Below are 288,358 nucleotides of genomic sequence, written 5' to 3'. Positions count from 1 at the left end.
TCTCTCTTCTGCCCCTTTGGCCGGCGGTGGCTGGATCGGCGTCCGACCCTGCCCTCTCCCTGTGGGATTTCTGCGCCGCTGCCTCTTTCTGAGCCCTCTTTCCCTTCTTGTGATGATCATCGGCCCCCCAGCTTTTGTCTCCACTCTCTGCAGCCCCTCTCTCCTGTGGGTGAGTTGCATCCTCCCCCTTATGTCTCCAGTCTCTCACTTCCCCAGCCGGCTGTTGTCCAGCTGGGCGTCTGGGGCTCTGAGGGTCTTCTGGGTTCTTTGAATGCAGGACAGGATCAAGCTCCCTCTTGGAGCCCTTCCTTGGACTTGAGGAGCGCTGGTCTCTCTGCCCAGAAGTTTTTCTTTCCTTGCTCACGTCCTCCATTGTTTTTTGGGGGTTCTGGGAATGCTCCACATTATCCATTTGACCTTCTGCCATTTTCCTGGGACTGCCAGATTTGTAGTCGCTCTGCCCAGTTTTTCTAGGGCTAGTGGAACGCCTATGGTTGTGAGTAGGGATCTGCTGTCCTCTTGATCGGTTAGCTTGTCTACCATGCTCCTGTCCAGCACCGGGGAAACCAGGCACTCTGTAATCCCCGGCTGATGGCTCATCAGGGGCAAATACTTTAGAGGAAGATGGTGACCATCCTGTGGACGGGGAAGCTGGAGATGACTGGTCATCGGATGCAGAGAGTCTCGGAAAGCTTGTCGTCGGAATGGCTACTTTGTCTTTTGTACCTGGGAAAAAATAAATAAAAATTAGAAAAACATTTCTGCTGAGCATCCAGTGGATGCTTAGACATCCATTTCAAATGATCTTAAAACTTTTTACAACTTTAAAAGGTGACATTTATTCCATATAATCCAAACAAAGAACAAAAACTTCTGCAATAGTCCAGAAAATAACAAGAAACATGGTGGTGGTAGTTGCTTTCTTTAGATGGAACTAAATGAATTTGTCAGATTTGTCCCAAAATCTTTAGGAAGCTGAAGATTAGGTAAGATTTTACTTTTCAGCATCACAGTGACTACAAGCAAATCAACAAGAGAAAGCTTCACCTGAAGAAAAAAAAGGTTTGGAGTGGCCTAGACAAATCCAGAACTGAATTTGTTCGGTCACTAGAAGAGAGATGTCTCCATAATTTGGTAGATCTTTTGCAAGATAGTGAAGTCAAATATTACCAAGTCAAGATGTTGAAAGCTAATAAGGTTCTATCAAAAGAGTCTGGGTGCTGCTTTTGATTTAACAACTTGCTAGCTTAAGGTTGTGCAATCATAGGCAATCACATATAGCAGAACTGAATAAATTAACTATTTAAGGTGGAAAATGTTTCATTGTCTCTTTGGATATAAAAAAAACGCAAGCATTTTGCTAGGGGTGTCTAAACTTTTGAGAGCCACTCTGACACTACTGCAGGGATTCAAGCATCATGTAAAATGAACAAATAAAAAACATCATGCAACAGAAGCAGTGTCACACATTCTGCAATAAGCCTTTGCAATCTCCATCTAAATATTGGCCTAGCTTCAGATATGCATCAGCTGGAAGGGTGCTAGGGTTCACCCGGGACTGACGTTTCAATTTTCCACCGAGCTGATAAGAAGCGCACAGCCGTGGCTCTGAGCTGATATAGGCAGCAGAAAAATTCAAGAGAGGAACAAAAAAAAGAAAGAAAAAAAGCAGAGCGATGGATCTAGCGGCGCTGAAATGAGCTTTTTGGATTTCTCGGAGCAGCAACTCATACGAATTATTTCTTCTTCTTGTCTTTGAAATTAAAAGGCTGATGCCAGTGAATGCACACAGATCCTGTTATCACCTGTCACTCTTTGATCAATAACAGATTAAGAACTTTTCCACAGTTTTTCTCTTTTATAGAACAGAAGAGGCATTGTGGACACATTCTGGTTCTTTTTTACCACAGGACTCACTGCTTTAAAATCAAGAGTAATACATGTAGAGCTTTGCAAATGTATTAATAACTCCTGACATGTTATAACCACCAACTTTAATATATTTTTCCTTTGGATACTGGATTGGACAATGGATCCCAAATGGATCTCTGCAACTCTTCCAGACATATGCGTGAATACATATGTACGCCACACTTTTCAGATTTTTATATCGTTGAAATATTAAAAACTGTGTATCATTTTCCTTTGCAAGTCTATCACACAAAATCACACTGACACTTAGAAACATTCAAGGGATGTCAATACTTTTGCACGACACTGTACCCATTTCAGTTAGCATAAAAGTACACAACAGACAGCACTTGGAATCTGAGAGACTTGAAAATTAGAGGCAAAAAGTTTTACCAAGTTTATTAGAGACAGACCGAGAAAAGCAGTGAGGCCTTTAGTGATGTTCTGGTTTCATGTAGAAGCACAGGGTGGAAGAAGAGTTGGAACCTATAGGAGGAAGAGATAAAAAGGTAGAAACAGACAGCCGTGCCAGAGAGGAAACACAGAGAAAGCAAGGAGGATAAACAGCACAACAGGCAGACTGAGTTAGAAGTTGTGGATGAGAATGATAAGAGAGAGAGGTTAAAGAGAAGCCTGAAACTTATGCATGTGAATCGGGATGCAGCTTCCTGCCAAACATATTGCTCTAATGTATGCCTGGTTAATGCTGTTGATCTGATGTGTGTGCAGGCGGATGGATGCTGGGACTCACTGTGATCTGGAACGAGGCCCTGGCCGGGTCGGAGCAGCAGGTGAACCTTGTTGCCCCCTGCCTGGATCAGCTCGATGGCCCGAGTGTGTGTGATGCCCTGAGTGGCCTCGCCATTGATCTCCACGATCTGATCCCCGACCTGAAATTACAATAGTTTCAGTTTACAAGCATACTTCCCATGCTTCCACTACGACCACAAGTTTATGATTGATTGATGGATGGATGGATGGATGGATGGATGGATGGATGGATGGATGGATGGATGGATGGATGGATGGATGGATGGATGGATGGATGGATGGATGGATGGATGGATGGATGGATGGATGGATCCATCTCAGACAGATGGATGTCAAACAAGTGTTGTAATACAGAGATATTTAAGAGATACTTTGTCCTCTCTTCATAAATACACTAATCACATTCCACACTATTCCAGGATGCAGAGAAACCTTGATCAGTGTGTTGTTTATTAGGATCAGCCTGTGGTACCACCTGGTTTATCAGGATGTCAGAGAAACATTGTTAAACCAACTCACATGTATCCGTCCATCTTTAAGAGCAGGCCCTTCCTCGGCCAGGCGCAGGATGTACAGGCCCATATTGTACTCCTTTCCTCCTCTCAGACTGAAGCCGAAGCCCCGCTGACTCCGCTCCAGCTCCACCACAAAGCAGCCCTTGTAGTTCCAACACAAGGAAGCGAGCTTTGTTACCTCAGGAACCTTGCAACAAAAGCTGAATAGGTGCAATTCTGGCTCTAGTTTTACCTGTTTGGGTCCAGATGTGGCGATCGCTCCCATCTCGTTCGGTTGGAGAGAGTTCCTCATCTCAGACTCAGCGGCCCTACCACAGAGAAGACAGCAAACATGTTATAATGAGACACAAAACAGAAGAAACACTGGAAGACTAGATTAAAACAAGAAGTGGTGTTAATATCTACACACTTCCATGTTGTGATTACAGCAGTGTAGCCTCTCTCTGTTGCTTTCATTACAGCTGAGAACTATAAATCCTTCAAAGAGCTGTGTTGCTTTTACATTTCCGTGACAGATAACAGCGGCACGCTTTAATGCTTCGAAGAGCTCATTACAATGCCTTTGTGGGAACTTTGCTGCGCTGACACTCCATCTGAAGAGCTGAGAAACTCTCTGCGCCGAGCAGAGTTTGCTCACTTCAGACTGCCAAGCCGAAGCCGACAGCCGCTGCTCATATCTGAGCCCGAGCTGAGCCGAAGCCAAGGCATGCTCTGGTGATTAAAAAAGGCATTAATGCAAAGTCCAAATGAAGCCACTGAAAAGGGATTGAGGATTCTCGCACAGGTAATCTTGTTTGAAGAAAGTTTACAAAGAAAGAAAGCCCGTTCATTAATCCTTCGCCTTTTGGTTTCCCCTCTATCCAAGGAGTGACCACTGGGGGATTCTCTGTGCTCTTCGGTAACAAGACGTGTTCAGGCCACAGGAGATGATAATGAGCCCCATGGTGGTGCAGAAACAGACGAGCGTTGTGACTTTGGGAGGTAATTTGTGATTTCAAGTGGAAGAACCGGCAGTGGACCGTCTCGTGTCTCGGTGTGGGTTTACAAGTTTCTCTGATTCAACACAGTGTTGTGATAGACATGAGCTCTATGAAACATCTTTTACATAAAAATATGAAAGATACAAGAAGCAGGAAACAAATTAACAGAAATTTGGGAGCTTCTGTAGAACCTGTAGTTCGATGTCTAAAAGCAACACCTTTGCTTGAGTTTACAAAACCTTCAGCAGTGAAGTTAAGCCATTTTAATGAGCCCCAAGGTGCTTAAAACAACATGTAGGTCATAAAACTGTCAAAATAATACATTTACAGTTGAAATGAGATGTATAAAAACAAGCATCATATTTTTTTCTTGTCTTACATTAAACCAGAAAAAGCTCACTCTTCTGTTTTATTATGAAAACATGGTTTTACAAAATTGTTTATCTTTTTTTGTAGCAAAATTCACATTTTGCATGTCTTTATCCTTCTAGTTTTGTCTCAACTTATTTTTGAAATACTTTTCTGCTCAAGCCGACTTAACCTATTGCATATCGCTGTGTGTTACTCTACCTGTCTAGATGACTGGAAGGCTGTTGGCCCATGGCTCTATGTTGGATTGAAGGACTGTGCTTTACTGAATTTGTTCCAGATGGAGGAGCGCTGTCTGTAAGAACAGAGAAAGCATCAACAGTCCTGTTAGCCCATTAGCAAAAGAAAGAAGAAGGGACACCCTCCTAATTAGCCGGACAGAAACCAGAGTAACGCCTGATTACCTTCTTCAGGCACGACAGTCAGCGTGACTGTGTTTCCGGCATCCTTTATGAGCTGAACGATGTCGTTGTGCGACAGCTCCATGATGGACTGGCCGTTGACAGCAGATATACGGTCTCCCACCTTCATGCGACCTATGCGGTCCGTGGGGCTCCCCTCGATAATACGACCGATTTTGTGCGGTATGACTGTCATAAAAAAAGATGAAAGGAAAAACTCTGACTTTTAGCATGTTTCTACAGCAATGATTCAATTATGTGCATCATGATTCTACGTCCAAAGAGAACATGTCACAGAATAGCAATGTCTGATATTTCCGTAAAGGTAAAGAACTATTTTGTCTCTGTGTTTTAACAGTTGCACAAAAAACGAGTGACGTCAGCTGTGGTTCTAGCACTGTAATAACAAGGCCGTGTTTATTGGAATGAAGTTTATTGAAATCGAGCCACAAACACATCCCTTTCAGAAGAAGTCAAATTAGGCGGCCTGTTCATTGAATGCACCATTCTTTATGACGTTTGCAGTCGAAGGTAAGCCCAGTGATGCTGTGATAAGCTGTGTTTCTTTCCTGGAATGCGTGACTGACAAAGCTTTTATTGCCATTTACTTTGCATCATCTCTTTTTTCTTTCATCCTCTGGAAATTATGCCTGTCCCAGTGAGTTTGTGTTTAACTCTCTTTTATGAATCAGAGCAACTACTGCCATTACCTCTGGTTCTCTTTTCTGAATGGAATCATTAATAGAGTAATTTCTGAGTAATTATCATATATTAGGGCTGCAATTATAATTATTTTAGCAATTTGTTATTCTATCAGTTATTCAGACTGATAATCAATTAATCATAAAAAATGACATATTCTGCAGAATTTTCATTGAATCACTTTTATATGATATTATAAATAAAAGATGCAAAAAAGCAAATGAATCAATTCCTTTTTTAAATAAGAAAATAAGAAATTTGATTGGCTAAAATGCTATAAAATTTGCATTTTAGGCAAATGTTCAACTGTATACGCCTTCAGTATTTGTAGCAAAAAATGCATCTGCAGCTAAAAAAAAAACAAAAACAAAAAAACTTCTTACTCTACCATGTCAAAATTTAATCCGTTTCTACTTAACTTAACATCAATGCCATGCAGGGATAATTTGGTGATTATTTTTGGTTTAACTGATTAATAATTTGATAGAAAAAGATTTTTAATAGGATTTTCAACCAGGTCCAGCAAGGACTAATCCTCTAGAAGAGTTGTGGGATGAACATATTTATAAACAAAGGTGGGTTTTTGATCTTAAATGCAAAATGTTCATATATTTTGTAAAGTGTTGCCTTAATTATTGCTCTGAATATGATGTTCTTTCAGCAAATTGCCTTTTGTTGAGTCTGTATACTTCAGTTAATGATTAATCAATTACTAAATTAGTTGCTTATTCAATAATTGATTAATCACAATTAATCGTTTCAGCCCAGCCTTTGTTTTTCTTTCCCATTGAAAGTATTCTCGGCTCATTGATTTCATTACCAGCTGTTTCTCTTCTCTAGACAACACTTTTGATTGATATATTGCTAACATTAATTATGCATCATCATAAATTTCCTAAAGATGGTACTACAGAATCACTGCGCCTGCGCTTCTTTTCTGTACAAAGCCACTGACAGAGTTATTAATAACATACATTGAAATGAATGGATTTGAAACACTTGGAGTCTATATAGATGGGGCTAAATTGGACTTTTGGTTGTAAACTGTTGCTATAATAAGAAACTTGATGTAAGCATTTCCTGATCTACTGCTGTGTTGATTTGCATCAATTCTAAATCTGATCTATGAAAACAAAAAACCATGCATGCGTCGTGCTTGTGTTTGCTCCACACCTCCAGGTGGGGGTTTGTTCTTTGATGTGAGGATAACAAAACCAAAGCCCTCATTGTCTTTCCGCTGCAGGGTAACATCAAAGCTCTCCGGTCTGGGGAGCTGAGCAGGCTGGACGGCGTTTGGCGCCTCAACGCGAGGCACTTTGGGAGAGCTGTTGACCAGAGCCGAGGCCACCTGCTGAGGCTGCTGGCCGCTCTCTTCCTCTTCGCCACCCTCTGAGGAATGACAAAACACAAACAAGACGATGTTTGTCAGATACAGGCTAGTCCGTACAGACCGGTTTAAATATCAACAGAACTTCAGGGCCACCTGTAAATGACTAATTGGTTGTACTGCATTTAAAATAAAATAACATTGTAAGAAATAAATGTACATAAAAATGAGAGAAAATCCAAATCATTTCTATTCTTTTTCATTATGTGTTTAAATCACAGATTATATTTTGATATTTCTTAATTTGATTCAGAATTTTTGTTGTGGAATCCATCATCAAATGATTAAAACTGTCTTCTAAATAATCAATAACTTTGATTGGTTGGGTCACACATTCTATAAAATAAATGATTGATAAACAGCAACACAGGGGCACGAAATAGTCAAATGAAACAGAATTATATATTTTCTCATTTTATTTTCTAATCGCCTTTTATATACATTTTAAAAGAAATATTAATAAATGTGTTTATATTCAGTTTTATTTATAACATCACATATATTGGTATATTTTACAAACTTGTGTAGGTGTTAAATTTGTGCTTTTGGTCCTCAGGAGATTCATTGCTTCTTTTGAGCAGAGAACAAATCTAAAGAAACTGATATGTGAAAAAAAGAACATGAAAAAAATAAAATAATAAAAACAACAGACCACAGTTATTTGAAATGGCTGAAGAGGATTCAACTCAGTCCCTCTTTGTTGAATGCTTGCTTTGTAATCTTTAACCAGCCTCTTCATCTTTCCAAAACCCAGCAATAAAAGCAGAGAGTCCTCATGACAGATGCTTATTTTCTGCACAGTCATTAGAAAAAGTGCTCCTGCTAAGGATAAAGTGGCTATTTGCGGGTTTAAACCGGCCTTATTTCAGCAGGAGGTATGAGCTGCTGCAGAAACACTTTCAGAAAGTACTTTGAGATGTAAATCAGCTCAGCTTTTTAATGTCGCAACAAAGCAACCATCTTATTTCAGCCTTTTTGTAAAATAGTTTTAATATCTTTAATGAAATCAAATTAAATGCACTTCTTTCAAAAGGTAGAGAAAATGCCTTCAAAGCAGAAAGTCATCGTTTTAATCAAACTTCATTTATTCCTATTTTTTTCCAACAGGGAAGTCACCCAGAGCAAATTTAAAGGATTACCGAGCAAATCCCACATCAAAGCCTTTTCCCCGAGGTTTTCCTCCAGCATGCTGATCTGAGGCAAATGAGGAGATGAAGGAACTGTGCTGCGAGTGCCCTCGGAGGAATGCAGAGCTGATTATACACAGCAGACCTACCTGTGTGTGTCAGCTTCCGGCGGACGGTCAGCATGACTTGGCCGTTCCGGGCGGCGTTGGTCATCAGTTCCAGCACTTGTTTGTGCGACTTGCCCTTAACGGGAACGCCGTCTATACACAGCAGCTCATCTCCGGCCCGCAAACGGCCGTCCTTCTCGGCTGCGCCGAGTGGCACAATGGCGCCGATGTACACCTGAAGAAGAAATCAAAAATGAGCTGTGCTAGAAAGAGCACATCGACTGGTTGATGTGATTATTAGGAGTTTATATTAATTGATAATCTATTTTGTTTTTGGAAACTTCCAATCATCCCACATAATTTGTGCAACTCACCGGTTGATCTGGCCCCTCGCCACCCAGGACTCTGAAGCCAAAGCCCGACTCTTGGTTCCGTTTGATGAAGACGTCCAGGTCCTTGGTATTAGGTGCTGAAGACAGGAAAGAAATCAGAAGAGATGGAAAGTTTTCACCGGGGTCAAAAATGATTCATTTGGAAAAATCACATACATCAAGAAATCACGCTATAGAACACAGTTTATTATCTGTCAGTACAATTTTTAGTCTACGTTTCAGACTAAATATCCATATATCTTCTTCGTCTTATCTGAGATCAGATCGTGGAGCTAACAAGTCCTGGGGGAAACCCAAAGATCCCTGTTCCAAGCTACACTCTCCAGCTTTCTGTTAGGAATCCCAGGGGGTTCCAGTGCTTGAAGGGATATGTAGTTTATCTTGTTTTCCCCTGGGGTTTCCTCCCAGCAGTGCGCGCTTGGAAACCTCTGAATGGTGGCATCCTGGTCACATAACTGAACTCAGAGATACTTTGGTCACACCACATGAAGTGCTACAATGTCACTCTGACAACAGTGACTCAAACTAATTATTTTCAACCTGTGATGTGCAAAAAATGAACAACAGAAATCTAAGAAGATGAACATTTAGGCTGCAAGAGAGCCAGAGAAAGCAAGACTTTAGGCAGATTACAAGAATATTATTTGGAGTAAAACAGAGTTTCCTTTTCTTGAGCTTTGGCTCGAGTTTATCATGGAACCTGCTGGATTTGGACATTTTTACAGCCTTTTGGAAATGTCAGAGTTGAAGTAAGGATCTACCATCTGTAAGGAAAACACATGGAAACTGCTATTTTGCAACTTAACGGTGAAATTGGTATTGGCAGGTAAAAGTACAAAAACCGAAGATTGCTATACTGAATTTGCTCATTTTTATCTAAAGCTTGAATATCGAAGCGATTTTAAATCTCCAGAAGAGACTTTTGTAACTTCCAGGCGGGTTTGGATCAACCTCACATATCCAACCAATGAAATACATTGCAAAGCTGATTAGAGAGATGCTTAAGTAGGGCTGAAAAAGTTCTGTCATCAACTTACGCTTGCTGTCTAGCATAGCTTTGGACTTGAGGTAGAGCTCAGACGGGTCCGGTTTGGGAGAAGACGACCGCAGGGTGTTGGTAGACACAGGGAGCGCGTTGGAGAGCACCTCCGGCTGACTGAGGGTCTCTGTGCTGTTCGCCATCTCCTGCCGCTGCTGCAGCTGCACGACGGGCTGCGAGGCCGGGTGGGGCAGTTGGTGGGAGACGGCGTGCGGAGGATGCTGGAGGCTGTGCTGGGACGTAGCGTGGGGCATGCTAGCTCTCTCCTGCCACACACAACAGGAGGAAAGGGTAAACAGATGTGCAAGTCCTCAGGTGGGTGAAACATCCATTAGTTGTGGCACATTTTCAGATAACTTGGAACATATACAGTAACAACAGCAATAACAGATCATTTATCTAAGTGGTTGAAGTCTAAAACAGCCAGGAAGCAGATAAATATAGGATGGATTTAGTTACCAAGAAATAAAAAATCCCCCAAATAGCACAACCGAGCAGAATGATACTGCATTTCACCAACAAAGCAGAGTGAGTAAGCCTGTTTCTGCCTCATCTCCTCTCTATTTTCAAAGCGCAGCACAGAGGAGCAGCACAGTGACAAGCTGTTGAACGAGGCATATCATCTTACAACACCCAAGCACAGGATGATGTTAAGTTGCTGTTTGCACGGAGCATGTGTGTTTACCCACACGCAACTCCAGAAATAACAACCTGGATAATGCAGGTTGCCTGAATAATGCAGCATTGCTTGTGGGAGGCAGCGATAAAGCAAACCAGAAAAAATAATGGTTTCTATTTTGTAATCCAACAGAAAATGGGTTTTCTATTACATCATTTTTTATGAGAAAACTGATTAAAAAAAAAGTGTTTTACTTACAGGTTTTAGTGATTTCACAGGAGAAGTTTGACCTGTCGGCAGAGAGGTGAAAGTGAAGGTTAAAACCTTAAGAAAACATAGCTAACACATTATGAAATACATAACGATGACAAAAGGTGAGAATCATAAAAATCTTAGTTACAGGTTTTGTGTATTTATCCCATTTCTCTGTTCTCGCCTTTACCAGACATGTTTTCAGGACTTTCCTCTCCGCTTCTCTCAAGTTTCAAATGGGAGGGGTGTGGAAAGCAATGTGTAATATTACCACCAGGGGGCAGTAGGCTCAAGTATTACTGATGTTTGATGTGTAATTATAAGAGGAGGGCCAAAGAAGACCTGGAGCCGTGGGAAAACATCCACCGCTCTCTGGGTGAAACCAGCCACCTGTTGCTGCAAATGCAACCCAGAGGCGCTGAAGCTGTCCGGTTTTTCACAAAAATCATCCCAGACTGTGGTTTGCATTTGATCAGTAGTTTTTCTTAGTGGTGCTTCACATTTGTTTCCATTTATAGATATTGTAATATTTCCTTGGAAGTCTATCCACCGTCGTCTTTGTTCCCCATTTGGTCCACCAGATGCTTTCCTTGCCTGTTTGTCCCCGCCCAGTTCATTTACTTTGTTTGAACTATTCAGGTGTGGATTCATGCTTGGGCTAATTTGGATTTCCTGCCTCCGCAGTGCCTCCGTTTGTTCCTTTGTTCAATAAGCTAATTAATGTATGTTAATTCTCCATCTGCTTCCTTCAGTCTGCACATCTGTATTTTTGTTCCGCCACAAATAAATTTGTTAAAATGCGCAGTATGTTGTGTTAAAACATACAATTGCATGTTTATTAAAACATGTTTATATTAATAATATACAACTCTGGAAAAAATTAAGAGACCAATTAAAATGATCAGTTTCTCTGATTTGACTTTTTATAGGTATATGTGTGAGTAAAATGAACATTGTTCTTTTATTCTACGAACTATTGTTTCCCAAATTCCAAGCAAAACTGTAGTTTTAATTTGAAGAAAATGAGAAATGGTTAAAATACCAAAAAAATAAAAAAAAATTAAAAATGCAGTGCTTTCGTACCTCAAATAATACAAAGAAAACAAGTTCATATTCATTTAGAAACAACAATACTAATGTTTTAACTCAGGAAGAGTTCAGAAATAAATATTTGGTGGGCTCTTAATTTTTTCCAGAGCTGTATTTATATTATCAAAAACATAAAGTTTAAATGTTTTTCTATGGAATAAAGTTTAAATAGAAAACATTTTACTTTAGCAAGGACAGAGAAGCTGCTAAAGCTGATGAGAAAATGGATGAAGTTAAATACGGGAGCAGAAAACCAGATAGAGGCTGCAAAAGATAAGCAAATGGGGCAAAGGTCAACCTTTTAGCAGGACGGAGGACCTAAACACACGGACAACACAACAATTGGATGGTTGAAACCAAATTATATTCATGTGTCAGAATGGCCCAGTCAAAGATGAGACATTAATTCAAGTGAAAATCTGTTCAAAGACTTGAAAACAAATGCTCACAAATGTTCTATGTCGAATCTGACTGAGCTTGAGATGTTTCTCAAATAGGAAAGAGTAAAACCTTTTGTAATTTTTCTTGGACTCCATAGTAATTTCCTACTTTGTATTGGTCCATCACATAAAATCTCAATGAAACACTCTGACATTTGTGTGAAAGGGTGTGAATACTTTTACAAGGTACTGTAGCTTCATTTCAGTATGAAAATCTTCACAATTTTCCGAATTTACTTGCCATCATCTGTAATTCTGACTGCTGGTTGAAACTGAAACCAATCCTAATCCAAGCCTTTGGGGGTCCTGTGAGAAACCTCAGCAGCATTTCATCTTTGATTTCTGGAAAGCTGTGATCCTATGCTTTCCTAAAGCTGTGACACACACACACACACACACACGCACTCACACATGCAGCATATGCACGTGTGCGATTAATGCAGATACACGACAAACCCCCGGGAGCGTAGAACAGAACCCGGCTCAGCGCATCTGATATGTGGGTGCAACACTGATCTCCTGAATCTGGGCTATACTGCACTGCAGCAAAGGCAAAAAAAAGGAACAAGCCCTTCAAATCAGGGAAAGCATGAAGCAAGAAGACAGGCGGTGATTACCCACCACGCTCTGAGTCTCCTGCCTACTCTCTTTCTTTCTCTCATGGCAGCAAGTGGTTCAGTGAAGCTGCCATCTCTTCCGAACGCAGCTCCCTCCCATGTGACCGAGCTCCACTTCCTCCCCGTTTGGGAAGGTGCACAGTGGATGATGCAGAGCTGGCGTGGACCAGAGCGTGAAATTGCTTTATTAAACACTGGGAGAGTCCGTGTATTCAAGCAAGACAGGCAGCACGCAATCCGTCCTGTCATTTATAAATTAAAACATTGTACACAGTACAGGAACTTTCATCTCCTCTACAGCTGATAGATCTCAGACAACAGGAAGGATAATGTCAGCGTCTCCTCGGGAATTAATTTTAAAAGCAGTCTGGGAATTTTGTTTATTGTTTTTTCTTTTTGATGGCAGAAAAAAGTGAGTCAATAGCACAAAGCAGAAAAGAAATCTGCAGGGGGATTAAAAGGATTTCAGAAGAATTGGAATAAACTGTCACCTTGCCTCCAGGCTGTAATACCTGTGCGCTGTCTGAACATGATACTTGTAGATTAACATTCAGAAAGATTTCACAGCGTGTCCCAGCTGTGGTGCTACCAACTTACCACCTGAGTCTACTGGCTTAGCACCAAAATACATTAGATCTGTTGTTTTTGTATCAACCTTGTATTTGCATCCCAGAACCAGAACCAAACACTGAGAAACAGCATTCAGCTGCTCCGCACCACAAATCTGGAACAAACTTCCAGAAAACTGCTCAACAGTCAAAACATTGAGTTCCTTTAAACAAAGACAAAAACCCGCCTGTTTACAGTTGTCTTTGATTAGTAGTAAGTGGAACATTAATAAACATATTTGATGTATATTTGCTTGATGATTTTGATGATGGCATTTGACAAATTGCATTGTTTATTACTAATCTCACAATCGTTGACTGTATGTTTTTTAGCCAGGTAAAAACCAGCCCCTTGTTCTATGTGTTGCTTCATACAGAGGGTCTGGACTCTCGCTATAGAGAAACAATTGCTTCCTGGAAGAGTGGACTCTGTCGAGGTTTTAAATTTTGCCCAATCGCTAATGTTTGCCTGTGGTGTATGTAACGCACAGGTTCGACACTACGAAGCTTACTGAAAATTGCCTGCACTGCAAACAACCATCCTCCACTGAGAAGAGAGAAGTGCTGAGCCGAGCAAGATGGCTGTTGATGTTAATTCAATATTGGGAAGCATGTCCAACATGGACTGAATGGCTTTGTTCACGTTCTCCGCTGCAATTGCTTACAACCACAGGCAGACTACAAACAGTGTAAAAGATTTATGTGATCATTCACAACTTCTTCTGTTCGCTCATTGACCCGGTTGAAATTCTACCAGAGAAATCCAGGTCAATGGGTGAAAGTCTACACTGAGATGTGAAGATGAATCTGAATCAAGCGGAAATGTGCAGAAAAGCAATGGCCAGGTTAGATGTTTATATGAAGTGAAGCACTTTGAACTGCCTCATTGCCATACACATAAACTTAACTTGAGCCAGATTTATAATTGTTTACAGCCACTCACCTCCTCGAAGCACCAGCACGTTCACCTCGCTGCCCACCGGCAGGTCTTTGAGGATGTCCACTACCTGAGCGTGGCTCAGCGTTTGGACGTTCTGCCTGTTGATCTCCTTGATGACGTCACCCTTCAGCAAGCCACGACACCACTGGGCGTCCAGGATCATCTTGACCTTCTGCCCCAAGGGGCAGTCTGCGATGGCGAAACCGAACCCCCCTGGTCCTTTCACCAAGGGTACGCTCACCAGCTCCGGCTGTAACAGGGTGGGGTCCGGGGCCTCCTGGTTGTGGGCGAGCGGAAGGTGCTGGTGTTGCTGTGGGTGGTGATGGTGTCGTCCGCCGTTGCTTAGGGCCGGTACGGCAGCAGCCTGGCGTGAGAGGTGTCCTCCATCCGGGACCGTGAAATGGGGCTCCTGGGGATTGGAGGAGGATGGGGTAGGGGAAGCTTCTTTTGAGGCGTTGAGTGAAGCTGATGCATCTTCGCTGCTGTTAGAGTCCTCTGGCAGAGGGTAACCCCGACACAAGACCAGGTCCACATACTGGTTGATTGGGATGGACTGAAACATCTGAACCACGTCAGCGTGAGTCTTCCCCAGCACACAAGCCCCGTTAATGTCCACGATGACGTCACCTCGAAGAAGAACAAAGAGATTTCATTCTCAAAAGTGAAAAATGGCTAAATTAAATACAGAGCAAACACAATCACATCTCTATTTCACTAGTAAACTACAAACTTTAATGTATTTTGTTGGGATTGTGGGTGCCCAACTTTTTCACTTCTGATACGATAACAATATCGCAGTTTTGAGTGTTGGAAAGTACCGATGTTGACCCAATGCAATATCAGCACAAGTCATACATACTTTTATTGCTTAGTTTTTAGTGTGGAATGCTAGAAAAGGCTTGATCAAGTGATATTGCACAAACAATAGTCAGCAACAATAGATATTTTTATTTTTCTAGATGTGCAAAGTTGGAAGACAAGTCCCAAAATAGCTACAATTGCAATCATAGCAAAAGGCGGTTTGTCACAGTATTGACTCCACAATTTCCATAATTTTATTGGGAATAAATTTAATTTTCCTTCCACTTCCCAAATATGTTGCTATATCACATAAAATGTTTTCCCAATCAACAGTATTTATTTGTACATAATTTTATTATGGCAACAGGAAGTAGGAAAGTGTAAAACAGAACAAGATAAGTGACATGCTCATTCTTTTCCACCTTCATCTCCCTGTAAAAGCTGGAGACCTTGTCCTGCCAAACAGCTGAACCGCTGACTGGCCAGCTGGCTAAATGCCCAGAAGAAGATCCATCCCACCTACACAATCAATACCTTCCCCAAGCAAACACAGCTAAAGTTGCACTCCTTAAATGAACTCCATAAACTAACATGGTGGCTCTGACTCATTATATGGTACTACAGTGTTTTATATAAAACATCCCAAAAGACAAGTGGAATAAACATTCTCCGGGAGCTCTAACATTGCACATCCTGGCATGAATAAAAGTAGCAGGTCCATAGTGTTAAGATGCAAGGGGAAGTTGTTCCAGTCGACTGCTCGCTGTTAAAACCCAATGAAATTAATTACCTTCATCTTTTGGTACAGTCAATTACCCCCCCTCTCAAGGGAAATGAGACAGTGAAAATAATTACTCTCTCTGTTCCACTTTCTCGTTGATTCTCAGCAGCGGTGCTTGTGTGGCGATCAATATTAGTGTTATATGAATCCTAAGGCTTTTTTCCCACAACAGTTATTCAAATTAATTCAGTCGCCCTACATGTGATCACAATGTCCACAGACAAATGAAAAGGTGAAAATCCCTGCATATTTGCACTACCCTATTGCGACGCCTTTTACTTGAAATATTCCTGAATGGCTTCATGTAGTGCTCACCCTTCAACCTACATAAGACAGGCCAATTAAAACTGTAATTTATGCTTGGATATAAACTCTGACCGTAAACTATAAACTAGATGCCTGTTTTATCGATGATTTCTTATTTTTATGACTGATCATAAAGCTGATTCAGCAATGTGACATTCAGTGTGAGGTATCCATGATCTGCTCTCTTTACAAATGGTTGCCTAAACCATATGTAAAAGGTCAAGAAAAGTCAAATGCACATAATTTGGGACTTATTTTTTGGGATCACTACGGTGTCCTTGCACACATTTTCCAACACAAACAGTGTTTTCAAAGTGTTTTATTTGACAGAGTAGTGATCTGGTCAGACAACTGAGCTTTTTTGCTAACATGAAAAACATTATGCAAGACTGAAAGCTTAAATTACCCTGACCGCATCACCGAAGCAGGGAACAACATTCCTAAACACATTGTAGTCAGAACTACAATGGAAAGGCTTAGATAACACCATTCATATTTTAGAATGGCCTAGTTAAAGTCCAAACCTAAATCCAAATGGGGGTCTTAGAGAGTTTTTTTAAAACTGATGTCCAAAGAGACTCTCTACGTAATCTGACTGAGTTTGAGTTGTCTTGAAATAAAAAATGGGCAAAAACAGCCATGTCAAGATTTGCAAACCTGATGCGAATGCACCTTAGCAGACTTAATTGCAGTAAAACGTGGTTGTATGATTCAAGAAAGTAGGTTTGAATACAAATCCACGCCTTTTCACATCTTTATTTGTAAAAAGAAATTGTGAAAACCATGAATCTTTTTGTTCCACTTTACAATTATATGCTACTTTGTATTGAGCTGACACTCTAGGTCTAAATAAAATATTTCTAAGTTTTGGAAGGCTCTTCAGATCAGTCTGACTGCTAAACAGTTGGTGTCCAGAACTCAGAGAACACTATCATGGCTCTGAGGAAAATTACCTGGGGCAATCTTGTTGTCATGTGCTGCAGGCCCATCAGGAAGGACGTTTTTGACTTGAAGGAACTCATCCGGTCGGTCTCCTCCGATGATAGTGAACCCAAATCCCAGCGGGCTTTTTTTAAGTGATGTCTGCAAGATGGAACCCTGCAGCTGAGATGGATCCCGAGTGAAACCGCGCAACCCTCTAGCAGGCTCCTCTTCTGTGGAGATACATGGAAAAATGGAAAATGGAGATAGTAAATAGAGAACGCAAAAGGTGGAAACAAATTTGATTCCAACAACACACTCATATAGCAGTTAGGAGGGAGGCCAGATTCCCGTTTTGTTCCGTCAAGGTTATCTTTAACCACACATTTTAATTGTTTACTAAATGACAACATAAACTGTTGCTGTTTTACAAGTCAAACCTGTATTTATGCTTAATTGCAAAACACCCTAATGCCTTGTCCATTTCTCCTTTTAGCATTCCAGAAATTATAACCAGAGAATCACCTCACACTCACACGTCTACTGCGCACATGGTTTGTGTACTGATTGGCCGACGTTCAGTTGAACAGTAAAGGATTTTATTTCAAACTGTGGCCTGTATCACAACAACAATCTTTAGACACAGCTTTTTTATAGACCTACAAACAACACATATATAGTATCACATTTGACATTCCTCAACATATAAATCACTTTTTTCTTTCTGGTTGTATTTGTGAAACAAAGTTTTTGTTGTGCCTCAAAAACACCAGCAGACATTTCTAGAAATTCGATGCAAACTTAGTTCAAAATTAAAGTGCATATAGTATATATGTGCACCAGATAATCTTCTCAGTTTACAATTAGGTCCTGATAAAAATAGGTTCTTGTAAAAGAGCAAATGGCCACAGAAGGTTTCTGTAAAATGATGAGCTTCTCTTTAATCTGCCATCTGTCGAATGTCGCTCACTGATAGTAATTATACAAACAATCAAAGAACCCTGAGTTTTAATGCAAGCTCAAACAAATCTTTTATAAAGCCAGTAAGCATCCAAACATTTAAACATCAATATGCAAATTGGAAGGCAAGTTGGGGTTAAGTGCCTTGCCGAGGGACACATCGACATGTGGGGAAAGCTGAAATCGAACCTACAACCTTTCGATTGCAAGACAAGCCACAGTGGACCTACTGCTTAAAGACAAATCTGAACCAGTCTTTTATAATATGGAATGACGAGAACAAGCTGTATAACTGAATTTATTGCTGACAGTTGATTTATTATTGATTTTGTCTGATCAATATAGGGTCAAAATAAGTTTAAAAATATGTCATGTTTTTTTTTCAACTGGGTAAATTTAGAAGTCATTTCCAACTTAATTTTAGCCTGTCCCATTAGGAAACGTGTTCTGATGTGTGTGTTTGGGTTTTTCATTTGACTGAAAAACTCCCACAGTATTTAACTTTAAACCGTCTAAGCCAAATTGGATTGACCTTTGAGAAATTCAAATCTTAGAGTCTGCTCTGTATGCAGAGTTTTGCTCCTTTGTGGATTAGAAAAAAATAACAATTGACTCCTTAAAAGACTAAAATAATATGACTCCCCTGCCAGTTACCAGTGGTAAACAATTCAATGTCACTTTACGTGAGATAAATCTGTTTTGCTTTCCCTGTAAACTTCATAGCAAGTTTCCCTTGTGATGCAAGGTGTTGATCATATGAGGCAACTTCGCAGAAGACAGGAAATAAATGCTACTGGACTATAGGAGAGAGTGGAGAAAGGGAGGACTGATGAGCCAGAAAGAGACAGAAAAGTAATAGAGTTAGCCCTGACACAAAGAGGTGAATCCTAACTAAATCCTAGCCTCCACTTCCCCTGTGCGAGTGCCAGTTATTTGCTGGGTCCCTGCAGGTCGGCCTTCGTCCCTGCCTGGTTCCCACACTGATAGACAGCTCGACATCAATCTCATTACAGGGGCAGCGCAGAGAGGAGTCCTCCCTGCCTCCCACACCACTCTCTCTCAGTGTCGTAGTGTCATGGGATTTTGATTTGCATAACTGCACCGCAATTGGCTCATGGACGTGACTGTTTTTAAAGTGAAAAGCAGAGACAGGTCGAGCAGAATTAAAGCGACACAAACACTCTCAAAGGGCCCGTACACATTTCCAAAGTTCCACAGTCCAGATATTTCTATTGTGTTAAAGATTTAAGTGTTGGATGATGTAACTTTAATATAAAAGCTCGGATTTATTCCATACCAGATTTGCTTTTTTTTTTTATTTCAAAAAACCAAAAATTTGGTTAGTCAATAAAATCAACTGTACTAATTTAAATATAGAACTTGAATGGATGGACTTTTGAATAACAACCAACATAAACAGTGCTCTTACTCACCCCCACTTCAGATATAATCATATTAGAGTTTTGTATTCCACACATTCACTGACTTTTCAAGATGACGTGGGAACCCTAAATTTAGCTCTACGGGCCTTACAGCTTGTTTTGATGAATTTTAAAATGTGTCTGCTGCAGGTAAAACGCTCAACCTGCTGAGTCATGTTCACGCTGTGCCAGAAAAACTATTTCCTAAACGATCCCCATTAAAGCAGCATGGACAGAAACCATATCTGGAAAGCAGAGGCTACAAACCAAAGCCGTGTTTACACGGCCCTGATTAAGCTGTGGGCAACAATGGGACAGTCTGTTTTCTCAGGGGGGCGAAGTGATTATGTGAAATGTCTGACAGGATTGTCAGTGCTGTAATTATGGCCTGAGCGCAGTGCCGTGCTCCGCTCCTGTGCCCCGTCGCCATTGTCTGACAGGTCAGCCGAGGCAGCCTCGTCAGAATCGCGCTCGGGAGCCACCTCACGCACGTTCACACTGGCCATTAATTCTCATTAACGAGGGTGGGAAGGTGCAGGGTGGGCAGTTAGAGCTGGAGGCGGTGGCACACAGACTGCAGAGAGACTCAGCTATGGGAGGTGGGATCTGCGCGCAGCAGACTGAGGCGGACAGATCTGTCCGAAGGGTGTCTGAAACACGGAGGCCGGCTTGAATGCTAATACGGACATGCTCTGTGTATGCACACTTGGAGGACGGTAATAGCTCCAACTCCTTTTACAACACGGGGGCCTCCATTTATCAGACTCTAGTGTTTACGGTGCAGCGGGTGATTATATCAGTCAAGCTGCAACATTCCCCACATGTGGGACATGAGAAGTAGCAGAAAGGCAATTTATGACAATAAGTCACACACGACTGCAGTTACCCCTCTGTCCTCCCATCCCTCTTCCCTGGCACCCTTCCTCCGGTCTACAGAGATCTTTAAGCAGCTGTGAATGACAGGGGGCTAAAGCAGCATTCAGAGAGACCTCAGAGCCTTCCCTGTTTCATATCTACTTGTCAAAGTGAATTCTGCCGCCCAGTGAAGCGTCGTTTCATTATTCAAATTGAATATTATAGCTTCCGAGGCTATAAGCTGTTTATCAGCAGCCTGTCAACTGTTAGAACATCCTCAGAAAAACATTTCATCTTAAACAGACGGTTAAAGGGCTCTCAGTGTTTGGATAACACATAATGTGATGTTTTAAGAAGTGCAATGATGGAACATCTGTGTTAACCACGCTGTTGTCCACGCAGCAGTTTATTAGGTAAAGACACAGCAGACTTAAAGCAAAACATGCCAAGTTTTCGCATGTCACTAACTACACTAATCAGCCGGAACATTTTAACAGTTAAAGTAAAAAAACCCTGAGGATCTCTTACAATTTCCCTTGTGTGGAAACGAGCAAAAGCGTCTGTCCTTGAAGGTTTTCATTTCAAACATTAAAATGAGGAAGAGGAAGAATTTAAGCAAGTTTGACAAGGCCTGTGGGGGTTCGAGTCCACAGTGATTACTTAACTAAATAGGAGGGTAAAAATACATGCAGCCAGGGCCGGCCCAAGGCTCCATGATGCAGTAAGCAGGGTTTAATTTGGGGCACAAAGTTATTACATACTTATTTACTATCAGTTACAGTGTGTATGAAATGTTCACCACTAATGTTCAGCTCAACATATCAACAAGTTCATTTCAGCCGACTGTGCCTGGGATCTGCTTCTCTTGGTCCTGATCCATACGTAAATCGTGAGCTTTGCGGTCAGGTTCAGCTCTTTCTGCCACATCACTGAAGATAAATCCATAATTTATCTATTACATTTTCTGCTCTATTCCGGACATGAACGCTTGAGGCAGTTTGACCCCGACCTTGAGTTCCCAGTTGGGACTAATGGACAATAATTAGAAGGAGTTTAACATCGGAAAGCAACATAAAGTCTCCTCCACGTGGGCCCACCAAATGCAGGGAAGGATGCAGAGATCAGGTGCAGTGAAGCAGGCTGGGAGGTGGAAGCGCGGGAGAGACAATTTACATTTTCATAATCTGGCTCTGGGAATAAACCTTTAAAAACTGCTTTAAAAACAGAAATGCATGCTCATAAAAACATGCTAAAAACATGAAATAACTTAGAGCAGTCAGATGCAATTCTCTCTCACGTCATGTTTTCTCTATAGTTCTTCAAAAACAAGATGCAAATAAACAATTTCACTTTCAGTTCAGCTCCTTTCTGAACAGGCAGTGGATATTCTAACCTCCTTATTTAAGCAGTAACTGAACTAACTTTCCTAAACCACTAAAAGTTTTTGCCAGAAAACACGATAGTGCAAGTGGCATTTGATAGTTAGTTTGCTTAGATTTTAATATCTCATCAAGGGCACAACTTTAAGATTTCCAAAACGTCCACTCCCACCTAAATCCTTGTGGATTTTCTACTTTTAAGAAGGACATAACCAAGGTTTCATCTGATAGAAGATTCTTTGTAAGAGCAGATAAAAGGTCAGCATTTTTTTTTGCTGAGAGTTTTACCTGAGGGTGCGGCTGCTGGTGGCTGAACTGCAGTGGGTGTGTCGTCACTCAGCTTCCTCTTTGCTTCCATCACCGGATTTTCAAACTGGGTCTTCTGGTTGATGTGGCTGCACAGGGGATAGGAAATAACGTTAATTTACAAGAACAGCAAATAGGACAAAATACAGAGTAATGATTGAATATACATCCCAAATAATTGCACATTTGTCTCCCTAATTTTGAGAAAAGATCTTAACTGCTAGTCAGTTACACAGATTTGTATCTAAAAACTAAAATTTCACTCATTCAATCCCTCTGTTCTCTCTATCTGGCTAGTCTACAGACAGAAAGTCTCCACTGTTGTTGCTACTGTCTGATGACGATGCAAAGCTGTGATTTGACTATGCGGGGCGTATCCTGAGCTGGCCGCGATGTCACAGCTCTAAACATGTAAACAGCATGTGCTGTGCACACCCAAACATGCCAGAACCAAAAGTACTAAAGGCAAAGATATTAAATAAATAGCAGCTCATTTACAAGGTACAGCACACTTCACTTTTATCACACAAACATAATTTAAATAGTTTTAGGAAGGACGCAAAGCTGTGGTTTATTTTGACGTGCAAAGTTTTCTTTAGGATTATCACTTTAAGAAAGTGTTTGAGATAAAAACAGGAGTTTTAAAGGCTTTTTGGACAGATTTAAACATTTGAGTGACACTTTTTGAAGCAAACAATCTGCAGAGAAATAAGAAAAGGGAAAAGAAGAAATAATATCTTTCACAGCCAAAAAAAAAAAAAAAACCCCAAAAAACTTTGCAGATCTTCATCCAAATTGTAAGGTCAAAAATGACAACCTGGACAGTTAAGAGAGTAAAGAATGCTGAAATCACTTAATATAATATAAGCAAGTGAAAAGAGTGAAATGAGGACACACTGTTCTTCCATTTTACCCTGAGAACAATCTGTTCTGACCCTGAGTTGGGTGATAAAGAGGTGGACAAGCGATACTGATGTGGGCAGATGTCTTTAAGGACGAGCTGGATGATTTCGAGATGACGATGGACCAAGAATCTCCCGACCCGTGCTGTCATTTCCTGGAAGATTCAGTACCTTGGAGAAGTATCCAAACCCTTTTAACGTTTCTCACATTTGGTCACGTTACAACTACAAACGTTCATGTGTTTTACTGAAATTGTTTGTTACAATGTAAAGCAGAAGGAAAAAGTTATGAGTTTTTTGCAAACAAAAATGTAAAATAATTAATAATTAAAATAAGTAAAATGTGGATTTGCATTCAACTAAAGCTGTTTTGCTGGAAGAACTTAAGGGTGTGTTTTTACCAGCTTTACTCCTCTAGAGGCTAAAATTTTGGCCCATTGTTTGCAAAATAACTAAAGTTTAAAAGCTTGATGGAACATCAGTGTTAATTTAAATTTACAGATTGACTACAGGGATGTGGTTAGCGACCTTGAATGGTTTGAAATTAAACATACTACAGTCGCTCTAGGTATGTTCAAAGTTTGTTCTACAAACTGACGTTGTTTTAAAGTCTCCCTGACATTATGCCTGACCTGTCTGCCGTGTTCTTCGTCTTCCTGATGATCTTTGCGCTCTCTAATCTTCTCAAACAAATATCTGAGGCGTTCAGTATTTATACTGAGATTAAAATACACATACATTTGGCAGCGCTGTGAATTCTGAAGGTCAATGACTTTTCTGGAGTTCCTCATGAAACCTAAATACAAATGCATACCAAACCTTCCATTTTTTATTTGTAAAACAAAATGATCGACCGGTTCACAAATATGCCCTATTTTGTGATCTGTCACATAAAATACCTTAAAAAGCACAGCTGTTTGTGGATGTTGCATGACAAAATGTGGAACTGAGTCTGTAAAAGTGAATTTTTGCAATTAAAAGTGCTTTTCTGAAGCAGAGCTACTGGAAGAACAACATCTTTATGTTGGTCTTTTGGCTCAAGAAGAATCCAGAGGACATAGAAGCAGCATGGTCCATTCAGATGCAGCTCTAAAAAAAACTAAGTCTACACCGATATTCACACTGGGATGAATTTCCATAGATGTCCCACTCAAGTGAACTTTGGCAAAATCTTTCTCGAATGTAAAATGTTTCTGCTCATAGCTCTTCTCAGACATATAAGCAGAAACAGGTCATGTCTTCTTGCCCCAACATTAGGTTGGAATATTTTATTTCTTGTGCTAAAGTCTTATCTTTGTATTTACATTATGTCTTTATTTCACTTATGTTTACAAGCTCTGTGTATAATAGAGGGTTCTTTGAAGGCCATCTGACAAAGCTCGGGTCTGCAGCTGCAAGGATTAGATAAACAGAAGTCAGATCTCACAGCAACCTGCTGAGGACTTAGTTCTCACAGCATTTCTTTTTTTTTTGCACTTCTTCTATCCTGATGTATAAAAGAAGTAAATGCAGCTGTAAGTCAGAGCCGACACCGATGGAGAATTTCAGACACACTGCTTTCTTCTTGTACAAGATATTAAACAAACATAACTGAGTGCTTCTCACCTTTAACAGTGCTTAGATAACTCCATTTTTTAGACTCTGTACACAAACAATTAATCAATTACCAAACTAATAGACGAGTATTCCAATGATTGTTTGATTATGGTTAATATGAATACTTGTTTCAGCCCTAACAGGGGTGTAATTAGTTTTTTCACATCTGACTGAGGCCTCGAACTCATCGGAGAGAAGCGGTGTTACTCCCTGGATTAAACCCAGGATGTCTGACGGGAATCTGCTTTGTGTTTTCAAACACTTGCGGGTAAACTGAAATATTTCTAGGTCCTTGGTGAAGACCCAATCTTTTTGTTTATGTTTTTTTTTTTCCATCATGTTTTGTAAATCCCTAAAATTAAAACAAGATCTGTGTTATTTTTTAAAAAGAATGTAGCTCATCTGCATAATGAGCTTGAACAGGCAGAAATCCCAGCCATGACACTGCACGGTGAATCAGTCACATGCTGAGACGCCGATGCTATACGCTGTGTGTGTGCCTTCAACACAAAGCGCTCTTGCTGTGTATGACTCATGCACAGAGATGCCCAGCCCATTAAGTCTGAGGAGATAAACACCCCCCACCTCCCTCAAACCCCAACTCACACCCCTGTTTCAGTCATTTCCCAGTTCACCATCTCACTTTCTCACTCTCCGGTTGACACGCCTCGCAATTCGGGGGAAATAATTGGACTTGGTGTCACATCGTGGTCGTTTATTTGGAATAAAAAATAGCCGGACGAGAAAAGGATGGTGGCAGAGGAGTGAGCGGCTCTCAGTGACCCTCCAGCATAAACCGGCATGATGATTTCCCCCGTGCCCGCACGTCTCTGCCTCTTTCTACGCAGTAATGGGACTAAAACGAAACAACGTCCTCTTGTTTACACTCTCCATCAGAACGGGATCTCTCTGCTGTTTCCCTCTCTGGGACCCCAGAACCTTCATTGTCTGCTACATTCTCTAGATTCTCTCTTTCACATACAAAGACAAAGCTCTAAAGCAGAGATGTGGTTAATTGTTCCCTGCAGGCCTGTGGGAAAATCCTGTTTGAAAACCAGCTTAGGTTAACCGCATCCCATTGTGTACAGGGTTAACACCAGATTTAATAAATAAGCTCATTTGGACTTCACAGTGGTAGCTGTGTTTTTATTGACCTTAAGATTGAGCAAATTGGAATTTCTAAAACAAATTCGTTTAATAGAAACAAAACGATTTTTAATAAAAAGTTTTTGTGCTAGGCTGAGGTTGTTCTTCAGCTATATCAAAGTCAATGTATTTCGCAAAACTGAAATGGAGACACTTTTTTCCCCATCATATAAGTCATGTGATCAACAACTAGATGTTACTACTGGAGAAAAAGATGAAAAAGAAGACGTGGTGCAGCATGTTTTTTAATGACTTATTGCTTAAATTGGATTTTTAATTGCATCTTATTTAATGGAAACAGCTCAACTTCAAAATTGTGCTTTTTACACATTAGCAGAGTATCAACAAAGTCTCTGTGCACCTTTGTAATGAAAATGCAGCTAGTAACAACAGCTGGAAGCAATCTAAACTAATGAAAGAGACCTGATTTGGCCCAACAGCTGTAAAAGGATGCACACAGGTGCAGCTTTTCTTAAAAAGTCAGATTGGGAGCATGCCGTTAGCTATTTCATCTACATCAGCCTTGATTCACAGCTGCAGCCCTTTGGGTTCCCTCCTCAAACCCCTGAACAGAACAGGGTTTTACTCACTCAACATAGTAGGTGCCAAACTGGGGGTCCTCAATCTTCTCCCAGCCGTAGGGAAGCTCTGAGGGGGCAGAAAAGACAGGTAGAGGGGCAATAAATCAGCTGCAACATAAACAACAGGGGTGGTGCAGCCACAAAAAAAGGTTGTCTTTATTCAGATCCATGTGTTCACTGATTCATACACCCAGTGAAGTCAGTGAGGAGTGTGAGCTGTTAAATGAAGTTTGAGTATAGAGGAGACTGGAGAGATGGACGGACAGAGTGGGTAGATGGATGGATAAATTAATGGACGGACGTACAGCTGCACAGTGGATTTCCATTTTCCATCAAATGAGGAAGAGTACACCCCAACGTCCACGCATTCTCAAACAATACCAAATCCCCTCCCTCTCTCTCATCCTCTGCTGGTGCTTACTGTATGTGTGCAACATCCTGACTTTCCACAACTGTCTGACACAACACATGCAGAGCAGAGGGGATCTTTACGCAAGAGAGGGCAGGAGAAAATTGCCTTTTGAGAGATGCTGCACTGATTAGCTCTCTGCGTGTGTCCGTGGAGCCGTTGAGGGAAGACAGGCAGACGGGAGGTTTGAGCTGTGTCACCAGCAAGGCTGCGAACGGGGCCGCTCGGCTGCTCAGCCTCCGTCTGTTGGCCTGCGCCCCCATCCCGAGAGATGGGGATCGCGAGCAGATTGCCATGAGTGACGGGAAGTTGCAAAGATGCGAGTAGAGACGCAGAAACTCACCTCCTTCAATGCACTTCTCTGGAGGCTTGGCTTTCTTGGCAAGACGGGGGTCTAGCCAGGTGGTGGTCTTTGTGTTGTGACTAATAATACAAACAAAAGAGAGAAAGATTCATATTTTAGCTACTCAAACTTTTGTAATTGCTCATTCGGGAAGCTTTTAACAATACCTGTTAAAATGTTAACAATGCTCAGAGGCTTTCAAGTGCAAGATAGCGCAAGAGTCAAGAGAGAAGAAAAGGAATGGCTGAGCCACTGCAGAGATCATAAAAAGCAGAAAAGAGAGAGCAGGTCAAGGGTGGTGAGCCCCATTTAGCCTGTTGTTTCTCTCACTGGCAGAATGAGCTATTGATTTAGCAGCAAACAGGAGCACCTGGCTCTCTGAGGCTCGGCATTGACTGCTCGCCACTCTAACGGGCCTGGTAAACAATGCTGGCCTGCTGCTTTCAGTGTCAGCCAGCAAACTCCACATCAAACACGGGGGAAACGAGGGGAAAGAAAACTTAATTATGAAAAATGTAGCTGCCATCGCTGAGAATTCAAGTGGTCAAAAGGATCTGCACCAAGTTAACTAGATTAAAAAAAAAAAACACTGAGGTAAAATGAAACGGTTTTATTTTATTGGACTACTAAATAGTTTATTAAACAATAAATAAAAATGATACTAACAATAATATATGTCAACATAACCAAATTTAGCACTTCCCTACAGCTAGTTATCCAATTATTTTATTGTTGATGCACAGAGAAGAGAAATTGTGAGGTTTACATGCACAGGCATATTAAATGTAGAATTAAATTTGGAGGAATTATTGTGCAGAATAACTATTCTACCTCCATGTGCCCTGTGTAGTAAGATTGTGAGTCTGATAAGCAAATGCACCTAATTAGCCAGACTATAAAGCCACATATAGCTTGTCAACAACGGTCAGTGTGAAGGAATCTAATGCTTCCAGGTAAACGGCTGTGATGTCTCAGAATATGATCAGAACTTGATAAAGTAACACAAGTAAAGACCTGAACGCACCATGGCTCCAACATAACCGACTGTAAAAATGAGAACACTCTGAATTTAGTTTTAAAGGTAGTAGAATGATGTTACCGCTTATCTAAACAACAAAGAAAATTAGGATGATAAATGCAAAAATACATAAATATGTCTTTTGATGTGGTCGTAGAGTGGCTCAGTGGCAGTGAAGGCACTGAAAAATGTACTTGACATATAAAGGTTATATTCATCAATAAGGCTTTCCTGGGTTGGATTCAAGACCATGGGACATCTACTGTACATAAATGCCTCTCTGTCCGTCTTTCTGTGAAGTAACTGACAAAGATGATAAAGATTAAGACGACTCTTCCCATTGACCATTGAGTGATACAGTCACCTCATGGCCACTGGTGTCAAAAATAAAAATAAAAACAAGAAAAGGTGGATTTTGATGGAAGACAGAATTGTCTGAAATTTATATTGTGTTTCTGCTACATTTCAACAGGACTTATTGCATCAAAAAGTCAAATTTTTATAACATTTTTCTGGGTTAAGTAAAAAAGGAGTCAATTACAGGAAAAAGCCACGAGAAAGGGCTAGGGTTACATTAATGTAAGGTCTGTACGGTCCGTTGGTTGTCTATTTTCTATCATGACAAGAAACATTCCCAAAGATTGAGAAAATAATTAGAAGGACATTTCAGGGGATTGCCACATTTTAGGCCATCACACACAGCTGGCAACTCGACCCAGTTAGGAGTTAGATTAAAGTGCCCACCTGACTGATCTCCAGGCTGTGTGACACATCATTAAATCAGGTTTTAAACCATTCAAATGTAACTTTAGAAAATATTAATGACTTTAAAAGCAACTTGTGCACCTTTTGCACCTTAAAAGCAAAAAGTGGAAAGAGGAATGCTGTGGTAAGGACTCGTTTTCAGAACTTTCCACAATGGTCAACACAGAAATGAAAGAAAAACTGGGAGAGCAGGAAGTGGAGCCAACAGAGATAAACACAGAGGTGTTATAAAAACAAGGAGGACGAGTGCCAGCAGAAAGGCTACTTACTCTATGAAATAGACCATGCCAGTCTCTGTGTAGGCCATTTCCCAGTTCTTAGGTAAAGGCTCTTGACTTTCATCCAGAGTGTTCCAGACACGCATGTCCATGGCTCCCGCTGACTGGTTGTAGCTGGGCACAGTCTTCCTCCAGTCTGCCTTGTCCTTGTGCTCTGCATCCCGGCAGGAAGACAGAGACATGGGCACAGAGACAGTGATAGGAATGGGATGGGAGTAGGGGTGTGGGAGGTGATAGAAGGAGAAAGAGATAGGTGGTGAGATTGTGGCGCCATTGGAGCTCGTCTGGGCTCCTTGCATGTCTCTCTGTTGCTGCTGCCGCCGCTCGGACTGCTTTCCCCCTCAACACAGTGTGGACGCTTACATCAACAGGAGTTATAGGGGTTGAGAGAGAGAGAGCGAAAGCGAGAGAGGGAGACACAGAGAGTGTACGGGAAGAGGAAGAAAGCACCACAACTGCCATAGGATTTGCATGTCAGCGAGGATGTGCTGCCTCCGAGGCAAGGGCAGAACGCTTCAGCTCAACCAGGAGCGCCACATCTCTGCTCTGTTAGTATCACACTGCTGCTTTGTGTGTGTGTGTGTGTGTGTGTGTGCGTGTGTTTGCATGTGTGCATTTGCCTAGTCTGCATGCAAGAGGGTCTTATCTCAGGTTTCCATCTGGCTCTGTGTGACCTTGCTTTAACATGACATTGAATGTTCATTCTGTTTGGCAGGACTGAGTGAATGGCATAAAGCAGAAAGTGATGGCTGTCGACTGCAGGAAGTCAAGATCTTTTTTGTGTCAAAGCTGGGGCCTTTTTTAATAGCGGAACCATGGAGGTTTTTCTGCACTGAGATTTCTTTTATTCTTTTTTTTTTTTTTAATCCGTCTTGATGCAAACATAGCACCGTAGGTCACAGTGGGTTTAGGCCCTTGCGGAGAAACATGAAGACAATCAGTGACAATGTGAGCCTCATAAAACTGACATGAATTCTAAAGAACCACAAAGGAAAAATGGGACTCGCAGTAATGGCTGGGTTGAACTGCCTTTAAGGCATCGAAACGCTGTGTGTGAGTACCAAACCATCTACATGACGACACGTGGATGGTTTTCAGAGTTTGAAGATCCATTAATCTTCATCTGATGTTATATTCTCAGCTGGCAGTCACGGTGGCATCAATAAGCGCTGAGCCTTAACTCATTTTAACATTTTTGCTAGGAGGGTAATGAGATCTTACAACACTAAATGGCTCCAATCTTTGGCAACATTCTGTTGTTGCCATTATGTGACTTTGACTAAATAAATGCGAGTTTTCATTATGAGCCATGGAGATGAAAATTAGTTATGTTGTATTTGAAGACATTTAAAAGTATTAAAAGAAGTAGTGGTTGGGTTTTTGTCAACATTCTAACCCTTACCTAGCATCATGGGATATGGATCTTCCTGGTGTTTTCTGAACATGTTCAGACCCATAATTCACTGGAGGGAGTTACGGCGTCCGTTCTGGTAAGTGAATGAATTGGGATCAGATCTGCCAACATCCCTCTCAATGTTGGAAGTGAGAGAGATGAAGGGGTTTTCCTCATGTGCCTGTTGGACGGATGTGGCTGGTAGAGATCTCAAAAACCTGGGCTATGAGTCGAGTTTGAATTTCGTCATCTCTCGTACAAAATATAGACTCAAAAAATCTGAACTGATTATTTCAGAATGAACAAAGACTCTTAAAAGCACATTTTAAGTGGGCATTAAAATCTTTCTGATTTCGATTGAAGGACAGATCACTAATCATTATGTGCACCATGTCGGGACATCCTTCAGAAAAGGACAGCCAATCTCTACCTCAGAGATTAGTTGCCCTCAGAGATGTTTTGGCAACATATCTGCTTAACATGGAGGTGATTAGCTGACCTTGCATGATAACAGCAAATAGAAACAACTTTGTAGAAAAAAAAGGACAAAAAAGTTTGCAGTTTAAGAAAGTAAGCGCAGCTATGCTAAAAAAAAAAAAAAAAAAACTACAAGCGCTGCAAAAGCTGAAAAATAACAAAAGACAGATGGGTTTCTCACCTCCCACACCATTAACCATAGGAGGTCTTTCTTCTTCCTCCTCCTCCTCTGGAGCCGTGCTGTCCATTCTGTCCATCTTACTGACAGAGGTCGTACGTTTCCGCTGGACCTCCGTGTCAAATTCTTCGTCAAACAGAACCTGGTCCACCAAGTCTGGCTGTACAGGGCTGGGCTCTGCGGGGGGTTTAGGGGTCCCATAGTAGTTACCTGGATGGAAGCAGAGACAGTAGATTGTATTATTTGAATATTTAGTGTTTTCAAGTGAAAATTACGCAGTCACTGACATAAAACAATGAATTATGTAATAATCTACATCAAACTTCAATCTTGCAGTTGGAAAAAAGAAAAAAAAACATATTTAAATTCAGATTAAAATGGTTGGTATTGGTCAAACTGCTGTTTGCTGACACAAGAACAAAGCCCAAAAACTGAAAGGTCATCCATGAAGAGGCAGGATAATAAAGTTCTTTTTATTGGCTGTGATATTATTGTAGAATCAAATAAATGCATTACCTACTCAGAATGCTAATAAGTGCTGCAGAAGTGTTGTAATCACCCATTTAATTTGGGTATATGAAAGCAGAGAAACAGCTAAAACATGCAGGACAGTGAGACTGAAAACCACTGAAATGTGAGAACTTCTGTTTAGCAACTGGAGCTTGAATAAAACAAAGTGATGCAACAGAGGAATTGATCCCAAACATGTATGTTAAACAAAAACATATTTTCCATCCCAATCAACATCCAAACTAAATTCACTGACAGGTTGCTAATGGACAGTAACTGGACAGGAAAACAAAACACTCTCTACTTATCACTCTTTTATTCCTCCACAATAAAGTGAAAGTGGCGTAACACTGCACAATAATCTATATGTGAGAGTGGGACTTTTCATTGTAATTTCTTATGAAATGTCTTATTCTTTCATCTTTATTTTAAGTTTCCTGCCTAGAAATATTGTCTGCAGGAATTGCAAATATAGAGATGTAATAAGATACACTATTAAAACATGGGAACGGCTATCTTCACTTCACAGTGTGCAACAGAACTGAAAGACAACTATAGATAGAGAATTACTTTGTGGATCGCATGTAAAGAACCAATTTTAACTGAAGTGCAAGAGATCAGCGGACTGTTTTCAAAGCACAATGGAGTCTGAATCTTAGCAGGGAGTCTAGTTCACAGCTACAAATCATATCTGTCAGAGTTGCACTAGTTCAAAGAAAATGAGGCCAAGGTTTTGGGTTTTCTTTTTTCACGTTTGCCGTCATGTCTCTCAGATTTTGGAACAATCTTCAAGTTAAGAGGAAAAAGCAATTCGGTTTTAGCTCCATGTGTTTAATCGGTCCCACACCAGACCCATCCGCTCTCTGGTTTCTCATCTGTGGCAGGAACCAACTGTGATGAAGAAACTTTCCCAAATGTAATTTATTTTAACTGTCCTTGTTCCATTTACTTCTTGCGTTTTCAGGGTATCCTTACTTCATTTATGCAAATATTGCCTCACAAGATTCTAGATTGGCCCTTTAAGTCCATCAGCTTGGGTTGCTGTCATGTTGGCGCCTCAGGCATCAAACAGTGCTGCTCTACAGAGCGAGGCTTTGTCTTTTACCCAGCTTTAGGAGCGAGATGACCCACTTTACCACTCGCCACCTTTTCCCCCTAAGCAGAGGAATAAAACATAACACAAAGCAAGAATTTAAAGGCATAAGAGGTGAGAATAATGGTGAAAAGGTATAGTAAAATGATGGAGATGCACTGGTTGTTGTCTGTATGTGGTTATATAACCTACTTGTGTGCTTGGGGTTCAAATTGAAATTGAAAGTTTTATGCCCCATGAGTAAGTCTACTTGGGGAATTTTGAGTTATTTACAGATTCTGAAAGTGTGGATTCTAAACTTTACAATGACGTCCAACACACGAAAATTAAAGTAATCAAGAAAACATGACTATTTGAATGTTGGCACTCAGGAAACCAGATGTCTGAGAAAACAGTCCTGTAGCTCCCCAAACCTGATGAGCAACCTGGGTGTGTTAAAGGCTATTCATTTACATTACTTTGCATTAATCCTGCCTCCCAGCACTGATTTCAACAGTCTTCAGTCAGAGGCATCTTCAGATTTGCTGCTTACCTGACCTCTAACAGAGAACTTCTCTAACCATCTCTATTACCATCCATGACTCAACTAAGGTTGAATTTCTTTGCAATTTTCTGAGTGCAATACCAGATGAAGTTCTTTTTAGGCTTTTAGCATCTATAACAACTGAATGTATGCTTTATTAATATCAGAATAAATAACATAAAAAGATTTTACACATGAATGCAAGATCCATCAATTCAAATTCTGATCTAATGAACCAACAATCAACCAGGAAATGCAATAAATTAGAGAGTCTTGCTAAACAATACATCATCATTGAGTCACATAATCACATTAATCCACATTTTAATCCACAAATAATTATGTGAGAAGTATTAAATCCTTTACCAGGTTGGTAATTAACAGGAAGCCTAATGACGGAATGCAAAATGAGGGAGTTGAGTTCGAGTGCTAATCTGTTCTGTTCACTCTGTAGCTCCAGAAGCTCTCACATAAAACATACACGTAGCCCATGTAAGAGCCCATTAGCAGGAAGCTGAGAGATGGAGGCCACAATAAGGAAGTGCAGTGAGATGGATCGCATAGTAATTACACCGTACTAATGAGCCGCAATATGAAAAGCAGCCATTGTTGAGGAGCTATAACATTGTCCAGCAAGGATGCAAAACAGTACAATCAAAAAACAAAACAGAAAAAAACCTAAGAGGCTGAATTTTGAAGTTTTATATGAGGATTCGATTGTGATGTGAGTTGGGAACTCTCATTATCTCCAATTGGGCTCTAATGTGACAAAACGTCTAGACTTGCTTTTGATCTAGACGCCGCGCATCATAAATCACATCAAAGATTCCAACCAGCTCTCCTATAATAGGGGTTTGAGTTTATTGTGAAAAACAACCAAAAAAAAAAGGAAAGGTCAAACCCATGGAAACAAGTATGACTTTAAAGGATTTACACTAAAAGTAAAAATGGGAGCTAAATTATAGTAAACACAAAGGATCATAAATCAACACAGAAAGAGTTTAGTGAAAGAACACCATGCTAAAAAAACATAAATCAGATGTAATGGAAATCATTGCGTCTTGTGTTAGTAGCAGTTCCTTTTAAAGTTTGCAGTCATAATTACTTTGCTTCAAAATTGCCTTGCATGGAAGGAAACTGCTGCCAATTATATTGTACCTGAAATAATATTTCACCAGATTATTCCAAAGTTTGAGGGTAAAAAGTCTTAGAGCAGAGCTACTCAAAATCAAATCTCAAGGGCCAAAAATACATTTTTCAATTAGTGAAAAGTCAATTTATGATAGTCGGTCAAGCCACACTTCAACATACAGTCATACTCGTATCGAAATCTCAGAAAAATAATCTACTGTTTCCACTCTGAGTGAGTACTCTGTTAGTTTTTGTTGTTGTGTCACAGATGACACAAGGAAGTAAACAAGAAAGAATCCTGCTTTTAGTTTGATTAGATGATCTTCATGCAGCTTTTTTGTTGTTTGAGAAAATGTTTCGTCAATGTGTTTGTACTTGCTCTCATAATGTTGTTTCAGATGAAAAACTTTTATTGTGCTCATGGTCTCCTGGTAAATTAAGTACATCACATTTGTGCTGGTTGGAAGAAGAGTAAACACATAAAAATATTGGCAATTTTTCCTTTTGCAGCGAATTGGGAGCGTGCCATGTTGTTCCAATCTATGCTCCTACTCCCAAGAAAGTGCGAACTAATGAACTGTTTCAAAAGTGAAAGTAAAAAGATGCAGTTGTAATGTTCTGATGACGCTGTGACAGACATGAAGGTTCCCGGTTGCTCTAGCTGACATTTATTGGCCATCCTGTTATTGGTTTCACACCAGTTTGGTTTGGAAACGTATATACAGTTAAAAAAATAATGTAAAATCACAGCCTGGTGGCCACAAATATGTTGCTTGCAGGCCGACATGTACTTCTGGAAGAATCTATTTGTGACAATAAATGGCAGCAAAAATCCACTTTTGTTTGTAAAAGCATCACATTTTGCAAAAAGCTTTGTTTGTCTGTTTTTCTTAATTTGTTTCTCTCTTTCACTTCCTTGAATCCGGCTTAAATGACTCTAAAAGAACTTGTTCTGAAGCTTAAGTGATGCAGATGTTCACCACCTGGTCATAACGGCAAACAGCTCACTTCAAAACAATATGTTTCTGGAAAGGTAATATAAAATATTATGGGTTTATGGCATGGGTGTGGTCTTCTCCGTTTTATTGTGCTGTTTGCAATAAAAGTGGTTAGTGTCTATATTAGGTACATTGGCATGCTTTTAGATATTAATAATGCTGACTGCCTTTCGCAAGAGTAGAAGAGAGTAAGGAAACACTGACTTAATCAGTTCCTCATGTTTTTCTGCCTCATTAATGACCATTATTACAAAAGAAATAAAAGTGATTTATATGAGCCCAATGGGAAAGTCAGTGTGACCACCTCTTTACAGGCTCCTTGGGATCAATGTGTGGTTCAGTTTAAAAAAACCCAAAGAAAATGAGAGAAAAGCCAGTGAGCCAATCATCCCAACAGCTCCCCGTAACCATGTTTTCCTGGCAAAAATAGACACTTGTTGATCGGAGGAAAGTGACTCACCCACTGATGTTGTGTTCTACTACAAACAAAAAACAACAAACAACAATGAGAAAGAAAAAAAAAAAATCTGAAGACCTGCTGTTCGTTCTAGAAACAGACTGATCGAATAACTGAACATAGAATTTCATTATTTAAGAAAAAAACTGCGAGTAAAGCAAAGCAAAGAGAGGGACGTTCGCTTTAAAGCCAGCAGAGAACAGCTGATGCAGACATCAGAGTCCATCGCAGTGGGACGTCATCGACAGCTTATGTCATTTCGGTTTTGTTTTCCTTCCTACTACGGGTGGCAAATCGACAAGTGATGGTTTTGTCAGAGGTAAAACGCAGCGGAGCCAGTTGTGCTCACAGGGCTGATCATGTCAGCGGGGCGTTTTTACATTATAGCTCTTAGTGGGTGGGTGGTGAATGATGGCTGGACAGCGTAAAGCAAATTTGTTTTTCGTTTTATCAGTTTGAGCTACCACTAGCGCAGCTGTTCACCCATGCTGCCTGGGTGTGAACCCTGCAAGAAGGAAGTGTTTTTATGTGAGTGAGAGATCTGCTTTCTCTAAGCTGTAATATTCACCATTAGGGCTCGTGATCATCAGTGGGAAAGAATGTCTGTTCCATGTTCATGAGACAGTATTGATGTCATGCCATCTGTTTTACTCAACAGCTGACCCTATATCTCATGCTCGGCTTCTGAGATTGAGCAAAACCGAGACCAAAAATATGAGATAAATTTCAGTAATAGAAAGAAAAAAATATATAATTGCAAATGGTGTCAAAGAGCTGTGTTAACATCTGTACGTCTCTCTTCACATCACTGCTGGAGTAAACCCTGACATCGAAATTCTGCCACATCATGGATGGCCTTTCCAAGATATTTGAGATGTCTTTTTCATGGCACCAAGAACATATTTGCCTCAACAACACATGATGCTTCATAATGGGAGTTCCCAAACTATTTTGACCAAAGACCTAACTTCCTTGAAAGGAAACTGTGGGTCATTAGTTGCATTTTTGGGTGACAAACTGCTCATGTCTCTATGGTTATGTTCACACAGCAGAAAAAAATCAGCTCTTTTTCCTCCCTTGTGTCTTATATCCAAGTTTTCTACTGCAGTCTGGGTGACCCTACTCCAATCTTTTCTCTCCCCCAAAAAATCAGATCTGTGCCACTTCCATATGTGGAAAAAATTTGGATATGTATTTAATTGTTTTCAAAGTGTATGCTGTCTGAATGGTCATGTTGCATTTTTCTGGCTGTTATGTGAGATGTGCACCACAATTCTGCACCAGAGGAAGCCAGATGTGGTAAATCAGGATGTAAACAATGGCTGAAAATTATGATTATGAATGGATGAAATTAGTCACTGAAGTGCATCACATCACACCACTCCTGGCTCTGACTTCGCATCCAAACAGACTTCTCTACAGAGATTGGAGTCAATGCTCCACAAAAAGCCATTGCTAGTGGAGGTGATTTCTTTTTCTTATCTTCCTTCTTGCTTATGATACTGTACTGTGTCTTTATAGCTGAATAACTTTAAATCAATCCGTTATTATTTCCATAAATGCGCTGCTGTGACGTCTACATTCTTGTTCTCCGCATGCAGGTCGCTTTGGGGACGTAAATTGTCCACACATAAGTTTCAATGCAGTCTGGTTTAATTAGTAGTATGAATGACGCAAAAAAACAAAGCAAAACAAAAAACTGGATTTCAAAAAAAAAAAAAAAAATCGGAATTGACCATCAACTGGCTACTTTAAAAGCGAACGTATGTTAATAAGGTGGCGTCTGTTTTTCTTTTGAAACTTCATTGTTGTGTATTAGTGACTTGACCGTTTTGCCACATCTTTACCCTCTGACCCGTTTTGTGATGCATTAAAAAGTTTAAAAAAAATATAGGATGGATATAAAGACCTTGATTGCAAGCTGTGTGGATTATTAGCAAACATTTATTGCAGTCCAAGCAATTCTTTCCAGTATAACATATGCACTGCATGGCAAATAATGATAAATTTGGGATAAATGTTGCTGAGCCCTTTACACTGAACCCTCATTAACCAGTAAGGAAAGCCTCCTGCTCCCCTGGGTGAGACTGGCAGCCAGTGAGGCCAGTGCCCTAGGCGGGTGAAGTCCGTCTTGTTTTCTGGCCCTGGCACAGCCTTCAACCCTGCTTGGCATGAGTACCAGCACTTCACAAGCCAGCCTTGTAAACGCTGCGTTCCTCTGCTCTCTGTCCTTGTGTAGAGTTTAGTTTCAGCTGCCTCTCATGAATGAACTTTCCTTTCAGTTTATACTCATTCTGCTTGTATAAAGTCACACAAAATGAATCATCATCCTTAATTTTAATGTTTTTCCTTTGTTTGCACATGCTCTCAACTTTTCTTTAATTTAGTCTTTTCTCCTTCAATTTGCTTTTTTTTTTGCCTCATTTCGTGCAGCTATGCAAGTTTCATGCTTTCTGTTGCAGAGTCCCTAATGATTGTTTTAATCTATGAAAGCCCTTTTAGCAAATTCTTGGAAGTGAGGCTCAGATGCCAACACATCAACCTTTTCACCCTTGATGCTGAGTGAATTTTGGCCCAGTACCCTGTGTTTCTGTAATCCACAGACATGCAGCTTTGCCACAAAACCTATAAAACCCTTAAATTCCCCAAAATTAAACAATTGCAAACTGCAAAACAAGGACACATATTTTTGAAACTCTGTAATTGTCAAAGGAACCAAGTTATTCATGAGTCAAAGTTGGATTTATAATTTTTCTAGGAGCTATTAATCTGGCAGTCAAGCCAGTCAAGACTATGATGCATGCAGGTAGAAAAGACTAACAAAGGGTTCCTAATGCAGGAGAGAAGTTATTGTAGCTCGCATTACTGAAAAATCAACTTTTAAGTAAAGGTAACACCTTTTATGTCAATTTTCTAAAGCTTTCTGTGCATTTCAGATGATATATTGCTTTTTGAGATCTTTCAGCTGCCAGAGAGCGTCTCTTTAAATTATTTATCACATCTGCAGGTCAGTTATTGATCAGGTCTGGGTATGGCTTGTGAAATTGAATTCAGCTTTCTAAAAAAATGTAGCTTAATCACATTTTGATTCATGATTTAACAAAAGGGGTGGGGGAATTACTTTTCCACAGAGGGTCAGGTTGACTTGGATAGCTTTGTTCCTTAAACAAATAAAAATCATCTTTTGTAAGCTGCTTTTTAAAGTTACTCAGGTTATTTATTTATCCATGAGTAAAATGTGTTTGGTCATCTGAAACATTTAAGTGGAACAAAAGAAAGCAAAACCAAAGGATGGAAATAATTTACTATTGTCTTATTCTGTCTTTTTTTACAGTGAAAAAACATGGATTGTGCAGTTTATACTATAGATGTATTAGTGAGGCTTAAAATGAACTAAGCCAAAAAAATAAATAAATAAATAAAATTCTTAGGAATGCAACACTGAACATTTAATGGAGTGGTGCACAGCACTGACCTCACAAATCTGATGCTTGGTCAACCATTTTCAAAATAATAACCCTCAGTAACAAGCTTTTTTTTATTATTGACTAGCAGCACAACAAGACAGTCTGTAAAAGTCCCACTGTTGCAGTTACTAAGTCCAGCACAACAGAGAGAGAGTATCGCTTTCGGTTGTAGATTAACTGCACCCCTATGAAGCCTCTGTTGCTCACAGGTTGGGGAGATTAGTCACAGCTGTAAACATGGCAGACCAGGTCAATCTTTCCTTGAAAGCAAGGAAAGAGAAAGACAACTGGCAGAAAGACAACCATAAATAATGACTAAAATTTCTTCTTTTTTTCTTTTTTTTTTAAGTAGTAGGTTGGAAATAAGGGTGGTTTCCCCAGAGCCTTTAACTCATTAGATTGGAGTTGCAGGAAGGAAACTGTTTTTTCAACCAGCACGACATGTCACATATAAATGAGACAAGTCATAAAGCAGACATAACGCTTCAAGAGGAAATTAGAAAGTGCAGAGTAAAGAAAACGAGTCACAAACAGGAGAAATAAAAGTCTTATCTAATCTGACGACATGAAAGCGTATAAGGAATGTTTCTGCTTTATTTTTTTTGGTTAACTTTAGCATTTTGACTTCCAGTTGGTTGGTTTACTATGAGAATATCAGCCATTATATTTAGGCTCAAGCACCAAATATCTACACTCAGGTCTGTTTCCATGTGAAATTTTTATTGAACAATCACAATGTGGAGCCTCTGAGGTCATCCAGCTGGGGCGTTAATAATTAACTCTCTGAGGGCTTATGGACCTTTGCCTTCACCACATATATATGCATTACATTAGGCAGGAAAGGACCGAGCAGATCCATTATTCATCCCGGAGACAAATTCAGAGGCTCAAGGTTGAAAGCCAAGTCACTCAGGGCTCTATGTGTGCAGAGGAGAGAGCTTTAGCATAGCCCGGCTTTCCCAACACATTTGTGTAGGTGACCGAGGTAAAGTCTGCTGCAGAAAACTAAATCATGTGTGAAAAGATTACCTCCAGTTCTTTATCACTGTAGTGGGAATTTGATGACATGAGCAATGTGTTGATTTCGCTTGATGCACAGCTCAGCAAATTCACAAGACAATTTCATTCCAGCAGGCATGTCAGAGAGATGGACTGGGAATGTGAATTATAGCAGCACTGTGGTTCTCTGGTCACTCCGGGGAGTAGTTTCTCTCTGGTTCCCGTCTATATCCAGTGTTGTACCAGTTCACCTTCACCAAGAACTAGGTCTGACTGCAGTCCACGCTGTTTAAACTGCAGTAACTCGTCCTCATAGTTCAGCACTTCATTGCTTTTCATTAGTTCTGATTCATTTATCAATCTTTTTGTGAAATTAATTCTTTAATAATGCAGGGACCTGGAATTCATGAGTCTATTAGCATTTGATTACGTAATTGCCTAGCATCTACAACCTGGCCTTTTGCCAGACTCTTCAGATCTGTTTTATGCTCTCCCGACTGTTCACTAAAAATTATCCTAACTGCAAAAACACAAAATCTAACCAAGTATTTTTGTCTACTTTCTAATGCAAATGTCTTACAGAACTAACTCATAAGTAACTTTTCAGTAATATGTAGGAATAAGCCTGTTACACAAAGTAATAAATCAATTAAAACAAACTCACTAATTTTGATTTGCATAATTTATTGTGTTTCTCTTTTTTTCTATCAAAAACATTGCATTGGTCTCAACTAGACCTTTTTTGAAGACAATTTTGTTTAAAGAGACTACATAATTAGTTTTATTTGATGTTTATTCACATTGGATATTTAAAATGTCTTCCAATTCAAGTGTTAAATGTTCATTAGAATTTAAAGTTTACTGATCTTTGAGAATGTGCTCTGCAATATTTTGCCACTACTATTATATTACTTGAAAATTGGCTCAAAACAACAACATTATTGTCCAGCAAAATTTGTTATCACGACAGACTTGCATAGTAGCTTGTTTTAGGTCAACACTTTCTTACAACTGATGAAAAAATACCACCTAAAGCAGATCTTTTCACTTAGAAGAAAAAATGTTATTTTAAAAGAGAAATAATCTGTCAGTGGAATTAGTAGTTTGTAAATGAGCCTTTGTATCTAGTTACAGTTACATTAAAATGAACTGTATGTAAATGGATCTGAATCTGACAATTTGATTGAGTTGCATTAGAATAAATTGATGTTTATATAACTGGATATAAATAGGACCTGGAGGTCTTGTAAAGTGCCTTAAGATGATATTTATTTTAACTGGAGTTTGTATATTCAAATAAAGCAAAACTGAAAATGAGAGAAAACCCTTGGGGCAGTATTGTGAAAATGGCTCCATGTCAACATGATGAAAGAATCTGGCAAATGTATGTTTATTGTTTTCTCATTATCCTCATCTATTACCATTTGTGTTGCCGGATTGAAAAACATACCATCATATGTGCCGCTTTCCAGCAAGATCCCACTTTCTTCCAGCTCCTGAAACTCCCCAACACTGATGAAGTTGTAGTCCACTCCAGGTACTTCTCCCTCCCTGGGCTGCCGAGTGGTACCTGCCAACAACGGGAAAGTGTGAGACAGAAGAACAACCCAAGAACTAACCGTCAGGATCCGGGGCGGGGGGGAAGTTTGGGTCGGGGGTATGGATGCAGTACGGATGCAACATGCCCACAGGGATGTGATTCAGCACTCGGGGGAGGGTCTGTGTCTACATCATGAATAGTCAACAGGGCTGGGACCGCAAAGCGATGAATTCATTATTCAAACATGAATCAGAGAAGGGGGAAAAAAAACAGCCTCAACGCAGCAGCGCAGCTGTCAGAAACCAAAGGGAGTGTAACTGATGATAATGAACAGGGTCTTAATTACTCACATGAACTTACACTGTGCCCAGCAGCACAACCACAATTCTTTAAGGACACTAATGCAACACTGATACAGTAGATAAGGAGGATTCTGAGAATAACAAGGAAAGGTTTTCTCTTTAACTTCTGCATTATTAATGAATACCAGGAATGTTTGTACATCAGCCCAAAGGAGCAAACAGGAGATTCAACAACTACTTACAGCAATTAAAACAGAGAATTATTGCTAATATCAGATCTACAATTAGAACATTTTATTTTGGTTTGAAAAAAATGCAAATCACATATTGGACACAATAAGAACTAACTTAAGCAATATAAATGATGAGTTGATGTATACAAATTAATAAATAATTGAAATACAGCTAAGATGCAAATTATTCCAGTCCTTTTAAGTTTAATGAAATCTCTAAATTTTACCAACATGTTGTTTTGTATTTGGAAGTGATAGTACTCACAAGTGGCCCAGTCAGTTTTGATAATGAAGCTAAAGATTAGACTTAATGAGAATGAGATCAAATTACAGTAATAATAGTCAGACAAATACGGATTTAGAAGTTCCCAAAATGATCTCCACAAACTGACGGACCAGAGTTGCTTCCACTATCCTACAGATTAAAGCCTAATCTGATGTTTACAACACTGGCAGTGTTCATGTCTGTCCTCATAAGTCCTGGCTTAATGCACAGAGTTCATAGAGATAAAATTGTGCTGCATTTGTTGGAGTGTTGATGGTCTGAAGCAGAGAAAGGGCTGAAGTCGCTAATCCATCTCTAAAAAGTTAAATGTCTAAATTTCCCATTTGTCCAAATCCAAATAAAGCTTGCACATCTCCCTTTTATGGTTTCACAGATCTCCTTGGAATATTGTTTGACAGAATAAAAGCTGGTTTTGCAACAGAGTTGTCCGTTTCAGACAAGATATCTCCTCCTACAGTTAGAATGTTTGTAGACAGAAAGAAAATGTTAAACTTGATTTAAAGCCCCATGTGCCTGCAGTGAAGAGACAGCAGGGCTACTAGAAAAACCAAGATTACGTCTCAAATGATGGTGAGCCGAGCTGACACGTTAGAGGGCATAAAATCAGTTTCACAACACCATTTTTAATTTATTTGAAAACATTAAATTGGACACAAGACCGTTTTCAACCTTGCCTTCTACACAGGGTTTTCAAAAAGGAAAAAGGGTCATTTTTAAAAATAGAAAATGGTTTTCTCCTCTGATTATTTGCTGCTTTAGACATAAAAAAAGCTTATCACTATGAACGCTGAGACTTGAATCCAGTATCTCAGAAAATTGTAATGTTGCATAAGAGCAATGAACAATAGATTATTGATAGAGAAATGTAAGGCCTACACATTCACAAGGAAGACTGCTGGCTTGTTAGCTGTCCAGACTTTTGATGCTCAATGCTGAACAATGAGAATAAGCTACAAAAGAAGAAATGTAAAAGAAGCAGGATCTTCACTGAGCCAAGAATATTAATGAAAAATTGAGTGAAGAGAAAAAGGATAACAGGGAAGTTTAGAATACTACTGAAATGTCCACTTATTTCAGGAACTTAATCAATAAATGAAACGCATCATTTAGATTAATTACATACAGATGGATGCTTGACAGCCTTTTATCTGTTAAGTACGATGACTTTATGATTACTGCTAATGAAAACACGACATTTCTCATTTAAAATTTACATTAGAGAAATAAAAAAATAATAAAAACCAGAGATAAATGCTTAACTAAATGGGTAACACCAAAGGGTACTTCTAATCTTACTAATTTATTGAATACATTTCAGTAGGACAACATCACCTGATTAAAATCTTTGTTTTGATCGTGTACGATATTGCAATTTTCTGAGTAACTAAAATTTGAGTCAAACTTATCAACATAGAATGGAGCACTTGTTTAATTTTTCACTGACGTTCTATTAAACTGACATGCACTTGTATGAGGATTAATATGAACACTGATATAGTGAAACACTGGAATATACAGAACACAGAATATGTTCTGCAGGTTTTTCAACCAAAATCTCCCAAATTATCCGAAAAATGAATACTGAGGTAATTCTGGGACATTATAAATCCTGACTTCTCTCTGACTTCTCTGTTGTTGTTGACATAAGCAACACGTTTACCAGCGGAGCTTATTTTCATGCCGGTGAATTGCCACTGAGGCCAATTTGTTTGCTGCCTTGGGCTGATGTAGAAATATTCTTGAAATTCATCAGTGATGCAAGTTTTCAAGGGAAAACCTTTTTCTCTTATTCCCAGAATCCTGCTCATATGAAAACTGGTAGGAGTTTCACAATTCTTTGTAACTGCAAATAGGAAAGCGGCAAAGGAGTTTCACAATTCTTTGTAACTGCAAATAGGAAAGCGGCAAAAAGATTACACGTGTAAGCTGGTTTTCACAGTGGAGATGTCCCGCAAATAATCTCCCAAAGAGTCATTCGATCATCTGCTCGTCTACCTTGCATGACCTTGCTTCTGTATGCTTTACGGTGCATGAGTGAGTATGTGTGAAAGTGTTAGTTTATAAGACTAGAAAAAGCTCTTTAGAGAGTCAGTCAAATAAGACATTTATAAGCCATTGTTTAAAGCAATGACCAGAAAAAAAGAGAAAAAACCTTTGCTTGGATTTAAGAGTACAGACATCAGACCAAGTCCTATAGAGGACATGTTGAAATGTTGATGTAAAACTAATATATTGAGCTTAATGGACAGAGATGATCCAAGTCATAGGTTTCAGTTTAATGAACCTTATAATGAAGCTTTAAATGGCATGAAAATGAGATTGTCCTCAAAGAAGGCTGGAAATGGTTCATTTGATGTTTTAACAATCAAATATGCATACAGATAATTCTGGGCAGTGAAATAACCTAATATCCATTTTTTTGTTTTTCTAGACCTGCTTTTGTATGAAAAAATTAAATTGCATGCTATGGCTAATGAAATGTAATAAGTGAAGCAGATCCGGAGATATACTTATAGCTCTGATGTTTGTGTCGTCTCGCTGGGATTGGCCCGGATTTACCTCCATTTATATCTTAACCCTGGGCTACATTTATTAAATTTATGGGCCACTGTGGATGAGATGCAATCTGTTTTTGTTTTTTTTCTACGCAAAAAGACAAAGTGATACGTTAAGATAAGCCTGCACAGTCAAACCGGGTATCTCTTCAATCTTTCCAACAAATTGCTGCAATTGAAATCGTGGAGCACATTTTCTCCATTTTCTATTGGTACAACTCTTCCTCCATTTTTTGATCTGGCACTGAAACCAGTGGAGCTGATTCGCCTTGCTGTGACAGACATCATCCAAACGGAAAGAGAGATGTAGCCGGATATATAGCCTTGTGGGGGGTCAGGATTTAGCAAAGCCTGCAGGATTTCATGGAAACCTGGAGCCCTGGCTCGGCATTGAGCTGATGTCGTCTTTTCTATGAAGCAAGGGCAACGCTTAACGAAGACTCCCTGCGTCTGGTGCAGGAAGGAAAGTCACGCTTGTGTCTCCCCGAGACCTTATTCCGACTGCTGCAATGAGCACAGTCGTCATGCTGGAGTGGCTATCCAGGTTCCTCACAGGGTCACGGTGGCTCAGCGCTCTGTGATGAGGCTCTGCTGAAGGCTTGAATGAGCGGAGGGGAAAGGATGCATATGCTGAGCTGCTGAAGCCACACTAAAATGTCTCACATTGAAAATGTTGGCTCATTTTGCTGTCCTCTACAATGTCAAAGTGAGAAAGGCAACAAAACGTGGCATGCACTAAAAATAGTTCAGGAAGAAATTAGACATAATGTTCAGGATGTGACTCATCTTATTTTCACATAAAATGGATCTAAAAATGTACACAGAAACCCACTGAAGTTATGTTCTTGATTGATACAACCAGTTCGAAATGAAATTATTATTAAATTCAGTTTCAGCATTCAGACTTCAATGCTACCATTTGTCCAGTCTGCCCTTCCAAAGTCCTTCAGATCATTCATACTGTGTGGAAATCTTTTTTTTTTTTCCCACTGCCCTGTTGGAAACACCTGAAGGTGAAGTAAAACTTTTGTTGTTTTGCATGTGAGCTTGGACTCACAGTGACAGTGAAAAATGAAATCCCTTTTTGTCTGCACCTTTTCAGAAGATACTTATAGGTTCAGGGTAAAAAAAAGAAAAAGAAAAGAAAAAGAACCTTGTATGTTGAAATTGAATCAAAATATGCTCAAACTATTAGATTAGTGTGCAGACTTGTTCAATAAGGTTATTGGAGATTACTTATTCTTTACCTTTCCTCTTCAGAATAGTCCAGATTTTATTGAGGGTGCACACTGCCAGTCTGCTGGCTGAAACAAGGCCCAACACACTGCTTCTATGGGTGCTTTGCATGCATGGCAGAAGTCACATCTCTCTATCAGCAAGACAAGAAAATTCTGCTGATTATAACCAAAGTATTCAGTATAGCGCTGTTGGATCTGGAATAACTTTCCCTTAAGGCAGACTGACAGAAATGAAAGCTTTCCAAATGATTAGTGTTGGGAAACATGTTAAAAGTCCCTTTCTTCTAATGAGAAATGGCAGAAATGGTCGATAACTCCAATGTGCAGTCAAGAGGATCACAGCTTTTCTTTTATTTAAACCTGTTGGCCTCGCTGTCTGTTTTAAAGTCTCTCAGGCGTAAACGGAAAATCAGTCTTTCGTGGTTATTTATTTCGCCGTTTCCAAGGAGCATTGAACACACTGTAATATAGGAGCTAAAACACCACTAGTGCAAGGTACAGAGAGAATAAGGAGCTTAATTTCCTGTAAAACATAAACTACTAAGGAAATATGATATCCGTCAATACTGCAATCGTCTTTCCCTACGGGATAAAAGTATTTTAGCCTTGATAGAAAATGTCAGCCTTCCATTTAAAGTTGTTATAAGGTGTTTATTCTCGCTACTTTTGCATTAAGATCTGCTTGAAGCCGAACAGCAGGTGTTGTAGTAATTTACATGACTTCAGAGAGAAGAGCTGGTTTCCAGCATCAAAGTATAATGAGGTTTTAATTAAACGTCCTGTATTGAGATTCTAGAGAGAGATCTAGAGAACCAAGTTTTCATGAGTTAACACTGCTCCTCCCCCACCTGGTGCTACAAGTGTCAGTCAGTAGTAAGAATGCTTCTACACCTTTCCATACTATTTAAGAAAAACAGATTCAGTCATATGGAAATATCTCAGGGTGAGAGACATTTTTTAAAACTGCTTCTGGTCCAAACAGACATGTTGTCTATTAACCAGTTCAGTTCCAAATTTATGACCTGAAATGTACTTCTTATGAAGAAATCTGACGGTAAAAGGAAATGAAGGAATGTCTACAATTTAAGAGTTGGCATGGAAAATCTAGACTCTAATATCTAACGTTGAAATAAATATTATAATTAGTGACAGACTGCTGCATCCTGGGTGCACAAAGAAGCCTTATTACAGATCCTTCTTCTCAGCAGCTGAAAAACTTTATAAGCATCATTACTCCCAACAAACTCAATAAATATATACATCCATGTGGTTATTTACGTTTTTCATTTCTTGTAAAAAAAAAAAAAAAATCAAATGTTTATGCATGTGAAATCACTCAACTCAGTTGCATATTTTATAAAAATAAAATTTTAACGGAACAGTATTATTTATACAGACTCTTATTTTAATTTTTTCCATCCATCCATCCATCCATCCATCCATCCATCCATCCATCCATCCATCCATCCATCCATCCATCCATCCATCCATCCATCCATCCATGTTTTAGAATATTTGTTATTATTTATGCTTCCATTTACCTTTAAATTACTACTGGAACACCTGAATTTTCCAGCTGTGACAATAATACCAATAACACCAATATAAGAGAGGAGAATGTAGAGAAGTTGAGGCCGTGGGAGATACTCACAGGGAATGGTGCGCAAGTAGAGGTTGTCCCTGATCACCTGCTGGAGCTTGTGGTCCAGGGAGCCCTTCTGAAACTGCAGGCTGAGGTAGTGACGCAAATCTGTGTTCAACACTTTACCTAGAAAGAGGGACATAAAAATCTCCATCAGTGAACCAAATCACAAATTAACTCTACACAGAAGTCATTTATTCAGTGGTATTGACATTTCAATAACTTGTGAAATCCAAAATGTTCAGTTTGGCTCTTTAAGGTAAACTCTGGACATGTGATTGGTATCTTAAGGATACCAAGATGTTGCTATGTTAAAGCTGTGTCTGGAAAACAGCCTCCAGCCTCAGAGCTTCCTATTTGAGCAAAATTACATGAAAAAAAAAATAAGGAGCCTGGTTTGCATTTGTCATTATTTGTTAGTTAATATCTATATTGCTTTAGTTAAACATGAACAGGTCACCACCTTGAACAATCCTAACACTGCTTGAGATTTAAGATACTTATATTATTTTCCAACCTTTTACAAATGCCACCAAAGTAAATGCCATTTTCCAGATAACACATCAGTGAAAGACTTTTGAAAATAACAGCAGCACACCTTGACTTGGACTTTGTAGGTTTGTTGTGTTGTGTGATGAAAAAGACAGAGTAAAGTTCTTATCCATTAATAAAAAGATGAGATTGAAATCTCTATCAAGTCAGATTTTTTTTTTTTTACAGAAATATTACAGCTTTGTTATATTTGTGGAAACACATAAAGGCAGCATTTTTAGTGGTCTTGCCTCATTCCTTGAACCCAATATTGAGTATTGTAATATACTATTGGCTCATGAGCTGGATGTGTGGTTGTGCACCAACCTTTGACTAAAGCAAAATGGATTAACACCTCCGAGTCCTGAGGACCTCAGCAGCTGTGCTCAAGCTGCACTTGAGACACTTGAGAAGAAATAGATCTCTCATTGTCCCCTGAGTGAAGGAATGTCAACCAAATGAAGAGACGAGAGGGAAACTGAGAGAGGTCCCTTGTGCTTGCTGCAATGTGCCACATGTGTGGACTCCCTGAGCATTTAGAAGACATTACATCCTGGAGGACAGCTGGAAGTACTCTTTTCTCAAAGTTGCTTTGCAGAATTTGCCCTACAGCTTTCTGAGGCAATGACCACAAGGATCTCATGATGTCACCAAACACCACATGCCACTTTGAAACTAGAAAACACGGAATGTAGTCCTATGTGTTGAAGCTACTTTTTCCAAGTTGTGCAGCCTCACAACGGCTCTTCAACAGAAAATAATTCTCAGTCGGTTGCTGTAACACTCTTCAGTGTGGAAGAATACAAAAATCTAGCTACTTTCAAAATCAGTAATGCATTTAAAAATTAAGTCAAAGTACAGTGCTGCCAACTCAATAAAATCACTAAATTACAACAAAACATAATATACAAAATTGACCATGTGCATTAAATTGTTATGTAGGAGAGAGAAAGAAGAGAAAAAAAGGTTACAAATCACAGTAAAACAAAGACTTGATTATTTGTAAAAAGCTTTCATGATAAATGGACCAAAAGAGACCAAAGGAATGCCTTGACTTATATTTTTTGGACATAAATATCCTGATTGAGTTGATAAGGCGGCTGTATGTTCATGCATGAGTGATTTATTTTCAGAGGGCGTTTATCTTGTGGTCTGACTGGTACCTGGAAAACTAAACAGCATTCAATAGCTTTACAATGACTGCTTTCACTCACACACAGTGTGACGTCACCTCTGGTACAAATAGGATTTAATAACCATTTAATGTAGAAAGGCTGACAAAAATAAAAGCTACTCCATCAGATGTTATTGTGGATTTCCTTTGTCATACGTTCTTCAGCTGAATTTGAGCCCATTCTTTATTTCAGACACACTCAAACATCAATTCAACATGGGCTAAAATATCAAGAAATTAGCAGAAAGAAGCTGGAAAACTGCTAAATTTCGTGGTGGCAAGAAAAAAAAATCTAACACTGAAAGCAATGAAATTATTTTAAGTGTGAGGCATCTCTCACAAGATTTCTCCTGAGAGACTCACACAGAGCTTTTAATAACAATGTTTCTCAGCAGTAATGTCCTGCAGGAGAAACTATGATTCATTGAAATAAGAAGTTAAAAAATACTTTAAAGTTAATTAAAATTCAGCATTTTGGGAAAATAAATGCCTCCTGCTGTGAGTGGTTTCAGCAAAATGTTGCCTCAGAACTTATCCAAAAGTCGTCCTGAAATATGATGGAAACATTTCAGTCTTTATGCCCAGTAGGTGTCAAAGTCAACTCAACTCTTGGGGCTTTAGATTTGCAGCACACACAAACTAATCATCTGCTTTGCTCAGATTGATGTCCAGTAAACAGCAGGGGTAAAAGCAGGGGCAAAGTGTTCTCAGTTATGCAACTCCATGGAGTTTTAAATGGCGCAACAAATTCAAGGAATTTGGGTCAAGGAAACAAAAGCCGTGTCTGGCTATGCATCAACTCAAAAGCCACAGGCCTGTGGTTTATGTTCCCAGAAGCAGAAAGAGATGAAAACCCCACAAATTCTGAAACGAGAACATACACCTCATTCCCTGTCACAGGCTGTTTTCGTGTTAAAGTAGATGAAAGTTATTATTCCTTCACCAGAGAGATCCCTAAAATCCATTTTTTACATTTTGCCTGGAGAGATAAGCTGGTTTCAGTGTAGGCAACAAAAGAGGTAATTGTCACGAGAGATCAGCCGCAGCTAATAGCAGATACCCCACTGATGCAGTAAGATCAATCTTTTTTCATGTACCCTCATTCGAGCGCGCACACGAACAAATGCAAATCACTCCTGCTGCCCAAAGTAGACAACTCGAGAGCATCTAACAGTGCAGTCTTTGTGGCTCGCCTGTCGGGTTGCGTTAGTGCACTGCATCATATCTCCAAAGATGGGAGGAGAGGCAGGGAAGGGGGGCGAACTGCTATGTTACAAAGCAGCACATCATGCAACTACGATGCATGTGGGACACAATGGAGGCCTTTGTGGCTGGTCATCTGGCTTCGAGCCGCTGTCTCATACAGGCGGGTGAGACGGTGGATAAAAGCGGGGGCAACAGTTCAAGGACGGAGAGTTATTAAAAACGAAGGGAGCAGGGAAGGGCAGGATGGTGGGAGTGGAGAAGGGTCTCGGCACAGAGGAGTAATGATGATGCATGGGAACACATGTGGAAGCCCACCACACCTCCCTCCGCTTCCCATTTCATCACTTCTCTATCGCTCCATCTCCGACTGCGCCGCTCTCAGTGCGGAGACCCATCAGCCATAGCAGACCCCCACAGGCCTCCCCACACCCCAAACCCAGATCGCTTTCTTACTTACCAGACGCCATCCTGGATCATCTTTCTTTCTGAAACTGCCTGCTCCTCTACCTTTTATTTCCCATTTTAATCAGACATCTTGTCTTTCAGGGGGCATGGGCATGTTAAACACCTGTTGCTGCAACCCCTCTGTGCCTTGAACTTCAACTGCAAATTGGAAAACAACCCTGTAAGCCTCAATATTTTAAGATTTGTAAATTAAAAACATGCTGCGTAAGGCAACTCCAACTTTCTGTCACAAACAGAAACCAGAGTGAAACCAGAGCACATGCTGCCGCCCATCATCTCCTTGGCAGTGGACAAACCTTTCCTCGCCTTGCCATCTGCAACTTTCTGTAAGTGATGTCACAGCAATTAAAGAGAACTGCATCAGTGAGAACAAAATGCAGGACTGCAGCCCACAGGATTTTGTAAAATGCGTAAACTAAACAATTTTGGTGTTTAGACTTTAAAAACCAGCCTACAATCAGAGCAAAAAGAGTTTATATTTCAGCCAATATGCTTTCATTTTACAAAATGAAGCATGTTTTTGTAACCTTAGAAGGAATTATTTGCATGTTATTTGCAGCGTACAAAACATATCCTGGAGAAATGTGACCCAAATCTAAAAGTTTTGATTCTCCAGGTTATCTTCCACAAAATTCGCAGAGATTTTTTGTTTAGTTTTTTATTTTATTTTATTTTTGTCTAGCAGCTCTTTGTAGCCCAAACGTGGAGAAGACATGAACTTATTGTGACACAGAGAACATAGCCAAAAACACCAGAAATCCCTGCAGTGTTGTTGTCTTTTACAGAGAGATTCATTAGATCGTCTCTTTAAAGATGAGCAAATGTCAGGGAAATTCTAGAAGTACAGCTCAACTTTCAAAATCATTCAGATTTACTAAAATTACTGACGATGAAACGCTAAAATTGAATCAAAGTCTTAGTTGAGGGATTTACCTTTTCTATACAGCCAGGTTATTGCATTGTCTTTGTTCCTGATTTTGTTTCCCTTTACAGATTTACTTGCCTTCAGTTTAATTGTACAACTGACACATCAAACTGAAATGTAAAAAAATGGTGTGTCTGACAACTGTATTGGGATTCAAAGTCCTTAAAGGTATAACAGTTTGATAAATAAACATTCACTTTAGTCTTACCTGACCTCCCAGGAGAAACTGTCGATTTTTCTCTCAATTTGAGTCCTTCAACTTGGTGTGAATCTTTGCACATCACCTCTAAGTTCAATAAGAAGCATCACAAATATCCACAGAAGCACCGACTTAACAGGCAGCATAATTACAATGAGCATCCGTGTTCAGAGATCTTTTCCTAAAATAGTGCAGAGATGGTGCAGGGAAGTTACAATCAGTGGTGGCAGCGGGCGTCTAATGAGCCAGTCTATGACAGTGTAGCTCCAGAAACAGTGAGGAAAACCCCTACCATCTGTTAATTACCACCTTGTTAGATTCATTTGGCAACTCTGGGCAAGAGCCAGACAGAAAATCAACAGACTCATAGGGATAACAGGTTATTATATGCTCCCCATGATGGAAAAGGAATAATCTTAGTATTGCTTTTTTAATACCCACAGCAATGGGCAACTCCAACACCAGTGGCCTCTTCCAGCCGAGCGAACCTTTTGGTCAGTTAAAGTAATGGTGGCCAAACCTCTTAAACACTATTCCTTTAAAGTGGAAAGTTGTATTTTCTGTCAGTAACAACTCTTCAATGTCTGGCTGTCAAAGAAAATCACAGGAAATCTATTAGAAGATACAGAGTCCAAGAGATTTATTAGGTAGTACAGTACACTTTAGGATGAAATAAAGTGACATATAGGACACTCAGTTGCTCTTTTTCCTTCAAAGTTTTACAAATCCACCTTGAAATGCAATTAGTGGGAATTTATCTTAACATAAGGTCATTCTGCACAAGCTGGGTGTTTCAGCTGTCAAACTAATAGCAACAAGGTCGGAAAAGTTACAATGCAGTTAGAATATGTTGATGTAGAGTATTCATAGCTACTTTTAATGAAAAAAATGAAATGCCTTAAGAAAAAAAAAAACCCGCACGCACACACAATCTGGCTCGCTTTATGAGACTCTTTATCTAAGCTTACTCTGCCATAAGGAGAGCGACATTATCCGCGCACATTTGGCAGAAATGTGTAATCAACTGTTTTAGAAGATATTTAAAAAGGAATGATCTTGATGCACAATGTGTGGAAACTTGATGTTATGGGTGGAAAACTGTCAGTGCCATAATCATCAGCACACGCAACACAGATAGCATCCAAGGCACTCAGTCTACAGAAATATGGGCTCTGCTATGAGTAGCTGTGCTTGCTCTTAATCGCTGACTCTTCAGGATGCCCATTAATTTGGCTACACATGTGAGATAAATTGGGCTTGGTGCATTTTCTGGCTCATTTAACAGTACACACCTACACTGTTGATACTCCACTTCACAAAAGGCCAGCCAGTGTAGATATATATAATCAGTTTCTGCTTAATGAGGTGAGTTTCCTTTAAATTAATGCTCCCCCTTTTCTTCACAGCCAATTGATGACAGCAGTGGCAAAAGCATCAAGTATTTTCTTTCCTCAAGGGAGAGACGACCTTGGAAATGTCCTTTCATTGTTTGATTAGCAGACCAGGGTTAAGTACTGACCACCATGGCCTGCGCTGTAAAATAAGTCTAGTCCTCAAGAAGTGCCCTTCAAGGAATCTGTATAAATCTGGGCTTTACCACCTCATGATTCGCTCTTCAAGAAATAATCAGAGCAAACTAAATTGTGAAAGAAAATCGCTGCATCTAAAGCTGCTTGTAATCTACATTTCTTAGGAAGGCTTACCTGAAAATATGAATAAGTGATTCACATTTTGTGTAACATCAAGTTCTGTCAAATATATAATAGAAAATGTATGTGTTGATTTTGATGCATCCCTGTTTTGTATAGTGCATGTATATTGGAATCAAAAGCATACCGTGATTGAGGCATGAATCTTAACTTTGTTTCCATAAAGTAAACAATAGCATAATAAGCTAATGGCTTTAAAAATCATCCAAAACAATATATCTTTCTCTCAGAATTACAATATTGCCATATTTCTAGAGAAACTTAAATAAATCAATCAGATTGGAGTCAGACAATTTACCCTTGGCATTAATAGAAAACAGAAAAAAATGGGACTTTTAATGTTGATATATCAACCTGTTGGTTGCTAAACTTTGATAAACTTTATTAGAATTAAATAAAAAGTTTCCCAAAGTTTGGAGACAATGCTTTGATGCATAAATGGGGACAATCATGTAATTCCTTGATTTTCTTCTCTTTCATAGAACTTAAAGCACAATTTGTATCCTAATTCTTTAAAAAAATGAAAATTGAAATCAGACCACAAAATAAAATTAGTGTTGGCCAGGATGAGTCAAATTGATGCATTTCTAAAAATATCCTGTCTGCATGAAATCTGTCTCAAAACTAAACAGCTTAGCTAATGTCATAGTGACCGGTTAAATTAGCACTGAAAGAGCTTCACCACTAAAATTATTAGAAAGAGCAACTTGTTGGATATCGGAAGAAAAAAAGCCCACAGTGACGCATTAAACAGAAATTGGATTACATTAAGTTCTTTTGCTGTCTTCTGATTGCATCTGATTGTCCCTAGTTACAAATCTAAAACATCCAACCTGATACAACCCAAAGTGGAACTGATAAAACCATTACTAATAGTAATCAGACTATTAAGTCTGATTACTTTAATTAAAATGCTTGAGTCAGATCTCTTTACTTAAAATGAAACTGTAAAAGAAAGCCAATATAAAAATATATAATTAAAAAATAAATTTTACTTTTTCTATTAGCACAGTTTACACGTCTTGGGGTCTCAATGAAAGTTTTGTCAAATAGATTAGAGAAAATACTGCAACATGGCAGGTTGTGCTGTGCAAAGATAGAAACATTCAGTCATCTTCTCTTGTCCGTGGGATCTGCATCTTTAGAGAGCCAACAGACAATAACCCTACAAAAAATAATCTTCATAAAATTCAGACTTTTACAATGTTACAAGGTTATTTTAAAACGTCATCTGGTTTTCAGAATTATAGTTTTCACAACATAATTGATACATAATGCTTTTAATTGTAATTTTTAATGTTTTTTTTTATAAGGAAACTAAAATATACCAGGTTTTGGAGGAAAGCAATAACTCCGTTACAGAAAAAGAGGTATCAGAAATGAAACCTTTGGCAATAAAGGGCTGGAAAAACTCATCACACATGAGGGTAAAAATGGAAAAGTAGTAAATATTTAAGTGATTGCTTCAAGTTTTCTGCAGTTTTACTAAGGACAGTTTATTATTTCTCTGCCCGATAATCTAAACAAGTTTTATAAAATGCATTGACACTCCATATAATGAGTAAAAATAAAATTCCTTAACTACTGTCTGGGGGAAAATACGGATAGACAAGATCATTTATGTTTTTCTTTAACTTATGTTGAATTTAGAGTCACAAATTATAGTTGTGCAATAAACTAATTTGTAGTTTATTACAAAGCAAAAAGTGGGGGAAAAAAGGCCTTGGCTTTCTTCTTTCCTGGTTCTCTTAATGCAAGCTGACTTGAAGTTGAAGTTTAAAGGAGATAAAGAGGCAAAGGCTGGAATTTCTTCCTCCTCTGAGCTGAGCCGCTCCTAATCAATTCTAAACGCTTCACTGCATAAAATATTTTTAAAACCCAGACGACCCAAAACAAAAAGCCACAGTTGTGTTTTTACTATTTTTTCCCCACTTGGTGAGGACTTCAGACGCCCAAATCTGATCTCTGAAGTGTTATATTTTATACTACGTCCTCTTAAATCAAACCATGAAGACCTGTCAGACACTACTGCAGGCTAAACTCTGCACCTCCAGAATTATGACCGGGCATCAGACTGACACAGAGGACAGAGGGAGCAAAGCACTGGAGCATTGGATTTTTTTTTTTTAAATGCCTTAAATATTCTTGCTCTTATCTATTCAGCTGTATGGTAGTAAATGTACTTTCTCAAACATTTAACTGTGAGCTCAAATCTTTTGTGAGGCATGCAAATCTGCTTGAATGACTGCAGAAAATTGTAACAAAATGGAGCAGAACGTGTTTGCTCCTGCATATATCATCCTTTAAGAGCACACTCCTCTCTCACGCCACTGGTCCTCTGGCTACACAAATGTGAAGGGGAAAAGGGCTTTGCCCTGCAGGAGCGTCATCAAAAGCCTGCTGCTGTTTGACATCATTGTGGTTTGAAACATCTGCCTGTCCCTCAACATACACACACACACACCTGTTGTATACACACACATACACATGCATAAAGCCCACGGGCAAATAATCCTCACTCACACTGCAATGGAGCAAACATGTGCATGTTCAATCACAAAGCGTGGCTACCAAAGAGCCTGGATGACAAACAAGAGATCAAAGAGGACCTGAATGTTTTTTGTTTCATCTCCATGACAGAGAATTGTTTTTAGCCCCTATTCCATGCAGAGGGAGACAAAGAGTTTTGCTGTGATGCAGAGATCAGAAAGAATGGAAGATGCATCACTAGGGGAGCTCAAACAGGGAATCATGGAAGAATTGGGTGGAGAGGAACCTGTGGATTTTGGTCCTCCTGGACCTGGATACGGGGTATCCAGTCAGCTGGTGGCGTCACACATCCAGCTCAGAAAGGAATCATCCGGCTTACAAACCTCTTAACTCACTTGATGAGAAGTGGAATTTGGAATAAAATACTAAGTTATCGACTTTCTTTCTATGGAGCAAATGAGGAGGAGTTTGGATATCTTGAATAGGGTGTCATGGTTTTAAGGGCTACAGTGTTAAATGTCACCAATTAGGGCTGTTGTAAACGAATATTTTAGTAATCGAGTAATCTATCGATTATTCTTACGATTAATCGAGTAATCGGATAAAAAAAAATTATAAAATGAAATATTGGTAAATCTGGCATAATACCGGTGTTACTATCAGATATCAATATCAGTCCAATTTTTCATATTTGAGCATCCCTAACAGTTGCTTTTTTGTAGTTTAGAAAACTAACCTGTAACAATAATAGCTCACTTTCTAAGTTAACCAGAAGAAAAGTTATAGAAAAATCTGAAATTCTATTGAATTTAATAACAAAGAGGCAGGCTCACAAATATGCTTATAAAAATGTCTACAATCCAGCTTTTAGTTTATGTATTCATCTTCAGTGAGTTTAATAGATTAATTAAACTCACCTTGCCACCTAACCTGTCACGCTTTGGGTTTGAAAATACGGGAAATGCCGCCTGGAGTGGGAGGAGAGGGCGAATGAACGAACATGGGGTGGAGGGGAGGAAATAGACCAGCGGACTGACGAACCGTTAGACCGGGGGACGAACACGGGGGGGAAGCAATACGGGATATTTACGACACCTTCACTGGTCACACTCAGAAACTCATCTACCAGCCATGTGCGATGCGCTCCGCCACCCGTTTCTTCAGACCGGGATATGAAATTTATTGTGCGGTTCGTCGGTAAAGCTACATTTACACGGTAAGCATCAGCTACTCAGCCGCCCGCCCTGTTCAGTCTATCCGCTCACCTCAGCGCTCTTCCCGCCGTTCGCTTTCAACCAGCAGCCCCGGAGGAGAAATGCTGCCGTACTCCAGGCATCCCCCAGTCATTTTAAGGATGCTTATTGGTTCCCCAAAAACGATAAAAAGTCGGGCATTATCATCAATCAATAAAATCCCCACGGGCCAATCTTGAAGATTGGACTTTATGCCGCTGAGACTTAGCTTTTGTCAACAACTCAGAGGCGGAAGTGAGAGCTCCGCGCAACGCAAATGAAGTCCCGGCCGGAACACGGTGCGCTAACTAATAAAACATAAATTAACGAAGCTTTGAGGCAGGTAAATTTTCCTCGAGGAATTTTAGTAATCGAGGTACTCGAATCATTCGAGGAATCGTTTCAGCCCTATCACCAATTAATGTGTAAACAGCAGCTGGAAGAAAACATAGGGTTCCAGCACAGAAAATAAAACCCTTATACTGATTTCTATCCTCTACATAGGAATTTCAGTATAAATCTGCGCTTTTTGTTAGACTACTAATTGCTACGTAGCATGATAAGCTTCAGGAGTTGATCCAGCTGCTAGAGAGAAGAGCAACACAAACGTTTTCCGACTGGGTTTGGGGAAAGAGCGTTTTTCTGTGCTCGGGAGCTTAGAGGAAAGATAGGAATGCTTTTTGGTGATTGTCGTCAGTAAAGCTGACGAGTTTGCAGAGTTGCAGCACCCTGACTGATTGTGTGAGTCAGGGTGACACATACTGCTGTAAAAAGCCACTTTGCATTCTTTAGTTCTGAAATAGGAGCTTATGAATAACCTATTGTTCTGCATATTACTACACTGCATATACTGTATGTGCTCATGTAAGTCTAAAATGTTCATTAACACTGGCACCAGTGAGTTTTTATTATTTACTTCATACCATGGGCTTTTTTATCTACTGAAGTAATGTCATTTAAGTAAAGGTTGTATTTTTCCCAAAAATCTATGTGAGAGGCGTGAGAGCTTTACTATGGGTGCCAGTAAACCCAAAGTGCACCATTTGTTTCATGTTTCAGGCTAAGGAGAAAGAAATCACATTGCTCAGTCTTGATCTACAGTTCCTATAAAAATATTCACTCCTTTGGATGTTTTACCCTTTTAAATCTTTGACAAACCAATCATAATCGACAAAATTTGGCTTTTTTGAACAGCAAAAAAAAAAACTACCAAAAACGTCCCCAAAAAACTCTTTAACGTCAAACAAAAGGCTTCAATTCTCTTTAGAAAATACATGATTTGCAAAAAATTTCCTGTGGCCCTGTGAACAGAAATATTTTTATCCTATTTTTATTTTGTGATTTCTTGAAAACAAATGGGAACAAAGTATGCATCTTTGTTACATGCTTTTATGCCTGAGTGACTGAATAAATCACAGGTGGCTGAAAAGACTAAAAACATTCCAAAGATAATGGAACGAGTGAAAAGTAACTGATGTTCAAAGAAAATCTTTGAAAACCTTCAGAAAGCCTCGAATCTTACTGATTAAAACCATGTTCTCTCGAAAGTCTGATCACAGTAAAGAGTGTCAAATAAAAAAAAATGGCAAACACAAAGGCTTAGGCACTTTACCAATTCTCTTTACGGTTAAAAAATAAGGCACCTCCCTAAGATGCTCTCACACATTTTGATTCTTTTTTTAGATTGACTCTAACAGTGAAAGGTATGTATAGTTTTCTCGAGTTGCGTAAAACAAATAAGACAAATATGATACACCGGTTTGCTTCAGACAAACAGGAGAAGCATGTGCAGCTGTACAGATACTGACTCTACAGATCAAGTCAAGTGTTGGACTCTTAGCCTCAATAACTCGGTCTGTCAGTGACAATACACTGTCTGATGTGTCACAGAGAACCCCATGGGACACGAAACACTGTCTTTTTTTATCTTCTTCCCTCCATCTCTTTCTGAAACAAATGTCTACCAAAAGGTCTGAAAATCAAATGAGTGACAGGGTTATACATTAATTATTTAAAATTTGAGAAGATTTTGACAGCAGTGGAATTAGATAATTCATGCTACAGAACGTAACCAGTGACTTCTACAGAGACTGGGTTGCATCTGAGTGCTGTTCTTAAAATACAGACAAGTTTCGGTGTGATTAAAAAAGTGTTTGCATATCAGTTACTGTAAGGTTTGCATTGCATTGACCCTGACTAGTCAGTGGAGATGTTTTAGGCCTCTGTGCTATAATATGCACAGCAGAGCAGATTTGTTTTAGGAAGCATTGCCTCAGGAGATGTAGCTGCTGATTACAAGAGAGCGTCTCTCGTTTCCTGACTGACCCAGGTGCTGCATCCACCCTGGACTCCTACATAATTTCAAATAGCATCCTGCTAATGAGCAAACATGGCATATGTTTAACTGCACAAAAATGTGCCTGTTTAGGTAACTCGTCACTCTAGATTGATCTTAGGTGTGGGTGTGTATGACACGCTGTGCTGTGTGTCTCTAGGTTAGTCATGGTTCAAATAAGAGGTTCTTGTGGTTACTGAATTGTTATTGGACTCTGCTTGCTTCCCAAATATAACAAAGAGAATTATTTGGGCCATAGAGGCTGTTTGGGTCTCTCTGGATTGAGCTTCTTTCTCCTAAATCTCAAACTGTGGAGGTGGGAGATCTATTTTTACCCATTTAGGCATTCTTTGAATGCAGCTCTATTGTAATGAGTAGCATCTACTACTTTTTTGGAAATGGCCTATTTGGATTGTGAGCTTGGATGTAAATATCTCTATATTTGAACAGCACTGCAGCAAAAAGCATCCAGTTTATATAAATGATACCTACTACGACCTCTAGAGGGACATTTTTGACTAGAGAAAAACACATTAGATTCTCCGGCTTGTCATTCATTTCATTCTTGATTTGTGTTCCCATCCAGTACGAGTAAAAAGCAATTCCATGACTGGGGGAATAATATATCCAACATTTCTCGAACACATTCACAGCCTGATTCCTGTAATCTACCTTCGGGATGTTTGACAGGCAGGGTGAACTTGAAGATAAACTTCTCTAATACATAACATCCATCTATCATGTGTAAGAGCTTCTGGCAGTAGGAAAGGATACTCACATATCACTGAAATGAGTCAGCTGCTTGGACTCCAGTCATTTCAGACTACTGCCCATTTTAAAATCCTGTGTGTGTGTGTGTGTGTGTGTGTGTGTATACGTGTGTCAGTGTAGGGAGAGAATGACTATAATGCAAGATTTTTTCTGAACACTAGTCCACAAGGTCACATCTGAGACTTTAGCTTAGTACAGTTTATGGACTTTGCTCTGCCACTGGACACAGACATTTAGTCCATGATTTATCAGCGTTTCTTTGAGAAGACACACAAGGGGCTGTTTAATAATCTGGGCAGATGCCCAGCGTAAAGAGGGCAACAACATCAATCATTCACAGCCGATGAAAAGACTTTAGCAGCCAGACGCCAGAGAGTAGAAATGACGAGAATCAGAGTAAGAACCTGATACAGCTGCTCCTAAAAAAATAAAAACACACTGGCTTCTTTCGTGACAGATAATTATGTGTTATGGTGTTATGAATAATTCCCTCATATGACCAGTGATGGATTAAAGGGAAATGCATGGAGAAGTAAGTTGAGTTCGAGGTGGATCAAAACACAGTAAATAAGAGGACTGAGTGTGTTGCAACTCTTTGTCCTCATGGCCTTCAGCTGCATACATCTTTCAGTATGTAGTTGTGGATCCAAACATGCCTGTGAGGCTTTCACTCTCACTGCTTCATTAATGAGCTAACTGTAGTCCTGTTAATGAATCTGTTATGCCTCATCAAAGCTGAAAGAACTTGTTAAGAAAATTATCTATCACTGCTTCTCTATGTGGTTTCAGAGGTTCATCAGAGGCAGATCAATCGCACATTTTTCTGTTAGCCTACAACATAGATTTTCAACAGCAGCTTGAAAGGAGATGCATAAGAACCATTTCTGATCTTCTTTGTCAAACAAAGGTTAGTTTTTAAAGTTTCCCCTTTATTTGTGACCCTCATGTTAATCTGTAACATCAGTGGGGTCTTGTCCAGGGTGCATTTAACAATAAAAATTAACCTGAAGAGATGCACCAATTGCTTGGCCAGCGACAAAAATTGTCCAGGTTCCAACTGATGTGTTACTCTGGTCAAAAGTTTAAAAAGCAATCTGGTATTTGCACAAGGAATGTTACTAAAAGGAAAATTAATTTTTTATGAAGATCTCTCTTGTGCTCACTTCACTGCTGAGCATTTCCAATTAAAGTGCCAGCTGCCGGTTGGACATGTGACATATTCAGCTCCAGCCTATTTTGTTGGACATATCAGCTGCTATCTCGAGAGACATCAAAGTAAAACTTTTAAAACGTGTTTCCATGGTGATCCAGCTGTTATGTGCCAAGTGCATAATATGAATTAATATTATGTTGTAATTTAATGTACCACACCGAACAGTAAATTGAAACTTACTTGCTCTAATTCATATGTTGGAAATTTATTTTATAAAGAATCAATCCAAATTGAAAATATAATCATTTATTTGATTGTTTTTATGTGTGCAATTAAATAAAAAGACAATTCTGAAGAGCTATAATGTAAAGCAGATATATGTCTGTGTTTCTACAGAAAGTTTGTGATTTATGGCATGAAGTCGGAGTTTGAAACCTTGTTACACCCAAATATGTATTTGTATTTATGCAGAATTGCATTAAGTCACACTTTTTTATTGCAATTTCAATACATGAAATATTGCAGATCATATTGGCTGAGATATTAAAGGTGAAAAAAAAACATAGAAAGGAAAGCAGTGGCCTCAAACTGCATTCCTAGAGGGCCAGAGTTCTGATATTTTTAGCTGCGTTCCCTGGTCTACACAGTTGAATTAAGTGGTGAAACTGCTTCACCAGCATGAAGTCAAACTCTACAGACTTCTGCTAATGAACCAATGTTGGAGCCAGGTGTTCTGAACCAGAGAGAAATCTAAAAGTTGCAGGACACTGGCCCTTGAGGAAGGCAGTTTGAGGCCGCTGTCTTCAACAAGTATTAGAATAAGTAGGGGAAATAAAATCTGAGACCTGAACTGGCCAGTAAGTCGGCAACCTGTCCACCTCTACCAAACTCTATACTCTGCTTTGATAACGTCTCAATAATTAAAAATGGACGGAGCATGAGGGAATATGGTTTTGATGAGCAGTCTGAATAGTGGTGTTTTGCTCCACAGGGAAACACTCACTAAGACAATTTAATTAAGGTGAATCCCCTTTCTGTAGATACATGGATCTTTGATATTAGTATGTAATCACAAACAGCCCATCGGAGCATTGCGTAAGGGATTTGGGATTCTGCTAGATGATTCTTTCAACATGTTGTTGTTCCGCTTGACTCGCTGAGATTTGTTCTCAGTAATGCCGGCAAAGTGAAAGGTCACTCCCAAAGGAAGCAAATCTTTAAAGAAAACAGTGTAATTTTCAGAATTACCAAAGCAGTGAGAGAAATCCATATCTAATGCCAATAGTGGGGAAATGTATCATCAGCTGGGCCCCTTCTGTGAAAATTTCACACTTTCATGTTTGATGTTGTTTTTAACCTCCAATGACCTAAAAACATTCACGACAGGGTTTTGGTGATTCTAAATTTGTAGCCGACATGAACGAGAACAAAAATCCCTTGGAGCGGCTCTCTGTGTGAGACCAAGGATAACTTTGAAGGAGCTGCAAAGCTACAGGGCAAATACTGGAGATCCTGTCAAAATAACCACTTTAAACTTCTCAAAGTGTAATGCCTTTATCCCCATCTTCAACAAACCCACTTACATGTGGATAAAGCAGGCAGGACTATGTGGATCATATGAGTAACCTGAGCAGCAGCAGATTATGTTTTTGCCATGATGCCTCATTGCTACTACAGCAGCATGGAGTGAAACACTTACATGAAACAGGAAAGTTCACACCACCAGTTTGATTTATTTCCTGATACGTTTGTCAGCCATGTCGCCCAGTCCTACAAACATTGAATCTGTATACAAGAAGGGACAGAGAGTCTTGCCAACAATTACAACCAACTGTAGCCATCTTTAATAGCTTTTTAAAGAAACCGGGAGCTATCAAGAGTTACCACATCATGCAATTTTCCTTCAAGAATAATAAAACATGATTTAACTTAATCAGTAAGACAACACAGTGCAGCAATGATCCAGAGCGTGAGCCACAACAGCACTCATGTCTTTAAAGGGAAACACTGAAAAAGTCTAATCCAAGGGTATTTGTGGTAAAGAGTCTCCACTTTGAGTCAGAAAAAACAAGCATCAAATAAAAAGTCCAATGAAATCATAGAAATTTTTGTTATTCCCTTACAGATATCAAACTGGTAAAAATCAAAAGACATAAATAGTTTCCAAGGTATTTACTAATTTTTCATATTAGAGTAGAAAATGGTCTCCTAAACCTAGCATTACTTAGTTCTTCAACCATATAACCAACACTTAATGTATTCTTTTGACCATTCTCTGAACTTCCCCTGAAACTGTTTGGAGTCCCCCATATGGTGGTCCACCTCCCACTTAGAGACAATCCAGCCTCCTCCTTTGACAATCCCCAGTCTGGGAATCTTGCTGCAGAACATTTCAAGTGGAACCTATCCAGTCTGAGAAAGCTGCAGTTTAGCCTTGAGCACCTGGCACAAACATTGCTGGTAAAATGTGCCAAAAGTTGCAGGGACTTACCCAAGAGGCTTGCCTCTTTAACCACAACAAAAGGGGAATCGAGTTTTCTGCCTCCAGCTAAATTATGTATCTGCCTGAAAACACAAAAAACTGTTTTTGTTTTGTTTTTTTAATGCTTAATTACTGCATTGATTGGCAACCATACAAGCAGGTGTACATCCCTGTCATTGTTTGACATCCATGTTTCGCTCAGGTTCCAGTGTTTGTCGCCACTCTTGGCTCTCTTCACACACCTTTTAATGGGTATTTTTAGCACTCCTGTTGACAACTGAAAAGTTTGCCACCTCTTAACATGAAGCATCTCTTGCTCTAAATCCTGTTTTTATGTATAGACTGAGCAGCACAGAAGGAGATCAGAAGGAGCCAGTGTGAGTGACAGCTGAAAATCCACTTTAATGTAAATACCAGAAGCCTTCCTTGTTCTTACCAGACATCTTTTTTTTTTTTATTTAGGAGGTTTCTGCTTGACTGATGTTTCTCACTCCCGAACTTTAGGAGCTTCCAGAATGACTGGAAAAACCTCAAGACAGAGACGCTTTGTTAAAAATGTAAGTTTGTTACTGTCATTAACATGCGAGAGAAATATTGACTTTTAATTTTAGTACAAAATCAAAATGTACCCTCACCAGAAGATCTGTCAGAGAACAAATGCCCCGCAGAAGGGATGTGGGTTGTTATTCATATAAAAAAGCAACATGCTTGCATAAAAATTGCTAAGCAGATTGGTACAAAGTGGGCTGACTCAGCTACGTCTTTCTGGAAAGTATTGAGTTTCATAACAGGAAGGGAATGGCCTGCCAGATTTTTCTTCTACAGTCACTTAAAAAACCTGCTTAAAGTTAATGGATATAGACTATGTGATGATGCACAGCAGGAGACAGGCGTTGACACAAACACTAGCACAGCTGGATTATCAGATAAAGAACATGAGCACACCAGGTGAGGGGGGATCCAATAGGCTTAATTACAGAAACCGGAAGTCCCTTCAGTGAAGCCTCCATCCCAGCGCGAGGGAAGAGAATGAGGATACAGGCCATTTCCGAAGACAATAATGAATTTAATTAGCTGTGAGATACAACTGCAGGGGAATTCATAGCGCTCCGCGTGGTAATCCGCTTTCCCTAAGAATATTTCTGAGCGGGATTATCACCAGCAGAAGCAGCAAAGAGCTGGCAGCTGGATGAGGATCTGGGTCTGTGGAACTGCATAGCTCAGTGGCTGCAGATGAAGGGATAGAGTCAGGAGATAGTAGATTATTGGGAATTGTGAAGCACAAAGAGTAGCTCTTCACAAAGACAAGCTGTCACCATTTATAGTTCCAGTATGAAGTTTACAGTTGGTGGGCTTTTAATGTATTTAAACTATGTTTGTTCAGAAAGGAGTAAAAATCCAACATGCCGAAGGAATTCTTAAAAAGACTGAAATGGGTCCACAAGTTTGAATACATTTTGTATTTTTTCTAATCTGCACAGGTTCAACTACATACATAACATGCTACTATGACCCTTGACTGCATGCTTTTTGTAGCCATCAGCCACGTTCTGGCATTAATCCTGGCAGATGTTTGAGCGTTTAAATGGAAGAGCTTCTTTAAATTGGTTGGCTTCTTGTTCTGGACTTGGTTTTCAAACAGAGTCAGCAAATTTTCTGTAGGATTTTTGGAATCAGCTTCATGTTGTAACACCCAGTTGTGTCCAGGTTTCAAACATCCAGCTGTTGATCTGAGGTAAACCAGAAGAAGTTGGTACTGCTTCCAATTTGTGTAAGTTGGAGATAGTAAATTGTGTCAAACAGTCAGCTATTGTTTGACGTTTCCAGACATAACTATTATTATTCTCTGTCCTTGGGGACAGCAGACACGTTGCAGTAAGGCTGGCTTTGTCAGGGGAAAAAGTAACAATACATTATTGTAGCTGTATGGCTGCTCTCAGTGTGAATGACACCTAATCGTAAGCAGTCTATGTGGGTCGACGGGGTAGATGGCATGAATCTGCTGCTCAAACCATAATTTTCAATTACAATAGGGGATTAATGGCAATCAGCACACCCAGGTGGTGCCTGTGATTAGCTAATCTACAGAAGCATGCAAAATGACATCTGTTCCACTTCACACCTCATGCTAGCTTTTACTTGTTAACATAACGTGCTGCAGCGTGTGAAAGGCCTGAGAGGAAGAGATGAGGTGACGAGGACACCTTTCTATAAGAAAAGTTTGTCCAAAAATATGTCCTAATAGAAGACGAACAGGAAAAGGTTCAGTGGTCGGGGTCGTCACCGCTCTCCCCATTTGACGCAGAGTCAGCTACAAAGACAAAAGCAGAGTAGAGGGAGCCAATTATAAGCTACATTTGCTGTGTTGAAAGGAAGTTACGCTATGCAGCCTCTTGGCTCTGCTCCAGTAAAGCTGCCGCACGTAGAGAAATTAAACTTAAGACACTTCAAAGACGTTCTACCATTTAATCAACACAAATCCACACCAATGAGGAGAGTTTTTCCTCCTCATGCCATTTCCCCCATAAGTGGACAAAGTTTAATGCTCACAGCCAATCTTCTTAATAAGGAAGGAGGGTAATCTGAGAGGAGTTGCTAATTCAGAGGAATAAATACATTTTATTAGCTGAGCACAGGCACTGAAGGAAACACTATGGAGGAGCAGGCTAGTTTTCATCAAGGGGCCTTGCTTAGACTGAGGCATCACTCAGTGTCACATTAATGACTTTACCTTGTTGTCAGGACAGCTTGACTGTCTTCAGTATCGTTAGATCAATGCCATAAAACTACTATGAACAGCTGGCGTAATTATCCCAAAGAAGAATTTACAGAGTCTAATTCATTTTATTATCACCAGTTTAAGTGCAGCTAAATGAAGATTTTAACCTACTGAACCATTTAATTTCTGAGTATATAAAAGTGGTAGTGAAAGACAAAAAAATATATAAAAATACAACCATCTCATTCATAAAGTGACTGTCCCCAAAGCCATTCCAGAGAAGACGAGCCTCTCGGGTTTTATCTTATGTCTATAAAAGCTTCTTTTTCTCATGTCTTTTCAAAATATCGTCTCCAAAATACAGGTCAAACCAAGATCATCTCTTCTCCCAAATAGATTTCTGCCTGGTTGTTGAGCAAAAATATTGACTCAAAAGTGGGCGGGCACCATCACATTAAAAATGAGTAAATCTGTATGCGGCATCATTTAGTTTGCGGCACAACAATGGACCACATCAAGCTCTGATGATTATTATCATCAGACAGATGATTAAATTCCCAGAGCAAATGGTTGATAGAAGGCAGAATGTTGAATGAATAGTACATAATCCCTTCAGAAAATCTAATGGCAATGCAAAAGGGGAGTTTCAAAGTTAGAAATGTCTTTTTCAAAAAAGACGAGGTCAGCACATTTTAAACAGCCGTGGGAAGACAACAAACTAGACATTTAAAAATCTCATGAGACAGATTAAGTTTAAAAATATGTATGTATGTATTTAATGTGGAACCGATTGCTGTGGTCTTTGTAATAAAGCAATAGTAGAGTTTCTTGGTACTTTGTGGGAAAATGTTTAGGAGTCAGAAAATGTCACACTTTTTTAATCTGTGGTAAATTAAACGTAGCACCATAGGCAATCTATTTTAAACCTGTAGTTCTCTTGGAACAGATCCAGTTCTTAGTGGTATCAAAGCAGATTGTATCTCCAAACATAAGGACTATAATGTTTTGAATCTCAACAAATCAGTCATTTACATGACAGAGTACAAGATCTGGTTACTAACATGTTCCTTTACTGTATACAGTAAATTGTCTTGGCTGCTCAGTAAAATGATTAGCGACACTCACTGATTTTTAAACAGTGACCTCCACCAGTTCATAGTTCAGTATTTGAAGAATCCGTACCTGTTCACAGATTTTTACATAGAACCCATCTAAAATATTCAAGAAAAAACATAGCTTAGGAAGCTAAAGGTATAATGCTACTTGACACGCTATTGGCTAAAGCATTTGCAAAGCAACAAATCCACAAGTGACATTCGCTCCTACATGAACATTAAGCAGAAGTTCAGCTTCAGTAGTGCAACTTTTACTTTAGCTACAGCTCACAATGTTTTATTGACATAAGTTTCAATATAGTCAGCTACCAAAAGAGGGATATTGGGAACAGCTACTGTGTTTTCATACTGCTGCCTAAAGATTTCAATGACACAACTAAAAGTGTTGATGCTAAAATGTTCACTCTGTTATCTCAGTTTTCCAAGGAGCTTTATCAAATGCTGACATCTTGAAACACACTGGAGAACACCCACACGCAATCAGTGCATCAAAACTTGTCATGTTGTAGTTGTCTTTGTTTATACTTTTATATGAGACTAGAAGTACAGTCAATGCATCTGACAGCTGTTTGCTCTTCTATTAAGACAAAACAGTCCGTGCTGTTCTTTCATATTATGACATCGGTTAAAAGAGGTTGTTCCACGTGAGTGGCAGCCAACACAATGGTTCACAGAAGTGCTTCATTTCACAGGCATTAGTCCTGCCAAAGTCGGGTACACATTTCCCTGGCCAGGTGGGAATATGTTTAAGCAGAGGAGGAGTCATTCTGCCAGAGCAAATAAGACATGCCTTCATGTTTAACTCAGGCCAGACAACAGTTTAACATTAACAAGTTTAACTTTTGAGTTTAAGGCCCAAGTTGGTGGGAAAACTTTATACAACAAATTCCAGGGCTGTACATACAGTAGGAGGTCAATGATTATCCAGCCGAAGCTGTTACAAAGAGGTCAAAGTTTTGGACCAGGCAGCTAATTTTTAACAGAAGCAGGCAAACAAATGGTGACTATAAATTGTGTGAAGACTTTTTTCCCCTTGTATTATTATCATTATTAGGCAGTTCTGCAGTACACAAACTGACTTTTGTCCCTTCAAGTTGCTTCTTAATCAACATTGTACAAAAAGGCCTGGATACCAATCCAGAATCATAGCATTTTGTTATGGTGTTTGCTTTGTCTGTGTGGAAGCTAATGCTTATTAGTGGCCTCAAAGTTAGTCATTCCTTACAAAATCTTCTGAATGCACATCTGAATAAAATCTGATGATCACCAAAGTTGGTGTGAATTCAACAACTTCAGGGAAATCTATAGAAAATTTTCTACAGAACAGCTATTTAAGAAAAACAGACTTACTGCACTCTGAATCAAAGCTTTGGACTGGAAAACTTAAGAGCCTCAGAATTTATGGCCAACATGCTGCATTTTCATAGCAACTGTGCATAGTCATGAATTCTCTTAATACACTTCAGACATAATGATGCATTTCTTCATATAATTGAACTGCAACAGCAAAAACTCACCAGCTGTTTATCAGTATTTCAGTTTCTTTCATCAGCTCGAGCCCTTTAGTCGAAATATTCATTTATATACTTTAGAAAGCAAGTACGTTTAGATATACATGTATTTATATGTGTGTTATACACACATAGGTTAACTTTTTCTACATTTTATGTTACAGACTTATTCCAAACTGTAATAAATCTGTCACTTTCATCAAATATTACACAAATATTCTATTATGCAACATGAAGCTTTATATATATTTTTACAAATTTCAATCAACCCAATTTTCCATAGGTAGACTGAATTTAAACAGTAGAAACTATTTCAAGCTTCACAGAAACCACTGTGAATACTTATGTAAATGTGATTTCTTGGTTTTCTGTTTCCAATAAAACTGTATTCCACATTTTCATAATGGAGTATTTATGTGTGGAATCTTAAGGAAGGAGATTAAGTTAATACGGTTTGGAATAATGCTGCGGAGCAACAAAATGTGGAAAAGGTGACGTGCCTGTGGCCAAGTCAAGTGAACCTCTTTTTGATTGATGTCACTCACTGTGGAACAGGGACTTCAATTTATGATGCTGGTGCATTGTTATTAAAAATGATAAAAGCATTATCAAGGCTTTGGATGAATGAGAGTGCGAGAGAAAGGCAGAAAGAAATGACAGTAATTGAATTCTGCAAGGATGAATGCTGAAACGTCACCGTAAGCCAAATCAGTTAGCAGTAGAAAGGTCTTTTGAATAAGATTAATCAGAAGAAACAGACAGCGGTCACAAGTCGCTCTTAAGATTCGCATCTACGCCACTCTAAAGCCACGGTGTGTGAAATCCACTGCATATATTCCATCCGACTCCAGCGGCTTTCAGATCCTTTATATGCCTGATACGTTATCCGCCTCGATAAAAATGCTAAATGCAGTTCACACAAAGCAAAAAGGATCACTGTCAAGCAAAGCTATCTGGGGGAACAGCAAACACATGTGGACAAGAATGGAAAAGAGCAGAGCAAATCAGCACACGCACGTCTGATCTGACTGCCCACGTAATTGAGATCAGGTAGTCCTCAATCAGCAGCCAAAACATAAAAGCTCTGAGTAGCCTTGAGTAGTTCCTAATGTCAGATTAGTGTCAGGGTGCTTTCAAACATTTCCTCACCGCACTGCATTCAGGTCACCGAGTAGTTTGGGAGAAGGAGGGCGGAAAAAACAGTGTAAGACAATGAGCAGAGAGAGAACCATCAATCATTCTGGTACCTTGTGGGGATTTCTATACACACATACACTGCACAGGCTTTTTAGTCAAGAAGTAATGACACAGTTATTCAGCCTTCAGGGAGTATGTAAGGTGATTGATGTTTGGTAGAGAGCTGCTGTTAGTTCTCTCTCAAACAGTCAAAAAGTAGGAACGACAGCTGTTACAAGTTAGGAAAGTTTAGCTTTTCAGAATATTTCAGTTGTTTTTTCCTGTGGAACACATCTTAATCAGTAAGATGCAGCTGCACGATTAATAGCGAACACTGTAGAAAGTTTGGAAAGTTGGTGGGAAAGTAGTAACAAAAGATTGAGAGGAAATGTACCTCTTCCTGTAAAGAAAGAATCCAACATATCACAGGATGAGACTGTGCAGAAGTCTCCAGTCTTCCTTAGTTTAACTAGATCTTCCCTCCAAGAAGTCAGAATTCTTTTTAAAATTATGCAAGAAAAGTTCAGGGTTTTAGAAGATTTTTAAAAAAAAAATTTCCCTTTCAATAATTTGCAGATTTTTCTGGCTATTCTCAGTTGAGCAATATTATGTTGGAACTTGCCTTACGTCTAACAATTTCCAGTACATGTAATGAGAGAAAATTTGCCTTTCCACAAATTAATAACATTGAGTTCACATCATTTGAAGTTGTCAAAGGAGGTCTAAGTCAAATATTTGTGTTTTTCTCTGTTTTTAGTTAAATTCAGTGGAGTTTATTTATATTCTGAATGGCCGCAGCAAAAACATTGGAGATGAAAGAAACAACACTTCATGAATATTAGTATAATTTGGTTACCAGGGTTGCTGCAGAGCCTAAAAATGTCTATAATAGATTACTAGTCTCACTTTATTGTGGAAATTGTTAAGGGTATATTTTAAAAAGCACATTGAGAAACACATTAAATTTGCCTTTTGGTTAATTTTATATGCCATTTTTGTGCAATCTTTTTAAGAGCTATGTGCAGGGCATAAACTGGTTGCACATTCTCACTATTCTAGTAAAGCAGAAGAAGAAAAAAATCCCAACCTCTTTAAACATCAGAGTCTGTTTAAACCTTGGCGATTTCAGGTGTGCAATAAATAATTTAATGGAAAAGCAATCCACTGAAAGTGGCCTGCTATTGAACTCATCATGAGTCAGAAATCAGGCACTCTACCAACATTGTTTTTTTAATGTTCAGAGGAGTTTCTGAAGTTGTTCTAAATTATTGTTTAATGCCACTCTGGAGCACACAATCTCTGAATTGTTGCAAAATATAAAATAATACAGGGGAGATCAAAACTTCAGCAAAACACTGCAAACTTTTCAGTAGTCAAGAGTTATTGATGTAGAAAAATCTATTGGAAAAATTTTTATAAACAGTAAATGTCCCCTGTGTGCTCCACACTGTGCAAGTTTGAGTTTGGAATCTCTCTTTAGGAATAGCAAAAGTATAATCCAAGACTGATTCATGCTTTTGCCCTTTCCACTTCAATATCTCGCTGAATTTCCTCACAGCGAGCATTTTGACTTTCCACAGCAGGAGAAGGATAGGTGTACCTAAAAACATTAACTGAGTATCTGTTCATTAAAATGTCAATGCAAAGTCATAGCGGTATGACACCGAGACAGCACGTATCCAGACTAAAAGCAGTCAAATGAAATCCTGCTTTCATTTACTGAATTATCACTCAGTTCACCGACATGTCAACATGTCTACTGACGCAGTGCAGCGGTGACATTGACATGGAGGGAACATTTCAGTCAGTAAAAAAGGAGTCTCTGTTGGAGGCAGGTGTAATTTGCCAAAGTATGAAAATGATGCAGTGCAGATTCAGAATGAGGACCAAAGTGTCAGGGTAGCACTTTTATGGTAGGTTCAGAAAATTAAATAGACAGATTCAGTCCAAAGAGTGTAGCGTTGCAGCACTGACAGAAAAAAGAAAGAAAGAAAATCCAAAACTGCAAACAGAACTGGCATTTCTTTCAAGTAATGATGGAAGGAATTCATAACACCAATTTTAATATTAGAGAAAAATAACCTCAGTAATAATAAAGTGGAGTTTTCAAATGATTAATTCATTTATTGCAGAAAAAAAAGAACCCAAACCAACCTGAGCTTATGTGAAAACATAATTGCCTCTTTGCCAGATCATAAAATATCTGAGCCATTGGGAGTTCAGCAAACCACAGTGAGAGCCTTTACACACAAATGGAGAAATGATCAAACAACAGAAGTCAAATTTCACAGCAGACGCCAGCCTACCAAGATGAACGCAAGAGAGCATCAATGAGTCACCCAGGAGGTAATAAAGTACCCAGAACCACATCTAACATAATCTCTGCCTCTGTTAAGGCTATTGTTCACGATTTAATAAGTAAGAGTGCAAAAAAAAAAAAAAATGGCATAACTGAGAACATTTCAAGGCATGCTGACCAAAATGATCACACAGACCTAGCTCACGTTTTCCAAAAATGTCTTGATAATACCAGATACATTTTGGGGAAACTGTCCTGTGAACTGACAACAAAATAAACTTTTTGGAAGTTCTGCATCCCATTTAATCTCTTATCAAATCAATAGCATTTCAAAAAGGAGAATCATACCTACAGCATAGTCAGACACACTGGTGGTCTTGGGCTGCATTGCTGCTCTAGGACCTAAATGATTTATTGTATTGATAAAACCATGAATTCTGTTTTCTGAAGCAGAAAGTCATGAAGGAGAATACCATGATAGCTTAACCATGTTTGATTAAGATTAATGTTCTTTATAATGATCCAAAGAATACCATCAAATCCATCTGTGAAGGACTTTAAAAAAAACAAAGACGAAGTTTTTGGGTGGCCTAGTCAAAGTCTAAACTTAATTCTGATTGAAGGTCATTCAATGACCCAGCAATGTGTCTCAATTAAATTATTACTGAAAAGAAGACCAAACCATAATTCCTCCGCAGTGATATAAAAGAGACATTACTGGTTTAAGAAATGTCTTGTCTTTGCTGCCAAGGGCAGCACACCCAGTTATTACATTTAGAAACAAATGTTTCTTGTATCTAATCAGGTTGTCTTTGATATTAAATGTGCTTGATGATCTGAAATATTTAAGTGTAACAAAAATGGAAGAATAGATTAAATTTGTGCAAAAAATGAGCATCAGGGTGAAAAAGTTCATGTCTTAATTTCCAACAATAGGTGTTAAGACGACCTCCCTGGAGGCTGATGTTGCTGCAATCAACACGCTGCATGCAGTTATCTTCTTCTGACTGCCCTTGAAAGTTGGCACAGAGATCCTCCGTTATACACAACAATCAATAGCTGGATTCTACCTACATCTAAAGGTTCAAGAAAGTTTGACCTTATCAAGACCTTCTATTACCACTGGCAGTCCCTTCTAGCACTCTCCTGAGAAATAGTCTCAGCTGTTTTTCCCTCAGGGGGAAAGCCGTGACAGCTTGTTACTGTTTCGCTCTAGACAGGTGTTTCACACCACAACTCCACACAAGGACACCACTGCATGCAAATAGTCATTTCAGCATGACGAGTTAACCTGCTTCAGGAAAGCTTTGGTTGGTTTTCAATTGGCCAAGAGAAAAAAAGGCCAAATAAATAAAACTGTGCTGTGACTGACCTGTGAAGAGGAGAGAACAAAGGCAACTCTGCCAAGCTAATCTGCAACCTAGCCTTTCTGCAAATGCAAACAATGTACTGGAAACCATAGAATAAGGAAAAGTAACATATTATTGTTAATCGTACCTGTTTGTTGGGTCAGCCGATATTGAATCAATGGAAAAAGAGATTCCACATGAAAGACAGAAAAAAGAAAAACAACATTTTGTCAGTAATGGAACAAAATACTCAGTACAAATAAGTCTTTTTTATTTATTAGTAAAAAAAAAAAAAGAAATTAGACTGAAATATTCTGCAAATGACAGAAGAAAAATTGGTCAAAAGACCAAAACAGCAGCAAGATTGTAAGGGTATAGTAAAAACAGCCCCATAGAAAGCCGAGGATGGAAAATCACTCAAAATGATGTAACAAAACATAATTCAACTCAGAAAAATGACAACCCACTTTGCTCTAAAAATCTATACACATTGCATCCTAAATATATTTATCCAGTCTCATAATGATTTAGTGGCCTTCCCTTGGTTTGAATGAATATCAATCATGACTGCTTAAAAACGTGAAGGAATGTAACAGGTTGTATAAATGGTATTATGGGAGAAGAGAACCATTTATAATCATTACTGTAAACTGGCAGACTGCCCTAACCTAGACATACAGTATATGACTGCACAAGTAATAAAAGTGCTCTATAAAATCTCCTGTATAAAAATACAATCCGGCTGAGTAAGAGTAGCTTTTTTCCTGGCAACACACTCAAGCCAAACAGTTGATACTGTTTAGGAAAAAAAGAACTTGGTTGAGGAGTAAAATACACATGTGGCCTATTTTTATTGAAATACCAATATGTTGCCTAAGAGCTGCTTCCCTGTAAATGTAACAAAGTTTTATGAATAATAATAATAAAAAATAAAAAAAAACAGTGAAACTTAGCCAGCAGGATAAACCCAAGGTTTATTTGAAGGTATATAATCTATAAGAATAACAGGACTGGCTAACCATTAGCTACTAATGATGCTAATGTTAGGATCTGTTTCATAGCTTCCTATCAGCTCTAAGTTAAAACAAATCTTAAAATGCAAAGATTGGTCAAACCTATTGAATAATTTGTAGTTAGTTTGAGATTGAAACAATAGTTTGCTGCAAAAGTTTTGATTCCTAAACTTTCGTAACAGTACCACTAATGGTACTTCTGCTTGGTGAATTGGTGAATTGCCTTAGAATCTGCTTAATTCTAAGGCAATTATGTGCAGGGTTCTTGTAAACTAACTCGATGTGATGGAGCGCTAATAAGCTGCAACAGCTAAATGATACATTTTTATCACTCATCTATCTTCATTTCTTCTTTCATGACCAGGAATGTCTTAAAAGAAAGATTCCTTAGAGATACACTGGAACGAAATGCAAATAAATTATATTTACCGAACCCATCAACACATTTGACATGCAAGGCAGTCATATTGAATTTTGAGGTTGGGGTCAGTAAAAATTCGAACTTGGAACTTGGAATTCGAACTTTATGCGACTTTCTCATCAATTTTCTGACTTCGAATGAGGCATTTCTTTTTACTTCTATTTAAAAATGGAATAAGCCTTATCCTTCAACGCAGTCCCAATAAAAGCAATGCTTTATTTTTATTTTTAATGAAATAAATTAGAAAAGTGCAAGTCCTGCTGTATTGCTGCTTTGTAATACCCGCTAAGATGGCAGGCAATGGGAGACTTGGTATTTACAGAGATGGTATTTCTGGTACTGGCAACCGCTGCCTTATTTAATCAGTTTAAACAAAAAAATCCTGAGTTGTTTTTTTTTAGCATTGCAGCCACCTTAGAATGGATGAGAAAGATTGAACACTTTCATTGTCCAGATCCTAGACACATCTATGATGTCCCTCGTCTCTGTGATATGGACACAAAGGACCAATCAGTTGAAAGGCAGACAGCATCTCCTTGTCATTATGCATAGTAAGAGTGATGCCAAAGTGGGGAAGTTTTTTTTCCGAACCAGCATGCATTCGCTGCACAATCTTAGCGGGGTCCTCGGCCCCTCATCCATCTGTTGGCTGTCCCTCACACTCATTAATTCTGCCCATCCCCTGGTGGCTGCTCGTTGTCGCAATTTGATTAAGCCCAGACGAACCACCAGGAATAAATAGAAGCCTGAGCCGCTCAGTGCTGGCTGGAGAGAGAGAGCAAAAAAAAGAGAGAGAAAAAAAGAGGGAGAGAGAGGGAGAAGAAGACACTGACGCGTCTTTTCAATCATTAAGTACAAAGAACTGTTTGAATATGCCGGCTGCACGACAAAATATCAAAATATCCTTTAAAAAAACAGTATTTTTTTAAAGGAAGACGAGGTTTGGTTGTAGATTTCTCTAATGCAAACTGCATAATTGAATAAACAATAAATAAAAAACAGCTGGGTTTAAAATTCAGGCCTCAAAATTAAAAATAAAATTGCGTCTGTTGCTCAAGCTCATCATCCTACAGGAATATCGCACCGTTAACAGAGAGACAGAGCCTCTCAAAGTAGGTGGAATCTCATTCAGTAGTGTGACACACACTTACACTCAAAATTTACATCTACGCAAACATGCAATTACTGAACTTAAGATGTAAAGGTATAGCTTGTATTCTTTTGTATTCATTTGTTTTTAAAATGTATGTTTTATCAAAATGGTATCCAGTCTTAGAATTGAAGGCTGTGAAGAGACACCTTTAGCACGTCATTCATCTAAAATAAATTTTAAAAAACACATACAAATTGGCCGTAAATATTAATTTAAAATGATCTATTTCATAAGTGATGCAGAGAAAGCAATTTAATAACGTCTCATTTAACGCTTTAAGATTTTCTGTTAATGAAATATGAAACCAAAATCATTTCCTTTATAAGAAAGAATCATTCCCAACAAAGGTTTGGAGTGAGACTGATGAGAATGAGGCAAGAAAAAAAATCCGCATCAAGTCCAGTGCAAAAAAGGTAGCAGTGCAATCTGGTCACAAGTGTCCTTAGGAAATGAATACTGGCACCTTCCCTATTTGTAGTGTCTTATTACTAAAAGCACAGCAGGTACTGAAATGATTTTAATAAACCTTCTATGATTGCCAAATTTTTGATCCTCTTGTCTCATTACTCAGTTGACCTGTATGTCTTAGTTGTTTCAGTAAGTTACAGTAAGCCTCCATCCTGGCTGCTTTGGTACTTCAGCTTACTGACTATTATGCACTCTGACCGGACCGATGCAGCCAGACGTCTCAGGCCGGATGGGTCGGACTGGTGCAGAGACCAGCTGACCTTTTAAAGTGGGTGCGATGGAGAGCTAGCTGAGAGTCCAGCTAGAAGCTTCATGTTACAAGAGATGTTTAATCGTTCTGCTCACAGATGTCATTGAAGATTACATAGCATTTTCTGCTTTATGAAGCAGCATTGAAGACCGAGTGATTTTAGCACCACTCATCCTTTATCTCTTTCTTCTTGCTGTTCCAGGTCCTTTGATCATCCATTTTATGGATATTTTGGCATGTTTTCCTCTGGACTCTGCTATTTAGCCATAACTTCCCAACAGAACTCATTTTGTTGAAAGGACAAGGTATGTGGCAGCTGGTTTAGTGTCATTTCTGCAGATGTTATATAAAGAATGAAAACTACAGCAGCCACATAAAGCAGGAGTGTTAAGCTACTAATGGACATTTATCTTCATACTTTTTTCCGCAACTTTCTGCATAGCTTCTAAAATTATGTGCGTGTTTGCGGCGAGACTGTTCATGTGAGCTTCTCCTAAAATTTTTACTTTATTTGTGCAATGTTCAAAGTTTATTTACCATATTAATAATAAAAAATATGCCTACACCTCACCATAGCAGATCTAACAAGCCCTTGAGCTGTTATGCAACGTCACTGTATTCGGGATGACTGCTGCTGAATATTAGGAATCCATACTTTTAAGACTTAAGGGATCTCATTAGACAATTTGCTGTCTACTCAGAACTCCTCACCATGAAATGAGTCGGTCTGAAACGGGTTTGATTAAATAGTGGCAAATAAAAGGAGAATATTCAGCAACATTCAGGCTTTTTCTGCACATGAAAGGTGGATTTCTGCTGACTGAGATGTTTTTGAGCAAAATCCAGCATATTCAAGCTGTCAGATGATGTTTTCTTCTACAAAAGTTACCTTTCATCGGGACAAATGTGACACACAGAGAGCTACAGTGAGACATCAGCTTGCAAAAAGTACTAAGCTCATTCTTACAAGACTCTCCTGATCTAGTAACTGTAAGATCTATTTATAACACCAGCTTTCCAAGAACATTTGCCTTTCTAGCTGTGGTTATACAGGACAGACAGGCAGTGGCTGCGTCCATTTGCTGTTTGACAACAAACAGTAGAGTTAAAAATAGAAATGCAGTAAACAATCTGAGACAATTTGAAACACAGAAACTTTTCTTTGATTGGCTCAACTGGTACACTTAAATTAATTTAATTTAATGGCTGTAGAGATAATGTTAGTGAGATGGATATGGAAAATTTGCAAGCACTGTGAGAATAAGATCATTAAAATATATTCTACTCTATTTTAAAAAAGGAAAATCAGACTTAGAACCAGCTTTATTGGCAAACAATGAATTTGACTTCCTTTTTCCAACTCTCAAAGAATACAGATATTAAGTATAAATATGTAAAATTAAGGAAATAAAATAAAGAATAAGATCAGCAGAATACATGTATGTGTATCCACAGTCAGAAAAGAAAAACAGACAGGTTTTGAAAGTACAAACTTGCTCGTTTCCCAAACAAGTAGCTAAACTCTGGCTATAAGGTCTCCATTGTGCTCATCCGAGGGAGCAGGGAGAAATTCTCTGTGGCAGCTGGCTTAAGCAAATGCCGCTCTGAAGCACTGACTTAAAAATGAACAGTTTGTATGCAGAATGTGTGGGTTCTGCAAAGATGTCAGCTTTTCCTGACCAAAAACTTGCATAAGTTCAGTAAGGAGAGAATGCTAGCCCTGATTAACTTCCTGCAGTTCATGAATTCTGGCTCTGACCTTCATTTTTTAATGTAAACCCACATTGCACTGTGTCTAATATTGTCATGAATATAAATAATTAACTATTACACTCCAAAACGTACAGTCCCAGACACGCCGGTTGGGTATTATTTGGTTATATTGTTATGGCTGATTACTACACTACTCCCAGCAGTGGTAAAGCATGTTGTAATGTAAATCAATGCAAATCTAAGTGCAGAAACTGTTAGCACTATTGCTCTCCTATTGCTATCAGTCTGAATTGCTTTCATGCAACGCCATTTTTTTTAAACAGGAACACAGATGAATATAATTGACAACGGTAAAGCAATGTTGATAGCCAAAAGCATTGCAGGATAAAGTAGATTTTTTTTACTGCTACTGAGGTGTTCTTCAGATAGAAAAGGTAGTGTTGACATATGTCTCTATAGTGTGCAATGACTTCCTCAATGACACCCGTGGCTGTCACCGTGACAGATTTCCCAGATGCAATCTGAGCTGGCTGTGTTTCATTATTGCGCGGCTGCAGCGATCCTTGACCGGTCTCATCAAGCTGTCCTCGTCAGCAGGGAGCAAAGGATGTGAAGCATGTGCCTCTGTGGACTCACATGGAACCTTAACTGGTCTAAACAAGAGAAAGGCATGCAAGGAGCTGCGCCGTGATGGGCCAGCCTCTCCACATTCTTCATGCCTTTACACATTCCAAAAAGTGGAAAACAAATATAATCCCCCCCCAAATCCCCTCAAACGCCCACCCACTAAAGAGCAGAAATAAAGAATCCGACTGATCTAAACCAGGCAGAGCTGTCTGACTCAGCTCCAAGAACCACAAATTGTTTTTCTTTATTAAGATCGGTGCACTGGAAGTGCTGTCTGCAGCATTTGTTTAACAAGGGGAAAGAATGACTTATGACAACAGCTCTTGCAAAGAACTGTCATTTTGTAAACGCAATCTTTATGAATAAGGGAGAAACACACCTGTGCCAGCATTAAGTCAACAGCAGATAGTGCGTGCTATAAATCACCCACACAGGTGTAACTGCTCATTTTCCTGCACACTTTACAACTGTGTGCTTCTTCTATCACATTGTCAGATTGTCTTGTGAAAAGAGCAAGGAATGATGGGTATGCATTCAAACCTGGCTGCAACTTCGCCTCCTGATGCGTAATCCTTTTTTATTTTCTGCTTACTTGCACTCAAATCAAAATTCTATCCCTGAGATACGACTCCCATGAATTATTACGTCACAAATGTTTTCCATGACGCAAGAAGTAAAATGCTAAGTAAAAGTCATTATCTTTCAGAACATGCTCCTAAAAACAGCTTGTGACAATTGGCATGCGGGTGAGACATTTGGGCCGGCATGCTGGAGCGCTACCAACACCTGTCGAAGACAATCAATCAGACCGGGAGCTGCAGCGACGCTGTGCTCGGGTTTAAAATGATTGTAAGCCTATTGTTTGATGTTGTAAATCAGTTACCTTCAGCAGCTGACAGCCTGCAGAACTCTCGACTACTTTTCAGAGAAAGAGGCTGTGGGTGCTGCCTCACTGTGTTAAGCCTTCTCTTAGCATCATGCAGCAAGGTGAGAAGTTAGCCAGCAGCCTCCTGAAGAACCCCTACCGCTCTGCCATGAGCTCCAGAGGGGGGGATCACAGCGCATTAAGATTTCCCAGCTTGTCTAATTATATTTACAGGAGGAACTAACCATAATGACTTCACTTTGCTGTTACAGGGAAAGTGGGAAATTGACTCCGGATTATTTATTGAGAAAGAGAAACCATTCATCCTCTCACATGATGGAGGGTGTTTCAATCCTAAACCGCTAACTGTGTCAGCCAGGTGGGGGTTTTGCAATGTTAATGCACATCTGAAAATAGAAACTGCAGCACAGTTTTTAGCTTTCAAGATGAAGCTTCTCCAGAGACAAATGGTTTAAAGGTCAAACGTGGAGCTCTAAGAGCGATACTTAGCACAGAGCTCACTGTGAGTTCAATCTTTAAGTTGAAAGGTAAACTTAAAGATTGAACAGTACCATGAAAACAGATTTGTCCCTTGCAGAATTCTTCTGTTTTTGATTTTTTTTGGTCATGCTTCCATTTTTCATGTCCTGAAACAATTTTTTTAAAGCCTGAAACGATTAATGGGTACAATTGATTAATAGTAATTAATTAATTAATCATTAATTGGAGAATTCAGAGCCTGGTATTAAATAATATGGGATTAAATATTAAGTAAGACATTGAAACACTCAATAACCCTTCCATGCAGTAGAAGTAAACTTAATGAAAAAAAACTTTAAGAGTGGGTGATGTGAAACAGCATTCGTGGAGTTAACACACACATTCAGTGGCAGATGTTACCACCAAGGATGACACACACAGTCATTAGGCTTCGGGGACCAATCATATTTTAGGCCAGATTGGTTGGGAGAGCTTAATTTCCCTTAATAAATAAAATCCTCATTTAAAAAAAAATGCATTTTGCATTTGCTCAAATTATCTTTGTCTTATATTAAAGTCTGTTTAATGAGCCAAAGAATTCAAGAGTGACAAGAGCAGGAGAAAACTGTAGGAGAAATACTTTGACGGCAAAAATGAGAGATTTTAAGGCAGGTAGAAAACAGTCAAGAGGTGCATCGTTTCTCAGAGAAATAGAAAAAATAGAATAAAGTGACAAAGCAATTTGCCAGCAGTAACCCTCAGCTCTCTTTTCCACCAACCATCAGCTGGAAACATTCGAGTCAACCAACACCTTAATTATCAGTCCATTTAGTTAATTAAATTGAAGGCACCGCAAAATAATTTGGGCTGGCTGAATTATCAACAGCTAGAACTAATTAGTGTCAAGATGCTATTTAATTACGGGAGCCATTTTGGAATTATACACACCACTAGACTGTTTTCTCAACCCTGTCAATAGTTTATCAGGGAGGACGAGGGGGAAAGAGAGCGAGCAGGGCAGAGGAAAAAAGCAAGCGACGACATAGGAGGAGAGAAAGATGTAAAGATGCACGCTGACAGTCAAAGAGGCAAAAGAAAGCATTTATGGGCTGCATGGTGAATCTGTGACTGATAGATCCAAAGAAAGAAGAACTGAAGGCCTACATGAGGCTCCTTCGCTGTATCTAGGTCACATTATTCAATGTGATCCTTAAAGTTTTACGATTCTACCAGGGAGTTTAAATATGGGTAAAATTCAAGGCTATGGGCTAAAAAAAACTCTCCCTCCTCTGTCATACACAGCAAGAAACATGTTAAATGGAATAAAGCAAGGCTGATAAAGGTGAACTCCTGCTCTCATTTCAGCTATTTAACAAAGGGTTTCTTGTAAATATGAGGTTGTGATACTTTTCTGACATATGGGGACACATGCTGCACTGGCAACAAAAACTACTTTGTTAAATCTAATTCAGTGCAGTTGGATAAAATGTGTTGTGTCTGCTGTGGTGATGCACTGATTAGGTTTTTTTCTGGTTGATGCAGATTTGGGGGTTTTCTTTCAGGTCTGATCTGCACAATCTAACTTTGATGAATTCGGACTTTGTAAGAAATAAAAGCATGCAGCAAAGATTGATCATAAAGAGAATTAATTTAACTGGCATTGAAATGAATTGTGTTGGATAGATTAATGAACTGGTCTTGTAGAGTGCCTTGAGGTGACATATGTTGATTTGTTGTGAACCTGTGTCATACAGATAAACCAAATTGAACAGTAGTAAGTAATCCAACAGAAAATAGAATAAAAGTGATTATTTCCATTGACACATCAACGTCCCTAACTTTGATTTGATTTTTATCTAATTCAAAAGAACATATGTGTATGAACTTAATTTGGACTTAACTGAAGCTAATGCATGTCATTATTGACATCTACGAGTGGAAATCTAACAGGAACTGTAACTATTCGCTCAATCTTACAGTAGTTTCCTACATAAAAAACTATTTGTCTTGCACAAATGTATTTCAGTCTCTGCTACAGACCTGAAAAGGTTCTGCCAGGGCACCGTGATCCGGCTTCTATCTGATCTGCTGTCACTCAGCTTTTCAGCTCACGCTGCTGGCAGCATCGAGAGCTCTCAGCACCCTCTATGACGCACCTTTCCTCCTATTCCTGTCTCCAATTTTCTTTTTATTCTCACTTATTTGTTCATTGCAATGAAAGATCCCCACCCCTTCAATTGAAAACGCCACCTAAACTTCAATCCGGCAAACTTTCCGTACTGATGTGTACAGAAATCAAGTGGGAGAACATGAATCTAGCTTTTCTTTGGATTTTTTTATTTATTTATTTTTTTTGAGCGAGAAAGCCAGAGTTCATGAAATGACTCATCATATCATTGTCGAAAATTGCGCTTATGTTCTGCTCTGATAAATGACTCCTGATGGGTGAGACATTACCACGAATTCAGAGACATTAAACGTATTTAGCAGAAACATCGCCGCTCTGAGTCAAAAGTGCAGTCGCCTAATAATGTTTTAAGTGGGTTTCAATTTCTACCCTGATAGCCATCATTAGCTAATGAGGGAGTATTATTGTGCAGCTGAAGCCACATTCAAACCCAGCCAGAGATGCTTTCACTTTCACCCCCTCCTTTCTCAACTGAGCCCCCCCCAGATGCTTTAAGCCTCCGGATTTGCTCAGTTAGAGTAACTCGGATCTAAAAATAAAAACAGAGGAAGGACCCAAAAGCTTCGACGCCTTCTGGCCGATGCAGACACACACTGCATTCTGAGTGACAGTGTCCTCTGTCAGAGGATTCAGCATCCTTGACGGACCGGCATGCTGACTCACTTGGCAGGTCTTTTTTTTTTTTTTCCCTCTTTCACATCCTCCTTCTCTGATCTTTTGCTCCGCCTGCAGCAGGCTGAGCTGATAGGTAAAAGCAGAACAGGGGTGGGGAGGCAGAGCCGGGAGATTGGACATGGACCTCATCAATGCCAGCTGATCTGCTTTATCTCGGTGCCAGCGCGACTTTGTCCAACATGAAGGGGAACTTGAAACTAAAACGCAGCAGAGATTTTTTTTTTCATTAATTTGCCTGCGTGAGCTTATCAGATTTTGTACATTTTTGATGTCACTGTTTTACCAAAAGGTCTACCTCGGAGCGGACATTTGATATTCTGAATGCAGAGCTGTAAAGGTTTCCTTCTTTTTTTTTTTTTTTGACAAAACGTATAATCAACAGCAGGGTTCAGGGAGGCAGCCACACCGCAGCGGTCTGCTCAGATACTTCTCTCAGCGGCCTCACAAAACCATGAACACACAAAAACATAACACCGCAGTCCACATTGTTCCTACCAGCTACTTAAGAAAAAAAGCACTTCCTGTGTTTAGGACATCTAAATCTTCTATGAGCTCCAGGTCTGATGACAGCTTAATGTGCTGCATTAAGGGTGACTGAATCCAGGCCGCAGCGCGTTTTCTGGCCGTTTGAGGCCCAAACTCTGAGGAGAATACAGAGATGGAGAACGCTTCTCATTTTTTCACCTCAGTCATTTACATGAGTGTCTCCAGCCCAGATTGACACCATTAAATAACATTCAGTGACAGTGATTCATGTAACTATGTGTCAGAGGGACAATAAATTAACGGAGAGATCACTGCAAAAACATAAAATCTCACCAAGTATTTTTGGGGAAAATGTCTTGCTGTAAGAGAAATTACCTGCCAATGGAACAAGTATTTTTTCATTAATATTAACTAATTGTTGACTTAAAACAAGCTCCTTTGTCTTTCTCAAAAGTTATTTATGAATTAGTTTTAACCTGTCTCAAGTGTACTAATATATTTGCACCAAAATTACTTATGATGTTTTCCAGAAGATTTTTCAATTTCAAATTATTTCCCAGCTGGAAAGTCCAACTTCAACTTTGGCTTTTGTCTTTGTCATTTTTTATTATTACAAAAAGAAACACAACTGCGAAATGTACGCTTAAGAGTTGTTAAAAAAAAAAAAACTTGATCAGTTACTTAAAAAACCTTTATAGAACAGGGGATAACACTATTTTCTAATTCTTAGAATAATTAAGCTCAAACAGTTCATATGTCTGGCAGATTTACAGATTTGCAAATCTGTAAATCATGTAACTTCTGACTGAAAATATTACTAATGTTTTGGAGTGGCCCAATCAGAATCCTGATCTGAATCTGATAGTGAAGCAAAAGATTTGAATGATAGCAACGAGGTCTTGCAATATCAAATATTTGACAGAATTACTGAAAAATAAATGTATTTTTTCAGTAATCATTCAGGGTATACATAGTTTTTCATACATTTTTTCAATAACAATATAATTGATACTCCTTTTACATTACTCTCTTTTTATCTTGTGAGAGACGCTGGTCTCATGTTTTAATCACATGCAATCTCTGTTGAATTAAATTAATTTTAAATAATTAAATAATTTTAATCTGCCATGAGTATGAATAATTTTCTGCTTAATTGTATGTGTTCTATCTTAAACTGTGGTTTCTTGACAACTTTAATCGGTACAACACAAATATTTGACTTTTTATAAACACGGCAATAGAATCATACAGTGTTATTAGAACTGGAATTGAACTATTGAACCGTTTTGGGACCGTGGGAGGAAGCCAGTGTAACCACAGAGAACCCCTGCAAGCAGCAAACCGAAAACAAAATGCATTAATCAATGACAGTGGGAGAAACTTAAGCAACAATATTAAAGCTGAACACACAAATGGCATTGCTTTATTATAATTTGCTATACTTTGAAGAACCGTCATAACACCAGCATATCTGTGAAGACAGCAGTGATTCTCTGAAACTACTCAGAGACATGCAGTGTTTCTCTCACCAATGTAGGCTAAGAGCCTCCTTCGATCAGACCTTTTGCATAAGCACACAAGTGCATAATATAAAATATTGGTATCTGTTGAAGCGGTAATACCTAAAATAGAAGACCAAATGTGCCATTTAATAGAAATGGGTGCCATTATATATGAACGGTCGATTAATGAAACTACGTTGAGCTCTTTGGAACAAGATCTATGCTTAGCATGGCACACTTATCTTTTTATTTTCCAAACATTCTTCGATATTAGCGATCCTGAATCGCTTCCGAACCCACAGAGTTTGTGTTTCTCACAACATGGATACCACATGGATTACTTTGAGCTAAGATTGCAGAATTTGCCAATTACTGGGGGTGAAACTGTTCTTTATGGTTGTCAGGGTGAAGCACTTTTTTTTAAAAGGAAATTACCAGTTTAATATTGGATTCTAAAATTCTGACAGTTCCTATACGGCAGAGAGAAATGCTAGCCTCTTCTGTACACATCAACAGTGCGGCGCTTGTGTTGTTCCTTATTGTGCATGCTGCTGACAACGTGTGCACTATCTCTTGGGCAGCCTCAGTCACCTCATCTGCATATTTATGAATGTTGTTGAACGGCAACGCTCCATTATCAACAAGACTGCTTGGCTATAGACTCCCAGTCCTTTCACCCCACTCTCTCTCCGAGACTTGCACTTCGACCATCTACCGTCTGAATTTCAACATGCCTGGCTGCCACCAAGTATTGGTGATGTTATGAAGAGAAATGGTGGGAAGAGGAAAAAACATTATGTGGAGAAAAAGGTTGGAGAGCAGTCAAGTAAAAACAAAATCCATGCAGGAAAAAGATGAATGCCGTTTTCAAGGTTGCAACTCTCCGAATTAAATCGACGGATTCTCTGAGGTGGAAACACAGGCCGGCGCTGCGGCCGCCTCTCCCTCAGAGAGGTATAAGTCAAAGTTTTGAGGCAAAGGTAAAACAATAAGCACTCTGCTGATAGCAGACATGAAAGCAGGCCTCTGTGTTTACTCTAGAGCTGTAGCTCTTTATCCGGACTTCCAGTAACAAGGCAAGATTTATTAGCAATCTCAGCACCAAGCACACAAGAGGCGGGAAAAGGAGCTACAACTACTGGACTACTGCACAATGTTCTCATTGTTCCCCACCTGATTCAGGGGTGGGTGTGCTTTACTAATATCCCCCGTTTACCCACGTAATAACAAAAGTTGGCAAACAGGCAAGGGAAAGCCTGACCTTAGATAACAATCTGATTCAGAGCTCTGTTGGCTTCCTCAATAGCAAACAAGATGTTTCCAGAAGAGAGGTAGATCAGATAGAGAGGGGGCACAAAGGAGAATGTTCCTTCAGGTTTACAACTGAAATATTTTGTCCTATATTTATTTATATTTTACAAATAAAAGTAATGCAGGTTAAAATTAACAAACAAAAAATGTTCTTATTTAAAGAAAATTCATCTTTTAAATGTCTCTTTCAAGGTCTTTGGTTCTAAGAACAACAAATGTTGTTTGTTTTTTTCTCACATGAAAAGAAAAGTTATGATGAATAAATTCCTTATAACAAAAAATGGCCCTCAGATATGAAAAAAGCAGTTGGTTCAAAGAAAATAGGAAGATTCAAACTACCGTCACTTTCATAAAATAATGCTCTAATTCATTTTTTGCCAAAAATGGTTTGGTAGAAAAATTAAATAAAAAATAAAATTACCACCTCTATCCTGCCAAAAGATGACTTGGGCAAAAAGAAAAACACCATTTGGCAAAAAATGACTTATTTTAGGAAGGTGATGAGATGTAAAAATCTTTTTAATATGTTAATTTTATGGGAGTCAACCATTACTAAAAATGCTCAAGTGATTTTTATGTCCTGTTCACATTTTTTCATTTTAAAATCTCGAGATTTGAATACAAATTAAGATACAAGTCTGTTTTTAAGAGGGAGCTCCCCTCAGAATATCTGTGTTCGGACCTGTTGCTTACAAGATGAAGTCATGAAGCATGAACCAGAATCTACCATGGTTCAAGGCTTAAAGTCACAGCACCGCACTCACAACATTTAGTCACACGGTTCCTATAGTTTAATACTCTTTAAATGAGATGCCCTACACCATACTGGACGGATATCTTCCTCTTACTGTGTGGAGTCTGATACACCACAGTACTCCTCTGTCTATCTGGCCTCAGCTGCTCACTAGCTTACACCAGACATGGGCCAGTGAATAGAGTTGCCTCAAGCAGAGAGTAACACCGTTTTGCCCCTCCCTCACCTGTTGCTGTGCTCTTTTGGTCAGCTAGCCGAAAAAATACTCCCACACTCTTCACTTGCTTACACTGGATCCCAGCAGCTCAGAGAATAGACTTAAGCATATGTTTGTTAGTTTATAAATCCCTGAATGGCTTAGCACCAAAATATATTAAAGATCTGTTGTTGTTGTTGTTGTTGGTGGTGGTGGTGCATCAACTTTCCAGACCACTCAGGTTTCCTGGTTCTTGACTCTGCATCCCTAGAACCAGCACTGTTAAATAGTTCAACCTCTCCTCAAAACTTGCAAAACAGTGATCTACCAGATCTCTTATCCTAATCAGCCCATCAACAACTGTCCAGGCTGCTCTCACATTGAATTTTAATGGAAACACTAGTGCAAGGGTTAAGACAAATGATGTCTAGGGCATTTGTTTTCCACTCACTGAGGCGTGTTTGGACAGAAGGAGTGGAGGTCAAGCATAGAGCAGGGCAGCAGCATGCTCTGCATACGAGTAACAAAAAGCAAACAAAGCCCCAAAGAGCTGCAGGTAATTAGGACACAAGCACTTTTGTGTCACCATAGGTTGTGGATTTCGGCCTTTACCAAGGTGTCACCGTCTTTGTTTTTGTTCTTTGAGGAATGACCTTCCCAAAAATGTCACAAGTGTCTGATGAGTCCTCGTGTCAGAATGAGATAAGCCTCAACATTGTGCACTCAACCGGTAATTAATGCCTCGCCACGGTCGGGTGTGGGGTGAATACTTTGAAACTACAAAGGGCATGAGATGTGCAAATGGTGGGGTCTGGAGCAGCGCTTCAAAACGTCTTAAAAAAAACAAAGAAAAAAACAAGGTCCAATTATGATAATTCTGCAGCAAAACTTGGCAAGAACGAGAGCATGAAATGCTTGAGAAATTATGGATCATATTAAAGAATTATAGGAGAGTTCTGATGGAGATGATGGAGAAAGTTGGCATGCAACCAGGAGAGTAGGATCAAACAGACCACTCACTCACTGATTCACGCGAAACCTCTACAGATACGATTTGTGTCGGCCAGTCAGACAGAAAACCTCAGTGCATATTAGGAGGTCAAATCATACTGGATGAAGAAATATAAAGTAGAACCAAAATCCATCAATTTTTCATCTCAGTTAATTTTATATACAAGAAATGTCAGACAGAGAAACATTACAGTTTTACATAGAGTAAGATCTAATCAAATCAATACAATCATACAGACAGCTGCAAATTCAAATATCGGCATTCAATCCGTTCAATATTATGGTAATACAATGCAGTCAAATTCAGTTTATAATTCCAGTTGGTTAACTATCTAAGCATGTTTATATGACTGAGTTTGCAGCATATTTATTCCCTTATGGTTACATTCACAGTTAGTCAATCTATCTGCTCCCTCACTTTGCACCATTTGTGTTTGTGTTTATATTTGTGTTTACCCGAATGCAGAATCAGACCTGGCACAGGCTGATGCTGCAGGGATGTTAAACTGAGATTTTATTCAAGCCTGGTTGGACATGAGAGATTCATCTTCCAAATGTGCAAAATGTGATCGTTTTTTCTCTCTGGACGCTTCAAATTACTGCAGCAACTTGGTGTTGAAGTATTTTTGTAGGGTGGAAGCTGCATCTCCATGCAACTACTGTGGTTCCATCCATGCTAACCATGTTAGCATGGATGGAATGTGGCTTTATTTAACTTTTTGAGATGTTAACCTATAACCATGTAAGCTTCTGAAACATGGCCATCTTAATGGGAGATTTTACAATTTAGAAAATACACGGGAAGTCTGACGTTTAGTCACTGACACCAACTGCATTAACAATGCTAGCTGCGAATAAAGCTTGTGTAAAAAAAAACATATTCTTGACTTTAACATAAATAGAAACAAATTGGTGAGACTTATCTCAGTCTCTCATATGCACACATGTAACATTGCTGCTCATTTATAATTAATGACCATTCAGGTTATTAAAAACTCCTACAATGACACCATTAACGAGTAATTTAGTCTCTGATTGTAGCAACTTTAAACATCATTTTATCAACATTTCCCCCCTCAGAAAAGAGAAAAATAATCCAGAAATTGACAGAAACAACTTTTTTCGTCCTCCATCTCTCTCAGTTCAATCTCTACAATCTTTAATCTGGATTTAGAAAATTTACAGCTGGCAAGAATGTGGAAGTACAGTCCAATGGCTAATTATGTGTTCAGTTTTGTAAATACAAATATAGCTGAAAATTTTAGGAAAACCAACAGTCAAAAGGCTTACACTAATAGTGGTTAATGGGTGCTAATGACAAAAAACAATTCTAAATGTTTAAGCAAAATCATTCTGGATTGGAAAATATTAGTATAAGCAGATTAGACTTGATCAACTTTAAAAAACTGGCCTGATAATCAAGTGGTATTCTCAACAAATATATCAGGAAATTCTAATTCATAAACAATATTACATAAAGGATTGTATCAAATCTCTGACTCAAATCCATTTCCTAAGCTTACAGAAAAAGCTGTGCAAAAAAATGGGCTGAAAGGCTTTTAAAATGTTCAAAGAAGTCAAAATATGCCAGAATTTTCTGTGAAAATGAAAACATGCAACAAAGAAACACAATTCTTAAAAGCATCAATCTGTAATAAACAACTCAGTCCCTGCCATCAGAAAACAGAAATCAGGTCTTTGTTCTTTGTTGTGCTGCATTCATGTATCAACAGAACTGTACAATAGGGACAACCCTGAGTTTCATTTTATCAAGTGGGTTCAAGTGTCTGGAAGTTCACCCATCATGACAGCCTTCTGTCCCCTTGGAGTGATTCTCACCAACAGAGTAATTCTGTAAGCTGCTAAAAACCCAAAACCCCAAAGAATTCTGTATCTGGCAAATATAAAGAAGAGATTCCCTCACACCAACAGCATCAGTCCAGGCACTTTCCTTTGTTAAGTACTGCTTATTGTCTGGAAAGCTTTATAAATGAGTGGAGATTCATCATTTCTGCTCTTAGTACCTCATGAAATTGGAAGTATTGCCATTGTTCCTGCAGCAACCGTCACTGGATCGGCAAAGGTTCAGCCCACTCCAGTGATCTGAAGGTTTCGGATGAGCAGCTCTAAAGTGATTAGGTCTAGGCGCAGTGGCCTGTGGAAGACGGAGTGAAGGGGGGCAGATAGGCAGCAGAATGAAGCTCTATTAAGCGACTGAGGACACAGATTCAGTGGCCTTACATTGTTAGTACTGATGTCAGTTATTTCAATGTCGCAGCACAAATTGTCCTTTTTCAGCTAAATCACACAGAAAAGAATAGAATTGAAATATCCTTTATTGTCTCACAATCGGGAAATTTCTGTGCAACCGCAGCAAAGTGAGAGACATTTTTAAGATATATATATTTTTTTAAGTTAACATTTTAAGAGTATCCACAAAGATTTTTTTTTTTTTTGCCATTCTATCATTCTGAGTATACGGGATTCTGGGAGACAGAAAAAGGGCCCCAGAGTGCATAAATGTCATGTTTCATGCCTTTTTGTGTGGACCCAAGGTGCGTCCTTTTTGAAACAATGACGCCTTAGCTTCATTTGTCTCTGTATCCTGCATGCGGCTTACTCTCACAAATAAATATGGTGCTTTTCGATATCATTTGGTGTTTTTTGCGACGATCTGTGACATTGTTGCAGCACCACTGGTTTGACCAGCATACCCACTACTGCCCACATTTTTTATTAATCGTTTACCAAAAAAAATGGACTGTATCTCTACAGAGAGAGATAAATCAGAAACAACAGTGCAAGCAAATTAATTATTTTTCCCATTTATTTAAAGACAGAGTATATAGCATAAAAAATGAATGAAATTATAGAGCCCTGAGCATCCCTTTCATGAGACAAGCTTTAAGCTTCTTCAAATTCACTCTAATAGAAAGTGATGATAATGATGATGATCCTTACGGTCCACAGCAATCAGCCTCTATAACAACTCTTCAGAGAATCTTGAATTAAGATGAGTTACAACATTTATATTTTCTTTGGGATCAATAAAATACTTTTGAATTGAACTGAAGTGAATATCAATAGATGGTCACAAATTACCCGAAATATCATGAAAGCTTCTCTCTGAATGGTGTCATCTATGCCACTATATATAAATCCCACTTACCTCACATTTATGATCTTTTTTCTCAGGACTCAAAGCATAAATGTGAAAAAATACATAGCCATTTATAATAGCGTCCATTTGTGTTCCTGTAATTGAAGTTCTTAAAGAGGAGTCATAAAATATCATTATTGGCAGGCCAAAAATAGTCATCAGAAATCGGCCACAAAATTCTGATTGGTGCGTCTCCACAAAGCAGTGAGCGTAAACTCATCAGTGAAGACCAATAAGGAAATGGCAGCAGGACGGTCAGGCCCTCCTTATGTGGAACCAACCATGTTCCTTTGAGATAAACAAAAACAACAGTTCCTGACAGAGTCAGGAAGGAAAAGACAGCTAAGGTAACAACTTTCAGGTTCTGTCACCGTCAATGATCATACATCAAGCTTTCAGTGAAAATGCGTTGTCAAGTTAGGAGGTGTTATGTTTACCACATTAATGCTGCTACAGTGTGTTTCTGCAGCAAAGATGTTTTTGCACTAGTGAAGATGGGAAATATTGTGTCTCTTCAGTCCATTGAATGAAAACAACCTTCCTCTTCAAAGGTATGTAACGTTCAAACTTTACAGAGTGAATCCCAGGTGAATCCTCCTATCTACTCTGGATTTCATATATCTTCACTAATTTCAAATTAAATCTGTTTATGCAGCCCAAAAATGCACAATGCTTCTTTCTCAGAGGGCTGTACAGTCCCTTATGGTACACATCATCCTTATGCTTGCAAGTCAAGTTAACAGAAACTACACAATACATTCCACAGAGATTCAACAAAAATTTTAATCAGCAGCTTTGGAGAAGGAAAGGAACAGGAAGAATTGTTTCAGAAATCCTAAACCACGCATCTACAACCTGGAAATGAGGAATGAGGACATAAATTATTGCTCCTGTGTTTGTTACTAACACAACTTCTGCAACACAAACATGATTTTACATTAATAAATTATACTTATATTAATTTTTAACTGGATAATGCCATAAAGACATTGTTCTGAATCTCAATTTTACTGCGTTACATCATACAAGGAACTCTATGAACAACTCAGAATAATAACATAATGAAAAAACAAACACTTTTAATGCTTCTATTGATTTGACCAGCATATATCCTTGAAACACAAATAATAGAAGAAAATCACATTGTTTATACTTTCTGGAAGCATGGAAAGGGCAAAAATGAAATGGAGGTTCTCTGGAGAGCCATTCAAAGATTGATTTGACATTGGAGTTGTTTACCGAGGCCTGAAAGGGGTTGTTGTAAGAGTATTGATCTTCGCCTAATGCCTTAAATGTTACGAGCAATTTTCCATCTGCAGAATGGTCCATAAGCATCAAGGTTAAAGAGCACAGATTTCACAAACAAAAGAAGAAATGTTGATAAAATTCAGGTCAACTTTGTTATATTTAGCTTCTATTTTAACGAGACTTCCCATACAGTGGAAGATATCGACAGATTTGCCATGGATGTCCTGGATTTTCATACAATTGCTGGTGAAGAATACATCAGGTGGAAGCCAGGGGGGATTGAGAAAGATAGGTTATCAGGTGAGTATGGGGATGCATCTAAAACAGGTCAACGGAGTAGTTCAGGGAATTTCAGAGACACACAGACCTGCCTGGAAAGGCAATAGAATATCCCAAGACAGGAAGAAATTCAAAGGCCAGTAAGAAAGGGCGGCAAATGGTGACAAAGAATGAAGAGGCTGATTGAGTAAATGGGGGTGGTGGAAAGCTCCAAAGCCAAAGAAATCAGCCAACCTGTTGTGTGCTTGTGCCTTTTTACTTTCTGTGCACTAATGAATAAAGGATAGAAAGCTGCTTGTAAAATGGGCCATGGTGTCTCCGGACCTGAATCAGTGAAGAGAGGGAAGAATACACAATGACAGTGGCACAGTGGACTTCCTCTAAGTCTATCTTGAATATTGTAAATATTGGTAGTACTGAATATTGTTGATTAAATTATGGTTTTAGAACAGCTAAAACTTTCAACACATAAGTTTCTCAGGACATATGGAGAATAGAGGAACACTGGCCGGCCCCTCCCCAACCTATTGCAGCACACTACAATAGGTTGGCTGGCTGAAAGAAGGCAACTGAAGGTTTTCTATTGCGAACATAAAAGAAATCAGACTGACAGAAAATATTGCAAGTCATGGACAACTAAACCATACGGCCATATTTACTCATTAGCTCAGCTTAACAACTTCAATCAGTTCAGGTAGTTTCACAGGATCTTATGGGGCAATAATCCACTGGTGTAAGTCTTTTTGGTTCTTCTGCAACCCAAGCAGTCACTGTTATAACTTGACTGCAGAATTTCTAGACATAGTGTCTAGAAATGTTGGCCCATTTTAAATCCTCAGAAAACACTGGTATCAAAGAATCCTTCCAATTTTCTGATCACCAGGCAGCCAATCAGGGAATAATCCATCACAGGCCAATTGACTGTCGCATCACTATTAATCAGGAGCCAGGAACCAGTCTGAAGTTGATGCACATCTTGTATCTCACTCAATCCAATCAAGACTAGAATCGGCATCATTCGTAAACTTTTATTCAGCACCTCTTTTAACCCCCTAAGAACATAGGGTGTCCCACCTTGATGTAGCATTTGCACATGACAGTGGCCTAATGCAAGTCTAAACGGTTCATTATGAACAGCTCCATTTAGCATGTAATCACATCTCAATAAGTAGCACTATTTGAACACTGCCTAGATCGATGCTGCCCAGAACCGCACGTGGCTCGGAAAATATCGATCTGGCCTTTGTCAGAAGAGACTCACTCGCCTGCAATAAAGAAAGCGCAGATGCTTCGGGATAGACAGAGATGTGTGGAAGAGGTGCCGCTGCCACATCAGGAAGGGGTAGGGGGAGAAAGACAGAAGGAAAAGGGGAGGATTATGATGTCGCATCGATTCGAGTGTGGAAGACAGGCCCAAGGTGCAGGAAGCTGTGGTGGGGAAAAAATGTTCAATCGATTTGATTCAGGGTGTCAGACAAAGCGCGGATTATGGATGTTTGCATGGGCAGAAGGGATATGGGAATGTATAGATAGTTAGACAGCCGGGGTGAGAGATAAAGACAAGGTGGGCAGAAGAAATGAAGAGCAACAGCAGAACAGGAAGTGACTCACACCGAGTACGTCCAAGAAAATAGAAGTCTTCACACATCATGAAATGTCAATGCTAATATTACAGGTGTAATGTCATGTTAAAATGACTTGAAGAATGGTATTACGCAACACAAAACGGTAATAATCGGCCCACGTGAAGCAAAGTCAGATCCTACTTTGGGGATATAGTTTTCCTTTAAATACAAGATACAGTACGTATAAAGAAAGAATATAATGTAAGCACTATTTAAGGTTATTTAAGGTTAAGTTACTTCGAAGCGGACCAGATGATTAGCAGGAACGCAGAACGATGTTGAACAGATTGTGCCTCCGCAGCCTGTGAAAACGGCTTAAAGTCAGCATCTTGAATGAACGTCGTCTAATCCAAAACAAATCTGGTTGGGTACGCTCACACACTTCATCACTCACGGTGACTATCCTTTTAACCACCTGAATACACAAATCCTTCATTCTTATGCTTCGCTGGCTGCGACCTGCAGATATTAATCTAAGTACTGTATGAACCAAAGCAGGATTAACTTTATAAGAAAAGAATTAGAGTTGCAACATAAGTATCTATTCTCAGATAGTAAGTAAATTTCACAATTTGTACAGCTGTTGTTGATTTTAGAAGTAAAAGTAGACCAAATGTTTACATTTTTCAAGTCAGTGACTGTGTGTACTCCACAAAATGCCTTTAATTTAATTAGTCTTAATCTGCTTGAATGTCCATGTTTCTAGGGTTAGTAACACTGATTCTTACATTTATTTATTAGCTTAACGTCTAAAACTGGGCTGATAGTGATTTAAAACCTCCTTCTTTCTGCCTTTCTTACAGTTAGTTTCAGCTCTGTTAAGACTCCCTGTAAGAATGTTGTTGCTCCAGGACAGTTGCACGGTTCAAGTAATTAAACCTCCATGGAATCAACTGAATTTTCTGCTGTGACAATGAAGACTGCTAAATGCTCCAGAGTTTACGTAACATAAGCATCCTACCCTGCAATTCCAGGATAGAGAACTAGAGTTCAGGAAAAATGTGTCTTACCTTCATTTATTCATTCAGAATAATATGCAAATCCTCCACACAGACAGTGAATCCATGACAGACCAGGTGTTACAATTTATTTATTTTTTAATCTTATGTGAGCTGTGTGTACAGAAAGATTTTTGCAACAACTTTTTTACTGATAATTTTTCCACATTTGGCACAATGATCTAATACTACCCTGAACGACTTTTGAAATCAGTTTCTCCATTCAGTCTTCCTCAGTTCAGTTACCTGAAGCAAAACTCAGTGGTTCAAATTAGGATTTTTATAAGATTTGATCATTTGCATCCTTTAACATAAGTGATTCTTGGCAGTATACAACAGTAACAGTCAGGAGAAGGATAAAAAAAAGTTCTGATTCACCTCCAAATATGACAAAAAGGTAAGGAGGATGTCAACTACAATGAAGAAATTGCAGGAATGCATTGCAAACTTAGATTTTTGTTCTACATGCAACAGCAATCGCCAGTACTGTCCATCTGTGGATTATTAATTTGCAAAAAAAAACATCAAAGCAAAAGTTTCCTAAAAGCTGTGCAGAAGCATGAGAAACAAACAAATAAGCAACCAATTCTTCACATTTTTGTCTCATAAAGGTATTTGTGATGAGTGATTTTCACTTGCTGAACATTCCCAAAGCACTCAATGAATATTTTTCTTTGGATGGAATCTGTGTTTTTCTCAAGGCCAATATAATTCTGGACAATAGAAGTAAAATCTGAAGAGCCTAAAATCGGAAGAGAAGAGAATCCTGACAATTTCATAAAAATTCGGAGAACTTTTGGTACAGTGGAAAATATGCCAAATTCCACATCTATGCACCCAGGTTATTGGACCATTTTCACATTTTATCCCCAATTTATTTATTTTTTTCTTTTCGGTTGAAATGTACAGAATCCCTTCCACATTAAAGTTGGGAAAAAGTTCTGAAACTATTTACAACAGCCTATATTATTTTACATTACAAAATGTTGTTCTTTACATCAACTTAACTTTATAATCAATTTTATTGTGAAAATGTTGGCTCCTGTCCTCCTGGCTAACTCTTTCCCGTCCTCGAAAGGCCTAGTCGCTTGCTGCCAATTAGCCTTAGCTTATGACCCACACATATTACAACTTCCTCTCTCACAAAACCTGTTACATAAAGGGATCAAGAAAAGGACATATGCTCTGGCGTCTCCTCTGACCCTGCTCCTGATCCCACCCCCCCACAGCCAGAGCCAGTGGATGACAGATGATGTGGAAACACAAGCAGCAAGGACCAGAGAGGGAGGGAGCAGACACAAAAACAAGCAAGAAAAAGACCTCCAGAAATCTTTTTTCGATAAACCTTTGTCAGCATGAACGTGAAAGGATGCTTGAGGTTTTTGTTTCTCATGACATCAAAGGGGGGAAAAAAAGCATCCAATCTTTATGCTTGCTTATCCCTGCAGGATCGCAGGGGCTGGTGCCTCTCTCTAATCGCCAACTAACTTAATACTCAATTAATTGCTGACTGGAATATACAGCTTCAAAAATGGCTGCTGAAAAACAACTGTTCAAAACTTTCCAGAGTAGTAATTAAGCCAAAATTGTATAATTAGAACAAAAACCCATTTAGATGTACCCAAAGCTCTTCAAGTGGCACTTAGCTTCATCTGGTTCAATTTCACTAGGGGGGTGCTATTTTGTTGCTTAAGCACTAACATTTTTATTTCTTCTCTTAAATATGTGTTTAATCATTTGTTTATTTGCATCTTTCAGTCAATGTCTAATTTTGTATAAAAGGGTTTAAATGTTTAAATGCAAAATCAGTAGAATGGTCCAATTAATTCATCAAAATAAATAAATTACTAAAATAACCATCAGTTGCAGCCCTAATTTAAAATGAAGTCACAGCAGGCAAAAAGGTGTTGAATGTTGAGACATGTCTGTAATTCATTCAGGGTGCCAGAGAGCGAGAAAGAAAACTTCAGCAGGTAACAGGAAGGCTGAATGGAATAAAGTTATGTTGATTCTTTTTATCCTTCCAAGAAATCAAAGTCAGTCAAAAATCATTTTCGGCACGTAAAAGTTTTACCAGAGTCAGGATTTTGTGTCCAATTTCCAATCTCAGATGTTTTTTTTTTTTTTTTTATGAATCTGCAGCTGTATACAGAGGGCAGTGGGAGGTGAAGCAGTTACACCATGGAGGGGCTCTTCATAAACAAGCATGTCATGGTTGAAGAAGGAATGACGGTGACTTGGGTTGTTGCTGTCTCCTCACTCCGACATAAAAACAGAGACTTTTGGATCCTCCCTGTCTGAGTCATCCGCAGAGCTCCGCTTTCACCTGCATATTCCACACAAAAATATGCCTGAATTTTTGCTTGTTATGTTGCCAGTGAGAGCTCCTTGAAATTATGCAAACTTTCTTTTATGCTGTTTTTGTCATCCAAGTGAAGAGAAGGAAAGTAATTAGAGAGCATACAAAGGAGGAGGACAGCGTACCTCCTGATGTGTCCTGGATCTAGACCAGTCAGGCACCGTCCCAAATCAACATCTGTTCTCACTTTTCTCTCAACCGTCTCACACTCAGAACATCTGATGTTTCTTATCATGTCTGCTTTTTGCTCCATTTTCTACATGCTGTCATACCAGATTTCATCTTATTTGTTCCCATCACACCTCAGTCTGTGCTGTGTGGAGAGTTCAGTCCAAACAACAAGATGCTGTCGCGACAATAAAAGCTGCTTCTGAACCAAACTGCAAGCTGAGGCTAAAGAATAGGGATTGTACTCAGCATTTCTGTTTGGGAACCACAAAAGCCGTACCTTCAGGAGCAGTGGACATGGTAACCTTCCTGGGAAAACCAATATATTTGAATGCTGCACACTCTCATATTAGAAAGATTATATATTTGTGTTATATTATGGAGCCTTACACATGGTTATTAAAAAAATATCCAGGCAGCATACAATGCCATATTTGAGTGTAAAGTGTAGTAGCCTTAAGCTAGGTTAATAGCTGACTAACTGAACCAGGGAAACACGCTGTTCCCGCCCTCATGCGTTCCACACTGTCATGGCGACTGTACCTCTGAATTTTTGTAGCTTGAGTCACACTACCTCTAATGGCTTTGGAGATGTAACTTTTGAAAACGTTTCTACCGGTAAGAGATCCACACCTAGATGATGCCTTCCTTCTCGATCACTGAGTCACTCATGCACACTTAGTGCTCAGGTAATAAATGGATAAATATTTATACTTTTTCATTTAGATTTCATTACAAATAGTCATTTACCACCTATTGGAGCCATGATTAATCAAAAAATATTTAAATGAGAGCCCAATTATGCTGTTCCACAACTTTTCTTTCCCTGTAAACAGTTGGTCTGCACGGGAAGTTTGGACAAACATAAAGCACCATTGTTCAGAAGCCTGCACTGAGCAGCTTTCCCGCCGATTGTTTCTTCTAGCGCTCCGTTTCCATGCGACAGACTGACCACAGCCACATAAAGTTAAAATTCATACTGTGTACAAGTTCAAATTACAAAAAAGAAAAATTCTCATGAGCCCTGTGACTTGACTGCTCATATCTCACTGTGCAGTGCGACAAAGGGAAGAGGTGGGCTGAGCTGGGAGCTGACAGCTTTGGGAAGCTCTGGGCAGAGTTAGATAAAGATATCAGAGTGGATGCATGCCTACGCCGACAGAAGCTGCATGGAAGGCAGGAGCTTTACATGATTTTAAATAATCAGGCTGCCTGGGTTTGTTTGGTAAGTGGAAAGGAAGAAGTGGAGACACTGAGAAGGGGGAAAGAATCAAACTGCAGGCCGCCGCTGGATACAACAAGGCCTGACCTTGTTTGAACATGGCATCAACATGCATCTTTGATGACCCAATCACAATCGGACGCGTCTACACTGAATGCGTGCACGCGTCTTGCATGCTGCACCGAACTGCAGACGCTTAGGCTCCCTTCTGAGGTGATTTTCAGAAGTACTCCTAACCCTCATATCATCTTCCATTCTCAAAAGTGATGCAATAATTTAACAGAAAACAACAATGTGGAACATCAGAGGTAGAGGGAAAGTGTTCCAACAAAAACACAAAGCTCATGAATATATCAAAGGAATGTAAGTCTGTCAGAAGTGTATTTCGTTATTTCTGGCATTTCTTCACAAAGGCTGGGACAGAATGATATTACAAGGAAGAAGGGAAAGATTTTCTCCATCAACAGTGACTTAAAACTACCATTTTATCTCTCCATGTATCTTGTCCCAAATTATCTTAAATGTTTGTTAGAGAAAAGAGATCTGACCATGTTGGAACTCAAAAACTGACACAATTAGACCTGAATCTGGTCTGCATCAAAGATGGCTCCTATGTTTTTAGGTTCAGTCTCAAAGATTACAGCTTTGTTCTTTTAACTACCAAACATATGATGTATGCACTGATCCGAGACGGCTCCAGCCATTTTGGTGCCCTAAGCTAGATTATGGTTTGCCATCCTATCTGCCCTCAGAGGTTTACTTATATAAAAGTACTGATATTTGCAGTCTCTGTAGATTATATTTAACAGCAAATATATTTTATTTCACCACTTTTAGCAAGAAGGTTGTGAGATAGTTTTAACCATAGACTGTGTTGGTTTTCTAGAACAGTGTCAAAACTGTATTGACAAAAAAAATGGAAACTATATCAAAGATAAAGCTCAAACTGTTCAGAAGCTTAAAACAGTCTAGTGGTTTTATTGTCATAGTAACAATGGACTTTTAGAGCAATCATATGGAAAGATGAATTAAAAGATAAAACATGTGGACTTTTTAGGCAAAAAGAGAATGCAAAACTATAAATTTTAATGGATCTACAGAGTAAAAAAAAGGTTTTTATTATTACAGTATTATTTATTTATTTTTGACTTGATATGGCCTCATCTTGGCTGATTCAAGGGAAGAAATATCATCAAAAAGCCATTCAGCAAACTCTAAAGCAGTCACGCTTGTTCTTAAACATGTTTTCCTCCAGGTGCTGCTACATATTTACAAAAAAATTACGCACGTCTATCCAGCACGTGGTTACGCCGTCTCCTCCACTGCACAAACACAAACATGCTATTGTTCACTAAACAATGACCTGGAACTCACTGAACTATGAAGACTATGTATGACTGGGTGGAGCATATGTGTGCATTCATCGGTTAAAAGTAACACCCCAGCTGGGGTCCAGTAGAGTGCAGCCTAACACTCTGATGTTGTTCCTTCTGACCTTAAAGACATGGCTGGGAGAAAGGGCAGGTTCTGATCAACACACACACACACACACACACACACACACACACACACACACACACACACACACACACTATCTCTCTGCTCCTAAGTGCTCCATCTCTCCCTGAAGTCTGAACATGGATCAAGAGAACAATAGACTCCACCAGTCCGCCCTCTGTTCCCTCCCTTTCTCAAGAGAGACATTTCCTTTGGCTCAGTAATTACTCCGAATGAATAATAACTCCCCCAAGGTTTAAAAAGCGTGTAACTTTGACCAGAGGAAGACTTCTTGGCTCAGAGGCAGCATCGCTGATTGTTTGGTTGCCATAGCGCAGGAGTCACTCCTGCTGGTCTCCACGATGAGCAGATCACCAGAGGATCAAGTCATTTTGGAGTTGTGGCCTCCCACAGCAGCTAAAACATGTTCTGAGGTTCACATTTGATTTCTAGATTAAGTCAAAGGTCAGAAACAACTTGCAAATTATTTGAATTAAATTTGCAAAATATATACCAAAATCTGTCTGCACTAACACTCATCTCACCATGCCTAGTGCATGTAATGAAATGTGAAACCAATAGCTTGAAAGGGATAATATCATAATTCAACTAAGAATTATCTGACTACATGGGAGCACTCAGAAAAAAAAGAGTTAAATCTCAGCCAAGGTAATGTACCTGATTATGAGACAGAAAAACCTGTAGTTCCAGACCTCTGATCCCAATACTCATGTACCATTCAGGATGAAAGTGCATGGAAAAAGTGGCATATGCTTTAAAAAAATGACAGGAATTGATTTCTCTCTAAATCTGTTACATTTCCTCATGTTTGGACCAACAATACATTTTTCCTCAATTCAGCAGCTTACATTTCAAGATAAGAAGCAGTGTGACAGCAGCTTAAGCATATTTCCAGTGGGCGCCAACTTAAAAGGAAGGCATCAGGCCACTATTTTCCTCTGCTTTATGTTGGTCAGACTATTTTAGCTCAACAAGAAGACTCACACCCAAAACCAAAAAGGAGGGGGATGAAAATCTATAAATTGAATACAACGCCGCTTGATCCAAATCTTCTGTAAGTCATTTAAAAGTACAGTTGAAACAAACAGGTTTATTGCATCAAAGGGATTTGAAATAACTCAGATGATTCTCAAACCCCGTACAGTTCTAATACGGTGAAGTGAAGTGTGTAAACACTGCCCCTGTTTTTTTTGCACTATTTGGGCAAAAGCTCAAGCCTCTCAGCCCAGCATGTGATCGACAGAACGCCGACTTAAAGCCTCACATGCTCAGTTCGTGCTTAACCATTCAGAGGTAATCTGTCGTGACTGGCAGAAACATTAAAGACGAGACGTGCTTTATAATCACATGCTGCTCTCTTGCTGAGCTAAGGCAGTGTAGATTAATCTAAAAAGATTGATGATCATATGAATCAGGAAGGCCTCAATCTGTTCAACTCCAACAGGACAAAGTCCAGACACAGGAGCGGACTTTAATAGTCACTGCCAAGATCAATAAACTCCAAAAACATACATGTCCAACGGACCAATGCTGCATTGTTGCATAACGTATTCTCCTGTAATGTGCAGCCTCGCTTTCACATGAACTCTTAATACATTTTACTGAAATCAGAAAGACGATGCATGATTACACAAATACAGTCAATATAAAAATGTATTCATCTCTTTGTTAATCAACCTTATAAATGATTTAAGACGGTGAGATGAGTCTGTTGATGAATTCTTTTTTTTGTTGTTGCTTTTTCTTTTTTGGACTCTATTGCTGTTTGGGATTTGATTAACAGCTTCTAATATGACTGGTCGTGACTCAGTAGAATGTGGGGGAAGATTAGATGATTAATAAATGTTTCACGATTTTATACTACTTATTCATTTTGTCATTTTTTATGTTGTATGATGTGACTGTTCGAGCACCTTCAAAGTTTTTTGATTGATTCTATATACATTTATGAGGAACCCATGGTGTTAACTTGCTTCCAAATACTCATTTTTGCTGAAAACAAACTGAAGATTCAGCAAGTGAACACTATTTTGCATGATATAGTACACAATATTCCATAGGACATTCAATAGTTAAAGAAAAGAGTTAACAGTAATTTTTGCTGCTCATGGTAAAGATGTGCAAAAAACCTTGAAATAAATCTTTTAAGGTGGAACGTTATTACACAAAACCATCTAGTACACTTTGCAGATTTTTCACCCACCAATCATCATCAGTAGAAGTGACAAGATCATCTTCAGCACTTCTTGTTCAAAGCGTCTCGTAGTTTTCAAATTTAATCTGTTACTCCGACTGTAGATACGGACAAGATTAGTAGAAATTGTCCTGCAGGCATTTTTTGTGAGAAATCAATTGAGATTTGTCTTCTTATCTTTTTATTTAAAATATTGGCTAAGAGAAATTGACCTGCATGTCACCTTATCTTGTAGAAACAGAAAATCATGAATTGTTACATATAATTAAATGAAGCCACTGTTTAAACAGTGAAGACTTTTTCGTTTTAGATTTTGCTACTCCATTAAAAGATTAATTTATTTTAAGGCTTTTTGCTCCTTTTTGAAAATTAGTCCCCTTTTGAAAATGTACATTTTATTACTCGTCAGTGAGTAAAGAAATTAAAAGCAACACTTGAACATTGGCAAACAATAACACAAACACACTGGCCTACTTAGACACCACACAGGAAGCAGGTTATAGGAGGTGGCAATAAATGCACAACAACTCTGTTTGAAACCAGGGCACTGATTTTGAAATTATGCTTTAAAGTTGACACAATTAACATGATTTTATTGCAGCCAGTGTGCGCTCCATTTATTGCACAAGACAAACCGAACACCAACACTGCACACTAACGCTAAGTTCAAAGTCCACTTCTTATTGCTCTACAGCTTAATGACCCAACAGCAGATAGACACCGCTAAGTATCTGGAGATGCTAATCAACACATGATTGTTGTGACATTTCCAACTAGCCATTATCCACAATTGGCTGTAATTCAGTGGAGCTGCCGATGGCTTAGTATACCCCCCTTCCACTCACACACACACACACACGCACACACGCACACGCACACGCACACACACACACACACACACACAGACTGAATGACTAGACAGCATGGCTGATCTGCTTCCAGATGGGATGTAAGGCTTAGCTCAAACCCGCTCCCCTCCTGATGCTCTTCTTTTCGCCTCTCCTCTCATCCTTCCTCTCTCTCTCTCTCTCTCTCTCTTTCTCTCTCTCTCTCTCTCTCTCTCTATCGTTACCCTCCTTGCTGTTTTTAGTCTCCTCTCTCACTCCATTATTCGACTTCTGCTCTGAACTGAAACAGCCTGTGACTGAAAATGTCAAACGGCCCCTCCGCCCTCCCACCCCACCACTCGTTACAGAGTCTCCCGAGGCAGCCCCCTTTCTTTCCTCCAAAAAGCGCTCATTTCTCATGCGCTTCCAAAGCGCTCAGCCCATGTTCCTACTGAAAACACAAAGAAAAACTTCACTTTCTTATGCGGCTTACATTCGCTTCCCCCCTTCCCATTCCCCCCAAATAAAGTGCCATTTTCCAAGTTTTGCTAAGTGACTTGCCAGTGATAGCGTCTCTTAACTAAAGCACAGCAATGACAGGGAGAAAACAAAGGATACAAATTAGGAACATGTGATCAAATGGTCTTTGATTCGACAGGTTCAACTCTGAAGACTTAAAATAGGAAGGAAGAAAGCAGAAAGAGGAAACAAAAACAAAAAAAAACACTTAAAGTTTGTGTTTTTCCAGGATATGTTTTAATTACTGCAGGTTTGTGTGCAGCAAGACGAGGAGAAGTCAGACATTGCTCCCAGATAGATCCACAACAGGAGCAAGCTAATTAGTCTCTCCGCAGTGCCCTACCCCTTTCTCCGTGTTCCTGAACTCACTTGGAACTGTGAACGTGTAGTTTTCTCAAGAGGAACATTATTATTATTATTATTTTTTTTTTTTTTGATGCAAACCTCCCTCCCTTAACCCTTGTGCGTTCAAGGACTGAGGCAAACGGACTGTGGCAAATGATACAAGTTTTACGTCTGTGGGGTCAGTTGGACCCCATTTCTAGACACAAGGGTTAAAACCGTGCATGATGATGGTGGCCTGAGTGGAGAGGATCTTGTTTACCTGTTCTCAGGTGAGCAGGGTTAAAGCAGGCAGAAGCCTCCCGTGTCATTTTAAACCCTGCACTGCGAGCTGTTCTCTTTAAATCTTTAAAAGGGCGAAAGAAAACACCTCCGTTCCCAGGGCTTACATGTCAGCTGGTGTAACCGACACCAGCTGGTAGTTAGGCAACGTCGTTCAATACTTTCATCCTCCATATTGTTAGCAGTGCACCCCTGGTTGCCAAGGAGAATCGCACACAAAACACAATCATGCCTAATTTAGGACGCGGCAAACTTTCCGGTTTAGTTTCTAGCATTTTTATGGTCAGCATGACAGCTTTGCAGTCCTGTAGTGACAAACACCATTATCCTTCCATCTGGAAAAACTGGCTTTGTTGGAAATGCAGCGGTGTTCGGAAACTCCACCGAAACCAACAAACAAGTGTGTCTAGTTTTATCTTTGTGGATATTTGCCAAGACGTAAGCTGCAGCAAAAAAAGATAAGTATTACTGCTCGAGTGTGACAAGGTAAAGCAATCTGAACCTTCTTAGCAAAAGAACATCATGTACCAGACAACAAGGCAAAGGCTGTTGCTTTCAGCTAGAGCGGTAGTGTTTTGTATTACTTTACAAAAATTAAATAGGCTCAGAGTTAAATAACGAGCTTAAATTACCTGTCACAATTACAAAAGAAAGCACTGTAACCTATAGAAAGGCTGGGAATTAAACCAGTGCTACTAAATCTTCCATTGATGGGGAAACAACACTGACTAATGTGCAGCGCCTTCAGCTTTTTTAAATTTTGTCACAAACATTAAAGGGGATCTATTATGCAAAACTCACATTTTGCACATTTTTTGTACTTACATCTGGGTCTCATCTGCTTCTAAAATCCACCCAGCTGTGTTTTGGAAATAAGTTAATGTTTTTTGACATCTGTAAAATGAGCCGTGTCAAAAAACTTCCGAATGTAACATCACAAATCACCCAGCAGCAGCTTATTTGGATTAAAATGACAAGAGGCCCTGAAACAGCTCATTCTGAAAGGAAGTCAAAACTTCCTTTCAGAATGAGCTGACGGAAATCTCATTATCTAAAGATGATTTTGTGCAAAAAATGTAGACCTAACCTGTTCAAGGAATCATAATAGGTCAAAGTTTATAACTTTTGTGTAACACACCAGAACAGAGTAGTATATAAAAATATGAGAAAGCATCTCTAGAGCATAAACTTCTCTCCAACTTTAACTACATTTTTCAGATTTTAATTCGTAAAAAGAATTTTAAAATAATGTTTTACTGTCACTTCAGAAGTATTAGGCATGCATAATATATCTGCATTAATGTCAATACTGGCCGATCTTAGTGATTTTTAACATATCAGTCTTGGTCTCAGAAGTAAAACTGGGTTGATATTAACAACTGATACTTATTTCAGCAACAGCAGATTTCTGCCTTTTTAAAATTTTACAAATTGTTTAAGAAACACTATTGACCACAAATGTTGATATCTGACAATGTTCTGTATAAAGTCAATTCCCTTCACGTGGCACAAAATAATGATGTCGAGAATGGTAGAAAACAAAAAAAAATCATGCAGTCAATGCAAAAGTAATACAGTGTAACAAACGGAAGTGTTAAAACAAATGTGCTTATTGATTTTTACTCTGACTCATACTGCCTGCTCAAAACCTCTCCACAGCACCACACTTTAAAAAGAAACTAAAATATCCCTCTATGTATTTTTGGACAAGATTTAATTATCTCTAAAACAGCAAGTAAAGACCAACCTGTCAAGCATAAAACTTGAATCATCTCTCTTTGCAGCCGCAAAGACAACAAACACAGATTGCACTGCTGTATATTCACCCCTGTTATTACACCCGATCGTCAGTTATTTATGCAAACTTGGAATCGTGCCGTTATTTACCAGAGACAGAGCCCGTCGTATATGTATTTGCATACAGTGGTGGCGGAGTTGGCTGCTGTGTTGAGATAAAAATGGGTAAATACGCAGATGGTTGGAGCAAACAGAGCAGTGGGGGAACAGACGGGCCGAGATGGAAGAGAAAACACAGGTATCAAGGAGCCGCACTGTTCTAGCTTTCATCTGCACAGACCATTAAAGTCCGACAGCGCAGCACTGCTTTTCTGCGTTTTGGATCATTAACTTTGATAACTTCATCGGTTTACGAAAGCTCTTTTGCAAAAGACAAGCAGGTGTAAGATGCAGAATAAATAAGTTTCCACTTTTGTCGTGCAGAGATCTGTCTGAGCTGCACTTACGCCACATCTGGAGCCGGATAGTTAGGATATACAGCAGATATTATTCTATTGAACTTTCTAAATAATAAAAGATTCACTACGTGAAACAAACCAAGTGAGACCAGACTCCATCGGCTTTGATACGGTCAGTCTTTTGTGATTTTGCTTCTCAGTGACTGACTCTCAAATGTCTGATGTTGGAAAATCTTTGAACACATCAGAAATCTGCTTTTAACTGCCTCACCACTTCATGAGGTCACAACTTTGAAACAAAATGAAGTGAATAAAGACTAAAAAATGTCCAAGCAAGTCAAAGCAATTTATTTTTTATCAGTCACAGTGATGATATTTGAAGCCAGTGGCATTCTTTTATGTCTAATGACAGCCTGGGATCAGTAAGAGATTAAGTCATGTGGTGTAAGAGCTAAAACAGGGGGAATATAGAAACCCTTAAGTTAGATGAGTTTATGTGTTGTGGTAACCCACTGAACGATTTCCTACTATAAGCAGCTGCATGAGAGAATCAGTGATGTCAGTTTCCTGTAAGTCACTGTGGTTTAAAGTTCACAATGGAATACACAAACCTCTAGTCTTTGCACAAGAGCCTCCCTGTCATTACAGAGATGAGTAGGTCATCAGCTGCAGGACTAGAAAACCACAAAGGCTTCTCAGCCGCTGAAAGTCACAGAAAACGTAAAACAGGTCCACTCTGTTCACTCCTGAGAGCTACAAACTAGGTTACAGTGGCACGGAGATTTCTTTTAAAAAAAACACACACACACACACACATTCTGGGTGTTTCACAGGAAAGAAGAGAGAGTGATGCAGTCTTCCTTGAACCTGAGCAGGACAAACAGGACGTCCAAAGACAAAAGCTGTTGCTTTCGAGTCAGATAAAGTGACTGAGACAAAAAGATACCCAGAATTAGGACTAGTTAATTCAAATAGTCAAGTCTGTTCCTATTTGACTTTCATTTGAAATAAAATAATCCAAACATGTCTTTTGCAGTTGTGATGTAGCATATAATGGTATTGAGCTGCAATTTGATATTATGTGTAGTTCAACACTACATTGACACATCAATACACACACTGCCCCACATGCTGTTTGTTGATGTATTTTTAGACCAAAGACTGTGAGAGATTTCATCTTTTTTAACAACAGACCAAGAAGCAAAACAATCCAATAATCTACACGTCATTCTGACCTGTGAAGCAACTAAGAAAACACATTCATCCATGTGACCTTACACACATGTAACATGCATAATAAGATAAATCAAGCATAAAGCTTTGATATTGAAGATTTTAAAAAGTTTCACTTGATCTATTGAGTAATAAAAAAAAACACGTTACTCGAGGGTAAAAATAGTTTCTATTAAGAACCTGACTGTGCTATAAGCTAATCTCCCTTTGAAATTTTTAATTAAGTGCTTCAAGCGTCGAACAGTAAATTAAACTGAAAAGGAACTTTAAATGTGTGATGGAGAACCAACACTTATAGCGGCTTCTGGACTCAACCTTCGTTGGGCTGAGTGTGTGACACTAAACACAACAGCTTTGATGATAGGCTCTTCAAGTAGTTTGTCCAAGAATCTGGACTCAGGGGACGTATCAAATGACTGAAATGTATACCTTCAGCTACATGAAGTGGTCACTCATTCAGTTCCAAGAATTCCCTCCAAGCTACCAGTGAAGTCTTTAATTTCACATTTCCTTGCCTCCGCTGGCTTTAGTCAAACAGGAAATGTTCAGCATGGTGATGTTGACTTTATTTTCTGAGTGTGTTTACTGACTGACATTTTTTGATGGTGACTTATTTCTTACTCTAAACATATTAGCTGCACAATAAATGGAATGCAATCTTGATCACATTTCAGTTTGCAATTCATACCAATCACTAAAGAGTGCTTGGATGCAATATTGGCAGGCTATTATATTTCAAGTGCCAGCAGTCATGCTCTGCAGGCAAATAAAATATTTGTCTATCTGGTCGGAGTTGCGTTATTTATCTAAATGCTTTAGATTCTCACCTCTGATATGGATTTCAGTATCTGAGGTGGTGATGTTTACAGGAAGTAGTAGGGTCATCAGGTCATGGAAAGAAAGGAAACGGTTAAGGAAAACCTCAGTTAACCACAATATCTTTGTTTCAGTTGGATGGTTTCCAAATAATGTGCAACTCTACTATGACAAATACGAAAAAGGTGGGCTCCTAAATTAATGTAAAAACCCAAATTTAATTTCTTTGAGCCTGATGGAGCTGCTGAGAAGAACATGAAGTTTATATATCATTTATACCTGTGAGTGCAGTTGTATGTGAGCATTGAGCCCTCTACATCGGTGTTGATTTTCTAGCCAGCCTTTCACCACAAGTGTTGTATCAGTGTCATTACATAACAGCCCCGCTAAGCCCCAGATCTGTCCATAGAAAGTCTAATTTGTCATAAAAAGCACTGTGAGGCTGGCCAACAGCTCTTCAGAGATTAAAGTGCTGCAGCTCCCTTTTCTACAGCCAGATGTTCGACCCGTTTGCAGCCAAACCTCTAAGCTTGTGCTTCTATTTTTCCCAAGCCAAGGTGTTTCCTTTTTCCCTTTAAGATCCTTTGCAGAAACTTAATTTCATTGCTCTTCGCATTAGGACATTGAGTGTAGTTTGCTTTAACACACTTCTTTTCAACCAATGAGAGTAGAGGAAAAAAGTTGCAGTACTGCATTACAGAGCCACCAGTTGGACCACATTCCTCCTGACTGAATGAGGACAATGCATCCACTTGAGATTGGCTCTTGGTGCAGACTGACAACCTTACAGTGATCACAATAGATTTTAGACCAAAGCAGAACTGCCTTGAATCCACTTTTCACTTAACCCATTTACTAAGTCCATAAATATGATACTGAGTGGCTCACAATTTGTGAGCTTTGAGAGAAGTGTGACTCACGTCAGTTGAATCACTGTAATAAAAAGGGCCATGAAGTCAAATAAACGCCTAAAATTCAAACAAGAGTTTTCTGTCTCCCGTACCAAGGCCAACCGTGTTCAACAACTTTAAGAAGAGTCATCTTCTGAATCAATATTTAAAATGTATTCTACCTGCATCCTTGCTGTAACTGTGTAGTTATGCATAACCTTCCTTATAAATAAACAAACAAGCTGGAGAGCAAAAAAAAAAAAAAGTATGTTTCCAAAAAACAGTGAAATTGAAATATCTGCCAAGGTTTCAATTATGCAGGAAAAAAAAGGGAGGCAACATAGAAACTATGTGAAACCTCTGACAAAACCAGTACCTGTTGCTAACAACACACTGAGCTGGAGCTTATTAAACTGTGTGTGTCATTTATTTAAGATAACTACATTCCGTAGATGCTCAGCGTTCCTTCCTAAACACACCTCTCCCCTTGCAGCAACCTGACAACAGTGATGCAACGTCTTAAGGAACTTTAAACTAAAGGAGAAATATTAAAGTTTACACCAGGTTGACATTTTTGTTGTGCAACTCACATATGTACAGTCAGTCTTCAGTTCAAATTAAATTCAGTTTATATTCTTATCCACCAATTCAAAACACGCCATCTCCCGGCACTTTATAAAACCAGCAATATTGAACAATCACTTGCATTGTGAAATTGACCTTGCAGAAATCCTTCATTTTGCATCCATGCAGACTGCTACATACTCCAACAAGTCAGGCTAAAGAGACAACATTTAACACATATTCTATTATAAAATAGACATCTCCTGAGTGATCATTTGGACTGAACCATATGAAGCGCAATGAAAATGTTGAAATAACTCAGTTAAGATCTGAGAAAGAAAACTGGTTTTAATTAAATTAAACAAAGACTTTTGAAGCCAAGATCATTTCAAACAAATATATCAAAGTACATTATTCAAATGTGGCACCTCTTTGTTGCAATGAAAAACCACAGAGTCAACATCAGATGAAACCAAAAAAAATTAGGATGTTCAAGAACAACTAAGAAACCACCAAAGCTCAAGCCTGCCATGAACTGGAAACGGTTTGAACACATAAAATGTATTAAACGCAGTAAAACATTAGCAAAAAAGAGGGAACTTTTCAAGCTGAACTGAGATTTGGAGACGCCCTCATGGACAAGCACAAGGCATTTTTGTGATCAGATGATAATCAGCTATTTTGCCACACCTTAGAAGAGTAAACAACCAACTGTCAAGCAATGTGTGGTGGCATCATGCTGAGACTGTTTTACTGTCAGTGGAAAAAGTGAATGCAATAACTGGAGGTGGATAAATTCAAAATAAAAATAAAAATCTCTAAACTAACTGGATGTTCCAACAAAATAACTCATAAAAAAAACTGCCTTTTATCCGTGAGTAAAGCTTGGTTTGGTTCTGGCTATGTATTCATTTTAAAACTAAAACCAAGAGCTTTGCTATCCGTCTAAAAAATACCAAAAAACATTCAACAGCTTCTGTTGGGTATACCAGTATCAAGTAAGTAACATGTGACCACACTGTCCATGAAATCATAACACGTAGTCTATCTTAACCCTTCAAACCTTCATATTTAAAAATTTCAAGATATTAGAAGGTATATGATACATTTTTGACACATGTACAGTTTTCACCCTTTAAATGGTTAGTTATGCTCACCATTAGGTCAAGTTTGTACACTGGATGTTTGTTTTTAAAGTTTGTTGCAGGTGTTGGTTTTAATATCATTCCATCATGGAAAAAGAATAGTTCAGAAAAATTATTTAAAGTCTGGAAATAATATGCCCTTGATGGAATTAAATGGCTGGATCTAAATGACTACATTTATAATCGGCTTCATTATACAAGGAAATAAACCATTACTACCGGTGCTTGTTCCTTTAAAGTGTTGCTTCTTTCTGGAAATGGAAACTGAGGTTGAATATTTCTCAACCTAACAAAGTAAGAAGAAGAGAGAAACGTCCGACACATTATAAGAAAACAAATTGTAACAACAAAGAAATGCTGAAGATGAACACAGCGAGATTAATTATATTCTTATTTAGCCAGATTCTAATTGTCTTAGGGTCAGTATGTTGTTGAACTTGGGAAGCAGCACTACCGACGAAGACCTCTGCTCAAACAGGATAAACTGGTTTTCCTAAAAGCCTCTCTGGAGTGCTGACAGTACTTCTCATGTGAAACCTGTCTGAACCGGACTGCATGTGGTGCGACAGGTCTGAGTGAATGGAGCCAGCGGATACTCCAGTGTTTGCATCACAAAAATGTCAGGATTGCAGCGCCACACGTCCCTCTGCTTCCTTTAAACAGTGAGTAATGTGCATGTGACTGCTTGAGTATATTTGCTCAAAGGACCTGCTGCAAACTGGAGGCCAAAAAAAAAAAAAAAAAAAAAAATCACAAACCTTCCTATTGTAAGAGCCTTTTATGTTCTCACCATTTGTGACCTGAAACTAGTTTGCTACCAGACAAACAGAGCATGAATGCAGATGCAGCAAACACAGAAAGCAGCCTGGTGAAACCGATGCACAGCCTCTCCCCTCTGCATCAGCCTTATGAATCAGACAGCGAGTCAAGCATGCTGTCCGCAAAACGTCCTCACTGCGTCCTCATAAGGATTGGGGCCTCGGCTGAGTGCAGCGGCTCCGGAAGCGACGCTGCGTTAACCAGGATGAGATTGGGCCAGATCAATAACCTGTTAGGACAGCTTTGAAAGGAAAGCAATCTAAATTTTCTGGCTTCAGACTCTGACACCCATGAATTCTAATGAGAAGTCTTTATGGAGCTCATCTCTACAGAGCACACATGATGCATTACTAACATACCCAAATAGGAAAATAGCTACCTCTCATGTCTAAAACTAGGGGGGAAAATAGTCTGAGGTATTAAGTTAATTAATGCACCTTTTAAAGCCTTAACCTTGTCGACAAACAGCGATATGTTGACTTGAAAAAGTATGCACACCCCTTTAGCTTTTGGACATATTTTAATGTTAGAACTTCAATTCTTAATCTATTTTTTTTTTAGATTTTTGTGACAGCCCAACAAAGAGTAGTGCCTAATTATGAAGTGGAAGAAAAATAATAAAAAAAAAAAAAACAATATTTTATGAATGAAAACATAAAAGTGTACGTTATTTATAATCACCAACTGAATATTTAGAATCGTGTAGCAAACACAGATGTAGATCTGTAGATATCTTAAGGTCAAAGTTTTGTTTATTCTTCTTCACAAAATCTCTCAAGTCCGGTAAGATTTTATGGACAGTATCTGTGAGCAGTAACAATTAAAGTTGTTCACAGATTATACACTGAATATAGACGTAGAGTTTGACCAAGACATAAATCTGCTATTAGCATCAGTTGTATGTTATTATTCTAGTAGAAATTGAACCTCTATCCCAATCTAAAGTCTTTTGCAGTATTTAACAGGTTTTCTTGGAAAATTCTTGGAAAAACATGAATTGTACCCCAACCATAGCTGTTTAATCACAACTGGTTACACTGGATTTTATTATGGGGTATCAGTGTGTCATGGTGGAGATTTTATTTCTAGGTAAGGTATCATTTTCTTCCACTTCACAATGATGCACTACTTTACGCTGGTCTAGCACACGCATCCCAACAAAATACATCAAAGTTAAATGTGCAACTCCTTACTTCTGCAAGGAGTTGCACATTCTATTTTCATTTTAGGAAGTGAAATACACAATGCAGATCAGGAAAGCTCCCACTGCGATTCTGCTACAGAAAAGCAGGAGTAGTAATGCAACCGTGATATGGAAAAGAGGCCAGGAGAGCAGCTGGTGGAGTAGGTAGTTACACGATAGTGCTCGGCTTTAATATTTGTTTGATTGGAGATGTTGTCATGGGCACCAGCCGAATGGGCTGAAATCGATTCTTTGAGGTGGAGCACCACAACGAAAACACCCGAGAGTGCGCTGCACTAGCAGACCGAACACTGACCCAGGCCCATCAAGTGTGGGAGGAGAGCCAAGTCTGAAGAACTGCAGCCAAATGGAAGACTGGACTCTGAGATTAGGTCTTCTCAGCTGATTTATCACACCGAGAGTAAAGATAGATCCCAACTGGACGAACAGAAGAACGCACATGTCCAATTTACACAGACAGGCCATTTGTCTCACTCCTATCAATGCCCAGTAAAACAAACTCTTGGGATCCTTCCCAAAACGAAGTCTAAACAACACTACAGCAGCTACCACTCTCATTGTCAGAGGAAGGTATAGGAGTAAAATTTAAATAAAGATGCCCCGGCAGCAATTGTGGAAATAAGAGCTGTTGTTCTCTCTGTGTCGCCTGTAACAGAACTGAAACAGAGGGATAGCAATTCCAATTTACCTGGAGTTTTTATGATCCTTCATGCTTGCAGCTATGATTAGAAACACTGCTTCTTCTCCAGGTTTGAAATAGAAACCGCTGGTTTGACGAACTGCCACCATAATCATTTAAGACACTTACAGGGAAGAATCAATACTGTTATAGAGATTAATGGTAACATAATCGCTTTCAGTCCTGAGATTATTATTGCTTTCACATCCCTCCCTCCTGTGATTTCCTGCATTTTACCTCTTTCTCCTTGTGCTCAGTCTTGCAATGAGACTCCGACCTTATTTGACCCCATTTTCTTTCTTTTGAACCTGTTTAGCAGTTTTTCCTCCCTCGCCTGGTTAAACGTAGCCTGGCTATTGTCTTCTAACACAATTCCACTCTATTCTCATCTCCCTTCATTTCTTCGTCTTGTATTTCAACCGGGTCAATCAGTGAACAGCAGGAGGAGTCTGTGATGCTATTTGAAAGCTTAAAATTGGTTTCAATTATTAAGCGGTTAAAGTCTTATTTTCAGGAAATGTAATTAAAAATGTTTAGTTAACAGAATCATCTTATTTACAGCTTGATATAAAACAGCTATGATCAGTCAATGGGACAATCAATCTTTTTTCCTTCCAGTCAATGAATTCACGGTAGCCAAGCCTGTTATCTGCTGAACGTCTTGTTCTCACACCGACTGAATGAACTAGAAATACTGAGACATGTCACAGAAGTCATCTTCCTTTTAAATCACATCCTACATCTCCACACTCGCTTGGACTTTACTTAAAACACATTACTGACACTGAAAACCCATAACTTTCAATCTTCTTCCTACAGTATTAACTTACACACTTGGTAGAACTTAGCATGCTGCTTTCATTGACTAGAAGAAGGTCAGATTTTTGAGTTTCACACTGGCTGATTACTGTCCATGACAGAAGATCCTGAAAATGGCCAAATTCTGATCACCAATTTCATTAGATGCCCGTTTTACTCTCTCAGTGCAACATCACGTCTGCTTCTAACATAAATAATAATGTTTACCACAGATCCATGACCTGGCTCCTTAAACGTTCTAACACTTGCATTAATACACCAAACCAATTAAACATTAGTCCTATATTTCATTTACATGGATCGTGTAGAACGAAAAACTTTTCATACTGAAGTTTTGTGTTTTGAGGTACAAACATAGGTAAATGTATTAGATATTTTTAATTTTGTATATTTCCACTCGGGCAGAAAGGTCTTCTTGAGATATTTTGGATAAAAGTTTTCAGCTGAGAAGTAAAATCTCGATGTTTATTGTCTCCTTAGAAAAAACAAGAATTGGCACAAAGTACAAATAAAAATGTGGGCAGATCATAAAATAATAACACATCTTTATTATTTAGTGAATTTTTATCAGTCATGTTAATGGATGGCAATAATCTTTCACCCGATTAGCACCTATCCATACAATCGTCTCCAAGCAATTCATTTCAAAAAGTGAATCTTCCATCTCTCTGTACCTCATTTCTGCTTTGTCAACATCCTTAAAAACCACAAGACACTCAGGACACAGAAGTAGATATAAGAATGACTCGGTGTGCTCCAAACCAAGCTCTATTTTCATGATGGGTGTGAGAGCAGGTTGACCTGGCAACACTGAAAATCATCTTTAACAATGTGTATCTTCCAGTGAAAATGTACAAAAAAACCGAGCAAAAACAAACAAAAAAAAGAGAATCTCATTAGTGGGATGCCTCAGTGGAGGTTCCAACTGCTGAGTACGGGCAGCAGCAAGGCTGTGGTGCCTGCAATGTTGTTGCACCGATAGAAAGCTGACCTCATCTTATATCACAAGGATAAACAGCTGCATAGACGACTATCTTAGAGAGAGGCCAATTAGGAGACAAGCTGGGGAAAGAAGGATTCTCTGGGAAGAGGAGTGCGCGTGCGTGTGTGTGTATGCGTGTGTGTGCACATCTTCATCTCTAAACTGCACCGTCCATTTCCACTGGCAGTAACCCGGAGACACTCTTGCTGCTGACATCGCAGCATGACCACTCAGCGAGTACAAAGAGCCAGTCTTTGTGAATCAGCACTCACACTCGTCTTCCCCGTCTTCCAACAACCTGCCTGCCAAGTCCCAATGCCTGCCAGCGAGAGCCATGGTTTATACGAAGATGCCATCTCTGCTGCCGGCTGATTCCGAACCGCAATGCGGCTTTGAAGGACGCCAATTAATAAGGTAGACTGGTGACGGGACAGTAGTGTTCGATGCACATCTGGAGAAAGACTCTGCCAATATGGAGCTGTCTTTATGGTCAACACCTAGAAATCCAGCAATAAACAGACTGGATCCCAATTTTCCATAAATCATCTCTAATCAGCAACTGGAAGATACTGAAAAATCTGATTTCCTTTCCCACCGCACAACAAAGAAGGCATCAGGTTTTGTTTTCCGTCTGAAAAACCAAAAGAGGCATGTTTAAGTCCTGTGATAGTCTTTACATTTTTTCAGATCATCTCATGTTCCCATGCTTGGTAAGGACCAGAGACAGCAGACCACCTAGAGATTGAAAGACCAGGCAATGACAGGAACTGCTTCTGTCTCAACGAAGGCCAAGCCCCATTTTACATTGAAGGCAGATTGGAAAGGCAAACAGATGATTAAAAAAGAGGTATAGAAGAAGTGTGACAAGTTGGAGGAATAAACCAGAAGACATGAATGGACATCTGTAATCATACAATCTGTGCACATACAAAAACACAGGATGCAACAGAGCAAATTGGAAGGATGCGAGTCCCACTTAATTGTGCTGGCTTCCTCCTGATAGGTTTAAGAAAAGCTCTTTTTCCCTCCCTCAAATCTGCATGGGAATAGCAAAAAAAAAGGAAAAAAAACCTTCTGAGAAAAACTAAATTCAAATTGTGACGTGACCCTGGAGGTGAAACCAGAAAAAGATCCATTACCAAAGGGAAAGGAATCCACGAAGCAGAGACCCGCTGACAGCTCCTCTGTGCTGGTTTAGAGCAGCTTAGTCATTGCAGCCCTGGATGCACCATGGGGCACCACATTAACAGAAACTGTGAGATTACAGCTCTGCTGCTCTGCAGATAGCAAGTATAAAGTGTTAACATCAACATAACACCACCAGGATGGAAATAAAAAAAGGAAAAGAGATGCTGAGTGAGACCAATTTAAATAGAAAAACTTTGCAAATAACAGGATGATGTTTAGGCTGTAACACACAGGTAGGGTAGAGTGCATCAAAAAGAAAAACTTCCATTCTGTGATGACAGAAGCTGTCAGAAAAAATATGATCTTTTTTGTAGTATAACCATTAATCATTTATCTAACATTAAATACTGATATAGCATTTGATGCAACCTATTTTCCCAATTCTAGCATTGCTAACTGCAAAGTATAGGGGTTAGCATGACTTTTATTTTACCACCGTTTAGTTTTGGGTCTGCTGTCTGAAGACTTCTGATTTAAAATGTGTTAAAATTTGACATGGTTTTGTACCATATCTATCAATCAATAAAAAGACATTAGAAAAGATTAAACAATTTTTGTTCTAAAATATATTGTTTTAGTGGAAATAAAGATAACAGTATAGGCTAAAGGTTTGCTCAGAACATTGTACAGGATAGCTTTATGTGTAAGCCACCAATGCAAGTGGGTGATGCAAAAACACATTCCTTTTCCTGCTTTATTTAGTTGGGAGAAAAAGTCAGATGGCAAAAAAATATTAAGAAAAACAAACGAAATGTTTGAGATTCCAACAAAGGGGAAAGCAGCTGAGAGGTGCTGGCAGACGTCGTGTTTGTTACTGATATTATCAAACTGTGCCAAGAGAGACGGAGCTCAGAAAACATCTGGAATTATTCCATCCGTGTGTCATTGTCGATGATTCAAAAGAAAATATCATCGAACAGAGTATGTGATGGATGCTGTTGCAGAACTCACTGGTGCATGTTGCACTGTGTGATTTTGCGCTATGGTTAACTGAATGCTGATGTTTCAGTCTGCAGAATGAGGCAAAACAGACCCTCCAGCTGCACAACCACAAGGGTTTCAACATGCGAACCCCTTTCAATGTTTTGATTGCCTGTGCCTCAGTGTTGTTAATCAAATTTGCATGTGATTTCAAAAAAAGCCAGTGTGAAATTGTCTGTAAATGTAGCTTTGAAGTTAACACAAAAACTTTAAAAAAAATCTCTAACATTCACTGTTAACTGGTCCATCTTGGTGAAAGATGTAATTAATGCTAATAATATAGACTGTCTGTGTCTTTCACAACCAGAAATAATTACAAACAGCCAAATCTGTTTTTCTTGTAAATGAGGGAAGTACATACGAGCTTTCTATTGGCCAAAAGACTGGCAGTGTGCAGCAACAAGTGGGGAAGGGGCATTACTAAATCTCAGTAAAGGGAGTTTAAAAAATAGGAACAGTACATGAACAACAATTTGTGCAGTATAGAAGTCCCTTTAAAAAAAAAAAAAACCTGAGCTTGATATTGTCAGTGGACATAGGCCATTTCTAAACTTTTCACTCTCTGTAAGAAGGCAAGAATATGCCGTAAAGGGCCCAGAATCAGGAATCAAACTGTGTGGAGTTCTGAAGCATGTACTGCTAAACCATGAGGCGTCCTGACATTATCTTTTCTTCATAAACTTCATAGATAATTCTACCAAAGGAGTCGTTTTAAAAATGTGACAAACCTCAGGAGCGTCACTGCCTAATGCCACACTTAGAGGCACAATTATAATACAAGGTGACAGGATGAAGTCACTGAGGAAAACTATTATGCTACAGTATATTGTACTCTTACTAAAAACGCCCACTGGGAGTCATTCTTGCCAGATGCCAAAACAAGCCAAACAGCTGAATTCTTTCCTATTCCTAAGGGTGAAACCAGCCATCCTTCATCAGAAGCTCCCAATCTCATTCTGTTAGTCACTACCCACAGTTTATAGTCAGCTAATTATTTAGTTTGTTATTTGATAAACACTTTCCCCAGCTGAAGGTTTGCAGAGGAGGAAAATTGCTGTTCTGGTAAGCCCTTACTTTGCAGAAATGAGCGCTGAGATTGATACATAGAGTTTATTACGTCCTTTTCGACTCAGAAAATAGGAAAAACAAAAATACTTTTTATGAATTTCTGTAGACCTAATGTGAAAAGACATGGGTCCTCCAGGACCTCTGAGTTAAATGATTCATTCATTAAGCTCCACAGGGTAAAAACAAGCAGATTTGCATCCTGTGCTAGCATCAATCATCAGACTGCTCAGGTCCCTGAGCTTCAGAGAGTACCTGCCATCATTCTGCCTCTATACTCTCAATCGTCCCCTCAAGGTTACTGCCTATTTTCTTGCCTTCCTAACAGGATAAGAGCTGCATGCTGAGTACATCTGCTGGTCCGACGCCAGGCGGGCCACACTTCAGGTTTCAGCCTCAACTGCACAGGAGAAACAGTTAAAAGGTCTCAGCTGCGATGAGGAGGTGAAAAAAAACAGTGACTGGTTTTGAACCTGCAGGTGTAATTATCATGGCAGGTGGGTAAAAGAAGGTGTACAGGCTGGACAAAAAAAAACACTTTGTGTTGAACTGACAAAAATAAGGGAAGTGGAATCGCAGAACAATAAGTATAAAAGATAACATTCTAAAATTAGTGAGAATAAAAAGGTAACAGATGTTATCCATTACACAACTGAGAAAATAAATTTACCAAAGTGATAGTCTAGCCAAAGAGAGATGAAAAGATAAACAACGAAGCAATGGAAATAGAGAGAGACCAACTGAAAAGTCAACAGGGTCTAATGCAGGTATCAGTCTTATGAAACCATATCTAAAACTTGTTCTATTCTTTTCATGTTACAATTATAAACTTCAATGTTAAGATTTTGAGGAGAATTATTAGGAAAAATACATATTTTCTTGGCAATAAGGGCATCAAAGAATCAGCAAAGAAGTTAATTGGCAACACTGGAACAGCTGCAAAGATTTACAGGAAAACTACAGGAAAATGTGTTAGAATGGACTAGTCAAAGTCTGGGGATAAATCCAATTGAGAAACTGCAGTGGCTTGTTCAGACAAAGCTAATATTGGCATGCCACACATCACAAAATTCATTTTTAAGAAATGTTGAAAACTTGGGATCCTTCTACTTCAAAACTACCTTCAATTTGGTCTATGACCCAAAATTCCATAAACATCCTTGTAACTTTTACGGCATTGTGACTAATATACAAACGAGTCACGTTAATCCCATTTCAACCAGGGCCTGACTTCCCCACTTGAGCTTACATTTATCCCCTCTTCCAACTTCCCCGCTTTGCGCTCTCACTCCAGCCACCAGCCACCTCATTCTGGCATGCAGTGGACATCAATGATGGATGATGCATGCATTAATCATGAACGAGAAGACGGAGAGATCTAAACACAGTCCCGAGTGGGAAAAGGGGGACCAATGGTAAACAAGCTGGGGACCTCTGAGCGCCGCTTAGCTTAACATTATGTAACGTCGGATTGAAAGAAAATGTTAAAGGCTCTGCAAGCAGGCAGCGCTCTATCAGACATGAGCAAACACATCAACGACCCCCCAGCCGAGTGAATTTAAGAGCAATTAGGTTATGAATCAAATCTCAGTGCATTTGTACTAAAATTATAAATCTTCTATCAAAGCAAAGTTTCCAGCCAAAATTGTGCCAAACAACATTCCACGAGGAAATACCTGGAAGTGAAAGTGTCAAACTCTGCTGCCAAGCTGGCAACATCCTGAGGGATTTAAGTACATGGGCCTGATTGATTCAATTACACTTGGACACCTCAACAGTGTCTGTGCTGGCAAGGCGACTGTTAGCAAATCCTCTGGACGAGGTTCCAAAGTGCCAGACTCAGCAGTGCCTCTATTAAATCCATCTACACACACACACACACACACACCTGCCTCCTGCCCCACATGACTGCTGGAGTTTGACCGTCGATATGCTATGGCACATTTAGTGCCATGCTATTCATTAGGCTTGTCTGTGGGGCCGTACAGGAAGAATTACAAGCCAGCAAGTAAGAAACGGTAATGAAAAGGGGCAGATCAATAAACTTTCAAGCTGGATTTTTAAGTAAATGCGTGTCACAGACAGGAAGGGCACTTTTACATCAAGACAAATTTCACAGGGTGAGCATGCTTGGAGTCAGCTTGTTCCATTTTTATGAAGACAAAAGTACTGCCTTGCAAAAATGTTCATAGCCCTTTAGTCAGGTTACTACAAATCTCAACATACTTTATCATGATGATGGGAGGCCAGAATTAATAACTGTGATGCAGAACAAAAAAAAAATTAAGTCTTTTAAAATAAACACCTGAAAAGTATGCCTTCTCTAGTCTGATGCATCTAAATAAGACACACAGCAGCCAACTGCCTTCAGAAACATCTAGTTCATAGTCTACCTGTGTGTAATTCAATTCAAGTTGAAATATTGCTTTCTGTGGAAGAGCCAAGAGGTCTATTGGAGAACATCAGAGAAAAAAAAACAGCATCATAAGGACGAAAAACCAAAAGAAGACACGTCTGAGACAGACTTTTAAAGCAGAGCGAGGTTAAAAAACAATATTCCAACATTTGAACATCCTACAGAGCTCTCTTGAATCCTCCATCTCAAAATAGTTAAGAGTATGGCACAACTAGTAAGAAGACTGATACCATCCAGCCAGCTGGGAAAGGAGATATTTATTCAAAGAAGCAGTCAAGAAGCCAATAGTAACTCTGGGGGAGCTGCACAAACCAGGTGCAAATCTGGCCTAAATGGAAGAGCGTCAAGAAGATAAATGCAGAAAGTCCCATTCTTTTCTTAAGCCTTGACACAAACACAGCAAACAAGTGGAAGAAGGTGCTCTGGTAAGCTGAGCCCTAAAACTGAACTTTTTGGCCTAATTGACTGATTTTTCAGAAACCCGACAGAGCTTGATGATAAGAAAGAATAACAGAAACAGTAGGGCTGGGGTGAAGGTTTTTACTTTCAGCATAATGACCCTTCATACAACCAGAACTACAAAAGAATCCTTTGGATCAGACCATATCCATGATAGGATGGCTTAGTCAAAGTCCAGACATTAATCCAAATGAGAAAATGTGGAAAGACAACCATTTGTGTGTATAGATGCTTTCCATACAGTAAGAATGAGGAGTTATTTGTATAGAAAGCTTGAGGGGGGAAGTCTCTATATCTGGTAGAGACATTCCCCAAAAAACACCTGCAGCTGTAACTAAACCAGGTGGTTCTGCTAAACGTGACTCAGGGGAGCTGAATACAGATACTTGAACTTTACGAGAAAAAAAAAAAAACTGAAACCATGTTTTATTTTTATTTTCCTTCTACTTCACAGTAGTCCACTTTATGTTGACCCGTCATAAAATCCCAATAAAATGCATGTGTGGGGAGGGAAAAGTTTAAGGAATATGAATATGTTTGGCAAGGCATTTGGTATAAAGTGAAAACAGTTCTAACTATAATGATCGGCCCCCATTTATACCCGCAATATGAGTCAGGGCGCACACGCAAGCAAATTCACCAGCAGCAGCAGCAACAGGCGAACAGACAGAGAGAGCGCATCTTATTCATCCAGCATCAGCCCCATTTTCAGTTTGCACACCCTCTTCACACAGCTGGTGGAGAAATGACGAGAGGACACCCACCTGGTCTCACGGTCTTCAGGCGGATGGGCTCCCGAAAGTGTCTGATGACAGCCAGCGTGTCTCTGTTGGTGAGCCCGCTCACCGGAGTGCCGTTGACCTCCAGCAGCACGTCCCCGCTGCCGGGCAGCCGGCCGCTGTGGCACACCACCGCCTCCGGGATCACGCGTCCGATGTGGGGGAACTCTCCGAGCTCGGCGCCGCCTCGCACCTCCAGGACAGCGGTCAGCTCCACGGAGCCCCCCCAGGACACGGAGCACTCCTGCACTTTGACCAACCAGTGCTTTTTCTTCTTCAGTGTCTTAGACATCGCCGCTTGATGGGCTTTTTGGGGGGTCGCTTAGGAGTTGGAAGTCCCGGGGAAGGAGCGTCCTCTTCAGAAGCAAAATCCTTTTTGGACCCTCAGAGCGCTCTGACGCACGGCTCGATCATTCCGGACCAGAGAAGTTGAGCTTTGTGTTTTGTGTAGTATTCCATTCCAGAGGGGGAAATAAACAAAAATCCTTCTCTGTGTAACCCCTCCGAGCTCCCTGTGTGCGCGATCCTTCCTCTGAATTACAGGAGCATCGTCTGGAGCGTGACACCAGCTGCGTCAGTGCCGCAGTGGAGCGGAGAGCGCTGCTTCTAATGCTGGGGCGGCTCGATCTCCCCCCCTCCACCCCCAGTTTACGGCACCTGGAAAACAAAAACCAGCGTACTCCCACTACTGATGAGCCCACCGTGAGCCCAGATTGTGCGTAAGTCCTGCGCCCCAAAAATATGCTAAAATCCAGTTCTGGTTCCAAGAGATTAGTGAATCCTGCCAGAAGGAGTTTGGAGAGGAATTTCAGGAAAACTTCCAAAAGTAGTTTCTCGCAAAGGTTGGTCTCTTCAATTCGGAGAGGTAACTTTACCCCGAGCACCTGTTCTTCCTTCTTTCCTCCCTCCTCCTCTTCCTCCACAGTGACATCAACGAGGAAACCCCTGGAAACGGGCAAACACACCTGGCCCTCCTCTTCTGACCCGATCGGCCAGCAGAACCCGCTCGCATTCACCCAGGCTCCCCGCTTCCCGCTCTGCGCTCTCACGCTGCTTTTACACGCTCACCGTGGGAGGCTTTTTGATGCTGGAAAACTACGCAGCAGCATGCCACAGACGTGATCCGATTACGCTTCGCTCCATAACTTTTTATATATATGCATATATATCCTTTTCCGCGTTTCTCTCCTGACGGCAGGGAGTTCTGTCCAATCGCAGCCTGCGGGGCAGACTCTGCACGTTTTGGATCGGACCAATGGCGGGTGACCGGAGGCGGGCGTCAACGTTGCGTTTCGTTTCCATGGAGTATTGTCCATACGGAGATTCCCGCACTTGGGACCCGTGTTTACACGTGCAACATTAAAGTTTACAGTCTCGTATTTAATTGGTTGAATGTTGTGATGCCTTCCTGAAACAATGCGCTGCCGCGTTTTGACCGGTTTAAAACTTTATAACTTAATTTAACTTTCATGAGAGCAGTTTGGAAAACTAAAACAACATATTGATGCCTTATGTTGCCTTTTTTGTACATTGCTGCCATCTCGTGGCTGATTAGTAAAGCGGTAACCAGTTCTGGTCATGTATGGAAAGTGAAGATTGCCAAAATTACAATAAACAACTTTGGAAATAATTATTTAATAAATACAGAAATAATATAATAATATAAAAATAGAATTATATGAGCCTCAATTAATGTATCCATTTTATTTTCTGAATTATTTAATGGTATTTTGCTGAAGCATATTATGAATTTAAACTACTTCACCCATGAAGCGAAGTGGACGGGATTAGAGCTGCTTCCATATAGACTCTCATGCTACTTCAAACAGCAAGTAAAGACATCTAAGTTTGTTATGAGCCTGATGTCAATATCTTCACTGGACAGTGCAGAAATCCATCTAAGCATGGTGGTGGCAGCATCATGACATGCTGGAGGCAACTTCAGTATGGTCAGAAAAACTGGTCAGAGTAGAGAGGAAGATACAGGGAGTTAAATTTTTTAAAAATCTTGAAGAAAACCACATTTTCCTGACTTTTATTTGGAAATGATTTAAAAACTAGGTGTCTTTTTTTTTTGTACAAAAAATTTGGTTATGTGAGTTTTTTAATCTCAGTCTAATTCTCTAACTGGAGCGGCTGCAGCAGGTGTGAGCATGGCTTCTTATGTCTGGTCTGCTTCTTTCTTAATCTTTAACAGCCTATCAGCTCACTGTCTTCGGCCAGCACCCTTACAGACACAGGAAGTTCAGCCTGTCTTTATGACCTGTTGATTACTTTTTTTTAGTTATTTCCCAGCTGTCTCTTGGGAGGTTAGGAAGGAGGGATGCTTTGAATCTGATGAGGTTTTTGTTGTGCTGTTCTCACAAAGTTTTCCTGCCTGGGTTGCTTCCAGGGCAGAAGATGTCACAAACCATGTGTGAATTTCTGAAGAAAAATCTTTTAATGTGGAAAGGCAAAACCTTATGAAGCTTTTTGTAAACTAGTTTTTTTTTTAGTTCACAGCACAGCAAATGACTGAGAATTGTTTTCTTGTTTTCTCCTTTTGAAGAAGAGAAAGCTGCATTGTAAAGAACTCCAATGGTTGTTATGTTTATTTGTAATTGGTTTTGCCCTCAGGAATACCTAACAACACAGCAGAGACCAGTATGCTTCAACAACGATTCTGTCAGGAAAACTAAGCAAATAAATGAAAACTAGTTTGAAACTGAATTAATTGGCCCAGACCTCTGAGTTTGAGTGTCTAGAGTGGTTCTGGCATTTTCAAGATGCAGAATGGATTCAGTATTGATGGAGAAGGCAGCGGAGGTGGGTGTCAAATGGCAGGTTGCAGACGGGATTTTGATGCAGTTCAGTATCGACAGGAGAGCCGCGGAAGGGCAGAAGGATGGCTGAGAAAGCAAATCACACAAACTCAAAATGTCCTTTTCCTTTCATCCTTAGCTCAGCTCATTGTTTACCTAAAGGCAGTCCTTTTAAAGGCTTCTTACTGTGAAGATGCAAAACCTTAAATATAATATTTGACTTCAAAGAATGTATTTTTGCAGCTTTCTCAGGAGTTAATTTTAGGGTGTTTTGGAGAAATAATGTTGAAAATTTGACTTTTTTCATACATAGGTTTGTTTTAGATGTATTTTATTAACAAGTGTTAATCTGGTGTGTCATTATCTATCGAAACTGTTTGGTTTTAAATATATGTACAATCAACAAAGGTACAAGAGAACCAGCGCTGCTCTGTGAAAAAATTAAAAAACCCATTGAACTAAATTTACTTAATATGATTAACACAGTGAGACATATCCCAGCAGGGACTTTTTGAATTCATCTAGAGGCAATTAAAAATGTCTAATTTCATAGTCAAGCTCAAGTTGTTATTCATCGAAATGATAATGACTACACATGATGTCACAAAGTCATTTCATTCTCATTTTTTATTTTAAAATTATACAGGCTCAAATGCACATATCCTATTCCACAGAAAGATCTCAATATTTTTCTTTCTTTCTCAAAATGTTCAACATTAGAGTGCCTTTACTTTCTGAAAACCAAAAGCACCCACACTGGAAAACCGAATGCACAACTGAATGTACTGCAGTAAGTCTGTATGTCATTCTTGGAGACTTTCTTGGAGACTTTCTTCAAATCAGTAAGTTGAAATTAATATTTTAAATCAATAATCAAAAACCCAGGATTCTCCATATTAGAACCATTTGTTTGTAAGTTACTGTAAATCTGAAACTGAACGAACTACAATTTATGGCTTAACGATGAGTTAAGTAATTTGAATTAGAAAGCTACAAGAAAAATAGATCTTTCAGGGCTCAGAACAGACACATTTCACCCGGTTATGCTTTGCTTAAATGTTAGGCTTTAAGACAAAGCAGCACCTAACACTATATTCTCTCAATTTCCTTCTCACAGTGCAAAGGCAAAAAACACACTTTGAAACTAAACAAGTAGTGACAAAAACAGGATCCCTGCTACAAAGAAATGCTCTACAAAGAAGAAAAAATAAATCTGTCCACCTCTTAAAGCAGACTGGCAATAGTTCTCACCTACAAGTTTCTGCAAAGGAGACATATTGTGCCATTTCCACTAGATGGCAGCAGAAACAGTGTTTAAAGTACTGACTAATGTAATTCAAAGAGGTAAATCCACACCAAGTGGAATTAATTTACAATTGAAAATTGACCAAAAGCTCTCAAAGTGAAATCAGTGATTTGTCAGAGAAACACATATGAATGATGCAGTGTTGTTATGATGCCTCCTAAAACAGAGGCAGATACGGAATAGCAGGAACCTAACACAGCATTTCATAGACATAAGAAAAAGTAGAAAGTTTGTAGGTAAAGAAATGTTTGCAATGTGTAAATGCCAGAGTTATGACAACAAATGGACATGTTCAAACAGCAAATCAAATATTATGAATAACAGAACCATTATGTTAAATCAGTTCTTTTATGCATACATTTATGATCCCTTTATAATGGAACAAGAAGTCAGACTTGCAAAAACATTCCCAGTCACGTATGTATAAATAAATGCAGCAAAGATCTGCTGCCGCTGGTTCTCTCCTGCAGAGAAACCTTTTGAACTATCCGTGATGTAAAAACACACAAAACTAGTTAACATAAAGGAAAGAAAATGTGTTATTTTTTCCTCTAGAAAGTTTTCTTTTTCTATCATCCTTAGAAGAATGTGATGTTCCCCTGCTGCTACATGTTCTCAACACTGATGATAAATAATACCGATGAAAGAAGATAAAACGTGGAGGCAAACCTGATGAATATTCTGTTTTCAGAGCCTGCCACATATTGGTTGATTGGTGTTAATGCAACAAAGACAGAATACATGTTAATTTTCACCAGTAACACTGAAAAACAACCCATCCTCGCTCCTTTTTTCTAAGTCCTCTCAGTCAGGTGTCACATCAAAATAAAAGGTGAAATAGAGAGACTGTTTGCCATGAATTAACGAGTGTTTTTTCCAGCTTGGACGCTCCGATGGCAACAGGGAGCAGCAGCAACAGCAGTCTGTAAACCTGTGTTTTACTTTACAGTTTGCAGCTCCAAAGTGATGTGGGGAACAAAATGTAGGAGCTGGACCAGAGCAGGTAGTACACAGACGCAGGGGGGAAGGGAGAACAGAACACCATGGCAACTCCTGAAACAGAGAAGATAAAGGAAAATGAGAAACTGAATGTCAGAAATTCTATCTATTCATTTAACTGTCTGTCTGTCTGTCTGTCTGTCTGAAACAGATTAAACAACAAAATAGCCCTTTAATAATTTAACGTTAGTCATTTAGATAGATAACTAGGTAGCTAGCTAGATAGACAGACAGCTTCACCATAATTAGCCAGTTAAAGAGCACACTAATAACTTGCAATCTTTTTTCTTTTTCTTTTCTATTCTTTTGAAGCTATTGCGATTTTTAAATGACTTTACCTCCAGCGTACACTACTTTCTTCCAAGTCTGGGACTCCAGGACTTTGTCATGGGGATAGAAGTTCTGACTGATCATAAATAGGATCATGGCCACTGTGATGACCCGCAGCACGCTCAGGTTTCCTCCCAACAGCAACGAGGCACTGGCTAGGATGGCTGATGAGTAGATGCAGGGGAGACCGCGATACACAAATGGAATACCTGACACAAAACCAAAGTGTGTTTTGATTAAGAATCCTGAACTTGATCAGACTTTAGTGTAAACATTTGATCATCGTAACTCACCGCTTGAGAAGAAACAGAGACGGACAAACACAGACAGCACATAGCACATGCACAGGACGTTGTCCAGCAAGTCGGAAGTCCTCAGCAGCAGAGATGTGGCGATCCCAAAGGTGGTGAAGTCAGCAAAATCATCCAGCTTTGCACCTAGACATGAAAAACCAAACACCAGAACTGCTGACACCTCAACTTTACTTACAATTTTTATCAATTGCTTTGTTGATTTAGATTTGAGTTATGGATTTTACATTTAGACTTAAATTTAGATTTAACATATGTTTAAGATTTATTTTTATATTTAACATTTAGATTTAGACTGAATATTTAAATTTTCAAAATTTTTCAAAATTTTATGAAATGGCAGACAGATTTTAGATATTCCCATTTTAAATGTAATAAAAGTGAGAAAAGTTAGTTAAATATCAATAAACTCTCTGCTAAATCTTTTGGATTCAAATTTTGACACTAGGCATGGGCATGCATCAATTGATTCCATACAATTATTTGCTGTTTTACATTATTTGCTTATGTCGTATCAGTCAAAATGAAACCCACTTTCAGACAAGTATATTTCATTCCCTATAAAACTAAAGTTCCTCATTTCCTCATTTAATTTCTCACATAAAATTTCTATAAAATACAGTGAAGTTTGTGGTTGAAACAGTGTTTCAAGGGGTAAAAATATTTTTGCAAGGCACTTCAGCTACATTTTCAGCTCTTCGGGGTGGAGATGGACAGCATTCCTGCCCTGTGATAGTAATGTGTTGCATGCAAAAATCTCAAACTGGAAACATCAGAGTCAGCCCAACAAACAGCTGTTCAATAAACAACATTCTCCGCTCGCTTGTCTCTTTATCCCTCAGCAGCTCATAGCATGTTTTCAGCGGATAACGATGAGGTGATTCAGCCTGCAGCCCTCGAATGAACGGGTTGGAATCCCGCAGCCAGGGGTCAACAATTTTAGCAATTTCAGAAATGCAGAGAAGCCAAAGGAACAGGATAAAACAGACAATTGGAACTGGATGCCACAGACTTAGGCTGCTTAATCGGAAAGTGATTGTTCACTTGACAAAAACAACAATGTGCAACCTGCAAAGTCATGCAGAAAACAGCTTGTTGAGACACAAAGCGGCTAACAATGATGCACCTGGGAGCTATTTTAAGCTTTGGGGATAATATTGGCACAGTTCAGGTGCAGGTGTTATTTATATTTCAACTTAGCATCTACAAAGTTTGTTCAAAGTATTCAAATTTTTGAATTATAAATGTGGATTTACATCTATTTCAAACACTTAAAGCTTATTTATCCAAAAGAGTAGAGAGGGTTTAAAAAAAAGAGTTCAAATGACATTATATAAAATATACATGATTCTCCTCTTGGAAGCTCTGTAAGACTAACCAGAGGTTTTCACAAGCAGAGTTTCCTTTCACCGAATCCCTTTGTGAGGCCAAATTAGAAAAGTGCAGACAAAAGCCTGTGCAGCAGACACTGCCAACAGCCCTACTGAAGTTAATCTTTGGTAAAAGTTTATTGACCACAAGCTTCCACTTACCCAGTGCCGAGCAGGCATTGAGTCGCCTGGCAACCGCTCCATCTGCCAAATCTAGCAGGTACCCAATCAGAACCAGCCAACACGCCGCATGATGGTGCCTGAACAAAACAAGTGAGAGTAAAGTTCTTCTACTTGCTGACAGAAAGCCTTTTTTCTAAAGGTTAAATGTATGCCAAGTCTCAAAAGCTAATTCTGTTCATTTAGACAAAAATGTTGCTGATGAATGCAGTGAAGACAATTTACTTGCAAAGTACTCAGAGGTCTTAAGTTTTTTCTCATTTTGCTACAGAGCAAATGTGGAAAAAGGTGCAAAGATTTTACTTTTTAGTTTACATGCAAAAGGTCATGTCAGGTGGAAAACTAACACTGATGCTGTAACTTTCATTTCCAGCTAGGATGTGGTGTTTTGTTTTGCTTTTTTGGCCATATTGAAATTGGTTTATTTTAAAAAACTGCAATGAAAGCAATTTTTTCGTATCATGAGTCACTTGATCAACAACCAGATATTGCCATTGGCACAAACAAGAAGACAACAGGAAGTATTTGGAGGACCATGGCTCGGCTTGTTTCTTAATGATTTATTGCATGAGCAAATTTATTCATATGTGATTTTAATTTAATGTCTTATTTAATGGAAAGACCACAATTGCAAACTTGTAATTTATGACATCAGCACAATACTAACAAAGATTTTTGCAAATTTGTAATGGAAACAGAGCTAGTGAGACAAAAGTTTCAAATGGTAGGATACATTTTTCAAAATGCTCTATTTAAATTCCATGTTCAGTTTTTCACTGTGTTTTGTTTTTGTCATTCTGATTGTTCTGCGTGCACACATTCGTTTACTATAGATTTAGCTCTTTTCCTGTGCACGACTTCTCTCTCGGATCATAAACTCCATTAGTGGTGTGTTTGCTCACCCGTTCAGGCTGCTGAGGATGGAGGCCATGCCCATGACCATGTTGGCCATAGATAGAGCATTAGCAGCATTTTTCCGTGCAAACTCCTTGATTTGGAGCCCTGTAGCATGATCGCTCAGGAGGAGCTTGTTGGCGTACTGGAAGAAATCTGAGAGCAAACAACAGCAGCAGTTAGTAGCAGTCCTTGTTGAATCAACAACCCCCCACCTTGATCGGATGAGCACACCAGCCGACCTTCTCAATGGGAATAGCTTACTGATTTGATCTGAGTCTGAATCAAAGCTTAGAGGGCGTTAGATGCTGTAAATACTTCAGTATATCACCCATTACTGATAAGAATATTACACACCAGTTAATAGGGAAAGAAAACATTACTCCCAAACTGATGCCCCCATCTGATGTAAAAGAAGTATGACTTACCAAGCTTTGTTTATTGGACGGACATCAACCTTACGATACATTCATCCGTTTTCAGATCAAAAACATGTGTTACAATAAAATCACGCAGTTAAATTTGCACATCCAACACCAATCTGTGTTTAATTATTCAGAAAATCTCAGCATGTGTTAAAAGACTTTTTTTAAAAACAATGACATGCAAGAACATGTGCTAATTTGTAGAAACTGAAGTATAAGTACATGTTACTGGTCAGCATTTACCAATGAATATATTGGGGATCAAATGCTGGTGTGGGGGACAAGCTAACAACGTGTGGAGGGTCACTGTGCACATACATCTGGCTACCTTCACAGAGAGCCGGACCTACTAAACTGACACACAACATGAGATCGATTAGCCTGTTAACACTGACCTAGCAAAAGATGGTGGCAGCAGCGCTCAAACAGCTGACTGATTGTTTAGATCAATTAAAAGCACTTGGACTTGGGCTTTAATGGAGGGAGTGACAGTAGGGTAGGTAAACACAGGACTGTGGAAAAAGGATTAAACTCCTCCTGAGTTATTCTATTTTTGAGCTGAAAAACTAGCATCCAGTTGTGTTTTATGCAACACTGGCAATAAACACAGAATGTGGTGAAGCTAATATTGATTTGTGTCACTTTTTGCTGTAGTATGAAGCTGGACACCTAGATTTTGGGCCACTTACTGGAAACATGTTTATTATTAGGTTGAATTTCCTTTTAAACTGTTTCTAACAATTGATTTGTGTAACTTTCTCAGACAGCATTTTTAAAGCCAAAACATTTCTCATCTATTTGAGAAATTCTTTGCATTTTGATTGGAGTTAAAGCTTGAACTGATTTCCATATGTTTCTCTAGAGATTGTTGAATTAAGCATTGTAGTTTGTTACCTTTTTTCTTTAGTCAAAAGCAAATTGAATCACACATTAGTGCAGGAACTCCAAAGCCCCCCAAAAATGTTACATAAATACATTACAGTCCATAGTTTATTTGTTCTCAAAGCAATAGCTAATTTTATATGTAATTTCCACACAAAATAGGTCTTTGGAGCAATGTGTCTCTAAAATAGGAAGGGTGCTATGAGATATCAATGATGGCATTAAATGTAGAAGTGCATATTGTAAAGAGAAAAAGCTTTTTAACTAGAATATTTCAAATGGCTGTTTGGCTGCTTATTAGGAATACAGAAATAGATTGAGTTAGCATTATGACTTTCTCCAAAAGTCCTCAACACAGGTGAGTGAACAACATTAAAATGAGGTGGACAACCTTCTTGTCAGTCTTAAAAACTGACTATCTTTTAAAAGCATTTTTCCACAGGATTATGAAGCTTTTAGGTTTGAGGGATTGAACAACCCAAGGCTGGGTGATGCTTAACTGAGCTGAACAGTTAAGCATCAGGTGTTATTTGTGAGCATAAAGTTTCAAGGATAAGAAGATGTGTTGTTTTCCTTCTTCTTTACACTCTTTAACAGCAAAAGGTCAGTTAACTTCAACTTACTTAGAAATTAGATGACTAATCCATGTATTTTACGTCATTACTTTTATGTCTCCAAGTTACTGTATTTAGACAACATTTCTCCGTGTATCCTCTCTCTTACTTGATAAATTGTCAAATAAATCTTTACCTAATGAACTGTAATTATATACATACATATATTGAAATAAGCTACAAGCACAACTATAAAGATAAAGTTTAATTTTAAAAAATTGATTAATGTTCTTTAAGTATATTTTCCCTGATAACATTGTTAGCATGTGATAACATACAAAAGGTATGAAAGCAGAGGAATCGAAGACTTTTTTCCACAGAGCTTTATCTTTAGGTAATGGGTAATGATCATAGTCTATCTTACAATATGATTATAATTTGCAGAATATACATTTACTATTTACGATTATTGTTAGTAAGATACAAATTTGCTGAGACTGCCAGATTCCAGCCAAAAATTGACCCTCACAAATATAATGTATATACAATTATATATATATATATATATATATATATATATATATATATATATATATATATATATATATATATATACAATTATATATATATATATATATATATAATTGTATATATATATATATATATATATATATATATATATATATATATATATATATATATATATATATATATATATATATATATATATATATATATATATATATATATATAAGAATACTGTGTTTTCTCAGTCTCCTCGCTTCTAAGCTAACTATATTCTCTCAAGTCATGGTGCTTATCCAAGAGAGTATGCACAGATATTAACCTGCAATTTTTTAAATATTTTTTTATTGTTGCAGTAGCAACCCTTCACGAGATTTTCTCCCTGAACTTCCTTTGATTCCAAAGCCAGGCGAATGCATCTGAAAGAAAACAGTGTATGAGACAAAGCACACAGCCAACAACATCTTTCACTTGACAGCATGCTTTTTTTCATAATCTCATGTTGGACTTTATCCTAAAGTTACCACCTGGCATGTTAGATAGCTATTTTTATAGGAAAACACAGAACAGAAGTTGTTGCAGAACAGAAGTTAATATATTTTAACTTTAAACACAGTGAGTGCCGACACAGGTGTATAAAAATCTGTAGGGTTTATTGTGATGACTTGGCTAGATATTAAAAGAAAAAGACAAATCCAGAACCAAACAGTGCCAATTTAAAGCAGGTCTCTGGATTCCTGCCTAATTAGTGCAAAGCATGATGGGAAAGGCCCTTGTTATGTAATACCCTGCCATGTTACCAGGTAACAGCTAAAGAGAGTGCATGGAAAAACAGGGAAAACTCCTAACCCAGAGTGCACAACCAGAATAAACAGAAATGAACTTACTGAGCTAACTAAACACACTACCTTTTCTTTATTAAACTGCACTATTGCCACATCGAAGAGTTTCATTAATTAAACATATTAACAAACAGCTAACAGGCTTAGTTATAAAAACATTAAACTTTACAGTTTGTACGCGTTGTTATCCAACTGTTCTCTGCATATAAATGAATACAAAGGTGACACTTACTTCTCTTGCATGCACATTAACAGATGAGGTACACAATTGTAATAATCATGCATGAAAGGGACAATAAATGCATTTAGGACCATATTTATCACATGCATTATGCAGGTGTATCTCAAGAGTTTCTTTATTTCAATAATTCAACTGAAGAACTGAAAATCATATAGATCAATTGCAAGCAATTCAATTATTTTTTCTATAAATTCTGATTATTGATGCTTTCAAGTAAGGAATCCTCCAAATTCAGCTTCTTATGATTAGAATATGAATTAAGACCAATAGAAAATAGATTTAATACAAAGATGCTGTTACATCACATGATGATGGGCTGCTAACTTTACTTATATCCACGATAAAGTTACTGCCAACCTGTGCAAAGAGGGTAAAGCCATAAAGGGTCACTGCTAAAGAATCTGGGTATTTAGCAGATTCTTGTGATATCGAACAATATTCGAAATGAAAACTATAGTAGTTTTTTTGTACAATTGACTTTTTCATTTTTATTTATTTATTTGTTATTATTTATTTATTTGTACAATGTTATCCTCTCCTGTAAAAAAAAAAAGTTTAAACCTCTTTGTATCACTATATCAGAGGATGAACCACAAGCAAGAGTATTTTACTGTGCAGAGTACATACCAGAGGAAGGAGTCAGGAGGATCATGGTTCACAACTCAGCAGCTGGAAGAAAAACAAAGCTCCAGTTATTGTTGTGCAGACGTAAATATTTGTGCTTATTAAATTTAAACAAGATTTAGACAACAAAAGTGTTTGAAAATCAATAAAAGCAAGTGTTTAGATAAATAGCTCTATTTTTGGAGATATGTCATGTTACAAGTAGTTTTAGAAAAAAATTGTTCTGACAATCACCCGTCGTAATTGCTGGTACTTGAAAAAAAAACATCACTTCATCCCAGGTGCACAATACTCTATTTTTTGGGGGGGAGAAAAAACAAAAACAAACAAAAAAAACAAAAACAAAACACACACACACACGCACACGCACACACACACACCCACACACACACACACACGCACACACACACTGTTTTTTAAAATCCAGAAAATAAAATTAAAACTTCCGCTTTGCTGGAGGTTGTAATGCGCACCGCGCTCTCTTCAGCACCAGATCTCCCTCGGCAGCTTAAAAAAAAATCCATCCAAACACCATCATTAAGACGCACAAATGCGCCATAACAAATCTTAACAAACTGCGCTGTAAAAGGATTCCCTTTTAAAACAGTTTTAGTTTATTCAGAAAAAGGTTTTTATTTCATCTTACCTGAAAGGAGCTCCACAGTTTTCTTAGTTTAGTTTAATCAAATGATGGAGGCGTGAAAAATGCGAGCACACTACATGCCAAAATTTATTGTAGGATACTTTGTTTATTTCTCCTTCTCCTCTTTTTGAAATGCAAAATGCCTTCCGTCTAATAATATTCTGTTTTCTGTGTCAGTATCTTTAAACGAACAAATGAATGCACTGAGCAGACCACCTGTCTATATGCTTGGTGGCCGCTATTTAAGCGCGTCCTTTTAAAGTAGCAGCAGTGACAAATCCGCTGGAATATTCCAAGCGGAAATGACGTAGACCCCCCTCCTCCCCACTTGTTTTTTTCCCCCAAAGCCTGTGAGGTTTCTGTGAGTTACAAAAAATGGATATTCAATCAGACAGAGGTATACCTGTGCTGTGTAAAAAGAAAAAAAAAATGTTTCTACAGTCTGACATTAAATCAGATTAATGACCACCAACATTATGGCGGATGTTTCTTCTCTCATTACTTCTTCTATTTCAGAAATGCAGATGACAGTATAATGATTTTGTAAGATTTTGATTAATTCACAACATCTGAGCTAAACCTTAAAAACACAACTTATTTGAGTGACATCGTGGGGAATAAATTGTGGATAGAGCTGAAAATGTGTGTGTGAGTGCAGCAGCTTGTGAACATGAATAGTTACACCAGTTCTCCAAAGAGGAATGCACCAGAATTCCAGCAAACTGTTGTGGGAATATTGTAAGGTGATACACAATGTATTTAACTCAAGTCCTACAGTTTAATCAGCAAGTTTACCAAAGCCAGAAATGAAAAAATCTAATTAAAAGTAATTAAAAAGTCTATGAATATCATGTATGAGTGACAGCCATTAATCAGATAAGTACAATCTATTGATTTTAAAACTTACAGAAGTTATTTGTTTTCTGAACAGTACAGACTCAATAAAAAGAAAAAAATGGTTCAGACAAATTATTGAAATACCAAAATTATTTTAATGTAACAGAATTGTAACAGAATGAATGATGGAAACTTCAGGACAAAACAGTCTCTGGTTTTCACTCATTCAGCCTCAATGTGTTAACAACATTTGAGGCTACAAGTCTCTAAATTTTACATACAAGTATTGAAGCAGCATTGGGCTAGTAATCGACTCTGACTGGTTTCTGCAGTATGCTAATAGCAAGTATTATCAAACTAAAAAATCTGACTCATCACCAAACCTGCTCTCTATTTGTGGTCTGAGAAATATCACAAGTTGTCATTTTTATTCCTTTACTCTTGAGATCATTTAGCTGGAGTGAAGCTATACTGCATATTACGGAAGGCGTCAGAAAGGAGTTTCCTGCAATGTGTCATTACAGGATTTGCAACTCTTTTTAAAAAATACCAAGTACTGGATTGAAGGGGGTAGCTATTTATGCAATTGCTTATTTTAGATTAAATATTTTTCTTTAATTATCATCATTTTGTAAAAATCAGCATTCAGTTTGACATAAAAGGGTTTTTTGCAAAGAAATTTGTCAAAAAGCCAAACTTTATTGATCATGACTTTTTGTAAAAGCTGTAAAAAGATTAAAACATTCAAGAAGTGAATAATTTTTGGAACTGTATATTTTTGGTTTATTAATTGCTGAAACACACACACACACACACATATATATATATATATATATATATATATATATATATATATATATATATATATATATATATATATATATATATATATATATATATATATATATATATATAATGTATGACTAAAATCCAAATTTAATTGTCTTCTGTCATAAAAATAAAATGTTTGAAAGTTTGTAAAATGGAATTAAATTAATGTAAAGTCTTATAAAACCAGATTAATCTTAAGACTCTTTTGCTTTTTTTTCCCCACCAAATTGCTTTGAATAAATGCGTCAGCAGCTAATGCTTACAGTTGAAACAAATTCCGTTTTTGTTTCATTATCATCCTCTTGCATGATTGGTGCTGTTATTTGACTTTGGAAATGTACTTTTTGTAAATTGTGTCTATTTACTCATTTTACAAACATGAACCATGACAAAACCTGATTATAAAAAATATGATCAGATCGAGTAGAGGAATGTAACACTGACACTTGTGGGACTGACGTATTCAACTTTGTTTCATTCTTTATTGAAAATGTTCATTGTTTCTAGAAAATACTACACTGGATGACAAACAGTAATTTTTCAAATTCTGACCAGAAATTCAGCTGCAGGACAACAGAAACCAAAACATATATATGTTGAAATATTGGATATCGTCTTGATTTTTCTCATGATCTTGTTTTGAAAAAGCAGCCTCAGGTGAGCAGGGAGCTCCTGGCACTTAAGCCTTTATGCGGCCCTGTGGAAAAATCATTCTGTGACAGACAGACTGTGAAAAGATCCACGTCTCCAGCTCAGATTTCACATAGCCAGTTACAATGTACAGTGAGGTCAATGTGCTGATAGGCTCTCTAATCTCGTTATGTAACTGCAGTGTGCAGACAAAACAGTTAGTGTGTATTGTTCAATTTGCTTTCAGAGTGAATTAATATTTTTTCTAAGTGACATACTATTTTTATATTATTTTTTAAGTTTTTTTGTAACTTTTAAGATAGATAAACATGTAAAACAATTTCAAACCATCACTAAAACAAAGACAGGACTAAAAACAGGAAAGCTCATAAACACATGCAACATTAGAAGGATCCACTTTGTAAGCTGAACAATCATGTTTAGCCAACAAAGTTACAATACCATCTTTATGTGTCATACAGATCATGTTTATGACACCTAAGCAATGGCTATAAAGTACTTGAATCATGTTGTCAATGTTTGGAGTTTGGTATCAATAAATAAATCAATCGTCTATAATATTTTAGAAATTATTTCTGGTCATTTAGCTATACTGGCATGTCAAGGCCATGGTGGTAGAAAACAAATTCTGCCAAAAATGTTAAGATCAATCTCAGTAAATTTTTGAGACAAAAACTTAGAAATGAAAAGTGGAACTCTTATGGCAGAAATGTATATATATTTTTTTATTTACAATGACCCTAAAATGGCGTTGTATATAGCTCAAAACTCAAGATGGGGTGGGTAAAACTATCTTCTAGTTAGTTTACATTTGACCTACTGGCTATAAGAGAAGTGCAATTTTCAAAACATTCTTTAAAATGTCCAATATGGATCACAGGTGAAGATAAAAAAAAAATTGCTGACAGCTTCTACTAAGATTCCTTAGAACAGAATATAAAAAAGTTTGAGGATCACGATTTTAGTTGAACTGCGTTCAGTTCAACTGAGGAACACCCCACAACAATGGAGAAAAACAATATTTGTAAAGATCAAGGACGATGTCTGCTTAAATTGATTCAAGTAATTAAATAAAAAACTCTTAAAGAAACTTGCACTATAATGCAAAACACAGCAATGTATCAATGTAGTGTGAAAAAAGAAATCCCAAGATTACAAAGAGCACATGAATTTAGTTTTTATTTAGGAAACATAAAGTGAACGGGAGAATCTTTCCAACATGGGTAATGAAAAAACCAGATCTTAATGACATCAAAATTATATTCCAGTACTTTCATTAAGTTAATTCCCAAATTTTGTTCAGAAGTAAAAAATACCCTTTTTTTATGGAATCAACATACAAATTTCAGTCACTACTTAAAGTGGACTTTTCAACATAATAAAGGTTAAAAAAAATATAAACCAATAAACAGTGACTGTTTCTTGACAGGTTTGTAATAATTGATATCTTATATGTAACAATCCAGTTTAAGGTCAGATACCCAAAATGCAGGCAACTACCACAGCTGGACCACAGCTCCTGCTCATTCATGGTAACACCAATCTCATGCATTCATGCACTAGATGCCTAAGACTTATTGTTTCAAAGAATAAGACCAGTTTTTATCCACTGGGACAGGGAAGCTCCAGTCTAGCATTTGTGTGGGGAATTTGAGAGGAATTTGCTGAGTGGGGGAACGACAATAGAGTATGGGAGACAATAGGCAAGAACCCCAGGTATTAGAAAGCTAATCAATCAACAAAAGCGGTGAAAAAAGAGGCAAGAAAGCAGAACAAAATGCATGAAATAAATAAAATGAAAAGATGCTCATTTTAGGATTATCAAAACAAATATTTTCAGCTAACAGCAAGAAAAAAAAAATCCAAACCCCCAAATAATTGTGTGACTGCGGTTTGCCACGTGGTTGAAAGGAAGCGTGTGAGCATGCTTATCGGAGCTACACTACAGATCACAGCACCCTGCAGGAGGCTTCTTCTGACCGAACGTGAATATGAGCTGCTGTAGATGAATCTATCTCTGCTGAGTAAACAACCCACAGCGCCATCAGAGGTTTTTAGCTTTGCATGTTGAATTTAAAGCTACCAAACCCGGCATTAGGGTTAAAAACCAGAGGCAGGCAGTTCTGGGTTGACCATTCTGAGGATATGGATACAGACACATACACACTCCTGTCTTAAAATGGAGTGACCTGCTACAAACAGATAAAGTTAAAACATACTTGAGCAACATATTTTCTTTGAATACACTCACTTCCTCAACTGACATTGTTATCTACCTGGCTGGCAGATAATCTAAACACATAAAATAACATATTCAACACAACCACACATAAAAGAAAATTATACTTTTTTTAAAAGTTTTTACTTCTTTTTGAGATCTACTCAATCATAAAAGGCAAGTGAAAGCAACAAACCATGCCATATTTTAGAGCTATGTGAAATTCCATGCATATCAACAAATAAACTACTGCTTCTTAATTTAAAAAAAAAACTACAAATAAAGCCAAATTACTAGAAAAAAAACGATCTCTGCATGTAACAGACACACGTTGCATCTTCATGTGTGAAAATTAGCACCAAGTTTCATTTCTGTTCATAAAAAAGAACAAATAAAGAAAGAGAAGACATAAAAAAGTGTTGTGACTTACTTAAAAGTGACAAAAAAAAAATCAAATAAACATTCATACTTGTAACAATTGTTGTTTATATGTATTTGGCATCCTGAGTGGTGTACTGGAGTTGAATGTGACTGTGACCATGTGTGTTCATCCCCCCAACAGTTTGCCAAGCATGCTCGCAGATAAAGATTTCCCTACAGAAGTGAAGAAAAAACAAGGCCTACATATTTTCAAGTAACAGTAGAGTTAGGCCTGTACAAAGCCTCAGACACACAATATAATAACCCAGAACAGATTCTAGGAAGATAAAGAGCAGTTGTAATGTTAGTTTGCATGTTTTTCCCCCACAAACATTATATATATTCAAATGTATATAAATAAAAAAAATTCAGTGCTGTCAAAATATCTCCAACTCCATAGGACCTGACCTATCTTAGAAGGGCTAACGAGCTCTACTAATAATCTTCTCATGGCTAAAAGTACTGCTGGAAGTATGAAAACCTTACTACTCATCCTTTATCAGTCCTTCATTCAGAATACAACACTGAGGCAGAGAAGACTTGTTAATATTGTTTTAAATTTTCCTCTCTTTGGTTTTGCTGCACACAGAGAAAAGCATCAGTTGCGTCATGGTTTGTTTTCTTTTATTTTGTGTTGTTTTTTTTTTGTTTGTTTTTTTTTTTTTGGTTGCAGCAAAGCACCAAGTTTGTTTCAGGCTCTATGAGTGTTAAGTCTCTGCGAGGGAGTCTGCTGTGTGTGTAATCACTCCGTAGTCTCTCAATGTGTGTGTGTGCTTGTGTGAGTGTGTGTATGTCTATGAAGAGCAGGGCTGAACGTTGATGCCGTGGGCAGCGTGAGCCTGCAAATCAATCGGCTGGCCGGGCTGCAGTCCAGGCCGAGCGTTCGTCAGCATCAGGTTCCGAACACAGCCGCTGATTCCTGATGAAAACTTTCTTCCTGTCATAGCAGTTATATCTGGAGCTCCACCTGTGATTACAACAAACACAGATTTAAAGCTTGCCTCATGTTTGACCTGTTGGCTACAAGAGAAGTGCAATTCTCAAAAATCTCTTTAAAATGTCCTATATGGATTATAGGTGAAGATAAAAAAAAATGCTGACAGCATCTACTAAGATTCCTCAGTTCAGAACATAAAGAAGTTTGAGGATCACGATTTTATTTTTTCACATTTAGAAAATCTAAGAAGCTTTAAAATAAATCATAATTAGTACTAAATTTAAATATCTGTATGAAGCTTGAGTTTCAATGCTAACATTTAAGGATATTTGCAAAAAAGTAATATGAAAACAAACTTAGAAATGAATTAATATTTCATTAATGATAGCCAGTGGCAGGCACTCTTTCTCAAGTGTTAATTTACTTGGCTGTTTTGTAAACTTTTAACTGAATAAAGTTCCATATGTACTTTGAAACTTTTTATTAATGGTTAAGAATCCTTCAAGTAGATGTTTATATTCATGCTCTTATTTTGAAGTGGATGAAGACTGTTTATACAGTTCCATTTTCTCTTCTTACGTTCTCTTTTTTTACTCAATAACTTTACTCCAAAGAAGAAACATATATGAATAAAATAAAACACGGACAATAAAACACTTCTTTGGAATAGTAGAGAACCAGACATAGATTTAAGTACAATATCTGAAGGTGTTATAGAAAATTAAACTAATAAAGTCAAAATTGAACTGGTAGTAGATGATTGCAGTTGTAGCCTTGCCATATCCGTCAGTAGCATTTTTGCTATTTCAGTCTAATACTGTATTATTCTCAAAGATACAGGCGAAAACAAAACCAAAGGAAAACATATTGGGCCAAATCATTGTAAATATTGGGATTTTGCACTGAAAGGCCTTCAGTGGTTAACCTGTGGATTAATCCTGTCAGGTTTGCTCACCCAGGTATATGCTGCCTTTGGTGTTAACCATGAGGCTTTTGCCTTTAGATTGTCCATGTTGTTCGTCTCCTCCATCAATTTGTATGAAGCCATCTTTTCCAACTCTGGAAGAAAAGAGAAACAACTGAGTTCAGACACAAAAAGAAGAAAAGCACAGGTGTATTAAAGCATTAACTGACAGACGAAGCATTTCATGAAAAGTCGGAGTGGAGCGTTAAAGATTAATCTTTCTACATCCACTGAAACTGAAGATGCACACCTGGCTGCTGTGATCTTATGCCACTTTCCGTCGTTGATGGCGGTTGCTGATCTTATTCTTGCCTCTCCACTGCCCAGCTGGTAACTAGAAATAATATAAATAATCATCATTACTGTAAAATACACCAACTTAAAATGATTTTAACCACATCATCTAGAGTTCAACCAAACAAAATGATTATGGTGTAGAATCACCTGAAAACTAGGTGTCCGTTCTGTAGGCCAAGGCTGATAAAGTCCTTTCCTTTGCTATGTTCTCCAGGAACCTGAAAACAAACATGTGAAGTCAATAAAAGGATATTTGTTTAGTTATTTAGTCCTATGAACTTCTGACCCCTGACAAAGTGGCTTATAGTAACTTTCCACATTAAAGGCTGCACTTAACAAGCATGATGCAATACGTTGAGGCAACGTTCCCCAAATGTAAGAAAATCTTCCATGGAAAACAACATTGGTCAAGAAACAACCCTGAACACAAACAGTCCAATCGCATACATGTACATTTTCACCTTAACAGCAAAGTAAAAAGTCTTCAGTCCAATAACTTTCAACATTTTGTCATGTTATGACCTTAGCTTCCTCCATCCTTGTGATTTCTCTGACCAGCATTTCAGTTCCAGGAAAAGACGAGAAAATCAGTAAAATACATTGAATTCTGTGGTTGTAACATGACAAAATGTGAAAAGGTAAATGGGGATTACATTTCAAACCACAGTACCTCTGTATGTAATCCTAAAACAAAACAACAACAAAAAAAAACAATGAAGTGTCTTGTGTTCGAGTGGATACCTTTTCACTAGCATGCACCTTTCGCAAATTTCGTGCGCTTTTCGTCTCCTGAGGAAAATGGAGGGTGAGTTAATTGAAGCACATGCATGTATTTAGTGGTGTAAGACGCAGCCGTTGATCTCAGCCAGCATGCCCAGCAAGGTCACAGCGTCAGCAGCAAATTAAGTTTGCACTACGATGATGATGATAAATAAATAAATAAATAAATAAATAATGCAATATTTTGCCAGTGATGATGCAAAAAAAAAAAAAAAAACTGACATCAAATGTTATGATAAAAATCAATGTGATGGTAACATTATTAAAATGAGGTAATCATTATGATTAACAGTGCAGGAGCTTTTAGGCAAAGTTAGGGGAGGGGGAGACGAAGGGGAAAAACTGATATTCCTATGAAAGTTGTCAGAGTTAAGGTGCAGCAACAGGTGTGGGAGGGGCAGGACTTACCACTCCCTGCCATAAGATCAGGCCCTCAGAGGAGCTGGTGTTGATTTCCATTTCTATTGTCTCTGGAGCATCATGGACACTAAAACAGATTAAAAAATATTAACAATTACTTATTTGAAAAAATATCACATTTATATACATTACCTATCAGATAGGGGGAAAAAAACATAGAAAAAGTGCTAAAATTAAGTTACCTTCTTGGGAAAATTGATTTAGGGAGGGCAATGTAGCCGTCACTTTGGAAATGAGCTGCATACTGATAGGGGGAATCTAGAGAAACATGAAAACATTTAAAAATGTTTAGGTTGAAGTTTATTCACATCATTGTTATGGCTCCCTCTAGTGGTGAAAGGAAAGAGGACTCCATATTTTGGTTGGTTTGGTTAGATACATTTATAGACAAAACGTATAACGCCACCAAAATCCCTTGACAGAGAATTGTTTGTGTTAATGCTGCTGAAGGTAAGATTGCCTAATTTTTAGGAAAACAAATAAGTTATACCTCATACAAATACAGAGCAGAATACATTTTTTTATGCTAAATTGTACATTTATAGGAAAATTCAAGTTATAGTTAGCAAATTTTCATTTGCATAGGGTAACAAGTTATTTCTTTTCTCAAAAGCTACAAAGGATCATGTTCAACCCGTATATGTAATCCAAAACCACAGTGCTGAGCTTCACCTTATTTATAGAATTTATATGGAAATATGTCATAGCAAAGCTCCAGGATGTAGATACCAGCATATAATCACCATTCCTAACTGGTTGCATCATCTTTGACTTCTCACAAGGATTACAAACAGTTTGATGCTGACAGAAACTCTTGTCAACTTTACAGCTTCAGCTACAGTTTTTGCAGTGGGAATTGAAAACGAGTCTATAATATTAGAAAAAGAAGTTAGCAGAAAACATCACTTTGTAGTTTTGATTGGATTACAAGGCAGAACTAATGTTTTAAGAGGGATTGGTGCTGGAAATCATTATTCTTTTGCCAAAAAAGAAGATGTGCTGCCTTTGCACTTTTACACGAGGAGGTCTTGATGCAAAGGAAACCTTTGATTCAAAGGTCATAGCACCAAAGAAGCCACCGTTCATCAAGAATAATGACTCTGCAAGAAGTACCAGGACTGGACTGCAAAGAATTTATTTTATGAGATCCCTTCAGACCATTATAGACATAATGAAAATGTAGCATCCAGGAAAAAAAAGGTAAACACTTTCATAAATCCCTGTCATGCAGACACTGAAGTATCCCAAAGCCAATAATGTTTGGGCTTCTCTCACTGCTATGAATGCAGAATGGAGAAAAATCCAGGAGTAATTTGGTGATAAACGCAAAGGAACAACGTGTTGGAAGGAAAAACTGACTTGGGGATAAAAACATAAAAATTATGTCGGCTACGTGCAGATTGTAATCCCAGTGAGAATTTTAATTCATCATAAAACTTGATGAATTATCCAGTAATAACCTTTTTTAACAGATTAAATGTTGATTATTGACATTTAGACATGAGTTTACTCTAGAGGTATCCGACATAAGTTCAGATTTCACTGAAGCAGTAAAGTTTGTCAGTGTCAAAACGTTTGGCCACAGTTGTGGAATAAACCTCGCAACAACTAAATGCATGTACAATAATCAGTGTTTTCCCCAGAAGACACTTGAAGTTGTTAGTAGTAGTCTGACTGCAAACATTTCCACATGAAGAAGACTGAATGACGTGACGTTGAGAGCTTCAAAGAGAACAAGTGTTTGGTTTGTTGAGAGTTGAGCAGGCAGTTCGAAGCAACGAGACTTGTGAGTTGTGAGTAGGCATTTTACAGACATGAAAAAAAGGGGAATTCCACGTTTCTGCCCTTTCCTGTAGGAAACTGGCAACAGAACTCTGCTTCCCGTCCGCGGTCTGCTCCCTTTTATCTGCGATGCACAATTCCCCTCTCCCAACTTTGAAATGCAGATAAGAGTTTCAGCTGAGAATTGAAGGCAGGCACTTATTTTCTCTCTCCGTGCGCACGTGTGTTAAGAAAATAGACAGTTGAGTTTGAGGTTTTTGTTGGGACGCCGGGGCCCTCGAACTGAAGCCAGGGTCCTGTTAGTCTCGGTCGTTTCAGGCAGACTCAACATTGAGATACTGTACCATTCGCCTCGCTGGTTTCTGAGCTCCGCAGGGCCTCGGCGAAGCTGAAGACCTGGCCTGTGTGCAGGATACAGCCATGAGATTGCAGAAAAAAGACACCTGCAGCCATTTAGGGTTATCTCTCCCAGCATGCTCTCCAGTACTGGGAGTCACCAGAGAGCTCAATTTGGAGAAAATCTGGGCCATATGGGCTGCATGTCTCCGCCTTGGCTTTTTTTTTTTTTTTGCTTTGATAATTATTACTTCCACCTACAGAATGCAGATTTACAGATCAGCTGACATGTGTGCTGCATACAGACACGTGTTGTGTTTTTAGGAAACCGTCAACAACATGCAATAACATATTTCACTTTATCCCTCCGGCTTGGATTTGGTTTATTTAATAATTAAACGGTTTCTGTCTTGTGAATACTTACTTTCCTCACAGCTGAGGCCCGTGTGTCCAGACATGCAGACACATTTGCCTTCAACACAAGTTCCTCCATTCTGGCACTGGATGTCGCTCTGGCACACAAATCTCACCACCTCACAACGTTCACCTGCAGAACCACAGACCAAGGAAGAGTCAGGGGTCAAAGGTTAAGTCATGCTCACTGTGATTTTAAGCCTGCCCAAGGGTGTAAAGGACACTGGAGAAAAATCCACCTTTAATTCTAGTTCTACAATCTTTCATTTAAGAAACATATGCAAATAAATTTAATTTAATTTAAGTGTCCTTATAGAGGGTGATGCTGCCATTGGTGGTTTTTTGCTTGGAAATATTTTAAAAGATGCAAATAACCAAGTAATTCTGTTCCTTTTTAAATAAGAAAATAAACCTTTCATTGCCTAAAATGCAATTACATATTTGAAGAATGTCATTTTACCCACACATTACTATGAAAACCATCCACTAAACAAAAACAAAACCTGACTCCTAAGCAGATCTAAGAAGTTGCATTAAAAAAAAAAATTCACCTTCAAATCCATCTTTGCAGAGGCACTGGTACTCATACTCTGCATTGGACATGCATTCCCCACCGTGCAGGCAGGGCCGGCGGTCACAGGGACTGTTGTCCACACATTTGCGAATTGATTTGCTCTCCGTGAAGCTGTAGGACAAGTCCACCTTCTTGTTGTTGATGGAAACCTGCAGTAGAGACGTAAACAAGTCTGATCTTCCACAACCAGAAAAATAACCAGCAACCTTTGTTCAGCTACTTCCAAACAGAGAATCCTCACCTCTCCGATGCAACCGTCAAACATCTGAGTGACATTTGCAGGTTTGGGCAGGATGTCCATGCTCGGCACTCCTCCCAGGTACATTGGAGTGTGGATATTGAGGCCCTGGGCTTTTCCTGGAGACATCCTCCTTTGCACTGGGCCCTGGTCCACCATCAGGTGGCCAGACCTCTTGTTTCGCTCAGCTACAACTCTGTGCCACTGGCCCAGGGAGACCGGCTGAGGACTGAGAAGAACTGCCTGTCCTGGATGTCAAGACAGATTTAAAACTCTTAAGCTTAAATATAAAAAAAAATCCAAAAAGTGGAAAAATAACTAAAGTTCTTCTTAAACTGTGGTACAGAACCTTTCATAAGTATCCATATTCCTTTTGTCTCCGATTCTCAATTGGATTTAGGGTTAAAAAAAAAAGTTTCTTCTTCTAGGTTTGCCACGGATTTACAGTAAATCCTCCCATCTTAAAGTTATATCTGCTTCTCCATCAAGGAAAGCATCTCTAAGTATGAATATTTCATTTTCATTTAAATTAAGTTTAAAATGTAAGCTTAATTTTGATATGATTCTGATCAAAGCATAGTTGTATCACAGTCTTTTCATATTCAGTACCTTATAAGATGTTCTTGTTTTATAACCTAACTTAACCTAACCCTGCTTCAAACATCCCCACAATTTTATTTAGGGATATCAAATAATAAGACATGATTGGATACCATAATTTTTCAAGATTTTCCTTCTATGAATATTACTAAATATTTTTTCTTCCACTTATACACTACCTTATGATTGTAGCAGAAGAAAATGTGAGTTCAAGGCTACGGATACTTTTGCAGGGTGTTAAATGCTCTCATGAAACTGTTCACCAGAACTGTGCTAGGTTGTGTTTACCTGTGCCGAGTTCATATCTGAACTCCACATGACCTTCCACCATCGAAACAGCCACAAAGTCCTCCACCTTGGTTTTTTTACCGCCGCAGAAGAACATCAGGCCATTCCTTTGCAGTGGTTTGAACTCCAGCTCAACACGCAGGTCGTCATGGACAATGGTCAGGGGAGGGTAAGCTATGTACGACTCATCCCCATCAAACAGTGGAGTCGTCACCAGCTGACCTGGTAAGAATCAATTACAAATGTTTAAAAAAGAAAACATTTTTCATGGATGGGACTGATGGATTTATGTTAGGAAAGATGGAGCCTACAGCTGGTTTTACCTTGCATGCATTTGTCTCCAAACTTGCCCAGATGGCAGCGACAGTCGTAGCCCAGGCCGTTCGGCCGGTTGATGCAAGTAGCATCAGGTCCGCAGGCCTCTGAAGGAGTCACAGTTGCAAAACGTTACAAACAGAAGTAATCCATCTTATTTAAGGTTTGAACTTTTAAAAATGCATACAAATGGATATTCTTTTTAATAGGGTCTATTGGTGATTCACATTCACCTGAGTGGCAGTGCAGAGACGAGTGATGCTGGCAGTTGCTGCCTGTGAATCCTCGGGGGCAGGTGCACCTGTACAAGCTGGCCTCTGAATCCTGACACCTTCCTCCATTCTGCAAAATAAAGTAAAATAAAGTAACTGAATGTTGAGGATTTATTTAGATGATTTAAGCTCACCTGGCATGGATAATCTTTGCAGGTGGGACAGTTTGTGACGCCCGTAGAGCTGCGGTCGAGTTCTTTAAAGATTACTTCCTCTCCTTGGATGACCAGCTGACGAATACAGCCTGCGTTAAAATCATAAAAAAATAAATAAATAAAATTCACGCGGGGGAAATGCCTTCTCCATCCTGTGGTAATCAAAGACAGTAAACAATATCTTACCCACAAAACCGGTCTTAATGCCAGCTGTTTTTACGATTGATGTGTAGTTGGGGTAACCACCCACATGCAGCTCCTCATTCAGATCAAGGCCCTGGAACTTTCCCTGATGAGCAGAGTGCATTCAGTTTGAGCAGTTTTCAGTTTCACTACTTTTACATCTGGTATGCCTCAAGGAGTCATTCTAGGATTTTAAATATTGATGTTTCCTTTGATTTTTGATCTATTTGTCTTACAATAATAAAAAGGTAGGGCTGCTCAATATCAGAGAACATGCAGTTTTCAGTTTTATTAATGCATAGCATAATGATGATGGATGACACTAATACAAATCTTTTTCTTCTCCTTATCACATTCACAACTTCTCCACCATTTTCTCTCTCTGTATATATATAAAAACAATTTTTTGCCACATTTTTATTAAATACCAATTTTTTTTTATCTTTTTGTTTTTGTAGTTTTTGATGCATATTTTCACAGCAGTACTACCAAAACTGCAGTAAAAACTACAGTAGCAGCAAAGTGAGAGGTTGATTCTTCTAGACACCTTGACTTGGAGAACAACATCTCCTTGGGAAGTTTACCCAAGAAGTTATTCGATTTTAAAGGTTTTTGGGTTATTTTTGCTCAAGAAGATGAGACTTGTGATTTTGTCAAAGTAAAAAGTTCATCCAGGTAAAATTTGGAGAGTTGAAAGTAAAGTACAGAATTGTCAGGATGAATTCCAGTGAATATTTTTCTCAAATCTCCCAAAACTGTTTGTATTGCTGGGATTATTTTTCAATGAGCACAAAGATCAATACATTTATAAATATGATTATGTGCATTTACTGTGTGCAGTTTAGTGGTACAAATCACTCTTTTTTATGTGACTGGTGTCCAAAAGAATCATATTAAAAATGTTTGTTTTTCTAGAGCTGCTTTTTTGGGTCTACAATTGCTGCATCAACAGTCATAGCAATATATTTACCTAAAAAAAAAAGAAGCAAAAAATAGTTTCTAGCACAGAATATAAAATTTTAACTCCATATTTCCCACCTCTATCTCTGACCATAGTGAATTACCTGTGATTTTCCACTGATGGGCTCCCCGCCGTCCACAATGATATAACCCTCGGTAAGGTTGCGATTCACCTCCACTGTGTGAAACTCTCCCAGTTTAATGGGGTTGGGGTCACGTATGGTGGCCATGCCAGAGCCCACATCAAACCTGGGATCCGAGATAATTCTTGAATTGCTGTTATCATCAACAACGGTCCTCATTATGCAGTATTTCGAGTCCTGACCTGAACTCCAAGCGTCCACTCACAAGTCCCAGAGAGATGAAGTCGGCTCCTGTTGTTCTTCTCTGGCCGTTGTAGAGGATCATGCCTGCCACCGGCGAAACAAAAGAAATCAGAAAAAAAAACAAAAAACATAACAGAGCCTGAATGTGTTCCCATGATAACATCCATCCTAATACGTCCATAACTCATCAAAGTGTTTTAGGAGGAGAATAAAAAACTCACACCCAAAACAATTGTAAATTTGTTCTTGCTCAAGGAAAGTAATATTTTACATTTAATATTAGAGACTTATTAGGATAGATATTCTTTGGGATTCATTTTGACCATCACAGTTGGATGGTTAAGCAGCATGCCAGGGAGTCACAGCTTTAAAGCAAAACAAAGCCATGTCAAAAACTGCTGTCAAATCACTGGGCTGCAAAATGCAACCTGCTGAATCATAATGCAAATTTGCTATTTTTTCTTCCATCACATGCTGGAAATTCACATGCATAATGTACATGAGCGGTACATTCTCATGGAGAAGGCATGAATATCCATCGTGTTTGTTACTGGAGGGGGAAAAGCTGCAACAGAAAAAAATCTGTTCAAGGCAAGTTGGCAGAAAGTAGATGGCAAAAACGTCAGTACTTTCTGAAAAATTTCACTATTTTGTTGTCATTTTCTCACACATACTCAAATGTTGAGTGGGGGAGGTTTTGATATGCAAAATGTAAAACAATGTTTGGACAAATAAATCTAAAAAAAGGAACACACATACTTCATTCATTACAAAAATATAAAACAATACTACAAAAACACCAAATTTTACCAAGTGTTTTTGGTCTAGTTTGTAGTACAAATATTTGAGTACATAAGTACTAAATAGGACAAAATTAGCTTGTAAGTAACTTTTCAGCAAAGATATAGGAGTTTGCTCAAAATCATTAATTTCTTAATATTGATTTTAAAAAAGTACTAGTTCCACTGACAGATGTTTTACTCTTATAACATTTCTCCATGTTATAAGTGAAATATTATATTGTTGAAAAGTTACTGGGCAGTTACTTTTGTCTCGTTTCATTTGGACTAAAAAATTAGCACTAGAAACTAGAACAAAAATACTTATGATTTGTGTTGTTGGACTTATGAAGTTCTTTAAAGGAGAAATCCATCATATTTGCAAGGATGATGGCAAAGACAAAAGATAAATGATTAAAACTTGTTCATTTTATTGCATGTGTGTTTTAAAATCTTTGCTTTTTGTTGTTGCACACATTTCTAAATCAGTTTTCTCTTTTTCTCTGACGTAAATGTAGCAGCTCTACCCTAATTTCTTTCCCTTTGCTTCATGGCTTTGTAATGATGACTGAAAACATTGCTCATGCATCATGTTGCATTTCTTTTGCACAGCCCATAAATCAGCTCTGAGCATGATGGGGGGAAAAGTCTAGTGCAGGCAGAAAGCATAGTGCTGCCAACAGCAGCCTTGACTTCCTGAGACTCACCAGCATACAATATGAGACCTTCCCACCCCATGGGTGAGGCAGGAGGGAGGAGAAGGAGGGACACAACATCCAGTGAAATTACAGACGAGACAAAGCATATTACACAAATGTACCAAGTATGCAATTTTTAAAAAAATCAATAAAATCTAAATGAATACATTTTATAATTAAAATACTAAGATTTAGAGAAGAGCACTCTTACCATCAACATTATCAGGTCTGAAGTTGATCTTTATGTTGAAAGCCTTGTAGGCATTTTTAATGGTGGGCAGTGTGAGGTAAGACACGGGTTCCTGGGCAAAGTACGGCATCACTCTCTCTGAAAAAATACGTCACAGTGAGACACCAACAGTCCTGTAGTTGAAGGTGCCTCTGTGACGCACTATTCACTTCTTGCACTAACCATGGACTTGGAGTTTGGTGAAAGCTGCCACTTTGCCGTGCTCGTTAGAGGCGGTGCAGATGTATGTGCCGGAGTCCTCGTGGGTGACCTGAGGAACTGTCAGCACGTTGGCTTCCTGGACGCACTTAGGAGGAAGTTCTCCTTCCGACTTGAAAAAGGAAAGTAAAGGGGGAAAAAATGCAGAAGGGCTACAATCCAACGGGTAAACAAACAGCTGTGATTTAGTCTGGAAGGAACCTCTTAAAATATTTTAGCTATCATTTACAAGAATCAAGACAGGATGCTGAGTTGCCATCACACCTAACGCAGCTTCTCCTCTGGCTTTCATGCCACTATAAACAATTTTCAACCATTCAATCATGGCTATGGACAAGCCCATCCATTTGGAGTTATGTTTTACTCTCCAGAGGAAAAAATGGATGTAAATACAATAGCTTAGATGCCTAATGTTACATTTTTGGTCCAGTTTCAAGTACATTTTTCAGCAAGATATAGGAGTTTGTTTAAAGTCAATAATTCCTTCACATTGATAAAAACATGCTACTATAACTAAGTTAAATAAACTGAGTGGAACAAGTATTTTGTCATCAATAGTATGGAATTACTAATGTAAAACCAGCTCTTGCTGAAAAGTTACTTGTAAGTTAGTTTTGTCTTAACTCAAGTGTACTAGACCAAAAATACTTGGTAAGGTTTTATGTTTTTCCAGTTTGAGTTGAAGTTTTTCCTACCAACTGTTGCCGGAACCGGAGGTCATTTGAGGTCACTGAGCTGATTTTATGCGGCCCACCCCAACCACAGTTCAAGAATAAATTAAACTAATTAGGACAAACTTATAACTTTTAAATTAAAAAATTAAAACCTAATTAAAACCTATTTACATTTATTTGCTTTTCATTTAGCAAATAAATGTAAATAGTTTAATTAAAATAGTTTTGTGTATAAAAGAAAGAAAGAAAGAAAGAAAGAAAAAAACATTTCAGGTGATTTTAGCTTTTAGATGATATTGAGTAATTTTGAGCTGACAGTTTTGGCCCACATGACACAAAGTTTGGACACCTCTCTTCTGTATAGAAGGTCAGACACAGCGCACTCTACACTGTGAAAACTGTTGAATGTCAGAAATAAATGTTTCCCTGTTATAACAAGACAAGTTAAAATAACAAAAAAAAAAAAAAAAAAAAACACCAAGTCCCAAAATAGCTCAAATAAAGTTGTGGCAACAAGAATTGGTGGGAAGCATTAGTTACCTTTGTCCACTTGATATCAGGGACTGGATATCCTGACGCTAAGCAGGGCATGACTGCGTCAGACCCAACGGTCACCTCCTTTGTTTCTGGCAGAGCAGAAATTTGCGGAAGAGCTGAGAAAACAGACCGATGATTAAACTATGGTTATAGTACTGATCGTACAGGGTTTTTGCAGGCTTCACCAACTCATATTTATGACTTCTTAAGACATTTTAAGACCATTATGAATAAGATCTAAGACTTACATCACAACAGAAATGTACAAAGTAATGCTTTTTTTCAGCAGAACAAAACTGTGAAATTTCTATAGTCTTTTAGCTAACTAGCTGTTATGCTTTGTTTTTGTGGATATTGTCCAACCAGCTGTTGATAAATTAATACTTTCCTATACATATGTAAAAAGTTAGTTAGAAAGCTAGCAGGTATTAGCAGCTTGTTACAGATAGCCTTAACCACTCTGAGAAACAGAGCAACTCAGTGCAACTCAGTCATTTGTCTAATACAAAAACCGCACAACATGGTCACGACAAAATTTAAGACCTGTGATTAATGTACTTAAGACCAACTTACATTTTTCTTTAAACAATTTAAGACATTTTAAGGCCTCAATTTTAGATTAATGAATTCAAGGCTTTTTAAGGGTGAGTTGACACCCTGAATACACAAGAACCTGAATTGTAAGAATAATGTATAATTAAATGTATGGAATGCAAATATTGTTTATTATTACTCACACTGGACGTTGAGCAGCACCTGAGACTGAACTGAGCCTACGTCGTTGGTGGCTGTGCAGCGGTAATGGCCGGCGTCTGCCTCGGTCACCTGACTGATCCTCAGCATGCCGTCCTTCACCATGATGTGTGATGGAAGTGGGCCTCCAACTTTACTCCACCTGACTGTGGGCTCTGGATCACCAACAGCATGGCACTCAAACTCCACAGCATTCCCAATCATCACGGTCTGCATCGAGGTGCGTACATTAATCATCACCTTTGGCAGAGCTGTGGAAAAGAATAGAAATATGAAGGAAATAAATAAAGCAAATGGAGCTGCGCAGATATTTACGAATATGGGAAAACTTTGTCTTCAAGGTTTTGAGCTTTTCCAGATCATGTCTCCTTATCTGAGCCATTTCTGTAAACAGAGCCTTGAAGGCAAATGTTGTCCATTGACTTTATAAACAGCAGGATGTTTCAAACCTTGAATGGTTAGTCTTGCAGTGTCCTGTGCTTGACCATATGCACTAGTTGCTCTGCAGATGTAAACACCTTCATTGCCTTGCTCCAAGTTTTCAATTCTGCAAGTAGAAGTTGCATATTTCAGATATCCACGTTAAAAAACTACATCTTATGTGCTTTTCCTCCAAAGAAAATAATTTTGCCCAATTACAGCAACAAACTCCAATTAATTTCATTGATATTTTATTACAAAGTAGAACATAAATGTGAAGTAGAAGGTACAGAATTATAATTTTAACATTAAACAGTAAATATCTTAAAAGCAGCATGGACTTCTTTTTCACTATGACACCCCTAAATAAAAACCAGTACACCCCTTTAAGACACCATTTCCATCATGATACATGGTAATGGCAGCATCCTTTTGTGAGTTTGCTTTTATTCTGGAATCAAACTTTGATTTTGGAAAGATGGATGGCGCTAAAAGACATGAAAAACCTGAAAGCAAATTGGTTAGAAGTCTCAAAAGAGCTGAAACTGGAATGAAAGTTAACCCTCCAGCAAGAACAACCCTGGGCTTACCACCAGGGCTTAAATAGAATAGATTGAATCAAATTATGTTTGTGTTCTGCTGAGTATTACCTTTTCTTTGTTTATCACATAAAATACAAATAAAATAATGTGTAGTTATAGCAGGACAAAAAAATGAAAAAGTTCATTTGAAATATTTTTGTATTTCTAAAGGAATAATGAGACATGATCAACTGAGAAGACGAAACTTGCTACACAGTGTTGGTATGGCCACCTTTAATTTAAGTCCTGCCTTATCCGCTAAAGGAGAATCAGTCACCTGAGAACACCGTCCTTTATGTCGTGGTTTGGAGGCAAGGCTCCTCCTTCCTTCAGCCATTCAAGCTGGGTATGAACTCCTCCAGCTGCAGAGCAGGTGAACTCCACAGCACTGCCCTGAGCTTTCACCTCAACCTGGGGGGAAACGCGCACCGCCAGCGGTGCTGCAAGGGGAAACGACACAGACAAGAGTGGAATCCGCTGTTTAATTCAGATTGTTGATATAAATCAATCCTGCATTGGAAAGAGCAGCAACTTACATCTGACTGTGACTTTAGCAACTACTTCGCTGTTGCCAACTCTGTTGCTGGCCACACATTTGTAGCTCCCAGCGTCCTCGGAAGTGGCCAAGTCGATCTGAAGATCGCCTTCGCTGGCCTGAGCTCTGGAAGGCAGGCTGCCGCCCAGTTTGGTCCACGTGTAGGTCAGGGGAGGAGTACCATGGGCCAGGCACTGCAGCCTGATCACCTCTCCGACCCGCACAGCCACGTCATCGGGCACCGAAGTGACATAAGGAGGAGCTGCAAAGTCAGAAAAAGAAAAGAAACATTAAAAAAAGTTTTAAATCTAAGTTAATCACTGGAGTTACTCTTTTTACGTTATGAAATCAATTTGCGCTAAAGTAAATCTGAGTCACAAGAAAGCAGAAACATCTCCTGAAAGAAAACCTGTATATATGTCAAATAGAGCTTTTTACAGGTGAGCACAACTTTATCAGATGCTGTTAATTCAGTAAACATGAAAGTTCCTCTTCAGCTTTTACTTTTTTTTTTCCAGTTTGTATTATTTTGGCATGCTACAGTCCACCATCTTTTCTTACATTTGGAAAACATTCCAGGGCATTTAAGATTCACTAACAAAATCCAAAAGAAAGGATACACTGACATTGTATGACTTGTTTTTATCATGATCAAACTAATACCCAATTGTTAAACTATCACAATCTAGAAAAGATGTGACTATGTCTCTGGAGGCAATGATGCTTGATTCGGTCAAGGACAATTCCCTTATTGGGTCTCCTCCTCCTATATTGACAAATCCAAAGTAAATTTAGGGTGTGAAATGTTTTTCTTTGTATACCCCCATATTACCCTATCACTTCCTACCTTCCACCTCAGGCAGTTTGTTTTAGGTTTGGCATTGATCAAGGAAAATCATATCAGTATATTGTACTGCATTAATTGCAGTACAATATACCCCAAATTAAAATTAATTTACCCGACTAGTTTCTCTTTTATTTTATATTTTAACTTTGGAAAGAGCAATAAAATATTTCTAAGAAAAAAAACAAGATGCACAAAAGGCACTGACTCTCCACTTCTAGCATGATGGTGACTTCACTGGTTCCCAGGTTGTTTGTGGCGCTGCAGATGTACTCTCCAGAGTCTTGTCGACCGACAGATTGTAGCACCAAGCTGTTGTTCACCAACTTCTGCCTCCGAGGCAAACTGGAGCGCAGTTTGGACCATGTAATCACCGGAGAGGGAAATCCTACAAAACATAAATGCAGAAAACTAAAAAAAAAAGAAGAAAATCTCCTGAATCAGCTCTATTTTAGTTTATTGTATCAGTTTATTTTATTTCACAACTAAGAAGCTGAAGTTGCACACATAACACATTTAAAAATTTGGGCTTCTTTTTTCATTTTGTGTTCCTGTCACCGTAGGCATCACAGCGCAGAGTCGCGGTCTGTCCCTCCACCACGACCATGAGCGGCTCGGGAACCAGGGCCCTGGGCGCTGAGGGCATTTGGGATCCTCCCTCTATGATCACTTCGACTCTGGTCTCAGTAGTTCCCTCAGTGTTACGAGCCACACAGACATACGTCCCACTGTCTTCAGGACGGGCAATAAGAATCTACAACATCAAAACAAAAGTGGTGAAACTAAACTGCAACAGTAGAGGGCAGTGATTTTTTGCATTTATTCCAGTTTTCCCTTTTCTTTTTCACTCCAGTTGACTTAGTAAGTTAATTATTTTTTATTTCAAGTGGACTTAGATATTTGAGCTAGAAACTAGACAAAAAATACTTTGTGTTTTTGCAGAGAATCTGTTTGTCTTGTAATCTGTGCTTAGATGACATGCTGTTGTCAACTGGTACTACATAAACTGAGCAGAGGAGTCTAAGAGTTTGCTGATTGGTGGAAAGCTGTTAAAGACCAAGCTTATTCGAAATGCATTGGTCAGCTTTGATTTTATTCTAATTGCCAGATGAACTTGTAGAATAAATTAATTTAAAATGTTTTGAGTAACTGTACCTGCATGACCGCATTGGAGTCCATGGGTACAGGACTGGTCAGGGTGGTCTTCCGGTTGTTATCCAGTCTGTGCCATGACACTGAGGGGCGGGGTTCTCCTGAAGCTTGGCACTCCAGGTTAATGGGCTCGCCCACCCTGACCCGAAGGGGCCCAGCAGGGGTAACAATGGCCCCAGGAGACTCTGACAATACAAATATGCAGAATTTGTCCACTGGAGGGAACCCTTCCATTAAGAATACATGACTGAAATATTACCTTTAACAATCAAAGACACTATGGTTTGAGTGATGCCGAACGGATTGCTCGCCACACAGCGGTAGGCTCCGTGGTTTCCTGGGCGAGCGTTGACGATGGTGATAACGGAGCCATCAGAGTTAACTCGGATGTTATCTACAGAGAACAGACGGAAACCAAACATCACACAGGAGACGGCAGCAGCTGGAAGCACACCAGGAATCCAAAAAGGAGGCATTTAGAGACGATTGTGTTCTTAAATGGTAAAAGGATTGAATTCACATAGCACTTTTCTTATTACACTTCACACTGGAGCCACATTCACCCAGTCGAGTACACACACGTTATATCCAGATTGGTATAAAATCCGGGGTACGTGTCTAGCTCAAGGGCAGGTCAATATGTGACAAGAGGAAGCTGGAATTAAACCTACAACCTTCCAGTTGCAGCTCTACTCACTGAGTCACAGTCAGCCTGTAGAGGACAGACTGACTAGTTTCTTCTGCCAAAAAACTAAAGAAAATACTTAAACAAAGCAGATTGGTTAAAAAGAATAACATTTATTGTGTCCGTTTACTAAAAGAATTTCGAATAAAAGACTTTAACACCAAGAGTGAGGTCGCAAAATACTGAGACATCTTTCCAAATATTACATCAGACCATACCAACATTTTTCTCACTCTTCTTTTACAACATTGTTTGAGTTCACTGAGGTTGTGTTCATTTGTTCCTGCACAGCTCTACAGCTCTCTGAAGATTTCAGTTAGGCTAAGGTTTGTACTTTAATTAGGCCATTGCAAAACGTTGATTCTTATCTTTTTAGCCAATTTCTTGTAGATTTGCTGCTTTGACGACTCAGTTTCCTCTTCGCCTAACACAGAGATGACCTCACATTTGACTCCAGAAGATTTCAAAATTCAGAAATGGCTAGTGGGTTTGATGAACGCCCAGTAAAGTGACCAGGTTACTCAAAACAACCTCACATCCAGAGTCTTTTACCACAGAAGTCATTTTGCAATCGGAGGGTTGTAGGTTCAGTTTAAGCTTCCTCCTGTCACATGTCAATGTGACAGGAGGAACCGTATTGTGTATAAAAGTGCATATTGGTGTATAAAAAACTGTTAAATATTAATAAACAGCTGTGTCTGCATTAGATGACTACTTCTTGAAATAAATTACATTCAACATATTTTCACACTGATGTAATTTCGTAATATATAGATAAAAACTGTTATTTAAAGCACACAACTGTTATCTTTAACATTCTATTTATCTGTCTCTCTAAAGTTTTGAGGGTCACATACAAATTTAGTGTGGGCTAGATTTGGCCCTGGGTTTTAGTTTGATATGTTCACTAAAAGTAGAGACTGGCAGCAGCTCTTGATTCTCATTGCTAATGTCTTCCCTTCATGGCATTGTGTTAGCACACGTCTGTAACCTGCTAGATCTCCTGCTTTTATGGAGCTGGCCACATGTTTATGATCATTAAATCAAGTGAATTTGATTATCAGCATCTGGTTGCAATATTTCAAAAATCAAAGAGGGTGGACTTTTTCCACACAGTTTTTCCATCTTGGCTTCTTTATCGTTTAATAAATACTGGCTGTTTGAAATCTGTTCTTTATTTTTAAGTATTTTAAACAACTTTAAAATCGACTACAGAACAGATCTTTTTTACGATTACAAGTAAAACCTTGAATTGAAAGAGAGCGTACTTTCATTGACCTGCTCTGTTCTTTTCCAGCAGCGTGGGCTCAGCTGTTACCTGGCAGAGGCTGGTTGTTGGCAAGTTTCCACTCCAGCCTGACCGGCGGGGCTCCACTGTACACCTGGCATCTGAAGCTGGCTGACTCCCCGACACGCACTGCAGAGCTGTGGGGCTCAACGCCAATGATGGGACTCTGCAGGCCTGCAGCAGAAACCAGCAGTTTGGAATTTGGATAATTTTTAATTAAACAAACCTCCTTTGATATAAAAGCAGCGTTTTTTTTTTGTTTTTTTTCCTGAGTAATAAATCCCACGTTGAGCGTGGCCACTGGCAGCTCCTTCAGGGAGTGAATGAGAATGAGATCCTGGGAGAGCAGCAAGGAAAATCATTCAATCCTGAGGTCACACAAGTGAGAAGAGGAAAAGAAGTGAGGATGTGTGAGCAACTCCCCGCAATCTAACACTCTGACCTTAAATCGACTTTCCCTGCTGCTCACTGATTCGGCCTTGTGTAATATTCCAGATAGAAAGGTCTGTTGGGTTTATTGAAACTGTCTCACTTCAAGTACAACTAAGTGTAGTTACATTAAACACTTGGAGAAGATCAAAAAGCCTCTACCCGCCTGAGAAGCATGAGAATAAATATATGCCCTTCAGGAAAACCTCAAGTGTTAAACATCCTTACGTGAAGAAGATGAAGTGACAGAGACGGAGACGGAGGCCTGATGGACCGGGCTTGAGCTGCCGGCTCCCTGCACCCGACAGATGTACTCTCCCGAGTCCTCCGAAGTGGCGGAAAGGATACGAATCTGATTGCCAAAAACCTGCAGATGGGAAACGGACAAAATGTAAAATTTTACCTTGGAACAATTGAAAATCATTGAAATATTTGTGCATTTTCGAAAAGGCTAATTTATTATTGGCTATAGCTGTTAGCCTGCATGAGATGTTGCAAATGAGAAATAATGCAAACTGATGCAGTGCAAAAAGCAACTTAACTTATATAAATAGTCTTGTTCTTTTTTGAAAGCATGTGAACTTCTGTTTATGAGCGTTTCACCACTGGAAATAAAGAAACCACAAACCAGTGCCAAATTCTCCAATCTGACTAAGCTTATGTGGAAGGTGCTGGATCAACTAGTCTGACCCAACTTAAAGGGTCTACCATTAAGATCTTGCTGCCACATACCACAAGACCTCATTAGTGGTCGTTACACATCTCCTTCTCTGCAGGTCAAAGCTGTTTAAGCACCAACCAGGCAACAACTAAATATTTCAAAGCAACATCTACAGTAGATGTTCAATTATGTGCGCTGTTGCCTGTGTATTTTGTTAAAATATACATTGATGTATTGCTTGATATATGCATTGTTGGGGTGCATTGTTGCTTTACTTGATGTATTTGTATTTATTTAAATATTATTTAATGCCTGTGGCTCGGTGTGGTGCATAGTTTTTGCACTGTCCTGCACAACGTGTGTATTTTTCAGATATAGTTGACATCTATTTAAGGCCCTGATTGAAACCACACAGCACATCAATGGATCTACATATCACTAAAATAAAAATATATAAGATTGTTATATGAAGAACTTTTTTGGGGGGCAAAATCACTTGTAATTTTTTGTTCCTCACAAATAGGAACATTTGAGAATGAATGGTGAGATACTTGACTAAACAGCAAAGTCTGCTGGGCTACAAGTTGAAAACAAGATTGTGCATTTAAGGCATATTTAGGAAAATTAAAGCGCAGATATTTGCGTGAAAACCTGATGGTTGGCAGAGAAGTGTCCGCTGGCTCTCGACCAAGTGACTCTGGGAGGAGGATTTCCAGGAGGAAAGCAGTTCAGTTCCAGAGTCTGACCCTCTTGGACATCAGCGATCGACGGCTGGATGGTGACAACAGAAAAGGATTGCTCTGCTCCTTGGACAAAAACAAGAAAATTAACCAATCTGACAGACAGAAACAGGATATAAAAACATAGTTGATGACGTTGCATGTTTGAAAAATGACAACCGCCAAGAGGATGACAGAATGAATCTGAAGTCAGCTCACCTCTGAGAACAGTGACTCGAATTGGAGTGCGGTTTGAGCCGACACTGTTGCTACCAACGCACATGTAAGTGCCAGCGTCAGAGAGTTTAATGTTAGGGATGAAGAGAGTGCCAATGTCGGTGCGGTCCGTTTGGGCCTGCGAAGAAAAAACACAGCAGGTTGAAAGACAAATATTTAAGGGTTTTTGTGTTTTTACAGAAAGTGAAGCACTTACCTTTCCCTTGTCTCTGGGTACAAAACAAATATAACAATGCCAACAAGGTGACATAACTACTACTAGTGACACAAAATGCGCTACAGTGCAGACTTTTCAGACAGGACAAAAGATGTTATAGCAACAGCTGGATCATTGTTTGTGATTTCAGTGTCATTGGCCCGAGTGACAAAAGGATTTGATCAAGCCTGGCCATTGTTTACACAGTGATCGGTGAGGTTAGAGCAGTTACTTTGTGATGGTAAGAATCAAATTTAACAGAGATGCACTGAGAAATTGACTTGTGACTGTAGTCAGACGATTTTCAACTCTTAATTCTGTTTTTTCTTTTCTTATCAGTGAATGTACAAAAACTGAGAAACTGTAAACTTCTAGCAACTGCAACACTCTTCTGTGTGGAAGGTATTAAAAGAAGAAGACTCAAACTTAGCTATTTCTAGTTTCAGTAATGTGTTTTAAATACCAAGTCAGAGAAAATATAAAATATATTTAAAAGGAAACTGTAATGTTAGCAGCTAGCGAAATGGCTGAAAGTATACAGCAAAGTTGCTGTTGTTTCATCTTATGAGCTTTAATTCACTCTGTCATTGAACATTGTGGTTTTGGAAATGCTGGTAGCATTTTGCAAATTTGACATTTAAGGTAAGGTCTGCGGGCTGCACAGTGGCGCGGTTGGTAGAGCTGTCGCCTTGCAGCAAGAAGGTTCTGGGTTCGATTCCCGGCCCCGGTCTTTCTGCATGGAGTTTGCATGTTCTCCCTGTGCATGCGTGGGTTTTCTCCGGTTTCCTCCCACAGTCCAAAAACATGACTGTCAGGTTAATTGGCCTTTCCAAATTGCCCCTAGGTGTGAGTGTGTGTGTGCATGGTTGTTTGTCCTGTGTGTCTCTGTGTTGCCCTGCGACAGGCTGGCGACCTGTCCAGGGTGTACCCCGCCTCTTGCCCGGAACGTGAGCTGGAGATGGGCACCCCTCCCGACCCCACTGAGGGACAAGGGTGAAGGAAAATGGATGGATGGATGGACCCAAAAAAACAAACAAGAATTTAATGTCAGCTACAGTTCTTTGAGTCAAATCAGAATTGGCTAAAGCTGAAAATCAGAAATGGGCCACAAAATTCTGATCAGTGCATCTCTGTAATTAATTGTTTATTTTTTAATGTCTATATCTATGATTGATACTTATTAGGAGGAACAATTCTGATTATTTAAGGTGAACTCTGAATCAAAGGTTAGTTAACATTTCAGAGCAGGTTGTGGCAATAAAATCCCAGCAGCAGGTGGAAATATTTGGCATCAAGTAACAAAAAAACCTGAACCAGGTCCATTGACTGTATTAACTTTCTAAGCTAAAGAACAGCTGCACCTGTTTTGAACTCCTGCACTCCAAGTCAGGGGCTGCAGTTAATTTTTTATGAAGCTTTGATCACATCAGAGTGGAAAGGAATCAGCAGGGTCGCAGTCTGGGGACGGATTACTGTACTGTGGGAGGGGAGCCGATGTCGTGGCATCCGTGGACAAAGCTGCTTAGCTGCAGCCAAATCAACCGTGTGGGACGCTAAACCGAGCAGTGTTCGAGGCGGGTCGTGCCTCAATGTGCGTCTGAACCCATTGACGAGTTTTCAAAGCAAGCCGTTTGCTAGAGCATACAGAATTTCTGCGTGGTCGGACAGCACCGCCCAGCCCGGCTTCCCCATGGGAAAGGCTGACACAACCCAGTCGCTCTCTGAGGCAGAACTAAATGGGCCTTGAAGAGCAAAGAAGGACCACACTGGACCCAGAACAGCACAAACCCGTTTGGGGCTGCAGCCTCGCACAGAGCAAAACGCATCTCAAAATACAAGTCCTTGCACAAAATATTAGAACTTCTTGACCGTTTTCACATTTTGTTACCTTTCAACTATAAACTTCATTGTATTTCATTGGAATGTAATGTGAAAGTAGTTCATATTTGTGAGGAAGGAGACAATCTAGTTAAGTCCGATTTTGCAATTTTCCACAAGCCAGGTAGGAGGTAAGCCAAACATGAAGAAGAAGTTGCCTTAATGTCACAAGGGAGGACTGCTCTGCCACTGCTCTGTAGCTAAAAAGTTTTCTTTGTCAAAAAGTCATGTGACAAAGTTTTATTTGGCTGACTAGAGAGCAAAATGTCTTTAGGTTGTAAAGATTTCAGATTCCTGTTTTAATAGATAATCAATCATAAACATCCAGATAAAGCTGGAATGGGATGCGACTTTGGGCTGGTCTATCGCATTAAATACCAAAAAAATAAATAAATAAAATACAATGAAGTTTGTGGCTGTCACGTGTCAAAATATTTTGAAAACCTTTGTGAGGCACTGCCCTAAACTACCCATTCTGCATACTTAGTGCTGTTAATACATTTAGTGGAATGATGGGGTTCATCTGGGAGCTGGAAGCCCGATGTCAGGGATGATTTCATGAGGACAGCACAAAACGAGACACTATGAAACACCTAAATGAACAAAACGCTACACAGAAACAGCGACTGCATGCGGGACGTTCAACAGACCCAGCTTGTTGGTTTAAATGTTTGACACCAGCTACACATGGACTGAACGTGAGCAGCTGTGGGACATTACCACAAATTTACAGAGCGTGAATCAAGGACATGGCTTGGTCATGCACTTAGTTGACGTGATGTGAGGACGAGGTCAGTGGGAGACAATGGATTTGAACTATGAGACGGGGACAGACACACAGACAGATGGACAGACCTGCAGCTCCTCAATACGTCTCTGTAACACATCGAGACTGTTGCTTTTAAACTGATGGAAACCATGAGAGGGAATGGCCTGAGCAAACGGCAGAACAGGGCAGGAGGGGGGCAAACAAGGAGGGAGGGAGGGGAAAATAAAGGTCAGTGGTCAACATGCTGAAGAGTCGGATGAAATACCGTCGGCACTGGACACACCCTGAGGTGTAAGTGGAGATACAGCACAGGTGAATGTAAATGCAGAAACATTACATTTTACAAGCACTTTACTCCATTGGGACAACATTCAAGCTTTGATTATGGGTCCAGATTTTATCCTCCAGTCGGCACCAGATGTCTCACCTCTGGGGGGAGCTGTCCTCCATTTTTCAGCCAGGTGAGCTTTGGGGTGGGCGAACCCGTCGCTCTGCAGTACAACCTCAAGGGTTCCCCTTCACGGATGTCCACACTTTGAGGACTGACTTGGACCTGGGGCGGAGTGCCAATACCACTGGGGGTGTTTCCTAAATGACAGCCACAACAATCATCACAGATGATGTTTTGTTTTTTTTTCTTTTAGAAAATATCTGGACATTTCCACACAAAGTGCCTTCCAAGAGCATCAATAATGGAAATTTAAATTGGAGAACTACAGAAAGTAACATTATGGTAACGTGGAAGGAAAATTACACAATCTTTAATTAAAAAAAAAACATAAAACAATTTAAAGTCTGAAACACGTGTTGTTGCAAAAGCATGAATTTGCTCTGATACCTTTAGATAAGCAGTCAGAGATAACATGAAAAAGTCTAGATCAGTGCAAGGAAATAATATCCCACCAGCCAATAACTTTAATTTGCACAACTGCAAGATTGCTGAGATAATCTTCCAGTACAGGCCTGCAATGGATTGGTTTAGATCAGGGGTATCCAAAATTGGTCCTGGAGGGCCGGCATCCTGCATGTTTTAGTTCTCTCCCTGGTGGTAGTAACAATCTTTTCGGCTTGTCAATATTCTCCTTAGGTCTCTAATGAGCCATTATTTGATCCAGGTGCGTTAAACCAGGGAGAGAACTAAAACATGCAGGATGCCGGCCCTCCAGGACCGACTTTGGACACCCCTGGTTTAGATCAACACATATCCAGTCAAAGTTCTGATCTAAATCCAAATGGGAATCTGGGGTGAGTGGATGTTCACATTTTAATTAAATATGAACAATTCTAAAGAGTTTGAAAACCTATGTTAACCATCGTACCTTCACCCTGTTGTTTAAGATAGACAGCAGCCTTAAGTTAAATAATGTGCTGTTTATGTAAGAAAACAAATGATTAACAAGTCAATCCCTCTCACTGACAAACTCTGCTCATACTTTGGACATGGAGGGAGGCCCGTGCTGTGTGCTCGCCATGAGTGTTCAGGGCCTTGCAGGTGTACTCTCCTTCATCAGCTGGATCCACAGCTGGGATTGTGAGGAAGCCGTTTCTTATCACAGCTCTTGGACTCATCCTGTATCCTGGACCACCTGTAAAGATTTAATAATCAAATACTGGCTTTCCCTAGACAGAAAAAAAAAATCAACATCCATCCAAACAATCCCTAAACTGGTCTTACCAATCCATTCTATAGCTGGTGTTGGGTTTCCAGTCACGGTGCAGCGAAGTTCTGCCCGCTGACCCTGCCGGACATTTAGCACTGAGGGGGTGATGGTTGCGACGGGTTGGGCCCCCTCCGCAGCTACAGAAGGACATGAGGCAGTGAAACACAGCTCTAATGTAGAAACTTGTTAACTGGAAGTAAATCCTGATAATACAGGCTGGTTTCAGGGTAGTGGTAAAGTTGAACAGTAGGGACAGGGGAATCCTGTTAAATTGGAAGACATTTTGAGCTTTGGGATGTGATCTTTCAGAAAGACATTGCTGTGACTCCCACCCTTAGATATGGCAGTCTGAGAGAATCTTTCTGTAGACAAAACAGATGTGTGAGGCACTCCTTGGCAATGCTTCTTGGCATATTTCTCTCTGCAAGAGATTGGCTCGCTTCTGTCCACTCCAATATTTGGCGGTGGCAGAGCTTAATAAAGACCTCTTTCAGTTCAGAGGGAGCTGTCTAAGCAGGCTGAAAACCTGTCAGAGTTTCTGTGAAGCTTTGATTGTTTGACCCTGATGGCAAGCAAAATCCAGGGTAAAAGCAAGGTCTTAGTTTCTAACTCTGTAGGGAATAATAAGAAGTCATGGACAATAGGAACATTTTCATTGTTCCTGATGTAATGTTGTAACATTAAAATTCTGGATCCTACAGTATAATTAATATTCTGATGTTCTGGAGATGCTTTAACATTCTCCATAATCAACATGGATTATTGTTCTGCCTAGCTGGAAGAAATGGGGACTTGAAGTAATTACACCACAAGGGAACAGAAGATCTACATCAATTAGAAGTTCCTAGAAACTAAAGTAAACCTAAAGTAAATTGTAAATTGATGTTTCTTCTTAAAGCAACAATTTAACAAATGTATTTCTTGACAGGAATGTCAATAAATGTGAAGAGGGATGTATTCTAAAATAAAAATAGCAGACTAGAAAGCTAAAGCTAGCCGTTTCCATAGCAGGGCTTGAAAAATGGAACATATTACATCAGAAGTCAAAGAAGAGGACAAATTTAAATCTACCCGTCGAACTGATGGTAAGGTTTGTGACTAATTATGAAAAAAATGAACAGAGTTGTCTTTGATACGAAATAAACTAAGCCTATTCAGCTGTGTTGCAGTCTCCTGGATTCTTCTGCTTGGTGCAATTTACTTTTTCATGCTTTTACTATGGTTTACCATCGGAATACATAATTTATTTAAGCATTTAAAATACTTGTTAAGGTGAGTTATTTAAGGTACCTTTTGCCATGAATGAAAGTGTGAAGACCAGTCTGAAAAAACACATTCAAGAATGATGCAAAGAAATTGCAATGGGATGTATTGAGCACAGATATGATGTTTGAAGCCCAGAGGACAGCATGTTTCCTTGAAAGATAGGAGGTGATGTGAAGAGAGAGGAGTCAAAGATCAAGAAATGTGATTTCATTTGGAAAAAAAAAAGTCCAAGAGTCCATACAATTTGACAGTTCCCCCCAAAATAGCCCAATGTGATCTTTCAGAAAGATGAAAAATAGAGTTGACATTCCTGAGGAGATGCCCATAAAACTGAACATGCACTTTTTCCTGCAGTGATAGACCACAATAAACCCAAAGAGGCAGATGGTGACTCGTAATGCTCATGTACAATTAGGTTTGACTCTACATAACCACAAAAGTTCATTTTAACGAGTTACAGGCTGGTATGTTGGACAACATGGGAGTTCCAGACTTGAGCACAGTTTCATCTGGTTTCTGGACCTGAAGATCAGCTGATTGTACATGGGCATCAGCAGGCCACACATGTCTCCATGCTGTGGAAGATGAGATCATGCATGACAAATAGAGGGAGAGTTGGATCCGACCAGTGAGGAAACATCGCAGACTTACGCTTTCTGTGTCCTTCAAACATTTCATAGGCTGTGTAAAACATCTGAGTCTGTGAGGCCTCTGGAGATGGAGGGAGGGAGGGGGACAAGTAAACTGACAGATCAGCTCTTCAAATCAACAGCAGTTTACTGTACCTCCAGTTTACTGTATATCCTTCTCCACACGTGGGCTGCTGTGATTTATGTTGAGTTGGATCCAATAAAACACCACACACATATTAAAGCACGCTTTAATCATGAACCTTTGGCACAGCTTTGATTTGAGGTGTTTTAAAACTATTAGCAACAGCCATTTCATACTCATTGTTTGATATTATTGCTGCCATTTCTTTTGTTTCTGATGTTTTTATTCATGTGATGAACACTTGGGTCAGTACTTCTGTGTCCAGTTCAGTATTCTTCCTATAAAAAGTCATTGACATTATTGCTGCCATTAGTTACTACTGTTACTTTTGTTTTTGTGTAGTTTGTTTTTACCATGGAAAGTACTCCTAGCATAGTTTTCCTGTGCTTAGCCGTGTCTCTTGCCAAGCTCAAGCAATTAATTAAACAGTTACAGTCATTACTATTCCTACTCTCTTTGTTTTTCTTTCCCTGAGAAAGTTCACCTGGTTCAGTGCTTCTGTGGCATGGTATTTCTTTTAGTTATAGTTTAGTTTTAGTTCTTTTTCCCTTAATAGAGCCATATATGGAGCTAATGCTGTGACTAACTGTTCATTTCCTCTATTTTGTGTAGAACGTAAATTGGGCTCAGCATTTCTGTGTTAAACTTCTTGCCACATTTGAACAATTATTGATGGACCAATTCCTGTCATTACCTTGGGGCAGATTTTTAAATTCTTCTTCTGTTTTTCTTCACAGAAAGGACACCTGGTCCATTGATTCTGTGTTAAGCTGTGCTTTTTTACCTTAAAGTCATTGGCAGAACTAATACTGCCATTAGCTCTATGTCTCTCTGTTTATTTTTTATAGAAAGTATGCCTAGCTCAGTCACTTTGTGTTTAACTGTGTTGGAGTTGCTGGACAAGTAGCCAATTGATGTGTCTAGGAGTTAAATCTGAGCAGTCTTTGTTTTAATTTTATGTAGAAAGTACTCCCAAACTGATGTGATGAGCTTGGCTCTCTATGTAATCAAATTATTTGATCTGGATTAAATTGGACAGCATGTAGCTGTGTCTTATTTGATTCAAGCGTTCGATAAAACTGGAGAGAAATCATAACTGTCAACCACTCTGGACTCTAATTAAGACCTGTTTGTGGTACATAAATACCTAATCATCTTGTTGATATAATGTGTTCAGAGAGATGCCTTTTAACTTAGATTGATGGGTTTAAAGCTCATGTTTAACTGACAATTATCAGAAATAATGTATTGCAGACATGATTAGATTATAGACAAAATATTTAACCATAAAACATTTTTACCCAATAAAAATGTGTCGGTTTGCTCGACATAAAAATGCAAAAACATGCACACATATACTTGCTGTGGAAGATGTGCAGCAACAAAAGGAGAACATCTCCATATTAGTCATGCAGGTTAGTAGGAAAAAGCAGTTGTAAACAATAAAAAAGTCATTTCATCTCAACTAAACCAAGACATACAGCTTGTGGTTTTCCTGAAGAAAACTGTTAAAGATGAAACAGGCCCAATTCACAATTCATTTTAGTCTGTTATATTTTTAATCCATTGCTTCTTTATCACAAAATGGTTCACAGTTAAGATAAATACACTAAAATATGATGCGTACATTTCATTTTTGTCATTTTAACAGAAACATATCTGCAATCATACAAATCAATACATAAAAAATGCCTAGTTTAACAATGTGACGAGTGGTTTAGAATGTGACGTGATATTTCTCGTGAAATATTTTATTATAAATGAACTTAATGTAAACAGTGCATACAAGGTGAGTGCATGTACACAGACAATTTCTTAACATAAAATAACTAAAAGCAAAGAAAATGATAGACCATCAGATTATGATTTCAGCACTTTAAAACTAAACATTGACATATTGTAAATAAAAAAACAGAACTGCAGCTGAATATTAACAGAATGCAGATTAAAATACTTTATCCACTTTTTGTATCTAAAATATTTCAGCTATCAACACTGAATTTTGAAAAGAAACATTGTATAAACAGAACTGACTTTAAGTAAGTGAAAGTGTCTTGAAAAAATATGAATACCTTTAAAACTCAAACACTTTCTTAGTATTAAAACCACAAACATCAATCCATTTTATTTGAATTTTATGTGGCTGACCAACATAATGTAGCATTTTTCAATGAGGTGGAAGGAAAATGATTTCAAAATGCTTTACCTGGAGATTAATTGGTTGGCCTGTTAAATAAAATACCTTTAATATACATTGAAATTTGTGGCTGTAAAGTGACAAAAATCAAAGGCTATGAATAATTTTTCAAGGCATTGCATCGTAGCAGTATAACAACTTCCTGGCTAATAGCACCAACATGTTCATTGACATTCATTTTCAGGTAAAAATGACAGTTACAAACATGCGTTTGAGTGTAAGACGGATACTGTAAATGACAGATACTGTAAATAACAGAACTATAAGACATAAAACAAGAAACCGAACATGTTTCTTCTGATTCCCGTCTTATTGCAGGTGAACTGAAGAAGTCCCAGGTGCAGAGTTACTTATCCCATTGTGGCATTTGCATTTCATCCCATCGTGGAACACCCCGCTCAGGCAAGAGGAGCCCAGGATTAAAAACAAACCCAAGAATCCAGCAACTGGCACAGTAGCACCAAGGCAAAGATCCATCAGCGATCAAGAAGTGACCGAACCACCACCGATTAATTCAACCCAAGTGAAAAATAAAAACCCGCCGTAGCTCCCAGCACAGAGTTGGCAGAAAGCTTCACTTACAAATTCAATATCCCAGAGGTTTGTTTTTTTGTTTTGTTGTTTGAGTGTACTTTGTATTTGACCACAAATGTTGCAGAAATGTAGCACATTATATATTTTAATTGTTCCCTAAGACTGAGTTCATACAGCAGGCAAAGCCACCCAAATCCACCTTATTTGCCTAAATGCGACCTATATGCAGCCTGAACGGCCCAGTTTGGATCTTTTCACCCCCCAAAAAATCCAATCTGTGCCACTTGCATATGTGGTTCTAATTCGGATAGGTACCAGATTATTTTCAAAGCGTTTGCAGTCTGAACGGTCATGTTGCATTTTATCTGGCATTTATGTAATTGATGTGAGACATGCGGCATAAATTTGCACCAGAGGAAACCGGACGTGGTAAATAACGACATAAACAATGGCTGAAACTTATGATTGTGAATTTATGAAAGATCTCACCACTCTGGTTCTGACTACCCATGCAAACAGATTTCTCCACAGAAATTCCAGTCAATGCTGCACATAAGGTCATTGCTATTAGCTGTGCTTTCTTTTCATTGGCTTCCTTCATGGTGCTATGATCTTGTGACGATGCTGCCGGCTCTCATTTCTGGATTAAAAGTGATCCATAAACGGCTCCATCCATTGTTACTTCCGTAATGTGTGACATCATCGCTCTTCTTCTGCTCATGACAGTCACGTCGGGGTCGTGACCCGTTCACACAGAAGTCTCATTGAGGTCACATTTAATTAGCAGTATAAACGACACGGCAAAAAAAGAAAAAAAAAAATCTGATTTCAGCAAAAAAAATCGGAATTGAGCATCAAGACCTGCTGTGTGAACATAGCCTAAACCCACAAGCTGTATTCTTTATGCAGTCCCGGAAACTCAGGTCATATAAGACATATATGTTAAGAAGCTAGAATAATATCATGCCAGTGAACATAGCTGGACTGGCAGTTTGCTAGTAAAACATGGCACATATATGCTGACAGCAGAAGCGTTAGGAGTTAGACTTGCAAGCTTAATGAGCCGTTAACCCAGTGATCAGCACTGATGTCACACAATAACAAAACACACAAACAGCCATGCATGCATCCTTCCAAGCAGAAGAGAGGGGGATTATATTTAGTGAGAGACACTATAGAAGTCCAAGCTGGGGTGCAGAAGCAGGGATGAGGGTGATGGGAAGTGGAATGCCATGCCGAAGGATCACAAACCTGGCACGTAGAGGGTGGCACTACTTTCATCCATGGCAAACATGTTGGAGCCCGTGCAGACGTAGACGCCCGCATCCTCAGGCTGGACGTTCTGAATCGTCAGGATGCCATTGAAGTCTGTGGCGCGGTTGGGAAGCTTCCTGTTGCCTTTCCTCGTCCACACCAGTGTGTAGGCCGGTGACTGCGAAGGGGAGACCAGAGAAGACACGGACATTACAGGAAGGAGGACGATGTCTCAAAAGACTGATGGACAAGCCAAAGCATCTCTACGTGGACCGACTGGAAGCCTTAAAAGTGTCCCTTGCCAGTTGTGTTGATACCAGATTTTTCCTTTTTCTTTAAAGAACAAATTAAACATTTTCATTTTTCATGCTCAGAGGTCAGTGGCTGCTTACAGGTTTGTTTTAATTGTAAGAGGAACTACAGCTGCATCTCAGTAAATTAGAATACCATTAAAATGTTTTCTTTTTTTTTTTTTTACTAATTCAATCCAAAACATTAAGCTCCAGATTCACTACATTATATATCACTACCAATAAAACTGAAGGATTAGTTGCAGAAATATCAGTCTACTGAAAAGCATATATATGATAGTATAGTATATGCACGTAACCCTTTGTGGGATGGACAACTTTTAAGGTAGTTGCCTTCCCCATGGTTGTGTGTATCATTGCATTGTACTTAATAAGAATATATTCATTGGTGTTAATAAATATTAAAATTCTCTGTGTAATTAAAACTGTAAATTTTGATTAGCTGTAAGCCGTGATCATTAAAATCAACACATATAAAGGTAATGCCTGAAATATATCACTGTGTGTAATAAATGGCTTCACCTTTTGAAGAATAACCTTAAAACTTCAACACTGGCAAGTCTGAACTTATCAAAAACCTTTCTGTGTTCATCGTCCAGGATTTTTATACGTCATTTATCATTTTGACGACAGGCGACTCTCTCACAGCTAAGGCTTTATGTCATATAAAATGAAAAACTGTGACTTATACGATGAGTAGGCTGTGTGTAAACGTTGCAGATTCACTACCTCCTAAAGCCTTTGTTTAAATCACTGATTAAAGGTGCACTCACAGAGCCGCCAAGACTTCATTGTAGATTCCCATTTGACAAGTCAGCACTACGGTTTGCATATAATGTTTGAATTACAATCCTATATCTGCCTCTCAGTGCCATCACAGAGTCTGATTATGTCTGCGGAGGATGCCATTTTAACCAAAATGGAACCCATTAGTGGTTCATATAAAGTTGCAAAGTCAATCATTTTAAATTCTATAAAATTGACCAATGGAGTTCTGAAATGATCAACTGGTTTTGACACGACTTTTCTGCATTTAAGATGTCGCAACTGTGCAAATCTTACTAATAAGTTCCTGGCATGAAATGCAAGGCAGCTTGACAATCACTGCATTAAAAGTTGGAGAAACTCACAAACATTAACATGCAGACAGCAGAGTTACCTTGCTCCTTGCAGTACAAATGAAGTTGACAGTGGAGCCCATCCTCACGGTCTGAAATTTAGGCTCCTCCACTGTAACCTCTATGGGTTTAGTTGGGCCACCTGAAGGAATGAGTACACAACATGGTTACAAATAAATAAAAAATAAATAAAAGAATACTCAGTCCAAAAGTTCTGTGTTAAAAGTACATTGTATGCATGACGTGTGATTGCTGTGAAGGTTAATTAATTAAATTAACTGCAAATTGTTAAAATTGTTCAAATTAAAGTGGCACCTGCGACAATAATCTCAGCATGGCTCCTGTTGGAGCCACGCTGGTCTTGGCAGGTGCAGATGTAGATGCCAGCGTCACTCGGCTGGACGCTGGAGAAGTACAGCTCTGCTCCTGTGCACAGAAATAAGTAAAGTTAAAGTTTTCATCGCATTGACTTTATTTGTTTTACAGCTAACAAAATGTGCCAAACTAGGAATGGGCGTAACCTGGTATAAAGGTATACAAAGGTTTCAAACTGGTAACATTTTCTGTTTAGCTGTGCCTAAACTAAAAAGTCATTTAAAGAGCTGGAGGGATGAGAGTTTGCACTGGCTCCATGAATTCATAGAGTAGTGCAGTTCTGCCCCTCCTGCACCTGTTGCTGCACACTGTTGATAAGCTGGTTAAAGCAAAGGTTGTACAGTTTTGGCATCCATCAAGAACAACCCATTTCACTACAGCTGTTTTAAAAAATAACAAATTAGAAATGTTGTAAACACAATCATACTGTAAAACCATGTAATTTTCTCCAAATTTATCATATTTTAACAATTTCTTTCCAGTTCAGTGGTATCCAAACATTTTGCACCAATTCCCAAAATCGCACTCCATTAAACTCCATTAAAATTGCAAAAAAATATATATATTTTTCAAATAAAGTACAAGTGAACAAATTATTGTAGGTCCAAAAATAGTTGTCAGACTTTTGCCTTAAATAAAATAAATAAATAACATCTTCCTAACTTTTTGGGTCAAATTTGTTCATCTGTGAAACGTTTGCAGGCCTTTCCCAGCAACAACAAAATAAATTGTTAAGTTTAATGAAAAGCATTAAACTTAACAATGCTTAAGTTTAATGCTTAAGTTTAATGAATATTATATGCTGTACCTAATGCTTTCCATTTAAAAATATACACATTTATCTTTAAAAAAGCCTAAAACATTATGAAAGGGACCATCTACATCAGCTCCTTTTGTTGGAGAGCCAAATTTCGACGACTGTTGAACTGCAGTCATACACCATTATTTCAGCACCCCCCCCTTATGACAATCTAAAGTGAAAGTCGATATGGAGTCTGTTTCAAAGCTGCATTCCCACACCTTGTCTGCGTCTGTCAGCACTGCTGGAGATGGGCCGTCCGTCCTGTCTGGACCAGAAGAAGTAGTGTGGAGGAGATCCAGAGACCTGACAGCGCAGCGTGACAGAGCTGCCCGGTGTGGCTACAAACCGCTCTGGATACACTTTCACCTCCAGGTGGGCTGCTGTAAAATTCAACAGTAACAGTGCACATAAAAAAAAAAATCCTTTAATATCCACTGTTTTTCTAATTTCACCAAGATCACATGGGGTTTTTTCAAGTGAAGATCAGCATTTTGCATTACCGTCATTTGGACGACACTTATTTCTGTCCTGTGGGTTGCCAACATATCCTTCAGCACAACTATTAAGGATGAAAAAAGAAAGTTTTTACTTATATCAGGGATTATTTTGGTACAAAACCCCCTGCTTTCTTTGAAACTACATTAAAAATATTAAAACAGTTAGTTGAATTTTCTCCATGACAGAAAGAACAACCGCCTCACCGTTCACAGTGCTGGCCAGTATAACCAGGCTGGCAGGAAGTGCACAGGTAGTCTCCATTACCAAGGCTCTCGCATGTAGGAGAGAATCTGTCACACAGGTTACACACAAAGGTTAAAATCAAGTAAAAAATAATGTGTCTAGCCAAAATATATATGCAATATAAAGACGCACAAACAGACAAAATCAGTTAGTGATCACTGTCAGATGATTTTCGGTTTGTTCAGCCCTGAGCAGCGCACAAAACTCAAAATAAGATCTTTTTCTGGTCAGTTAATGTGTTTGGATTTCTTGGTATTGCCAGAAAAAAAATCCAAAGGATGAAAAGAGCCACTCCTTATATTGGGGTTAAATATGGGGTCACATATAGGCTTACTGAAAATGCTTAAACATTGTACTTTGGGATAGTGCCTCACGTAGTGGATATTATGTTGCATACAGTATACTATATTGTCGTGTTGAGTTTGTTTTGCTTTTTGTAATTGTCATTGTGTTCTTTTTACTCTGATCATTTTTGGGGCGATTTGTTGTTACAACATTGTTTTTGTCTTCTGTGGAACCAGAAAAATGTACAGTAAAACTGTTCAAAGCAACAAAAAAAAAAGAAAATCTTGGGATGGCACGCTGAAACTCACAACAGTGGGAGTCCTATTTAGCTTAAGTTGCAGGTGAAAGTTGAAATGTAGATCCACTCCAACTGTATATTCATATTCTAGAGGAGTTTAATACCAAAAACCAGTTGATTTGTGCAGAAAGTGAAAATTTCGGCAGCCCTTTGGAGATCTTAGAGTTAAGGTCTACTTCCTCTGTAGTTAATGCTAACTAATTGGAAACATAAGATGTCGGCAATTTGAAATGTGAACTTGAACCCTTTGATCTTCGTTTTATTCAGTTTAACAGCATTTTCCCTCTAAGACATAAAACAAGGCCTCTTATCCAATCAGAATAGAAACATCAAACTTTACAGAAACTCGACTTGGGAAATCCCAGCATACAATCTAATCCTAACAGCAAGTGTGAAGTCAGTTACATGCAAGTTGCTTTGATAAATCTGCTGGTGTTGAATCAAAAGCCTAGAAGCTGAACCTGATTTTCTGTAAACAGAGGAGCTGGACACAGATCAGTCTACTGCTATAAATGGAGCTGAAATAGCAGCTCTTGGTATGCGTTCAAGCACTTACTGGTTGTCTGGGTCAGTGTGAGGGCAGCCACATCTCTGGCAGTCTTCCGGGGTGCCAGCAGTCGGGTCGCCAAAGAAGCCAGGGGTGCACTGCTCACAGAAATCTCCCTGTGTGTTGTGCAGGCAGCTCTGCAAAGAAGCCGACTGAGTTAGCGGGGAAATCTAGAAACTGATATTAGTCACATGATAAACTTGTGCTCCATACTGTGCAGGTGCCAGTTTCCGGGTGGCAGGAATCAGAGTGGCCATTGCAATCACAGAGCTCACAGTGACCCAAGTACAAACCTCCTCCAGTACGGGTGTAGCCAGGTGCACAATCCTGGAAGAGGAATGGAGTTGTTGTTTTGAAAACTAAAGAGAACTGCAAAACACAAAATCTCAACTTTCTAATAGAGATATCTTAGTACATTTGGATTAAGACAAAACTAACTTACACATTATGTTACAACAATATATTGGAACTTATTTTAAGTCAATAATCGCTTAATATTAATAAAAAAGAACTAGTTCTACTGGCAGATTTTTAAACTTGCAGCAAGACTTTTTCCATGTTACAAGTGAAACAATCTGCCAGTGGAACTAGTACTTTTTCACTAATATTAAGGTATTTCTAACTTAAAACAAGCTTCTATGTTGCTGGAAAGTTACTTTAACGTTAAGATATTTGCACTACAGACTAGATAAAAATACTTGCTAAGATCTTGTGTTTCTGCAGTACAGTATTCTACTGTATCCATTTTATTTAGGCAAAATGGTGAAGAGGTTTCATTATACTTTCTTTTTTATACAAAATATATCTACATATACCTGGCAGGAGAGTCCTTGGTAGCCAGGCGGGCAGCGACACTGCTCCACCTCAAAGGCCTGTGCCAACCCACTGTAGTTGGGCACAGCCACCTCCATACTGACGTCAGAGATGCTGGACGAGCGCATTTCAGTGGAGTAGGAAGCTCGGATCAGGATATCATCCAGATCAGCCAGAACCATCATCAGGTGCTCTCTGGTGGCAGGCATGCCATCAGGTCTACGCCAGTGTTCCTGTGAAACAGAAAAAAAGCTCAATCAGCTTCACGCCATCACATTCAGGACAGATCTTTGATGATTGAAATGTGCTCACAAAACATTTCAGTTCTTCAGTTTAGGTTTAGCAGACCCATGTCTAAGAACACATGTAATAATTCTACAATATGTTGTAGTTAACTATATTTAATAATGTTTTTACTGTAGTTTGGGTGAGGTATGGATGCACTCACCTCCCTAAAGATGATCTCGAACTGTCTTCTCTCTCTGCTGCCCGGCTGGTTTCTCCGCCAAGCCTGACGGGCTACCAGTGTGATGTCATTACCCTACGGCGGACAACAAGGGCGGGTGAGTAAATCCAGCAGATATTGGGAGTTGTGACTGGAAACCAGTACACCAGCTGCAGGGCATACTCACAATGATCTGAACGTCAGCATCTTCGAGTTCTGTCCCTCTGGAACCGGTCACATAGGTTACGGTGTATTTCAGTTTGCCACCATAAGAACCCACCTGAAGTGTTGACACCAATTTATGAGTTAGTTTGTTTAAACGATGCAGCATGGCTGTTTGAGCTACAGCTATATGTACATAGTGACACTTGAAGGCCTGTGTAAGAGGAAAATCTCTTCTAAAACATTCAGTGTGATTCAACACAAAACAACATATTAATGTAAACCACAGGATAAAACATAAACAAGTAACTCTTACTATGACATTAATATTTTTTTTATTAAGGAAATCGTAACATTTTATAAAATGTCAATGTCAGTGTCAAGGTCAAATGTATTTATACATCACTTTAAAAACCGATGGGCAGTTCGATTTAATTTGGAAATTTCTAATAGTTATAAAATGGATAACTGAATGAGTAACGATGCCTAGATATAGAATATTTTTCCTTTCTTTATTGTTTCCCCAAAGCATATGGAGACCAGAAAAATAGTTTCATCAACTGGACAGGAACGCTGTTATAATCAGCATAGTCTTTCCAGTTACCAATATCCCCATTGTTTAATTGGATATGTTTAAATAATATTTACTTTTGTGTCTTTCTTGTCCACGAATGTGTTCTATTACTCTCCTGGATTCTGTTATTTTCACAGTCAGATCTATTAGAAATTAGATCAGATTTTTTAAGACTGCAAATAATTTCTCTTCTTGCAAGGCAGATGTGCAGGAAATCAAAAACAAACAATCATGGCAGGACAATGGGAATGGTTCAATGGAGTAGGAAAAAGTCTGCGAAATGTTTTGTTGAATCCTGCCCAGAAGTCTTCCCAGTTACCTTTTCCCCTGTGAACTGCTCAGGGAGCTGCCAGTACAGCACATCGTCTTGCTGCGAGCTGAAACCTTTGTAGACCAGAGCGTACTGAGAGGCCAGAGATGGAGAAAAAGGCTTTAGAGAATAAGCCACAGACAGAGAGGCAGGGAGAGCAACTTGTAAGCATGCAGACAAACAGAAAAAAGCAGGGCACAGAGAAAGTCTGACAAACATGACAAAGTTAAAGTCCTAAATTATTTTAAGTCAGAAACTACTGTTTGGTTTGTGTTTTTACAGATTTCTAAAAATCAAGCCCAATTTGAAAACTGTAAAAAAAAGAGATTTAAAAACGAGCTTTTTAGTCATATTATATCAAATTGCTTTCCATGCATATGTGAGATTTGGCTCTTTTTAGAACATAAAACAAAAAATTAAAAGTCTGTCTGTTCAGACTTAAGAAAATTGTCTGGCCTTTGATAATGATTTCCTCTGTGATATTATGTTAACTCAAAGTAAATCTGGTCTGGTAAGTTTGTGAAGTAGACTTCATTTAAAATCTACTGTATTACTTTTTTTTTTTTTAAATGGTGAGAAACAAGTGGCAAATTATTTCATGCTTTCTTGGTACTGTCTACCTTACTGCTGCCTCCAGAAGCACCAGCAGACTTGCTGAAAGTGTTCTTGCTCTGGTCACCCACAGCAGACCCAGACCCCAAAAAGAAAAGCCAAAAAGTCACCAACAGCAACGACTAACTCAAAAGTTTAAAACCCTGACATCACATCTCTGGCCGACTCCGACAGAGTGTACCTGCAGACGAGGGGCGTGGCCTGGTGAGTAAGACTGGGGCCGGGTTGGTCTAACAGAGGAAGAGACACCGGATGCGGGAGAGGGGGGGCTCAGGTTATGCAAAGACCATTGAGGAGAAGAAGGATTCGGGACCCGGGAGGAGGGAAATGAAGAGGATTTAGGAGGGGGGGGAAATGGAGGGAAACCGGCTTGTCCATTGGAGAAGTTAGACAGAAGTGCCCAGACCTCATCATCCAGCTTTTTGACATCATTCTGAGGAAGCAGGGCACCAGAAACAGAGTGGAGAGGTAACGGTGGGACAGTTAGCAGGAAAAAGGTGGAGATTAGAGTTTTAGTTCTTCCTCATCTGTGTGACACACTGATTGAGTGAGCATGCTGTCATAGGAGACAGTGATGTTTGGGTATCTTAAAAAGTCTAAAGTCTCAGCTATCCAGGGTCACACCAAGAGCAAACATCACAAAACATCTTCAACTCATCACATATCAAACACATGCACTAACACTTAAAAACTGTCTACAGTCTGTGCCAAATACAGCACCCTACATACTCACAGATATATGTTTTAAAGATGCATAAAAATACTAAATAATTAGTCTTTCATCACAAAATCATATACTCACACAAGAAAATTTTTGGAAAAATCCAACCATTAATTTGTGCATTTTCAGATGGAGGGAGAGACGCTCCATTGTAAGACAAGCCACAGCTATTGGCAATCCAAAAAAGAAATCATAAAGTAAAAATATAAAAACAAAAAAACATAAAAAAATATATATATTTTACTTTTCTAGGTTGAACCGAGTCCATGAACTCTACATTTTAGCTCATGACCTCTCATTTCTCTGAAATGTAAATATTGTGCAAAGTGAAACAAGGGGACCCTTATTTTGTTATCTAATTTATAAAGTGGGGAAAACACGAGGACATGCAACAGGTCTGTGTTGATCTTCATAAGTCAGGAGGTGACACCAAGACAATGGTTACACCCATAAATGTACCCAAGTCTACATCAAAACAAAAAAAATCTAAAATTTAAAACCTCTGGAACTGTGACAAACAAGAATGAGGACTGAAGTATGCCAAAGTATGGTGATCTTCCAGAAAAGTTTGTGGATTTTTGAAATGCTATGCCATTTTAAACAGAAACACGGTCACCTCTGCTAGAAAAATGAGTTTAAAAGCAGTTTGTGTCTCATAGACAGACAGATTCACCAGTATATTATCACATTCAATTGATGCTAATAATTAAGCTGGGTTTACCACCAATATAAAAGTAAGCCATCACAGCAAAACTACAGTATTAGCAAGTTATTTATTTTTTTAATTACATAGTAATTACAAAACATATTTTTTTTCTATTCAAAAGTAGGCAATTCATACTTTGAAGCTTACTTCAAAAACTTTATATCTTGCAGTTAACCTAACATTATTTTATTTAATGCAAAAACATGCACTATAACATACAGTAAGTCATCTTATTGGTAAAACTGAACTGGAGTGTTTCCCCTCTGAATAAATGTACTTAAATTAAAGGCTGGATTTTTCAGAGTAGGATCTTTGTTGGATTATTACTTTGCAATAAATGATTAAAATATTGAAAGATTTATTTATTTTTACTGGGAGGGGGTCAATAAGTACAGAGGGTGCTATATTCTGGTTAGATGTGTTAGATGGTATACACTACAGTGCAGCTCATACCAAATACCTGGCTGTCTCTTTTGGGTCTTTGTTTGGCCTTACGTTCGGCGGCCATTAGGCTCCAAACAGAAGCATCCTTCCTGAGCTGTTCCTCTGGCGAATACGAGTCACTCTATTGATGTGGATGAAGGAAGCCCTTTGATCACTGTCTGTTTCACTGAGCTCATGGTATTTGCTAGTGTTGTGACAGTGTTACTGAGGTAAAGTTAAACTTTATGAATCTCTGAAATGGACCATTAATGATCAGTCTATTTACATGGCTCATGTGATGTGATGCAGAAAGCGATTCATGGAATATGCAGGTTCACTGGCCTCATGCTCACTCACTGTGTGCCTTTATTTACTAACCATGACCATGCCAGACCCACCAGCCACAGTTACAGGCATGCATTAGATAGCAACTAAAAGTTAATAATAGGGGCTTTTAATCTTTTTAGATGATTTGATGATCAAAAATCCGTCATTCATTGTGGTCACTATACCTGATCTGCTCGTTTGATACGAGAAAAGTAAGAATCTTTCTACAGAAAATGGAGGGAAATGCACACAAAAATTGGAGAGCAAAGTTATATAAATGATTATTGCAGTTACCATTTATCCACATTTTGTCATAAGAAGATTTAACAGCAACATTGATGCAGAAATGGAGGTAAAGAAACTGCACACATATTGAAAAAGCTGTTTGATTTTCAAGACTTGCAGAGACATAAGGCAAGGAAAGGGAGCAACATAAAAAGGCTGCAGGGAAGGAAATGGTCTACAAGTTTCTGATGCTTCGCACAATCCCATGTACCAGCGCTGCTGCTGTCTGCACATCTCACTTTAGCTGATTCACTGATCTAACTTCTCTTGTTGGCTACTGACCTTATCTCCTTGGTACACATCTGGAAGCTGCCAGTAGTGCGGGCCTTGTCCCAGGTAGTTAAAGTTGCTGTACGACAGCTGAGTGCCTTCGGTGGAAATCTCCACAGTGAAACCAGTAGAAACACGACTGGTTCTCTGGCGGTTTACCAGAGCGAATCCCTGAAAGTTTCTCGGAGTAAAGACAGAAGAAACCTGCAGACACAAGAAGTCTTTTTAGTTCAGATGGGAATTTGCCAATAAGAAGCTTTCTTCTGGCAAACTAATATTTCTCGAACATACTGTCATGAACTTTAAAATTAAGGCATGCAGAATCTGAGAAAAACTGGATGATTCTTACCTGCATTGTTTCAGAATGATGTGTAAAACAAGTTAAAGAACTTACCACATCTCTGTAGTATGTAGAGCTGAAGCACTGCTGAGTGACACCCATACAGAAACAGGACAAGCAGCCATCTTTGTTTTCCTGGCTGAGATGGAAGGTTCCAGCCTTACAGGTGGAGCAAGATGGACCTTCAACATTCGTCTGCAACAATAACAATCAGCCAAGGTCAGACAAAAGAAGGTTTGTCCAAACAAATACTCTGAATGTTTCCATCACCTTGCACAGGCAAACACCACCAGAGCAGCTTTCTCTGCCAGCTTGGTCACAGTAATAACAGTTGCCTGTAACAAATAACATGGTTATTGTATGCGACAACTTTGTTAATGTGAAATACCATTTAGTGACCTTAAAATCACAAATTCCAGTGTTTTTGTATCGGACAGCAAAAGCAGTGAAAGAGAAATAAAAATCTAAAAAGTGTGATATGAATTTACATTTTGCCGTTTTGTAGACTGCAGAGTAGAAAAAATTGGGTTTAGGCTTGGACTTTGACTAGGCAATTTTAATCAATTTTGATCTGTTTCTCCACAAGTTTTTCAATATCCTGTCTGTTGGGCTTCTTGGTCTTATTTAATGTTCTCCAACAAGTCTCAGAGGTTTTCCGTCTTCAAAATTTCAATTTGCTGTGATTATCTTTCAATCAATCAATCGAGTTTAATAAAAAATAAATAAAAAAAGAAGCGCCATAAAAATGGAACATTGGGAATAAAACAAATGGCTTACCATTGACATCATTGTCAGGCACACATTCCTGTCCCCGCAGCGGGTTGCCAATATATCCTGGGGCACATCTAAAGAAAAGTTATCTGTTAAACAAAATATTTCCAATAAAATAGATCCAGGTTTGAAGTTAAACAGCATTAGCCCAAAAAAGTGTAGGTTCATGACCCCTTGCAAAGTCCTGGAGTGCAGAGTTTGTTGGGAGAACCCCTTCAAACTACTGTTAATATGTACAGATCTACAATTTACACTAGTCTTAAAGTAATAACCCCAAATAAATGACAGACAGTCTTTTCACCACAATCCAACAGGCTTTCAAGACAAAATAAAACAAAAGATGATTTGACACTGCTAGCAGCCCTAGAGATGGATGAAGCATGGGTGCAGCTAAACTGTTCAACATGTCTCATATGTTGATTCCATCTCTCATATGAATGCACAACTGAAACAGAAAAAGTTTTCCTTTCACAGAATCACAAATGACAAGACTCATAAACAGTTAGAAAAGTATCACCATTATCATAAAACTACAGGTTTTATGGGCAAAGGACTGACACCAGGACAAAACAAAGTGGGGGTAAGCATAGCTAGCATGCTTACTAGCTATGTGAAAATATTGAGAATGCATTTAAAAATAAAATGATACAGTGAGGTAGGAAAGAAATGTAGCAAGAACCCAGACAAAAATCTGCGCTGCAACCAAAGCAAAGCAAACCCGAATCTGCTACTTTCGGCGCTGCAGTCTTGCTTACCTCACCTGTACTCTGGCAGGTCCACAGGTCAGTCACAAAGAGGCCTTCCATGTCATAAACTTGCTTTTTTAAAACTAACTGCCTTTAAAGCGTAGCTCATTTGGCACTTTGTGGTGTTTTGTACATTTATAAACAAATTATATATATATATATATATATATATATATATATATATATATATATATATATATATATATATATATATATATATATATATATATAAAATTCAGAACAACAGTACATATTTAAAAGTAATCTGCCTGTATGAAAATGATAAATACACCATAACTAAACCCTGTCATAAAATAAGTACATTCCTAGTGAAGTTCTATTTCACTCAAATAAAAATAAAACAAACAATTTAAATGCATGTTCTTAAGTTTTCAGTTTCATAAGTGTTTCTAGGACAACTTGGGAAGCTGGCATGCCAATGCTAGCATCAGGTAACGGCTAACAAAAAGCCCAACACTCAGTCAGAAGAGTCAGTGAAGGTCACTCAGCACAGATGATGCCTTGTACAACAATAACACTGAAACAACAGTACATTATTACACTGTGGGTTTTTATGAAGCGGGATTGGATTGTGCATTTACATTTGTATTGTGAATATGTCATAATTATAATGTAAGCATATAATATAACAAGGAAGTATTTCACTAAAATAAAAATAAAACACAATAAACAACTATTTAAATGTATTTTCTTACAAAGTTCTCAATCAAACAACCTCCATGTGTTTCTATGACAACTCTTACTGCTAGCATGCTATTGCTAGCATCACGTAATGGTTTTCAGAACGTCCACCACTCAGTCACAACAGTCAGTGAAGGTCACTCAACACACATGATGTGTTGTACAAAAATAAGACTGAAATAGTAGTGTGCTAATACATTGTGGGTTAGAATGTGAGGTATACAGATGTCAGGGTGGACAGATGTTGGAACCAACGGTTATGGCAGGACACCAAAACGCAGTGTGAAGGGTGTGGTTGGATGAGACCAGACTCCACCAAGAGAACATCACTGCATGTTTTATGCCAACCAACCGCATGATTTGTGTGCTAATCATATAATACAAACAAGAAGGTTGGGGATTCTATAATACATCCAGTACAGTCAGATAAGCTTTTAACCCAACAATTTCATTTCATTTCATTTGCATGACTCCATCTGGTTGATACATTTTACATTAACAATGGTTATATAAGAAAATCTAATGGATTATAATGTGAATATATTGAGTCAACACAATATTTTCAATAAATGTTAAAACATCAAATTTTATGCCAGTAATGTCAACATTTGATTATGTTAAAGGAATTGAGGGGAAATCGCTCAAGTGAGAAGAATTCACCCTGGAGGAAACATGGGTGCACAGTTACAGCTCCAAAAATTTGAATATGGAAATGTTCAATATTTCTTGTCACTCATCTTAGAAATTAAAACTCATAAAACATACACTGAAATGTTTCAGGCCTTTACTTCTTGAAATTTTGATCATTAGGGATTACAGGTAATGAAATCCCAAAATTTAGGGTGTCATAAAATTTCATATTACAGTACATAAATTTTTAAAAATGTAATTTTTAACAGAAATCCCAGGTTTCTGAAAATATTGTTTTTCTAAGCACATAGTTTTTGACTGAATCTCATTTGCATATGGAAAAGACTTCAAATCCTTCTAGAAAATGAAATCAGCACAGAATCCTTATTGATTTAAGTGTAAAGTTTCTTAAGTCAGTGATGATTTTGGGACCTTTCCACACTGACAAAAGTACCAAAAGCTGGTTCAATGACCACAGTGTTAATCAGCAAAGTTGTCTGAATCCCAAAGAGAATCTGTGGATTATTGATACATTTATTCATGCAAAAAGAGACCCAGCCAATTATTATGTGCATTGAAAAACAACCATTTCAGAAGCCTGATATTTCTGTCTAAGACATCCTTTCTTTTATTACTATTTAATATTAAAATTTTCTGAAACACTAAATTTTGGGGTTTCATTACCTGCAAGTCATAATCTTCAAAGTTATAATAAGTAACGGCATAAAATGTTTTCCTCTGTGTGTAATGAATCCATATGACTGACAAGAAACATTGAGCTATTTCCCGATATAAAAAATTTCTAGCTGTATTTCTAAATTAAAAAATAAAAACTTCAAATAACTCAACCAAGGTTTATTAAAATATTTCACTCTGACCATTTAACTATCCACCACTTTAGTAGTAACTAAAACTTTTGACTATGTGACAAAAACACACCTGTAATGTCTGCAAGATTTTGGTCCTAATTGCCTAAATAGAAAAAAGAAACAAATTAAGGTAAATTAATAAAAGCTCCAACGTGTTGTTTATAATATTTCAGAAAAATGTTCTCGCTTCACTTTTACCCCTTATTCAACACGTTAAAATTTACTTTTTCTACCGCATAGTCCAAATCAGGGATCTTCAAATCCAGGCCTCAAGGGCCAGGGTCCTGCAATCTTTAGAAATGTCTGTGCTTCAACAAACATGCATCAAATAATGAGGTCATTAGCAGGACTGTGGAGAACTTGACTGCATACTGTAAAAGTAATTAGTAATTTGTTTAAGGTATGTTTCACCAGCGACACTTCTAAAAGTTGCACGACTCCATACCTCAAGGCCTGAATTTTAAATCCCCTGGTCTGGATCATCAAAGTATTTACTCAAAGACACATTGTGCAATAAATAACACTGACACAACATCGCATGGAAGCTGAACGACAGAAGATGGAGACGATGAAAGAAAACAATAGTGCCAGACCTGAGGTAGTCTACCTTAAAACAAAAGTCAGGCACAAGCAGTAACAGAATATTTAGCCATTTCTTCATAGCATATTTTTGTGCAACAATTATGGCAATATTTTGCTAGAGTATACCCTTAAAGATACATAAAACCTTTAGCATGTGTCCCTCTATAAACACGGTAAAAATAAAACCCCTTCATTAACAACTATTCACGGAGTGAGGACATGAATATGAGATCTGGGATTTCAGCTTTGGATAAAAATAGAAAACAGTTCAACACAACATACTGCTGCTTAGTCATCTGGGATGATTTTGATAGGAATAGCCAGTTTTCCTAAAACAATATGAAGAGAACCCTCTTGATCCTTCCTTCGTTTTGAAGACTGGTAATCTCCATTTAAGAGCTTCAGCAGATCCATAACTCCAGATTTTGAGTTAGCTTTCTCCTTAGGTTCTCTTTTCTTGCTTGTTTTGTGGACAATGGAAGATCTGACTTTATTATGTACTGTTGTGTCAGACGTTTTAAGGGAAGGCGATTTGCTGTTCGAGTTACTCGTCCTTTTTGCTGAGTTTTGGGTCTTCCTGACAGCAGAAGGTTTTGTCTGTTGTGTGTTTGTGGAGACTTTTTTGGGAGATTCTTTAGTCCTTTTGTAATTTTGCTTAGAGTTTCCCTTGTGTGGCTCTGAGAGCTTCTTTGAATTGTCTTTAGACGTCTTCTGGACAGGTGCATCTGATCTTACAGCCTTGTCTCGTCCACTGTTTTTGATTAGCGGCAAAGAATCCTTTTTCTTGGCTTGGCCAGACAGTTTATGCAGCTGAGAGGTCGTTGAAGGCTTTGATTTGTGAGCTGGGGGTTCAAGTTGAAATTTAGTGACGGCTGCCTCTTGTTTAGTTTTCCTGGACTTTGTTTGCCTTGGCTGTGAAATATGTTTAGCGGTCACAGATGACCTGCTACCCTTTGGCCTTTTGGTTTGAGGCTTTACTGGAGTTTCCAATGTAGACTTTGGAACAGTCTTGTTCTCCTTACCAAGGGTGGTCTTAAATGTGTTTGTTTGCTTGGGTGGGACATGACTTTTGGCTGATTTTGTTAATGTTAGGGACTTGGTAGTAGTGATCACTCGTGATTTCAGCTTTCTGTTTCTCTGAGGGGTTACGAGATGGCTTTGTTTGGTTAAAACAACACTTGGAGTGGGTATGCTTTTGGGCACTGTAGCTCTCACAGTGAGTGGCGATTCAGTGGGTTTAGCTCTGATCACAGACTGAGGAGTTGAATACAGTGGAACAGCAATGACTGTACTGAGTGGAGGCAGAAATCTCTTTTCTTGGAGCCGACGGGATGCATGTCTTGCGCGTTTCATCTTGTTCATCTGTTGAGCGAGTGCCGTGAAGCCGTCGATTAAAATCTCCAGCCGTCCCTCCAGTTTTTTAAGTCGACTATCCATGTCTGTGTAGCTTCTCTCCAGCTCGGATATCTTCTTGTCCTTATCTTGGAGTGAATGGACGGCAATAAGCTTCATCAGATGGGTGTTGAGGCGACTCTGCTGGTTCTCCATACTACGAATACTTTCCTTCATATCTAGTGTGTTGCCTTCTAGCATGGTCAAGCGCTTGTTGAAGGCATTGAGGTGAAGTCGGAGCAGGTGTTGAAAGCTGGAGTGCCTGATTTCTGGGCTGGGAGTGAAACGGGGTGGCAGTCTGGGAGAGGACCTGTTCGAATTGACTGGGACCTTAACGCCTTCAGTTAATTTTGATCTGTCAAGGAGAGATGAAGTCCACATTAATGTCCGAGTAGGGACAGCAGTGGCGCCTTTTTCTGGATGATAAATATCATCTTCGTCATCATTCCCACTGCCATAGGGCTCCATCTCTTTATCCCAGCTGAAATTGAAGACTGGCTCTGCTCCACATCCCACAGGTAGGAGGCTGCCAATGTGCTCTTCCAGGAGAGGATCCCCACAACTGTCAGCAGCCGGCTTGTCTTCTCTTAACATCAAAACAGCAAAATCAGGCGTGTTGCAGGCAGAGACGTCAAGTGAAAAAAAAATTACTTATTCCCAATGTCACCTGGTCATCTTTGCCCTTGCTGTGGCAAAGATTTGACAGCCAGACAGGAGTCCTCATAAATGCCACATTTACATTTATGATCCACAGGACACAGGACATGGGGTCTGTGCGCGGACAGAATTTTCACCTCAACACTTTTCTACGAGCAAAGCACAAAGCCGAAGCAGAAATAATCCTCTGATAAAGCTATTGAAGGTAAAAGGACAGAATGAAGCAAAAGTAAGATTTTTAGCAAGCGATGCACTGAGAAATTGGTTGTTGACATGAATTGTGCAATGCTAGTCTTAAAAGACCAGTTGGAAACCTAAAAATCCAATCGTTTTTTTGTCAATCACAAGACACAAAAATACCCAAGCACTATCAGGTATGGACATTCTTATGGAGGAAGAAAGATTCAAAGTAAGCCCGTTACCAGTCAAACATTTGAAATTAAGTGAAAAGAAAAACAAACGAAGTAGGAAACTTTTTTCAAACGGTTCCCTAAAGAGGCAGTGTTTTCCTTGTTCATTCAGGATCCTACAACAAACTCAGCGAGAACACAACTTTTTTGGTGTACTAAAGAGACCCGTATGTCACAGAATATGAATCTGTACCCATCCGTGCGATGTTCCATCACCAATCTGTGAATCAATGTATAAATATGAGTGCGAATAGGTGAATGTGGCTCTAGTGTAAAGTGCTTTGAGCTCTATATAGGTTCAGTCCATTTACTATTACCACGTACTGAAGAGGAGATTTTTTCTGTAGCGGACTTTAGCAAATAACAAGAAGACTAAGCAACCCTTTGTAAATCTCATAGTTAAGGTACATTCTTTACATTCTTTAGGAAATACACATGGAGACAGACGTTTACCCTTGGTCAGGTTAACTCTGCTAACCACTGATATTCAGTTTGCTAATTTTGATATTCTAGGAAAGCATTTAAAAGTCAATTCTGAGGAAGAATAAAAAGTGTAATGTCCTGTTTAAAAGAAAATTGTATTTTCTACAGAGTTAGCTTTTAATTCAGGCTAATCTAAACTTCAGCTGACCGGTTTGTCCAATGTCAGTTTTCAGTGTTGATTGTTTTGTACCTGACTGTTTAAGAAACACAAAAGATCTAGTTTGATTTTAATTTTGTTTTTCAAATACGAAAAATAGTAAATGCCAGGAAGGCCACAAAATATATTTTAGATCTTGACAATAACAGTATCTAAAGCTAAATCAGAATTGATTAAAATTGGTTTCAGGAGATCTGTCTTTGGTCACAAACCCACTGATTGGTTTGTCTATATATTGCCAGATTCAGAGACAAATATATTTGGAACAAAAAATAAAGATTGAATAATTGTATTATTAAAAACACCAAAAATGTATAATAATAAGGCACATAATTCTATTAAAAAATAAGCTCTGTGGATATACAAATACATCATAAAGCAAGAAGAATAAACACAGCTAAAGTGGAAAAGTAAAAAATTTTGGAAGCACAGTAAGTTCTGGGTTGCACAAGTCAGCATCCCCCTGACCAGTGACAGCTTCCACAAAAAATAACAGATATGGACATGCCCATATCGCTTTTCCTGCATGTGAATGAAGCAGACGAATGCTAATGTCAGACCAAGTTCACCTTGCTGCCAACCAGCCAGCAAACCCCCAAACAGAAGACTGAAAGGAAAACAAACAAGGAAGAAGAGATGGAAAGAAAAGTAGAGTGTGATGTACCTTTCACAGCGCAAGCCTGTCAATCCAGGAGGACAGGTATCACAAACTGGTTGACCATCAGAGCCCAGGTGGCACACTGGGGAGAATCTTCAAGAAAAGAGAATAAAACATTACTGTAGGGTTCTCTTTTACTGCACAAAGTTTACTTTGTTCTACTCCTTTTTTCTAAAAAAGGGACTTGGAAAGTAACAATATTTTTTTCACAGTCTTTCATGTTATAATCACAAACTTAAGCTCAAGTATGGCCATTTTACATGACACACCAGTACAAAATTGTATAAAACTGTACAAAGCACTGAGAAAATGGTCAAAGGAAGATATATAGAGCTACGAGGCCATTTTAGAAAAAAATATCTTTTAGAATTGGTCTCTCTAAATTCTCCTTAGGTCTGGATGATTGTTTGTCCTTTTTGTCTCTGTGTTGCCCTGAGCGACCTGTCCACGGTGTACCCCGCCTCTCACCCGTTGACCTCTGGAGATAGGCACCAGCACCCCTGGTGACTCCACTACCATGTAAGGTGACGGACAGACGGATGGATAATACATTGAAGTTTGCAACTACTTAAACATGCAAACCCAAGTCAAGATGTAAACTCACTGAGCATTGGAAGTGGCTCCATAGCAGGGACAGCGCTTGCAGGGCTCCGGACCACCCCTTGTAGGGTCTCCGTAGAATCCAGACAGGCATTTTTCACATCTCTCTCCATCAGTGTTGTGAAGACATTGCTGAAAGGAACACACACACACAAACCAACAGGAGGTGAGTTGGAACAATTCACAGCACAGTACTCGTGTTTTCACATGTTAGGATCAACCAAGAAATCATTAGCACATTCCACCGGAGGGATCAAAGCGTGTTTGGCACCGGCGGAGAGTTCGGAGGGAGGAAGAGAGGCACAGAACCTACCAGACACCTGCCGGTCTCTGGGTCACAGCTGCTGGCGTAGCCGTTGCAGTCGCACCTCTCACATGTGCTAAGGTAAAGACCAGAGGAAGTCCGTGCATAACCCACATCACACTCCTGTGACGAAAAGCATGGAAAAACCACCTCAGACGTGTGATAACACAGTTATATGTCTTTGTGCCACTGTAGCCAGGAGACACTGTAATTATCATCAAGAGCTAATGGAAAACGCAGGTTTATTTGAAACAAGCAAGGGCACATCTGCAATTCTTCCCCTCTTTCTTTTTAAACCTGTATAGAGAAGTTGCAATAGTCTAAATTCATCCAAGTCAAAGGGGAATATACTAATATGAATCAGTTACAGTGCTGATTGGAAAGTAATAATATAATTATTATTATAATTATAATAATTATTATATTATTGTAATTATTATTTATATAATAGTAATTATATAAATATAATGTATATTTGGGCTAAGATTGGGCTAAGATCCAGAGATAGAGGACTAATACCATCTTCCAATTCTAAAATATGATTCTTTAAAGAGACACACAAAGAAAACAGTTGCTGACAAGTGTATGGGAGAGAGCAAGACTTTCAGAAGGTAACAGGAAGGCTGACAGAGAAGAAAAAGATGCTCTGCTTTACCTTACCTGATGGAAATCTCAAAGTTGAGGTTATAATCTACATTATTTTAGGAATACACATGGGAACAGTTTTTTGTAATAACACTGCAAACTAAGATATTTTCTAATATAAGTTGTTCCCTCATGTGAATTGGTCTGGCCCACAACCTACATAGAGTCCACAAGAGCATCCCGTAATCTGACTGACATCAGGCAGAAGCTGTTGTTAACATTAGCTCACTCCCAGAGGAATCATCATTTGTTTCTGTGGCTCAAAATGGACCCAGACCTACAGAGTCAAGTTTAGTCTCAGACATTAAGGGTGTAACCACAGTTAACTCATCTATTGACGATTTTAGTATGGTGAACTCCAAAGTCTTAACTCATTGACACTTTCACAAACAGACTCCACTGTAAGTCCCAGTACACCAGAATAAGTCGTGACATTTAATGATGCTGTGCCTGTAGTGCTTATTCTTACATCTGTTGATTTACTGAAATGAGAGTCTGAATCAAGCCCAGCTTCTTTTTGAGAGTGGATAAAAAAAGGAAGTGTTGCAGATAAGACAAAAATATAGTTAAAATGTAATATTTGCTGTAATCAGTGTCATTCTTTTATGTCCTCTGAACTCTGTTAGCTGAAGTTGTCTGAACATCTACCTGGCATGAAGCTCCTTTGTATCCTACTGGGCAGGCACATTCCTCTACCTCCAGGGCTCGTTCACTACCAGTAACATGAGGAACAGCGATGTCCATCTTGATATCTGAGATGCTGCACAACATTAGAGAAATATATGAACACAAAGATGTACTTTCTATCTTTGCACTGAGATCAGTTTTCTTTGGGTTATTTGTGAATATGTGAATGAGTCTTCTATTTTTACCTGGTCTCTGCCATGCTGTCGACATAGGTGGCTCGGATCATGAGCAGAGAAACATCAGCGAGCGCCATTAGCAGGTGCTCCCGAGTACATGGCTGCCCATCAGCGCGGCGCCATGAAGACTGATAGCAACAGGAGGAGAACATTTAGTGTTAGAATTTAGTTTTAACTAAAAGTTCACATTAGTTACCAAAAATACACACTTCTCTGAACGTCACGGTCATAGCTTGTGGTACTCGTGGGAGGGGCTTCGTCTGAGAGTAGTGCTCCAGGAAGATGTCGTTGCCCTGGAGAACCACGTCCGGCTGTCTGTCAACCACCAGTGCGCGCTGATAAGGTTCAAAGGTCACGGTGTAGCTGAGCTCCCCGCCATAAGCTGTCAGCTGGTGGCAGAACAGAGAGGACACTTAACTAACCTAAAAGGCGAAAGGCATTTCACCCTGTGGTCTAGCATGGATGGTCACAAGACACCCGCAACGATTTGACAGCAAATTAACTTTTCAAAGATGTTCAACCTTTTACTAGGTAAAGGCTGAGCAGGAGACAGACAAAAATACAAACACTGACAAACAGTTAGGGGTGAGTGATGGACTTAAACTTCATCACAATATTTTACGATACTTTTGTGATAACGTTAAAAGTGATTGCACAAACTATGCCACAAACACAAATGATGCTTTTGAAAAACATTCCCATTTACAACGTTCTTCTTTGGGTCACCAGTTATATGATGGAAGTATGATTTGTATAACGAAACTGCACACAGCAACTCTATTTTCAAATTCAAGGAAAACAGAAGTTGAAAGCAACGAAAGCATAATCTACTGATGCCATCATTGAACAAACAGAGAAAAAGTAAAAACTATCAATCCCAATAATACGGACAGTGTTGTGGGTTTTCAAACATCATTATTTGGAATTTATTGTGATAACAATAAATCAAAATTCTTATGATAAGACAAATGATAAATAATACGATAAATGCCCAATCCTACTAGCTGTTACCAAGATTTATTTAGTCTATCTTCTACCTGAGCTCGACTTCTCCGTAGAAGCTTATTTCTCTTACCTTATCTCCTCTAAAGCTCTCAGGTAACACCCAGAAGAAGACATCACTGGGGTCGTTTGAATTGGGGCGGTAGACGACAGCGGAGCCCCTCTGGAGGATCCCGTCAGAGATGGTTTTGGTGTTGGCGCTGTTTAAGAGGGTGAAGAGCTGCCCATTCACTCCTCCTCGCACCTGAGGAACAGAAACAGCACAGATATTCACACACTTGTATCAGAAATCAACTCCAGCTCCAGTCAAATGTTTATTCACACATTATAGCTTTCAGGGATGAATCTTAAGATTCATTTGGGGATTTATGGAATTTTTTAAAACACATTTTCCCAGGATGGTATGATTATAAAATACAAACTAGATTTATTAAAAGCCAAAACATGGGTGTATGGGACTGAATTTATTGTAGATTTTCTCTAATTCTCACAGGGTGAATATTATACATACCAGAGTTTCTACAGAGTTTCTGTAATTTAAGACTTCCAAAGACTTTTTTAAGACCATTGCGAAGTAAATTTAAGACATGTATTATGAGAGGAATGTACAAAAGTCAGTAAATTGGCAAAAACAATTGCAGTAACTCATAACAAACATAAAAGTCAGTAAATGATTACTTTCTTAAAGTCGATGTCAACATGATAAAAGTTGACTAGTCATTGTGACATCGTAAATACATGAGAGAAAATGCATCGTAAATACATGAGAGAAAATGCTTCACATTAATTTATAAGTTTTATTAACAAGATTCAGATCAAACATTGACAAAAGACTGTTTAGCCAGATGTCTATAGTGAAGAATTAAAGGAATAAAAAAAGAACATTATCCCAAACTTCTTCTGCAGCAGCAGAGCAGAGCGATGATCTTCTGTCATTGTGGATCAAAAAATTGCAAAAAGTCTGACTTTCTTTTTTTTTTCTTCAACACCAGCTGGGACTTATGATCAATATGCTCATCTAGAATAGCTGCACATATCGGAGTCAAATTATTACGTTGACCACAATTGTGCATGTTGGAACATCAAAAACTTCTTATGAATGGATCCCCTTTGATTACAGTTAAATTTACCGCACCCACCTGCTGCTCCTCTGACCCAATGCGCAGCAGGATGCTTCGCTGACTCAGCAGCGGCTCTACAACTTTGCGGGATAAAGCGACATGCAGACCACAGCAGAAATAGACTGTCAGATCCTTACAATGCAGCTTGAGCTACATTTCCAGGTGACTAGTCAACTACTTGGTGACTGGTACTGTGGACCAGTAGCTAGCTTGTATCAGCAGCAAAGTGCCTGTCAACTTGCTGCTGTTGAACAGATTTTTTTTTCATTGTGGAACAATAAAGGATATTTCTATTTTTTGATCCCGCCAATGTAAAACATTGTGGCTCATGACAAAAGTAGGCAAACGTCCAGGTAGACAATAAAAAAAAAAGGAATTATCAAACAGAGATGATTAACATTCCACCCTCCTTTACCCTGCAGCTCACCTGATCTCTGCTCCAGGAGGAGCTGGCACACTGTGAGGACACCCCCATGCAGAAACAGCGCAAACAGCCTTCAGGGTTGGCCTCTGATAGATGGAAGAATCCAGCCTTACACTCGTCACACAGATCGCCTGCCACGTTGTTCTGCAACGCACACAAAAAAACAAAACAAGGACTTGCACATATGGAATCCATCTGCATGGCATGCCTGTCGTTCCCTTTAAGATAAACTGCAATACCTTGCAGCTGCATGGCCTGCTGCTGGAGCTGATAGTTCCTCTGTTATCACAAGTGGAGGGTGCTGCAGAGAGAGCACATTGGAAAGATGATGTGGGGACTGAAGTGCACCTGGGAAGGCTCCAGCTGCATACCTGAGCAATGACTAAATACGACTGTAGCACAACCCTGGCAACCATTCCACAGAGTCAGGAGTTCCTCACTGTCACACTACTGAAGCAACTGCCTGAGCAGCTTCTGTTCATTCACTTGTCTGTCACTTGGGTATTAAAATTAGACTCACAAATTTGAACACATCTTCCATTAGGCAGGAGGGGGTTACCCTGGTAACCAGAAGCACACCTGAAATAAAAAAAAAAAATCAAAAGAGATAGACCATAAAGTTTAGCAAAGCGATTACCTAAAATTGCTTTCTTAATGATCTGTCTTTAAAACTTCAAAGTCTCAAAGGGGCAGTAGTATGTGATTTCCAGGCACATAGGGCCATTTTATAGCACACTCACACTCACATTTTATAGCACACTTATAACTGCATATCAAATATGCAGTTATATAAAAACACTACATATCAAATATGATTTAAAATACATTTTACTTGGATATTAATCACCTTGAAATTGGGTCTCTATCTCTTTAAAAGCTCCAGCACTTTCTGAAGCTCCGCCTTCAGGAAGTTATCACAACAGAGCTTCTCTATTATCCCTCTGACAACATTATATACAATTAGCTTGTATAATGAGCTCAGCAGGTGCGCAGTTCCATTAGGTGGCCGCTAATTGGTGCTGGCTAGTCTGAAGGAGCTGAGTGAGTTAATCACAAGAGAGGGGTGCTCTGAGTTTGGAAACTGCAGCTCCGGGTGTTTTGCACAACTGAATGGTTGCTATGGGAGATTAGAGGATCTCTCAAACATGCATGAAAGAATCAAAGCAACACAGGTATGTTTTAGCTGAGGGACTTTTTTTAAGTTGATCCAACATAATACTGACCCTTTAAAGAAGTTCCTTCATTCTTTGAATTGGTCTCAACTGAACAGTAGAATTAATGACATTAGTTTCCTCACTTTTCACAGCGTCTTCCTGTGTATCCGGGCCTGCAGGCGTCACACGTGGGCTGCTGGTCAACGTTTAGGAAGCAGGTGTCGGAAAACCTATGCAGACCATTGAGAGGGTAATAAATGAAGAATTAGCAGAAGAGAGACAATGTAATGAGCTTAGCATCCTGTGGATTTTAACAATGAAGTGGAAATAGCTTGTTGTTTAAACCAGTCAAGGTCTGAAGATAGTCTTAATGCATCTGTGATCCCTGCAGTTGTAGCATTGCTGTGTTTTTGTGAATATGCTTTGTGTTATCGGAGGTGTAGGCTTACCGTCGTGATGTCTCAGTGTATGGACAGGGGCAGGGTTTGCAGTCGTCAGGACGACCTCGGATTGGATCGCCAAAGTAGCCAGGGCGACACTTGTCACACTGGGGACCCTCTGTGTTGTGTTGGCAGCTCTGTGATGGAGGAAGACATGCAATTCATTCTCTTCTACTGCCCTTAAAGTATCCTAAAATGACATACACTCTATTTCCAAAAGTATTCACTCCATTGTTAAAGGAATATTTTTCACAAGGTTAATGGTTGTTTATAGTAATTTTTCTCAATTTTTAAAGAAACACATGTTTGAGGTCAGACACTGATGTTGGATGAGAATCTCTGGCTCATGCTTTCTGCTTTAAATCCTCTTCAAGTTGTTTTATCTGGTTGTGTTCAGGCCAGTCAAGTTATTCTGTGTTCTGTTGTTCTAAGTCACCTTCACTTTGTTATAATAACCCAAGGAGTGGTCTGAGGTATTTAGCAAAGCAGAAATTTCCTGCACAATTGGCATCTTTACTGAGTACTATCCTGAAATTTAATGAACTCCTGAGAGCGACCCATTCTTTCACAAATCTCTGTAGAAGAAATCTGTATGGCTAAAACGTGCTTTGCTCCAACTCATGGGGATGAAAGTGATTAAAACACCTGAATTCAATTCATTAAATGGGTGAGTAAACTTTTGAAAATGTATTGTATTTGGAAAAATCTATTTCTTTCTGGCTGTCATTGCCAAAAGATTAAGAATAAATGAACTTTTTTCATTAAGACCTCAGTGTATGAGTTTGGACTCGATTTATCAATCAATCAATCAATCAATCAAATTTTATTTGTATAGCACATTTCAGCAGCAAGGCATTTCAAAGTGCTTTACACAATTAAAATGAAAACAGCATGTGACATTGAATAAACAGTGAGAAAGAGAAGGAGATTTTGAAAAAGATTAAGAAAGATAAAAACATTAAAACCCGCACCCCTTTTAGGACTTCAGTTACACGTCGTTTAACTGAGAGCAGAGTAAATCTTAAATTAATTTAAGACAAATCATTGTACACAACTTGTGTGTGTGTGTGTGTGTGTGTGTGTGTGTGCGTGCGTGCGTGCGTGCACATGTTTTAAGAAGATGAAATTAAGCAAAATAAAACATTTTTACTTTCATGTTTCAAAGTAAAGACAACCTTACAGAAGTAACTCTTACCAGACAGTATCCACTGATTGGATCGCAGGCTGTTGCGTGTCCATTACAGTTGCAGCCTGCACAAGTACCAAGATAGCGACCACCAGGGACGCGCTCGAAACCAGAGAGACACATTTCACAAGACAGGCCCGTATATCCGGCAGGACATCTGGAAGTGAGAAACATAAGCACCATCATCCAAGGTGTCTGAAACAAACTGTGATGAGGCCAGTTACAATTTCCTTAGTGTGGTAAAGAGGAAACATGTGTGGGAAGAGCAGCCAAATGAACATAAGATGAAACGATTAATAAATAACCATCAAAATACAGCTTTCAAAATGATAAACTTAAAAAAAATGTCTCAGGTTTCAGCTGAGAACTTCTGATTCTTACTTGCATTCTTCAACATCCTTAGCATGGCCAAGAGTGCTGAACTCCACTGTGGTGGTATCCATGACGATGTGACTGAGCGCTACGCTGACCATGTGATTATCATAGACGGTGCGGATGCTGATGCTCGCCAGGTCGGCCAGCGTCATCATCAGCTCCTCGCGGCTGACAGGGAGGCCGTTGGAGTGCTGCCAGTGGTCCTGGAAAACATTAAGCAGCAGATTTACTATTTCAAGTTGATTTCACTTTGATAGCTGATCTTTGGATGTTTTCATTTAGCCTTACTTCAGTGAATATGATCTCTTTCTGGTTGACCACATTGGGAGGGGTGCCATTGCCTCGGCGATACACAAGCCTACGTCCGTTTCCTACTATGATCACATCCGATCTCTCCACTGGCTCAGAAAGGCCGCGGGCAAGTGTGTATCGCACCTTGAATCTCAGGGATCCTCCGTATGAATCAATCTAACAGAGGACAGAATGAAATTAAAGTCACTGATTAAAAAAACAAAACAAAAAAACTTTTTTTTATACCAACTTTGTTGCCAAGGAACCGGCGAGGTAAGGTCCAGTAGGAATCAAGGGTGAGGAACCGGCGAGACAAGTCAACAAGCTGGAACTCCTCCATCTCGGGGTTAATGAGGAGCTGAGTGGAGGAGAGGGGTGGAGTACCTGGCCTGGGGGGGTAGGTGACATTAACTCCTGCAAGAAAAAGTCAAATTCTACATCAGATTTAATTGTGAAGTCTGCAAAATCCTTGAAAATGGCATTTAAGTTGACAAAAAAATCTACAGTTCCCTACCAAAGTATGCATCACATTGAACTCTCACATTTTGTATGCTTTATACTTCCATTTGGGTCTCCACTGCTTCTAAGAAACAACCAGCCATTTTTTGGCATGAAGTTAGTGCTTTTTGGTGTCTGGAAATTGAACTTCCTGATCGCCAAGTCACATTCCACGGGCACTGCACTGTTACCTAGCAACCCAAGCAGAGCTCCAGTGTGTTTGTTGCTGTATGGCCTGTACAGTGGCTGCTGGAAAAGGCATGTGTCTTGTTGTTGATTTATTATTCAGGAACTTGGTGTATTCCTGTTGGTTGTCCAGGAGGCTCCACTAATGTTCTTAAAAGATGTTTGTGTAATTGCCCATCTGTTTTTAGCCATTTTCATATTTAAGTGTAAACGTTGAATTGGGAGGCCAGCAGCAGTTTATTTGGATTTAAGGTGGCAAGAGGCCCTAAAACAGTTCATTCTGAAAGGAGCTCAGAGGTAGTACTGAGCAGATTTTGCAATTGTGCAAAAAATGTAATGAACATGTTTTGTACAGCCTCTACTTTTCCTAACTTGATAAAAAAAAAAAGCATAATGGCACACCTTAAAGTTGGAAGAGTACCTACCTCAGCAAGGTACTTTATTGGTTCAAAAATAATAAACTTATGTACCTTTGAAGTCCTCCTCCTCAGTGAAGCGCAGGCTGATCTGGTTTCGGTAGCGTCCGGTTCTCTTGCAGTTCTTTGAGACTCCAGCGCAGAAGCAGGATATGCAGCGGCCATCCACCCTGAAGTGACCATCGGGACAATTCTCTGGAATAAGCAGGACAAAACTTTGTTTACAGAAAGCTTTTTAACTGAAGTGTTTTGATTTCATACTGGTTCATTGATGATTTTCTATACCTGGGTTTGGATTAGAGATGAGAGTCAACACTCCATCAGGGATACCAAACACCAACCCTTTGGCATTGATGGCCTCGCAGGTGTACGCCCCCTGGTCTACCTCTTTCACATCATGAATAATAAGGGTACCGCGACCATTCTCACTGGTCATAACAAACCTTGGGGAAAAAGAGCACAAACGAATGTTTTCCCTCTCATAGCTTCACACCGTACATCAACAAAACATAACAGGAGTGTTCTAGGAAAAAAAATCCCCAGAAATCTTCTGCAATTTCCTAACCACACACACAACAGGGCGTTGTGGAAGTCAACAGCCTGAAACCGCAGCTATCGGAGTTAGAGTGCACAGCAAATTTTTCACTAATTAAAATCACAGGCCTTGAAGCATGGAGTCAGCAATGAAACTTAAAAGTAGGAGGGGTTCATGTTAAAAACCAAGAACAGGCAAATAAATCCGTAATTGCAGTTTTCTGCTGGGAAAAAAATGGCTTCTTGTTAGTTACTTAGCAACATGCCAGTTGCACCAATAAAAAACATTCCCAAAGGAATGTAGCACTTTTTTTGTTGACTAATAAAGGTACAATGAATATAGTCTACAGAGGGGGAGTGTCTCAAAAAACCCAACCTGTCGCTTTTGGGAATATGCCCCCAGTTGAGTCTCCAGGTGATGATGGGTGTTGGAATGCCAACAGCCTGACAGGTGAACGTCACAGTCGACCCCCGCGCTGCCTCGACTGACTCCTCTGGCGGGCTCACCACAGTAGGAGGATCTGCAAACAGTGAAAACCACAGCAGCTAACACTCAAAATGCTCCAACACACATAAGAATGACTGAAGCTCGGGAACCCAGGGAAGTCATAATGAGCTTGCAAAAATAGTCATATCTCTACATGTTTACATGCTTACATTTTGTCATGAATCAATCACAAACATGTATGTATTTTATTACTAGATCAATATAAAACAGCACATAACTATGCTACTTTACGTATATCTTGTATACCTAAACATTGAAAACGATTTTTTTATTTGTTGACAACTTCAGTCAGTTTCAGTACAAAGACAGATAGCTGTTCTGCGAAGGCCTCAGAGGCTCAACAGAATCATGCATTCTCATTTTAGTTCAGTTCATCTCCTAAAAGTGGAAAGAGTTGTGAATAACTACAAGTACATTTAAATCTTCAAAACAGACAGGCCAATTTATGTAGCAGAAATCCACAGTTCATGTGGAAGAATATGTCCACGTAACGACTATTAGACATGACTACTAAAATCTGGCTTCAAATCGAAGGAAGAAATCAAAAGAAACTCCATTTCAAGTTCGTCACAAGCTAATATAGAGGACATAGCAAACATATGGAAGATGCTCAGGTCAGATGAGGCAAACACAAAATTTACTGGCTGAAATGCTGCTGCAATGCACATCAACCTGAACCCTGCAGTCCCATGGTAAAACATGGTGGTGACTTTGTGTCAGTCTCTCGGACAATACCTTAATCTAAAACATTTTAGTTCATGTGACAATATTTGAAAACGTTTGAGTGGCACAGATAGCGTTGTCAAGCACTGTAAGCGTCTGCAGCAGATGGACAATTCTGACAGATGAAAACTTTGAGAAAAGCTGTGTCGTTCGAGGAGAGTTTGATTTTCCAACAAATTAGTTGGAGTTCCAAGTAGAGATTCAGAAACTTAGAGAAAAATGTGAAATGTGCACAAGCAAAAGAAAGATTGTTGGGTGATCGAGTATGACTTACTGCAGCCGATCTCATCGGAGCGATCTGCGCAGTCTGGCTCTCCGTCACACTGGTAACTGGCTGGGATGCAATTTTTATCAATACTGCATTCAAACTGCTCAGGACTGCATCTGTCATTGGGACCTTTGGTAGCTGTGGCGATAAAAAGATGGATGACTTCTAACTTTCTGATCGGTAGCAACCTTCTAACAACAAAATTAAATACCAGAATATTTTTCTCATAAAAGTAACGATGACTCACGGCAGTCGGTCTCATCAGAGTTATCTTCGCAGTCGTTGTCGCCGTCACAACGCCACAACTTGAGGGCGCAGCGGCCATTTTTACACTTGAACTCATTGGGCTCACAGGGCGACGGAGTGCCTGAGAAAGATTTTGTTAATCGGGGATGAAATGAACAAGTTTTACTCAAGGATGTTATTTTGATAGAGCGTATTCAGTTCTGAAGATCAGTGATCTGTCAGTCAATAGATCATAGAACATTTTATCTGTGTATGTTAATACTTTGCAATATAAATCTTATGTAGCACATTTCACAAATAAAAGTGGCTTACAAAGAAAGAACACAGCAAATTAAACATGATTAAAAACACAACAAAAAACAACAATTAAAAACTTTTCAAATAGGATTTTACTAAAAGTAGATTAAAATAAGAATACCTTTAGACTCTTTTTAAATCTTTAAAATGCTAAAATTCCAAAAAGCATGAATCCAAAAGCTTTATTGGATTTAACATTCATTTCATTCATTGTAAACTAATTTTATCTTCTTTTTTTTTGTAGTAAAGGTCATAAGTTCTTCACCGGATGCTATTGTTTTTGTTTTTTTGCACACTACTTAATCTCGAGTAGACTACTAAACTTCTAATTAATGTTTAAAAACAAACCTAGATATTAAAATAACTTTTAAACCAAATATCTACCTGTATCTATCAGGTAGCACCTATGAGTTATATTTATAATACAAAAAAATGTAGATAACTATTCAGAATAAAAACATAAAATTTTCAAATGTAGAAGTTTTTATTGGCAATAGTAATAAACCATTTAGAGTAAGGGTAGGAGTAGGGAAGGACATGTGTACCACATGGTCAATGGGTTTGGAGGAAATTACAAGCAAGTGCAAAGTGGTAGAAGATGAGGAAGTCATGGGGTTATGAAAGGGCAAAGGCGAATCTAAACCTGAATAGTTTTCAAAAAAATTAAATCTATGAAGAAATCTGACTTACCACATCTCAGTTCATCACTACCATCTTGGCAGTCCCGTTCTCCATCACAAATAAAAATTCGAGAAATACATTCTCCACTCTGGCATCTAGCTTGATCTGCTTTGCACCGAAGAGGTGGGATGGGAGGTTGGGGGTCCAATAGTCCAGAAACACGAGTAGGAGTGATAGCAGCAGGGGTTGTGGTGACCACAGGGCGGATCATATCTAGGAACACATTTTTAATTAAACTTTGTAAATGAATACAGGTGTGATATAAAGTTACGTGTCAGTCAGTGAAGGTGTGGCACATCAGACAGCCATAACACAAAGCTCAACCAGTCATTCGAAAGCACTCACCACAATTGGTTTCATCACTCAAGTCTGTGCAGTCGGGTCTGTTGTCACATACGTAGTCCATCAGGATGCATGTTCCATCGCTACACCTGTACTCGTCAGCCATGCAAGGCCTTTTAACGGGCGTTACTATGACAAATGCAAAAGGGCAATACAAACAAGGATCAAAACATGCAGAGCAAAGAGCCAACAGGCTATTCTAGTGTCACATTTAAGCACATATAACACATTGACTGACTTTATGAAGCAACCCATACATGGTGTCGATAAAAAATAAATCATTTCCATTCTAAGTGGTCGTACTGGAAAGGTCTGATGCACAGACAAAACAAAAAAAGACAGACGAGTTGATAAGTACTCAAAAGTAGACTGGAAATATAAAACAAGTCACATACAATTTATGATCAAAAATCAAGTAAAACCAGACATACAAGCAAACCACGAAAGGTAAACAAGAGCGCATACAGACTTAAAATATTAAATCTGACAAAAGCGTATAAAACTGGTCAACATGAAAAGGCAGGATTGGACAACAGACAAACTATCCAGGACAGGCTAAGAGAGAAAGACAAGATAAAATAGACTTTCCTGGGTAACCCCAAAAGCTTTGATAAGCCAGATAAGATACATATAAGCCATTTTCACACGAGAACACCTGTTAAGAGTTTTAAATGTGAAAATTTTAAACAGGTTAAAAAATCTAAAACAGTTCTTGCTGAGTTGAAGTGAATATTAAATCAAAATTCCTTGTGAAAGAGGCTTTTCCTCCTCATAGAAAGTGTTTTTGACTGAGTTTCACTCCTAGATAAAGCTGTTTATGCATCTGCTGCAGTCAACTCTGTTCTTCTTTTCTTTTTCTATCCCATGGAGAGAATGCCTGGCTGGGTGATTCTGTTTATATCCCATCTCTCCTTTAAAAGATCCACACGGAAGCTCCATCCTATTATTTCAGTTATTTCAAAAAAGGTACTTTTAATCTGACAAACAAATCTCATCGGAATGCATATTGTAATGTATTGAATATGACATTAAATTGGCCTTAAATTTAATTATTAATGTTTTTATGTATAAAAAATGTGCACTGTGAATTCAGAACCAACTTCTGGACAGTCTTCAGTGTTCATGTGTGAAAACAGCTCTACAGGAAATCCACCCATTCAGCAATTAACATGTACAGTAAAAATCCTATCAGGTGTCATGCTTCTTCTCCTGGCCAGTGGAACTAGCAGATATCGAATGCCGCCTCAAGTTGCAGAGAACAGAAGCATCTTTTCATCAAACTCATGCCATGCAAAGGTCCTTTATGTTCTCTGTGCACTACTGGACCTCAGGGATCGCAGCCAAAACTCTACGTTGGTGCTTCCATGCAAAACATTCTCCAGACCGCATGTACATGTCGAAGTAATGGGCATCATAAAATATCAGCAGAATAAATGCACTATAGTCATTCTACAGTTTCTACAGCACAATCAGCCTCCTCACCATGCAGCAGGCATGGTACTGTACAAACCTGGCACTGCTATAGGGTCCACTGAAGGCAGAGTTTCTACTAGAAAAAAGGCAAACATTGAAGGAACTGCCTATTGTCGCGGTAGGCCTTAAGTTGCTAAAACATGGAGGTATTATTGTTCTTACCTTTCCCAAGCTGCCTGAACTGAAATCCCTGGACTGATGTGACGTAGGAAGCAATAGCTCCTTCCTTCACCACGTTGTAGAGGATGGTGCGGATCTGTTCTTCACTGCTGTTGTATTCAGAGCCCACGTCAAGTTCCACAAAGATATCAACTCCATCCTCTCTTATCATTTTTCTGCAGAGAGTAAGACAGTTCTGATGAAGCTACATGCTTTATGGCAACAGAGGGAATACCTTCAGGGTCTTAATTTAACATTTCCTCCAAAACTGTTGAAATTTTACTGAATATGGGCAACCTTTATGGCAAAAACAAAGAAAGTGGCCAGGCCAGAATAACCCAAACAGGTAGCAGCAAAAAGTATATATCCTGCAGCAGTAGCAGGATATATACTTTGGTTGTCAGCAGGGTTGATTCAGAAGGTTTGTGCTCTTACTTTATGAGGACCACATTAACCGTCTGGACACCTGGAATCTTGTTGTACTCAGACTCCAGCTGTCGAGGGAAAAGAGAATGCTTAAAGCAACCAACTCACAAATATTTAAATCAGCAGGTTCTGACATATCAAGCACGGATTTCTCAAGTGGTCGCAAGACGTACCGTGTCCATCACTGCTTCAGAAATCTCCTTATACTCTGGAGAGAAGATGTCTTCGAGTTCAGGGCCATAAACCACGGAGTTGGTGAAGTTGACAAGAGCTCGGTAATAAACTGGAGAAGGAGAGAGGGGAGGAGAAAATCAAACCACAGTAACAAACCAGGACCATAGACTCACTACTAGCTTACACATTATAATCAAGTGATGTCATAATGTTTGACATTTATTTCCCTTTGGCTGAATATTTTAGAAAGCCACAAATTATGGCATCTACTTCTATATGTATGTGCCTATATAGTGAACACACACAGCATAGTAAGAGAGTATCTTAGGTAAATTCTGATTTCTATTGTGCAGAAGGAGACAAACTGTCAACACTCATAAATCGTGGCAGAAATCTGACAAAAATATGACCAATAAAATCAGGCCTGCAGCAACTCTGGCGGTTGTTGAGTCGGACTTCCAAGTCGATATCACTGCTGTGCGAGCGGCAGTGAGGAAGAAGTAAATCCTCTGTGAATGACTCTGGAAGAGGGCTTCAGCATTCCCTCCACATCAACCAAGTCAAACATATGAGGCAGGAAGGTGAGAGAGCATTGGAGGGGAATGCAGCAGGGATTATATCCATTCCTCTCAGTGGTTTTTTATTAGCTGGAACGACTGGGTCATTGAACATATAGGTCAGCCGGTGTAGGTTAAAGCACTCTAAACTCTAACATGGGCTGCAGATAGCTGTGATGACCTGTGTTTTAAGCAGCATAGAATGGTAGGTTTTTGAGGATTAAAATTCAGATTGTTCCAACTGCTCTAGAGATGTTTTAGAAGTCAGTTTTAGCTTCGGATAGGTGAACCTTTACACACAACAACTGTTGTTTGAGCTACCAAAAAGACAAAAGCTTCTTTTTCTTAACTAATTACAGTAATCTTTGTGTTTCCTAGCCCTCATATTAAGGGAAGACAACATGGATTTAAATTAACTGAATCAAAAAGTCATTCTTATCAATTTCATGGATAGCAAAAGTAATACCAGTAATACCAGTTACACCTTTTAGTATTTTGGGCTGAACAATATACAGTTGTTGCTAGGTAACCAAAGAGTGAGTGAGTTGCTCAGTAACCAAAGAGTGAGTGAGTTATGGTTGATGCCACTCAGCTTAGATGGCTGTGAGAGATTGAGCGGCAAACCCTTTCCTCTATCTAAATCTCCAAGAATGCTGTGCAATTCTGGATTTTGGTGAAATTGTTTAATATTCCACCTGGTCTATTGCAATATATATTACTAATTTATTGTTCAACCCTAACTACAACAAAATATTCCCGTGTACATTGGGTATTTATATGATAGAAAGGAAGTAGAACATAATTGTGCAATTTAGTTAGGGGTGTCAGTTTTCGGCTTTTTACTTCTAGAAAATATAGAGATACACATCTTTTTCCAAGGAACTACACTTAAGTTTGCAGTTCTAACACGATAAAGTGTGAAAAGGTCGAAGTTTCTCTAAATTCAATGGAAAACAAGCTGTTGCAGCTGGCTTTTATGACCCCATGAGAAACAAATTAATGTAGCCTGGCATTTTAATGGATTAACTGTTTCCAAAGTTGTGTTGACCCGATGATCTTTTCATCACAGTCTTCAGCTAATTACTCTCCTTTCAGGCAAGCCTACAGATCTCTTCTATAACGTACATTGATGCATTTTATGTGTTGCTCATTATAAGCTGAAATGTCAGCGGTACTATTATAATTCCAATGTCACAGGCCATGTCTGTGAAACTTAAAATAGCCAGTGGCTCACGGGGTGCCCCATTTTTAGTCTGCTGCCAACATTTTGTTTGGACCGGCCGTCCAGCCTCTGAATTCAGACCGAAAGCGGGAAGATTAGTGAGAGGGGCAATATTTGTGCTGCTTCTTGGAGTGAGATGCAACTTGTCAAGCCAAAGGCAAGGATTTAAATGTTGAGAAGGAGTCTGCTGAGTCAGAAAAAGAAATAAGCTGTGTGGACATTAAGAGCAACCATGCATAAACAGCACCATATTCATTAACAGGTCTGGAAACCATGGATGCCAGCAAATAATGGAGTTTATCTTTGTTTAGGGGACTTTATGAATTAGTTCTGTTTGGTGCCCACCAAGTGGACATTTTATCACAGGCATACTATTGCATTTCTTTAATCTAACATCTATGCTACATGGCATGTAAGCATCGCTGCAAAATCTGAGCAAGGCCTCATATAGATCTCCCTAAACCTCCAGTTCTTTCATCTGCATCTGTTCTTTTCAGATCGTGAATATTATTTTTGTTGACACGCTGCCACCGGATGTCATGAAACGCCAAGTAACCCTCCTTATTCATATGGTTTACAGATGATTTATTACTTCTGCACAGTTCTGTTCCAGTAAGTTTCCTCTGACCATCAATGCACTTTTATGACTTTTTATAGGCTTCAAACATTATCTGACACAATTTGTTGGGGTGTCTATTCGTAAGAGTTACAGCACTTGTTTGTTTATATTTTGTCTTTAAAGTAGTAACTCTTTTATTTACCTTTTTTAATTAGACATATAACAGCTTTATTCAAGGTTTATAAAGACCACTTATATTGAAAATGTGCTGTTTTATTTGGGGGGGATAACAATGATCCAGTACTTGTATTTTGGATATTCAGAACAATTTTTTTGTTCCTAGTTCTAGTTGCCCACCTGTTGTTATTATTAGTTCATGGGACTTTGTCTGGGAAAATAATACCAAGAGCAAAGTCTAAGGAGTTTTCTCCTTAGAGTAGTTGGTGATAATGTTCTAAAATGTGACATTTCACATCATCCAGGAAGCTAATCAAAGTTGGTCTGCATATGATAATTGAGCCTGGAGAAACAAAGATATGATGCAGACTATATGATATTTTCCTGGCAAACAAGGCATGGCAGCTGGATGTGCGACTTGTTCAGAATTCAAACAGAAATCATTACGTTGCTTAGCAACAAAGAAATTCTGCTACTTGGGCCATTTTGTGATTTTGTGCTGAGATTTTTAAAGTGAGTCTCTCTTGTGGTGTGTGGGTATTCTTTCCTTTCCAATGTCATGCGCACAAAGAGTTTCAACAAACGCCATAATAGTATAAAGACACTAGTATAAAGACTACTAGTCAATAAATAAAACCCAATAGATTTCTAACAAGCACCACTTAGTGTAAGATTTTATTTTCTATGTATTTAGTGATTTCAATTTTACATAAAGTTATGGACAAATTAATTAAAGCAATATTTATTTTTTATTTGATTCTATATTCACAACAAGAAAAAACCTTCCAGTATATGCGATTATGAATCATAACTGTCATATTAATCACTCGAGTCCAAACAAAAGCCAAGCTTTTTAAAATGTGTTTTGCACTTTCTTTTTAAAGACACTGAAACATGTTTGCTTCTACTTTTGATGCCATGTAGAAATGCTGAGGGTAAAACAGTTTGGCTGACATTAAAGATTATTTTTGCATCAACGGTGGGATTTCCTAGTGAGAATTGAGCCAACATCTTGCCAGATAAATAGTACATCAATTGAAGGATGAGTAAATCCTCAAGTCAATCAGTTGCTAGCTTTTTCTTTGTTTATCCTTTTTACTCACTGCACGTACTTTTCAGGCATGCTACACCTCCTTTTGTTTTCCACTTGCCCAATAATCCATTTATGTTCATAAAAGGTCACAGCACACCATACTGAGATGTGCCAAGGAATTTCATGGACTCTGGAAATTACCCAACATGTATACAAAGGCTGTTTATGTCTCGGAAACATTGTTATTTTGTGTAGAAAGTGTATGAAAAATGGTATGTTTAAGACACCTCCATACAAAGCAAGTGTGTAAAGATTGAAATGCTGCTTCATCCGTTGAGTCCAGTGCCTATTTTAAAAAATGAACATGAAACATGAACTTGAAAAGTTAAGGTACTAAGGAGAATTTAAAAGAAAAACAGTATCCCTCCAAGTAGATACCAAAAAGACTTCAAAGTATGAAGGGCTAACTACAGGACCACTTTAAAAGATTACAGTAAAGTCTGGCTGCTTCATAGGAAAACGTAAGAAAGACATTTATGCATTTGCAATTTGTATCTCATAATTTCACTATATAATAAATTGAAATGCACCAATAAGGTTTCTGTGATCAATATCCATTTTGAGTATTCTTTTAGGTCTGAAACTGATTCAAAATTTTGGCTTCTAATAAATAAACTTGAATTTGAATAAACGTTTATTTTTAATTGAACGGAAAAATGTTGGGTTACATGTTGACCCAGCTGGCAGCGTTGTTGCCTTAGCAAGAAGGCTGTGGGTACAAATCCTGGTCTTTCTGTACATCGTTGGCACGTTCTCCTCATGCATGTGTGATTCTCTCCGGGTTCTCCGTCTTCCTCTCATTGCCCAAAAACATGGACTATGAGCTTAACTGGTATATATAATAGTTAACCAAATTGCATCAAATATTTGTCCTGATCCTTTTGATTCTAAGACAGAGTTTGTTCAGCCTCTGTATTTCTTTGTTACTTTCTTGTGAATAATTTTTGATTAAACAAAAGAAATAATAACATCAGTTTTGATTAACTAAATGATGAATTTTGACCTATAGACCACAAGTCAGGGCCAAATTTTTATCCCTGCTAATTACTGATCAGTGCATCATTAACAATGTGAAAAAAATGTATATCTACCAACTGGAAATAGTTATTTAGCAAGTTATTTCAATAAAAGGCTTCTATTGTCATTGACCAAAGAGCTCTATTGTTTTCCATCTTTTTTTTTACACCACTGAATGAAAAATGATAATTAGGTTACTCCTAGTGTTTGGGTTGTTGATTTGTTTTGTTTTGTTAAGCGTTCAAATGGCTCATTTAGCATCCACTGAGAGCTCCTTGGATGACACCCAAATGCAAATGTCACATTTGAAATAAAGATCCTTTTCCTACTAAATTGTTTGGAAAAATAATGAGAAGACATCCAATATGCTTGCGTGACAGCTGTTTACTGAATTTTCTAATTACAGCTGAGGCACGCATCAGACCTTTCATATAAAAATCACTAATTTAATACATATATTTGAAGATCCAACTGAAAATAACCATGTAGCACATCTAGGGAGAGTGTTTTAATTAAAAAGATTGTGTGCCACAGAGGCACACTGTGTGGTCACTAAACATTACTAGGCCCTTTCTTTCTTCCAAAACAGCATTACCTCCTCAAGACACCTCATTCCAGGAGAAGAAAAGCCTCATTTATGGCAATGTAAACGGTGCATTGCCTATGAAAACACACCGAGGTGAACATGTATCAACAGAGATGTGAGTGTTAGCACAGCCTCGAATGGTTGCACCTCAGGCTGCAACTTTCAGATTTATAGTACAATAGTTCATCCTGATTGTTGTCCTGAAAGACGAGCAACATCAAAGTTAGTCATGAAAGCATTTTATTTGACCCGCATATAATCTAATCACTTGGGTGGGTACTTGCTGCCCGGTCAACAGCGGTTCATAGCTCCCACTCTCTCTGAGCCTACCGCCACAGACTGGTGAGCGTGATTGGGTTCCTTTGATTGGAGCGCCAGGATGTGCCCCGCGGCTAATGAGCGGTGCTTTTATTCCAAGACCCATTCTCTTCTGTGCATCCCTCTGTTTTTAGCAGAGAAATCCCCCTGTTGAGCCCCGCCACCATTAAAAGGTGATGAAACTGTCAATTTGCAGACATGACGAGTGGGAACAAGAGAGAAAGGGGCGAAAATAAGTCTGAAAAAGAAGCATTCCGCACTTTTAATTCAGAATCTGATTCAGCTATTAAAGTTGTTCAGTAGAACTATGGAAGCATTGTGAAAAGGGCCCCCTTTTAACACATAGAGGCCAACGCAGAAGACAAAGAAATGATTGAGCAGCAAGCCGAGTTTGGCCTTTAAAGCTCAACCACACGGGGCTTGACCTTTAACCCCAACAGTAGAACCCACAGCAACAGTAAGACCATTTAAAGAGAAAGCAAAAGGCTTAATTTTAAGTATCTAAATTAAACTTCTAAGTAAGAAGTAGGATTGCAAAGGGGTGGAAGATTTTAGGTAAATGTCCACTTTCTAGACACAAATTTATGCAAATGTATAGGGAAAAAAATTGGGGGGCATAAATGGGAATAAGCTTGGAATTTACACAAACTTATATTAATGGTTAGCTTACCATTCTAATTACAGGCTGCAAATGATTTGCAAAAAGCCACTACTGAATGACCCCACCCTATCCTGCAGAAAGGGTTTACTGCTTTACTAGCTTACTTGTTAAAAAAAGCAGTCTAACCAGAAATAACATTTAAATATTCATCTAAATTTGCCAGAGTTTTGCCTTTTGACTCCAAAACCTAATTGAGGAATGGATATTAAAAAAAGAGACCAGGACAAACAGAAAGAAAGTTTTAGTGAAGGTTTTTCATACGTGTTGTGATATCACCTTAGTTCTTAATAGAAATAATTACAGAGCCACATGAATGGAAGGCAAAAATAAAAAATTCTGAATGCAGCTCATATGTCTTGATATATTACAGCTCTCAAAGGGAATCAGTCAAAAACTTCACTAAAACCGAAAGTCATAAAATCAGTCATAGTCTGTGCATCTTATATATTAATTTGCCAGCTGGCTCTGTCTTAGCTCAGTTCCTGCAGAAAAGACCCCTACTATTAGCCCTCACCCTGGACCACAGCCAAAAAACTGTCTCCAACTCTCCTTCATGCCCTTTGGGAGACTTTTGGAGATGAATTCTGATTTTGCACTCTCCCACAGCACAGAATCACAATTGGAAGCAAAACCACCACTGAGCATAAAATTTGCACATTTTTAAAGCACAGAGTAACAGCTGGTTCATCATACTGGGACAAGAAAGAAATAGTTCATAGCACTTTTCTAATTAAAGAGAGGAGTGCATTTTTTTGCAAGTTGCCAAAACATCTTTTGCAGCTGGGATTGAAAGTGTTGTCACTCGAGCGTGATGAGCTCCGTGTTGCTCTATGGAACATACCCCATCATTTTTCCATTGGCATTAGGAATCACTGGGAGAGAAAAGCACTTGGCAAAACAGAAAAGCTGGAAACAGAACTCAACATGCCCGAGCTTTCATACAAACGTCTCTGAATGTGTTTGTAAATGTGAGCGTAACAGTGTAGAGCAGGTGACTGGTAGAGTTTGCCAAAGACAAAAAAGACGGACAGAAATGGTGGAAGACTTACTGTACTGCTCCTCATTTGGGCTCTGTATGTGTCCCAGATACCAAGACTCCAACAGTTGGTCAATAGCTAGGGTAGGGAATTGGTGGAGGGGGGTAAGACAGTCGGCAGGGGGTAAAAGTTGGAAAGAGCAAAGCAAAGCAGAGACAGGAGTGGTCAAAGTTAGCCAGGCGGTTGCAGAGGGGTTATAAAGTTTAAGTTTCAGGAGAGGGGAAACAAAAAGAGAAAACAGAAAGTGACAATCAGATAAAGAATTTGAAGTTGTATTGCCAAAATAGATAAACACAAATGGCAAGACAGGAAAACGACACACTCCCAGCAATCACCACCACCCACATGTTAAAGATAGCCATGCTTAAAGGAACAATGGCTTGTATAGGCCAAATGTCTGTCTGGAGGGCACCAGGAAGTAAGAGAAAAGGTTGGAAGACAACACTGGTCTGACTCAACAAACATGCAGACCACTTCAAACATCTTTGCCACTTGACACAAACATCCACCTTGAGATGGTGCCGCCACACAAGGACAAGGCACTTCCTGTTTTCCTGTTCAGATGGAAGAACTGAGCACCAACAAATTTCTTTGCATTGGGACAATCAACAATGATCCCTCTTTGTTTTGTGGTGACTCACTGATTCTTCCACTCGGATGATTGAGCGAGCCTATAATGTCGCCTGAAATGGATTTGAGTTGTTCTGAAACATGGATGGGTTCTGAAAGTCAGATGACTTGCACAAAGGACGATGTTATGACGCATCGACAGGGATGTTTACGGTTTCATGATTTATTCATTCTTTTAAATAACTAAAACTTCAGAAAAGATGACAATGGGACACGGTAGAGACAGATGCTTATGCTCCAATCCGGAGTCTAGCAGTCCACTCCATAAACTTCAACAGACGTCAGTAAACAACAGCTCATTTGCTGTTGGATCCAACTGTTTCACAACTGCACATGCAGCAAACCATATGGCTTCTGAATCTCATTACTGACATATCTGGAAGTGAGTTGAGAAAAACATATTATTACTATAGACTGACTGTACCTCACCAGTCCTGTGCTGTTAGATAAGGCTGTTAGACCAAAGATACTAAACGCCACACACTTTACATCTGCAGACCATCTAAGAAAAATATGACAGAAAGAATGGTTTCTTCAAAAGATCTAAGCCTCAAGAACAGAGGTCCAAACTAATTAGAGCTAATGACCCGTTTGTACTTTAAAGTCTGCTTATGCAATGTGGTCTTTTGCAAATCTGAGAATTAGTGACAGCCAGACAAGGCATACCAGCTTTATTAACTGATTTATGTGTTCATTGGGACACCATTTATGAGTGAAACAAATCAGTGAAGTAGGATAAACTGCTTTTTTCCCTAACAGAAATGTTTTAAAAGGATAAATATGTTTCTTTTTTTCTGTTACCCATTACGGCTGATTTATAACTTTAAAACTACTTAATACTCAAATTGTTCATATCTGAGTGACATAGCACTACATTAGAGAATTTTAATTGTGTAAACTTTGAGAAAACTATAGTTGAGGGGTTTTCTGTGGGTTTCTCACCCAATGTGTTTCTGAATTTTGACGTGTCCCTGTCAAAATGCTTGGTTTAGATTATTCTTGGAAGGCTGAGCTTGGATCTGCAATCGATATTCCTGAGTTGGGCTCGTTCTGGTTGGCTAACCCTTGTGGTGCTGACTAGTCAAGGCAATATAAGTATAACTATTTTAGGTATTTAAAAACTAAACATGTCCACTAACACATTTCATATGGTGGACACTCATCTTTTTGTGGTTATGTATTCACAGATTTTTCTGGGGAATGTGACTACTAAATTAAACTAGCTAAATTAGTTTTAAATTAGTTACAATCAATGAAAGCAGGTGATGTCGTCTGACTACCAGGTAACCACTCTGAGAATTTCTTCACTTTTCTACAAACTCAGTTCCTAAAGGAAGAAAGGTAATTCACAGCTAAAACTTCTAAGTATTTGATGACTGCAAGCCTAATTACTTATAATAACTTCACAGACTACTAAGAAAAATGTAGCCAATCCCTTAAAGCGCCTAAAACTCTCATGGGAGGCTTTATTCGATATGGATACTCCCTTGAGTTTAAACAGGAAGCTACTGATCAACTGTGAAGCTTTGTCCAAATAAACTTGAAAATTTGGGATAAACAAGAGCACAATCCACTCAACCGCGATAAATTCTAGCCATAAACTGTAATCTGTGCTCTGTTTTCATGCGTTAGTTTGTACTGTGGTGTAAATCATAACGTGGGAGAGGCATAAATACATAAAAGCTGGAAGCTAGGAGCTTTAAAGCTGCAGCAGATCCCCAAACATATTTTTCCTCATGAGGAGTGGCACACTGAACCACTCCAAGGCAACTCATTTGTTGTTGGCACAACAGAGAGGAGGATCCTGGATCTGGAATGAGTCTTAGCACTCAAATCGGCGACTAAGACCATTCAGCTGGAATAAACTGTACATACCCATGCGTACAATCAGCTGTTTGTGAAGACTGGATGTGACGCAACACTAATTCGACCTTCAGAAACTCTGTTTGGTCTGCTTCATTATGTCTGCTTAGTCTGCAGTAGAGACTGAAGGCATTTGAAATAAATTTGAAGCCACCTTGAGGCAGAACAACAACAAAGACCTCTCCAAAATAACTGCAGCTGCCCCCATTCGTCCCTCTGCTGCCCGAGAGCCAGCCTGAATCTCTCACTCATAAAGGTAATGCCTCTGTGTCACACATCCCTCTCTTGGCTCTACTAGCAGCCAAGCCAAGTAGGTGGCCTGGTCAAAGTGACAACTACGTAATGTGACATTTCTCTTCAAAAGATAATGGAACAATCCAAACTTTGGCTGCTTTTTGTCAGGAAGAATCCACTACTAAACTATTTGATGACTGGGCCTTCAGCTTCTTTAGTTAGCTGAAAACAACTAACTAAAGTTAGTTTATTGACTTTTTTAAATTAAAAAAATCAATAAAAACTAATTCAACAATGGTTCAACAATAAAACTAGCTTCAGCAGTTGCCAGCTTCTCCAGGCTCTGAGTTGAAATTGATAAAGTATCAAAATGATCCGATGCTATTTGTGGTACTGAGCTGCTTTGAATTTGTATTGTTTCATCACTAGTGACCACATAACCTGACGTTTCTGTTGTTCTCTTGGTTTGTTATACTTCATGTATGTTTGATGGATGTCAGAATGACATAGTCGCTCTCTGGTGGTGAAGCTTGTAAGTCCTGCTGTTGCAGGCATGTCGATGTTGTAAAGTTATATTATCATGAGCTTTATTATTTGGGTATGAAGGGCCCGGTCTTTAGCCCCGCCTCCAGCCCAACGCTGACTTGTTCCGCTAGTCCATGGTTCCACTGATTATGAATCAATGGATGCAACACGTGTTTTTCTGTGACTATATAGTTGTAATGACAGCAAAAACGCTAACTCAAATTTTGAAACATGTCTATGCATTAGCTCTGCATTCATTTCCAGTGTGTTGTTTTAAGAAATAATTAAATTAGATCCCACAGTTCCCATGTCCATTCAATGAACGGACATGGTAACCTTTGTGTCTTAAATTTCCAACAATAATGGTCAACATTATTAGTGCACTGGGAAAGTCCTTCAGAGAGTCTGTGGAACAAGAGAAGGCTCTCACGGATGAAGGGGGTCTGATCTGTATTCAAGAAATCTTGTTGGGTTCTCAGGGATTGGAGGTTAGGATGAAAGGTTAGGAAGACATAAGACACTACTTTTATGTTTCTGGAGGACACTGCAGACTGTTATTATGTTGGACTAATAGCAACAATGGACAAAGAATGCTTTAAAATAGTCTCAATTTGACAAGTTAAAATCCCAGATGTTTCACATTGATTTGGAAAGACAAAGGGGAAATGGACATGCCTTAACCCCCATCAAACAGTCACAAAACAGGAAACTCAGCATAATGAGGGCAAATGTGGCAACTGTGTCTCCTATTTTATAGCACTGAAAAGGGAAGGAAGGCGGAGGCTTGGGTGGGCAGAGTGGACAACTCACAGGACAGAGCCACTCAGCAAATTATTCCACATTCAGCACCGGAAGCTGAATTTCCTTCCCAGGACTGTGCAGCCCAGATCTATATATGGAATTATTCTGCCTCTTCCAATCATGGAGCAGTGATCACACTGAGCAGAATGCAGGCCTGAAAGCCACCCTTCAGATAAGAACATTTCGGCTGCTCTTTTCAAGCATTTTGAGCTACACATGGACAGAAATTTCTATGAAAACAATAAATGTGAAGAAACTGACAACTGGGTTCATATTTTACACACTGTTAATCTGAGATTAGCAGATAAACACTTCTCAAAGTGAGTTGCCTGAGGTTGAAAATAACTAAAAAGCTCGGTTTACAAGACAGGTCTCCTTCGGTTTATGTTTATGTTTTCTTTCCTACTGAGGGACTAAAAACAACCTGCACCTTACTATTCTCATCTGTCACAATCACATCCTGTCAGCACCCTTCTCATTAATGTCAGCCAGGCTAAAATTTCCTGCAGCTCTTTAAACTGCTCAGCTTCATGTGAGGCCTCATGGCAGAGCTATTTCTAAGAGACGAAGCACATGATGCTATGTGCCGTGACTCTGATGTCAGCTTCCAGTGCCGCTAACAAAACAAATCTTACCACCATCACGTAATCAGCGTCTAAAGCTTGAAGTGCCAACAAAAAAAGCAGGATGTCTGATATAGCAAGGTCTTTTTCTTTAATAAAGAGAAAAATTATAATGCGTTTCTCAAAAACCACAAACTCCTTTGCTGTGAAGAGCTTAATTTCTTGCAGATGTATGAAACTAATATTTTACACTGGAGACAGATCTCCATTTCCTGATATTTATCCATTCCTCCATGGTCACTTATTTCCATTCTGGCTTTACAGATACTACAGTAAAGCATCTAAGGTGTATCTTGACTTATTTTCCCTGCAACTGAGTCAGTGTTGAGGCATTTTCTGGCTTTATAAGATCTCACGCTTTTCCACTTAGATGAGATCAGGATTGCAGGTCGGCTCAGATCAGCATCTGTAACTCTTAAGTTTGGAGTCATAATTTTGTAATATTTGCAGAATATGGTCTATATGATTTCAATTTCCTCCTAAAGGAAGTATTACTGCTGTAAAATCTTAGGACTTTATTTCAGATTAACAGCTGCCAATTAGAGAAATGGATATGACTTTTGTCAAGGACTCTGGCTTTTGTGCACAAAGGACCTCTTTTATGGCACAGTGAACATTAAAGTGACGTTTTTTAATACAATTCAGTATCATAGAGCATAATAAATAGTTCTCAAAGTATGCTGGGTAATGTGGCTCAATCAGTTATTGATAAATGATGGTTCCCTAAGCAGTGCCATCAGGTGCTCAGCTTATGTTTGCTTTTTTGATCTTTGCTTGAAGAATGTCCATTAAAAATAAACTTCAATTAAACCTTTAAAATATGTCATTAATTGTAACCAAAAACAACTTAAAAGCCCGCAGAACAGAGAAAACAAAACAAAAAGTACTCCGCTTATTAACTTTAAAATGAGAATCTAAGCCATAAATACAAGAGGGATTCAAACTACAATCAATCATCCTCATATTCAGAACACACAATGAACAATTTATTTGATAAAATGTTACTGATAGGGATGCACTGATCCACTATACCTCCTGTATCTGACTGGATCGTTAGCTAAAAGCAGGAGCTAGCACATCCACACAATAAACTCAAAAACGCAGCTCGTTAACCAACTCTCCATGGCTCTCTCTGGTGTGTTCTGTAATTACAGTCCAGTGTAGCACAGTCACTTGGGGCTCATTGTATTCCACAAAGTGTTTAATCTGTAAGCCACATTTGATTCTCGCCTCTAACTTACAAAGCATGACATGAAAATCTATCCATGATGAAGTATCTGCTTCAGTCTGTGTTTGAGTCATTAAGTTGTTCAGAGTCCAAAACTGTGAGCACAAGCAGCACAGAAGTGGGAAAATAATGAAGGATGACAACCATCAAGCCTGTTATTTAAAAAAAATAGGTTTTTGGTGAGAGTGGATGCTATTATGTGATGCCTTCCCACATATAAGCACTTTTCAAGCCGACATACAAAAGTGGCAAAGGAGAGAACAAGTTGGAAAAACAGAGGGGCTCTGATGGAGTGGTCTTTGTTCGTCTGGCTTTTATGTTTTTTTATTTTGCAGTCACCTTTGGCACGAGTTAAAAAGATAAAAGAGAAGAGTGGGTGTTTATGTCTCAGAGACAAAGCCTGAGTCCCGTGTTATGACCAGACTCTGGCAAACTGGCGACGAGGGAGGAGAAGGTGCAGCAGGAAGAGAAGGTTTCATCATTCAGCACTCAGGCAAACACACACACACACACACACACACACAAATTGCAAAAATCAAAATCACAGATGCTGGAGTGTTAAAAGGTTGACTGATCTATCACTCAGAAACGTAATCTTTAACATATCTATCAGATTTTCTGGATGCTTACTTATGATGTCAGGCTCTGGAGTGCTGCCATCCTCCTCCCCACTGGGCCGGTCTAAGGAGGAAAAAACAGAGATGTAAGGATGAGATCAGCAGTTAAACAAATGACAGGAAAACACACATTTTCTTCATATATATGTGTCATTTCACAGGAGAGCTATATTCTTTAAAAAAAAAAAAAAAGCTAAAATCTTAAAATGTTTCGTTATAATTCCTTAAGCAACATTTCCTTTTTTTCAAATATGGGATGAGTTAAGTAAGAACGATATAATGAAAACATGACTCCACTGAATTAAGGGCAGCTGTTGCTGTGGTTTGCGGTTACCCTTCCCCTTAACGTTAGCAAGCCCACCTCCTGAAGCTTCATCAGCTGCAAAGTCCTCATCGTCATCCAGTAAACTCGTAGATACCCGGACATCTTTTTCTGACTCCAAATCTTCTGGAAGCGGAACCTCTCCCCACACCTTGGAGGCCTGACTCACCTGGGACAAACAAGGAGATTTGACTTACTGGGATTGAAGTTTCCACAGAGAAAGGCTACACCCAGTTGTATGCATGGGGTCTAGATGGGTGGAGGGAAAACAAAAGCAGAGACAGGAAAAGGGGCATTGTGACATGTTTACTTTTCCATCTATTATCACTTGAAATCGCCCTCAAGGCTTTGCATGCAAATAAAATATTATCCGAGCTTGCTCGCTGGACAAACTCCAACATGTTATCCAACTTTCCCATCTCAATGTGGACTCTTGCAACAGATGTCAACAGCTGATTACGACGGCCCACATATGAGCAGACAGAAAGCCAGAACAAGCAGCTGCAGTAGAGGCCCAAATGACACAAATCTTAATATGCTTTAAACTCCACGCCCCCAGGGCAAGTGAGAATATCCAGCATACCAAGCCCAGTTCTTTACAACTGCATCAGTATTCTGGACTCATGAAGGGTGTACAGCTGAAGCATTATGTCACCTTGAGCAGCAGCGGAAACATATGAGATTCATCCTCAAAAATTGATTACCATTACATTTCAGTTGTTAAAAAGCCAGTGGCAAAAACTATAAAAGTGTGAGAACATATGTTCCCTGACCAAATTAATCTCATTTATCATTTCATACAAACTAATAACTTTACTGATTACTCATTTTACTCAAAACACCAAACATAAATGAAGATGAATAGGGGACCAATAAGTATGCAACTATGATTCTGTGTTGTTTAGTTATGGTGACAAAAATCATGTTTATGTTTGAAACGATTTATTCCTACTGCACAGTATCCAGTGGGACATAGCAGGACTGCTGGATACTTTATGCCTCCCATAATGTATAAAGTATATTCACAGTCACCACAGTATCAGTTTACACAATAGCAGCAATATTTATTAACTAATTGTATACATTATCATGCAGAAGTATTTCTATACATTAGCCTTTACAGCTTTTGTGATAAACTTTTACATAGTATTTTGGGATTTAACAGGACAGTCCAAAAACAAGGAACAAGAAAAAAAAATCAGAACTTTCAGTTCGTATTAAATAAAAATCAAAGAAACTACCTTGTTATAGAACCAACCCAAAACAGAAATAAATTAACACTGTATATTAACATACTTGGTAACTACAAGTTGCATCGTCATCACATATTGATTGTATTCCTGAATTTCCCCACTGTGAGACAATAAAAGATATTTCTATCACATTTTAGACTAAAATAAACCAGCAGCTGAATGTCTAATGTCTATTTGAGTGGAGGTGAGCCCCCAATACAGCATCTGTCCTTAAAGCAGTGGTTCCCAAACTTTTTGTCCTGGGCCCCCCCAGTGGTTTCCAAAATATTTTCGGCTTCCCGCGCCCACCCTGCAATGGCACAACGGCCCCCCCTAGGGGGCGCGCCCCACAGTTTGGGAACCTCTGCCTTAAAGGAAGACAAACATCTTGGGAGACATTCCTTCACCTAACTTAATACTAAAACTAGGTCAAAACAAATTCCTTTATCTTGAATATGACAGGAATGTAAATATTAAATAATAGTTTTTTTTTTTGTTTTTTTTTCCAAATCTCAGTGCCATATTTTAGCTTAGCACCTTTTTTTCTAAAGAAGACCAGTGCTGTGAATGAGATGTGGGATGTGCAATGTCCACAGGACATTTAGCTAGCTAGTGAATGAAGTCTCAACACACACACAGTGATTTCTCTCACTTTATTGTTTCTAAAGCAATTACATACAAACCCATAAAAATACAAAAACAATGAGGAAAAACCCCCATCTTCCTGTGGTTTAATCGACAAACGCCTTCAACAGCCAGTGAGGAGGCACAAAGCTTGGCCAGCCTCTCTCAAATCTGAGCATCTTGATAAAGTTGACTGCCTGAAACACAGCATGAGTTTAACTGTGCTCTCACCATCTCAGCACCCAGGCTGCCCATATTCTGCCCATAAGCTTAGACACGACTGGCAGAATGCCACCCCAAGCATTTCCAGTCGGCATGGCCTGCCAGTTCCTATTTCCACCATACTCTGTCATGCAAGTTTTGCCGTTTCAATAGCTCCAGCTAATAAATAACTAAACCTACCCCCCAAATCCTCTCTCCCCTGAGTGAACACCCGTACAACAACACTCCCGGGCCTTTCGCAAAAGGAAACTGCTGACTAGCCAAATTCTTTTCAGTTGTGCCGACCAGACAAGCATTGGCGTGATGATCTCCTGCTTCCCGCTCCCTTAGGATGAGGTATGATCTGGACATGCTGGATGCCATCTGGGCACTAACCTTCACAAACCTACATTGATTGGAGAGTCAGTATTAAGCTAACACATTAAGACAGCTAATATCAGTTTGATGTCAAATAAAAGAGAGTTGGCAAGCATAAGACACTGTTTTTGCTTACTTTGGAACTGCACTCAAGTTCAGATACAAGTTTGACCTTTACTCCAAGTCTTGTGGGGGCGAGTCACGCCTGTGGTGTTAAAATTATCTGTCCATCAATATAAAGAGCCCTCAGTAACTGTTTGAACTCAATCCCACCTGCAGGTCACCAGCCTCTAGCTCTACCAACAACTTATCTCCAGCTAACCTGGAGTATACTTTTAAAGAATTGCATGCACAAGAACAAACACGACTACCACATTCCGACAGTTAGACATTCAAATGGTTACATAGGAAAAAGGTTGGTCACAACTCACCCTACATGCCTTGCAGGATAAGTGAAACAAGTTCTATTTCACTGCAAGTGACATTTGACACAAACTTGAATAAAGCTGAATTTCCACTGATCTTTTTCAAAATAGTGGATGTGACTCTACATGAAGATAGTAGTTTGGTTGGTCTGAAATAACTTGGCCAAGACTCTCCTAGTCTTTTTAGTTGTGGGTTGGGACTCTATCAGTAGAAAAAAATATATACGAAGCAAAAATACCTTCATCAGGGAATCTGAAGCAATCGGTTTGTCTATATAATATGGAGATTGGGCTATTTGCATTTCAGTATTCATGGAAGCACCTATTTATGGTTTTTATTGTAGAGCATATTTAATTCTAAAGACAATGCAGCTTGGGAAACTAAAATACCTTGGCATGGTGTTCTCCTGGACTGGTTCTCCTTGGTGCTAAGTGATTGCACCCTAAGATCCAAAAGAAGGAAGACCATTAATGTAAGCTTCTACAGAAATGCCAACATGGTTTCCACTATTTCACTTCTAATGAATACTGATCATGGTGTATGAACTATTAAATTAGGAATTTATAGGCATCTCAGAGAGAATGTCCAGTATTTTCAGATTAAGAAATTTGCAAGAGTTGGTGTTGTGTGAATTCTTTGTGTTTACCAACTAGTAAAGCAGAAATATTGGAAAAGCTGTTCCCACTAATGCTTGGAATGAGCATTTTATAATTCTGTCAGCATTGTAGAAATGAAACACATAAAATGCATAAGAGGATTTTAGTTCCACGTCTGTAAGTCACACATAGAGAATCCCAACCTGGCAAAATTTTGGAGACATTGAATGCCTATTGGAGGAGGCGTGAGAAGAATCCTTCAGGGGCCTTCATATCGCCCACTCTGCTCATAAACCCTCTGATACAGCTGCAAGGACAATCTGTGAGAAACATCTTGGAGGCAGAGGCGATGTGTCACACAAGCAGAGAAACTGGACTCAGCTCAACTTCTTGGATTTTCACACACAATGCTCTCTTGTGAGAGCATGATGGCAATAACAGGAACAGAAGCTCGCATGACCCACCAGGAGAATATGATGGGCATCTACACAGGATGATGAAAAAGATTATATTTCCCTTTGCAAGCACCTGATGCAAGTCCAAGGGATTGTCCTTGAATGCGAGTAAAAATAACCTTGTATATACATAAACATAAATCTTGCCTCTCCATCCTTCTCTAACCACATTACTATACTGTGCTCTACCTCTTACAGATCAACAATATGTGCTTGAACTGAAAGAAGTATGGTGTGCTAAACAGGAATGGAATGCAAACTGCATTAAGCAAAATGTGGATGAAAGTTTGATACATTTTCTTTAAATACAGGCACATACTAAAGAAAAAAGCCCACATCCTCCTCCCTCTAAACACTGCCAGGCACTGTTGGGCCTGCAAAATCCCTAAACTACGTTCTGCTGAGATAAAAGTTTATGAGGATTAACTGTAACGCAGTAAATCGTGTCCACTACAACATAGGAATCACATTAAATTATCTGTATACATGTAGATTTAAAGGTATTTTTCAAAACAGTGGGATATGGCATAAACTCTCACTGGTTGCTGTATTAGGTACACACAAAGAACGTCTCTCAATCTACCCTCTTACAGAGGTAGGTTGGAAAAAATGGAACTACCCAGTGAGCCGCATTAGTGTAATTGAAGATGTGTTGGTGATGTCTGAGAACTAGCAGAAGGGCTAAAGATGACAAAAGGAAAACAGTAGCTGAAATAACATGTGCAATGTATGCCACATAGCATCTCTTCACCCAAACCTTGAAACAGATGGAATGCAGCAGCAGAAGACCACAGCTGGGAAGGCAGAGGAGACTAAAGCTACAACTGAAACATTTTCATCAAACAAACACATACTGAAGAAATGTTGCCTGGTGTGTTGCAATATTCAGATGAAAGGCTCAGAATTAGTTGATTACACCATGAAAACATGGATCCACCCTTACCAGTTTAGGCTGGTGGCAAAGGGGTAATGGTATTGGAGGACATTGTCTTTTCACACTTGGGCCCTTTAGTACCAACTGAAAATTGGTAAATAAGCACAACCTAAAAATCAGGACTAGAAAATCCGACCTGACCCGAGCCAATAGACATTATGCCCAAGCACGATACAATTTGACTAACTCTAATTAGAGGCCCAAGCTCGACGTAAACCCAGCTTATGATTTTTAACTGCTAACAACGTAACCTCCAGGTCTGTCTCCAGACCTGACTTTGTTCACCGCACCTCTGGGTTGTGGAGAACAGCAGATAGATGATTAGCTGACAAACCTGCAACAACAACAAAACCTTTAAGTGTTGATATGTTAAATCTGTTCCTTGAGGGATTGGGTCTATTTTGAAGGCAAATCTAGTATTAGTTGTGCTGAATAAAGTGGATGATGATTTGGGTATATTATGCTGACCTTTAAAACAATACTTACACAATTACTATAATGCTTTATGGTCCTAATCAACATAATAAAGTCTTGTGCATTGTATTTCTGCGTATGCTTTACTTTTTGAGTAATAAAAGCAGAAAAAAGCTTAGTCAAATCCAGGTAGACACAACACTTTGGTAACAGGCAAAATAGGAATATGTGTGGAAAAAATCTCTTGGAGTGGTTTTTGAACTGACAAACTGCCACTTTTGATGCGTGAGCCTCGGCTTGAGAAAGCGCTCAATGAGCGAGGGCCCATTTGCTCTCTGCTGCTCTTCGGCATGTCTACAAAAACTGTAATCCAAAATGACTGGGCATGGAAGACAAACGCTGTTTGACATCGTCTGCAATTGTCTTCTGAAAGTGTTCCATGGCTAAATCTGTGGGTGCAACAAACAACCTCACTATTTTCTGGAAGACTGGACCAGAAGAGTGGAGCCAAAAGTGAAGGAAAAATCCACATTTTTTAACGCATGCTTCAAGTGCCTGCCTGGCCATCTTCCCCCAGGACATTTATTATCCCACACAGCAGCCATACCAGGCATTTTACAATGAGTTTGGCTTTCTACTAGGAAGAAGCACTGAATGAGGTGTGAAGCTTCTTTTCAAGTTACCTAAATTAAGTGAACCTTGTCGTTACGTGAACAAATACAAATCAGCATTCTTTGAAGCTCTAAGAGTTTAAATAACATTATTTAAACCAGGCAGTGTTTAAATTACACTGTCCGGTTTAAAAAAACAGATCACACTTTGTTTAGTTGGATCAAATTTTATTAGAACACATTCCCCAAAGTAGAAAAGCACCAAACATCAGGAGACTAGAACTGAACAATATAAGGGTTAAATTCTGACCAGTGACTGGCCAAAGCTCAAAAATCCAAGCCTTGTCTGATCAGTAAACACACCATAACTTAGCAGCTCACACCTCACATGGGCTGTAGTCAGGAAGAGGACAGAGAAAATTTCAGTATGATTAAGACGGATCAAAAATGAACCCGGAAAAACTAGAGGTGTAAGAAGGTATTGCAAGAAAAAATAATTTTTATAAAGACATGCTGTTCATTCAGAGTTCTACAACAAAAAGTTAACCAACACATGTTTTTGGACAGTAATTCTTAATATAATATGGAAAATGACATTTAAAATGTCAACTCCATATAATTCTGTCTTTGTTCTTATCTGACTGCTCTCTTAAACTTAGACTGGTTAAACCTGAATAGAATAATTTTCCACCGAAAAGTTTACTCTATTTTTGAAAATCCAAAACTTGAAGATTTTCACTGTTTTTTTTTTGACATAAGAAATTACTAAGTTAAAGCTCTTGGGTGCAGAAAAGTCAAAGCTTAACTGATTTATTTTACCTTTTTTACATTCTCTTTAAAATGTTATTTGTGTTCTGCGAATCTTTAATTTCAAAAAAACAAATAATTGCAGAAACCAGTAATGTTATTTCAGCGCATGTCCTTGCTTTATTTGTTTTATCTATCCATTTGCAGTTTTGTGAGCTTGATGCACACCAATAATTAATTATCTGCCGTAGTCAAATAATATATAACCAACAAAAATACATTCAACAGCTCAGTACTTTTTCAAAAGTAGGCTATCACTTGATTCTTTCAATTAAAATATTGCTTGATTTTTTTTTATTATTATTTTCTTAAGCCAAGAAGTCTATTAAGCTAAAACAACAAATCTCAACGCCACTTCAGCCAGTGGAAAAGCTTGAACCACATGAAAAATTGAGTCTGCCTCTCCTTCGTGATTTGCTGTCTGCCCCTTTAGTTTATGTGAGGTATGTGGCAAACAAATAGTGCCTGCAGCTAGTTAGCATCTGATACACAAGCTCTTACACACGCTTCCCTCTTTACACCAACACTCAGCCCTGTCAAAATAAGCATCTGGCCTGTGCAGACTTGTGGTTATAGTGCACCTATACTCATCTGTAGGAAAGGACAAGTATAGACTACATTTTAAAGCGATAAAATGCAGATGTCCCTTTTTCATATTCTGTTGACCAAGTGTTAACACAAAGAAAAATATCCATCCATCCATTATTTAACACATTTGTCCTTGCAAGGGGGGGCTGGTGCCTATCTCCAGCAGTCATCAGGGCGAGAATTATTAAGAAACTTCAGTTTTTTACTTATTGAATTCTGTGCAGCACTACTGCTTTATTACAAGAAGGTCCTGGGTTCGAATCTGTCTTTTTCCCTGTACATGCATGGGTTCTCTGCAGGTACTCCGGCTTTCCCTCACAGTCCAGAAAAAGAATGTGCCAAGATTTATTTATCTGCATGTGAGGAGCAGGTAGGAAGATGCACCAAAAAAGTTGCAGTTGTAATTCTAGCAAAAGGTGACTCGGGGATACTAAATACAAATGAATGCCATACTTTTAAGATTTTTATTTACCAAAACCCTGGAGTGCTGCAAACTTTAATAAAATACATTGAGGTGATGTGAAAAAGGATAAGAAAGGCCCTAGAGCTTAGTCTCTGTGTCCATCTCAAGTTATTTCACCTATAAACTTTCATTGGACAATTCATTTTAGTAAAAATAAAAACATTGAAATATGTCAGACAAATTAGGCCAATAATTTGCAAACCATGGTTGAGTCACTGTAATGTATTTCAGGCCAAGGGTCATAAGCTGGCGGCACAGTGACCAGACAGCAAGCAGGGATCGTAAGCCGGCTGTGAAACAAGACACCTGAGCCCGAATCTCAGCGTAATGGTATCTAGTATGGCAAGTTTCCAGCTCAAAGAAACCCAAATGGTCAAAGGAATAACACAAGTTATCATAAAGTCGTAACCATCATGTAATTAAAATACCAGATCAGCAAAAGTACTCAGTTCTACCAGCTCCTTTGGAAGCCATTGTTTAATATATCTTGAAGCATGACCACATTCTGCCCAAACGTCTCAAAGAGTGGAGGCCAACTGACAGCCACAGAAACACCAACTTTTCTTTTATTACCTCAACTGGGCCCCAGTGGGACTCAACACTTAGACCACCAGTCACCGTCTTCCACTGGAGAAACGGTAAGCCCCCCTATTTACACAGGCAGGTATTAAGGAATGCATGGAATTAAGAGCCATTCAGAAACATGGTTTTCAGACATCTTTAGGAACAGAATGAAGCTATTCTGTTTCCAACTTATTGTGCCTGGGAGCTAACCGAGACGTTCTTCTTGTGAATAAATATTCTAAGAAATAAATGTACAGCAAAAGCCACAATGAAAGGCCACACTGCTAAAACACAAAATCTTACCAAGTATTTTTAATCTAGTTTCTAATGGAAATATCTTTGTACACCTGAAATCAGACAAAACTAATATACAAGTAAGTTTTCAGCAAGAAATCGGAGTTTGTTTTAAGTTAATAATTACTTTGTACTGGTCCCACTGTCAGACTACTTCACTTATAAATAAGACTTTTTTCATAAATATTAAGGAATTACTGACTTAAAGAAAAGCTTTTATATCTTACTGAAAAGCTTCTTGTAAGTTAGTTTTGCCTTATTTCAGGCGTACTAAGATATTTGCACTTGAAACTAGACAAAAAATACTCAGTAAGATTTTGTGTTTTTGCAGTACACATATAGAAGACTAGATTTTTCCCAACCTGAACTAAATGTCCCAGCAAGCATAAACACTGTACGAGTAATTTGGTCTGTAAATAGTGTCAGTGTGTGAGTTTCTGGTAACAGAACTGTGAGGAAGGGACTGAGGGGGGGCGATTCCAGTAACCCCCAGACGACAGCTGACGGCCGAGGTGCTGAGACCTGCGACGGCTCAGAGGGGCCGCGCCGCTCCGGCTTTTCCAGCCCTCTCTTGTTTATTTATAACAGGAAGAGTCGCTGTTGAAGCCCTGCTGTGTCACTTAAGAGGTCTGCTTTTCCTCTCACTGGAGCACCCGGAGGGATAAGGGATCTGAACTGGTTTGACGTTTATCTGACACTACCACCTTAACAGAAAGATAGCAGGAGAAAAGTGAGCACTAAACTGGCCAGAGTGGAGCAAATGAGGTCAATCCACCAAACAGATGTTCATAGTGAAGCATAAACATTTCAGTCTCTGGTAATCATGAACACTTTTACCCATTTAAACAACACAAATGAAAAGAATCGCTGAGAAATGTTAAAAAGATAACAAGGATTCTCACCTCACAGCTGGGAAAATAACACAAAATCAATCTGGAATGTTGGTTCAAGCTGCTAAGGCAATCAATGAAGATAAATGAACCAGGATTTTGTAAGCCACAAGGTGGTTTTAACTTGTCAAACACTTAGTGTCTGGCTGATACATCCACGTCTTCCAATATATGATCCGGATTCAGACAAAGCAGAAAGGATATGTAGTCCATGAGGAAGGATTTAAAAAGACATGATAGTGGTTCAACTTTTCAGCAGAGCATATGCAGTGATGTCAAGTTAATCGTTTATATCAGCCAGCTAACTGTGTTTACATTACAAATGTGTGCAAAGCTTTGTTGATATTCCACTAATGTCGAAAAGAAACACAATTTTGCAATTGTGGTGTTTCCACTAAATTAGAAGCACAATTAAAATCACACATAATTACGTTTCTTCACGCTAAAAATCATGTCGTGTACAACTTCCTGTCATCTTATTTATCTTTTCCAGTGTTTGATTGCCACATTTCGGATAATTTCTAACTTTCAGGGAAAACTTTGGGGATGTATAGATGAATCTTGACCACACTTATTTTAAATCTAGTTAAGAATTGTCGTGATTCTAGTTAAGAATCACCGTTTCTGATGTTTGGACTTCATCGTTTAATTTTTCCAAATAATTTTACATTACTACAAAACCAAATGACCTAATGACAAATCCTGCTGTGTTGATATACATGTAGAGTTAAGCTTTAGAAAGGAAGTAGAACAGCTGTTTAATGGCTTTGGTTTCTACACAGCGATGGCAACAGATTCACCCTCCTCTCTTCCTGCCTCCCTCTCGCTTCAGGACCAACTAATCTGACACCACCTGTTGTCTTGGCCACACTCACACTGTCCCATATAATCACAGGCCAGAACCAGCTCAGTCTGTCAACCCACTCCCTGAACCCCCCGCGTTTATCATACTCGATTAGCTACACTCACTGGGAAAAGTCTAAAAAGGACAAAAGAAAGGCACAGCTTAGGCACAAGTTTCTGAAACAAATCGAACGGTTGAATCGCTACAAATCTGCACCCTGAGACACAGGAAAGAATCAAGCGCATCCAGATAATAATAGTTTTGAAATTGTGAGAACAGAATGACCTTTAGGCCTCTTGGCCGGGGAATTACATGTCCTCCTGGTATTCTGACCGTGGGGAGTAATTTCTTGTTGGTAAGCCTACGGTACTTTCTGACCGTTCCCAAAGTCATGTTATCTCCTAACTGGCTGGAATTTTCGGGGAGAAGCAGCAAAGTTCCTGTAGGCGCTCCAACATGCTGAGCGTGTCAAACCAGGAGTTTTTTGATCCATGTTTTGTATTTCCTGACCCAAGACACATTTTGAGCTAACCCATCACAACACACCCTGCTGTTATCTGAACAGAACATTTTGTTTGGGCAGCACCTGCACATCAAAGTGCTCCTCTTCTCTTTTTACACTTCTTTTCATTAGAGATCTGTTTGCTTTTTCAAGGCAAAAAGAAAAGAATGTCAATGTGTTGAGAAATCAAAAATATTATTTTACAGCCCTTCATAGAAACATGATGATGGTTGTATTTAAAAAACCTAAATTATCCTCTCAATCCAACCACTAATATGCTGACTAAATACTGTTAAAGTAGCTTTTGATGGAAATGAAAAATAAATGATGTTATTGCAACTGTACAAACTATTTCAGTAGAAAAGTAAGGCCTTTATTTTAATCATATTAAATGCAGAGTTAAAAAGGAGACAATTTGAATGCTGCAATTAATAGAGACAAACACAATGGGCTTCATTCATATGGCCAGGCTCCGACTCGGAGAATAAGAAGCTCCATCATCCAGAAGGAGCTCAGAGATTGGCCTCTGCTCCTCAGCATGAGCAGAATCATTTTTGACCTCTAATCAGGAAGCCGCCTGGAGGGTTTTCTGAGCACATCTCACTGGGAGGAGACCCCAGGGCAGACCCAGGACTTGCTGGAGGATCTATATCCTTTCTGGCTTGGGAATGCTTTGGGATTTCACATAATGAGCTGGAGAGCGTTGCCAGGGAGGAGAATGTGAGGAGTCTCTGTCTGGCACATTTTACCTCTGCAATATGACCTCATATAAGTGTTGGACAATGAATGTCACTTGGACTCATTAATACTTTTACTTTACAAATTGCACCTTTCATGGCTCCTCAAGGTTCTCCTTATAATAAAAAGGGAAATGTCAGGAACTATTTCAACTGAACTGATCTTAAATGTTTTAAAACATCACTACATATTCCTGGGTGATGTTTAGACTGAGTCAGTGTTCTGTACGGTGGGAATGCATGCGAGTCTTGTTCTCGAGTTACTGAATATCCACAGGCTAGATTTGAATTGACTCACAGTTGACTGAAATAACTATGAAAAGAGTTCATCCTCAACATTACTATTAGATTACCAGGTGAGAAAAGGACACACAGGTATCATATAGTGAAGGCCTACAGTCTTAGGCAAGGCGAAATCTGAATAGAATGGAAATCTTTTATTAAGAAGACTGTTCTAAAGTTTCTCTAGTTATTGAGTGGATCATTTGATCTCAAGTTAATTCCACTGGCTGAGAAAAAAGGCAAAAACAAAAGTAGTACAAGTCATTCACAAACTTCTGATCAATCACACAACACTTCACACAGAGCTTTGTTGAAATAGTTTGTGTTGAGAATGGAAGAATGCCTCTCTGCGAACAAGATGGTGTTTTTTTTCCTCATGCTACTACATCAACGAGAGTCGATTTCAACACCTCAGATGAAGCATGGGAAAGCCGGATTAAGCAAAAGTCAATGGATATTTGGTGTTTGAGCTATTGAAACACCAAATATGGATGGATGGATGGATTCTTGATTTAAACACCCCTTTTCTTTGAATTGTTGTGAACTACTGTCTTATTGGTAAAACGTAGTTCATCAAAGTATCAACAGAGAAGGAACCACAAACTGTTGCACTGGGGATTTTATTGAAAGATATTTTTTTCTCAAAACTGAATATAAATGTAATTAAATTAAAGGTTGTATTTATGAAAATAAAAAAAATCAATATGAGATCCTGCTACTGCAAAATTGTATATTTAACTGTAGTTTTTATGCAATCTTTACCAACTGGTGAGGAGGACACTGAGGTAAAGCGATGTTAAAGAACACCTCTGACCGAGTTCCCATGAGTTTAGACAGGAGTTCTTTGGGGAGAGGAGGAACAGAGGTGGAATTCCAGGAGGAGATAAAAATACCTCTGAAGCTGCGTAGCTGCAGGTGTTATTACACCCTCCCCAGAGGCCCTGCAGACAGAGGGGGGTGTGCAGGAGAGGACAGAGGGAAAGGTTCTGTGAGGAGATATCTCCAAATCCTGCTTCAGCTTTTGTAATGTCTTGTTCATTAAACCTTTCAAGGCAGAACTTCACTGAAAGCTTTATTACCTGCCACATGCAGGATTTGAACTTTTCTGCACATTCCTCAGATTCTGCCATCACAGTGGTGAGACCATTTATGGATTTTAACGGTTGTGAGAGGTTGTTTGTATTATGCTTGGCGAGCTATTGAAAGATGCTTCTGTGCAGGAGCCGGACCTACGCAGGAACCTGACACATGCATTTTTCAAACTGTTGGAGAAACGGAGTACAGGAGGCAGTCTTCTGCAGGGGCTGGCAGCTCTCCTCAACTCCCTTATTTGAGGTTAGAGCCGGACGGGATCCAATAAACACTAAAGAAAGCCATGTTTCATAGAGAACTGTGAGCGGTAGGAGGCAGAGCCAATTGCTGCTAAGCAAGTGGGCACACCTACAACGCTTAACCCATGAAAATTGACACAAAGCATCTTCAATTCACTCAGTGATCCTGGGTCTTGTTTTCCTCTTGAAAATCTTTACAATGCAATATGGCTTGTGACTTGACCAGTTTTATTTTGACAGTCTGTAATTTTTTAATGTTAACTACTATGCGTCTTTGAACAATGTGTTCAAAACATGTTCATAACATTTTTTGGCACAAAGTTATTCTTAGATAATGAGATTTTAGTCTGCTCAGTTCTTCCTACTTTCAGAATTAGCTGTTTTAGGGCCTCCTGTCACTTTAAATCCAAATTAGCTGCTACTGGCCACACCCCCCAAACTCAATGTGTAACTGTACAACCATACAGCTTTGAAAAATAGAAGTAGAGCCTCCTGCACAACCAACAATGTTGCCAGATGTTTCTGGATGGTAAGTTAACAACAAAACACTGTTTTTCAGCACTCATTGTACAGCACATCCAGTGGTAAAACGAGCTGACCAAATGTGCTGGATCTCCACATAGACACAGTAAACTGTGTCTATTATATGTGACTCGACATTTGGAAGGTTTTTGAAACAGCTTGTTTACCTGACACTAAAAAACATTAACTTATTGACAAAAAACAGCTAGGTGTGTTTTTAAGTGCTTTGACTGTTTTTAGGAGTAGTTGGGACAAAAAGGGAAGTGTAAAAACGTCCAGAATGATAATTCTGCATAATAGGTCCCTTTAATGCCTAATAATAGTCCTGAATGTTTTGAAGTAAATCCACCCACAGACTGTCTTGCAGAGATGTGGCCTAAAGCCCACACCTAACAAGGAACTTTCCTGTTGGTGGTCTACTATGTTTGGTGAGGGAAGTCATTCATCTGCCCCAATCCAAAGATCAAGGTAATTTTAAACCAGCCTCCAAAAAGCCAGAGAGATTTACTTCTTTAGCAGAACCCTAAAGGAGGAGAGAAGTGAGCATTCCTGATGGGAATTATCAGGATCAGACAGAGAAAAGGATTTAGGTACCCACTTTCTTCACATAAAAACTTTTTTTTCTCCATTGGCTCTTCCTCCTTTCAAAGCTTTAAACTCATGATTCAAACACGTTCTGTCACCCTTAACAAAGGATCAAGAGGCTGGGCTACTGCAAAAAAAAAGTGGATTATCTAATAGAGGCTTGTTTCACGAGAAGCATGAGAAAATGTGGAGGTTGGATCTTAAAACATTCACTTTATGAAAGCTTTTCTTAATTCAATTAAATTTAGCAGAACCATTAGAAGTAGGAGTTTATTAGAACAAGTCCCCTGGGGAAAAAACATTTTTAAAAGCCTTTTGGCAGGAGTTAAACACTTGCACAATAAGTTTCTTATTCTGTCTCAATTTGTTCGACTGTTTTTGCAACATGTATAAAATCTCAGCTAGTAAAAGAAAGAAACTTGAGCAAGTCTGAGGGCAGACTTTGGACAAGCAAACAGAGAATGCAGGATGAAGATATGGTAATGAATGAGTGCTGAGGGAAAAGCTGTTGGATGGGAGATAAACAGTGGTTCCCTCGTTACTTTTATCCAAGGTCAACACGGGGCTTAACAAAAGCTTCTTGAGCCTTCGGAGCTTTCTTGCGTCATTTACAATTTTTATAGGCCCGTCGATCGGCTGATCTCTCAATGCTTGAGAAAATACACTTACAAGTTTACTACACAAAGAGAAAACACATGCAGTGCCATGAAAAGTATTCATACGCCTGGATACTTTTTTTTTTTACACTGTAAAACATTTGGAAGCAAACTTCAGTGCTGATACTTTTAAAATCTAAAGCAAATGATACACGGATTTCAATGTTTTTTGAGATCTTGCCAAGTATTTTTGGACTTGTACTGGTACCAATTCCACTGACAGATTATTTCACTTATAGCATGGGACAAATGTACAAAGTAGTGACTCAGGACAGTTGAATAGAGAAGCAAACCTTACATTTCAGATTGTCATCTATAAAAAATAAAAAAAAAAACATGTATGATTTGCTTTCCTCTTCAAAATTACCCACTGCTTTTTGTTGATCTGCCTCATAAAATCCAAATAACATTCACTGAAGTTAAGGGGATTGAACATTTTTGTAACTGTATTCCTCATTCTATGTGTTGCATTAAATTACATTTTAATCTGCAGCAGAACCTTGCTGTTGGAATGAATCTTGCATGCATCCTGTTCTTACCTATAATGGTTTCTCCCTTTTTTAGGCTTCTCATCCTGTTTAACCCCAGATAAAACATATCAGTATGAGTCACACTGAAAGGCTATGACAATATATATTTGGTTAGTGACTGTATCAACAATGGAAACTTCAATATATTAAATCACCAATTTCAGGAATCTTCCTGTCTAGACTGTTACCCTGCAGGGATGCCTCACCAGTCCATCGCACAGACAGAACACCAGACTGTGTTTTGGTCTCACCTGTCATGATTCACATGATTAAGGAACAGGTAGCAACAAAGACCGTTATCTCATTCAAAAAGCAGATTTCTAAATATAGGTCATGGTTTTCGTGCACATCTGGTTTCATGCGCCTCAGGGAGAAGATATGCAATAATCAGATCAGACAGAGGGTCAAGAGAGAGAGAGAAAAAAACATTTAAAAAAGCACAAGGCAGTTCGGGTGATAAAAGAGAATTTTGGAAAGCCTGACAGCCATCCCATTTCCCTGATGAACTTCTGGGAAGGAATTCCCCCAGACAGGACCACGCCTGCTGGATCCTATGCTTAGAGCGCCAGATAAAATCCCTAAGCTAAATTAAACACTTCCTTTACTCTACTTACCCTTCCTCCACGTGATTGTCTCAAAAATAACAGACTGCAAACAGAGCTGAACAATACCTAGATGTTTATTCTATATCAGAACATATATTTGCTATGTTGTTATTCATTTCAACCAACAGGAAACAAGAAAAAAGTAGTATAAGATATTTATATCTACTACAGCTAATACAAATATTTAGCTTTTAAACACTGAACTTCAGTGGGAGTCTGTTTGCATCGATAGATGAGAGCTAGATCCAATTAATTTTGACAAAACAAATAAAAGTCTTGTGTTTGAGAGCCTCATTGCCAATAGGCTTTGTATTTCATGCAGCTGAGCACATGAAATACACAATAAGCTCCTTGTTCTCAAGTCTCTGCCAGATTTAAATGTCAAGTGATGATGCAGAACTTTCTGGTGCAAGCTGAGGAGGAAGATGTTTCACGTCCCGTTAGCTTTGCATAGCTTGACATATACTCAAGGGCACGTAATATTAAACGTCATTTTTTTTCCATCTTAAAACTGAAGCTAAAAAAATTACATTTTCTGGCATTTAAGACTGGGTATTTACTTTGGAGTTGCTAATTGCAAACAGAAACCCTGATATTTTTCTAATTGATTTATCAATCATAAAAGGCTTCAAAGATTACAAACAGTCAGCAGCCGAGTGTAAAAGTCTGCATTTAATCTAAAATAGCTTCTTAATGCTCATGTGGGCATGTGAGAGTGTTTGTAGATGTGAAAATAAAGAAGCCCATTTTGACAAAAAAAAAAAAAAAACTGGAAGCTCTGAAGAATGTGAGGGCAATTTGATGTGGGCTTTTTTCTAAAGAAAAAAAAGTGAAAATAGCTTCATTTGTTTACTCCAAGAATGTATTTATTTGGATTGCTTAAATTAATACCATATGATCACTGACAAACAAACAAACCAAAAAGAAATAAAACAAGTAGAAGAGCATCTGGTTTGAAAAATCTGGAAAAAAGAAAAAGACAAACATTTGCTTTCTCACAAGTTGTTCCTCTGAACAATAGTGGAAAATGGAGGCTGTAGTCCATGTGTAAAAAAAACAGTTTTTCACTTGCTTGTTAGAGATACAAGTTATTTGTAGAATGATCAGGTCTGAGTCAGTCAGCAAGAAAAAAAGAAAAATCTGAACTTTTTACATAAAGTGAATGAAAGGAATACCAGGTCAAGTTTACAACACTCTTCAGTGTGAAAGCCAACACTGAATGAAGACAACTGAAAGTGAACTGGTTTTAGTATCAGTGAGGTGTTTAAATTTAAATTAGAGGGAGCAGGATGACATTGAAACTTTATAAAAGGAAATTGGAAATTGTATTTCATACGAAATGATGAGACATTTCTGCAGTTAATCTACAAGACAGGAAAAGATGAGAAAACTTTCCAGAGATACCAGGAAGTACACACAGCACAGTAATTTTAGTCTTTTTCTTCTGCAATAGTCATAGAATATACTGGATTTGGAAACGTCTGCAGCCTTTTGGAAATCTGCACCAAGGTTCTGCATTCTAGCTAACTGCTAACACAAGATCATAAATTCAAACAATTGTTTTCTCACACAGACAATGTGAGTTCTCCACTGCTTCTGATATTCATAATGACATCACAACAGGAAGTACTTAGAGCATATGTTGAATGATAGTTTCTTTAATAATAATTGGCCAAAATCAGTGTGAGAAGTTCAAAGTTTTACAAACAATATCAGCTGCCGGACATAACCTTCTGATTTGAATATCTTTAAGATTAATTAATCATGTGAAAACTTTTGCTTCACAATAACCAACTGCTAACCAATTAAAATAAAATACTCTGAATCAGTCACACTTAAAAAAAGACAACCCCAAGAACATTTGTTGACTGAGTGTTATAGAACAGTATGTTGACCCAGAAAGGAAGGCAACTGTTCAGATTTGCATGTGGCTCGAATAGATCCAATAAGCTTACGACAACATGCTCCACTTTGTACAAGCTGCACGACGAAACAAAACATCAGCATCTGACAGACATAAACAAAGTCTGGACGTACCTTTCTTTCAACAGCTGACAGGCAGATTTCTTCACCTGTCCCCATAATTCAGAATGCAGGCCTTCATTTGGTAATTTGCTCACAACTACAAAGACATCTGTTTGCCCTGAGTTTATGCAATAATATAAGAAAGCAGGAGCAGGGGTGACCTGCCTATTCATTGAAAGCAGATGCAAGGGATCCATTTCCTTCTATAATAATAGGTAATTACAGGCAAGGGGAGCAGTGCATCTGTTTGAAAATCCAGTAAGGTGTGGTGACAGGGCAAACCCTGCAGGTATCTGCGAAAGCCCAGTGAAACTAACCCCTGGCTACTCCATATGTATGACTCATCACTTTGCTGATGCACATGCCGTCACAAGCCGGTTGACCTTTCAGAGGAGAAAAAGTGGAAGGAAGGCAATTATTAAAGGGCGTTTTCACCAGAGAGGTAACATCCCTCCAAATCTGTGACAGTTTAAAGCAGAAGCCGGGCTGGTTCAGACCAATTATACTGGAAGGTTCTAGCGAAAAAGGCGTTTAAATGAACAAACAGGCGACAAGCAAGGTATTTCTGACCAGAGGGCTCAACCGCATCATGATGAGAAATGCAACACCCGTCTGCAGGCTTTAGCATATAAAACATGCTCAATGGGACTTTTTAAAATAAATATTATTGTCACTCACTGCTTTTCAATGAGAATGCATTTCTTAAAATGTTTCACATACAAATATGGAATAAGAGTAGATACACTAGGAAAAAAAAAAATTCTGACATTAATCTCAGAACCCTGTTTTTTCTCAGGATTCAGACTTTGGCCCCAGAACTCTGATGTTAATCCAAGAATTGAGACTTTTTTCTCTCTGAATTTCAACTTTCCTTAGACTTCTCTGAATTTGGGGAGCCCTCAGACACATAATAGGAAAAAATCTCACATATTCCTCCAGAAAGTTAGTTGCACAACTTTCTTCATCAATTTTTTCCCCAGTGACCTTAATCCTCATTACTAATGCCAAATGTTCAGCTTGTCAGCAAAATAAACTACTTGCAGCAGATTTTTACTTCCACAGGACTATTTTTTACACCAAGCACAAGACACAACGATCATGATCAAGAGTGCTGAGATGCAGAATATAGTTTGTTTCCAATTATAGCAAAAGAGCAATTCAGTGAATTACTATATCAAAAAGTTCAATGATTTCCATTCAAAAAATGGAACTCCTTTATTATCAAATGCATTTTTTCCACCAAGCTACTGGTGGAAAAAAAATACCAGTAGCTTGGATCATGGGTTATCTAAATTCTAATTTCAGCTGTTTTACAGCTGTCCACTGGATGATTATTAGTACCCTCCACAGTGAGGATAATCTTAATGTTCAGATACTTTTGCAAATAAGTACATTTATAGAAAATTGAGTAGAAGGAAGAAAAATGCTCTCAAGCAACATAGATAAGCACTGAGGAGATTCAAATATTTGGGGAAGATTAAGTAAGATTGGACTTTGCTTTGTGGTCCAAATTCCCTCTTTTTAGATTGAAGCAAATAGTAGATTTCATTTAGAAATCAAGGTTTGAAGGATTGGAATCTAATCTGCTTGAGGTCCAGAGTGAAATGTCCACAGTCAGTGATGATTTAGGGATAAATCTCACTTGCCAGTGTTGGTCAAGTCAATGATGAGCTACCAGAACCAACAATGCACAGCTGAAGGCCGCTTTTCCAGCAACCTGGACTAACATACCAACTTAGCAGATACATATGCTCATCAGCTCTATGCTATTTAATGCAGTAATTCAAATGAGCTCAAGATTTGAACATTTTGAGCTTTTATTAGCTGTAAGTGACAGCAATCACAAATAAATGAAGTAAAATTGTAAAAGAATAAATCAGTATGACAAATGAGTTTAAATTTTTTGAACTGAATTACTGAAATAGCTAAACATTTGGGTGCGATGCACCTATATTTTAAAATTTAAGATCTTGTGAACTGTTCCAGTGTGATCTTAGAAAGGCCTCCTCTCTACAAAACCTGCGGAGCGGCTTCAGACACACTCTACTCAGGGCAGATCAAGCCCTAATCTCAGCCGGTCTGGCTGACCTGGTCTAAAACAGCTCTCGCTCCCCTATTATCTCACACAAATCTTGTTTTCCATTATTCCTGCACTGAGAAAGCCCTGATGAAACACCAGTCTGGGGTTATTAATGCGCCCGCAGGCAAGACTGATGTCTGTGCCAGATGATCCAAGCGTAGTCTGATGTTTGTGCCAAACTGTACTCCCCCTCCACCACCCACTCCCACATCTTGAACCAGAGACTGAGTTGTAATAGAGCCTTAGTGGGTGAGGCCTTCATCATCCTGTTGCAGCTGAAGGAGCATCCTCTGCAGATGAACCTTTGGCGCACAGTTAGCTCAGACATGTCCTAAGTTCAAGGGAATAACAGTTTAATTACCCTTATCAAGCAATAATTGCATCACTTTGATGGCGGTGTTGTAAGCATGAAAATCAGATGGAGAACTGGGCCCTTATTGTGTTTAAAGATCACAGACAGAACAGCGGAGGAAATAAAGGCAAAGCTCCACTTTTATGTAAGCTTTGACAAAACCTCCAGTCACTTTTACACAGAGCTGCTTTTCAGTTAAATCATAACATGCTTGTTGCAATCTAACCGCTCGTTTACATGCAACGACCTATTAGGGCCATTGGAGGTAGAAAAAAAAAGGAATAGCAAATTTCCACCAAAAATAATTCCAAAATTTTGAGATCAAGCTCAGAAATTTAGCTCAAAGAACATTTCTGAGTTACAAAAGTCAAAATTTGCAAGAAATAATTCAGAAATTCTGAGATTAATCTCTAGATTTTGCTAGAAAAAAATTACTTTAGAAACTCAGAAATTTTCAAGTTTTTCTAGAAATTTCGCAAGATTAAGCTAAAAATTTATGAATGACCTTTTGAACTAAAAAATGTAGATTTTTTTCTAGAAAATTTTGAGCACAATTTCTGATAAGGAATATATGTGTTTACATGAACACTTTACAAAGAGGTGAAAGCTAATGATGTGAAAGCTAAGGGTCAGAAGCCTATGCATGTTTGATGACATGCAAAAATCACAGCACCATCTAGTGGCTTGGAATGACATCTACAGCTCACCCAATGCATCTTGGCGGTTAAATGTAGAACTTTCCCCCAATCAACGTTAGAAAATACTGGCAGTTTTGAGGCAGCAGTTCTGAGTAAATGTTGCCTTAAAACTACAATTCCCCACCAAAGTGTTCATATCCTATACATTTCAAGTTAATCGATCACTAATATCCTTTCGGTGCATGTGTATGTGTGTGCATGTGATTGACCGGCAACCTGTCCAGGCATACGACTCACATATGCTACAATCTGGTTGTAGCATCTGGTTGTAGCATCTGGTTGAATATAAATGCATGCCACTATTTTTGGGTTTTATTCAGATGTTTGTGTATCTGTGTTTAGCCCTAAGCATAGTCAGAAATCAACTTTACTTCTTGTTCTTCAAAGTACAGTTGTTTCTTATTATAGGCATCAGTCAACCCTACACAGATTACTGGGTATAGAAAATAAATGGACACATAGATTTTTCTGGATGGTTTCTATATCTGCAGATCTCTGATGAACGCTGCTCCAGCGTTCAAAAACCCGCACACAGGTTTCCTAGATGGAGGACTTGGATGACTTCTCATTCTGTGGAATCAACAGATGTTTTGGGTGGAGAGAAAATTACATACAACTACTTTAGCCCAAAACCACACACATTCCCCTTTCCTCCCCAGCTGTATTTCAAGCCCAAACTTCAGCCTGAAATGTCTTGCCAGGTACAAACTGACAAGCTTCTGGGTGCATGATGGATGTCAATCTGGATTAAGTAACGTAACAATTAAGAAGCCTCCTTGATTTTTTTTAATAGCTGCTAGCCAGTAAACTCAATGAACCAAGATGAAATCACCAGGATGAAGTTCATCACTAAGCTCTCCCCAGGGTGGTGATCTGGAACAGCTTCAAGGGAACTGTATTCAAAAATAATCAGTGAGTTCAGTTTTAATGGTTTCCAGCTACAAGTTGGGATATTAATCAAGAGAAATGCAAAAACCTTAGACAGGTTCACATATTACAAAAAGCTTGATTTATTCAGACCTGTATCTTCTCATGAAGAAGTGATAGATACCATCACATCCATTTCCTCTATGAGGTCATCGACTCAGTTCAGACCATACAAAAAAAGATCCTTATAGGGTGATCCAATAATGATGGTAAACACAAGTGAATGCACTTAAATTATCAGATCAGAAATATTTAACATCTGTTCTATATTAATTTTCTCATTTGTGGCTTTTATCCAACTAGAGAGTTTAGAGTTTTATAGTAAATAAATCAAAATAAATATGATTCAGCTGAATTCCAACCATTTTCTGTCTAAATAATAGCAAAATTAATTTATTTCTGACTTTATATATCATGACGGTTGTGTATAAAGCTCGTATTATATTATTATATTTATTTAAGCACAAAAACATAAAGTGAGGAAGGGTCTTCTCATCTAAGTAGGATTTTAATACCAAGTATGATCAGTCATACTTGAAAGCTTTTCACTTGACTCTGAACCAGACATGATGTGTGTTAATGCCAGGCCTGAACAAGTCCTGAAAGACTCAAAGAAGATTCAACATGTTGAATCACCTAGAAAACAAACACTGCAGATAGACACTGAAAAGACATGAGAGAAAAATGTTCAGACACCTGAGAGATTTGTAATGTCTGTTGTTGGGTTAGTATGAATCCTGATATACTGTCTTTAAGGTTTTTACAGGTGCAGAGGTCTGGAGAGGTAACAGGAGAGAATGTACTATAGTAAGTTTCCATTACTCTACCCTACACCTTTATCCCTCAGAACTTGGTTTCCCTGAACCTTTACTCTCCCCATATGTATTTGATGTTTGAATTTCCAATATAGGAATTGCTTACGACAATGAGAGGATCACCCAACTCACTCCTCACTTGTAGTTTTCTGAGGTAGAGAAAAAAAAACGAAAACAAAAAACATCTCATCACAGAAATTAATCCCTCACAGGTGAAATTTTGAACTTTCTTAACCCCTTATATCAGTGATTAGCATGGTTAGAGGTGCATTGATGGCATTTTTCTGGCCAATCATCGACCTTTAAAAAAATAAAAGTGCCAATTCCAATTTTGGCCGGTACCAATTTTATTGTCAGACAAGTTTAAACTTTCCAAAACTTTGTACAGATAGATAAGGACGGTATCGATCGATCACATAGAAATTAGGGAAATTAAGGTCAATTTATTGGTGCACCCCTAATAAGCATGTCTAGTGTTACAGAAACAGCCGCCTTCCTGTGTTACCTAAAGAGAGTAGACTCTTACCTCAACTGAGATTTCGGAAATGCTGCAAGTATTGCCAAATTTATTACATTTCATGACAGACAGGCTGAAAGCTCAAAAGTATAAAAAAAGAATGCCTTTTCCATACTGTGTTCAGCCTTCCTGTTATCCGCTTCAGGTCATGCCCTCTCTCATCATCTGAATGATATGTCTGAATGTCTTCAGACATATCTGCATTTTCTGTCCAGCAGAACATTTCAGAAAGTACAATACAGTTTCCATTTTAATAATTTCTTACATTAATTTTCTTCCTCTTATTTCATTTTTAAGCATCACTGGAAGCTAACATGGGGAGTATTGTGGTTAATTTCCTGATTGGAAAAAAATATTTTTAGAATGATTAGTCACAAGAAGGGAAAATCATTCAGTTTCAGTCAAAACCAAATATTTCACTGCTTCCTTTTGCAAAGTCACGTCATTCTCCACTAACTCTCTCTCCACCCCAAAGGTTCAGGAACTACCTTCCTACTAAATGTCTGAGTCGTATTCTAAGCTGTTAATCTTTTTTTTGCCCTGGTAGATGAAGTGGAAATTCAGGCAGCCCCCAAAAAATACTCTGGCTCCTGCAAAACCTTCCTGAAGTGGAAATACACCTTTAAGTAAAACATTTGCATTGCCTGACTTAACAGAGAGCACAAGAGATGGAAGTTAAAGGAAAATGTTTTTTAAATATACGTTTTTCATACAGCCACATTTGACAGTTGCCTGTGTTTTGTCAAACACCAACTACCCAGTGTTTCAGTAATGACCAACAATTTCCCCCTCCTCAAAATCACTCATTTGATTTGTTGTTATAAACTGCTTAACAAGTCCAAATGACGGTAGCTGCAGTCAATAAGTAGGTTGCTTAGTTACAGAAAGATCCTTTATTTTTCCATCAAAATAAATCCTCCCTATAATTCATTCTGATTGGATGCAACAAACTTTTAATTTGCAGAACTGCACAGACAGGCAAGTTTTCTGCTTTATTCTTACAGCCACATAACTCTGACGAGAGAAGTATTCGGTTTTTGCTTATTCCATGACAGAACTCTTGGAGAAAAATGGCAGGGAATGTCCATCTTCCACAGAACCAAACCTGAAAGGAAATAAAAGCTTCCAGCTTAGCAGCTCCACTTGGCTCAAACACGCTCCGATGGAAATTCAAATGTCATACACTGAGAGAGGAAAAATAGGAACAACAAGGGCTTGTGCTTTGGCATAATTAAGTCCAAGGGAATTCATTAATCCTTACTTTAAGTGCACGACTTGCCAAGTTATGGAAACTTGTCAAAGCTTCTGAACAGCTTTGCAGCTACACTCTGTGACCCGCTGCCAGGGACTCCAACTGAAGTACATTTAAAGAAGCAAACCAAACAGGGGAAAAAAACATTGGAAGTGCCTCTGTGGCTTAACTGTACCTCACAAAGATTCAAGATTGAGAAGGAAAAAAATTAAGAAATTACTTGTTGAGACATACATTAACAAGAACCACCACAAAGAGTGAGATATATGAGGATTTTAAATATGAACACAAGAGGAAAACTAATTTAAACTGGGATAAAATAGGTGAGGGCTGGAAAACAACCAACCTGAGTTATTTCTTTCAACATATGTCAAACAGGACATCTGAAGTGTGCACAGGAAAGCCTGAATAAACTTTGCTGTGGGGGAAATGAGGTCGTCTTGTCCTGCAGAAAATTCCAGGTTTCATTTCCCGAGTAGGGCTGTGGCTGAGCAAGGGGCAGAAGGTTCAGCCCATCACCAACCAGTGCACCAGAACTATGGTTTGTTGCTCCTCCTTTCAAACACTGACCAGTTTATTTTGAAAAAAATGCACTGAGGCCATCTGATTATGCAACAAATCACTTTCCCCAAATCCCAATCAGAGGTCTAAACTTACATGATTAGTGAAAGAGCAGTAAAAGCTTCTAATGCAAAAATAGATAGAGCTGAGGTAAAAACAGCAGAGAATATTCCTTAGTGACCAGGAGTTTCACCGAGTGTGTGTTTTGTCTCGTGGGACAGGAGCTGACATGATAACAGAGACCAGAGCCTTTGCAGCTCTCTGCAGTGCTTCGGCTGCCTCACAATAAGGGCAAAGACGAGCCTTAGCATTGGGGATCCAAACCCGGTAAACCACAGGTGTTACGGCACATACTTTACATGCAGCTTCAAAGGCGAACATCCTGTGTGCAGAAATGATATCGTGAGATCTTTGGAGAGCAGCTGACAGGTTTGTCCCTTTAAGATTCCTGCACCGAGCAGACACGCTGGAAGGGAAGTCTGAGTCTGTGTCTAAAGACTTAAAAACTAAAAAGTTATGGGTTCAGAATCTGCTTGTCCAAAAGTCGACTTCCAGTGCAAACAGACGGAAGATGTGCTGTTATATTTCTGTCATCCTCCTGGATCACAGGCTTTCTACAGTATCCAGGCTTTGCCTCATCTTTATCCTTCCATGACGTGACTCCAGCCTCCATCGTACCAGTTTTAAAATGTTATTCTTTTTTTTTATGTTCTAGCTTTCATAGCTAACCTCCTCATTTCTGCCAATGACTGCTGTGACTCTATCATAAAAATTTACAACATAAAAAAAGAAGATAAAAAATGTAGACATTCCACTTTGTTTAGTTGTAGCAACACTAAATTTATAGACAACCTAAGTGATTTTATCGGGTTAGAAAGTAAGTACCATAGAGAATATTCCAACTGAACTATGTTTGAATCAATAGTTCTTAAAACCCAAATACAGATATGATAAGCCAGACCAAAAAAGAAACAAAAAGCAAGAACAAGGAAGACGGTGGCTCATATGTTTTTATGTAGAAAAGTTTGATCTAATTCTAAGCTCATCAGTCAGGCTTTCACAGCCTGAAATCAATTTATGGTTGTAATTTAAGTTTCAACCCTTGATCTGTTCCTATTTATATTACACAGTTTGGACTGACTCATAAAATTCTAAATAATGATTCCTGATTAAACCGAAATAAATGTCTATTATCCCACCTGACTTTATTTATTGGGGTCATGAAACCTATAATAGCAGACTGTACCGAGTTGATTATAGAAAATTTCTTTTAATCATCAGTTGTCAAAATGGAACAAAACATCCTCTTCTGGAGTAGGACTTATGATTGATGCAAATTGTCCAAATTGTCCGATGACATAATTTAAGGTTTCATGTTTGAAAAGTAGGGTATGAAACACCCAAAACTGCAAATATCAAAATAACCAGGACTCATTATAGCACATAAAAAACTCATTTCTATAGGACTTTCATTCAGCAGTTGATTGTAGATTTATTGGGTCTGATATTATTTAAAATAATAATAAAAAAAGATTAATCTGATTCTAGTCTTGGTTTAAATCCAATTCTGGGGTTTGAAACATCAACTGGGTTTGGCTTTTCCTTCAACTAGTGTCAAAAAAAACCACTAAATGGTTAAAGTATCCAGCAAACGGGGTGCTGAGCAGCAGCAGGCTTGTGTTACTTTTACCAAACCAAGTCCTAAATCAAAGAAAGGCAAGCTCAGAGAGGAAGCCAGTGCTCACTCTGTATTTACTGTTCACTGAGTCATTCACACCCTGCGGCCAGCAGAACTAAACACACCGGCCTCCCTCTGCGAAACATCAAGGCTCCAGCAGCATCTTTGTTAGGGTTGTCTCTTCCTTCAGCGAGTCCTGCAGAGCTGGATGTTGCTTTTTTTTTTCTGTTTTACAGGTAAAGACTTGCTCTGCAGTGAGGGGATGTGCACTGCAACTAGCTTTGGAGATTATCAGTGCTGATAAAACACCAAGATAAAATATAATTTATCCTGTTTAAAGGAGTAAAACCAGAGTAGAAGCAGAAAGAACTGACCCCAGTTTTCTGTTCTCGACAGAAAACCACGTTCAGAGAAAAGGCCAGCAACCCCCATGAGAGTGGATGTATTCGGTGGGAGGGACCTTACAAGACAAAGATGCTGCTTCTTAAATGAAAAACACCAAAAGTGACTCCACATCAATGCTTCCACACAATGATTGACTCAATAGGGCAGAGAGGAGATTGAGCACCAACAATGGAGAAGCGCAATGCAGTTAACTTAACATTTCAATGACTCTCAAAGACTGTTTAAAGTGAAGGAAAGGTTGGAGGTTTTTGTTCTTTTCACAAAGTGGAAGGATTCATGTTAGGCTTAAAGATCTCCAGATTAAGACTGTTGGTTATTTCTAAACATTTAACTTTGCGTTGTACCGATCAAACTTTAGAGTCTGATTTCTGATCTCCATGTTTCATAATGGTCTGACCTGGCAATGTGTTGCTGTTCTTATTCTCTCCATTATGGTAAGGTTATGCTCTCTCTTGCAGCCTTAATGGACCTCAGTCATCTCAAATATGTCAGAAAATACAATTTTCTTTTTAGTAGTCTTTGTGCATTTTTTAATTTTATACCTACACAGATTCTTAAACTAGCAAACTTGAAGTCTTTTTCCCTCAGTAACAGCTTCCCCACTGAAGAGATGTACACTTAGAGAAAATGATTTGTAAGTTATCAACCAGTCCGTTACTGGTCCCAGCATTTCAAACTAAAACTGAGCCATTCTCTCTGTAAACTCTGCTACCAACATCCTAAAAACTGAACAGATCCAGACAAAATCCTTTTATTAGTCTAGACTGTTGAACTAATGAATTGGTTGGTAAAAACACTGAAGTTGGTCTTTGTAACCAGGCTTGATGAGTAATTGTCTTCTGTATGCTGCTGGTTTTTATTGCCTGGTGACAGTAATGGGTCATTAAAACAGCCCATGACCTCCCTGTGAGACACTGGTTTTATTACACCTGTGGCTCCATAACTCAGGAGCAAAGAATTTAGTTTTTGTAGATGAAATTTAATTATGCCTTTTTTTATGTGTAAAAGAACTGTGTCCATGAGCACCTTTCCTCATATTCATTTATCCATTTTTTAAGTCAAATCATCAGGATAAAGTTTGGTTTTGACAGCAACAAAGATTATTTCTGCATTTGTCACCCTCTTCATTCACAGACAGACTTTAAATGAGTATTATCCTACCAGAATGACTCAACTTGTAATCACCTATAACCCAGACTGCATGTGTTTGTGTCAAATATGCACAAAAAAGAATCAAATGGAAGAATTCAAGCAGGAAAATGAAGAATTTTGTACCAGTTAAAACTCTTATTTGCTGTTGGTACCTTTTGCTTAAGCTTCCCAGTGTGAGAGTGGTATCCATAATGGCCTGAGGGGTCACAAGAGTGAAATTCTGGCTCAAACATGCAAATCCAATAGCTTAGAATATATATTACCAAAACCACCTGATCAGTTCCATTTTGGTATGTCACCAGCCCAGATAAAAAAAATAAAATAAAAATGAACTTTTTCTTCAGTTTGATTAAAAAGAAATTCAATTTAGCAACATCCTGCAGAATTTCCCAGTTCCTTTCCCAGGACAGTTGTTTTCCATCAGTGTACATTTGCAAGTAAAACAAAACATAAGCAGCATCTTTAAATCTACAAAGTCACTAGATCCAAACAAATGAGATAAAAAGCAGCAGCATTGTTGCCTTGTCTCTCTACCTCTCTTGTCTCTCTTAAGTGGACTTTGGATGAAATGATTTGTGACATTTTCTCCTACATCTTGTTTGGAGGTCCGTTGGTTCCATCCAAGTGAAAATATGACAGCTTAATGAGCTAATAATGCCCCCCCTCCTTTAAAGGAAGATTAACTTTAAACTGTGATCCATAAAAATCTTTGAAGGCATAATTAGGGAATTGCCAGACAGAAAAGACAGGCTGATCTGATGACGATACATTTATGGGAGTCTGTGTTTTGAAACAACAGCACATGAGCCCTTCAAAGGCAGAACTATGGAAGGAAAGAGTAGGACTCTAGTTACAACAGGTCGTCCTCAGAATGTGTGCTCATGTCAGCACATGCAGGCCAGTCTGCTGGTGTACCAGCCGGGGTGCAGCTGTGTTTGGAGTTGGCTCTTCAGTCCGACACGGATGCGAAGTTGGCATGAAAGCACAGCAAAGTACTTTGTGTGTGTGTGTGTGTGTGTGTGTGTGTGTGTGTGTGTGTGTGTGTGTGTGTGTGTGTGTGTGTGTGTGTGTGTGTGTAAAGGTGAGTCACAAAGGAAAGATCAGGTACCAAACTGTAACAGATTTACTCTTCTTTAAGGCTTTAAAGGATCTGTACACATTAGTGTAAATTAATGATTTGTACTGCACCATGTATAAATTTAGGATATCCTTATAACAGCACCCACCGGATATTGGTGTGTAAAAAGCCTTCAAATGAAATCTGATTGTATTACAGTAGTAATTTATTATAATGAAAATAGAGGAAAAATCAATTCTTTAGTTTAAGTAAAAAAAAAAGGTTGCTCTTAATTATTTTTAACTAAATCACTAGAATAATCACCTAACTTATGAAAAGAATGTAGCTATATCGCTTACATTTGGCATGAGCCAGTTGCTAGTATGGTGGTACGGCAAGATTACATAAAAATTAAGGTTTAAACATAACATTTTTCAGATCCTGTGGTTTAATGTTCTTTCATTGCGGGGTCAGAGAAAGTCCCGCAGTGACCAGAGTTTTTCCAGTTGTGTGACGCATCAAGTAGCACATTAATCCACCCACCTCGCCTCTTTTGCTCCATACTTTTGGTCTGCTAGCTGAAAGAAGCCTCCTAAAACTTGCAAGAAAGGCGACTACAAGTGGGAATAGTTCCAGTTGTGAACAACACAGTCAGTGGGTGAAAAACTAAAGGAGTGTCAGTTTCTGACTGAGGTAGCACTGCTTTAAAGGCTCTTTTAAATTAAACTGACATTGCTTTTGTTTAATTGCTTTGTTAGGTCTGTGTATCAAAACCTAAATAACAAAAGCAAACTGCAAAATCAGTTCAATAAATCAAAGTGGATAATTGCTTTTTACGTATTCTTTTTTTTTTTAAATTATAAATACTGTGATAATGTGAAACTGAGATTAAGATTATCTCAGACAGGGAAAATTGGCAAACTAAAAACAAGAACCACTCCATTTAAATAAAAGCTGATGCTTCAAAGGGGCATAGGCAAACTTGAAGCTATTTTTGCCAGGCATTTTCTGAGCAAGAAAAACCAACATGTTGACTTTGTGTCACTCCAGGTAGGATTTCTCAGGAGTAGCAGATGTGCTAACTACACTGTCTGAGTGTGCATCATTTTGGTTTATCTTTTCATATTTTCTTTGTCAGCTAAACACCAAAGTGATTGAGTGAGGTTGTAGTTTTTTTCACAGCTGGTGGGAAAACTGCATCAGATGATTATGTTTTAGGTGGAGATGCATGTTTGCTGTATTTCTGTGTTTAGTTTCTATTGTTTTACAACAAATGTGACATACCGCCTCGCACAGGTTCACAACGGTAATTCGGTTTGAATCCAAAGTGCATGCTGCAGCTGTTGCATTCAGCTTTAAAACCAATTACATCTCAACTAGAGTTTCTCTGGCTTGCTACGCCTCACAGAACTCCCATCCTACACTTTGTGGTACAAGACCATGCACCCAGCAAGTAACTGATGCCAGAGTTCACTTCTCCTCACTCTAAGGAAATGAGAAGAGGGGGGATCAGTCGAGACCGATGTACCCGAAAGAAGCCTTTTGTCATCCAGTCTCAAGAGAGAGACACAAGCTCAGTTTAATTATCAAGCTATTGGTGGATTTATTGCTTATCCCTGGTGTAGAAATATGGAAACTGAAGTTTCACACAACTTCACCCTAGATGCCAATAAATAAGAAGGAAGCTGCAATACAGCAGGAAAAGGCTAAAGTGAATACTGAATTCCATTAGAAAACAAAAAATTGATAGATGACCTGGTGCAAACACAAGAATTTTGCAAGAGTCTGCATACAGTTGTTGCAGTTTCACATATTTCTGAGGTTGGACACATAATGTGTTGTCCTTTGGATGGTGATTAATTTCCATACTTGCTATAAAAGTAAGACAAGTAGTCTTACTTGTCTAAAGCAAACAACAAAGGAAGGCACTAATGCACAACAGAGTGGTTGGTTTTGTGAACTGCAACATGTGCTTCTACTTAACCTTTATACAGTGGAGTCAACAGAAAATCAACACAAATGTCTAAATATTAGAGATTTAAAACAGTTTCTGAAGAAATGTGTTTACTCCCAAAGTGGTAAAAGGTCCACTTTGGGAGTAAACTAAAGCAGGTCTAACCCTGGCTCTAAGATATCAATTAAGTGCATATTAGCTCTAGTAAAACAAGGAGCTATTTCTTGGACAATCAAGCATTTTTTTAGATGTTTTTCCTCACTGAATTTCTGTCAAACATCTGACATAGGAAGTGAATTTCTAAGTAGATTTAAAACAGAACAACATTAATGACGACTGTAGAGACGTGTTCACAGTGAAAAGTTCAGGAAACAGCATGGTCACAGTCAGTCTCGCCGGAGTAATAATTCATGAGAAAACTTAACTGAACTGTGAAAAATAGTCAGGTTCACACTCCCGACCTCTGTACCGGCCCACATCACACCTCACTGCAGAGTCAACAAATCCCAGCTTGACAAGCCTACGCTCCATATGTACAGATGTGCTTAAAGAGGGCTGAGTCAGTTTAACAGTGTTCTTCTATCAGCTAAGATGGCCACTCTATGTTTCAACCCTGCAATGTTTACCAAAGCCAGTAATTATGCGAGTAGGCCTTGAGGAGGTGGATCTTCTGCTGTTCAAACTGTGGAGAGGAATTCGTATTTGCCAAGCTGTGCTTTGCTGCTCTGTCCACTCACATCAGCTCTGAATAGTAATTAAAGCGGTGTGGCACCTGGATCAGAGGCATGGAAAGACCAACCATCCCATCACAGACTAAATAAATCAAACTGTTGCTGCACAAGATCCATCAAAGGGATCAGAGATTCAACTACATCCAGTAAAGTCAATGACAAAAACTATTCTGTAGAAATCCACGTCACCCTTCCCCCATTTTCAGAGGGTTCCTTGTGGAACCATCTATAGCAGGGATCTACAACCTGAGGATCTAAGTGAATCTTTAAGCCTTCCATAATAGCTTTTTATAACTTTGGATAAAAATTAACTAATGTTTCAGTTGTAGATATAAAACCAAATGCAGGTATTAGTTTTTCAGATTATCAGGTTATGGCATCCACATCAAGATTGTTGCCTCTTATTATGCAAATTCACATAAAGGACAATCACTGCAGCTCCCTATTGAGACCCTATGCAACTACAGGCAAAATCTGCTTCAAATCAACTACACATGCACCAATATATCAGCTGATGACCAAGGTTAACTGATTTTTAACTTGACAAGCCCTGAAAACTCAGATAATTTTCCATGCAGAGACCACACCATAAGCAAACACAACCAGGTCACACTACCAACAGTCTTTGATGTGAATGCCATTGCTAAGCAACAAACACATACAATTTGACATTTCAGTACCAGTTAGGTGTTTAAAATGAAATTAAAAGAAGCACACAGATGTATAAAGTTATTAAATGGGACCTATTATGCAAAATTCACATTTTGCACATTTTTGTACTTCAGTTTGGAGCTCTACTGCTTCGAAAAACAGTAGTGCATTCTTTTTTCAATGCACTTAAAAAAACACCCAGCCGTATTTTGGCAACAACTTAATGGTTTTTCGTATCTGGAAAAAGAGTCGTTTGGAATGTAACGTCACAAATCAGCAGGCACTTCCCCTCAACTAGCAATTCCAGGTCGTCACGTAGCAACCCTAGCTGAGTTCATGACGTTTGGTTAGCTGGTTTTACTGCGCACACACTCTACAATGGCTGAGAATGAGACTTTTAGGTTGGCAACCTCTCTTTGTCATGAAACATTCTGGATGTTTTATGTTGGGAGTCTTTGGATATCGGAAGGAAATTCTCCACAGAATACTAACAGGGGCTAGTGTTTAATAAACATTAGTCCAGATAACCATCACAATGGCCAACATTGGATGCTGCAGATACCTTAAAATGTCATCTCACCATAATTTTTCTGGCACATCATAGCTTAGTCACAAAATTCAGATTGATTCAGGTTTGTATTCAGCAATTGGAAGCAGACGAATTGACACAATGAAAATAAGTTCCTCATAAAACCAGCATAACAGCTTGATGAGTGCAACTTATTGCACAACTGGCTGATACAACTTAACACCCCCATACACATCAGATTTACTTTTGTCCCACGGCAGCATTTCATGAGCCCTAAATAAGCAAGCTAAAGAGCCTGATCTAGTTTTAACTTCACCTGCAAGTGCTACAGAGTAGTTCGCAGCTGAGACCAATTTGATGTGGAGCTCATACCCACTGGGACTTTGCATTGAGTCAGACTGTATTGAGCTGATACACATGACCGTGACATTCCAGCAGAGAGAAAGAGGAGGGCCCTGTAGTAACACCGGTACATGCGCCTAATTGAATCAAGAGGCAGTCAGCCTGCTGTAGTTCAAAGTCCTAATGCAAGAAACAGATGCTTGCGGTTCCAGCTAATTGAATTATGCTGCTATTGTTGACCAAGCTGTTAATAACAACTGTGGTACCCTCCACTGTCAGCACACAGCACATGATGATAGACTTGTGGAGATTGGGGAATTTGAGTGGTTTGATGATATTTTAGAGGATACATAGCTTGAAGCTGAGCGTTTCATTTGTGGAGGTGAAATGTGGCACTCACATGCATCCCACCGTATGCTCTCGACTCTGGACATACCAGTGGCTTAATGCTCTGGATCAGGAATGTGACAGATTTATGCATGCTTGCCACCAAGATGGCATCAAATCATTGAGAAAAGCTTCACTTCAGATCAAATCGATGCAGAGGTGACACGGACACCGCCTCATCACAGCTCTTTTTATTAGAGGGCACAAAGGTGAGAGAACAGACAGACAGGGTTTGCAAAGAGTGGGGGGAAGGCTATTCTCAACTGCAAGACGATGGTCATATGCTATATGATTCATACAACAGATATAGAGGAGTGAAGACAGCAGGGTTCTTAGACTGTAATGTCAGCGATTTGTCAAGAATAAGTCACTCCACAGTGCATGGGTGGCCTACTGGAAGTGAAACTGTATGTCTCCATTTTGATCCATTAGTACTTTCAGTAATTAAAAATGAAGCAAAAAATGATTTACTCAAGCAGTTCCTCATTTGGCAAGTTTAAATTTAAATCAGATTTATTTGCTCCAACTTGTGCAAGACATTTATGATTAGATTAATGAATTAAGAAGATGTATGAATAAAACATAGATTGAAGAGGTGCAGGTTGGGAGGAGCAATAATTTGTAAGAAATTTCAGGAGGTATTCAGTGAAACAGAATAGCATAGCATCATATATAAAAAATGTTTCCTTAATCACCATTACCATTAAAATTAAATTAACAACTTAAAATTTAACATTAATTTTTCCAAATATTAGGTTATACATGATAAGCTGCACCTACAGTTTAGATTAGAGGTGCATTTCAGCAAAAATTAAATGGTAAAAACATTCTAAATGAATGAATGAATGAATGAATGAATGACTTTAAATTCAATTCAGGATTTTTTTTTTCACTTTTTATGATTTACTTATGGAAATTCAAATGAGCAATAACATATATGCTAATTTATTAAAAAGCATTCTCCTCTAATTGTAAAATATTTTTCCATCATGTGTTACATTGTGGCATGTATAGCTCTCCATACTTTGGGGAGGTTTTATTTTGAAGGAATATTGCAGGCACCAAAATTAAAAGAATCATAAGGAATCTGATTAGTTCATGCTTTTTTTAAAATCACAATCTTCTCCTACGTAGCAGAAAACAGAGAGTGTAGCTTGAAGAAAGTTTGAGAAGCTCCAGCGCTCCAGGGGAGACTATGAATAGCTTGTTTCTATGGACAAACTTAGCCCGGCTTCACTCGGGTTCTGGTTTGTCCCATTACTTCTAAACGCACCTCTACAGAACATGCTCGTAAGAGTTTACAGCCCACCTGCATGCGCCACTGACGCAACATAAATAAAAACATAAATCAAAAACACCATTTTCTTTCCCCGCAGGGGGCATAAAAGAAGTAATGTGTTACTTTGACCTGAGGGGAATATGTTTTATCTGAATCTGTCCAGCGAAGTGCTTAAAAGTGCAAAAGATAAAAGTTGGAGTTCACTTACAGAAACAAGCTGACATGCGAGTATCAAAGACACCATAAGTCCACAGCTCCAGGAGGTCGGAGAGCCCATTTTTCCACCAACCCAGCAAAGGCTGCTTCTGCTGGGGGAAAAAGGAAAAAAAAAATCCCGAGGTCCTTTACTCGCTTCCCGCGGTCCGGTGCTGGAGCGAGTTTTTTTCACACTGTATGCGCCTGCTCCTCTCCCACCCGTGGGACCTCATCAACAGGTAAAAACTATTCCCTGCTCGCGCTCGTTTCCCTAAGGAAGAGGGGAGAGGGGGAAGGTTGCGGAAACACGCCAAATGTCGAGACCTCCAAACTGCTTCTTCTCCTTCCTGCGCAGCAGCAGCAGTACTTTGAGACTTTGAGTTAGTCAGAGTGGGGCTGAATGCGGCCACGCAAAGTCACTGGGAAGTCCTCCGGAGCGCAGAGAGGGAAGCCGAGAAAGTAAAAGGCGGAATGGAATTCAGCGAGGGCTGAAAGAGAAGGACAGCTAATCCCAGCGTGGGGGAGACGCCACCTAGACCCACGCTGGCTCTTTTACACGGTGACCACACTCTTCTCACATGAATGGAGTCCTAAGAAAACTCCAGTCCACATATGCAGTGCCGTGCTTTGCGCAATTCAGACCCGTAAACCTTTTGTGAATGTTTTGTTTAAACCACAAATCATCACAAATATTAATTAAGTGTGACGCTTGTGTATTGGGGCAATGATATGTTTCTATAAGCTTTGTACATATGTTTTCAGTTCTCCACTGCAAAATCCTTCAACCTCTGTCAGATTTTAATGGAGTAAAACATTTATCCAAAAAGGAAATTAAACTTTGTAACTCATAATCCAGGGTTCTTCAAAGAGTCGCGGGTGGTGATGCTGGACAGGAAGGATATCCGGTAGTGGTCAGTCTTGCATAAAATCTTGACAGTCCATACATGCACTAATCAGCTGGATTTGTGGATCACCAGCGTTGCTCACCCGAGGTTTGGATCTCTCCCTAAAGTTACCATCGGCCTTTTGGCTGCTTGACTAAGGTACTGTGTATAAATATAATCACAGTGACGATAACACTCAACTGAAATAATATTGTTGAAATACTTTACTATTATTTTTCAATAATACTAACAGTTATAGAGGAATAATACCAATAACAGTAACATATATGGAGGAATAAAGCTGTTTTGCTTCATTTCTTCTTTTATTTTACCATGATAAAAATTAAGACTCATTTTTATCAGAGATAAGGTTGAGCATTAATGCAGAGATTATGTATAGATTGTCCAATATTTAATCTGAAATAGCAGTTCACTCGTGGGACTGAAGCAAACATTACAGCATTACCCTAAACATACCAACAGCTTTTACACCTTGTGATAAACCTGTTCCTTACTTTCTGTCATGCTTTCCACACCCTCTGGCAGCATATTTTTAAGGTCCCCAAAAGTCATCCAAAGTAAGTGTTGTATAAAGTCTTAAATAATTAAAAAGCTTCAAAATGTAAAAAAATAAAATAAAATAAAATAAATCAGCCATTAAAACCAGTTTAATTTGTAATATCGGCAGAATTTAAAAATCGTAAGAGCAGAATACTTTGAGCTTTGAGCGCCCTCTGCTGGCACAACGTTTTGCTTAGACTTATTACAAAGCAGTTAAATATTAATGGGAAGAGTTAAATTTCAAAAACTGAGGAACAATGAAAGGCTTTGTGTTGCATGTCCTCAACATTTACCACTTGCAGGAAAAACTGCTGAGTGCTGTCAGCTGGATGGTTGCATCTGTTTTTTGTTTTGTTTATTTTGTATAAGGAAGCTTCCTGAATCACTCTGAAGTTTAAAAAGGACAGCTGCTGCCAATTAAGAGGAGCCCTAAATAGAAGAGTAGAGGAGTCACTCTCCTTTGCTCACTAAGTAAGGTGAAACAAATACAGAGAAGGCTAATAACAACTTGGGCTGGAATTCAGTCAATGTTCCACCATCTGGCTTTATGGTCAAAGTACAAACATAATGCTTCCAATACAACATAGTTTATACATCTTAAATGAAAAGACAGCGTCATATCACAGGAGCTTAGGAATATACAAGACCTTCTGCAAAAAATAATTGGAGCAGTGTTGCTTTTAACATGAAGCCAAGTATAAATATAAACTATATCTTGAATCAAGTTAGCTGCATGCTTCAGAGCTGGAATTCCTGTCTGCCTTTCTCAGACACTCTTGGACATTCGAGAGAGTTCATTTCTGGAGTGAACCTTTCTTTGACTGTGAGCGCATTCTTAAAGCATCTTTCTGACCACAGCGGTCTGATTTAGAGACTCCTCCCTTGCCTTCAGCTGGCAGCAAAGATGTGGAAAAATGCTCCAAAAATGTTAAATAAACTGGTAATTCTGGGATAAACAATGCCGCCTGCTTGTTTGGTCCTGCTTGCAATTATTGGCAGCATTGTCTAAGCCCTTCTGAAGGTACAGAAACATTATTGGTTAATAATTGCAGCAGGGTAAATTTCTTACTTGATGCTTAATCTAAATATATTATTTAAATTATTGTTCCTTCTTGCTTCTAAATAGTCTAAGATGACATTGGTTTTAAGAGTTCAGAACCCGAATGCAGTCAATGTAACTTTAGCACAGTGCGTGTTGCCAACCAGTGCAGCTGTAGAAAACAAATGTACCAAAGAATGATTGCCTTCCCCTGTCGCACAAGGTCAACGCCCTTAGAGCCTGATGCACATTTAATTATACTGAATGCTGTTTTATTCTTTGTGGAGTTAATTCTAATCTAGAGCTAAATAAAGGAAAAAGAGGACAAACTGTTATTGTTTCCAGCTCATTGACACTAAGTGTTTCAAATATATAAGTGTTTTAACCCTTACGCAACCCAACAGGTTTTCCTTGTACGTTGCTGTCTAATAATAAAATGGCAATAGATGATTAGTAGGTAAATGTGAAACAAAGTCCACAGTTATTGGCATTTTTGGTGAGCATGAGTCAAACTTTTCTTTTTATTGTGTCATCATTTGACTGCAATAAAATGACACGTTTATTTTGCTGCTCTGATAAAAATCCAACAAATTACACTCTCTTAATTTTGAGATTCACTGCTTTTAAGATTTTCTGGCTCCACAAGTTCTAACTTTTTCTGTAGCTACGTGTATATAAAATCTTTTTTTTTTTTTTTATTCAGAAAAGAACACAGAATGCAACTAGAACTTCTGTCAATGTTACAGACCCTGTCACATTCAGGAATAAATTAATATAAAATAAAGTTCTAAGCATTAAACATCTCCATTAAGTCCAGTTCAGTTTATTTTATTAGCCATCTCCCAACAAATGTCACTTTAAGGTTCTTTACAGGAGAAAGAACTCCAGCTCATGTTAAATTGCTAATATATGTAATTATCAAAGTATAACATTTAATTACAATTCGAATAAGACTGGATCGGAAATGAAAATGTATTTTTAAAACAGTACTGCACCCAAGTTAACCTTTGATAACATTTAAAAATTTAAAAAGCAGCACCAAATATTACATCCAGGTCAGTAGTATTTCACTTTTGGTAAAACACATAACATTTCAAAGAGGAGGTTGGCCCCAGTCAAGGCTGTGTTTCCTGTTAAAGAGAATGAAAGTAGATATAACATGGTTATTAAAAAAAAAAAAAAAACTACAGAAAATACTTTAAAACTAATAATAACAGTGTTTTTTTAAGAATCGATTGTGTAAAGTACCTGTAGTGTCATAAGGTGGAGAAACTTCCACTAGATCACATCCAACAAGGTTAAGCCCTCGACAGCCTCGGATAATCTCAACTCCCTAAGTTCAAGATTTTAAAAATGATTTTAGTGTCTGAGAAAAGAAAAACATATCAAAACATATTTCAACTAGCAGTGATTTTATGAGAAAAATACTTTTGACAACTTATACGATTCTAAATAGATGGATCAAACTTTTATCGATCCAATTAAAGACAGGAAAACGTGCAAAATTAAAGGGCTAAAGTACAGCCTTCATTTACTATCTTTGGTTTCTTAAAATTAGTATTAGATGTAAAAAAAAAATTAGAATCTCCTTACAGGTAAAACTCAGCCAATAATGTTTAAATTAGCATTTTATTGACAAGTTATAATGACTGCAGCTTGTGTTTACCTGTATGGGAGTGAGTCCTGCTATCTCCGGTGTTCCTGTTCCGGGAGCAAAACCTGGATCAAGAGCGTCGATATCAAAACTGAGGTAAACCGGCCCAGCGCCCATCTGAGCCCTCACCTCAGACATTAGAGGCGAGAGAGACTTGAACCAACACTCTTCCACCTGGACCACACGAAAACCCTGCAGGTCAGAAAAAATGGGAAGATGAAGGATCGTTTTCATTGCTTTGTGACTTAAATGTGATAAAGTGAAGGATTCTTACAATGTGAATGATGCAGAGGAATGCAGACATTTTGATAATGCTGCCTCAGATTATAATAAAGGAGCTTACACACTTCCGTACATGCATTGTTTCAAAATTCTAACTAGCAAGATCCTCAGCTTGTTTTTGGCCTAGATTTCAGAAGTTTAAATACAAAAGTTTACTATAAATTTACTGAACAACATTCTATCACGGCAAGGCTTTAAAGAGATAATCTACAAAAGAAGAAAGAAATGAATGAAAAAAAAAAGTTTAGAAAGAAATAAGGAAGTGGTGAAGGGAAGAAAGGAGAGAAGGGGAGAAGAACAAAAGAAGGAAGCAGAGAAGGCAAAGAAGGAAGGAAGTGAGGAAGGAAATAAAGACTAAAAGAAGGAGGGAATCATAGAGGGTATAAGAAAGAAAACACAAAGGTTAGAAAGAAAGAAGGGAGTTAGAAGATGAGGAATTCAGGGAAGGATAGAAGAAAACAAGAGTAACCAATCAAGATCAGATGGATGGAAGGAATGAGAAAAGCACGTTTAAAGAAAGGGAATGATAAAAAAAGAATGAGAAGAAACAAATGAAGACAAAAAATTGAAATAATGGAAGGATAAGAAAGAGGGAAGAAAGGATGGAAAGAACCAAAGAACAATGTTTGATAAATAGAAGGATGTAAAGAAAGAGAATAGAATAGAAAGAAAGTGCAAAGGAAATGATTTAAAAAAGGAAGAAAGTAAGGAACAATAAAAGGAAGGAAGAAGTGACAGAAGAAGCTCCAAACACTTTTCACCACAGTGCAGCCGTGACTGACTGGTTACAGGTTCCAAACCATTAACAACACAGTGACATTTCTAACACTGTCACTGGGTATGGTGTGAAACCAGCACCATGTAACAGAAACCCAGACTGTACCTGAGCCCGACTCCACTCGTACGAGTCCGCTGAGTACCCGCTGCCTCGCAGGCCGATCTGGACCACCCGCTGGCAGTCCAGGAGCCCCTCCTCCACACAGCGTCTGAACGGGGTGCCGTGGCCGATCCTCTCCCCCAGAACCACGTCACTGGTGTCTGCATGAGCGTCCACATGGACTAAACCCACAGGGCCATGCCTGACAAGTTATTACACAGACAACTAAATGTGGAGTATCTAATAGACATATTTTATCTGTTATTAATGTTTTAGGGTCGCATGATTCAATCTGGAATCATGTGGTTCTGGAAATGATTTTAATGTATGAAAATTATTATATCTTGTTGTAAGCAGAAAGCAGCTTCTGCAACTTTTACGCAAATTCCACAACAGTACACATATTTTTATGCAAAAACATGATCATACACACATCAGAAATCAAAACAGATCTAAAAACATAATCTCTATGTGTCATAAACCTCCTTCTACACTCCCACTCTCCTCCTATGCATTCTTCTTTTGTTTGCAAACATTTAATGCTTTTATTTATTTTAAGATCTATGGTGGTTCTTTAAAAATAAAAACATTTTGTATTGACAGCATTTATCAAAAACTATAAACGGCCTTTTTTTAAAAAAAAAAAAAAAAAAAAAAGGTCTCGTTATATTTGCTGCTCTAAACGAGTTTTAATCGGCTGAACTGGAGGCAGAAATGCAGGTTGCATATCTCTGTTCTAGAACTTTGTAGGACTGGAATGAGAATCGTAGCTTTACGTTTTCAGATTTCCTTTCTGCAGAACTACTAGGACAGTTTTGCCTCAAAAACAAATATACCTGCTTAAAATAAACCTCTATCATTAGCCTTTTAACTAAAAACAGACTGTTTCAAGAGAACTTTGTAAATTTGTTGTGCAGCTACTATGCCAGGAAAAAGCTACATATCAGTAAAGAATTTAAACACGTTTTGGAGGTGGAAAACTAACCTGAAACTGCACTGATTAATCTAAAAGCTGAAATTCATTTCTCTATGCCAACAAGACTAAATCCACTTAGCTAAAGAGAAAAAAAAAGACGTTCAGCAACTTATATGGTGTGAATGAAGTGCCAAGACACATATTTGCGAAGACACCAATAGTAATTTTGATTCAAGGTTTTGGAACAATATATGCTGCCAGGTCCTTTCTAAGGAATGCCTGGAGTGAAATATCTACCTGACAGAAAACAGACCATAAAAGATTATGTTTAATGAAATTATAACCAACGAGAACCACAACTCACTGGGCTGCTTCTGTTCTGCATCAAACCCAAATGGAAAAATAATTTCTCTTCTATTAAGTACCTAAAATGGGATGGTGAGCGTAGATAAATAATCGCAAGTTCAATTATGGTTTAAATTCTCAATTTTTTGTTTAATAACTATATGTACACTTTGGTTGAACAATCTTGAATTTTGACAATCTCAATCATGTTCCTCTTTCTAATGATGGATACTTACTTCTCTGCTACAGCTTGCAGTATTGGGTACGCAATAGTGTGATCGCCACCTGCAGAAACCAACATTTGCTTAACATCTGAGCTATGAAAGAGCAAACTAGATAATTAATTATTGCACACAGGGGTGAGACTTTGTCTCCAGGCGCTAAATCATTTACTTAGCTGTTGCTTTCTGAAAACCTGAGCAAACAGTTGATATCTGTGATCTCAGCTGCTCTCACCCAAAGTCAGAGGGATACAGCCAGTGGCCAGGATTTTTCTGTAGGCCTCCGTGATGCGCTTGCAGGTGTCTTTCAAATCGTACAAGTTAACGTTTACGTCCCCGATGTCAGCAACCATCAGGGACTCGTAAGGCGCTGCCCTGGTGCCACTGTTGTAAGCCCTCAGCAAGGCAGACTCTGCTCTGATCTGGCGTGGACCAAACCTGTAGAGTGTGTGAAAAGAGTAGACATTAATACATGCAGTTACATTTGTTACCCTGCAAACCCCGTGCACATTGTGTTTTAGTTGTTTTTGTTTTTCTTTGCACTTAATTGTTTCAAATCATCAAGCAAACTTTAATATCAGACAGAGGTGGACTGAGTACAAAAAGATTAGGGGACAAAAGTTTTCTAACACAACTTGGACATTTGTGAAAACTGAATCTGAAGCACACTAAGTGGCCTAGTCAATGTCTGGACTTCTGATTAGGATTCTTTAGGATGACTTTATACAGGCTGTTCATTGCTGAAGATCCTCCACTGTAGCTGACTTACAGCAATTCTGCAAATAGAAGTGGGCCAAAATCCCTCTGCTCACTGCCAGTAATCAAAAAAACGAATGATGAGTTTTACTGCTGCCTAGGGTGAGACGAGCAGTTATTAGGACCTGGCTGGTTTAGGAAATTATTATTTGACAACTGCACTCAGGCTAGTTTGATTATCAGTAAAATTAACAAGAAATCTCTAAGGGGGCAAATACTTTTCACAGTATTGCACACTTTCATGTATAAAGGTGGATAATCTTGGAACTCCTTCATCCTTCATGGATTCAAAGCAATTAGATGACAAATGAATGCAATACATTATTTTATTTGATGCTAAAGTTAGTTTGTTTATATATTCGTCCAGTAATACCTTGATGGGTTCAACTTTATCGTTCTTTTTTCTTTTTTTAGATATTTAAATTCTCTTTAAAGCTGCAGTAAGTTAAAAAAAAAAAAAAAAAACTTAAGACCGACGTCATATCACGCAATAGCAGTCAGCTACATGGAAGGATATGCCTTTATAATTGTAAATCACTAATGACACTCTTTCTAAGTTTTGACCACCAGAGGAGGAACAATGGCACCTTGCCCCTGGCCGGTTCGAAGTCCCAGTATCAATCGGAACACCAATGAACGCCGCGTCCAGCCCGTCGGTCGTCTCCCGATAAGGTAACTTGGCCATGGTGGAGATCCCAGACACCCGTGCAACAAACTCGGCGCTCGGTGGAACATTATATCGGCTCCCGGAGCTGTCTCGGTTCGGAATTAAGCACCCTCCAGTTCGGCTCCTGCACTGACCCAAAGCTTGTCGGGGAAAGGAAAAGAAAACCCCTGCTGCACGAGTTAAACCTAAGTTTCTCCAAAATGAAAACATGTCTGATGCTTAAGCAAATTATGGCATGTGTGAAAGGGCCACCTACTCTGCTACGTTTATAAGCTCGTAATCATTTATCCGTCAAACTGCATGACAAGAATCTATAATATGCAGTTAAAATTTAACTGACCGTGTACATGTTAGGTATTGGAATATTCATCCGAATAAAGAAACACAATGTATGTCACAGCAGCTGGCAGATAGAATTTTTTATCATTAATCCTGTGCTTGTGAGCATTAAAAATACAACGCACTTGGAAGCTTGAATGCAGCAAAAGGTCATATTTTTCAGAAGGGAGGCGCGCTGTGGGAGGAGCCTCACTTCAGATCAGAGTTCATCTACTGCACATTACAGTTTGTGATTTTTAGGTTGGTAATAATAAAAAAAAACATTCTACATGTTCAGCGTGCTATACTCCATAAATACTGCATCCTACTATAGAAGCCCGGTGGAGTGTGGCCGGAAGTCATTTTATTACTAACTCTAAGCAGCAAGAGAATCGTGGTTTTTAAAAGAAAAAAATAAAACTGTTTGTGGGTGGAGAAATGGAGAGCCCTAAACAGGCTGTTCGTGCTTAATAGCTCTCCAATTTGGCTGAAACTATCCTGCAAAAAAGCGTGGGAGAAAAAATATCTAAATGATTTAAGGATGGCACAAGCAGTTTCCTAAAAGGGTTCAGTCATTTTGGACTGACGTTAAAAAAAAAAAATAAAACAATATAAACAATCTGATACATATCTTGACATATCTGGTGGCACTACACCTGGATGTGGGCAATGTGTTGAAAGAATCCATACCCTGGATGTCCCCTAATTTCCCAATAAAATGGCGCACCTCCTCATCTTTAGCCCATCCACCATTTTCTGATTTATTTGTTTATTTATTTTCATGCCAAATGTTTCTGTACCAGATACCCTCCTCGGATCGGCTGCGTCTCCCTGTCTGCGCATCATTCATGCAGGTTGATGTCAGGTTTGTGTGGGTGGTGGTGGATGGTGCGCGCGCCTCTGTATCCTCCCTGAGGACGCGTGCGGTGCGTCACCAAAGCAGCTTTCATCCACAGAGCAGCACGGACGCACATTCTCCTCCGAACCTGTCATTGCATTGCATAACATCGACAAGAGAACATGGTAAGCATGCCTTACATTTTCTTTGCAAACGTTTTATTTGCAAAGCTGCTATTTTTAAGGTCTAATCTAAGGAAAGTAGGCCATTTCTGTATTGCGCTTTGTCTTGATACATTTTTCGACCTGCTGACGATCTGAATAGGTAAAATCCTTATAATAAATATATTATTATATGTATTTCAGTTTTGTCTGAAATATTTCACTTATATAAGGGTCGTTCTAAATCAGCATGCCTTTCTTTAACCACCATGTCTTATTAACTAGTTATCAGGTTGGTTGTCTGTGCCTGTAAGGCGTCCTTATGTAAATGTACACTAAATAAATCCAACACTTAACCAAATGCAATCCATTAAAAATTAAAAAGCAGTTTTACAAAACTGGGTGAAATATGTATATATTTGTCACCAGAAATAAAATCTATTTCAGCAGGAATCCAATGGCAAACAGGCTGAGCAGAGAGGAGCTTCCCAGCCCTGCAACATGTCTGACCTAGATAATCCTCTCTCTACAGTAATCCTCTGAGCAATTGACAGTTTGGTGTCGCAGCACAAAGCGCACTGCTTTATTTAAAGCAAAAAAACAAAAAAAAAGATTCACAATTTTAACGAATTGCTATCTTTGTAAAAAAAATAAATAAATAAAAATTGAAGTAAGCAGAGAAAAATACATGTATGGCCTGAGAAAGAAGAGTTCTTGTCCTTGACCTCAGTTTGAACAATCTTCTCTGAAAAACGGTTTCCTTTGGTGCAAATGAAAAATGTTTCGTTTTGCTTTGTCTTTCCAGCGTGAGTGTATCTCCATCCATGTTGGTCAGGCTGGTGTCCAGATTGGCAATGCCTGTTGGGAGCTGTACTGCCTGGAACATGGGATCCAGCCTGATGGACAGATGCCGAGCGATAAAGCCATCGGCGGTGGAGATGACTCTTTCAACACCTTCTTTAGTGAGACTGGAGCTGGAAAACATGTCCCAAGAGCTGTCTTTGTGGACCTGGAGCCCACTGTCATTGGTAAATTCCACAAATATTAATGTCTCATTATTTACTGATTAAACTGGAGAATTTATCTTATTGCATTTATCTCTTTAGATGAAGTCCGTACTGGGACGTACCGCCAGCTGTTCCATCCTGAGCAGCTGATAACTGGGAAGGAAGACGCTGCCAACAACTACGCCCGCGGACACTACACCATCGGAAAAGAGATCATCGATCTGGTTCTGGACAGGATCCGCAAACTGGTGAGTCAATTTTACAAAGCAGGCTCTTGACAAAGTAGTCCCTGAATTTCCCTAATTTAATAAAGCATTTTATTTGAAGTGTGAAGTAGACGGGAAATAATTTATTGTATTCAAAAAATTTTAGCAAATAAAAATTTGAAAAGTGTGGCATGCATTTGTGTTCAGACCTTTTTAGTTTGATTTGCCAAAAATAAACCCAGTGCAAAACTGACAGATCCCACAAGGAGAGCATTAATCAGAGAAGCAACCACCTAAGCTGCAGATTCCACAGCCTGGGTAGACAAATCTGTTGGTCAGAGAGACCAAAGCTGAACATTTTGGTCCCGAATCCAAAATCCTCATAAATGACTTAATTGGTGGCAATCCCATTCTGTATAGGATGGACTTAGTTCTGCACAATATATCACAAATCTATTACAATTACAGTGTGTGCAATATTCATATTGTAAAGACTATTTGGAGCCCAATCATTTTTGGCTAATATCTTCCAAATGCCATCAAACTGCATTTTCAAACTTATGTCACATTCAGCCAGAGTCTCACAGCAGCAGATGTTAATACTGGGCACTACAACATATATTACAGGGTTGGAAAAAAAATAAAAATAAATCACAATATCAGTTTTGTGCACCTCTATATGGACTATATCAAACTACATTCAAAGTTGAGACCAAAATCCAACCAAAAATTTGTGGTAAGATTGGAAAATGGCTCACGTTATGTTTCTGTTACTCCAGGCTGACCAGTGCACAGGCCTGCAGGGCTTCCTGGTCTTCCACAGCTTCGGGGGTGGAACCGGTTCTGGTTTCACCTCCCTGCTGATGGAGCGTCTCTCTGTGGATTATGGCAAGAAGTCCAAGCTGGAGTTCTCCATCTACCCGGCTCCTCAGGTGTCCACCGCGGTGGTGGAGCCCTACAACTCCATCCTGACCACCCACACCACCCTGGAGCACTCCGACTGCGCCTTCATGGTGGACAACGAGGCCATCTACGATATCTGCCGCAGAAACCTCGACATCGAGCGCCCCACCTACACCAACCTGAACAGGCTGATCAGCCAGATCGTGTCCTCCATTACTGCCTCCTTGCGTTTCGATGGCGCTCTGAATGTTGATCTGACGGAGTTCCAGACCAACTTGGTGCCGTACCCTCGTATCCACTTCCCTCTCGCCACCTACGCCCCTGTGATCTCCGCCGAGAAGGCTTACCACGAGCAGCTCTCAGTGGCCGAGATCACCAACGCCTGCTTTGAGCCGGCCAATCAGATGGTGAAGTGCGACCCTCGTCATGGCAAGTACATGGCCTGCTGTCTTCTGTACCGTGGCGATGTTGTTCCCAAAGATGTCAACGCTGCCATCGCCACCATTAAAACCAAGCGCTCCATCCAGTTCGTGGACTGGTGCCCCACTGGTTTCAAGGTTGGCATCAACTACCAACCGCCCACTGTGGTTCCTGGTGGTGACCTCGCTAAGGTCCAGAGGGCTGTGTGCATGCTGAGCAACACCACAGCCATTGCAGAGGCCTGGGCGAGGCTCGACCACAAGTTTGACCTGATGTACGCCAAGAGGGCCTTTGTCCACTGGTATGTGGGTGAGGGGATGGAGGAAGGAGAGTTCTCTGAAGCCAGGGAGGATATGGCGGCTCTGGAAAAGGATTATGAAGAGGTGGGAGTCGACTCAATTGAGGGTGAGGGAGAGGAGGAAGGAGAGGAGTATTAAATGTAGTGTGAGGATGAGTTAAGATGAGCGCATTTCCGCCATTCTGAAGTTAAATATTAGGTTACCACAAGATTCTTTCCTGTCAGATTGGATCTCTAATAAAGTTTCCTAAACTGAAGTCTTCTTGTTTTTATTTGGTTCTGTGAACCCAACAGCTACAGTTATTCATTGCTTTATGTTTGAGCAAATGACAAAGTTTCATAGGAAATCTGCACAGGAATTCAAGCATCAACTCAGCTTCCCTCTTTGAACACAACATTTTTCTACACACACAAAAAAAAATCAGACTTGCAGACTTTCAGATTCTTTTATTTTTCAAACATTTTCTTAACACTAACAAATTTCAGTATTTTCATTTAGTTTCCCTCCACCCTCATCTGTAATATTTGGTTAGAGTTCAGAAAATGTGCAAACTTGGACATAAAGTGCAAACAGCAAAACAAATGTTTTTTTTTTTATATTTTTTTCCATGTATTGTGTTCAGAAAGCATACAGAAAAATGTAGAACTATCTACATTTAATGATAACCAGGTGTTTAATGGAAATGGCAACTACGTTACCCTACACAGTAGAGCCTAACAAGTGCAATGCATTGTTTTAATTTAAAAAATCTGCATTGGCCTCAACTTTGTGGCTTAAAAACTACTGTATGTGTCGTGGTTCTCTCTTGTAAGTATTAAAAAATAAATAAAAGATCTTACATCTTTAACAACCCAACTACAAGTAGCCATCAGTATTCTCTATTATCGACAATTCATTTTGGGGGAGTTACATTAAGAAAAACTGATGCAGAGACACCGATGTCTTTAACCCTGAGATTTAAATGCAGAGCACTAGTTAGAAATGGATATATGCTAAGTGACACACAACTGAAGACTTGTGTGGGACATTGTGTACAACGCACAGAAGAAGGATAATACAATCCAGTTGCAGTTTTGCAACTGGTAAAATGATGCATAACACTAACAGCACTACACTTATACTAGCTTATTAACTAAACACACAAGAGTTTTCTGAGTTTTGAGTGAATTTATGGAAACATGATGCAGGCCCTGCTCTGATCTTGCCCATAAAGGAGGAAGCCTACAGCGGCACGCAGCTCTTCTAGATCTAGGTTAGACAGGAAGCTCCTCTGAAGCTCCGCCTCCACTCTGTTCCCACTGGGGCCGCTGCAGCCCTGCAGGAGGACCACAGCCGAATGGCACAACAGCCAATCAGCCAGCTTTCTCATGCCAGCGCTGTCCAGATTACCCAGGGCTTTGCGACCCCAGAGGCTGAGATGCAGCATGTTAGCTGCAACACGAGCACTGGGGCGCTGCAGAGGAAGAATAATGCATTCAGTGCAGATTCCAGTTATTTGTGCTGTTTTTTGGTCCTAACTTATCCTTCAGTTAAGTTAGGAACCTGCTTTTACCTTGTTTGGGTTCCTCCTGAGTAGCAGTTTAGTGACTAACTGGACATCAGCTGGAACACAGGCAGGAAGAGGAGGCAGCTGCTTCTCCTGGTAGTTTGTGCTGTGCAATCCCGCAGCTCCATAGAAAGGATTCTGCTGTCCGAAAATCTCATAGGAGATTGCTCCCACAGCCCAGGCATCCGTCTTGGTGTAGTCGATCACCACATCAGGGCCTGGAGCTGCAGTCACCACCTGGAGACAAGAACAACACATTTTAATGAGTTTTAACTCATCATTTTATTGTCACATTAATAAATCATTACAAAGTGTGTTCACAAGTGTGTATGTCAATTCAGCTTTTTCACATTTTTCTTTTACATAATAGCAACAAACTTCAGTGCATTTATTTGGTTTTTATGCAATAATCCGACACAAAATCAAGCAAAAGGAAAATTAAATTTTACAAGGTATGTCTTGATTAACTTTACACATGGGGAATACAGACTTAAGGTTTTATCACAAAATTTTGTGGTATTACTGTGATGACAAGAAAAGTGACAATAAAAATAATTTATTACTAGGGGCACAGCAATCAGCTCCAAATACTGTTTCCCATATGTCATGCAGCTCTTTAGACAACCAGTTTCATTAATAAATGTGTTTTGTATTACTAAACTGTACACAGTAACTACATTTAATTATATTTTCAAATTTATGATATGCTATTTGAACAAAAGGTGGAAAAAACGGCAAAACTAAACTAGCAGTTGCAACAATACATACAGTTTTTGAGGGTTTTAGACAATAGTAACTGAATTTATTTTGAAAATGGTAAATCAAAAGTCTTAGAAATGTTTTGATATAAATAAACAACAACATCAAGTTTTAAATCTTCCCAAAGATGTTCCTTAATGGTTCCAGCTCCAAATTATGTCTTAAATAGACATACTTCAGTTTGATGTGCTGTGTTAAGTTTTCCACACACAGGTTTGCTAAACTCTTTAGATTACGCACAGATGGATTCAGTATACTAATAAAATAAATTCTAATTTTATTTAGGGGTTAAAAAGTCAAAATATCCCAACAAAACACATTGAGATTTGCAGTTTCAGCATTACAAAATGTGACAAAGTGACACTTCAAGAGGTAACGGGCATCATAGCCATTTTAATCACCTTCCTGAAGCCTCATATTGAAATATTTCACTTGTGTCAGAAAGTATTTACTGTGGTTGAAGTATTTAGACTCACCTCAGGAGCCATGAGTGAAGCGTTTCCTCCTCTGCTGACCCACATGCTGTTAAATGGAAGCTGTAAGCTGGAGTCATTCTGGGTCAGGCAGCAGCCGAAGTCAGTAATTACCAAACGGGGGCAGCCACCTTCAAGAAAAATAAAGGAAAGAGGGCCAAAATATTAAATAAAATCTGATAGAAACATGATTAACATGTTTTTTTTTTATGTTTGTGTGTGTTTTTACATCTGACCTGAGTCAAACTCTACCATTATGTTGTCAGACTTCAGATCCCTGTGAGCAACACCCTGCCTGCACAGATGGTCCACCCCCTCCAGGAGCTGCAGCACCATCAGAGAGCCCTGCCTGCGGTTGGGTGTGGAAACCTGCAGGTACTGCCGCAGTGTGCAGGGATAGCTAGAAAACAAAAACAACAGGAGCTTAATGAAGCACTGCATGTGTTAAACCTGATAATACGGTGGGATGTTTTAGATTAAATATGGCAAGTCATATTTAACATTTTTAAGCCATACTTTTTCATGACCAGGAAAAGAGTGCGATTGTTTCCGAGGCCCGCTGGGTTGAGCCTGGCTGGCAGCACATCTGGATACTCCTCCTGCGCACCTGGTAGCAGCGGCACGTCCGCGGTGAAAGCCCGATACACTCTGATCACGTTTGGGTGAGCTGAAACTCTTCTGGGAAGCACTCCGAAACGTCTGCATTACAGAGAGACCAGAAGGATTCATCAGCATGTTTGTAGTTCTTTGATCTGAACAGCAGGACAGGATTACAAGAATCCGAACACATAATATTTACCCATCCAGGGTAATCCGCTCTTTTTCCTTTTTTAAGGCCAGAGGACCAGATGGGACAAGTTCTTGCGACATAGATTTTAATATCGCCTCACTTGAAGATCCAGCCTGTACAAAAAAAACACCCAAAAATTAGAAAGTTCCATCAGTTTAAATTTAAACAAAAATAGGTTTGTGCATAAAATTCTGTAATCTAAATTAGCCGTATTAGGCTAGCATAGCTGCCTAGCTTTTTCCTAAATAATAATAATAAAATAATAATCAAAAATATAATTTTGCTAAAAAATTAAACTGAATAAAATCTATTTTTGAGCATTTCCAATTGATTCAGACAGCACCTCTAATAATTTGAGCTATTTTTTAAAGCTTTTATTCAATCAATCAATCAATCAATCAATCAAATTTTATTTGTATAGCACATTTCAGCATCAAAGCATTTCAAAGTGCTTTACATAATTAAAATGCGAACAGCATGTGACATAGAATAAACAGTGAGAAATATAACAACATTTGCTTGTTATATTTACATTACTCACCCCAAAGTTCCACAACATTTTGATAGCCAAGGGGAAGTTTCTTAAGGAGCAGCATGCCGGAGATCGCACTTTCTGGACTTCCTCTTCATTGTCCTTTAGTTCCACCAGTGTCGAGTCTCTCTCTGTCTCCTTAGGGTGAGAAAACTGAGCTGCAGCCTCATACACGACCGCATTGGAGCCTTTACTGATCTGGTTCCCTATAACGTAGTCCTCCAGTTTGAATCCAGAGGTGAAAGGTCTCAGTGTGCTCTGGATTTTTTTCTTCTTAAACACAGCCTGCACATTGGGAGGAAGAACAGATTACAAGATATTTCTAACTAACTTGGATAGTTTTCACTTTATATTGGGCAAACCATGTCTAAATTAAACCAGCAGTTCATAGAACAAATGTGGTTATGTAGAAAATGTTATTTCACTCTTAGTTCTTTGTTTCTTCAAGCTATGAGGGGGATGCATTTTTTGGCAATAGGAATTTTGTGTCTGCCAATATCTGCATGCCCTGTGTACTTTCCCCAAATAGTATCCTATTGATATGAAACTCATACCAGCAGTTCATAGAACAACTGTGATTATGTAAAAAATGTTATTTCACTCTTAACTCTTTATTTTTCCAAGCTAGTAGGGAGATGCATTATTTGGCAATATAAACTATTAGCCTGTCAATATCTGTATCCCCTGTCCTATTTATATGAAACCTTTACCAGTAGAAACTCATCCCAGCAGTTCATAGAACAAATGTGAGTAGAAAAAGTTATTTCACTCAGCTTTTTTATTCTTCAAGTTTGGAGGGGATGCATTTTTTGGCAAAGCAAATTATTAGCTTGCCAATAAATACATGCCCTATCTATTTTCCCCAAATATTGTCCTATTGGTATGAAATTCATAGCCTTCTCACAGCAACAGTCTTCAGTCAGAGGCCTCTTCAGATTTGTTGCTAGACTGACTGCTACACAAGATCACTCCTGGCCACAACATTTATTTGTCCTTTGGTTAAAAATAAAATATACTGAATGTGGGAAATGCATAATAATTCTATTGAGGTCTGACCAAACCAAGTATGAATTTTCAAAAGCAGTCAAGATTGCTTGAAGGCTTTGAAATCAATCAATCAATCAAATTTTATTTGTATAGCACATTTCAGCAGCAAGGCATTTCAAAGTGCTTTACATAATTAAAATAAAAACAGTATGTAATAAACAGTGAGAAAGAGATTTAAAAAACATCATTAAAACGTAAACAGTGAGATAGAGAAATAAAAAGAAATCGAACTACTGAATCAGAATCTATCTTTAGGTCACCATACCTGTATTTCTTGACATGTTGCAGCGCTCTGTCTGTCGTCCTCCAGCTGCTGCTCGATAAGCCCCACACCGAGGCCAAAAGCCAGAAACACGGCCCTGTTCCGAGGCGACGCGCCGGTAAACCTCCTTCTAAAACCGGCGGACTGAAGCTGAGCCGCCAGACCCTTCAGAGAGGTGCGGTAATAGCGGTACCGGGCCGGCAGGAAAGCCTGAGGCTGAACGGTGCGGACCGACGGGCCTACACGGAAACGGTCAGCTCGGAGCTTTGCTGCGACTCGGCCGCCTGATTTAAGGAGACCAATCTGAAGAAAGGACCGGCCGAGCTCCAGCCCTCGGCTAATGGCGTGTTTCACAGACATGATGAACCCAGAAAAGGAGGCTCAAATAGCCCTTTCTGTGACCCTCAGTCCCGATTTTACTGTTCCAAGGTAGCGGACTGTTAGCGCAACAAAAACAACACCATCCACGCATGCGCCACAGAAGTTAATATTTCAAGCGTTATTTTTAGTGACATCTGGCGTTGAAAAAGTGCAACAGCAGGAATTATTTATTTTGAAAAACAGTTAACTGGTGGAAAAGAAACTGCAGGAGTGTGTCTACCTTAACTAGAGAGACCAATAAAATGCTGTATAAAACAGAAAACCCAAATATCACATTTCGTATATAAGTTTTGACAATTCAATCTTAATCTTACTTAGTAATCAAGACAGCTACTCAAAAAATGGTGTTGACGATCTGCTTTTATGTGTTCACTGGTTACTTTATTACTTAGGTTCAACAAGTGTGTGAATCATATCACAGAGTTTTTATTTCATATTGATATAAAAATCACACATTATTTCAGATTTGTTGGCTACAAAAATATTACGCGAATATTTTTTTCCCCACCGCATTCTGAAGGCGTCTGTTGTTTTTGTTGGATTGTAGAGGCTACTGGAGTACAGTAAACTCATTCTCATCTAAAGGAAACTTGTTTGACATTATTTGAGCTATGTCATACAGGACACTACACTTTTGCAAATATACATTCAAAAACTGTTACACTGTGATTTATACATTTAACCCACAAGCAGCTGAACTGTTGAATTAAGACAGGATGGTTCCATGCTTTTATGTTGAATTTTCCAACTGAAATTGATAGTTTCACTTTGATTAATATGTGTGAATTATAGCCTTACTTTCTTATTTTTAGCTGACAACAGCGGCACTGTGATGTGGTCTTCCGAAGCTGCACCCAACCTGGTCCAAGGTTTTAATTGTTAAAATGCACCAATTACTATGGAAATGTTTGCAAACTTCTGGAACTACCAAACAGAAATAGTCCTGGTAATCCAAACAGAGCAAAACAGGAAATGGTGAGAGTCTGATTTAATATCAGATCATGAGAAAAAAATCACTGTGTATTTAAACAGCCATACTTTGTTAATTACTTTACCATTTTCACTCAGTATATAACAATATGTATTTATTTGTCAGAACATTTTCAAGCATGCCATACAGTTAAGTAGACATGTCAACAGTCTTTGAAATATACATATTCAAGACAATCAACTGATATATAATGATTCATACATGAAATGACTTGTGGTGAAAAAATTGAGTGAGCTCATTTAGAGCTTTAGCCAACTATGCAGTTTATCTTGATCCAATAACTATTAAAATAAAAATGCTGTTCTTTATTAAGTAAAACAAGATCCAATATAAATGCTTTTATTTGGGAATATGTTAGAAATCTCTTAACAAATAAATTACTACTTAATTGTGACCACCTAAATAATTCAGTTGTGTTCATTTGACATTCAGAAAAGTAGTTCTGCAGTTTATTCTAATGCAATAATATTTAATCCAAATAACCACAAAAGCAAGAAAGACTTTTATATGAAGCATGGGAGAAATGAATACATGAACATTACATAATGATTTACTATTATGCTATATTAAAAATTATTTATAGTACCATGCAGATATGAAGGCAAAATTATGCGTTACAAGTTTTGATGTTATTAAGATTAAAGCTAAATGTTTAATCAGAATTCATGATATAGTAGATCCATGGCACATAGTTCCTCACTTTGGTGTAGACACCAGGGAAATATGGATTTGCACAACTGATGCCCCAGGAGACAATCCCCTCAAAGACGCCATTGCAGATAAGTGGACCCCCAGAATCTCCCTGTGGATGACCAAGCGCAGGATGATGAACTTATCTTACTTAGTCAGACCTGAAATAAAAGTTGATCATAATGACATATACACTTGAAGAATAACTGTTTTTTTTGTACCTGGCAGGAATCTTTGCCACCATATGGAGATCCAGCACACATCATGTTCTCAGTGATCCTGCCCCAGTAGTAATAGTAGCAGAGCGATATTTCTGTCACGTCCACAGCTCGGAGCACCGGAGACAGCGCGTAACTATAAACCTGTGTCACACCCCACCCACTCACAGTGCAAATATTCCCTCTTAAAAGGGGGGTGTTTTCATCAGGCAGCCTGACTGGCTGGACGTAGGCGTTCAGCACTGCTGGCCTATCAAGCTGTAACACAAACCAGTGAAATGATGAGCAAATAGTCCTTGTCAATTCTATTACGTGGTATTTATTATTTCACCACCGCTCCCCGTCTGCAAACCTTAATAAGCATGATGTCATTGTTGAATGTCTTATAGTTGTAGTTGTGCACATATATTTTTGAGACACCGAAGTTCTGTTCATATCCCTCCGTTTCACGCAGGTTGTGTTCACTCAACACCACAATCATCAAGTGGCTCCTAGGGGTCAAAAACAAAAAGTCCCATTCAAAGAGCAACGATTATCCAATTATCAGAATATCCAAAGCTATTGCTGTTTAAAATAAGGTGAAAGAATTACTAAACAGAAAGGCCTTTTTCTCAGACATGATTGTTCCTGACATTTTGTGTGGAAGCCTGGGGTAGTAGTTGTAAAACATTCATAAATATGATTTTTCTTTCGCAGGAGAGAGCTGTTAGAGTCAAAAGTGGAAGTGGACACAGAGATTACATAAACCCAATATTTATATAGTTAAACATACTGAAACTTAATGAATTAAGTAGAACATTTTAAAGTATATGTATAAATTACATGTAAAAAAAAATTACCAAACAATAATCAGAACAGATTTACAAAAAACAAATTTGTAAAAATCTGTTTTGAATATTTAGGAGGAAGTGGTATTAAAAATGTGTCAGTTTATCAAATAATATTGAGAGTGAAATAAAAAGAACTAAATTGAAATTTGAAAATCCTTATGATGAAGCGAAGTGGTATTAAATAAGCTGATGTTTTGTATTAGTCTTATTAGTCCGTGTAACAGACTTATGAATTGATAAGCTATTCAAGCTATTTTTTCTATTTATGTGAATAGGGGGCAGATATAAATGTAAACTTTTTTATGCTTTTCATTCATGATCTCTTTAATGAACTATTTACTAAGTAAATGAAATAAAAAAATAAAATGAAAATGAAACAGAGATTAAATGCAATTTAAATCAAACATCTCTTTAATTTCAGTTCTTACGGTCTCCAGCAGTGGGCAGCAGACACCACCCACTCTTTGTCCACCAGTGTTCCTCCACAATAGTGCTCCCCTTTCTCAGTCTGCAGGGAGGCCTGGTATTTGATCGAGTACGGTTGGACCTCCTGACCCCCGATGATCCTTGCATCAAGCTTTTCTGTTCACAGCAGTGAGCAGGAGGGTATTTAGGTTTTGGCACTTGTAACATTCAACAGAAAGAAAAAAAAAAGTTTGGTAGGTGTGCGCAAATTTAATTCAATACCTAGACCAAATCTCAACCCATTCCCCTAAAAAATGATGCTCTATCATAGGAGCAGCATAGGAACAGGGTTGGGCTCCTATTCAGCCTATCAGGTGGCTGTTCACATATAGGCTTACTGATGCAGGAGACAGAGGCACAGTCATCATAAGCATGTTTTGAACTGTGGAGAAAACCCTGAGAAATATTAAAAAAAAACAGCCACACCTCCAACCTGACTTTCAACTCTAATGACACCAGATGGAAGAACACTTTTATAAAAGCTCCACATCTTCTTTTGCATATTTCAGTGATTGTTTTGTCTGTATGCATGAAAATATTTCTAGAAATGATGCCATATTTATTTGCAACTTTTTATAAAGCCTGACTGCAAAGTTACATTTCATATATGAAGATATATTTCATGTAGACAAGGCCTAAAACCCCTGAAGTTGGTGGTCAGCTATATATATTAGCGCATGTAACATAATCTTGTGTTGGTGGGGCACCAAAACCGGGCCCACCTAGACCCAGGGGCCACATCCTTCTGAATGTGGCCCTGACTATTGGTCTTTACAGGGGAAGTTATTAGACCAGAACAGGTTTAAGCGCACCGTATGCGTGTGTGAATATGGTGCACACACATATGCACACCATATGAGCCCTGAATTACTTATACCCTGGTGGTGAATTTTTTTTTTTCCATTACAATAATCAAACTCTTCTTTTGTCCAAGTCTTTAAAATGGGAACTCCTCCTTGACGTCACCCTAATCTTTAGCCTTTTACAGTTAAATCTTTTTTCATTGCATTTTAAGAAGTAAGAAGAAATGTGTTGTTCAAATGAATAGGTTACTTTGCATCTAAGACGTAATCTTTTTAGGGCTTAACTGTAAACAAGATAACATGCAACACAATTACGTTTACACACAGGAATGCGTTCACCAGCTTTGGTGATGTATTTGTTTAAAATGTTCAAAGATTTTAGTTAGGATTATATTTTTAAAATATAATAAAGAACTTACGTGAGCATACTTTTGAAGACAGAATAAACAGCACTGTTGCAATTTGTTGAGGAGACATCGTTGGCCTTAAATAATCTGTAATAGAGAAGCATGTATTTCTGCAGCTTTATTACAATACATATTGGAGCATCTATTGTCATTTCAACATGATTAAACAAACATATAAAACAGTTTTAACAGTTTGAATCTCATCTGACTCAATTTGACAGGTGCATTCTTTGCAAATTTACATAAATTAAATATGAATTGTAAATCAGTGTCAGATCAGTGATGGTTAAGAGTTGAGTTTAATTGAATTATCTTCCGCTTACCGTAAGGTGAAAAGCTTGAACCCTTCTGTGCTTCTGGTGAGACCAGTGTTCTCCTCCTGGCTTTTAAAGTGTAACTGTATCCCCATACAAATCTTTTGTTAAATTTATCTTTCCATCGTTTTGTGTCCTCTGACCATCTCACGCTCTGACCTACTACATGACAAAGATAAGGTGTTGTTCTGTTTTGTAGGCTCAAGTTTTTTAGTCCAGCAGTATTTAGGTTGGAAACGCCTCAATCTTCGGTGATCCTCACCAGTTTACAGGCAGGATAAAATATTAGACTTTTGTTTATTGGAAGAAAATAACTCAAATTTCCAGTGGCTTTGCTGGAAATGCACAAAATAATTTAAATCACTCCCATCTGTGCAAAAACCTGTTTGGCAATATGGAACAGCAGCTAATCACAACCTGCCATTATTATTATCTATTGTTATGTTTTACCTCTGGTTTTATAAATGTTATTGTAAATCAGCATTTGATTTTACCACAGTCAAAAATACTTATAATTAATTTCAGTAACACTATTGTACCAATTACAGCTTGTTGATAAAAATACCACAAACATTGTGAACATTGCAAAGAAAATAAATACGTCTCGCCCATAAAACTACCGTATTTTCCGCACTATAAGGCGCACCTAAAAGCCTTCAATTTCCTCAAAAGCCGACAGTGCGCCTTATAATCCGGTGCGCCTTATATATGGACCGATATTGAGCCACAACAGGTCTAGCAACTACTGTAAGCAGCCGCCGACTTCATTTTCGCCCGTTGAAGAAGAAGCGCGCGGTGCATGCTGGGATAGTTGTCAGAATGCTGGTTTGTTAATAAAGTTTGACTGACCTATCTACCTACAGACTGTCTAGAATCAGGTCGTCTGCAGGTCATTTAGCACCACGTTCTCCACCAACATGCTGTGTGCAAACGGACCATCGTCCGGCCACGCCCCGGCCCAGTCGTGGAAGCCTCTCCTCTCCGACCGGAGTCGGACTGTTTTGTTGATTTTCACTTTAGTGCAGCTCCATCTAGTGGATGCATAACGTAACTTCAACCTCTACTGTCGCGTCTATTCTATGCTTCTTATAATCCGGTGCGCCTTGTAGTGTGGAAAATACGGTACAAGCCTTTAGTTGAGTCAATGCATTGTGTTACGTTTATTATTTTATTTCAAAATGTTGATACTGTTTCCACATTTTTTGACTTGGAAATATAATTACCATTTTCTTTGCTGTTAAGAAGTTTTATCAGAAGGATTTTTTTATTTTCATGTTGATTAACTTTTTTTTTATATCAGTGAAGCTGCTGTCACTTTTTTTCATCCTCTGCCTGCGCTAGGTGGTATGTTATCTGGTCCTAAATATGAGGAAATAAAGATTGTGTAAATCATCATATTTGTCATATGTGTCAAATATGCTTATGATAAATTCCCTTTCTGAACGATGCATAAAAATCATTTATAGCTTTACGTTAGCACAAGTTATATTACTTTTACCATGACATCTCTGTCTTTCTTTTTTTTTTTTTTTAAATCTTTTTTAAACTTAATGATTTCCTAAACATCTGCTGTGCAAAGCGTCTGGACAGTTTTGCATTAAATGAAGTAACATTACTATCAGGTCATTGCTGCAGTATTTACAAAGCATTCCCATAAATAATTGGGTTTCCTTCAAAAAAGAGATTTTGTCTCAAGGGACTTCCTGCTAAAAAAACAAACAAACAATTGGATAAAAATAGAAATGGTGCTAACATCTGGTGGTGTCTGGTTGTGTCTCTACGTTCTGACAGTCATGCCACGTAATTTTCTGAAACTGTATGTGGTACAGTTTCATCAAAGAAAGCCATTGCTGGGAAATTGCTTACTGAAGTCCTGTATCTTTGTATGCCATAGAAATGGAAGGCAGATCCACAGTAATGGGATACTGGTGTGAGAGTAACTTTGTTTAAGAACCTGAGCTACAGATAACTGAAAGGACACCTGGTTATTTTGTCACCTTATTCTTCCTTTAAACTAAGCAATGCACACAGGTGTTCTCTTCTTTTAAACTATACATATGTATAAAATGCTTTTGTTACTTCTGTGAAATGCACTGAGTGACCTCTATTGGTTCTTGTATCAGGTAATGCTAAAATTACACATGTAAATAATCTATTTGTTAAAATTCAAACCAATTTTTCACAGATTAAAAACAGTATCAGACCATCTGCCAAATCACTGTATAGAGATTAAATTAATTCTTCAGTGATTTGGTCTTGATTATAGACTCCATTTTATTATGTTTAATTTTTTTTTTTGCTATATTTTAGCTTTCTTCTGTACAAACAGGCATTTAGCTTCAGGAAGAGCTCATGACACCACAACAAGCAAAATAACTAAAAGAAAATAAAAACTAAATTTACCTAATTTCACAAAACAGGAATTAAATGGGAGAAAACTGGAATTAAACTAAAAGACAGCCTGACCAAAAAGTTATATTTTGGGTTAGAGGTACCCATGCAGTACTACATGTTTGTTAACAATGGACAAATGTTTGATTTGCTTTCACCTAATTATTTATGCACCATCATTTGGAGAACAGACTGTAGTTACGCCTTACGTAAGGACCGTTTGTATCTCTATGTTCCTCGTGTGGAAACTGAAAAGGGAAAGAAAGCTTTTAGTTTTTGTAGCCCATCTGCTTGGAACGCCTTGCAAGCTGAACGAAAACTGTCAGAACTGATTTCACTGAACACTTTTCAAGAAATTAAAAAACAAACAACAACAAATATCATGTCTACAGTGCATGTGTTTCAAAACTTAAATTGCCACCATTTTTTTATTTATTTACTGCCTTTCATTGGCAGATTGTTGCCATAAAAATATAGTTCTAATGTAAACTTTTGTTTTTTCTGTTTATTTGCCTTTTGTGCTGCTGCCTTTCTAAGCCAGGTCATCCTTGTGAAAGAGGTTTTAATCTTAATGGGGTTTTTTATGTGATCAAACAAAGGTTTGATAAAAAAAAAAAAAAAAAAGCTCCTAATCACAAAGGTTTTACTCAAAAAAAAAACAACTAGAGATCCACATTGGGGATGTCATACCCAGAAACCGAAGGAAGGGTTGCTGGATGTCTTTGTCTTTTAATCTCAGATTTTTGAAAGACAAGAGATGGACAGAAACAATTACGACATGACTTGATTGCACATATTTGGAATTAATTGGATCCATTTGACTTGTAAAGTACTTCGATATCACTTTGATTATAAATTTGAGCATCACAAACAAACTGAACTGATTTGGAGGCACCCTGGTGCAGTAATGGCAGCACCTGAGCTGAGGAGAGGTTCATGTGGAGAAAAAAGACAGAGTTCTGCTTTCAGGGGGATGACAGACACTTCAGCTGCATCTCTCAGCACAAGCGAAGGCAGCTTGGAGGGCTATTACCCGTCTGAGGTCAGGAACTCCTCAGAGGGACGGCAGATGAGATGAAACCTGCTCCATTTTTAATGACGGCCGGCTCCAGACATGCTGCCTTGACCCGGCCTGATCCTACAGCTTTTAGCTGCCAAGACCCTTATTGTAATCCTTCCTGGGGAAATCAGTGAGAGGAGCCTGGACAGTGATGAACAGCAACAGAGAGCCTTCCTCTTTCTCCTTTCATTTAACAAGACAGCAGCACATTTGATCCGTATTAAAAGCTACAGCCACCAGTTTGGACACAGCATGTCAAACATACGACACCAGAGAAGTTGACAAATGACACATTAAAGTTAACAAATAGCTGCGACTTTCAGGCTTATGGTCCCTGTGTGACATTTTACATGACAGGAAAAGAACCAGCAGTAAAACTGTACAGCAACAAACACCTATGGCATGATTAGGTCATGGAAGCAATGAGACCAAAGAGCAATTTCAATTATATATTGGCCTGAGAAGGACGTGACCATGGAAACGGAAATAGAAACTATTGGAAACCCGAGAGTGCAGGTGAGATGCCTTCCCCTTAAATTAGACAGGTATCACACAGATTAAACCTCTTGCTGCGGGAAGACTGCTCTTTCTTTTGTGTCATCATGAATGTGGCATCTGTATTGCTCTGTATATTGCTGAAAGTCCTGGCTGTGAACTGTAAGTACACTTCTTTAACTTGAGTTAATAAATTAAAATCAAATGGCTTTAAGTGACATTAGATTGGGAGGAAAGAGATGTTGTTGCAACTTAACAGTCTGAGTTTATCCAACATAATCATGTTCTTGAAATGAGTGTGCATGGATGTGTACCTAATGTATTGCTGGTGTCCCTGATGAATTTTTGAAAGCATCCCTTTTAGCACATTTTGAAATTAGCAGCTTTGATGCTCCACCACTGAGAGCAAAAGTGTGACTCAAAGGCTTTTACATCAGAGTACGATCGAGCATCGTATCACAAGCAGAGTAATAACGCAGCTGGAAATGGAGGTTAGAGATTTCTTCTTGAAATAAAAAAGTTTGGGAGATTTCAGAAAAGGCAATTAGAAACGTTACTTTGTTGAATATTTTTAAAAACAAATTAATGAATGTGAAACTTTATATTATGGGTGGTAATGATCCCATAATATAATCTTTGAAGGTTATAAAGTAACAAAATATGTCCTTTTTTAAATGAGGAGAACTCCAAAAAGTAAAGGTGAGAGAAAGTGAGCTTGTTCACAAAAATAACTTGAAACCTATGCAACAATAGACAAGAGCTCACGAGAACAATAACAAATGAGTATTTGAGGCTGACGCCCTGATTTGTGCCAAGACAATTTGTCACTACCTTAAAACATACCTGGGAACGAGAGCCGGTGTAAAATGGGATATCTCTGGGTTTTAACCTACAAAGTGAAAGAAGTTGTTAAAACTGGTATTAAAACATCAATTTTCTTCTTGTTCACTGGTGGTTTTCCTAAAAGCAAATACCAGAGGTAAGGCTCCAAGGTTTTATATAATGCTCTCTAACTTCCAGTCTATAGTTATCTGCTGTGTGAGGTCTACATGTTGGTCTCAACATGCAGCATCTTGGAAAAAATAACTGCTAATCTCTTGTTAAATTGTGAATCAAATAAAATCTTAAACTACATCTTACATCTTGTAATTTTTGAGGCATGGACTCAGGATTAAAATGTCAAGATTTAAAATAAATACAATGATAGATTAGCTTTGGAAAAAGGAGTTTTGAGATTCACTGCTCTTTTGTAGAAATGCAGGACCATATATGTGACTGTGATTGTTTCTGTTATGCAGCTGATTTTTGTTTGTTTATTCTGTCATCCACTTCATTAAAAAAGTCATTTAATTTAAAATTTCTGTGCTAAATATATTAAATATCTCTTGGACAATTTTTCCCACCAGCTTGTATTGGTCACTGAGCACAACTGTGAGCAGATTCTAGTTTGCGGCTATAAAATGTTTACTGTGTTGGTGATGTTAATGTGTTCACTGAAATTACAGTAAGAGGATCAGGCAGCTCTGACTGTAAATACTCTACTGTATAATATCTATGATTGTGTAAAGGTAGATCAGTTGGAAGCAACCTTATCTCGTATTGTTTTCCATTTAGTTCAGTGTTGGGTTTGCTTGATAATTGCTAAACAATAACTATGTTTCTCTCAGATTTACATAAATCTATTTTAACTGAAACCAAATAATCGACTCCTGGACTTATATGTCATGTCTTTGTGTTGTTCTGCCACCTAAAATCCAAATAACACACATCAGTGTTTCTGGTTGTAATGTGACAAAATGTGAATTTTCACAAGGCACTGGTAGGAGCTGAAGTACAAGTTGTGTCTTTGGCTTACTCAAAACAAACACCAGATAATGACGCTGAGATTCATCCTTGCTGGGAATCAATGCAGCTCCGGGATGAGATCGTCCTTCATCGATCTGCTGAGTGAAAGGAATCCGCAGGGCGAAGATTTGTGTGTTTCCAGTGACAAATGAAAGCACAACTGTGTCAGCTCTGTGTTTCTTTCCTGTCAGAGTTAATTCCCTTCTGTACCTCTCTGTGTGTCACAGGTCAGGGCTTTGCACAGGAACGCATAGTGGGAGGCTACGCGCCGGTTCCTCATTCCATCAGGTACATTGTATCGTTACAGACGACGAGCCGCCAGCATTTCTGCGGGGGCTTCCTGATTAACAGATTCTGGGTGATCACAGCAGCACACTGTAACATTGGGTGAGCTGGTTTTCTTCTTCTGGTTTGTTTCTGCAGAGAATAGATGTTACATAACCTCCTGCAAAAGCACAAACTCAATAAAGAGGTGAAATAAATTCCAGGTCACAGTCTCACTTCAGGGTCCAGCTTCAGGTTGTTGTTTTTTTAAGGAAGTTATAATAAACAGAGAAGTCTTGTGGCACAAAAAGTTCTCGGCTTTACTTTCTTGGATCCAGGAATCTCCAGCCATATCAGATGCTAAGTTCTATTAATGCCAGGGCTGAAATAAAGCAAATGAAAAATGACACCCGTCACACAATGGAGCTCTCTGCTTCTGCAATCTGACACACGCACGACAGTGGCGTCGAGGCTCGCAGACAACACACTTTTATATGGATTACAAGCAAATAACTGTGCCTGCAAGGAGGCAATCAATTCACACAGTGTTTGGCATTTAATCCAGATAATGTTGTTACATCAGCTAGCTGATACTTTGTACAGTACCTATTGTTAAATGACAACCAGTGAGCGGCTGTAAGTGTTGTTGAGTTCCCAGATATCTGTGTTGCCTTCTTCCCTTTTTGTCAATATAGAGCAGAGTTTCACCAAAAACTGTGAATGTTTTAGAATTTTCCAAACTCGCTCTCTTATCCATAATAAGAAAATTTGTGCCCATTTCTCTTTGCATCAAAGCCCAGTCTCAGGCTGGTATAGACGGATATGGGGAAAATAATTAATGGGAGTAATTAGTTGACATGATATCAATCACTTACAATCCCACAAAGATTTGTAGTTGTAATGTGAAAGAATATGCAACACTGAGGAGCATAACTATGTCTCTGTTCACTGCCTGGTGTGCCATTTTGTGGTGTGGCTTAAAAAAACAGATGAAGAGTACCTGACCTGGTTCGGGTCAGCCTGCAGCATTCCCAGCAGCTTTCTACCGTCTCTGCAGACAGCTCAATCATTCTGTAATGGGCATTTATAACATTTTCTGCGCTTAGTATGACCCATTCTCCATCAGCCAGGTGTGGCATTCAGCAGATCTGTGAGGGGGGAAATCATGTTCTGGTT

At 38.8% G+C, this 288,358-nt stretch overlaps 8 protein-coding genes across 10 annotated transcripts in view; 2 read left to right on the top strand and 6 right to left on the bottom strand.

Moving 5' to 3' along the window:
- magi3a (membrane associated guanylate kinase, WW and PDZ domain containing 3a) overlaps positions 1–126,141 on the bottom strand; it is a 128,949-nt gene extending 2,808 nt beyond the window's left edge. Inside the window, exons 1-21 of the mRNA XM_088007153.1 lie at positions 124,971–126,141; positions 48,066–48,182; positions 41,711–41,830; positions 31,086–31,292; positions 29,026–29,188; positions 26,974–27,053; positions 26,231–26,288; positions 21,979–22,085; positions 17,108–17,308; positions 14,270–14,893; positions 10,579–10,610; positions 9,700–9,967; positions 8,645–8,739; positions 8,313–8,505; positions 6,823–7,038; positions 4,951–5,136; positions 4,748–4,841; positions 3,430–3,505; positions 3,202–3,339; positions 2,663–2,801; positions 1–726 (exon numbers count right to left, since the gene is read on the bottom strand). The exon at positions 1–726 is cut by the window's left edge and continues 2,808 nt beyond it. Of these exons, the coding sequence (XP_087863279.1) occupies positions 1–726; positions 2,663–2,801; positions 3,202–3,339; positions 3,430–3,505; positions 4,748–4,841; positions 4,951–5,136; positions 6,823–7,038; positions 8,313–8,505; positions 8,645–8,739; positions 9,700–9,967; positions 10,579–10,610; positions 14,270–14,893; positions 17,108–17,308; positions 21,979–22,085; positions 26,231–26,288; positions 26,974–27,053; positions 29,026–29,188; positions 31,086–31,292; positions 41,711–41,830; positions 48,066–48,182; positions 124,971–125,277 (4,147 nt within the window). The 5' untranslated portion in view covers positions 125,278–126,141. The remainder of the gene's footprint in view (positions 727–2,662; positions 2,802–3,201; positions 3,340–3,429; positions 3,506–4,747; positions 4,842–4,950; positions 5,137–6,822; positions 7,039–8,312; positions 8,506–8,644; positions 8,740–9,699; positions 9,968–10,578; positions 10,611–14,269; positions 14,894–17,107; positions 17,309–21,978; positions 22,086–26,230; positions 26,289–26,973; positions 27,054–29,025; positions 29,189–31,085; positions 31,293–41,710; positions 41,831–48,065; positions 48,183–124,970) is intronic.
- Positions 126,142–129,580: 3,439 nt separating this feature from the next.
- tmem269 (transmembrane protein 269) lies at positions 129,581–133,335 on the bottom strand. The gene is made up of 5 exons (XM_014993762.2): positions 133,185–133,335; positions 132,265–132,362; positions 130,715–130,858; positions 130,430–130,630; positions 129,581–130,145 (listed from the first exon to the last, which is right to left on the bottom strand). Exons 1-5 carry the CDS (start codon positions 133,232–133,234, stop codon positions 130,036–130,038), a joined length of 603 nt encoding a protein of 200 aa, XP_014849248.2. The 5' UTR covers positions 133,235–133,335; the 3' UTR covers positions 129,581–130,035.
- An 8,048-nt stretch (positions 133,336–141,383) lies between these two features.
- Positions 141,384–258,898, bottom strand: hspg2 (heparan sulfate proteoglycan 2). Of its 2 annotated transcripts, XM_088007151.1 has the most exons (90): positions 258,279–258,898; positions 222,647–222,776; positions 222,299–222,349; positions 215,777–215,842; positions 208,537–208,646; positions 208,373–208,431; positions 207,941–208,113; positions 207,816–207,854; positions 206,309–206,434; positions 205,973–206,176; positions 204,987–205,106; positions 204,746–204,877; positions 203,617–203,761; positions 202,992–203,149; positions 202,761–202,901; positions 201,857–202,020; positions 201,604–201,783; positions 201,322–201,518; positions 200,950–201,097; positions 199,764–199,891; positions 199,458–199,544; positions 198,681–198,739; positions 198,400–198,461; positions 198,164–198,304; positions 196,689–196,859; positions 195,823–196,002; positions 195,623–195,741; positions 195,399–195,510; positions 194,115–194,228; positions 193,806–193,933; positions 193,208–193,294; positions 185,922–185,989; positions 185,415–185,479; positions 185,199–185,339; positions 184,817–185,008; positions 184,435–184,473; positions 183,960–184,064; positions 182,254–182,505; positions 182,081–182,131; positions 181,470–181,553; positions 180,602–180,694; positions 180,418–180,510; positions 179,972–180,202; positions 179,370–179,483; positions 179,166–179,293; positions 177,987–178,073; positions 177,786–177,844; positions 177,504–177,665; positions 176,424–176,534; positions 176,150–176,250; positions 174,677–174,857; positions 170,572–170,631; positions 168,669–168,791; positions 168,427–168,579; positions 167,421–167,581; positions 167,080–167,157; positions 164,133–164,268; positions 163,846–164,000; positions 162,762–162,900; positions 162,135–162,278; positions 160,391–160,525; positions 160,135–160,316; positions 159,538–159,733; positions 159,188–159,367; positions 158,137–158,397; positions 157,878–158,040; positions 157,049–157,146; positions 156,584–156,850; positions 155,850–155,962; positions 154,600–154,747; positions 154,399–154,515; positions 154,197–154,214; positions 152,710–152,794; positions 152,489–152,633; positions 151,428–151,530; positions 151,221–151,330; positions 151,048–151,156; positions 150,823–150,921; positions 150,500–150,721; positions 149,615–149,859; positions 149,351–149,522; positions 148,810–148,932; positions 148,394–148,450; positions 146,450–146,525; positions 146,256–146,334; positions 145,809–145,856; positions 145,215–145,285; positions 145,021–145,104; positions 144,762–144,865; positions 141,384–143,836 (listed from the first exon to the last, which is right to left on the bottom strand). In XM_088007151.1, exons 1-90 carry the CDS (start codon positions 258,345–258,347, stop codon positions 143,664–143,666), a joined length of 11,289 nt encoding a protein of 3,762 aa, XP_087863277.1. In that variant the 5' UTR covers positions 258,348–258,898; the 3' UTR covers positions 141,384–143,663. The 2 variants fall into 2 exon arrangements, with proteins under 2 accessions (XP_087863277.1, XP_087863278.1); XM_088007152.1 differs by lacking the exon at positions 215,777–215,842.
- A 2,663-nt stretch (positions 258,899–261,561) lies between these two features.
- On the bottom strand, positions 261,562–266,714 carry agmat (agmatinase (putative)). Its single transcript, XM_014993760.2, has 7 exons — positions 266,388–266,714; positions 265,280–265,482; positions 265,060–265,108; positions 263,569–263,764; positions 262,416–262,595; positions 261,998–262,082; positions 261,562–261,879 (listed from the first exon to the last, which is right to left on the bottom strand). Exons 1-7 carry the CDS (start codon positions 266,675–266,677, stop codon positions 261,806–261,808), a joined length of 1,077 nt encoding a protein of 358 aa, XP_014849246.1. The 5' UTR covers positions 266,678–266,714; the 3' UTR covers positions 261,562–261,805.
- Positions 266,715–267,669: 955 nt separating this feature from the next.
- On the top strand, positions 267,670–270,875 carry LOC106921823 (tubulin alpha-1B chain). 2 transcript variants are annotated; one of them, XM_014993759.2, is made up of 4 exons: positions 267,670–267,808; positions 268,590–268,812; positions 268,891–269,039; positions 269,777–270,875. In XM_014993759.2, the coding sequence occupies exons 1-4, from the start codon at positions 267,806–267,808 to the stop codon at positions 270,755–270,757; spliced, it is 1,356 nt and encodes a 451-aa protein (XP_014849245.1). In that variant the 5' UTR covers positions 267,670–267,805; the 3' UTR covers positions 270,758–270,875. The 2 variants fall into 2 exon arrangements, with proteins under 2 accessions (XP_014849245.1, XP_087863275.1); XM_088007149.1 differs by lacking the exon at positions 267,670–267,808 and having other exon boundaries at positions 268,100–268,812.
- Positions 270,876–271,050: 175 nt separating this feature from the next.
- pink1 (PTEN induced kinase 1) lies at positions 271,051–276,500 on the bottom strand. The gene is made up of 8 exons (XM_014993757.2): positions 276,032–276,500; positions 274,729–275,004; positions 274,197–274,300; positions 273,914–274,096; positions 273,634–273,797; positions 273,401–273,528; positions 272,172–272,402; positions 271,051–272,072 (listed from the first exon to the last, which is right to left on the bottom strand). The coding sequence occupies exons 1-8, from the start codon at positions 276,386–276,388 to the stop codon at positions 271,788–271,790; spliced, it is 1,728 nt and encodes a 575-aa protein (XP_014849243.2). The 5' UTR covers positions 276,389–276,500; the 3' UTR covers positions 271,051–271,787.
- Positions 276,501–277,889: 1,389 nt separating this feature from the next.
- On the bottom strand, positions 277,890–280,883 carry LOC106921819 (trypsin-3). Its single transcript, XM_014993736.2, has 5 exons — positions 280,826–280,883; positions 279,567–279,720; positions 278,661–278,799; positions 278,312–278,566; positions 277,890–278,202 (listed from the first exon to the last, which is right to left on the bottom strand). The coding sequence occupies exons 1-5, from the start codon at positions 280,881–280,883 to the stop codon at positions 278,053–278,055; spliced, it is 756 nt and encodes a 251-aa protein (XP_014849222.2). The 3' UTR covers positions 277,890–278,052.
- Positions 280,884–285,131: 4,248 nt separating this feature from the next.
- The window catches only part of LOC106921818 (trypsin-3), a 6,654-nt gene continuing 3,427 nt past the window's right edge, over positions 285,132–288,358 (top strand). Inside the window, exons 1-2 of the mRNA XM_014993735.2 lie at positions 285,132–285,235; positions 287,146–287,305. Of these exons, the coding sequence (XP_014849221.1) occupies positions 285,181–285,235; positions 287,146–287,305 (215 nt within the window). The 5' untranslated portion in view covers positions 285,132–285,180. The remainder of the gene's footprint in view (positions 285,236–287,145; positions 287,306–288,358) is intronic.

Source organism: Poecilia mexicana, unplaced genomic scaffold (assembly GCF_051168715.1).
Source record: "Poecilia mexicana isolate PSO_F unplaced genomic scaffold, ASM5116871v1 scaffold_7, whole genome shotgun sequence".
In the NCBI taxonomy this organism is placed as follows: domain Eukaryota; kingdom Metazoa; phylum Chordata; class Actinopteri; order Cyprinodontiformes; family Poeciliidae; genus Poecilia; species Poecilia mexicana.
This window is presented reverse-complemented; position numbering and strand designations above follow the sequence as displayed.

Coding starts and splice junctions, on each gene's coding strand:
- pink1 (XM_014993757.2), bottom strand. CDS start 276,388: ATGTCTGTGAAACACGCCATTAGCCGAGGGCTGGAGCTCGGCCGGTCC. Junction 272,403..273,400: donor CTTCACTCATGGCTCCTGAG/GTGAGTCTAAAT, acceptor TCTTGTCTCCAG/GTGGTGACTGCAGCTCCAGG. Junction 272,073..272,171: donor TCAGGAGGAACCCAAACAAG/GTAAAAGCAGGT, acceptor CTTCCTCTGCAG/CGCCCCAGTGCTCGTGTTGC.
- tmem269 (XM_014993762.2), bottom strand. CDS start 133,234: ATGGCCAACATGGTCATGGGCATGGCCTCCATCCTCAGCAGCCTGAAC. Junction 130,631..130,714: donor TCTCTGTTTCTTCTCAAGCG/GTGAGTTACGAT, acceptor GTTTTGTGTCAG/GTATTCCATTTGTGTATCGC. Junction 130,146..130,429: donor GAAAGTAGTGTACGCTGGAG/GTAAAGTCATTT, acceptor TCTCTGTTTCAG/GAGTTGCCATGGTGTTCTGT.
- agmat (XM_014993760.2), bottom strand. CDS start 266,677: ATGTTTTCATTTTGGAGAAACTTAGGTTTAACTCGTGCAGCAGGGGTT. Junction 265,109..265,279: donor CTGTATCCCTCTGACTTTGG/GTGAGAGCAGCT, acceptor TGGTTTCTGCAG/GTGGCGATCACACTATTGCG. Junction 262,083..262,415: donor CAGGACTCACTCCCATACAG/GTAAACACAAGC, acceptor TCTTGAACTTAG/GGAGTTGAGATTATCCGAGG.
- LOC106921823 (XM_088007149.1), top strand. CDS start 268,563: ATGTTTCGTTTTGCTTTGTCTTTCCAGCGTGAGTGTATCTCCATCCAT. Junction 268,813..268,890: donor CCTGGAGCCCACTGTCATTG/GTAAATTCCACA, acceptor TTATCTCTTTAG/ATGAAGTCCGTACTGGGACG. Junction 269,040..269,776: donor TGGACAGGATCCGCAAACTG/GTGAGTCAATTT, acceptor CTGTTACTCCAG/GCTGACCAGTGCACAGGCCT.
- hspg2 (XM_088007151.1), bottom strand. CDS start 258,347: ATGGGCTCTCCGACCTCCTGGAGCTGTGGACTTATGGTGTCTTTGATA. Junction 194,229..195,398: donor ACAAAGGAGCTTCATGCCAG/GTAGATGTTCAG, acceptor TTTTCGTCACAG/GAGTGTGATGTGGGTTATGC. Junction 168,580..168,668: donor ACCAGCTATAGAATGGATTG/GTAAGACCAGTT, acceptor AAATCTTTACAG/GTGGTCCAGGATACAGGATG.
- LOC106921819 (XM_014993736.2), bottom strand. CDS start 280,883: ATGTCTCCTCAACAAATTGCAACAGTGCTGTTTATTCTGTCTTCAAAA. Junction 279,721..280,825: donor GTCTTCAAAAGTATGCTCAC/GTAAGTTCTTTA, acceptor TGCTGTGAACAG/AAAAGCTTGATGCAAGGATC. Junction 278,800..279,566: donor GCTGCCCACTGCTGGAGACC/GTAAGAACTGAA, acceptor TTTGACCCCTAG/GAGCCACTTGATGATTGTGG.